Source organism: Simochromis diagramma, unplaced genomic scaffold, assembly GCF_900408965.1.
Source record: "Simochromis diagramma unplaced genomic scaffold, fSimDia1.1 OVJJ01000602.1, whole genome shotgun sequence".
NCBI lineage: Eukaryota > Metazoa > Chordata > Actinopteri > Cichliformes > Cichlidae > Simochromis > Simochromis diagramma.
The window spans coordinates 4,687,965-4,946,760 of NW_024387040.1; the positions used below are offsets into that span (position 1 = coordinate 4,687,965).

The window sequence follows — 258,796 nt, forward strand, 5'->3', positions numbered from 1 at the left end:
GCTCTGTGAAGTTGTGTCTGATCAGTCTTGCAGTATTTGGCTGAAGCAGAGCAGAGAGCGAGATAGAGAACCTTTTACACTTCAATTAAATGAGGTGCCCAGTGCATCAGACTACTGATTTGGCTGACTGAAGCTTTTCCTGTCTCACTTATGGGTTTGTTTAGGTTCCCAGTCCAATAATAACCTACAATACCTGCGCTGTAATCTCTTTGGGCCTCAAATGTGAAATTCCAGTGAAAATGTATTAATTTTGAGCTTCTGAAACTTGGCAATTTTTAAAAAAAAATGGCTTTAAATCCTAAACATTTAATGCAATTTTTGTGTAAAACCCCTTTAAATGAAGTCTGCTCCTCAGCGGCGGTGCACAGAACCAAAACTACAGAAAAAATGTGTCTTGGTCTAACAAATCGTGGATCTCAGGTGTACATGAATGTGCAGACACAGCTCGGGTGCAGGGACACTCTCATCTCCGTCCTCACTCCCTACTGCCTCACTGCGGCCGCTCTCAAACGTACGTGACGTCGTTTCCTCTCTCAAACATGGCGCAGGAGGCAGGTCGTTAATGGCAATCTGAGGGATTTACCCCACCTTCTGTGTTTATTTATGTTTGTCTGTTAGGGGCTCTGCGGCTGACATTACTAAAGGAATTACATCTCTGTTCGAGGAGGCTGCAGCCCCCCTTGGGACCAGGCACACCTCGCTCCAAATTCCGGTGCGACATGTTTGAGGGCAAAAAGACGAAAAACATGTTCCTTACACGAGCTTTGGAAAAGATCCTGGCCGACAAGGAGGTGAAAAAGGCTCACCATTCCCAATTGCGCAAAGCCTGCGAGGTGGCACTAGGTGAGTTGTGTTGTTTTAGCGTCACGTTGTTGCTGTCTTGGACTCATTGATTTAGACACGTCATGCACCCTTTCACTTATTAACCGGTTATCCTGCAACAATGTCGCAGTGTTTGGCAAGGCACCGTGTGCTTTTCGTTTATTACACGCTGGCTCTTACTCCGGTCTTATTGCCCTGCGTAAGATTTCAGCAAAACCTATGCATTTAATTGACGTGGCACAGGCTCCGTGGAAATGATTCCGTATAAAACACGGAAATGGTGCAGGAGGGGTGGGTGTTTGCAACGCCGAAGCGATGCTGCGAAACTAGTAGCGATCTGTGCACAGGCCGGACATCACAGGGGAAACAAAGTTGTTTAAGGCTGTGTTTCTCTTTAGTCATCACCCTGACACACAAGCACACTCCATATATTCGTCGAGCGTAAACTGTGTTTCTCTAAACTACATGATTTCACCCCATTAAGGTGAGATGTTTGCGTCTCTTCCTGGTACAAAGTGGTCAGTACAGGAAGGGCTGAAGACTTTTTTTAAATTTTATTTTATTACATCTGTTATTTATTAACCTTTTTACTCGGGTGGCCTCGTCTTCTCTGTAAAACTAGACAATGAAGTCGACTTGGCGAGAAGCTTGAGGTTGACAGTTGTCAGTAGCACCTTTATGCTAGGAATGGTGTCATTTCTAGGGGTGGAGAGAAGATAATTTCCGGTTAGTACAAAAATAAAATTACAGTTAGAAGGATTTATACCAATCAAAAGGGAACATCGTTTAATACAGCCTATTAATGATTAATACACGTTATAAATTGTACTTTCTGTTCTTATAAACGTGTTTCTTCGCAATAAACCCAAGATTGATCGGCGTGCTATCTAATTAACTGCGCTTTTATTTTGAAATGAACGTCTGTTTGACCTTCTACTACAGGCGTGAGCTTCACTAACGTTTGCTAGCAAGTGTGTCTTGGGAAACATAACCTTAGGGGTGATAATTAGTGGTAAATGTAAATTTTGTAAAACATTATTAACAACAAGGAAATTCACCCCGTAAAACATATATTTTTTTCCCATGTTGGAGTTAAAATTAGCTCCATGCAGGCTAGGATTTTTTTTTTTTTTTGTTTAGTTTTTTCCTGGTGAGTAATATGACACAGCTAGAGAAACAAAGAGTCCTGTTGTGAAGCAGCCAAACATCCTACCTGTCCCAACAGTGCTGCCTTTATCAACACGTGCAGCTGCTGAAGGCTTTTGTAGTGGCCTATAGGCAAAATACATGCAGCATATTTGTTTAGACTCTGCTGTGTTGTTTTGTGAAGCTAAACCACCCACATGAATTATATAGCTTTTTGTGCACAGAGCAGCAACATGGTGTTAATTCAGAATAAGAAGCTCTATGTAGCATGGCCTTAAAGCCGACGTACACAATTTGCATGGTTCTGTTCCTGTTATTAGTAGACAGTCGGTGGTGTTTCTTTATCTGGGGGGCTTAGAGACTTGATCTGATGATGTCATCAGTTGGTACTGATTGTCCTTTGCTTCTGATTTTCCTGCTTACCTCGAGGGTTTGATTAAAATGTAGACATTACAGCTGTGAGACAGAAACCAAGCATAAACCACGTGTAGTTTACACGGGCTATGCTTATTCATAAACCATTAAAGTCACCATGGTTACTGGCTGGCATATAGCATTTTAGCAGCTACATTTGTTCACTACAATATGTTGTCATTCTGATTTAAAAATCGCTGGTTAACACTGAATCCTACTTAGCAGTCAGTGGCGGTGAATCTTCTTTAAAAAGAAAAAACAAAACAAAAAATAAAACCTTTTAACTTCCCAGTGAAGCCGTAGGTGGGCGCTATGAAATACGAATCTCTGCAATAAGCGCAGTTGTAGCAGTGATGCAGTAGTGTATCAAAAACAACTGGGTGACCCAGTATACTGCTTGACTTACATAATCCCCTTTAGCTCTTGGAGCTCTGAGACATCTCTGAGAAAGTGCCTGTGCCACACTCTCCTCTCTGCTGTCACTGAAAGTCTTCCTGTTTCACATGGTGTCTGTTAAATACCCGTTATTTTCAGCGTTTTCCCGTCTGCAACACAAGGTATCAGGAACAAGCTAAAAAGAAGCTACCTTCGCAAACAGTTCACCCTCATAACTCCCAAAGTGAAGTTCCTCCTGCGTTATCAGTTTCACTCGGCAGTTCACAAAAACTACATCATCTCAGTTTCTCACACTCTCCAAAGTGCCGCTTTAGCAGGGCCCTATTATCTGTGGATCTCACTGTCGGCTTCTTTGAGAGGAGCTGTCTGGTGGCAAAGAACAGTTAACTCAAAATATCAAAGGCCCTTAGACCGTATATGCACACTACCTCCTTGAATTCGGCTCAGGCTTTGGTTCATTGTTGTCACAAGTTTCTATTTTCATGTGATTGGATCTGGTTGGTCTCATTGTTTTGTAAAGCCAGCCTCCTCTTTTCCTCGAGTAGCTCTTGTGGCCTTTCGGCTGGTGAAAGATTGGTAATGTGAATGTACACAGCAGTCTAAACCAGGGGGGCTCTCTTCACGCCTCACTGCTAAGAAGAAGGAGCACTTGTTTCCACCTGAGCAGTTCAGTCCCGCTGAGCACAATGCTCATTATCTCTCCCCTTAGGGGTGTATGATCTGAGGGTCAGCTGCAGAGGTCACAAGAAACCTGTTGCCGATGAAGTCCTACAGAGTTACCTGCCAGCCAAGGATGAGTGAGACAGAAACACTGTGACTAAGTCAGGGATGTAATTTTTTCGGTGTTGTTGTCAAATTTGATTGTAATGTAATACACAGTCACTCATTACCACAAAATCTTAATACATTGTTACACCAACAGTGGTAATAGATGAGAATAGTGAACTGTGTTTGAGTAGAGCTCGATCAGTACTGGACGTTTGGGGGGAAACTGATTTTTATATATTGACCCATATGCTTTACACTGGGGCAAAGTTAAAGCGACCTATGGTGGACACCCTGCTACTTTCTTAGCCTTTTTCATGGTGATGCTATCCTGCTACATGTGCTGCACAGTCCTGAGGGCAATCCATGTTATAATATGGATACAGTTGAGATATATCTAACATGTTTTATATATGAGATATATATATATATGTATATATATATATATATATATGTCAGCTTGGTTTCTGTAAAGTACTGATTGTTTGGGTGATATTCATTAAATATGAATGCATTATAGGATGAATACTAAACAAATAATCAATAAACCATCATCTAGGTGCTATATTTACTCAGCCTGCAGACTTATGGAGTGCTAATGGTAAGTTCTGGTTTCATTGGTTGGTTCAGTAGAGCCCATCTCCTCCCTGGATTTCATTAATTCTTAAATAAAGTGGAATAGATGTTGGTGGTCTTTGTTCTGCGTTTTGTCACTCTAGCTTTTCTAGTAGGGCACTGATGCTGTGACTGCCAACCTTTGGCTGAGTCCATTTAAAAGAAAATTAAAGACATCTGGCCAACTGGTTCGGTCATGTTAAAAATGATGGTTTCTCTGTTAATGTGTACTATCACTTAGACTTCTCAAAGGTACCTGCACTTTCCTTAACTGCTACTCTGGCACATAGAGGTTAATAAACATTTAATAGTCAAAAATCTTCCAAGAGAAGCTTGTTTAATATTTAGCCAAAGTCCCGTGCTACTTAAATACATCTAACATTTATCAATATTTTTATTACTCCAACAATGACTCACGAAGTCAACATGATTAGGAAATGTTTCCTGCTTATTGACTGAATTTGTGCTCCACCACAAGGTTTAATTTGGACCAAACAAAAAACACATTTCCAGCCAATGCCACTTCACTTTGAGCTTTGCTGTGGCAAATATTTTCCCTGTCCAAGGTCAAAAGAACCTTGAATGAAGCTGTAAACAGAGACAAAATCAGCAAGAGTTTGCAGGGTGTACTTTTGCACAGAGCTCAATGCCGCCGCTTGCATGGACTACCTTCTCTTTACAGCTGACCGGGAAGCCAACAGGACAAATGTACCTCTGATCATTAAGATTGGTGGGCACGTGCTCCTCCGCGATAAGCTGCACCATAGTCGCCACATGCTCAACCGCGATAAGCACAAGGTTACGAATGGTGCCGTCTGTTAATTGGGGTTTTTGACCACGATGCGCAAAGATGCCACACAGCCTTCCCTGGATGTGAAGCGCAGGAGCTCAAGGCTGCCGTCGGGGGGCAAGCCTTGAACGTCTGTACTCCTGCAAAATAACCAACACTAACTTGCATGCTTGACAACCTTTTACTGGCATCTTTCATTCTCCTCGTGAAAATTTAGCAGAAGGCAGCCAGTTTCCTTTTGATTTCTATGCAGCTGAGGCACACCAAGTAACCTGCTGATGACACCACCAGACATTTGGGGCATTGAGGCGTTGAGAAAGTGTAAATGAGGGAAGCAACAGCAGCTGTCAGCCTCCTTTTTTATGTCACTTTTATTTGCCAAGGTACTGTAAATGTTCGGGGCTGTTTGATCCTAACTAGAATCTGATTATACAGGCACAGTTCAGGTCAAATTCCTATAAGTAAGAAAGGCATCAGTCGAAAAAATAATCCATCTTGGAGCTCTGAAAGGTTTGATATGACCTCGAGACTTGCATATATTATTTTTTTTCTTATTAGAGTCATGGCGACACCTTCAGATTGCTTGTTTTGTCCAAGCAACACTTTAAACTCCAAGCATATTCAATTCTTATATACAATATCTTATATACTATATATTTCTATACTACTTAATTTTAGATTGTAATGTATGTGTAAGAAGAGAAGTACAGTAGATTTATTGGGATAAATTGTTCTCCAATCATGTTTTCTCTTCTGTTTCCCTAAAGAAAAGGCCCCACGCCTGATTTCTGTCTCATTTCCACCCCTCCAGACCAAGTGCAGACACAAAAGCTGCTTGTAACCCCAAAGGTTGACTGGTGTTCAGATAGCGAGCAGTGGAGTAGTTAACATGGCGGAGCCTATTCTAGCTCTGAAAGCACAAATAATCCTTTTATCTGTGCAGTGGAGACTGTTTAGAATGTAGAAAGGAGACTGTTTTTGTCCTCCTCACACTTTGTTATGCTTACACTGATATGTCAATACATAATACATCATTTCTTTCCACTGATGCCTTCTTCAGTCCTGGGACAGGTGATAAATTAATTATAGTCTACTGCAAACAGATGAGGCACATGATGAGAAACCCTCCTCCCTTTGTGTTGCTTTCAGTTTCATCTTGCAGGACTTTTTTTTTTTTATCGGGGTCATCTATCTTGTATTCATCTATTAGCTGTATTAATTTGTGTAAATTTGCTACTGAGCAAATTATGTGTCGCAGTTATAGTTTTTTATTGAGTTTCTGGATTTTTTGGGTGGGGAGGGTTTTTTTCTTTTTCTTTTTTGCACCTTGGAGGAATATAAGTGTTTATAGGTACTTTAATATGGTTCAACTTATAAATAAGTCCAATGTCTGCAGACATGCAGGCTGTTAACCAGCTGGGTGCCATTGTTTATCGTTGTGAAAGTCTGCAATTTGAGCCGTGTATTAATCTGAGTCTTAATTTAGATCAGAATGTAATGAATATTATGGTATTCTGAGCTTGTAGAGCTGTCAATACTTCAGTAGTCACATAGTAGAGACTGTAGAGATTGATTGGGAACATGCTGTGGAACAAAAAACAGCTTTGCTTTCTGTATCTAACTCATGCTTTCATGACAGTTGTGTATATAGGGAGTTTATTTATTTAGTTTTTAAAAAAATTCAACCATCAAATTTTTACTGAGGCTAAAAGTTTGGGCACCGCAAAAGGTAGAGGCAGACACAGCAACTGTTGCTGCTAGCAGGTTTGTGCTTCACCGCTGCTGATTCGAGACCCTGCAAAAGGGCCTCTGTGGTGGCGGTGTATTTTGGAGAATTTATCATTTAATTGCTTGGCAAATAAAATTGCCTTTGTGTGGATAACTAATAGAGTAAAATCAGTAGAACTCCAGTATTTCTAATAATATGTCTGTGGATAAATATTGCTAGCTGAGCTTGCTGTTGCTAGCAAACAGTAAAGCTCAGGGCAGATGTGTGGTGCAGATGGAGCTCGTCTTGAAGTGACAGGAATGAAACATAGTCATTGTTGATGGTTAGTTTATTTACAAGCTAGCACTTTCTGAGTGGTGTAAAGGGACAGTTGTATTAAACTGCACTACAAATGGTACAAAATGGTGCAGATACAGTAGTAGTGCACAATACAAGTTAACAGCTTGTGTCCTTGTGCCAGCTCTCAAATGTCAGGTGATGTCAGAGGGGAATTTTAAACTTCTCTTTTTAACAAATGTCCAACTTCTGCCATAATACGAACAGTATCACTGTAATAATGAAGTATCACACAGTGCTTGTGAGTGTAAAGTTCCCCTAAACATGGCAGGGCAGGTAGAAGACGACAGGTGCACTTACAAAAATGACTTTTATTTACCTTCCCTAGGCTTAGTGTTTGTCTCCAGATTCTGTAGCCTGCACGCTGATAATAACCCAGTTTTAAAAGAAAAGCGGTTGTATTTCATACCAATAGATAGAAGAATGCTACATAATGTGTCCAACCACAGTGGAATTATTAAAGATGCATTAATTTTAATAACAAAGCCAACAGCTGAGTAATCGAGACCTTGTGGAGGCAGAGCGCTTTGGGACTTTTTGGCTACAAAATTAGAGCCTTGATTCAGCCATGGGAGTGAGACTGGTGATTAGAAGGGCTTATGCAAGTGCGAGTGAGTGGGCTGGTGGGACACACACATGCACACGGAAATGTAAAGCACGCATGCCCAAACGCATGAGTGCACATGTGATTAGGTAGCCCAGACAACCTCTGACAGTCGTTCCTTCTTCCACACCGAATGTAATTACCGCTGTGCAACCTTTTCTTTCATCGTGAACAGCAGAAATGTCAGAGGTCTGATTTTTCTCAGGCTTTCTTCGGTGATCGCAGCTACGCCATGTTTGCCTACAACAACAGTTTATTCTCAGATTGGTCAAATGTAGTGCATTAGTGTGAGCCTCTGTCTTGTGTGTGGATATTGGCTTAAAAATTAGGCTTAAATGCCTTTTGTTGATTAGTGAGTGTACCTGAGATCCAATCATGACAGTCTGGATACCGGGTTGTAGTGTTTCACTGGTTCGCGGGCTGTGATCATGATTGTTTTTGGGGTAAAAGCAGTCTGACTAAAATGAATGTTCGCTGATCATTGCGTATGGTGCGGTTAGTGCCAACCGCAGGATCCATGCCAAATGCAGATGGGCTCTAAAGTCTTTGAAATGGAAATAGTGCTGCAGAAGGCGGATGCCCTTTGTCGCTCTCCAGCTCCTTTCTCAGGTGATGGAAACTGAGTCAGAAATTAACCTCTAACCTCTTGCATATGTATATGCATGTGCATGGGTAGCGATTGCTGCGGTCCCATTGTGAAGAAGTGTTGTGTTATCATAGTGGAGATTTTTTTTTTTTTTTTTACTCATCCAAGGTCCAGGAATTGATCAGGCTGCAGTGAAATCCTTCACATTGTCTCTCTTTCTTATGTCTTATTTATTCTGTGTTATAGATGAACAAAAACATGTCTGATTAAAGTCTAGAAATGATTACTGTCCGCCTGCACTGTGGTGGCAGCTTTACAAAAACAGCAACACAATGCTTCTATTGCACATACAAAAACCAAACCCCATAATCATAGAGCTAATAAAAAGGCAGGTTTATTAAGCTTATTTTCTTTGGAAAATAGCCTCGTCCTTGCCTCTGCTTCCTCTCGCGTTCTCCCTTTTCTCTCCTCCCTCTGTGTCTGAACCCAGTGTCCCCTCCCAGCGAGCTGTTTTCTAGCTGCTTGTCTTGTGACGTGTTGCGGAGCATCTCCAGAGAGCTGCCTGTTTATCTCTCTCCCTCCCACCAGTGTAGCAGCTGTGTGCATGCGCTGCTGTGTCTTAATTGATGAAATGTTAGAGGTCTCATGAGATTTTTTTTCTTTTTCTTTCTTCTTCTGGTGTGGGCGCATGCGCGTTTTTGATTGCATTTGATTGTTATTCCGCGCATGAACTTTACGCTGGCTAAAAATGTCTACTTATTGAATTAGTGTTGATCCAGCAGCTTTAGTCAGCTAAGATATATTTGCCCAGGTGAACGCATCCTCTCAGGGCTGCCATTGAGTGCATCTACCTGCTGTGCACACTGTTGTTGGCGTCAGTGATAATGAGCGAATCCTGCAACAAGACAACCGTACTGCAACATTTCGGAGAAGAATTGCTACCCTGGATGGGTTACAGTTTTATTTCTGTTTATTTTTGCTCCAAGCCTTCTCTCACAGATGTCCATGTAGAGTTTACTGGTAGTAGCAAAACGCAAATGTCAAACATATCCTAACAAAATTTTTCATTTGGTCTCACTGAGACAGAAAAATAGAGAAACACCTATTGATTTTCATAGCAGTAAAGCTAAACTGGCAAACAGAAATCGACCATTTGCGAGTTTACTGAGTCGCCAAAAGTTATTGAAATTCCAAGCAGATGTCTTTTTGTGTGCACTTTGTTTGCACCACCTGCTGCACCCTTTTTCCTTCTGACACTAGGTTGGTACTTGACCTTCTCGAGATGGGCAGCTTCATTGCCTTACAGCCTTTTAGCCCTGTTTAGATTTAATGTAGAGAAATAAGTGAAAACTTGTCCGATTCTCGTCACCATGTCTACTTGCAGCAAAAGTAACCAACGACATGCATAAACACACATGAGGAGGCCTTAGGACGTGTGACTCCAGGGTTTATGGTCCTGGCGAGTTTTTCCTGTGGCAGACGCTACTCGCAGATTGCTGCTGAGGAATGCTTCGTCATGGCACTCGGGCAGGGTGGCGCACGGGAAGGGGGGAGACTCAACTTAGTCTGCAAGTAGCTCCCGGCAGCAGTGGGAGACGAGAGGGAGCAGGTTGTTTTGAAGCAGGAGTTTGATGTGTTGTACGTATGATGAAAGCAGGCTGTTGTTCTGCTCGTGCTAGCAGACTTGGCGTTTTCTACAATTCATCACCACGTGTAGCCGGGGCGTCTCGTAAATGTAGTACACTCTTAGCCTCGGTACAGACTTCCATGAATATTCAAGCGCATCTTTTATCAACGCTGTTTACAATCTCAGAACACAAACACTCCTTTTTGAGGAACGGGCTGTGAACTGTAGTGGTCAACAGCATATTTCTCATTCAGTCATTGCTACATTTTCTTCTCTCAGGGTTTTAAACTGGCAACCCTCCCACAATCCCACTGCTAACCTTTTGCTCAGGGCTTCCAAATACTTCCCGTGCTGATTCATCAGCCTTATCTACTATGGCTGCCTATTGGAATGCTAAGTGGCTAACTACACTGTTGTGTACTTCATATCTAAGCCATGATCAGCTTTTGCTGTAGCTCAGTGTAAGTGTGATTGAAGGGGATCACTGATAAGCCCCTGTGAAACACATATTATATAAAGCACTACAGGAACCTGTCTCTGTTCACTGTCAGGTTCAGCAATTGAGTGTGATGTTGGTGTCTCTCTCTTCACATCAGGCTGTGCTGATCCTAGCATCTCAGTCAGGCACTGTCTCTTACACATATGAGGTTTTTGTGCTTTCATCTGTCAGATTATTGGCTGTTAGTTGCTCATACTGTTATATCTGTGTTGTGTATGGCTCACACCCTAATATCAAATCACCGTGCCTTACGTGCTCTTTTCAGATAAGTGCATTGTTTTAGTAGTGCTGTCATGCTGTCAGGGGTGGGATTTGGTTGTTTTGTGTGAGCTGGCTTCAGGCTGAGGCACTGAAGCTCGGGTCTCTTCACGATGTCATCATCTCATGAATTTTTCACAGGCGGCCTTCATGTGTAGGTGTCACATAGCAGACTTTAGTTCACAGGCAGGGACGCGAGCAAAAAGAAGCCGTGATCCGCTCCGAAACGTAAATAAAAACGGTTAAAGCAGTTATGAGTGAGATATAAATCACATTGTGATATTTGGTGGCGCTGACTCAGCAGCTTGCATAGGTGTTGTGATACATAAGCTAGCTGGGGTTGCAGAAGTGAATGTTTTCTGAATATGAGGAAGTTTTTGTTTTGTTTTTTTTAACTTACCCATCAGGAGGCTGTTAATATAGCAGGTGCTACAGTATGATTTTTATTGTGGGGAGGTACTTGAATAGAATGTGTGTGTCTGTGTCTATGTGCTTGAAAGTATTAATAAATGCCCATTTTGTAGTCTTGCCAGCACTCAGAGGCTGCACTCTACCCACTCTTGCCTTTATACAGGTGTGGAGACTGCATTCACTCCAGAGCAGAGTGGAGCAATGATTAGCCAGCTTTTTACTGACCCTCTCTGCAGCTTAGAGACGGTTTTATTGGGAAGGGGGCACTTCAGTAAATGACAGCCTCAGGGTATGTAGGCTCGCCCTAAAGTATCTAGGCTAAACTTTTTATAGGACTGGCAGGGTTAGCTGGAGTGTGTGAACACAGGTGCTCAATCTAACAGCTAGCGTCTCATTTTAAGAAGTAGTCCTGTGTGATTATACACCAGAGAAAGACATAGTTCTATACGTAGTTGACCCACTTGTCCTTGGATGATGAAAGAAACGTGTACTGCAGGCCTAAAAAGACTCTCTCCAAGGGGGTCAGATTGGATGTGCAGACATTATTGCTCATTTAAGTCGTAGTGTTAGGATCTGGGTCAAAGTCAGGGTAAGAGTGAAGAGACAGAAAGTTGGGGGAGCTTTCAAAGACTTTTTGTTGCTTTGTGATGTGGGCGATGGCTGATGAGCAGGATGGCTCCCTGTAATGTATCTTGTGAGTGTATGTAAGCTATAAGAAACCTATAACAGATGCATTAAGACACCTGTTATGGATTAATCGGAGCAGTTTCCTGTCCGCCAGTCATTTAGCTGTAATCCTGGCACAGCAAAATCAACCCTGTAAGTAAGAAAGAAGTTGAAACAATTGATTTTCATTGATAATGTTTCTACTAGTTCTATTTTGTGACTTTAGACAAATGAGCCAACTTTATTGGGATTTTTGTTCATTTTGAGAAATCTCTGCCTATGGGGCAGTCTGATTTTTGAAGTTTTAGTTACAAAGTTTCCAAGTTTTATCAGCTGGCCCACAAAAGCCCCTTCAGTGGACCCCTGCTCTTTTCCAAGTGTGCTCATCGGACTGAAAAGCAGTGAGCCAATTGGCTTCATCTGCATCACTGTCACCCCATGTGACAGCTGTGTGGAGGAGGTGTTACTCTCTTCTCCTGTTATTTCCTCTTTTATACCACAAACAAGTGTGCAGAAAGCTTTAGTTATGCAGCACTAACACTAAATACCTTGGTACACCTTGGTTTCTTTGTTGCTGACCTTGAAGATATCATAAATCAAGAATGAGGCTTGGTAAATAAATCACAAAGGGTTGACTTCTATCAGCTTGTGATAGCAAACTAAAGTTTGGATATATCTTATGTGGGAAGGCTCCTTTAGATAGTTTGGTTTATTGGACAATTACAGCCCAGTTTGATCTCTAGTGGGATAGACCATTCAAACCATTAAATAACCAGTAATCTTTTTCTTTTCTTTTTTCTTTATTTTGCTACAAAAACAAAACCCAAAACATCCTAAATATGTTTACACTGATTAAAAAATTTCCTCTGCTAAGTAAGAATATAAAGCTGTTAAGGCATACTGTTCAAACAGCTCTTTATCTTCTGTCATCATAGAAACACTAGTGTTCTTCTGCGGGGTGGGGCTGGTTTCCTTGTCGGTAAGAAGGCTGTAAAACTGGCAGGGAAACCGAAAGATCAGATAAGCACTCTCATAATAACTTTAATTTTAAATGAAGTGGAAAGTTTACAATGATGCCCTCCTACCCTGCAGTTTTCACACTTTGCGAAGCCATCCATTGGGTCTAGATTGGACCCTTTGGCTGTTTTCTGGCCTGTGCTTTTCTTCATTTCTTCCACTACATTGAACTTTTTACTCGTGTCTTCTGGCCAAAAGTGTGCCTGTGAGTTTTCTGATTGAGACCACAGATCACACTTTGATAGCTCATTTGTGCTTCCTTGTCTTGTTTGTGACAAGTGCAGTGTTTTGGCTTTTATATAGCAACGTAATTCAGCTCGGTATCCAAGGAAGGAAACCATTACATCATGACTCAGTTAGTAAAAGTGGAGACAAATTAATAAGTGTCTAGGGTTCTGTGTGTGTTAATGCTACTCTCTCATCTTTGCCCACTTCCTGCTTTGCCTCACAACTCTGCATATGTTTTGCTTTGAAACCCACGACTGGCAAAGCGGCCATAATTTTCCATAACTTTAACATCCATCTCATGTCTGTCCAATCCTAGGAGTGTCCAGCACTGTTCCTCCTTATCATTATTACCACCAGCCACTGTTGCTATGGTTTCAGTGTTCAAATCCCGAGGTGACAGTTTCTCATCGATGCACGGAGCTAATTACTTGATGCTTACTTACACAGTCAACGTGACAGTCCCCACCCCTCCTGTCAAAATGCCTGGTTTTGTACCGTCTGCCCGTCTGCTTGTTTGACTTCTCTGTGCATTTGCATAAATCTGATAGCAACCCAAGTAATTGCTTGACGTGAAGCTAATGTTGATAGTGGAATAGCCAGGGGTCAGCACGATTATAGTTTCACACATCCCATAATAGAGGCCTCTAGAGACTTATTGGAATTTTAGTGTCATGCAATACCGACAGTAAGCAGAGCAAGAGAGATGCAATTTTACACCACGTTTTCTTTCATGGTAACATGCAGTGCCTGCAGTGATGTAGCACTGATGTTTGACTGGGTCTTTTTCTATCACGTTTGCTTTTTTCCTGTTAAACTGAAGGGATAGAAATCTGAAAGATCGGACGTTAATGATTATTCACTTTGGAGACTATTTCTTAAGAGCTAATTGGTCAAGGTTCGGTCAAAACTGAAATGGTGTTCACCAAACGAGGTATCAATGTGACACACTAACTTAACTCTAACTCTAAAACTGACCCATTCAGAGTTGATATTACAGCTTCAGGGTGCCGGCGTCTCAAATGCTCGTGCACTGCAGTAGTGCTGTCGTGGAAGGAAAGCTCTGCGTTGCACAAACTTTATTGTTTTCTGTGAAATGCATTCCATTTTCTTCCCTCCTCCTGTTTTGCCATTTGCGAACTAAGTTCTTCTTCGTTCTTGTAAAGTCTTGGCAAGCGATATAGGCGATACTGCCACCATAGCTTCCTGTAGTGTACTGCAGTTACAAAAGCACATATGACGCGTTGAGAATTTTATTTATGGGCGTCATCGATTATGCCGACTAATCGTTTCAGCCCTAAACAATTGGTCGGCAATCGACACCTAATTCGGCACACCTTGCTAGTACCATGTTGGCCTTGAGAACTGCCTTGATCCTTTTGTGGCACAGATTCGACATGGGTGCTGGAAGAATTCCTCAGAGATTTTGGTCCATATCGACATGACAGCATCACACAGTTGTTGCAAATTTATCAGCTGCACATCTATGATGTGAATCTGCTGTTCCAGCCCATCCCAGAGGTCCTCTATTGGATTGAGATTTGGTGGCTATGGAGTGCATTGGAGTACAATGAACTCATTGCTCATGCTCAAGAAACCAGTTTGAGAATATCTGAGACTTTTGCATCTAAAACAAAGCAGCAGGAACCCTGTTTTTCGACACTGTGCGTTGGGCTACATACAGCTCCTGCACAAACACACACACAGGGTGACAACAAACCAGGTGAAGATGGAAGAATAGCTCAATCAGCCACAATGTTAAAACCCCCTTCTCACTATAGTGCGGGTCCTCCTTGGGTATACTGGAGTGGATCCTTTGGGACTGCATGGAGGCCATGGATTTGAACTCTTGGGTTTCTTTGTTGTGTCTCTTGACTCGTTCCTGTGCAGTTTTATATGTGGCAGAGAACTTAATGTTGTTCAGAGATGTGCTGATCTACAGTCTTCTATCTGTTGTTAAGCAACATCATGATAATCACTGTAATATGATTTGTTATCTCTGAAGGCACACATGATTTCCCACTCCTATGTAACCTCGAAATTATGTAACCAATTCAGATAACATACGCTAATACTTAATCTCTGTCTCGCAATTTCAGGTCAAATATCATTTGTTTACCAATTACATGTTTCATATTCAGAGCATATACTAGAAATATATGTTGAAAAATGGATGCTAGGCATAAGGTGAGATAGATCCTCTGATGTCCTGTTGCTAATAAGTGAAAATATCTGCCTTAGTATCAGCTCAGCTTCTACAATCATGCTTTTTAACTGAATCAAGAGAATGGGGGGAAACTGTCACAGCCTTGTTAGTCATTAATTATTAAATAGATGATTTAGACATAGCGGTCACGATCCTGTTCTGTCTGCTGTAGAATAAAGACGTTAAAAGATGATCATTGCTTTGATCTTATGTCAGATTTGTATCCATGTGAACAAAAGTCCTGTGGGCCGGTTGTGACTGCATGTAAACGGATGTATAAATTAGCATCAGACAGTTCGGAAAATCGTCCTCTCCTGAGTTGCGCAGTCAAACATGGTTGAAACCAGCTTTAATTTACTTCCACAGAATGTTAAGAGCTAAATATTCTCACCAAGTGGATTTCTTTGAAAGGACCCGTTAGCCTTCCAGCAGTGAAATAATTGAGCTGTCATTTCATTACTGGGGTTTTTCCCAATCATCGCTAGGCTCGTGCAATTCTGTGAGGACGATTGACACTGTGTTTTTTAAAAGCTTCCTCATTGAAGGCTCCCTTTAATGTCTAGTACCAATTGGCCTCTCTTCCGCTCTCTCTAGCTCTATTTCTGTCTCAGCTTCTCCATCTCTCTCTCTCATCCCTCCCTCTGTGTGTCTGCCTCTCTTATTTTCCTGCTCTTCTGTGTCAGTGCTCAGCAAGTTCATACAACTGCTTTCAAGCCTGGAGATCTGTGAAATAAACACAAATGTTGGCCTGGCTCACGGACACGGCGCACACTGAATAATGATTACATTTTGGGGACTGAGTGCTGCAGCTGAGGCAATACACAAACCAGTCTCCTCTCTAGTTGCCGTTAGGGACGCAAACAAGACCATCACCATGACGAAACAAGCGCATTCAGGCGGAACCCCACCCCAACAAGCTGTTCAGTGACCGCATCAACTTAAAGCATCAACTTAGATATTTTGAATGCAGATGTGTTTGAAAATTTACTATGTTGATGCACTAAGATTGCAGATATGTTGGATGTGTGCAGCTGCATTGTAGCTTGGAGGCAGGGGGGGGTCCTCACTCTGAATCAGCCTTTGGGAGGTGTGAAACTGAAACACTTTGCTGTCATTTATGAATATTTGCTAAACCATAAACATCTATTGTCCAGAAATTAATTAATTTTCCTTTGGCTCCAGCTAAAACCTTATTGAAGGGTGCCAACAGTTCCTCTGGGAAGGAAATTGGTGGCTGCACATAGATGTCAGTTTCCAGATTGGTTCTGAGTAACCCTTTGGTTTTTAATCTGATAATTCAAACTTAAAGCAGACCTGTTGTTCTAATTTCCAGTTCCATATTTTTATTCTTGGACTCTACAAGAGTAATTTACCATGATACACAATTGAAAAAAAATCCTTTTGTGTCTTTTACCGGGCCTCTCTTCATCCTGAAACAGGCCTTTTAGCTCTTTTCCCTTGAAGGACATTCTCTTTAAGCCAGCTTTCCTCTGATTGGCTACCACTTGTAAACAGAAGGTTTCAACAGTGTTAGCCTATTTTTGTTCATAGCCCATGTAGGGCTATATAAAATAATTAAAAACAGTGAAAACTGAGCACTTTTCAGTTTGGAGGGATTATTTCTGCATAAATTGACCTGATCATTTGAAACTTTTGGCCATGCATAATATGAGCTTTCAGATATTAAAAAATATGTAAAATACTACCCACAGATTCCTATATTTGACTTATTTAACATGTTGTCACTTTTTTTTCTGTCTTTCAGAGGAAATCAAAGAAGAATCAGAAAAATTAAGGTAAGCAGTTGATGAATGGAGTCACACAATAAGGCAGCAAAGGTCATTTCACGGGTTTTGTCACTCCCTGCGTGTTCAGGCACTGTAAAATTCATGACTCACTTGCAAGTCTTTCTGCTGCTTTTGCCTGTGTTCAGACGCGTAAAGGGGATTAAAACTGTGTATGTGTGTGTGCGTGTGTGGGTGTTCATGTGCATGTCTCTGGTGTTTTTGTTTGTGGCTCTCTGCCTGGCTTGTTCCCAACAGTGTCTTGCCTTCTCATTAATGGATTTCTTCATGAAGCTCTGCCTAATGCCTGTGTGTGTATGTGTGTGTGTGTGTGTGTGTGAATGTGTGGGGTGCTCATGAATGGGCTTCGAAGTAACATGGGCTTTGGAATGAAATGTAGCATGAATGCCACCTCGCCTCTTTCCCATCCTTTCTTCCTCACGCCAGCTCATTTTTATTTCCCACTTACATTTCTGTCCCTCATCATTTTCCCCTTCGCACACAATCCTTCCCTATTATTTCACTCACTTCTCTCCAAATTAGATTTACCAGTGACTCAAAATTCATCTGAATTTTAAGGTTAGGGATTCTGTGCAGCCAGCACCAGGCTCACAGAAGTATTGCTGCTTGTGTTTTCACCTCAGGTGCTTTACAACTCTTTTCGGATAGATGCAATACTCTAGCTTTGCTACTTATGAATACAAACACCCTGGTTGAGCCTGCAGCCCAGTTTAAATAGGTTTTCTCTGTGCATTCATTCTGTAATGTAATTGCAATAGTAGGCATGGGCAGTGTCTAACTAAGTACATTTCAAATCACTGTTTAAAATCAAATCTTGTTACGATAGCTAAATATATGCTAAGGAAACAGGTACTAAGCATTACTGGCTAATCTAATCACTGTGATATTTAAACAAAGCAGCCACATAAAGCTCATGTTGTATGAAAACCATTAATGGTGTTTTAGGAAATTATTCCAGAATCATTTCATAATCTTAAAGAAAAGCTCTTATCAGTTAACTACCACACCACGTAAAGGCCTGAAAGATCAAACATTTAAGCTCACAAACAAAGCGACCTGCACTCGGTACAGTTTACATGAGTTTACATGAATTAGGTTTTCTCAGTTTTCTGGGACCACTAAACATTGAAACTTTCCAATATTCTCAGGACTTGTTCTGTATCTTGGTTTCAAGTAAGTGTCTTTAAAATTGCATCCTTGCCAAAAGTTACAGCGTCGATAACGCACTAATCTGCAAGATTAGATCCATCTTTTGGTCTTCCAATAAACCCGTCTGCCATACTTTGATAACATACACTGTAATTACAGTTAACACATCCAAGCTGCTCAGCCATGGTAACCCATGCTATGAAGCTCCCAGTACACAGCTTTTGTGCTGATGTTAATGTCAGAGGAGGACTGGAGCTCTGTCGGTATAGAGTCAGCAGGGGTTGGCAACTTTTACGCATTATGTGTCTCAGCACGCAGCGACCCAGCTTTGTAACTTTGAGCTGCTGTGTTCCTAATGCATTTCAGTGTAATAATACCACTTGCAGTTGAACTAGTCGGAAAGAAATTGCACAAACTGCCTTGTTGCAACAGTAGCATCCTGTTACGCTGCTACGCTCTTTAGAGTGACCCATTCTTTTACAAGTGCTTGTGAAGGCAGACTGCATGGCGAATTGCTTGTTTGTTTGTTTTTTTGTTGTTTTTTTTTATAAACCTGTGGCAACGAGGTGTGTCCTAATACTTTTGTCCATATGGCGTAGCATCTAGAAACAACAGCCAGCATTCTGACGCTTTAAGACTTCCTGTTTTGTGCACAGGTCTTTCTTTAAGAATGTCAATAAATTTTTTTAAAAAAGCTCAAAGTTAAATTGTCATCAGGAAATGGACACTGGTTTGGAGTCGGTGTGAAAAGCAAAATGGGGATTGCATTTGCCAAAACACAGACTGTTTACCTGCATACAGGCCAAAGCCTGCTGTATGATCGGCCAACACAGCGTGTAATGCAAACAGACTGAAAGCTTCCAGCACCCTGATTTTCTCTCCCTCGTCTGAGAACTGTGTTTATTTAAATGCTGATGTATCTTTGTAGAGATTAGCTCAGGATAAAGATGGAGGAAACGCTCTGGTTCTGTCCAAAGGTGACAGATTTGACCAACCGGCAGCCCTGAAGTCCTGAAGTAGTACACAATAAGATAAATTCTATGCATTCTTTTCGTTTTCTTTGCAAGGAAATTAGATAAGCTTTGAAAGCTGTGAAATTAGAAGCAAAGTGCAGCTGCTAATGAAAGCACATGTGACGTGATTGAGAGCTTGTAAGGAAACATGGCTCCAGTAAGGATTTTTAAGCACTTGTTTCCAAGATAAAGATGAACCTTTGACTTCAGCATTTAATTGAATGCAGTATTCAGTTCCATGTAATAACATAGCTGCAGGATGTGCTGGCTGTGCTGTCTGACTAGAACTCAGTTTTATAGTGTTTATGTTTTATAAGCAGCCTGAGCCTGACATTGGGCTTATAATAAAGGGCTGAGCAGGCCAGGTGACATTAAGCAGGGAGTTCAGGGATAAACCAGCGGAGACGAGCTCCCTGCAGATCCACAACATAATAGCTGAGAGAGAAATTGAGACTGGGTCAGACCAGTAATAAGCTGACAGAGTGGATGCTCTTGCTGAATCATAGCAAAGATCTTTTTAATCATTTTAATGTTGTTGTCCACAATGTTTTTGAAGAAGACTGTAAGCCTGGTAAACGGGTTCATGTTTTCCATTTTTATGCTCGATATTTGTAGCTCCTTCCCTGTCCAATCATCTTTAATTTGTGGTAATTAATACCCATTTCCTCGGCTGCTTTCAGACAACTTATATTTCTTTCCAGCCCTCTAAGCGTTCTCCCTTCTTCTGCTCTTCTCTGAGCACCCTCATTTTCCTGGTGAATTCATGCTGCTTGATGCCTCTTTCGTTTTTAACTGGCTCTGAATCCTTTTTTTCCCTCTTCTCTTCTTGTACAAGCGATCCGTCCTCGCTTCTTTCTCTGTCTCTGATTGTGCCCTTCTATGCTCGGCGTGGTCGTCCCTCTAAAAAAGAGCTGAACTCGTCCTTTTTCCGTTGCCAAGACATAAACAATGCAGCCCCCTCCACCGCTAGCCGTCTCCCTCCCTTTCTCTGTTCTTCTCCTCTTCCAGCTTGTGCAGTCTGGGTGTGGTGGTAGCGCTTAGGGATGCTGTAAAGACATGGCTGCTGAAAGCGATGGTCTATATTTTAAGGCTGTCTCCGGTCTTTTAAAAATTCCGAAAAAATAGCTGTGCAGTTACCAGTCGTGCAGGAGGAGATGCTTTATCAGCATGGACCCATGGCAAAGCTTGAATTACAAAACCTCTGGGATTACTACCCCAGGCACTACATTAAATTCAGTGTAATAAAATCTGTTCTTACTATTCATTTTCCCCCTCAGGAACAGGATAAAGCACAGGGTCTTCTTTGGTTTAGCTTGTTTGATGTCCTGCTTCAGCTGTGGAGCAAGCAGAGGTTGTTCTTTATAGTGAAGCACGCCGTCCCCGGCGCTTTTTCGTGTTTGTTTCAGGCTTGGATGTCAACAAAAGTGTTAGTGTGTCATGCTGATTTTTATGCCCCGTTTCTTTTCTTGTGACTCCAGATGACAGACGGGACCACGGAGTCACAGTGTTTATCTCACAGTCTGTCCCTTTCTTCCTCTTTTTTAAAATGTATTTATTTTCCTTCCCTCCCCAGTCCACCCGGTGGAGATGGCAAATCAGGTTCCAGCACTTTACCGCCAATCAAATCAAAGACCAACTTCATTGAAGCCGACAAGTACTTCTTGCCGTTTGAGCTGGCATGTCAATCCAAATGTCCCCGCATCGTCATCACCTCGCTCGACTGTTTACAGGTCAGTGGCGGGACAAGTCACACCGCAGGCCCCCGAGTGCTTGCACGAGTGTTACTTTATGGCAGCGAACTGTGTGCTGGGCTCTGCCTTTACTGTATCTTTGGATGTCTTTGAAGAAAAATAAGTTCTTTTAATTCCATGCTACCAGGTCGTTTAGTTGTGTTTTTGCATATGTGTGTTTACGTCTGCATGTTCGTGTGACTTTTAGAAGCTGATAGCGTATGGCCACCTGACGGGCAGCGCCCCGGACAGCACGGCTCCGGGCAAGAAGCTCATCGACAGGATCATCGAGACCATCTGCGCTTGTTTTCAAGGACCTCAGACTGACGAGGGCGTGCAGCTACAGATTATTAAGGTGTGCTGCCGTCCCCGTCTTCTGACATATCGCAGCTTGTCGCAGACACGCTCAATACACACTTTAGAGAATTTAATTAGCCGACAGTCATTCCTTAAAAGACCACATCTGTGTCTTTATGTGGCTTTGATCTGCAGCAATCTTTAATAACACTTGCTGTTTGTGGCTGCAGCAGATAATCCTGCTGGACTGTTGAATAATACAATATTATTTTACCTTATTAATATGTGTGTCATTTGAAAAACAATCTGTAATTATATTGTAAATACGATTACTTTTTCATTTCATCTCGGAGACTTGCCTGACAAAGTCAGTGATAGTGGCAACTATTTAAGTTTCAATATTAGTTGTGAATCTGTTTTATATTTATTGTTAATAACTTGCTGTCCCTTCTTTGTGGTGTATTGTGTTGTTCTCCTGATAGACTATATAAAAATGGACAAAGCCACTGTGACTTTGGTTTTAAAGACTGCTACTTAGCTTCATGGCTGCTCCCCTTTTTTTACACCTGTGAGTGACCCTACTTAGGTCTGTGGGCGGGGATTCCTCCCTCGTAGCTGTGAGGTTATGAGTTTATTTGAAGTTTGTGCATCAGAAAAAGTTCAATAAAGTACATTTTCTGACATACTTTTGTAGGGCTGTTCAATATAACGATATATATGGGATGACGATATACAAACGTCTATCGTTTCCTATTACGCTATCGTTTGTTTCGTGGTGTTGCAAAATAAACTGTTTACAGCAATATTTTTTCATCGTTTTGACGGTCACTGTTGTGACCTGTAGCTATATTAATTTCTTAAAGTTCTCTCGTTCTCTTATATTTAATATAACCACACTACAGACAGACAAGCGCCTGTTTTTACATGTTGTCGTTAGCAACAACGACGGTAAAACCATCGCGTGGCTCTGCTGTCCGCTTGTTTGTTTTCCACGTAAACCTTTCACAATAAAGCTCAAGATCCTGTTGAGACTTTTCAAAATAAACTGAATCATGTGATTGAGTATGCAGAGTTTTGACGGATGAGAAGCAAAAAAGAGCCGTCAGGTGCTAAAAAATAAACCTTAGACTCAAACGTTAGAACAGGCTTTTCCCCGCAGCACGGCGTGTAATAAATACTCACAAAGAAAACGGTGGCCGTTACAACCTTTGCCTAAAAATGTGTAGTTTCATGCATCGGTTAAAACATTCGTCTCCAGGTACACGACGCCCAGCTGGAAACACTAAACGCAAGTCGAGCTGCCCGAGGTTCACAGAATTTACAGAAAAATGTTAAATTTTTGTGATTTATATCGTTGTCAGGACGATAAATGTCTTATATCGGGATATGAGATTTTGGTCATATCGCACAGCCCTATACTTTTGAGAGATATTTGCATTTAAGATTTCAAATGCTGAAACGTCCAGCTGTTCTTGACTGCATCAGTGTTTGGCTTTTGGTTTTTTGCGCAGCTGCGATTCTCGGCTTTTTCTCGTCCTGCGTCAGCAGTTAATGGTAGTTTTTGGTCTTTCCTTTCAGGCTCTCTTGACAGCGGTGACGTCTCAGCATATAGAAATCCACGAGGGTACTGTTCTGCAGGCCGTCCGCACCTGTTACAACATCTACCTGGCCAGCAAGAACCTCATCAATCAGACCACAGCCAAGGCCACCCTCACACAGATGCTCAACGTTATCTTCGCACGCATGGAGAACCAAGCAGTATGTTCGAAGCCTCTGTAAACACTGAATCGCACAGAATTCTGTTTATGTAGAGACACCATGGACAGCTCATCTTTGGAGCGGCTGTCTGAATCACTGATGCTGTCACTAATGCATAAAAGCCAGTGAAGCTAATATGAGTATTAAATAAATTATAGCGCTAGCCTAAACAAATCTATGCTGCAGTCAAATCTGGAGTCAGAGTGGATTGGAAATAATGTCTTTGCTTTCTGTGACTGGTTTACTCGAGCCACCAGATTTAATTAAAATCTGTTGTTTGCTTTGTGTCCAGAGGGACATTTTAGTTATTGCCTTCAGAAAAAAAGGCAAAAAAAAGCTTGCTCTAATGTCATCTTTTTCTTTTTGAATGACACTTTTTTCCCCCTTCCTCACCTGCCTCCCTCCTTTCCTTTTGGACACATAGCTTACAAATCACAGGCTATCTTGGTCTCTGGCCTCCAGAAAGCGTGACCGCCAGGTAAAGCGTGCAGGACTGCCGTGACATGCCTGATCCGACCTCTTCTAAACTCTTCTCTGTGCATCTGTGTTTGCGCATTAGAGCTTTTTTTTTTTTTCCTTCCCTCACTCATCCATCCATGCACTCATCCGTTCTCTCCTCCTTTTTGCTCCTGCACCGCACAGGAGCAGGTATGCTGTGCACTTCTTCCACCGTATGCTTGCTGTGGCTTCTGTTGACTTGCCTACAAATCATCTCGCTTTCCTCCCGCACCAGTTAACATTTTAGTTTACAGTCACACCTGGGCGCGGTAAACGCTGTACAAGCAGGTCAGCTGCGCCCGTCTCATTCCTGACGAGTTTTCTTATGCTTCGGTTCTTGAGAGGGCTTTCAGAACAATGAGCCATTGATACCGAGTCAGACGGAGAAATGCGAGGCAGGAGTCGGTAGACGAGGCAGACTTTGAGGCAGAGGCCTATTGTTGTGCTGTCACTGCCTGCGCAGTGCTGCTGCTGCTGCACAGGGAGATCCACTTTGTGTGTCTGTGTGTAGAAGTATTCTGCACGCTGTGATCACAGGCACAGAAACGCGCTCATGTGCAGCCTTCACTATCCGACTGAGGTGGCATTTAAATAATGAGCTTAGTTTGTCTTCGCCCAACCCTCCCAGTCGAGGCGCCTTCGTCCTGTCCCGCTACCGTCACTCGTATTCAATACTAATCGTTTCATTCGCAATGCCGTGTCACTGAATCTATTCGATTACATTTAATGCGAGAAGATCAGCAGTCTGGTTTAATTATCGAGTGTTGATTTGAGAGTAAGACGCAACGAGTTTAATGAGAGGAGTCAGTTTTTGGTTTGCTTTGTAATAGTCAAATGATTGAATGTAATAATACTGATAGTGTAATTGTGTCTTATGGCTAGTAATGGATACGAGACAGGCTAATTCATTGAAACAAATTCATTTTGGCTCATTTGTTCTTCTAATTAAAGCTCTGAATTCGAAAGAGAGTCCGCCGTAGCTCGAAAGATCACATTGTTTGGTAAATGTGTCACACTGTTTGTATTTTCATCTGTGACCCACGTCCCCCCCTTCAAGCTGCTGCGCCTCTCCTCTTTGACTCTTGAGTCTGTCATTTGCCTTTTAACCTTTATTGTCGGCGAATCATCACACGCACGCTCAGATGGCAAAATGCAGCGCTGGGTTCTTGTTAATTTAGCTCGGCTGAGAAAATCTCCGCTGCTGGTAGTTATTTTTTTTTCCTCGTACGGATCGGTGTTTGCTGTCAAGCACTGAAGTGTTAAACTGTTTTTTTTCTTTCTTAAATATCTCTTTGTTTTCTCAGAAGCTTTTTCCAGGAGGCAATCAGCACAACTTTCACAAACATGTAATGTTTTTTTAATAGATTATGAGCATGTGCAAATGATTTATGACCCACTTTTGGTCTGTGCCCTGCCCGGCTAAAGCATGGCAACACTTTGTGGCGCTCCCCGTCAGAAGCAGCGGTTGCACATGTCAGCTGTGACACATCAGCCGGGACAGCCATTTTTCCACCAGAAATATTTTGCAGCACCGGCGGGTTAGAGTAGACCCCGTTGACACGGGCCAGCATGAACCGATTCCTCGAAGTTTGTCTCATTGCTGTTTTTTTTTTTTAATGGCATGTCTTTCTTCTCAGTGCGTGCATTTTCATACGCATCTCCATATGAACACACATCTGATGTATGCTGGCAAACTGTACTGCTTTTTTTTGTACACTACAACTACAATCTGTAGTCATCTTTTGTTCTCTGCTTTGACATTTGGGAGTGTTGTGGCTCAGTGAGTCTTCAGGGAATCTAGACAGGCTGATCAGACTTGTAATTGTTGATGAGTTTGTTTATATGCTTAACCTTTGCTTTTTTTTTTCCTCTGTGTGTCTGTGTGTTGCATGCGTCTGTCTTCTATGATGCTTTTGCTGTTCTTTGCATGCTTTGTCTGTCTATGTGTGCTTTGCTGTTTTGTTTTGTCTGTGTGTGCGTGTGTGTGTGGGCCCCACCCCTGCTTACAGCTGCAAGAAGCAAAACAGCTGGAGAGAGAGCGGCACAGGCAGCACTCCCCAGTCACTCAGCACACCGAGCCAGACTCCGCCCAGCACCAGACCCACATTCATTCGCCGGCGAAGGGTCCGACACGGGAGGCCAACGGGCCCCTCACCCCTCCGACTCCCAGCATCACCACCCCGTCCACCCCATCGACGCCCTCGACACCGGCCCCGGAGAGCAGCGGCAGGTCTGCCCCCAAAGAGCAGGAGGAGCAGAGGGAGCAGGAGGAGAAGGGAGAGAACCCAGACCCAGAAAACGGTTCAGAGTTCTGCGTGGCTGAAAGTGAACAAACCGAGGCAGACCAAGCCACTGCAGCGGCAGAAAGTAAGGCTGCACGCAGAGTTTCTTCTTTTTTTTCCATTTTCTCTTTCTCTGTCAGTAGACACAGACAATCACAAAATATCTCTTCCCTGATTATGAACCCATTATCTTGCTTTTTGGTTTTTTGGTTTTTTTTTTAAGTTTAATCTCTCCCTGTGCCACTAAATACCATGTTTGGCCACTAAAAGCGATCAACTCTCTCACAGCTAAGTGCTGTTTAACTGCCGCTTTAAATATATCAGGCACACGGCGTAACGTTCAAGAGCACGTGGCACGTCGTTTGAGTTGTATCAACATGTCCAGAGTAAACGGCACCTTGAATGCAAACTGTAAAAGCCTCGTGCTTAAAATGCTTTGCAGTTTGGTGTAATAATTAAAAAGAAACTGCAAGAACCAGTGTTTTCTGTTGCAGATATTTGATACTACAGACAGTGTTGCAGAAGCTCCTTTAATGAGGGAACTACTGTAGAATCTGAAGAGGAGAATAAAAATGTTTTTTAGTGACATTGTAACTTTTTGCATGCTGGCCCCTTTTACTGCACTCCACACGCGGTTTTAAAAGATCTCTAGGCTATGATTTGGGTGCAGCAGCAAATCTACAACAAAATGACAGAAGAAGAAAAGAATCAAGGTGTCCAGACCTCAGCCTGACTCAAATGCTGTGGTGAGACCTTCAGAGAGCTGTGCATAAACAAATTCCTGCAACCAAACTGAAGCAATGTTGTTAAGAAGAGTGGGCCAAAATTCTTCCACAATAACATGAAAGACTAATAAAGCCATTTTTTCCAGCCTCTAGCTTTTCACGAGACTCTATACAGAACTTTCTTTTTCACAGGACTGCATGTACAACGTATCAAGGCGTACACTCAGACTTTACATGTTTTTATTTAGGCGCAGCAGCCCAGAAGCATGCAGAGGCAGCTGAGGAGGAGGACAGGGAGACCCCAAACTATGAGGAGAAAGCCCAGGAAATAGTCCAGAGTATTCTGCAAGAGGTGGTCAATACTGTTGCAGGAGGTAAGGTTTCTTTGTTGCTCGTTTGCTTAAATCGGTGTTTTATTTTTAAAGGCAGTGACTAATTGCGTCGTGAGAAAAGTGGCTGACTGAAGAATAAACCAGCAACCAGCTGCTCTTTATTGAGGCCAACTCCTGAAAGTAGATTTCAGTTTGCTGTCGGAGTAGGAGATCTTTAAATTCTCAAAAACCTGTGCAGATTTGCAGCCATTATGCAAAGTTTACACCAGACTTAACGAGTTAGAGTGTTATCTTATAATTTCTCCTCCCGACACTTCCGCGGCTCATTCGTGGAGGTGTATGGGAAAAGCAAAGAGCTCTTTCTTTGTGGGTAAAAGCTTAAAAACCTAAAAAAATTCTTTGAGCACACAGAAGAATAGTTCTTTGCTTCACTAACCTCAGATGAAAGATGGCGGTTATGTTCCAGAGCCGTCTTCTTTCTTTGTAATTCGTCAGGTCGTCAAACTATGTCTAGAATGCTTTTCTCGTCATAAAAAACAAGTTGTGTCCCTTTTGTAGATCATTTTAAGGTGTTTAAATATTACAGATTAGTGTATCACCCCTGTCGATTCAACTCCACCCTGCAGGCCACTGCCTGGACCCAGCAAACCTGTGCTCTGACACCAAGGAGTCTGGTGGCGAGGGGGAGCCAGCAGAGTCAGAGCCTGCAGAAGCGGCAACAGAGGGCACCCAGAGCTCCCTGGAGGATGAGGGCACTGTGGGTAGCGACAGCGAGCACGTCCATGCCAACGGCATCCCCGGCACACCTATTTCTGCCAGCTTCACCCCCTCCCTGCCTGATGACAGACTCTCCGTCTCATCCAACGACACTCAGGTACCAGGAAACGCAGCTTGCTTACTTTATGTCAAATTAACATCACCTGCAAATGATCAGAGCTTTGACTGTGAACCTTTATGTTACCCTATTTGAATCAAAAGCATGATGAAAGACATGTCACACACTTTGAATACCTGTTTTGTTTTTTTAAATTAAGCTAAAATAGCTATTTTCTACAATTCTTATGTAGTTACAATTTTTCCATTCAGCTGTATGTGACCAACTATGCAGGATTGCACTCCTCAGTGATTGCTGTTAAAGAAATCTAATAGATTTGGAAGCTCACAATCACACACAGTTTATGTTAAGCACTCAACAGGATATAAAGAGTGAAAGTGGCATTTTTTAAAAAGTATTTTTGTTTCTGTGGTTTGTCTGCAGGAATCAGGAGCAGCACCGGGCCAGCCGCCAGGTGCTAAATTCTCCCACATCCTCCAGAAAGATGCCTTTCTTGTCTTTCGCTCGCTCTGCAAGCTGTCAATGAAACCGCTATCAGATGGGCCACCTGATCCGAAGTAAGGATACAAATTAAACATAATGACTGCTCTTGTGTGTTATTTGGTTCGTCTGTTTCTGGTTAATATTTTCGACTCCTTTGACTTATGCAAAAAAAAGTGAGAGAATTATGCTGTGTTAGGAGGGAAAGGTGTGATAGCAGCCTGATACTGAAATAACGCGAGTTTTAGACACAGCAGTAAAAATTACATGAAATGACTTCTGTTTGGTTTCATGCCTGTGAAAACCAATCAAGCAGACTCTCTTAGATTATGTCGGAGGCATTTGAGGTTTCACTTGAAGTCAGGTTTAATAACTGAGGATCGGACGGCAAAGCGCTCCACCTCGGTCCACATAGCACCAAACCCCTCCTGTCGGTTGGATGACTGGGCCTTGTGGCATCGCACTTCCTAGGTGAGGTGTTTGGGGTCTGTCTTGCCAGGAAGAGACCTCAGGACGGAGCCAGCACACTTAAGAAATTATATCTCTGACTTGGGAATGCGTTGGTGTCCCCCTGTAGACCTAAGAGGGGAGGTGGTCAGTTGGAGGAAAATCTTTGGGTCTTTGCTTCGACTTCTACTAATGAATGGATGGATGACTGAGTGATTAACTGTAAGACCTAACTGTAAAACATTTTTGCTGCTAAACAACTGAAATAATGAATTATCCAAATAGTTTTGGACTTACTTTCTGTCAGTTCATTGCTGTATCCCAATCTTGATTACTTAGTTTGCAGTGGAGGAACATATTACTGACATTTAATGAGAAATAAATGAAATTTTTAATGTGGTTATCTAAAAGAATGTGGAAAATCAGTTTATTTGGATGCTTTCCAGCTGACATTCTCCTTCGAAAACCTTTGTTTGTTAGTAAAATGAATTAGTGATGTATTGTGCTTCCAGTAAAGCCCCCAATGAAAAGCTTCGATTTTTATTTGGTTTCATCTTTGGGATAGACATGCACAAATGTGAGTCATGGTTTAAAATGAGGATCGCTCCCATGATAACTGCAGTGTTCTGATACATGATGATAAGGCAGACAATGAGCCATCACTCAGCATTTTCTGAATCACTTCCTGGTTTCATCCCATTTTAACTGCTTCCCTTTTTTAACAGCAGAAAAGTATAATTAGATATGTGCCTTCATGTAATATTTCTTCTGACCCATCTCTGGTTTTCCAAAAAGGGCATGCGATTGGCTTGACCTGATGGCTATAGCTTTTGAGAAACTGGATTTCCCGCATCTGGTTTCTTTGTGAAACTCAATTCAGGCTCTGCTGGCTGGTTTGTTTACTGTTCCGTTTATTTAATCATCCGTCACTTTTATTTTACTTTAATCCGGTGAAATGAACTGCAATCTCAGTCCTTTGCTCAATAGCTTTTTAATGAAAATGTTGAAAATTCAAAAGAAAGAATGGTGTTTGTGTGTTTGTGTGTGTCTAATGAAGGCCACGTCAGTTACCTCAGCACTGATGTGCCGTGTCAGTGCCAGACAGAAACCTTTTACCTTCCTAACAAGGCTGTTCTGCCTCATGAGTCACACTTTGTCACTCTGTCATGAGGGAGCACACAGGCGAAAGTGTGGCTTTATTATTATCATTATCACCATCAGAAACTGCTTTATTTTATTGTTTTATAAATTTGAAGAAATACTTGATTTTTATTCTAGATTTGCTAACCACCAATGTGCTAACTACTCTTTTCTGGATATCCTAAGGGGGATAAACTTAAAATAAAGGCGGATGCAGTCTTTGGGTATGAAAAGGAGGCCAGCTGTCTTAACCCTGCGTTTTTCTTTCTTATTTTAATGCTTTTAGTGTTGTAGTTTTCTTGCATTGTACTAACATTGCATTTCTTTCTTCACAACAATCTGGTTGGCGATAAAGCAGTATGTTTTCCTTTGCTCCATATTTTTTGGCTATTGAAAGAGAAGTAGAGGCACCCTGTTGTTGTGCCACATAAATCCCAATTTGTCTGCTTACCAGAGATGGAAGACATTGCACAGAAGCAGCCAAACCCAGAATATAAAGTAGCTGAAAGTGTGATTTTTGACTCGTTTCGTCCTGCTGCTGCAGGAAAACAGTTCAGACGGGCTGAGGCTATACGCGCAGGGGCGCTTTGATTTGGTTTCCCGAGCATTTCTTTGATGCTGTTGAAGTTTTTAACTCTCTGATGCAGAGATACAGCATGATTTAGTTTTACTGTGCGTTACACTTCTCCCACTTTGTGGAATAACTTTGCTTGAAGGACAGATCATGTCACTTATAGGTACTTTGTTTTAGTGAGATTTTTGTTTCTCTTTTGGTTGCCAAGAGCATTTTGTGACAAAAACTTTTCATGGTTAAAAGCCTTGGGCAGATGATTAGATACATTTTTTTTGGTTGTTTTATGCAGCGCTGAGCGTTATTGCAGATTTGGATCTGTAAAATGCTATTGTACAGGGGTCTGCAACCCTGAGCACTCGTGCCACAGCTGACACGTGAAGGGTTTAACTGATGGCACGACACGCGGTGAATTAATCTGAGAAGGAGCATTAAAAAATAAATGGCCGGGCCACCGGTGCACATCGCAAATTAGCTCGCATAGACACGTCAGTTGTTCTTCTTAATGACGGTATCTTAGCTAACAACCCCAACTACCAGATTCAACTTGTAATTGGATAAAAATAACGTAGCCTACCTGTGAGAGGGACGTGGCTAGCTGGCAGTTTTTTCAAGCGATGCTGAAATTTCCACATTCCGACACAAATGCTTCAGGAGCTGTCCGCTCAGCGCAGCATCAGCACCACGGAAATACACTGATACATCCATGGACTCGAGACAGGATTCACGATGCGTCTTCGGGACTTTCAGGTGTATGGACCAATGTTTTTTTTTTTTTTTTCTGATCTAACCAGAAAGCTTTAGCGAGCAGCTGGATTTGTCTCTCTTTAACTGGCTGGACACAGAGGACATCGAAATGCAGCTGATTGAACTCAAAAGCTCGACTCTGTGGGGTCAAAGTTTGCAGAACTACGAACGCAGCTGGAATCCACAGCTGTGCGTGTTCATGGAGCTTGCATTTTCACCTGCTGGGCATCACTACCTGACAAGTTTAACTGTGTTAAGAACATTGCACAGGCCTTATTGACAGTATTTGGCTCTACATATCAAAATAGCTGATCTGCACTATGCCAACGTCTGTGAACAAATATAGTTCTATAAAGTTGTTTTATATAGTGTGTAGCTGTTGATGTAGCGCATTATTAAATCTATTGCTAATGCAACGGTTGATATGGCACATTGACTTCTGAGGAAATTTTAGATGGCACTCATCATTAGAAAGGTTGCCGACCCCTGCTATAGGAGATGAAGCTTCACACATTGATATGTGCGCACAAACAAACCACTGCACAGGGTATTTTTTTGTGTTTTAATTCAAGCCCTCTTTTCTATTCAAAGGAGACAGTCAATTCATGATAACAAGCTTATGTTATTGTTGTGGATGAATTTAATTTTGTAACTTTCCGAAGGGGAATCAGTTGTTCCCCTTGCTTTCATCAAAGATTTTAACTTCCTCTTTTCTGTCCTCGTCTCAGGTCCCACGAGTTGCGGTCGAAGGTCTTGTCCCTCCAGCTGCTGCTGTCCATCCTGCAAAACGCCGGGCCCATCTTTAAGACCAACGAGATGTTCATAAACGCCATCAAGCAGTACCTGTGTGTGGCTCTGTCCAAGAATGGGGTCTCCTCTGTGCCTGAGGTCTTCGAACTGTCTCTTTCCATTTTCCTCACTCTCCTTTCTCACTTCAAGACACACCTCAAGATGCAAATCGAGGTAAAGCATTTGCTTTAAGTTTGGACAAAAGCACTGGGTCTCCTACACAAGAGCTGTCCGCCATAGAAACCCATGCCGTGAAGCTCCCGGCACACAGTTTCTGTGCTGATGTTAATGCCAGAGGAGCTCTGCAGTTATTGAGTCAGCAGAGACTGCACTCGGGGACCTTTACATAGTCTGCCACTTCACGGCTGGGTTGCTGTGGTTCCTAAATGCTTTCATTTCCTTTCTGTTACGGCATCACAGTCGTATTCAGTTGTGTTTGTAAAGGCACACTGCATGGCTAACAGTAGGTGTGACCCAGTGGTTTTGTCCATATAGTTTATGAAAGTATTGACCATAAACTGTATATAAAAAATGATTGTGGTAACACAATTGGAAGCATTAAGTCTGGTATTTCAGTCGTTGCCATCTTGATTATGTAAGTGACAGAAGAAGAGTTTTCAGTTGATATCTCCTTTCTTTGTTAGCAGGCTTCATCCATAGACCTCAGAGGTTCATCACAAAGACATGCAGCCCCTCTTATTTGGGGTCTTACTTACTATTAAACTTGTAAGCTGCATTATTGTCAGACAACTGTATTAAAAATGCAAACATCTAGGAAGGCAGCGACCTGTGTCGGCACACTTAAATCCTTATTAGGTGTAAATGTGTGAGTAATAAAAGAAATCCTCCTTGTACATTACTGATGAAGGGAAAATTAGCTTTAGAGACCCAAGTCGTTTTGTGCCCGGCTCCTTTTGGACTTTCAAAGAAGTGCCGTTTATAGCAAAAAGGTATCGACAGAAAGGATCGCCATAGAAAGCAGCAGTTTCTGCACTAACAGCCTCTGGAACGTAGTACAAAGAAATGTTTTGAACCCAGAAGTCATTCAATATTTTTCCCATGGTGAGTCAAGCTAGGATATTTTTTCTCTCTTTTATTTTTACTTAGATGTGCAGGGAAAACCCGATGAACTACTTGGCTAGTTCATCAGCCAACTAGTTCATCTGGCACCTGGTTCACTTTGTAGGAAACACAGGAAATGAACAATTGAGGTGTTAAACGCCACATTTAAAAGAGAAAATAATTTTGATCGACTTGTTTTTACAGTGAAGAACTGTCAGTATATATGTGTATCTTTCATGTTTATATCTAGCATCTTTCAGTGGTAAGAGATATTGACTGGCTGTTACCATATCTGCTGTAACGTTCTTCCTCCTCTGCATACAGTTTATTCTTCTGAGTCTAACTGTCGAACATTTGACATCCACCTGCTATATTTGTTGTATCCACTCGAGGGGAATCGTGTTTTGCTTCTGGAGGGTTGCGTGTGGGCTTTCTCTCTTTTTTTTTTTTTTGGTTATGCAGGCAACTGAAGGTTGTTTTTACCTCTCCTTGTGTGTGTGATTCATGTTTACACTGTCACATGAACTCTCTCAACAGGTGTTCTTCAAGGAGATTTTCCTGTATATTCTTGAGACGTCCACAAGCTCCTATGACCACAAATGGATGGTTATACAAACCCTCACTAGAATATGTGCAGGTTGGCTTCTCTCTCTATTTTCACTTCTCTTTGTGTCATTTAGAAAATAGAAGTACTTTGATTGGGGCTTTAGATGTGGTGCAGATATATCTGCTAGTTGTCAAAAAAGTTTTTAGCTGTACAGAAATGCTGAATAATACCTCATATGAACTGCTTCCTTTTTCACGTGACTGTCGTAACAAAGTTGCAGTTTCATCTAATGATTAATTATTATCTTTATATGTATGCCTATTGATTCACCCTCCACATTTTCACTCCCAAACGCCATCTGGCTCCCATCTGTCCCATCAGACGCCCAGAGTGTGGTGGACATCTACGTGAACTATGACTGTGACTTGAATGCTGCTAACATATTTGAACGGCTGGTCAACGACCTCTCGAAAATTGCACAAGGTCGTGGAGGCCATGAGCTTGGGATAACCCCCCAGCAGGTGATTTTATTTATTTATTTAATTTAAAGTTATTATTGCTATTATTCACAATCTTGGGCTGAAAAAAACTGTTGGGATGCTTTTCTAGGAGCTGACCCTGAGAAAGAAAGGCCTTGAGTGTCTAGTGTCAATCCTGAAGTGTATGGTGGAGTGGAGTAAAGACCAATACGTCAACCCCAATTCCCAGACCAGCCTCGGTGAGACACTCGTGTCTTTTATCAAAACTGTCTGGCAGTCATCAGACCTGATCTGAATACAAGGCATAACCTTCCTCTTCATTGTTATTCTGCACACTGATCAGTGTTTGGCTGGTAGTTTGAAACAATCCAAGACAGGCTAGCTGTACACAGAACAATGTGTTACTGCAGGGGAGAGTGTAGTAATTCCTTAAAAATAACAGTGAAGACTGTTTGGTTAAATTGCAGAATACAGAACGTATAACACGAATGAATACATCAGGACACAAGCCTGTAATATTACTGAAGTCTTCAGAATGAGGTTTGAATGTATGACTAAAGCTTAAATAAAAGGAAGTGTTTGGGTACCTTTAATTTTTTTTATTTTTTATTTGCCAGATTTTTGATAAACGCTCCTATTTCCAAAATGTAGACATTTCTAGCAATAATTTCATAATTCAGGCTTTTAAAGGTTTTTACTGGTTTGCGATAAAGCTCCATCAGCATAGTTGCAATCAGAGGCAGGGTGGACAGCTGGCATTCATCTGGGAGAGCTACAACTCTTAAGAAGAAATGCAAACGTTCATCAGCTCGGTTCCCACCGCTCGAAGCAGCGGGATAATGCCCAGAGGCTGGCGCAGACAGGCTAATCCAGGAGGTTTAATCCTGAAAAGAACGATACCTTAGGCCGAGCCATGATTGAGGCGGCGGGGGGGGGGACTGAAGATATCTTCAGTGTCAGACTGGCCCTTGGGTTTTCAGCACATCGGAGGATTTCTGTTGTTTGCTCAAACTAAGGAAGAGTACAGCTGCGTGAAAGCACTGGAAAGATATCCCAGAAGCCTTCTGGAGCAGCCCATGGGCTAGCCTCAGGCTGGGCTAACAGGGCTAACTAGCATAAACAGCTGTGTTCGCTCACAGTGGCGCTATTTCTATTTCACTTATGACACCTCATTAGCAATCTAGCAGGAACTCATAGGTCAGAGGGCTCGGTGGCGCCAGTGTCCGGCAGCCTCGCCTCTGTCAGTGCGCCCCAGGGTGGCTGTGGCTACAATGTAGCTTGCCATCACCAGTGTGTGAATGTGTGTTTGAATGTGTGGATGACTGGATATGTAAATCGCTTTGGGGTCCTTAGGGACTAGTAAAGCGCTATATAAATACAGGCCATTTACCATTTTAGTATTTGAATTTTGAATGTTACGTTTGCCCTGCAGCCTGCCGCCGAATTTCAGACAGAGAAGTTTTCACTGTTTTCTTTTATTTTACAATGTGGACTATGAATTATGGTTACAAATAGAGTATAGCAGTACAATATATCACATCCCCTGTTTTTAAACTGTCCCTTGTCTCTCCTTGTGAACGACTTCAAAGCAAGAGCAGGTAACAGTAGAGCAGTATGGAGTGTTTGCTGGAACGTGTTTGTGTCGCTCGTTTTACACCCGTTGTGTCCGTAGGGGGTTTTGTACTAATGTTGGGTTACATAGCTTGTGTTTGAGAGTTTCCTGTTGCCCAGCTACACCCATAGATTTGTAACAAAAACCGTGTTTGAATTTAACCACAACTACTAATAGGTGAAAATGCTGCTGGTTGGTTTTGATGGAAACGTTATAAAGTAGTTCCCCGACGCACAGCTTGTGTTCCCCCATTGTTTTCCCTCCGTTCTGTAAGCCGGGGAGTGGACACAGAGTGCCAGCTCACATTACTGCGGCTTTGTCCTGAATGTTTTAAAGAGTTTCCGATAGGTAATCAGACTCCCTCCGTCTTACAGCGTGGACTCGCTCCAGCAGCAGCAGATCCCTGAGCTTACTCCAGCAGGCTTAAGAAACCAGCCTCTGTTGGTGTCTAAGTTCTGTCTGCTTTCCCTTTGACGACCTGGAGCTTTTCAGATAACCCACCTTTTATAATACCCCTCCCCTCCCTCCTGCCTTGCACCTGCTCCGACAGTGTGAATAAATGTGTGTTTCTGGAATTCATTAAGCTGCGATTGTGCACGGATTCGAGTAACGCTTGCATTCATACCCTCCCTGCCAACAACAACAAAAAATCATTAAGTAGACCTTGGGGTCATTTTCTTTGGTCCAGTTTTCCCCCTTTTTAAATGACTGAAGTTTGTCTCCTGCAGTACTAGCTTTAAGTTAGCTGTTTTTTAAGCCTTGAGGCCATGCTTGTGCCAGAGTTTCAATTAAAGGCCTCGCTTCTATGATGTTTGCTGGGAGTTGCAACAATAGTCTTTTTTTTCTGTTATTATCATATATGTCCACTTATCTGTCGTCCCTTCTGCGTTGTCTTATCTGGTGTATTTTTTTTCTTTCTTTTTTATTCCTCAGGCCAAGAGAAACCATCAGAACAAGAAAGCACAGAGTCCAAGGCTCCGGAGACCATAAACCGCTATGGGAGCATTAACTCTCTGGACTCCACAGCCTCGTCCGGTATCGGAAGCTACAGCACGCAGATGTCTGGTACTGACAACCCAGAGCAGTTTGAAGTGCTCAAGCAGCAAAAGGAGATCATCGAGCAGGGCATCGACCTGTAAGGGGTGCCGCTTTCACGGAGTAATCGTTTTATCCTCCGGATAACTGTGGCATTAGCTTCATTAAGTTGTCCTTCTCTGGATCTTCTATAGGTTTAACAAGAAACCAAAGAGAGGAATTCAGTACCTTCAGGAGCAAGGCATGCTGGGTACAACCCCCGAGGACCTTGCTCAGTTTTTGCACCAGGAGGAGAGGCTCGATTCGGTAAGAAGTCATGTGGTTCTTACTTTCAGCTAAAACAGAGTACGGATCTGCTTCTCTGCTCACACCACAACACAGATTTGGGTCCAGACTTTTGGCATGTTGAAGTGAGGAAGCACAAACCGCACAGTGATCTCAGAGCAGGTGTAACGTTTACAGCTTTATCCCAAGACCGGGTGAAGCGAATACGATACTCAGTCACCGACGGCTGATGGTGCCAGAGTTGTAAGTGCGGCTGTGGCACCAGAACAGTTGTTGTATGTGTCGGGGGGGTGTTATTAAAAATAGCACAAATGAGATTTACTCAAGCGAAGTTATGGCAGGGAGGAAAATGGCTCATTCTAGTAGCATGGAGTGAGTTTCCCACACAAACATCTGGAGATCAGAATCGTTAACTAAAGCTGAGATATGAAATGAAGAAAGTCTAAGAATGTCTAATATTGTAAATATTGCAACAGATGACGTATGAGATGGCGTGAAGGGACTGTTTTTCTTCTGTTGCCTGCATCCGCCCGTCAGAACAAGGGTGCAGCAAGCTAACGCTACAGCCTGTCCTATGAAGCAGGATGTGGCTAATCTATCTTAACTTCAGGATTAACCCTGAGTTTTCAGGACTATCAAGGTGGTTCAGGTCTTGCTGGGTTATATTGCCATGGTAACATGTTGCCAACCTAACCTGCTCTGGAAAATGATAGGTTTGAGATTAAAGATCAGCAGGTATGAAATCGCCTCTTACTGACCAATCAGTTGCCTAGAAAAATCCATTCCTGGAAAAACCCCCTGTGTGTGGAGAGCAAGAGGGTCTAACGATGAGGATCAGTGATAAATACAGTTTCTTACACATAACTTACCAGCTAACAGCACCACTTCCCTTTGATGTAAACATGCTAATCCTATCCCACTAGATTGATAAAGCCTGGGTTACTTTATCATGTTCATGTCCCGATGTTAGGGTAAGTGGATCCATATAACGGAAAGATGTTGAACCTGTTTTGTGGTACAGAGCCCAGATCAGCTACAGTAGGATACTATTAAAGTCTACATCCTGTCCTGCTGTCGCTAGCATGCGCCTGATGCAATTGGCATTTGTAGCCCAGTAGAAAAAAATGTTGTTTGCATAAAACTGGTAATACCCCACATGATTATTTCTGAAAAGAAATGTTGGTGCTGAGTTTGTCAAATGTATTTTTGGTGCTTCATGCATATTAAGAAATTTCCCAGAGAAAGACAAACTTTGGCACATTTATGGTCATTCCATCTCATTAGAAAAGAAATCTCATCTCAGAACTTCAATCTATTTCAGACACTCTCCCACACACGCAGTAGATAAGAACCAGCACAGACAAATGCTAAATATGTGTTTTACGTTGCGGCACGTTTCACATAGCCTCTGTTTTCTTTTGCTCTGTCAGACTCAAGTGGGAGAATTCCTCGGGGATAATGACCGTTTCAATAAAGAGGTGATGTACGCCTACGTGGATCAAATGGACTTCCAGGGCAAAGACTTTGTCTCTGCGCTGAGGATGTTCCTGGAGGGCTTTCGGCTGCCCGGAGAGGCCCAGAAAATCGACCGGCTCATGGAGAAATTTGCGGCGAGATATCTTGAATGCAACCAGGGGTGAGTTTATGACTCTGGAAATGCTTGCGTTTGGTTCTCTGTGGTCAGTAAACACCGTGCTGTTAAATTAATCTGCTCTCCTACCCTTGCTTTCCTGTCCCTTTCCCAGGCAAACGCTCTTTGCCAGCGCTGACACTGCGTATGTCCTTGCCTACTCAATCATTATGTTGACAACAGACCTTCACAGTCCACAGGTGAGCGCTCCGCCTCAGTGAGGCAACGGCCTTCGGGATGTGTTTAGACAGCAGTCCTTCCCTTAAATATCTGTTCAGCATAAATCACAGAAGTTAAATAAGCAGCTTTTGACCCGAATCCTTGTTGTTATCTGCAAAGGTTAAGAATAAAATGACAAAAGAGCAATATATCAAGATGAACCGGGGCATCAATGACAGCAAAGATCTACCTGAGGAATATCTCTCAGCCATCTACGACGAGATCGCGGGGAAAAAGATCGCCATGAAGGAGACAAAAGAGCTCACCATGAAATCCAACAAGCAAAGTGAGTCTCAGTGCTGGAGGAGTTCTCAAAGGTGTAATGAAAAAGGAGATTGTAGATATTATCCAAAGTCATTTACTTGATATCGTTGTTGCTGGAATGGTTTTGGATGAGGCTTGGAGCTATCAGAAATCAGTTATTCTATGAAAAACACTTCTGATTTACACTTTGCGGCAGCTGTTAAAAGAAAAGCTGCAGTTTTTTTTCCACTTTCTGTAAAAAAAAAAAAAAAAAAAAAAAATGTCTGGGGTTTATTGCTCAGGTGTGGCCAGCGAGAAGCAGAGACGCCTGCTGTACAACTTGGAGATGGAGCAGATGGCTAAGACGGCCAAAGCTCTGATGGAGGCCGTCAGCCACGTGCAGGCTCCCTTCACCAGTGCCACACATCTGGAGCATGTGAGACCCATGTTCAAGGTAATAACGCCAGCGCATGCACACGTGCTTCAGACACAGCTGGGCACAGACACAGCTGCAAACAAATCATCCTTGCCGTTGTTGTTTGTTTGTTTCCTCAGCTGGCATGGACGCCCTTCCTGGCCGCCTTCAGCGTGGGGCTTCAGGACTGCGACGACACTGAGGTGGCCTCGCTGTGTCTTGAAGGAATCCGCTGTGCAATCAGGATCGCGTGCATCTTCTCCATTCAGGTACTGCAATCTGTTTTGTAGGACTAGTGCCGTACCGTATTACCGACCTGGCAGCGCGTTGACACAAAGCATTGTTGTTGTTTTGCCTCTGTCACAGCTGGAGAGGGATGCGTATGTGCAGGCTCTGGCCAGGTTCACCCTGCTCACAGCCACCTCAGGCATTGCAGAAATGAAGCAGAAGAACATTGACACCATCAAGACCCTCATCACTGTGGCCCACACAGATGGAAACTATCTGGGAAACTCCTGGCATGAGGTTCGCTCCACTTATGTCACATGAAACTGGCGTTTGTGTTGGCTCGCAGGAACGTGTTGTTATAATTCATCTCATATTTAAATGATCATCTTTCCCGAGCCTCAGATTCCTCTGGGATATCAATTTGTATATCTAGAACAGAGCAGAGACCTGTCTTTACTTTGTTTATAGCTCACATTTTGTAGAATTTTGGTGTTACCCTTTTCCCACTTTATTCTACATATGATAGTTTGCTGCGCTTGCTTGTTTTTTAACTTCTTTCTACATTTCTGCATCTGTTTTTTTTTTTTTCCCCTCCAAATACCTCACTGTTGTTTCTCCTTGCAGATCTTGAAGTGCATCAGTCAGCTGGAGCTGGCTCAGCTGATTGGTACTGGGGTCAAGGCACGCTACATCTCAGGGACGGTGCGGGGCAAAGAAGGCTTCATTGCGAGCACGAAGGAGCAGAGCAGCGATGAGTACCTGGGTCTAGGTCAGCGATCATCATTTGAATGCATCATGCACACAAAGATTAATGTTAAAGCCTAAATCAGCCTGCAAAACAACAATCTGTGTTTTGTTCTGCAGTTGGAGGGACTGTGGACCGTAAGCAGATTGCCAGCATTCAGGAGTCCATCGGAGAGACCAGCTCTCAGAGTGTGGTGGTGGCTGTGGACAGGTATGCACCTCCTGCTGTTGTTTGTTTATTTGTAGACTTTAACGTCCTTAAACTAAGCATGCAGTAAATGAACGTAGCAAGGATCACATCCTCTTATCTACCTTTATTTTGGAGTAAAAAGAAATGAAAATACAGCGCAGCTCTTAAGTAATTTGTGTTTCTGTACAGGATATTCACAGGTTCTACCAGACTGGACGGTAATGCAATAGGTGAGTCCAGCTGATCCACTATTATACATGTAATTTCCTTATTGCTTACAAGCAGAGGTACATGCTAGCTATTTTTAATTGGCATGAATCACGTCCTGCACAAACCGCTTTTCATTGCCAACGTTTTCTGTCCGTTCATCAGTTGATTTCGTGCGCTGGCTGTGCGCCGTGTCCATGGATGAGCTGGCCTCGCCCACACACCCACGTATGTTCAGCCTGCAGAAGATAGTGGAGATCTCCTACTACAACATGGGTCGCATCAGGCTGCAGTGGTCCAGGATCTGGGAGGTTATTGGAGACCACTTTAACAAGGTGAGCGAGAACTAGATAACTCATAGCTTAATACACTGATCGGGCACAACATTACGATCACTGACAGGGGAAGTGAGTAACACTGGTTTTATAGATATTTCAATACAAATTAATTTTTTTTAAATTTATGTTTTGGTAGCTTTGTTTCTCCATAAAGTGTTGGTTTGAAAATCTATCCCAAAGGTTTGCAGGAACTGAGCTACAAAGGCTTGTTTTCCTTCTCTCTCCCACTTTCTGTTTTGCAATGATAAACACCGATTGTTGCCAAATTCTGGCATTTTGATATTCAAAGACTCGTCTCTCACCAAGATTCGAGTCTCACGGCGCAGCTACAACCTGGATTTTGGCGAAGGAGTGCCTGTTATGTGAAAAGTTTATTCAAGAAATGTTAGAGGCTTACTTTTCAGTAAAGGAACAGTGTGTTCTCAGAGAGCCGCACATCATGCGCTGAATTTAGGAGAAAAAAATGTGAAAAATAATACAGTGTTAACAATATTGTTCTGTCTTTGTGTAGGTTGGGTGCAATCCCAATGAAGATGTGGCCATTTTCGCGGTGGATTCTCTTCGGCAGCTGTCCATGAAGTTTTTGGAAAAGGGGGAGCTGGCTAACTTCAGATTCCAGAAAGACTTCCTGAGGCCTTTTGAGCACATCATGAAGAAGAACAGGTACAGAAGGAGTGCAATCATGTGTGAGTGAGTGATCACGTTAACTCTGCAAGTGGAAATCTGTAGTTCCTGGTGGTGTAAAGAGAAGTTAGGAATCGCCCCTTGTTCCTGGGCGCATGCACAGAATGAAATAATGCACTCAAACCTCTCCCTTTAACCTCATCTGCAGCTCTGTGCCTCCCTTCCTTCCTCCCTGTAGCAGTGAGTTGGCATGTTGTTTGCTTTCTCACGTGGGGACGAGTAGCAACCCAGCATTTCAGCTGACCCATTTCAGTCTCTTTGCATTACCCTTTCAGTGAATTCACGTAAAAGCCTCTCTTTCCTCGTTTGCTCCGAATCTATCTCGGCTGGAATTTAAGCAGCTATCATTTATAAATGAGAGCGATTTTCCCGTAAAGGCTGCTGCGCGGCACGTCAAAGAGGAAAGCTGTTTCGTTACAGCACACGTTTCATTGATATGAAATAGGAGTAGCAGTTTAAGTATAAATCCACCCACAGATTGAACAGCCCGAGAGCTTCAACAGAGAGGAGATGGCAGGCAGCCACGTAAACCCTGCAGCGCAGTGTGTCTCGCTCATGCTCGTTCATGCTGCCTTCCCCTGTGTCGGTGTGTGTAATGGTGAGTGGAGGCAGAGCTCCTCGCTCATTCATAGCTACGGAGCAATTAGGATTGCTCTTCACTGAGGCCACAACTCTAGCCAAAGCTGGAATAATCATTCTCTCTGAGAACAGGGCTGTGGATGTCATCAAGAGCCTTTAAAGCTAATTGAAATCAATGACAGGATTCATTTTCTTCTCTTTAAAAGGGACCAATTATGCAGGCACCAGTTCCATGTTTTTCTTCTTTGACTCTACTAGAGTAGCTTTGCTGTCATCCAGAGTTCAAAATAATGCTTATTTAGTTTATATTGTGCCTCGATGCATTCTGTCAGAAAGTCTCCTTATTTTTCACTTTCATTGTTATTGTTTGCTGGGTGATGATGTCACATGCTTTTACGACAGTCCAGCCGTACTAAGAGTCCGAGGAGCGCTAAGCACGGGGGAATAGCGATTTCCAGTGTGATTCAGAACCTCTGTAGCTCTAAGGATCAATTCCTAAATTAATAGGGTGGATACACACACACACACACACACACACACACACACACACACCCGTTAATTTCAGGAAGTTGTTAGAAGTCTGTGGTATTATGTTGCTAAAGTATACATCTCCACTGAGGCGGTCTAGGAGGAGACTGATCTATACTCTGACATATTGTTTGCATCCTTTAGGGGTTTTAGATTAGGAGGTAGCACATTATAAGACATGTACCTGATATGGAGTATGTTAGGAGATTCGACTGATATTGGCAGAAGCATGTAGCCTTTGACACAGGTCAGATCCATGTATATCAGTTAGGTTATTTGGCCACTAGAGGGCTGTGATGACCACCTAATTGCTGATCTTTGCTAATATTGAGATATTAGGCCTTTCTGTTGTTTTGGATAAACAGATGCCAATGTGAGATTTCATTAAGCCAGAGCATTTAGTTATTGGTGTATGATGTTGAAAAGTAATGGTTGTTATATTTGTCATGTAATTATTCTCCCTGTTTTCTTGTTATTTAGAACCACAGACATACGCACCCTTATACTCTCACTGAGTATGCCAGTTGCTGTACTACTGGCCTGCTGTTCAATCAGTTAATGTTCATTAAAGTATATCTGGAAAGCACTCTCTGTGCCCCACTCTCTGACTGGAGTCCTTGTCCTGAGGGAGCTATCACACCGGCATCCCAGTGATAACTCTAACACATTCAATGCCTGAAACAAGCTATGTTAGCTTTTATTCCTTTAAGGCCATCCTCTCCTTAAGAGTGTGTCTTTATGGCGTGGATGTGATCCGACCTCCATCCAACCAAACTATCACGTGCACCTTACAGGCTGAGGTTAAAAGCTTTTCTGTAGTCACATCCTGTATGCTTAGCATTGTGGGATGCATCAGGGGTAGCATGTTCTCCAGCAGTCCAGAGCACAGCACCTTCTTCCTGTATGTACTTTTGTTGCTCTCACCCCAGACACATCTATCCAATACACTTCAAGTACACCTGTAAGTTTTTTTTGTATGTGTTAAGAAGCCAAACTAAAGAAAAGCTACAGGTTTATAAACTCATCAACTGATTTGGACCAGAGTAAACAAACCATTGGTGTGAAAATATCCTAAGACTGCTTCTGATTGGCTTCCATCCTTAAACAGAAGGTTTAAACTGTATAACAGGATGTTACTACATATACTATGTATGTGGTATACTAAATATTTGTTTACTTTATTCCTCCTATTTTGCGTCTTCATCTGTGTGCTGCCTTTGGCTCCTCCCTTCCTGTTCTTTTTCCTCTTTGTTTTGACCCCTTCTCCTTCTGCTTCATCACTCACCTCTTTACTCTGTCTCCCATTCAGGTCTCCCACCATCCGAGACATGGTGGTGCGCTGTATCGCCCAGATGGTTAACTCCCAGGCAGCGAACATCCGTTCAGGATGGAAAAACATCTTCTCCGTCTTCCACCTGGCTGCCTCTGACCAAGATGAGAGCATCGTGGAGCTGGCCTTCCAGACCACTGGTCATATCGTCAGTAAGTCCAACAACCTCCCCAACTTATTTTATCCTTAACCACTTCCATTTCCCTTGTAGTCAGCAGACTGATTTAATTTGCGTTTCCCCTGTACCCCCACCACTCTTCTAATTTTGCTCCCTCCTCTGTCTGCCTCCTAGCGAATGTATTTGAAAAGCACTTTGCGGCTACAATCGACTCCTTCCAGGATGCCGTGAAGTGTCTGTCAGAGTTTGCCTGCAATGCCTCATTCCCAGACACCAGCATGGAAGCCATCCGCCTCATCCGACACTGCGCCAAATACGTCTCAGATAGGCCACAGGTCAATACGAGTCCTCGTCTTATACAGATCGCTTAATTTAATACTGTACGGGAGGCGTGTTGTGATTGATTATGATGCAAAATGCACCGACTTGTGCATCAGCTCAGTCTGAATATAAATGGTTGGTTGAAGCAGCAAAAAAATTCAAGTCATAATAAAGACATCAATATAGAGACACTATTAAAGATAATGCATTTAAGATACATGACATTAGCATTATGAATATATATGTAGCTCTGTAATCTATCCTACATCTACTACTGTCTGCAAAAAACACCTCCTTCTTGTGCTTGACGTAATAACTTGAGAACATGTGCAGTGCGTACCAGGGGCATGAACAATATGTATGGTTGTGTGGGAGGATTAATTGTCTCCTGAGGCAGAAATGGTGCAGTGGTGAACATGGCTCTTATTTCTCTGGCAGGCCTTCAAAGACTACACCAGTGATGATATGAATGTAGCGCCCGAGGACCGTGTGTGGGTGCGGGGTTGGTTCCCTATTCTCTTTGAGCTCTCCTGCATCATCAACAGGTGTAAACTGGATGTCAGGACCAGGTAGGCGGGATTTACCTTTTAGCTTGCTGTTTAGGAGCTTATAGGGTGGGTACCTGTATGCACAAGTGTGCTTTTAAAACGCTTTCACATTTCAGCTGATTGGAAATGGAAAATTTGCATGGGGTTCTGCATAATCCTGCTGCACAGCTGGAGTTAATGCTAGATTATAGACTTTAAAGACTTAAAAACACATCATCTATAGTATTAAGAAAAACAAAATGTGTATGTGTATGTCTGCGTATTTCCCAGGGGGCTTACAGTGATGTTTGAAGTGATGAAGACCTATGGGCACACCTTTGAAAAGCACTGGTGGCAGGATCTGTTCAGAATTGTCTTCAGGATCTTTGACAACATGAAGCTGCCCGAGCAACAGACTGAGGTACACAATAACGCTTTCATCCACATCCTCTGCTTCACATCCTGTGTTTGAACGGCTCAGCCAGATGCACTCGGAAAATGTCAGAGCACAATCTTTAATCTCCCAGTATATTTGTTTTTGGTCTCATGCTGAAACTTTCTCACTGCGCCCTCAGAAAGCAGAGTGGATGACGACTACCTGCAACCACGCACTTTACGCCATCTGCGATGTCTTCACCCAATACTTTGAGTCCCTCAATGGCGTCCTGCTGGATGACATCCTTGCTCAGCTCTACTGGTGTGTGCAGCAAGGTGAGTGCACATCCCTCTTTTTGGCTAATGTTTACAGGCAGAATTATCTAAAAAGTGGCAGAATAAAGGGGCAGGGAGGTGTGCAGCTCACTTAGGTGGGCCGGACCAGTGAAAACCCCCTTTCTGTCAGTGTCAAGTAGTTTAGCTGCACAGTTAGTCCCTTAGGTATTGCAATATAAGGAAACATCTCTCCTCTCCAATTCACCGTTTCCTTATCTCTCCCCACTCCTCCTCCTCATCCTCCTCTTATCTTCTTCTTCTGCAGATAATGAGCAGCTCGCCCGTTCAGGCACAAACTGTCTAGAGAATGTGGTCATCCTTAATGGAGAGAAGTTTTCCCCAGAAACCTGGGACAAGACATGTAACTGCATGCTGGACATCTTCAAGACAACAATCCCACACGCGTAAGCTGCTGCCAAAAACACACCCATGCTTTTGAATGCAGCATTTAATCCCTGCGGTTATTCTTATAGCAGTGCTTAGTTGCAAAATGAAAGCGGCAGATCGAATTAAAGAATAAAAGTCTTAATTTTTCGCTTTGTGCGTCTAGATTTTAATGTTTCACTCTCAATTCAGTGTAATCACATTCTTTCAGATTATGTATAATTAAGTTAAAAATCTTAATGGATTTTAAATTAAGACCTTGGTTGGTTTAATCGGCCGGCCGTCTCTGGTACTTTTCTATAATGAAAGCTGGATGTTGTTTATTACCCTGCATGAAAAGATGAATTTGTTGGGTTTTATTGAATGACTAATTCTCCTGTCTCAAAGGCTTTTAACATGGAGACCAGCGGGGGCAGAGGGAGAGCACTTATCAACACAGAGCCTGCCTGACAAACAGCTGGTATTTTTCATTTATATCACTAATTATTTCTTTCCTCTGCTTGTTGCAGGTGATGAAATTGTTGCATTTTTGCTTTCCTTTTTAAAACGAGAACACAAGTTAGATTTTCTATAACTGATTGATTTACACGTACAGCTCTTGCATTATAGCAGTACCTCTGTTTACTTTGCTCCCAGGACTCAGTTTCCCAGAAGTCATTGGACATCCAGTCCCGCTCTGATGACCAGCATTCCATCAGCAGCTCCGACAGAGCTGCGATGGAGAATCGTCGGCAGAGTCAGTACAGCTCAGCCTCAGGCGTGACCGAGGACGGTCCAAGGAGTAGGACCCAAACAAGTCAGTCTGCCACTTCACTCAGAGATTTTTGACCCCTGTGTGTTTTTTGCCTGCGTACATTTTCTGTTTAACTTCCCCCCCCTTGCGTATCCCACAGAGATCCAGGAGCAGCGTTTATTCTCGGCTTTACTCATAAAGTGCGTCGTGCAGCTGGAGCTGATCCAGACCATCGACAACATCGTCTTTTTCCCCGCCACCAGTAAGAAGGAAGATGCGGAGAACTTTGCAGCTGCTCAGGTACAAACAGCTGTTTTCTCCCACTCCTGCGTAGAAATGCGGCCGTATTTTGTTTTTGTGTTACAAAGTAATGCATCATTCATTTGTCTTTTCGCAGCGGGATGCTGTGTGTTCAGCAGACGTCTCCGTGGAGACCCAGGACCAGGGAATGTATCGCTACCTGACCTCTGAGCAGCTTTTTAAGTTGCTGGATTGCCTGCTGGACTCGCACCACTTTGCCAAGGCTTTCAACTCCAACAACGAGCAAAGAACCTTGCTGTGGAAAGCAGGTAGGGCGAGAGAACATGGGCTCCATCTTTTCTCCTTTGCTTTTGATCATGTAGTCAAAAATTACAGTAACACCAAGTCGGTTTCGAGTCTCTTTAGGTTTGACAGACAAAAACTCGAAAACTTCGATGTGCTGAGCTGTAAAGACTTGCTTGCGTGTGTTCATTTTGAAGGTTTCAAAGGAAAGTCGAAGCCCAATCTCCTGAAGCAGGAGACCAGCAGCCTGGCATGTGGGCTGCGCATCCTGTTTCGCATGTACACAGACGAGAGCCGCCGGGACGCCTGGGAGGAGGTCCAGAGACGACTGCTCAAGTAAGGACCGCATGCTATCCTGATGGACAGCGGTAACGTTGCATCTACTGAGGCAGTCAGTGGAGCTGAGTGTAAACATCCCAAATCTTATTATTGGCTCAATATTATTATAGTAATCTATTAGAGGCTATAAGGAAAAGGACTGGCTTAACCCTTCGTCTAAGTGTACGTGAGTCTATTTGCATTTATTCTGTAGTTATAAACTATTTTATTGGTCAAATGAAGCCCAAGACGTCTGAAGGAAAGGGCTGTTCTGTTGTCGCTATGACATTAGGGAGGGTTGTTGAAATTTCGGTAACTGTAGTCGGTTACTTGTGGCGAAGGCCCAGCATGTTAGCAGCTTTGAGGTTGTCTGAAGTGGATGCTGTGTGATGTTTGGATCCAAAGGAATCGGCGCATAAGATGTTTCATTGTTCAGTCAGCACTGCTGTCATCACACTGTCTTTATTCAACGCCTCACACACTGCTGTCATCCCATTTCTCTCCCTGCCTCGCCTTCATATTGATGATGATGTCAAGATGAAGCAGAATCATTGCTCGTCTCTCCTAGTTGCATTCATTATTAGAGAGGAGATAAGAATGGATGCGGGTGGAGGAGGCTAGTGCCTGCATGCAGATCCTAATTCACTGAAATGCTGCTGTGTGTCACTTAAAGCACCACATCAGCAGCACAGGCTTATTTCTGAACTCCACACAAGCACTTTTTCGGTTTACCAGAGGCCACGCAGCTCACATGCTAGTTTGATTAGCGCAGGGACCAAAGCAGATTTGGGTGGCCATTAAGTCACAGAGGCGGGAGAGCTGTGAGTGTGAAGGAGGGAGGAGAGGAGGAAGTGGATGTTGTCAGGCAGCTGCAGGATCAAAGACAAAAAGGTGGCTTCAGTTTTCCTTGAGCTTTAAGTGTGGAGAAAAACATCCAATTGTTTTCATACCAGCTTCAGTCTGGGGTTTTAATTAGCAGTCGTTGAGCTAGAGCAACCTTCATCATCCTCACTGCAGCAATTTTTCATGTGACAAGTGAGGCGGGGGATGCAGATGTTGCCTTGCTACAGTACGTTAGAAAACAACACAGGAATCAGAAGCACTTTTCTATGTTTGACTTCATATTTGACTTCCAGGCTTGTTCGGTGTGTTAATCCAGATTTCTTCTTCTCTTTCGTGTAGCGTGTGCAGCGAGGCTGTAGCATACTTCTTGGCCCTGACCTCAGAAAGCCACAGAGAAGCGTGGACCAACCTGCTGCTGCTCTTCCTCACCAAGGTGCTAAAGATCAGTGATGAAAGGGTAAGAAGCCAAAACACCCACTGATGCTCTTCCTCGCTGCTGCGCACACACAGACAAGACCTTTTAAGGCTACGTGTGATGTAGCTTAATACTTAAGACTGCATTTATAAAAAAAAATTTGTATTTTATTGGTGTCAGAGGCAAAACAAACATATTTTTGGCCATGTGTGCTGTTACATATGCTTGCACATATCCTGTTAGGCATACAACACACAAAACTGAGCAGGCTAAACTTTAATCCCACTACATTCATCATCGTGTTTTCCTTGAGTATTATGGTATGGGAAATGGTGGTTGAAGATAACAGCAAAATTATTACAATCAAGTGAAATGAACTCATCTTATTGCATTTGAAATAGATGCTTCAAAGATGGAGACCTGGTCTGCAAACCATTGCAGTCAGTCGCCGTATTCAAAGCAACTTTGGCGCATCAAGATGATAATAAAATGGAAATGTGACAGAATTAGACTATGATCTGTTTGCAAGTAAATGGGGTCAAATTGGTATTTACATGCAATGTGTTAGTGATAACTTGGCAATTAACTGTGATAAATTGGGGGAAAGATCTGTTGCCATCTATGCCACCTTATGCTCAGAGTCCAACCAGAACCTCATACATCTGAATCAAAAATTCAGAAAGTCCTCCACAAAATTTGATGCAATTTGACTGCAAAAGAACACAAACACTTTGCAACCTTGCTTTCATATATAAATATATGACCAGATTACAACCAATTGGCAGCCAGTTAAGTCAAGTTCCCTAATGCAAAGAGATTGCAGACAAGTTGCATTCATCAGCAGCATGTTGGCAGTCTGTGCATTTATGAATGAGGCGGCATTTATTTACAAACCTTTGCAAATTTGTTTGTGAGTGATTACATTCTCTGCTGCCTCCCACAAGGCAACCTGTCAAGTCACCCTGTGAACAAAACTATTCACTGAAAAAACCTGCAATTAGTCACCCAACGCGAAAAATTTTAATTCAGTCCCAGTCAGTTGTTTTTATTATTTATTTATTTTTCTGGTCACAGTGAGGTTGTCATCCTGTTTTCACTCTAGTGTGACTGGGCCATTACAGATTTCTCTTTGTAGATTTTGTGTACATCAAAAAGAATATGAGCATGTGTTTAAAGATCTAACTTCTCATTGTCTTCCTCTGTCTCTTCCCTGCTCTCTCATCTCACCTCCACTTGTAGTTCAAAGCTCATGCATCCAGATACTACCCTCTTCTGTGTGAGATCATGCAGTTCGACCTGATCCCTGAGCTCCGAGCTATCCTAAGAAAGTTTTACCTGCGTATCGGCATCGTGTTTAACATTGCACAGCTGCCAGAGCCAGAGCCTCAGCAGGCCCTTGAGCCAGAGACTGACATGGAGGTTGGGGAGGAGGCTGGGGAGGAGGCCCAGTGACGCTGCACCGCAAACAGCCTGGAGCACGAAGCTCTACCGAGGCCTCCGTCGTAGATTCGCGTGGCCGTGCTGGTGCTCTGTGCTGCCTCAGGGGCCTCGGTGTGTTTTTTATGCCGAACACTTGATTTAAAATTGGCTGATTGTCAGTCAGTTATCTGTTAACATCCACCCGCTCCCTTAACCCTGTCACCACACACACAGACACGCCTGTACACACAAACAGCCCAGACGGCGTCCTTGCTAACACTATAAAAACATGTCTTGTACCATGTGTAGCGATGCCTCTACTGGATAAAACTACTGATAACCAACTGACAGTTATCCATATCTCTGATCTGCTCAGAAGGAAGATATAAAAAAAAAAAAGGTGTGCTTCTTACTGTATATTTAAAACAAAGAATGAATGGTTTCAGCAACATGCAAAAAGACATATTCTGCAACTATGACAGTGACGTTTGTCACACGTTGTTAGTAATGATCTCTCTGTCTGCACTGCAGATGGCTAACATTAGTATGGATAGCCTCTTGGATGATACTAGTTGTACAGATCTGATCTGCCGTTGTGTAATATAATCTTATAACACTAAATTTCTTTTATTTTTGTTTAAATTTGTTTTCCTTCTCTGGATTTGCTGCACTTGATCTGTTTTGTTTTTGTTTTTCAAATGCACTGGAGATTTTACTTTTGTGATAATTTATTTGACTGTACCACCTCCTGCAGATTGTCCTAAACAGTACGATTTGTAATTAAACTAAGACCGCGGAAAGTGATGGGTTAAATTATTCCATTTTATATGTTATGAGGTTTTTAACCGAAATAGACGATAACAGGGCTTCTATAACTGGAAGACGACAGCAAAATGATTCTAGCTGCTTTTTTGAGTCACTAGTCTGTTTTCATGTGAGTTTAGTTTTCACTCTTGTGTATAAAAATCAGAAGTTAATAATATATTTAATGGTTTTTTCTTTGGTCTGGGGGAAAGATATGTATAGAGAAAATGACAAATGTTAGCTGTGCTTTAAGTATGACTGGGGTGCATTCCTGCTCATGGATGTAGAAAACAAATGTATATGATACAGCAATGTAAAGTTTTCTATGTTGCAAAAGAATATGTACAACTTTCTGTACAATACATCATCTGGCATTCTAATCAGGTTCTAGGTCAATAAAGTTTTTGAACTTGGTTGATTTGAAATGCTGAATCACTGAATTACAGTTGCTGCCAGCTGTTTAATAATGATCAGCCAGGACAACATTACAGTAACATTTTTATTGCTCAAAAACACCATGACTTTATTCATTAACTGAATCCCACCTTTACTACAATTATGTTAATGTGCTAAATGTAGAAGGTAAAGAGGAATTGGCCACAGTGAGTTTTGTATTAACTGTTTCTTCTGTGATCTAATAGTCATTAATGTTTTTACAGACTCTGGTCTCCAATGAGAGCAAATAGAAACAGCACACAAGTAAAGTGTAAGTCAGTAAAGCACTGCACAGGAAGGACATCAGTTCTCATGAGAACCCCCACCTGCATTTGCAGAAAAGGTGGCTGTGCATTTCCAGTTTAGAGAGCCACCAATGGGAGCTGTGCAATGCAGTGTTTAAGTCTGTGTGGAGCTCCCATCCGGCTGTTTATCCTGTTGCTACAGCCTCACTGCTTTACAGCGTCTGACGTTCCGGGCCGCAGCCACAGTTCCGTGGCAACAGTGTCCACAGAGACACGCCTCCCCATGGCAGAGCCCAGCGACGACATGTCCGCTTCATCACCGGGCAGCCAGTCTGTAGGGTACAGGGGCGTATCCATCACATTTTTTTTCAATGATACTAAAAAACGCTTAAAATTTGCACATGTTGCTAAAAGCCAACAAGTATATTAAGTGGCACGCTTTTTATGTTTCACTAATTTATACGGTGTTTAAGATTAGCTCCCACTTGCTATACTAGTTATAAGCCTGATCATTTAAATGCTTCCTGTAGTGAATTCTTTCGTCTTACCTTTTACGCTGTGATCACCAGAGTGGGAGTCTGGCCTCGTAATGTGGCGTTTGTTCTGGTTGTTGTGACTGGGTACTGCTGGCAGATTATCACCCCCCTTGTCAGCCACCTCCTGTAAATATATACAGAGCTTTGATATCTTAATGATGGTGATCCTTTTGATCTTAGTAAAACACAAGATGCATATCAGACATACATCATAGTTAAGTCTCGTCCTTGGGGCTGTCCTCTCCTGGTGCTCTGCTGATGGTTGAGGGGATCTCTGCTCACGTGCCTCACCACTGTAACCTGACAAAAACCCAATAGCCATGTATCATTAATTGCAAATGTCTTTACAGCCAAACAGATGGTAGGGACCTAAACTTTATTCCATTTATCCATGCATAATATGAAAATAGTGAGAAAACCCTGAGCTTGAAGAAAAGTATTCAAAAGCCATCAGTCTTTTTTTCTCTAATGTACCAATTGCCTGTGCTCTGGGAGTCTGCTATCACCACCCTGCAGCTGGCGTAGTCACCTTGCAACTAGCACTGGCACCAGCTGCAACACAGACAGCTGGCTGGCACGCACCACAGTTAGCCTGGCAGAGAAACCAAGAGCTAAATTGGCCTGGCACACAGAGTGTTGTAGAAAGGTATTATGAGGTTGTATGTAGAGGACTTCCCAAACCGTGTCACCTTTATGTAAAACATCTGGTGCTTTTGGGATTTTTTTTCAAAGTCTATTGTGTCCCCAGTCATGTGAACACAAGAAGGGAAATAAATGAGAAAGACTGTTTTTACAGACGGACCATATTCTGCCAAACTCACCAATAAAAGAACTCTCTGATGGCAATATGGGGTTTCTGTGAGTGGCACGTCCAGGGTTCTTGATCTGGGAGGAGACACAAATGCAGACAGAAAACAAAATCTCTACAATTAAAATTAAGCCATGCAAGACTGAATTATCTGCCAGGGTGAAAGTGCAGAATATAGTTACTGTGTAATGTGCTGATCACTTACAGGATAATAATGACCTAGTTGACGGCCCAAGAAGTCTACAGAGGAAGACAGAAGGAGGAGTTAGAGGACAAACATTTGAGGTGAAACTGATTTGTATTTGCTCACTGACCATCTTCCTGTCTCCTCATTAGCCTGATTTTGTGCTGTTGTTCACGTAGAAGGGCCTGCTGCTGGATGTCCAGACTTTGCGCGTCTGCGGGAGGGTCAGGGTACAGGGTTCGAACCTCCTCACGAGATGTCGTACCTGCAGGATAAAAGCAAGCTACGTCACATCAGGGATTGTTACTATAGGGCAGCTCTAGGCAAAGCAATTGACTAATAAATTAAATATTTGCATCAGTAAAATAATAAACACAAAGCAAAAAAAGTGTTTAGTGAAGCCAAAAAAACCCATCTAGTCCTTTATCCTCTTTTGTTGGTTTTACAGCTTGCAGCTCTGAGTGTGTTTCAGACTGCAGTTTGGGAACACATCCAGTCATTTCTTTGGTAGCTTACATGAGATTCACTGTACACATGGGCAAACTGTCCGTCACTGACCGAGGCCTCAAATGACCTCATGAGATTAAAGTTTTGGTTTAGATAAAGGGAGATAGAGCACCAGTTAAAAGTCTAAACCATTTGGTGTCCTCCACACTTACAAGAACAGCATGACCAAAGTGATTGTAAACAGAATCAACACTGACTTCCTCTATGTAGCTTAGTACTGAGAATAAAAGAAAAGCATTATTAGACGTATTTGTTCTTCTTCTTCTTCTTCTTTCGGCAGCTCCCTTTAGAGGTCGCCACATTGGATCATCTGCCTCCATCTCCCCATTTCTAGCATCCTCCTATGTCACAGCAACCCCCTGCATGTCCTCCTTCACTTCATCCATGAATCTTTTCTGTGATCGTCTGCAAACATCATCATCCACAGAGACTTTTGCCTGATCTCATCTGTCAGCCTCTCTGTCACCAGTGAAACAAGAAGGGGCTCAGAGCCTATCTCTGATGTAATCTCACGCCCCAACTGTCACTCCCACCGCACACTTCGCTATTGTCTTGTTGTCCTACATGCCCTGCACCACCATCACATACTTCTCCGCCCCTCAGGACTTCCTCATGCAGCACCAGAGTTCCTGTCTAGGCACCCTATGATATCCACAAAGAGTGCAACTCAATCAGTCCTTCTCTACACTTCTCCATCTTATTCCTCTGTAGTTACTCTCTTCACATCAACCCCGTTCTTTAAAAGTGGTACGGTTACACTTCATCTCCATTCCTCAGAAATCCCCTCACTCTCCAAGATTGTGTTAAACACTCTTGTTCAAAGGTCCACGGCCCTCGCTCCTAGACCTCTCGATGTCTCCCGTCTCCTTCCTCTTCAGAGTTGCCCTCACTTCCTCCTTGCTGATTCTCTGCACTTCCTGATTCTCTAACTCCATTTTCATCCACTTTCTGTCATTAACTTCATTCATGAGCTCCTCGAAGTACTCCTTCCATCTTCTCAACACACTCTCTTCACATTAGCACATTTCCACCTCTATACTTAATCACTCTAATCTGGTGGACATCTCTTCCAGCACAATTTCTCTGCCCAGTCATTCATTACAAGTCATGTTCTCCTTAGTGTCCAGCCTCACATACAACTCACTACAAGCCTTTTCCTTTGCCAGGGCCACCTCTCTCTTTGCTGTGCGCCTAGCCTTCCAGTACTCTTTTCTTCAGCTCTCCGACTATCCCACTTTTTCTTTGCCAGCCTCTTCCCGTGAATACATTCCTGAATCTATTATTATTTGTGCAATGAAAATTAAATCAGACTTACTTCAGGTTGGTACATTGTAAGAACAACAGTGGTTCAAAGAAGCATTAAAAGCTGTGTCAAAGCTGTGTCTTTTATTACCTCTGTGTTTAAGCTGGATGAACTCCCTGATGTTTTGCCTGTTAGCATGTGCATCAGCTGGAGAAGGACTCCTAGCTGAAGACAGGACAGCTTCTCTATGTGCAGATTTAAGGCCCTCCGCCCTCGGTCGTCTTCTACACATGAGCAAAGGAGGAAAATCCCAAATTAAACAGAACAACTACCTCTAATAACAAACAGATGTCTGTCTGAAAACGTAGCAGCAGTTCACTATGCCAAATGCTTTCTAGTTGTGCACAGTAACTATACCATTTAGCTCCACCTGCTGCACTGTCCCTGCAGTGACATAAATTAATTCTGCATTGCTATAAAACAATGAGGGCATTACGCTTGACCTGTACTTGCTGAATACATTCCAAAGCTTTTATGTTCCCTAAAGCGCTGGTCCTTCTGTGTGAGCAGTCTGTGACAAAAAAGCCCAGAGACTGGCACCAGTTCAAAGGCATTTCTCAGATGATTTGCTGTAAACTTGAATACAAGCACAGATTAACAAGTGGCTTGTAAAACATTCCTGTAATTTAGCAGGGAGGGATGCAGTTACTCGACATATCGTGCTGGGCTTGGTAATAATGGGTTGAGAATATTCTAAATAGCAACATGGCTACTGTAGTGCTCCACAGCAATTCACTGAGGAAAGACATGGGTCACTTCATTTTTTCCAAGCACAGTAATACATACTTCACTACAAATATCAAATCCAGATCACACTTTAACAGCCCAGAGTTAGTATTGTGTCTTCACTTCACAACATCTGGGGGTTAATTGGGTTAAATTCAACATAGCAGCGTCTCTAAATGACTGATTGTAAGCCTGGCACAAAAGATAGAAATCCCTGTTATTTTGGGTCTGTTATACCTGCACACATCCCCCTGCTGTTCAGTGCTGCCTGACTGCAGTACCTGTTTACCAGATTGTAGTGGGTCTCGTGTGAATCCGTGCGACCCATCTGAACCTCCAGTTGTCGCTGCTCTTTCCTCAGATAACCACGGAGGGCTGACAGCTTTCTGATTACTTCCTGTTGATCATCTGAAGCATGACAGGGGAGTGAAGGCAGAGCAAGGATCAGAAAAATAAATGTTTATGATTTGCACGCACAGAGGTTAAGACAAATCTTACCCTGCTGGCTGGGAATTTCATCGGGTGGTCGGTGGTGCGGTGCTGACACTGAGCGATTCTGTGAATGCATTTTTTTTTTATTATAGAGTTATCATAAAGGGCAAAATGTGAAAAATATTTGCAGCCTTTGTGATGAGTTACTCACAGTTCTGGATGACCGCTGGCTCAAAACAGAGGAGGGCCTATATGGCGCAAGATTTGCCAGCTTTTTCTGCAAGGTTGGGATAGGCGGAGAGGGCTGCCTCTGCAGGACAACAAGTAAAATGCCATTCTTTGACAAAGACAGCGAGCTATAGCACTCCTGTCTTTTCGTGCTTACTGTACCTCATAATTCAACCGTGAGTCTTTCTCCACCCTGGTGGTCTGAGGTACCTTCTTAGTCTCTTTTTCCTGCATCACCACCTTTTCTTGCTTCTGGCGATGTGTTTCAGCTTCATGGATCCAGCCTTGGTTTTTCAGCTTATGCTGCAGAGAGTAGATAAAACTATAAAGAAGGAGAAATGATGAAGGACTCTTTATAAAAGAAACAAGCTCATCACCTCAGTCCTCCTTTTCTCTTTCCTTTGCTCCTCCTCATATTCCTCCTGTAAGCGTGCCCTCTGCATGGCCAGCCTCTTCTCTTCTTTCGCCTCCTCAATTCTCATCTGTTCTCTTTCCTCTTGCTGTTTTCTCTTGTTTTCCTCTATCTGTTTGAAATGCACAGTTACAGTTAATTTACAACTTTTTTAAAGTGCTGAGAATACAGGTTGCTGTAAATCTAAAAGCATTTCATTTCATCCTGCAGTTGATCAGTACCCTCTCCTATCATCCATCTACAGACTGAGGCCCCGGGACCTACCTGCTGTTTCAGGGCTGCTCTGTAACTGTCCTGCTGTTGAAGTGTCTCATCCTTGAAACCTGTAAAGGTGAAAACAATTTAAAACAGAAAAGACAGAAAGCCATAAGCTATAGATCTACAAAGCATATAAAATGCACAGCCACTGAAATATTAGGAAGATAACATTACCTGTTAGTCGATGGGAAATGGGAGAACTAGTTTCAGTGCCAGGAGTGGGCACAGGATTCCTATATGATGCCTCATTGATCCTGTGCATGTGATTTAGGTCACCTAAAGGCAGCAAAACATTCATTAAAACATGTTACATTAATATCTGTTGATCAAACACATTAAATTATCTGGCCTCCGGTGAACACCATTACAATAAAACTTACTAACAAGGTTGCCTTTTTGGTCTCTAATTGGAGCGCCTCCTCCTCCACTTCTCCCCCAGGGGTTGTATGCCCTCATCTCAGCCTGTATCTTGGCATTGAGTCGTGCTGTTTCTTCTTTCTCTAGTCTTCTGTGCTCCTCTCTTTCTTTAATCTGGGCCCCAGACACAATTTTCAAAGGATGAAACCATGACACCGCTATAACAGAACATGTGGTTTCTTCATGGAGCTATAACAATGTACCTGCTGTCTGAGTGTCTCTTGGTAGCTCAGTACACTCTCTCTCCTCTGCTTTGACTTTTCTGCATGAAGTTCTTCAAAAACCAGAGCAGATGCTCCATGTTGATGAGTTTCTCTGGAAGCAGACAGAGTAGCAAATGGCAAGGAGATATAAGTACAGAAGGTAGTGATAGGCATTCAGTTTGTGAAGACTCTCTTCCGGAAGAGAGAAAAGATCTACTGGGTTGCTGTTAGCAGAGATGAGGGCATTTAATGCAGCTTTACTGAATAAAATCTATATTAACATCAACATGCTGAAAAAATTAACATGTTTTACAAAAAAAACTTCAAAGGTGCTGGGAAGGTCACTGACTCCTTTTGGCCACTGGATCTGAGAGGACGCGTTCTCTGAGACAGAATCTTGGAATTCTCAGACTGCCGATTCCCCCCGGGCAGACCATCTGATGTAGAAAATACAAAAATATAAGATAAAGAATGTACACGATTCAAGAGCTTCATGAACTATCTGCTGCCACTGACTGCCACAAACAAAGCTCAAATAAAGAGCAGGAATTTGGCAGTAATATTGAAATAGAAAAGAAATAACTGTAACCAAACACACCACTCGCATATAGTATTATCATTAATGTTGCCTTCAGCTGTAGAAAAGGAGAAACAGCAACATTACCGTTTTCATGAATGTTGCTTTAAGCTTTTCTGAAGCTTAAAGCGACATTCATATGATTTGCATGGAGGTGACAGTTGCGTTAAGTGCAGCAGGTCATCTATCACAATAAATATAAGGGTTTATTTTAATTTTGTTAATAGGTTGTTGCAGTTTCTTTGTAATGTTGACTTTACACAAACTGGATAGCAACGCGTTTTTCAACTCCAGCAATCTAAACATCACCACACTGAAATCAAACCAGTCGTTGTCTGCTTTAAAAACTGCTAGCAATAATCAACAACATAAGTCTAAAAAAAATGTGGATAAAAACAAGAAACATTTAGTAAATACATATTTGTGAAACAGATAGTTACTGTACATTACTTGGATTGTGAGGAAGATGAGGATCTAATGGATTCCTGGTTCCATAGTAGTAATAATCTGCATCATATGGAGTCTTGTAATTGTGAGGTACAATGGGAGGTAAAGGAGGAGCAACACTCGCAACCCTGAAACAGAGTTACCAACACTCCAGTGATTGTATAGCAGGGCTGCTAATTTTATTCATTTAATCGAAGCAAATGTGAGCTACCTTGGGATGGTCACCTCTCCTAGGATGTTTGAGAAGTCTCTGTGGTAGTCCTCACTAAAATAGTCCAGTGAGGGGACACCTTGCGGTAATTCCATCCCATTTGAAGGCACAGTCTTCCCAGGCAGTTGTCTGAGAGCTGTAATCAAGTCCACCTGGGACTTTCCTGGGGGGGCTCTCTCATCTGCATTCTCAGTGGGTTTGCCATTTTCAAGACTGGGATTTAGGTGCTTCCCTTCTAGATCTTTTCCTAGCTTGTGAAGAACATCCTGGCTCAGGCTGTTATAGTGACGATTCACAGACCCTAGCTGCTGTATCCGGTCAGGCTGGAACAGATTATGTGTGGTCCAGAACACAATCATCAAAGAAAGACAACATATATATCGAGGATAAGATTAGGTGGCACTTCTTTCAAGAAATTTCTCCAAGACTCCACAACCTATGAAAGTTATAATAACAAATCCAGACCTGACACAAACATTATGTTTCTGCTGTTTAAAGGTTTTGCTAGCCAGATCTTTTAATGCTATTCTCCTACCTCTTTCTCAGGGTCAACTCTCAGCTCAAGTCTTTTCTCCCTAAAGAGAAAAAAAGGACAGAGAACAACGTCACAGGCTTGATGTTGTTTTCTATGTCTTCTTTTTTATTCAGCTGCTCCCTTTAGGGGTCTCCACAACATGATCAACAGCCTCCATCTCACCCTATCCCTAGCATCCTCCTCTGTCACACCCCTCCGCATGTCCTCCTTCATGACACCCAGAAATCTTCTCTGTGGTCTTCCTTGTTTCCTCCTGCCTGGCAGCTTCATCTTCAACACCCTTCGTCCAATATATGTGCTATCCCTCCTCTCCACATGTCCAAACCATCTCATCCTTGCCCCCTCTAACTCTCATCACTTCTCTTCTTAACCTAGCTTCGACAGGTCTTTTCTAAGTTAAGAAGAGAGGTGACCAGCGGTCAGTAGTTTGATTTCATGCTTTGTAGATCATAAGGGTTGAGCTAGCTTAAAGGACACTGATGAAAATGATGATTTTGAGAATAAATACTTACTCCATCTTCTTCCTCTGCTTTGCAGCAATTTGTCTCAGTAACTCCTGCCTGTATTGTTCTTTCCTCATCTGAGTTGTCTCCTGCTCTTCTGTTATTCCTGCATCAAGACATAGAGTCATTAAAATACTGCTCAAGTTCTGAAATATGACTTTAATTGATAAATTGCATTTATTATCTGTGTAGTAAGAATGTTTTTTACCTATCAACAGTCCAGTAGCAAAATCAGCCTTATCCTTCCTGACAGCAGATCTTGCAGCCATCTTCATGCTGGCTGGCACATGAACACTATTGAATACAGATACACAAACAGAATGGGGCTCTCCATAAGAGTCACCCAATTACTGACAGCATGCAAGGGTAACATCACTGCAATAACTTCCTCTTTAAGCCACACCCAGCTACGATTTTATGTCACACCGTGGCTGCAGAGATTTGAGGTCTATTGATTCTGAAAATTTATGAGACTTTCCAGGGGGATGTTGTTGGCCGCCCTTGTCTGCATGTGACCACCGTTTCATCATCATAAATCACATTGCTGCAAAACCTTTTTGCCCAGGGCAAAGCATTTATAAGCTAACATTATTGCTAGTGTACAGTTAGGAGCTGAGATCATTAACAACTTTCTAGAAGCAGGGCTCAAAAAACATAAACTTGCTTACTCAGACTTCCAAATTGTGTCATTGGTCTTCTGATGGGAAACTGTAGGAGCCGCTGTCTCCTTTATGTCCTGAGAAGCCCTGCCATAGAAACAGACAGGACAGTGAAATTTGGCAGAGGAGCAATCTGATCTCATTTATATGGTAATGGATGAAACTACCAGTAATTCAAATCATTTTCCAGAAAAAAAAGGATACTTCTTCACTCTGCACTCTTGCGCTGTCATCTCCTCATTGTACCCAGGCTCTTGAGTGTGCCTGTCGTTCCTCCTCCTGTATCTCAAATCAAACTCATCCCCTCTGTCTGTGTTTAGCTCGTCTTCAGAGCTGTAGGGCTCTGCTCTGAAGATTTGCCAGCGTCTTCGCCGCCTCTGAACTGGACTCCTGATTTCTCCATCGTCGAACACCTCGGTCAGAGTGGAAGCATCTTTCCTCTCATTGTGACTGGGGACTATGTTTGTGTGGGTATGTTTGTGAGGGGATGACAGGGGAGAGGCTGGGGGAGAAATTTTCAAGCCATCTGAAGCGTGAATCTGTCCAGGCTGAAAATGAAAATGTGAGGAAGAAATTCAATGTGAAAAAAGATTTACTTTGTAACAGAGTGTTTTTCGTTATTTGTCTTTCAAGTACTCAGTGAGCTGTATCTACCTGATAAATGGAGAAGCATTTCTACTGATAGAGAATCCTTTAAAGTGTGCTATAAAAATTGCATGGATTATTGCACCAAACACACTAGCGTTATTGTGCACGATCTGCCTATTGAGTCATCAGTCTTCTTACCTTGGGACTGACAGAAGACGTTCTCCTCTTTACCGTTCTGATTTGAGCTTGTTCTTGGAGGAAGAGGTTGTATTCTTTATTTCTCTCCTCTCTCAGTTTTTCCTGCAAGAGAAAAAACAAAAAGTCAGAGTCAAGCAGCCACACCGCTCAGTTAAGCTCATGTGACACTTAGAATTTAAGGAAATACAAAACTTAAAGAATACCATCTTCTATCAAAAGAAGATACATATTTCTGCTTGCACACATTAAGGTGACGATGAGGTTAAGGCTATATTTTTTGCCTCAATATTTCAAAAACGCTTGCATCAATACTTATCAACATTCAGCTTGTCGTGCACATATAGACGCCTGAAATCCCTCTTAACTTTTGTTTGTAAGTTCACGGTCTTATATAAAGAAAATCAGTTGCCATGAAGCGCGCAGCACTGTGCAGTCAGCAGTTTATATCAGTTCTAGCTGAAGAGCTAAAGCTCTACTTTGATGACTGAATGAATGCAGGCACACCTTTACAGATATCCTCTCATCAATCGGTAGTGACACTCCATCAAGTTGTTGTTGAGGCTCTTTACTTTTCAGATCCGTTTTCTGCAGGAAGAATAAGAGATTTGCTGTGTGTACGCAAATGCAACACAGAGGCAACTTAGTTAAACACAGACATAAACTCACCAGCCACTTTGCTAGGTAAACCTTTTCAGCTGCTCATTAATGCAAATACAAAATCAGCCAATCACATGGCGGCAGTTCAGTGCATTTGGGCATGTAGACAGGGTGAAGACGATCAGCTGAAGCTCAAATCAAGCATCAGAATGGGGTAGAAAGGTGATCTAAGCTACTTGAATGTGGCATAGTTGCCGGTGACAGATGGACTGGTCTGAGTATTTCAGAAACTGCTGATCTACTGGGTCAGTCTGAATCCAGGGAGCAGTAGTTCTCTGGGTGAACATGTCTTGTTGATGCCAGAGGTGAGATAAGGGAAGAATAGCAATGATTGCTTCAAACTGATAGGAAGCAAACAGTAACTCAAATAACCCTTTGTTACAACCAAGGTATGCAGAAGAGCATCTGTGAACCTTGAAGTAGATAAGCTAAAGCAGATAGTGGTGGTGTAATGGTGTTTGGGATGTTTTCTTGGCAGACTTTGGGCCCTTTAGTACCAACTGATGATACTACGTATATACAGCCTACGTGAGTATTGTTGCTGACCATGGCCATCGTTGTATGACCATGAGTATCCATCGTCCGATAGCTGATTTCAGCAGGAAAACACTCCACCATGTCATAAGGCAAAATCTTGTTCAATCTATGCCATTTAGATTGCCAAAATGGTTCTAATGTGGCATTAGGAAGGTATACCTAATAAAGTGGCTGGTGAATGTATTTTCGTAACGATTTCTGATATGTCATTCCAGATAAAAAGTTCCCATGTTCCAGACAATTTTAAGATTAGGATTTAAGATTTATTAAGTCTTAAATGTAACACTAATAAAAAGGAAATGTCTAAAATGCACATTTAGGTGTTTTATTCCATTCTGTCAATTGGATATGTATGCAAATTAGCACATATTTAATCTATGTTAATCGGACACCAATTTCTTTTTTTAAATAATTCAGCATAAGCTTCAAAAAACTTGCAATACATAAAATTATTATCTTAATATAAGTAATCAGCTGTTGAAATTTCATTGTGACTGTGATTCATTGTGCTTTTCCTTCTACAGTGAGCTACAAATTTTCACTTCGGTGGCACTTACATAAAGCAAAGATTTCCAGTTTTATTTAACTTGATGTTCTGACTTTAGATTAATTATTTTTCATATAATGTTTAGTCTACTATTTAACAATTTATTACAACAGTGAATGAAAATAACTCAGTAAAAGGTTTATACTCTAATGCCTTTGTGTGGTGCTCTGTTGTTTATTTCTCTTTTTTTATATTGAGATTGCTTGTTTGTTTGTTTGTTTTTTTAAATTGTGCATCTTTTACCTCACTAAGCCAGTTTGTCTTGGCATGTTTTTTAAATTTTATTTTAATAAGCTATTCTGATTTATTTAAGACCTTTTCTTATAGGTTATATATAATTATATGCCTGATGTAACAGTAAATTCCTATTGTTTTGGCTAAATGAACTATATATTATTTTATCTATACATGTTCAGATTTTTATTTTATTTATTTATTTATTTATTTATTTATTAAGTAATTTATTAATTTATTAATTTATTTTGCGTCGTCACACCCTGGATATATAGTTTCTGTAGTCCAGCTGGAGCTCCCGCTGAAGTTTCTGCTTCTTCCTTTCATACTCGGTACCCAGCAGATGGCTTAAGCCAATACCTGGGAAATACGGCATATATAGAGTAGACTGTACAATAAAAACAGGAAACTATTCACTAAACACTACAGGCTTAAATAATGCAGCCAATTCACTACTACAGCCTTGTACAGTACCTCTGTCGGGATTGGGGTTTACTCCTAGAGCTGCTGCTGAAGTCATATTTACAGCATTGTGTAATTTGCACCATCTGACCCTGACTGTGGAGAAAAACTCGCTGAAACACCGATTTGTTTATTAAAAAGCAACATGTGATTAAAAGAATTCCTTTGTTTGTTTGTTTGTTTGCTAGCTTGTTTGTTTTTACTCACCGGTTGATTAGTTTACACCTATAAACGTTGCTTCGCAAGTCCTTGATCACATATGGCGGGGAGTTTTTTTCTTCATGCTTCTCAAAGAAAACGTCCAATCGTGATACACAATACACCCAATAAGGCAAACATTGGACTTAATGTTCATATACCCCATAATGGGGTATATGAACATGCGCGTCTATTTTAAAGCTCGGATGTAACTCTGGCTAGACAAATAACAAGACCAAATAACACGATATATATCAATAATTCTTAAATTTCCACACAGCTCAAACCTATCCGACCGATCTTTCACAGCGAGCCCAAAGCGTCATTCCGTTGCCATGGGCAACCATGACACAAACCTTCTCCTGGGAGAGGCTAGCAAACACATCTAACACAAACATTCTAGAAAAATATGTCTAATATAGTCCAAATGTTAAGTCTTTAATAACTCTGCAATATTTAACACTAGGATCTGAATTTTCTGTTTCTTTTTAATCGTCTTTAAACAACATAAAACCAGGCAAAGTTTATTAACAACATGTTAATAAACTTAACATACTGCTGTTGTCTAAAAATGATGGGGCGATCGTGGCTCAAGAGTTGGGAGTTCGCCTTGTAATAGGAAGGTTGCCGGTTTGAGCCCCGGCTCGGCCAGTCTCGGTCGTTGTGTCCTTGGGCAAGACACTTCACCCGTTGCCTACTGGTGGTGGTCAGAGGGCCCGGTGGCGCCAGTGTCCGGCAGCCTCGCCTCTGTCAGTGCGCCCCAGGGTGGCTGTGGCTACAATGTAGCTTGCCATCACCAGTGTGTGAATGGGTGGATGACTGGATATGTAAAGCGCTTTGGGGTCCTTAGGGACTAGTAAAAGCGCTATATAAATACAGGCCATTTACCATTTAAAAATGATAAATTAATAGCCCTTTAACTTACTAGCTACGGCCTTCCTCCAGAATAGTATTGCCTAATTATTGAATACTAGCTTCAGTTTTATTGACTCATTAAATACTTCAGCTCCCAGTACAGTGCCGAGGCTCTAAGAAAAAAGCCCTGACAAATAGATGTAGGTACCTTTCTAAAAAGCGCCGCTAGATGTCAGTGCGTCCCCAGCGGTTAGTTTGACGTCGTCGCAGGACTAAACCATGGCTTCCGTCACAGGGGTAAATATATTCTAATAAGAGTAATAAATAAGATACAAATATGATTAATGAATGCAATATCACCATATATCATTGCGTTGTAGTGTTAAGAGATGGCATATAACAAATAAACACATCAGTGGTAAATATGTGTAATATGAAGACGAACGTCCCCGTCGATTTCACTTTGTTGCGTTGGTATCGCTCACTGTCATGGCTCCTTGAGCGAGTGGCTATCAGCTCCTAAAACGATATCAAAATCTTTGGGGGAGAAATACAGCACTTCTTCCCGTATTTAAAGAAAAAAATCGGGTGTTTTTACGGCTCGGGTTTTGCTTGGATACATTATTAACATGGCGGGGAGCAATACGGCTCAGAAAACATGGGAGCTGTCTAACAGCATGCAGGAAGTTCAGAGCATTGATGAAATTTACAAATATGACAAAAAGCAACAACAAGAAATCCTCGCTGCGAAGCCATGGACGAAAGAGTGGGTGCAAAACAACATTGTGGTATTTAGGTTTCTGTCTAAGTATTTAGGTGATTGCTGAGCTGCCGTATTCGTATTAAATGGTGTTCGTTGGTAGTTTATTGTTGGAACATTAGTGGTAGCTTAGCTACAAACTAGCAAACCGGTCTTTATGTTAGTAGCAGTACAGCAAAATGGATGTGTATCTACAATATACGCACTGCTTAATATTATCTAACATCAATACAAATACATTTGTCATTGTTCACCTTTTAGTCACCACTACTTCAAGTACTGCAAAATCTCAGCTTTGGCCCTGTTGAAGATGGTAATGCATGCCAGGTCTGGAGGAAACCTGGAGGTGATGGGCCTAATGCTGGGAAAGGTGGACGGTGAAACCATGATCATCATGGACAGCTTTGCTTTGCCCGTGGAGGGCACAGAGACCAGAGTTAACGCCCAGGCGGCAGCCTATGAATACATGGCTGCCTATATTGAAAATGCCAAACAGGTGGGACATTGACTTCCACGCACATAAAGAGCATCGTGTTTGAATTATGACTTAGAAAGAAGGAACCGAACTATAGCCTAAATAAAATCAGACTTGATTTCATCTGAGACATTAACTTAATACTTTCTGTGAATGTCACTGGTTTACAACCATTTTCTTTTTACTTAAAGAAGAGTGTTTCAGCTGCTTTAGAAAAATCTTTAACTTAATATCAATAAGATTTTTACAAACTATAAAGGGATTATTTGAAGCATTACTGTCTTTTGATAGTATTAATATTCTGATAGCCATATATAACCACATTTGTCTGCCTTTTCCCATGCTGAGTATACGATTACTTATTTCTAACCTATTTTCAAGCACTTTATTGTAGTTAATGTTGCAACCCAAGAAGCAGGAATACAGTATAAATATATTATAAGGTTAATATGATTTGCACTCTTTTATATTATCTAGGAATAATTGTAAAATTTTGTGTAAATTGTACTATGTTATGAGGTTTCTCCAGTCCCTGTTTAACATACACTATCCAATACTCTAATGAATTCAAGTGACTACACGAATGTGGAGATATTTTTTCTTAAAAGAAAAAGGAAAGATGGGAAAATGCTACTTTAGATAAGGATAAAAACTGCAAACTGTGTCAAATACAATCATGTTACTGACATCTTACACTGCCCTAAAGAAGATATGATTTTATATTATCTACAATTCCTCAGGTTGGCCGGCTGGAGAATGCGATAGGCTGGTACCACAGTCATCCAGGCTATGGATGCTGGCTCTCCGGCATAGATGTCAGCACCCAGATGCTCAACCAACAGTTTCAGGAGCCTTTTGTGGCTGTTGTGGTAAGATGGGAAATAGTAACCAGTTTTATTTTGAAGCTAATGGCTTTTTGTTTTTTTTTTAACTGTGACTTCTATTTTCCCACTTTTCAAATGGAGCTTATCCCATATCCCACATCCCATTAATGTGGGTGTAACTGAGAAGGGGGGAAGATTACTGATGGATGAGTTGTAGATTTGCATGTAGTACTGATGAATATTTTGCTATTACAACCACATTTGCTATTTACACTTCATTTGGTTTAGCGGCGCTTAAATGCCAGGGGCGTCATGTAATTAAGTGTGTATTTTCAGCACACTGACAGCCCCAGTAAAAAGGCTCCTGGTGGCCACATTTGAGTAGTCCCTAGAGGTTTGTGTGACCCCTGACTCTGTTTTCCTGTTCTACTGTATCTTGCTTCCTATAGATTGATCCCACTCGGACTATTTCTGCAGGGAAAGTCAACCTCGGTGCCTTCAGAACCTACCCGAAGGTAAAGCAAAGACTTTAGCAGCAGTCCTCTTTGGTCTTTAGTAAAATCACAAAATATCTGTTTTTTCATTCTTCTTGTGCATAGCTGTATTTGATTATTTGAGATGTTTTTATATACTGATTTTATTGTTGTGTATTTGTTAAGAATATATTTATAATTTTTTTTTTCAGTCACTCTGTATTCTTAATTCCTTATTACTGTAGTAAGTACTTAGTATTTCCTTTTTGGATTTTTAGGGTTACAAACCCCCTGATGAGGGACCCTCAGAATATCAGACTATCCCCCTGAACAAGATTGAAGACTTTGGTGTACACTGTAAACAGTGAGTATTTATATTTGCTACAGTATTGTACCGGATCAAATACTTGTGTAGCATGTACCGTATCACACATTTTTCACTGTTTACTTTATTTTCAGTACTTGCATATGCGCTTCTTTTTTCTCTGTCTCTCTCCTTTTTAGGTATTACGCCTTGGAGGTTACTTACTTTAAGTCCTCCCTCGATAGAAAGCTCCTGGAACTCCTTTGGAATAAATATTGGGTTAATACCTTAAGTTCTTCAAGTCTCCTCACGGTATGTAGGGCATTTCAAAAATCAAAATGTTTGCTATTTGTTTGACATTTTGATTTATGGTTAATTATTACTCTATAACTCATTTAGACATGTGGTCACCAGCTTGTGATGTCATGATTTATTGCTGCTTATTAGCTAAGCGTCCGTGTTTGTTGATTTTAGTAATAAGCTGTACATGAACTTTTTTTCACAATGGAGATAAGCCGACTCCACGATGCTCCTTTTCCCCCTTGCTGTTCGTTCGCCCCTCATGTAAATTTGCATTGTGGATGCAGGAACTCTGTCCTGAGCTTGACTAAACAGTCTAAATAGGCATCAGGCTTGTCCAAACAGTGGGTTTTTTGGCGTTTTGGATGAAGATGAATTGACTAGATGTCAAGAACGGGCTGCTTTATGGGTGACGGGCTTTGTCAGTTGCTACACTGTCACCCCAGCCAGGGGCCTCCCTTGTCATTGTGTTTTAATTACCTTTTCTACCATAAACACGGCCTCACCTTAAGCAAACCTTTCACTGACTTCTTTTCATTCACCACAACCCATAAAGTGTTCCCTCTGGCTTTTTAGACATATTTGTTGCCATTCTGCAAAAAAAAAAAAAAAAAAAAGGAAAATCTGTTATCAAGCTTTTAGTGGCAAATTGTGCATGAGTCAGTTTCTGTGTGTTTGTGTGTTGCATGGTCAGAACTCGGACTACACCACGGGCCAGGTGTTCGACCTGTCAGAGAAGCTGGAGCAGTCGGAGGCCCAGCTGGGCAGAGGCTGCTTCATGCTCGGATTAGACACACACGACAGAAAGTCTGAGGACAAACTGGCCAAAGCAACACGAGACAGGTGGGTTTTATTTTCGATAGAATGCTTTAGTAAAATTAAATGTCAGCTTAATTTATTTTGGGCACTGTAACTTAAGTATGATATAATATGACTGTAAATGTATAAATAATATCCCACTAGATGAATAAAGTGGTCAGTGGTGTTGCTTTCAATTATGTAATCATATTTTCTACTTGTGTGATATATATTATTTTTTCCACTGACCTTATAACTGGCTTGTTTTCTTTTATTTCGAGCAGTATTTTTATCACATCCTCAAATTAAATGTCAGTCTTTTTTAAATCTGGCATTGATTAGGTGTTAAGGACAGTAGTTTATTTTTGTGTTTGTTGCTAAATTAATCTAAAATTTGTTTCTTAATCAGACCAGTGTTGCTTAGCAGTAATCATTCTGTGCTTTAAGATACTTTTTAATCAGTTATTATGCAAACTGACCCCATTTGGCTATTTCAAATTTCTTGATTTAGTTTCTAATAGAATCCAGCTCAGTAATGTCTTTATGAACTCCGCCAAGGTGGTCATGTTTTTGGGAGCATTTTCGTGTGTGTCATTCTTTCTGTGTGCAAACAGCTTCAAAATGTTTGAATTCATTTAGATAAACTTTGTTGGGGTGTAAGGTGGCATCATGTTAACAATCCATTAAGATTTGCCTTACATCCACTCAGGCCTTCAAGGTCAACTTAAAGATTTATTGCCTGAAAATTGACAAAAAGCCTTATAACTTAGAAGCTATGATTCTTACAAGTGTGGTATAAAAAGCACCATATAAGGATTTAAAATATCATGTCATATTTGACCTCTGACCTCTCCTTCAGGGTCAATAGATTGATCTGAAGGTGATAATGATGCTATATAGAGAGATTTAAAACAGTTTCTTTCAGCAATTGTTTGTATTGACAACATAGAGGCATATTAGGAATGACATATAGAGTCTAAGTAACACGTTACTATATTATGAATTTGTTATGCACATTACAATAATAGGTTATAACTGTTTAAATACGTAATTTGAATACACAGAATATGTTAGAATAAGTATTTTTTTAAAACAAACTTCTGCTGAAAAACCTTTTTTTTCCACTTTTTTATTATTAAATATTTAAACTAAACAATGAAGTAAATGCTACACATGTACTATATCCACATGAATTTAAAAAACGGGTTTCATCAGGGCAAATAATGTTGATAGTGGTTTCAGTTTCAGTTTCATCTTTTAGTGGCTCTATAATGTAGTGGTTTAAACCTTCAGCTGTCAAGCTAAACATCCCCGGTTTCAGGATAAGACACAGGAAGGCCAAATCACACACGGCGAGCTACCTGCTGTGGCGACCCCTCGTGAATACGAGTGCAGCCGAAAGTAGCTTTAGTTTCAGTGATATCTGATACATACAGCCACTACGAATGTCTGCAAACAGCAACGTTACCTTTAAAAAGTCTGCTGACACCACTTTAAATGTCATATCCCTTTATGCTGCATCTGTTTTCCTTTTCTTTTTTTCCCCCTGGATTAAATGCTGATCTTCATTTCTCTCTGTGGTTTATTTTAGCTGCAAGACAACCATAGAAGCGATTCATGGTCTGATGTCTCAAGTCATTAAGGACAAACTCTTCAATCAAATCAACACGTCTGGCAATTAAACCTCAGCCACAAGGCCATTTTAATTACACCTGGAAATGTGTTCTTGTGCATGCCCGGTGCTTACTGATTCATGGTGTATGTTTAACTGCTAAGAGTAGCATCATCTGTTATTTCTCTTGGGAGTGCTTTTCTATTCATTTTTCCTTCATGTAGGTAAGAATTAGAAGACACGTGCAAAAAATAAAACTTAAAAAAAGCAGCATTTTGTGCTTTTTTGTTTCTTTGTTTCTTTGTTTGTTTTATATAAGGCAAAGTGTAGCTGGGACAGTGATCGGTTTCAGTGGAAGGTGGATTAGATGTACACTGCTGTCCAAATGTTTACTCTTTAGTGCATAATATTATATTCTCAATGCCCAAGGCACGGCGGCATCTTTTCACACATAGCCCTGATTCAGCACAACATTTAAATAACACATCGGTGTGGTCACATTTAAAGCTCAGTCTAACCTAGCACCAGTCAGTCATTCAAGTGGTGTAGCCTGTCATAGCATTACATAATGGAACAACAAACTACAGCTTCTGCTTAGGCTCAGCGGGAATCGACTGCCATGCGTGGGATGTCTCTGCGGAGTTGCTCCCAGCACAGTTTGGCCCTCGGTGGTACGCTGTGGCAGAGCGGCCAGCTTGTCAGGTTGTGGTGTGGCAGTGATGCAGGGCAGAAACAGAAGCCGTGCACACTGGGGTCCATTCACCCGACGCGCCTGCTCTCCATCGAAGCAGACACTCGCCGAGTCTGCCTTTCTTTCTTTTCCCTTTTTTTTTTTTTTTCCTATTCCTTTGGCCTGGGGTTGTGTGATGTCTTTTTCTATGGTATTGTAATGGCTACATGTATATTTTTGATGTCATGTATTGCAGAGGAGAGAATCCCAGTGGGAGAGTGGAGGTGCCTGTTTTTTCTCATAAGCATGAGCTTTGGCACCACTTGCTATAATGATTTTACTTAACCATGATTTAACCCGTGTCTTAAAACTGAGAACTTTTGGTGTACTGGTTTACGAAAATGGAACTTATTAGATTAGATTTCATGAAGTTTAGGAATATGAAATCATTGAGTAAGGTTTTTGCACTCAGTCTACTGACTAGTTTGTATTTTCGCCAAATATTTAAATGTATTACATGTCTGACTGTCAGTGCTGAGGTTGTATTTAAAGTATGCACTTCTAAAATAGATTAACCTAATGTTTGGTCTTTCATGATTTAAGAAACATGTTGAACTTGTTGGATATGTAAATATTGTGATTATCACCAGATGGACATTTGTATGCATGACTAAAGCTGCAATAAGAACATTTATGTAAATTCTAATCAAGTCAAATTGTGGGCAGCCAAAAAAAATTAAACGATCCTTTTCAACAGATTTCTAATTCTGAAGTATGTTCCCGTTAGTACAAAAAGGTTTCTGCTTGCATGACTGTGAAAAAGAAACATCGTAAAATAAAATGATTTAAGAAGCGTTTTTAATGTATATGGCACTGCTTTGACAGATAGTTAGAAGCCTGCTGTTGTCCAATAGGCGGTATAGATCTAATGACCACACTAATCAGGAGATGGAAAGAGCAGTTTTGCTGTGAGAATGATTGATCCCGCTTCCTCCCCACCAAGGGCTGCTGCATAAGCAGAGGCAAGTCACTCCTTCACAGGAAACTCAGGTCATGACAAAATTTAAAGTTTACCGACTTTCCCCTAAAATAAAAACATAAAAAAGCCTCTTTCAATCTGGAAGTTTTACTATCATGTTAGCTGTTCGGGACTTTTCAGTACACTAGTCCCCCAGTTAGCTACTTAATAGCCTACTTCCGCTTCGCTGGTGTTGCGCCAATTTCAGTGACCCGTGGAATTCTGTTGTGTCTCGCGGACGCTACTTCCGTTGTTTCCATAGAAACCATGTTCACGATCTCAAACAAAAAAGACCAACACGCTTGAAAACTGTGTAGCTATAACATACGTTTTAAACCCCCTTGCCGGCGTTGAAAGGTAGGAGAATGCAGTTAACTATTTATATATTTGATTTTTACACCTGAAGAATATTTAGCGGAAACGTAGAACTTCGTGTTAGATGTAGTTAAGAGTCTAATATTGGGGCTATATTTGTTGTGCTAGCGAAGCTACACAACATAAAAAGGACCCGATTCCTTCCTTTCACTGTTGCTTTGCAGTTTATCCACTTCAGTATGTTACTCCCTGCCCGTATGCACTGCTATAAGCGTGGATTTTCTTTGACAGTGACAAACCGCCGTCCCTGAAAACCCCAGGCCCAGGAGTGTTTGAGTTCAGTTAGTCTATAGCTTATCGATCAGTGTCTAGTTTTCCTTACACCACCGACCCGAAGCCTTGAGATCAAGCGTGGATGAGACCTGCTGTCACATCACTCTGCTCTCCTCTCCCCAACAGTATCTTTTAACTACACGCGTACACAGTTGTATACTTAATACAACCTAAGCTTAATACCTGAGGAAATTAAACTCAAAAAGTATAATTGTATACCTCACGGTCAGGTCATTTTAGTACACAAGCCTTATATAAAAACACAGTGGTCACCTAAAATCATATAATTTTCCATTAGTTATTTCAAACCATGACGTGATTAGGTTTTAGACCATTGAAATATTCAGAGGAAATATTTGTATGTTTTAGACACAGCCAACCCATAGTCACTGCTGTGGGCTGAATGCTTGGCTGAAGCTGAAAGGGATCCTCTCTGAAGCCGAGATTGTGACAAGCCAACATGGTACATCTGACCGTAGATCTGATTGCTAAGTCTAGAAAGCACTTCAAAAAGAAAAGGGGCCTCTCCTTCCCAGAGTACCTCAAGACACTCACCCACCTCCACTTTTCTAACAAGAATATTGAAGATATTGTAAGTAACCAGCATCTTTAACACTTCTTTAATTCTGGTTTTTCAATTTACTAATTTTAATGCCTAATTTTCTTGATTTTCAAGGGAGATCTTTCAATGTGTACAAACCTCACCGTTCTTTACCTGTATGATAATAACATCACTTACATTGGCAACCTCAGCTTTGCCTCCAACCTCACGCATCTCTATATGCAGAACAACAGCATAACCCATATAGATAATCTGCACAATCTGCAGAACCTCTCTAAACTGTGAGTAAAGTTCAACTGATTGGTGATAAATATATGAAGTGGGAGGTGTGTGTTTGAACATGTATGTTATTTTTGCTGCTCTGCAGGTATCTCGGGGGGAACAGAATTGCTGTGGTGGAGGGCTTAGAGCAGCTCCATCAGCTCAAAGAGCTTCATGTGGAGAATCAAAGACTGACACCGGGGGAAAAGTTGCTCTTTGACCCCAGGACTCTCGACTCCCTCGCTGTATGACCTATTTTTACTCTGTTCGGCTCACTAATAGTATCAGAAAAAAACATCTCCCACACTTCCAAATAACTTAAGTTATTCTTGGTTGATTCATTATACGTTTTTAAGCTATCGAAAGACCAGACGAAGGTCTGACATTCACTTTTCATGCACAAAGATGTGTGTGAGCTGTCAACCCATGTGTAGGTTATCACATCCAGTGAAAGAGAGATCTGAGATTTCCCCTGATCCGTGTAAGAGCAATATTGTGCAGGGTTTGATGATGTCAAAGAGATCTCTGTTGCTCCCTCTGGTCTGACAAATCAGTTGAGTCTGTTTGCTTCGTTTACTGCCCATGCTATGGATAAACACACCAGAAGTCTCAGCTTCTTGTTTGTTTAGATAAATTAAAGAAATTGCTGTGCAAATTTAAAGAGTTCCAGCATTTTATAAATGAGCCATTGTGAAACTTCTAACCAGGGTGAACATTTTGCAACTGCACCACACACATATATATATGTAAAGACAACATATCCACATGCTTAAGAGTGCTTACAAGCGAATAAAGAGATAAAAGTAAATGTAGTTTGGACCAACTAGTACTGCTTCCTTTAAGCTCTGATATATGGTATTGCAGATATTTTCTTTGGGTGGGTGCAAATGATTTTTGTCTTTTCTTTGGAAGTTGCGTTGCATATTTGAATACCTGTAGTTTAATATCAAGTTGATTTGACCATAAAAAATATGTTTCATATATACGTTATAGTCCAGGATCTGTTTGTAGTAGTCTGTCATTGTACTGACTGTAACATGAACTATTTTCTTTACATTAATATGAATTCTGTAAATTCTTTGTTCAGGAATCTCTGTGTGTCCTGAATATTAATAACAACAACATCGATGATATCAGAGACCTGGCGGTGCTGAAGGAGCTCCAGCATTTTTCTGCTGCAGACAATAAGCTGTGCAGTATTGAGGTAAATATACGTTTTCAGGACTTACTTGATGTCATTCAAGGCTCCTGCTGCAGTGTGACTCAATTAGAAAGTGAGTGCACGTGAAGTCAAAGTAAATACTACCCCTTCACAGCAACTATGCATGCCTGATCAGGTCAGCATTAACATTGTTCCATGGCTTTCTGCACTGATGTGTGAAATGATATGGATAGCGGAGTTGTAAGGAACTAAATCCTGCAAATCCCGCCAGAGCTTCCCAGTCTCCACGACTCGCACAGGGTCAGAATTATTCAACAAATCAGCGAACCATTCCCCCGAGAATTTTCTCGCTGACAGCTTCAAACAAGCACAAGTTTCTCCCGTTCCTTGGAAGGTTGATTTTTCCTCTCTGCCTTGGAATCGTCTATTTGATGTCGCAAACCCCCGCTGTATCACTTTATGAGATTTATTAGACTCCCTGACGCTATGATGGCAATGATATCTCTGTTTAAACTTATCTGTTAACTGAAAAAGTTGATGGCTTTATTTGAAAGGGTGTAATTCTTGCTTCTAATTGGCATTTAATAGCAGGATGACGCAATGAAAGCACTTTGTAGTTGACTTTACTACCTTCTTAAAACAGGGGACTTTCTTTGGAGATCGTTGATGCAGGTAATTGTTGTACACGTGTCATTTTTTTTAGCAGATGTCTCCTATAATTTATACAACCCGTCTGCCACTATCGATTGCGCAAAGACAGCCCTCCAAAGGATCAATTTTTTCTTCTGCACCATTTGGTCAGAGTCCAGAGGAAACATTATGGATTTTTAAAATAGATTATGACAGGCAGTCAGCCCGGGTGACAAATGGGGAGCATCTTCTGAGGCAGTTAGCTGTGCGCGGGGCAGAGAGGACAGGGGGAATCGAAGCTCTGGTCAAATACAGGTTCATAACTGGCCCATCATTAGTGGAAGTGAGAGAGCCGGCCAAGCTCAGTGAGCATTCAGCCTCTGCTGTTCTCCACGCCCCCGTGTGGGGGGCAATTTGGCGCTGGGCTCCTCTTCAGTGAGGGCCTTCTGAGTGACGGCCCTGACACGATCATTTATCAAAGCCTGGGAGCGCGTGGTGCTCAGGGGTCCCCCTCTGAACTGATTGCGGCTCAAGCTGGAAAAGTGGAAGCGCTTTGGCCAAGACAGGAAGGCAATGAACAATCAGAGCGTGTCCAGAGAGTATTCATATTTCCAGGCTTGGATTAATGTGCCTTTAGATAAACATACAACTGCAGGCTACTCGCTGGAGGAGCCAGCCTCACACTGCCCCAGGAGAAAACTTGTAGTTACATGACACCGGCGACACTGTTTATTAAAACAGACTGATGTGTTGTTTATGCACTTTCTATTGGCCCTTATACTTCATATTACCATTCACTCACACCTTTCTTTTTTCGCTATGATCATCTGAATAGCAATCATAAGATTGCATTATATTTGTTTTAAACAAACTGGGCTATTGTTTGATGTGTAGACAATAACCTTAGAGACACAGTGTTTCCAGTAGAATAATTAGGGATTCAGACACAACAGATTATAGCAGATTTCCTGCTTTGTGTTTATTTTCAGGAGCTAGAAGATGTGTTCAGCCACTGGCCTCAGCTGTTTCTAATGGATTTGAGTGGAAATCCTGTGTGTAAAAAACCAAAGTACAGAGACCGCCTGATAACCGTGTGCACAAGCCTCGGTAAAATAATAATCATTTGTTTGCTCAGTTCACTTCTAATTTGAAAATACGCTTTCATTATTTTGCTGTGACTTAAATTTAGGAAACACTCTTAAGGATAAAATCAAAACATTCACAATAGTTCATTTTATGTTTTTTATTTTTAATGTTTGTTTGGTTAAAACATTTCTTATAGAGGCTCTTGATGGAAGGGAGATTAATGACTTAACCAGAGAGTTTCTTATTAACTGGAAAGCATCCAGGGAGGCCAAGAAGAAAAAAAATAATAAGCATGATGTCTGGAGCACTCATCCCTTATTCTCTAACAAGTAAGTTACTTTATTTGTACATTTTTTTAAAAAATCCACCAACCTTGTTTACAGTCATTTTTCCCTCCTGTTTTTGCTATTTAATTCTCCCTTTCGTCTTTGCATGGTCCATTAAGTCACTTCTACTGTGGATCTGCTAATATGTATAACAATACTGGAAAACCATACTATCAGTTTTTAGATTAATGTGAAAATCACAAAAACGTCTGAATTGAGTTTTACATAAGTTCATAAGGCCGCTGGGTGACTTCACACCCATGCAAATTTCAGTAGTAGTAGCAGTACTTGGCTTTGTTTATATTTCAGATGAATTTAACATGGGTCAGGATCTGCAGCCTGGTCACAGCCACGCTAACATGCAGAGGTGGAAGCCACAGCAGTCTCTCAGGTCCAGTATCACAGTTTAAAAAAGCCTACATTCGGCACATCTATGTCATGACTTACTAAATTATTTAACTGCAGAGTGAATCCAAATCATAAGTAATAACTACTGATGGTAGGCTGACCCCAATTCTTAAAGTCCCCCCCTGCCTCCAAAAAAAGTGAACATTGCTAGAGAAATTCATATTTTATTGTAAGAGTCAGTTAGTTTTGCTTCATTCTCCTTCCTATCTTTTTTTCTTGAAAACTTGAAAGGAACCATCAGTTTTACTGATTTTACATAAGATTAAAGACATTTCAGTTTAGCCATAAAACAATTATAGAGATAATATTTATTTGTCAGCATTTGATTTTTTTCTCTCTCTCTCTTATCTTCCAGGGCAGAAAAATTCCAGTTTCTGTAAATAGCCTTGATCTTTTGGCTGTCTCATCAGCTGTCTGCAGTCATGTGGTTGCTTTAAGACAAACCTACAAATGCACCAAAATCTTCACCTACGACTAACCGTGCTTGTGCCTTGTTCATCCATCTTGATTATTATATCTGCAAAACTGCAGGCAACTCAGAGTCACTGCAGCTTCCTTCACCTATGGCATGTTTTTACAGCATATTCTAAAGTGATTTCATTATATTGAAATAATAAGTAACTAAAATTAATAACCATTGTGGGGAAAAAATAAAGACATTTATTTAATGTTTTTTACAGCTGTTTTATTGATAATTGCTTTATGTGTGTGTGAGTGGGGGGGGGGGGGGGGGGGGGGGGGGTCTGATGATTTAAATAATTTGTCCAAACCCAAACTGCTAGTTGCAATGCATTTCCTGTGATGTCATTTTTCTTCTAAATGCATGTCAGCAAATAAGTGAACATGGAGATGCAGAGTGGCACAATCTAAATGATCGCTCTGCTTTATTATTACAAGTCTTTACATTATCCAAAACTAACAGCGTGTGCTTCTATTTAAACAGCCGTGATAAATGATTCCGTCCTCTTTTATAACATATAAAGCCGCGACGCGGACGTATTTGGTCTCATCGTCGTTACTTTGAGTTTTTGGGGAGCCACGTGGGTGCGTAACTCTGAAAGATGCGGGATAATTAGGGAAACAAGCTTACTTAACCTTCCCTTACTTCTCCTTATAATTAGTGGCCCGAAGCAATACTGTTACCCCATCCTTACAAAAACAATGTTTATTAAGAACACTCTGAGGATACACATATTATGAATAATTCCTTTCATTAATTTGCCGACATCTCTGTTTGGAGCCCTGAAAATCAGAGTGATTAATTTATGAGTCTCACAAGAATTTCCTCAACGCCTGCCTGTTGATTGCAGTGCTGGAGTTTATTTATTAGCTGTTCCAATGAGTTTGCAATTCAAGACACTCTGGCAATTCGTCACATGTTTTGCATATCACCTTACCCTTGTCAGTTTGGCTTCATGGTCTATTGCAAATAGTGTTTTGGTAGACCAGCCTTTTGTTTCTGACCTTAAGGAGCATATTTGAGGTAATTGTGACCAAACTTCTCCCCAATGCCACTTTTTTTTCCTTTTTTTTTTTGGTGATAGGCTTATGAAGAAAATACAGTGTCAAGTTCGCAGCCAATTAGAGTGGGATACGGCCTGCACATATCGGAGTTGAAGCAAAAGAGAGCCCTGCCTCTGGCGTTGAAAACGAGCCTCTGCTGCCCCCAGACAGAAATAAGTTGGGAAGGGGGAAAGAGCAGCCTTTTCTCCGCTGCGAGCGGGTGTTATGGGTCGAAAGATTAATTACGTCGGAGTGAAATACTTGTCCGCCGCTTTGTGTATCCAATAAATTAAGGGCTCCCGAGACTTACGCACACAGGTGAAGTGTTGGATGTGCGTACACGGGGACTGCGGCGCAGCGTTCCTGCATACTTTATAAGGATAAACTGGACTTTGAAAGGGACCTCTTCTACATTGGCGAGCAAATTCTCCGACCTAACGACGTCTTCTTTGGGTTGCCTTCATGTCGTTTTTTGAGGCAGAGCCGTTGAGAAGTACCAGAGGTAAACTCCACATCAGACTACCGAACAGATAAAGCTCTCATGCCGGGAAAGACTTGGTTTGGAAATCTTCTGAGCATAAATTTATGTCAGTGCAACTAGACAGCTGTCAGTTATTTGGATTAGGTTTCTTTTTTTGTTGTTTTGTTTTTCTTTGATGCTGAAAGATTTTTTTAGACTTGAAGTGTGTTTCCTGTTTTATTTGCAGCATCATACAGTTTGACCTTTAATCACAGAACTTAACTCATGGATATAAATAAATGCAAAAGGCAGCAACTTTAATAGTGTAGATAAGTATAAATGTTTAAGTTCAAATTAGAACATTTGCTACAGAACAGCGGACTCAATTAAATATTCAAATTTGTCTGTAAAATGGCTGAAAGTTACAGCTAGAGTTCAAATAAAATGTGCAGCTACAGTGGGCAGGTATAGGCTAACCTAAAACCTCTTCATCCAGGTCAGTAAGTGCACCCCGATGGTTGGAAGACAGACGCTCCGAATGGACAGCGGTAATTGCTCCGGAGCAGTGGTGGATGACAGTCCAGGATCCAGCCCGAGCTCCAGCCCGAGTCCAGACGGTCGTCGTCAGGAGCTCCACCGGGCCAGAGTGCTCCAGAGCGGCGGGATCGGCGGCAGAGGACGCCCGGCAGCAGCGAATGCGGCGAGGGAGAGGAGCCGGGTACAGACGCTGAGGAACGCCTTCCTGGAGCTTCAAAGGACTTTGCCGTCAGTGCCGCCGGACACCAAGCTGTCCAAACTCGACGTGCTGATACTGGCCACCACCTATATTGCCCATCTGACTCGAACTCTGCAGGAAGAAGGCACAGAGGAAGGAGAGGGCACGAAACAAACAGAGGCGTTACACTCACTGAAAGGCGAAGGCTACCTGCACCCGGTGAAGGTCAGTGTTAATAAGCATTAATCACTAGAGATCTAGTTTTGTTTTCAATTCTTCATTAATTGTTTTATTCTAAAATTATTTTGGTGATCATGTTCTGTTAGAAATTTCTCACTTTTTAAAATATAAGAAGTTAGCACAGCCTTTATCCTATAGATGCAGAAAATCCTGTCACACCACCGAGTTCTGCTTTTAGAAATTATTTTACCAATTTAAATATTTCGATTTATTAGTTTCTGTTTTTCCCCTACAGAAATGGCCAATGCGATCCAGGCTGTACGTTGGAGCAACCGGGCAATTCCTAAACACTTCAAGTCCTTCAGAGTCAGAGGATCAAGGCCCATCGTCGTCCACCTCCCAGTAAAATAGGCTTAATTCATTTGTACCGAACAGCTTCGTTTTGTGCATGAGTTCATGCTTTACTTCCGAAGCGGCACATGATTGTAGAACAGCTCCCACTAAAGCACCGCAAATTAGGAAGCCCTTGTAAATTAATATATTACGTGAATTTTATTGTATAAATTTTGAGAAAGCATACATTATATTTCTGTGTGTTATTTCGACTAATCCTGCCTGCATTGTGCAGCTCCACACACGTCCCAGGTATATTTACAGAGACTCCTCGGGGCAACGAGCCCGTCATGCTTGAGTGTGCACTTTCAGCTGAGACATTTGCACTAAATGCATGTGTGAATAACTTAACATCTGTCATGTGAAGTGGTCTGTCAGGGAGCCCACAATGCAGGCTCCGAGTCTCATGTTCCTCCTTATTTTTTACATGCATGGGTGTAAATGTGTTTGTGAATAAATTACTTGACAATGAAAGAAGATATGTCTCCAAGGTTTGAACGATAGAAAACATTTTAAAGGTGTTCCAATTATTATTATTATTATTATTATTATTATTATTATTATTATTACTGATGGCATTTGCTGGACAGTGATTGTGGTTTTTGTGGTCTCTGAACAGTCACTGTAATTGTGTGGCTGTAGGTTTTAATCAAATCCATCTGTGGTGCTCGATTAAGAATTTGGAGATAACACAAATTTCACTGATGACTATACAGAAACGTTTTAACTTGTCTTGCAGCTGATTTTAGAAATCCGACTGGCTAAAAGGTCTATGTAAACAATAATAATTGGTATTATTTCATCATAAAATATAAAAAAAATACGATACATGAATGCATAATTTATAGTGTTAGTAAAAACAATTACAATCCATACAGTTTAAAAGGGATGACTGCTTTCTTATTTCTGATTATTTTTCTTATCACTAACATTTAAAATATTAATACTTCACTATGAATTAAAGTGTTATGATAAGTGTTATAATACCAATTTCTTCACTCAAAATATCTTTATTGGTGACTCTGTTAGACTGATTAATCGGATTTCATGATGTAATTTTTAAAATATTGATAAAGGTATGTGTAAATCCCTTTAGGCTACAATGAAACAAATGACGATATTTCCCTAATTTAGCTAGTGCGGATTAAATAAAGGAAGAGCATAGAAACAGAAATTATGATATATTTTTTATTTATTTAATTTAATTTATTTTTTTTGCTGTCACATGTCCAGATCATCAAGTTACATACCCCTCTTTGTTTGTTTTTTGTGTTTGTTTGTTTGTTTTTTTAAATTCACTTTTATTCATTTGTTTTATGCTCGGCCTTCTGTTCCTTCTTCAGTAATCAGACATATTACACAGGAACGTTCATATACAAGTACATAGAAGTAGTTCCAAATTCAGAGCATCGTACCTTCCTGAAAAAAAAACGAAAAGTGGCCATGATTGTACAGCTTCACTAAAAGCTCTAAAGTACTTTATATTAAATGGAAAAATTACCAATAATAATAAATTTAATGTAAGTTTTGATGCACACACACACACACACACTTGCTCTGTCTCTTTTCTCTCTCAGATCTATTTTTAACTGAATACAGCGCTGGTATTAGTATGTTTGTTTGTTTGTTTATTTATTTATTTATTTATTTATTTATTATTCCATTTGCCTCTTGGATGCCCCCCACCCCCCACCACACACACACACACACACACACACACACACACACACACACACACACACACACACACACACACCTTTACATGGGCCCCTGAGCGCATGCCCAGAATGACCATCGGTCAGAATATAGAATGACGACAACTGAACAAAAATCACCACATATGTATATGTCTTTACAGGCCATCATCATTGTTATTAAAACTTTATGCAATACAGTGCATAAATAAGAGCACTTTAGATGTTAAAGAGAAGCTTAAAAAATGCTTCGCTGTGCGCTTCGCATGCTGCACTGCGCAGCCGTGGTGCGTAGAAACAGGAGGTCGGACCGGAAACTCTTCCTCTTTCCCTGGAGATGGCTGCAGAAGGCAGTGCGGCGTTTCAGCTCTTCTCAACATTGAACTTCTTCGCGATTCAACACGTAGGTAAGCAATAGAGACACGCTTGTGTACGTTTGCATAGCTTAAAATGGACCATCAGTCAGCGTGTTTTCAAGATGAATATGAATTTGCTCTTGAAACAGGCCATTAGTCGGTAGCATGAAGCTAGCTAGCTAGCTACTCAGCCACGTGGGTGAAAGGAGTACAGCGTAGCTTTCCTCCCCTCGCTTTACTGTTTCTCATCATAGTTAAAACACTAAAAGGTGTTTCATTCCATTTGTATAGTAAAGCTAATCTGGCTCCTGATTTTGAGCATTGCACCAACTCTGTCCTTACAAAAACACGTTAGTGTGTTGGTAATAAAATACAATCGTTTCATGTGGCAGACATTTTTATTTCTCGTCTCCCGGTCCCACGATCTCATTGGTTCCAGTTTACAAATGTGAACAGGTTAGGCTCACAAGAAACACGTGGCGTGAAGTATTATTTTGCAGATCTGTGGATGTATGCCTGCGTAAACTAAAAACGAAGCCGAAATGATGGCGAACTTGTATTAGATATTAAGATGGGGAATTTTATAAGTTTAAAGAGTCGTATAAGGGCTTAAAGACAAACTTCTGGTTACTTCTGGTTTCTTGGTTGCCTAAAAGCAAGTGATAGCATATTTAAAAAGTTTGCATTTGCACCTCAAATGTAATATTGGGGATTTGTCTTCCTTCGCCACCTTTGTTCATTGGTGTGCATGTCTCGTTATAATAGACAGGTCTCATCCCTGAAGTAAAGTAATAAATCATTTTTCTGGACTCACTGTCATTCAGCATCTTACTGAACGCTACGTCTAATCTTGTCAAGGGGTCACCAGAAGAGCTGCTGGTCAGGGAATTACCACCTCTCATTAGTTTACTGGGGAAAGTCATCAAGGCCCCAATGAAGACATAAGGTCATGGCAGAGGTCGTGACCTGCTGTTGAACCCATTCTCAGACATGCGGTGTTAGCCATGCTCCTGGGCTGTGTTATTTTGCAACCTTTGACCTTCAGGTGATCAGTCATCTGTTCTCGCTATATTGGCTTTTCTTTCAGTACATTTTACTTATTCAAGCTGCAAATCAATATCCCATCACTCCTGAGAGCAATTAGTTGCAAGGTTTGGAAAAGCTGCAGTGACAGACTTTCACTGATCTTGAGAGGTGGTTGGGGTGTATTTCTGTTGAAAGGGAGTAACTACTTGATTTAAAAACTTAAAGTTAGAGCGAACTATTAGGCTGGTCCTTAATAAAACCAAAAGATCATACTAAACTAACTCTCTTTTTTTTTTATTTTTTATTTTTTTATTTCAGATACTATGCTGCTGCAAATAACCTGATGTCTTCACTGTGTTGACCCTTTAAGGTGAGAGCTGAAATATTTGACCATATTTAAGTTTTGGTTTAACTGTAGCTCAGTCCAGCTGCTGGAATAGTGATGAGATCACATTTTTGCCGTTTACCCGTCAGACAATAACATGGTGAAACTGTGACTAACTGAATAGCCAGCATAACATCAGACAGCCTCATATTTGATTTGTATGAAGAGATTTTCAGGAAGTTCATGTCAGTGGTTTATTTTGCTTCAGGTCTCATGCTGTGGTTGCAGGAGAGGCACGAGATGCCTAATCCTTTGTCTCCTTTCCCTGAGGACAGGTTAGTGGTTTCACAACAGTAAAATGGAAAAATGAGTAACTGCAGTAATTGTTGCAAATCTTGTCTGCTCATACTGATTCAGTGGTTAAAATGATTCCCAAACAACAAGTTATATTAATTTGCTTTGCGGCAGCTATTCTATAGCTGCAGCTGGAATAGTGATGAGTTCACTTCTTTCGCCGTTTACCCATCAGACAATTAAGTGGTGAGATTTGGGACTACTGAATTACCAGCTGCAGCCTTTGTGTCACATAGTTTACCCCAGTTTTTATTTAATACAGTAATAGTTTCACACATAGCCAGAAAATTTCATCTTGCCAAACTTGGCATTTACTTTCCATTTAGCAATTTTGTTCTTTTGTTAATCTGATTTCAGTTTTGAGCCTATTATTTCTACATTACCTGTATCTAAAATTACACTGTGTATTGTTAATTCTGCAGATAAACAGCAGCAGCAGTAATGGAGCTACACAGTGACTGGCAGTGATTTCATGCCTTTCCTGGTAAGTAAAGCCAGTAGTAGACTGGTGTATTCAGGAGCTGGGATTCTAATAGCCCTTTTCCTCTAGTACCTACTTGGCACGCCTTGGCTAGACTGGGATTTTAGGGGTTTCCATTACGTGGTAGTACCTGGGATCAGGTACATTTTTAGTACCTACCCAGCCGGGTTTCCAGTCCAAAAATATGACGTCAACAGACAGAATACCACTAATTGGCCAGTCAGTAGTGTCACTCAGTAAGTCAAGAAAGGGACTTCTTCCATTTTTTGAAACCTGGCAATGACAGAAATGGCTTCATAGAAACAAACATTGTGGTGTTTCTGTCACATACAGATGTCGTTACTGGACTTTCAGATGCGTTGCTATAACGACTGAAAGCACATTTTAGGACTCAATTGTAATGGAAAGCGTCTGAAACAGAGTCGAGTTGAGGTGAGTAGTTACTAGTGTAAAAGAGGCATAAATTGCCAGCTTACTTCACTGGTATGTCTGCTGATGTAACTTGTAATGATGAGTTCACTTTTTCGCCGTTTACCCATCAGACCAAAATGGGCTGCTGAGAATGTGACTAACTGAACTTAAAATTACTTTTAAACCCACATAAATCATTTATTCTCATTTGACTGACTATATACTGTATATTTGTTAGATGTGCAAGGTTTCGGAAACACTTGAATGACTTGGGAGTACACAGAGTGGCCACAATTGAAAGGTAAGTAACAGGTCCTAGCCCTGTCCCTTTGGTTTTTCAGACCTGCACATGCCACATTGAGCTCAGTTTTTTTCCCCCCCTTCGTGCTTACAATTTAAAAATGGATAGTTGTTTTCTTTTTTTATTTGATATGCACAATTGGTGGGGGGATTTGTCTGCAAGAAAAAATATCTTAAGTGTATTTTGGTTATTTAATCTTGGATGCAATATTTTTAAACATGTACTGGATTCAGATTTTGGGTAATCCATCTTTTTATCTGCATTCAGCACGTATTTATTTGTTTGGTTGTATTTGATCAGCGTACAGATTTGAAATGTAAAAATAAAGGAGTTTAATCTTGTGTTGCCTACCTGCATTTTGTTAAACAACCTAGAGAGGCTTCACTCTTCTGTAATGTATGTGTCTGCTCCAGGTGCGTTGGTGTAGATGAACCGTAAGATAAGCTGATGGAGCTCATCCAGAGCAGCGTCTCGCTTGCACAAACCATCTACATCTCCCAGGTCACAAGGAAACACTGGATCGGGTGGAATAATGAGAGCAGAGGCGCCTGTATGAAGAAGAGAAAATCCTGAATATATTGTATATTATATTGGTGTTTGATGCTTTATTATCTTGAGTGTTATATATTGATCAATAAAATGAGCCATGCTTATGAACAGAACCATCGAGTAATATCATTAAATTGCTAAATATCTACTTTTTAGTGTTTTGAGGAGGTGTAAAAATGAAATGAATACCATGCTTGAGTGAGACTGAGCTTTCACAAAGGAGTACAGCGATCACAGCATCCTGCTCTAGTACTTGAGTTCTGAGACATAGCTTGCAATGGGCCTCAGCCAAAGAGATCCTGTGACAAAATGAATATACAATGTGAATGTCTGCCTCTGTATTCAGTAAGACCTTTCTAATACACTGTAGGACAAGTAATCAATAAAAATGTTACATTTAAAATGTAAATGGATAAATCAAGACTGGCTGTGTATGGACAGTATAATGTGGCCTGCCCTGTTTGGCCTTCTCACTGAGAACATTTATTTTCATAGTTTTAGCTGAACATAAAACGTGTCACCACAGTGGGAAAGATTTGTAAACATTTGTCAAAGTTGCATGAAAAATGGTCATCTACGAGCAGCAATAGAGTGGGCTTGCACCACCTGGTGGATGAAGTTGACATTACAGCAGACTTTGACCTCTGCAGTTTAATATGCAGAAAGCAGAGATTGAATGTAAAAAGCACTTACAGCAGCTTGATAGAGGCCACAGACATGTTGACACCCTGACCCTGTGATCGCACTCTGCGGCTCGCCATGTAGTAACCATGGATTATTTTCTCTGCTGCAGGGCTGAGCTCCACTTGCAAACCTTGTGCATGGGCCACCAGCTGAAGAATATAATAGTATATTAGCAATATAACATAATTTATAATATAATAGTAATAGAACATGTTTGTTAACCTCCTGATAGTCTTCAGTGGAAAACTCCCAGCAGGGTGGGTCATGGGGTTTTCCAGACTGTACTGCATGCTGGAGGGTGTGGACAGTCTGGGCAAGCAGGGCCTGCTCTCCAACCCTGTCTCTACACTCAATGACAAGGCCAAAGGCATCTGCCAACTGAGCTGGTACAGCACCCATCTCCTGCTCACAGTAAAGAAAGCTGTCAATAAACCTTTATTTTAATGGTTACATTTCATTATTTACCCCTTGCCTACAAAAAGAGCAACACAAAGCACTGATTATTCTCAAGGGTTCTGCTGTGAAGTATAATTGCCTGGGCAGGGCACTTCCTTCAAGAGCACTAAATTGTCTCAATTTCCTGTTTTGCCTGTAGCACCAACAAACAGCATCTAAGCTGAAGGAAAGGGGCCTTTTTTAAAAAACTGTGTAATAGGCAAAATAAGTTACAAACATAAATCTAAACTTAGACCCAGTAAAGCACATTCATACAACAATAACTTGATGGAACTGAACTCACTGCTGCTCCCAGTGCGCCACAGTCTGCCCTCCCAGATCGACGGGAGGAGTCTGTGACGGCCCAGAAGCTACACTGGACTGGAAAGGAAAGCTGCTGGTCTGCATCCTCACCATATTTCTTTCCAGGGATGAACACTGATAGTGTGCGGGTCTCCATAACTGGAAAAATTTTTGTTTAAAAAAAGATCCATGATTTTTATAGCTGACATCCTTTTAAGGTTATTGTAGCACTTACATTCGTTACCTGACTTAATGGAATCCAACTTGTCCTTTCTGTAATAGCTCAGATCTCCCAACAGGCAAACACCCCCAGTGGCTAGCAGGACAGAACCAGCATGGATGTTAGCAGTACCTGCCCCATGTTCATCCCGGGACAGGCATGCGAACATCTCTCCCGTGGCCTGATGCCTGATCCCACGATAGGCCAAACTCAAGCTGTATGTCATCAATCTAGCACAAAAGGATAAGATGATGGATGGATAACGAGGACGATTTGATCACAAGTGTGGTACCTAGTGGGTCCATTTAGGTAAATGGACTGGTTCTTAAATAGCACTTTTCTATTCTACTTGAGCACTCATAACGCAAGCATGTGGTTACACACTGCTGTGTGATGGTGTGTGACCAAGCTCGTGCCCAGCATGAGGAGGAGGTGCCAGGGCTGTTGTGGCTGTTCATGGTCCTTCCACATGTTACTGAGGTCGTGGTTTGTTAATTAACAAATTGTTAAATTGCCATTATGTCTTCTTTCTTAAGACTTCAATCCTCCAGTCCAATAAACGAGACCAAACAAGAGTAAATAGCAGAAAAAGCTGTTTGGCATTGGCAGATAAGATTTGGCAAGTTTTTATGGGCACAACCCACAAATGCATTTCCTTACAAACGTGGCACCATTTAAGGGGAAATAAACAGGCTTTCCAACAGTGTAAGATTTATCGCCAAGAATCATTGTTACAACACAGACATAATTGATCAAACACAAAATTTCCTTACTTTTTGTTCTAAGTATACATCCCTGTTTAGGACGCAGTAGGTTTCAGGATTCAGATCATTTAAATTTGTTTACCTGTCGAGTATAAGCGTGTCAGTGGTGACAACAAGAAGATCCAAGTTGTGAAACGTGTCCTTTTCATCTATTCTGGTCTGCACCAAGCTAAGCAGCAAGCTCAGCTTCAGAGTGTCGTACAAGCCTAGAGGAGCCACGTCCAACCCAAAGCAGTGAGCTACAATTGCGGAGAACCTCCATGGAGACGAGGCCGTTCCCTTCAACAGCTCCTGGAAGCGGGCGCTGACTTTACAGTCACCTGTAAGTTGAGTTGTAAAAGATGGTCTTTTACTACAATTAAAAAATATAAAACCTGAGACTTCACTGTATGAAGACAAATTTAATATATCTGCTATTCATTCTGTAATTTTAATGGGAGATAATTCACAGGCTTACACACTGGTTCCCACGGCTGGACACTATTTGCCTCCACACTCCAGGTAATGTTGGGCCACTGGTGCACATGTGCAGGAATGCCCAACACCCGGTAATATCGCCCGATTCTCATGGAGTTACACAGCTCGTCTACATGAGTAGGGGAAACAAAGCATTAACACTCAAAGGAGTTGTTCTCGGCTGCCCGGTGATTACTAAAGAAACATGCATGCCACCTACAAGCCACTGCCAAGAGAAACAGAGTGAGGACTTCAGAACAAAGATTTCACTGTGTGCGAACTGCACAGCCAGCTAATGAGTGTTCTTTGCACTTATTAACATATATGTTTAGTAACGGGAGCTCGCTGTATTGAATTCCTCCACAGGACTGGGTCAACAGAATATGTTAATCCTGCTGCAGAGATTTGCTAAGCTCTCAGGGGTGCTGGCGGGACAATGTTATTCGAGGGGACAGAAACACTTAATATCCTACCATGAGGCACCGTGCTCAGCCGGCTGCACTAAAATCTATTTATTTGCACTCTCCCCCACCAAGTTTGTGTTTCAAAGCGAACCTCGTTTAACAAGCCAGAGAAAATTAATGGCAAACCTCAATACATTTGACTGTAAATATAAGCCATTATAACCACATTTCTCAAGAGTAATGGATTAAGATCTTATTTTCCAAACAAAACAATAAACTTGCATTTTGAGGATATTAATCTGCAGTGCAGTTTGATTTTAAAATGTTTTTGTTACGGAGCTGTTCTCTGAATCAAAAAGCCAAGGTGCACAAAGTCCTGTTTGAACCAGCAGATCAGTGCTGACCTTCACGAAGGAGCCGTCACACTCAGTACTGTTGGTGTTATGATTTGTATCGTCTGTTTTAGGATTAGGCTACTCTGATGTAAACGTTCGGTAATGGATTGTGTTTCTGCTCTTGGGTATTATTGAGTGTGATCATGATGTATTGTAATGCATGCTAGTGCATATTTTTCATCTTCTGCCACTGCCTTCACCCCTCCCAAAAAAAGCTATGAGTTTTCTTCTCCGTTATTCACGCTGCTAAAACAGTTGCACACTGCAGACTGTAGACATACCTCTGAGAAACAGGGTAACAGACTGGTATCTCATTGAGCTTTGCTCATGGCCTCTTAGAACATCCAGTGCTTTGACATGGATCAGCTCCACCAGCTGCTTGTCTATACCCCAAAAAAGACACATACATAATTACTGTGCAAAAGTCTGGAGCCACTTTATATATTGCAAGGAAAATGGGAAATAGGCACAATGATTTACTGAAACATGGGTAAACATACATTAGAAATACAGCATATTAAGCAGCAACAAATTTCTTATAATTCCAGACAGATCACAGCCTGGAATCTCTTAGGCAGCTTTCTTGTCATTTCTCTAAGTAGTCTTCAGGATTAGTTCTCCAGGCTTCCTGATGGACATTCAAAGCGCTTCTTTGGATGATGGCTGCATTTTTGTTCCATTTTCTCTCATGATGATGCCACACTGCTTCAATCATTTTGAGGACCGGGTTCTGGAGAGACCAATCTATGACTGGCAGTTTATTTGGGATCATTGCCATGTTAAAGAATGAAACAGCTGCCAGTGAGATGGGTTCCAGATGCCACTGCATGGTGGAATAAAGTCTGATGTAACTTTTCAGCATTTATAATTGCTTAAATTTGATAAGATCCCCAAAATTACTGGCTGAAATGTAGCACCTAACCATGACATAGCCTCCACCGTGTTATTGTGGCTGTTTTCAGCTGATTTTGTTGATGCAAAAATACTATTTCATATCTTTCAAACTGTGTTATTGCTGCATTTTTCATAGATTCACTTAAAAAAATGAATAAAAATTGTGTTTTTGTAAAAGGCTGCCAGTAACATAGTGTCTAAAGATAAATTTAAAATTGGTTTATTACTAAGTTTTGTTGTATGTGTATACAGGACGTGACCCAATATGCTTGAATGATTTATAGTTCAGTGTTAGGTGATTTAACAAACAGAAAACAAACAAAACAACATTCCTATGAAAATGGACAGATACAAGTATGGACCTTAAACTGAGTGAAAAAGCAGCCAATGTCCAAAGAAAATCTTTGAAAGACCTTCAGAGAGCACAACCAAAAAAAAAAAAAAAAATCACAAGAATGTCTGGCTCACTGGAAGCAAAACATAAAGAAATGAGGGGTTGACCTGATATTTTTGCAGTAGTAATATGTTAAAATCAAACCTTACAACGCACTGCAGCATTCTGAATCAATAGTACCTCCTAAAACTCTAAACTTCACATCCTCTTTCAATTGGGAGCTGCACATCATGCAGCTGAAGTCGTTTCTCACTGTGGCTGACTCCGTTGCTCCGGGTGCGTGCACTCGAATGTGGTGAAAACCTACAAGCAGCATCACAGAAATGAGAATTTATATACTGCATTTGTCTTAGTCTGACTTAAAAACCACAGAGTATGTGTATGTACTGCAGTACCTGTAGAGCAGGGGCAGCCATCATCAGTGCAGAGGAACCTCGCCCCCTGGGTGTACTTTGTGACCCTTGTCATGGAAATGACCAGGCCCTCCATGGAGACAGGCCTCAAAGGGCGACATAAACGAGGAAAACTGGAAAGGTCCAGTGTGTACTCGGGGAATGGAGGCAGGTGTGTGAACTTCAAAATAACATTCACCTCAAAAGAAACACACACACATTGTTAGAGGACAGAGGCATCATCTGATTTATTACACTAGGAAAAGCCCAGGTGTATTAATGAGGGCTGCATTGCCTTTAGGAGTCATTGTTTACTGGGACAGTAAACGGAAACGAGCCCTTCACTTGTGGATTTATACAAAACACAGTATTGTTTCGGTGAAAGGGGAAGCGGTTGTTTACCTGACTCTCCATGTGTATTTTTTCAATAAGTGAAAGGGTCTTTATAGCCAGGAAACAAACCTAAATGAGGAATTGGTTAAATATAGTTAAGCTGACAGCAAAAATGTAGCTACGTTTCATTTTTGCCCACAGTTTTCACTTACAGACTGAAACAAAGCCGTGGCTTTCAGGGGGTCATGGAGAACACAGTCCCCCAGTACAGGATCCAGCTCCAGCACATCGGCGGGATTAACACCTATACAAAACCTGTACACCGCCTCGGTCTGCTGTGTGCCTGAAAATGACCGTTAGCAAAGTTAAAAACTCGGTGATTTTAGCTGTCATGGCTGCCGTGGAGCGGAACCTCATACCGTTAAAATGTTTGCAGTTTTCGCAAAGTTTCTTAAGACCACCGCTTCTGTCTAAGTACACCAAAACCGATTCTTTCAGCGATAAAATGTCAGCCATTTTTAAAAACAAATTATATCATGAAGACGTTTAATGTTTAGTTGAGGTTAGCCCGGGTTCAGCGGGGGGAGCTAACTTCAACAAAATGTGACGTAATAATTTTTTTTTTTTTAATTTATAACTGTACATACAGAAAGACTAAAATATATATAGTTTCGGTTTCCGGCTATAAAGAAATTATTTTAAGGAAAATTATGGAACTTCTTGTTTTGTTAAGAAAATTTCATAAATTGGTTTCCATAATGCGAAAATTTGTCAGTTCAGTGGTTTCTAATTGACGTTATTGCTTAATATTAATTTATAGCAAATTTAAAATACACACTTTTATGCATACTTCAATGAAGATGTTATTAAAACAAGGGAGCTGGGCTTAAATTTATCCACAAACATTTCAAACAGATTTTTTTTTTTTTTAAATTTTCTTTTATTGTTGTGCAGGAATACAGGATTACTTAATTGCCAGACAAAGAAAATCATTGTGGATTTTTAATTTCTGAATTAAAAAAACCTGTTAATGCAAATAACAGAAAAAATAAACACATACAGTTCAATAAAAAAAAAAAAAAAATCATATAGAAAGGTAACTTATGAAGCAGAAGACAGTCTTTTCCATTTTGCAAATGTGACCTACAAACCAAAATGCTGCATTTACTGGTTTCTCAAGTAATCCCCACTTCCAGCTTAATGTGAATGTGAATATAAACAATAGGTTGTTGTTTTTTTTTACAGTAATTACATAAACAAACACAATTGTGTCTGAGAGTCAAATTGAGTCACTTAAAATCCAGTGAACTGTTCAAGTTTGTCAGAAAACTGCTTACTGACTTTATTTAAGGGATAATTTTAAGGCAATATAAAGCCTTATTTTGTAAACTGACAGAAATCACTTTAATAAAGAACAGTGGTCCCTAAATCTAAAAAATAGAATCTGTTATGGATGTACTTTTTTTTTTTTTTATTATAAATACAGGTAAAATAATATCTTGTTTCAACCAAAATCTATTTTGAGTGCAGTTCCTTCTCAGCTGCGTGCTTTGGCTTCACATAACAAGTTAATCCATTTATACTGCTTCCCTTTAGTAAAAAAAAAAAAAAAAAAAAGAAAAAAAGAAAGTTAGAATGGTTAAGGCAACTGAATGCTTCTATGGGAATGTTTCATAGGAAAGAATCATCAGAAGGTGGTGCGTAAGAAAAGCCCACAAAAGCGTCATCGGCTTCCATAACACTAGCGTTGACAATCGACTGTTCTTGAGACCAGCACACTGAGTTGGGGACCATCTCCTCTGTGAACTCAGGATCGAAGTTTGAGATATCACTGACAGAGCTCTGTTTTTAAAAAAAAGAGTGCAGAGGTCACATTATCATTCATGTAAAAAAATACAAAACATCATCACGGAGTAGGTCACCTAAGGGTGACTTACTCCCGTGACAGAAAAGCATTGTTTCAATTTTACACTGTGCTCCAAAAAGACATGGCAATCATAAAAAATTATAAATAGAGTTGCCAGTTTAAAAAAAAAAAAAAAATCAAGACTTGTAGTTGTACAAACAACAAGATACCCCTGCAACAAAGCTTACCTAAGCGAGATGTGACCTTTTCATTGTGTCAATACTCTGTTAGATTGCATATCTAATTTTGTTGGACTGCATGTATGTGCACGCTTGTTACAAGTTTATTCTTGTTTGTTCTTTAAGAATTACTATGAACTAGATCTACTCATACTATAAACATGATAACTCAAATATTAAAGCTACTCCATCTCCACAAAGATGTTTTTTAGTCATTCAGTGTGATTAGAATAGTATATAAACAATGTACTGTACAGAATGTCCTGTAAGTCTATACTACTGCAAAGCCAAGAGAATTATGTCTTGTGAAGAGTCAAAATAAGTGTAAAATACCCAGGCGGTTTTGATTACAGGAAAAAATATTTACCACAAGTGGTGTAAAAGGGGGAGGGATCTTCTTCTGCTCAAGGTCATCCCAGTTGATGGAAGAGAAGAAGCTGTGTCTTCTGATCTCAATCTGAAAGTCAAGAGTAAATAAACCGCAACATGATTTTTCAGCTAACAGAGCGTGAAGAGAAGAATGACACTCATTTTTAATTAGTGTTAGAGACAGTGACACGCATATACATTAAAGGTATGGGCCACTAGAGGGAGCTCAAAAGTTACAAATTCTGTAGTGAAAATCGATTTAATAAATGACACATACAAAGTCTTCCCTGTATCCCAGTCTGCGCTTGCCATCTTTCTCCAGCAGCCCGTCGAGGAGAGACCAGGCTGTGTTGGAGGCACCGGGACGCCTGGTTAGCGGCTTGTGGAGGATGTTGTCATACATCTCGTGTGTGTCCCTGCTGTAGAAAGGTGGCTAGGATATGGGGGGGGGGGGAAGTAGAGGTTTATAAGTGAGTAGGAAAATGTGGCAACTCATTGAAATGTTTCAACATTTATCACTAAAGCAGATTTACAAATCAGAGTTATTTTTGGAAATGTCAAAGTAAAAACTCACTAGACCAAAGAGCATTTCATACAGCACTGAGCCCAGACACCACCAGTCTACTGTGCGATCATACGGCAGCTTCTTCAAGACCTCTGGAGCTAAGTACTGCTCATTTAAAAAGAGGAAGAAGAAAAAACCCCACATAATAATATGACATTAACTCCCACATTTTCCTTCTAGCTTAAAACACAGTTATCAATGCTACAGTTCTTTTGCATATGAAAGTGTATTTTATTCTCCAGTAGTTTAACAAATTACAACACACACACACACACAGCGGAAAATTATTAACTTCACTTTTGTAATAAGGTTTTCAATGATTGTCATGTTAAACAAAAGGCTTTCTTGGAACACAAACCTCAGGTGTTCCACAAAATGTAGTGGTAGTGTCCTTCTGGGAAATGCCTTCCTTGCACAATCCAAAGTCTGTGAGTACGATATGCCCCTGGAAAAGGGAGGACATAGGGATGTTTTTAGATAACATGTGCCACACAAGCAGCTCATTATCCCCCGGGACTGAGGATACTATTGTTTACTAGGAATGTTGGCTGCAGCAGTCAGTCACATTCACCGTTTCCTAACTTTCTCAATGAGGCTAGGCAGGAAAATCATTAATAAGACCTAATCCAATCACACGCTTTCTGTCCAGCTGGAACTGGAAATTGACAGCAGGAGAATGAAATGTGTCCTGTACATGTTTTATGTAATAACTCCTCCACCAGTTATAACCCTAACATGATATCCAAAAGTGCCATTGAGATATATTTTGGGATTCGTTGAACACTTACCTCGTGGTCAAGAAGGATATTTTCTGGCTTTAAGTCTCTGAAAAAATAATTTCAAACACAGTTGCATTTAAACGCCCATATGTTTTAAGTAAATTTAATTTCAATTTAATTTCATAAGCTCTACACTTGAAGAAAGTCTTGTAAAAAAAAAACAAAAAAAAAAACACCAACTAAGTATATCTCATCCTATAACAGCTTAAAGAAACACATTTAGCTTTATTAGCTTGAAGTAATCAGCCTCTCACACTGCATCTTCTTTACCACATTGCTTCAGTTCAGTGAGCTTTGCAGGCATTCATTTATGCACAGCTTTTTTATGACCCCACCATAGCATTTCAATCATGAGATGTCTGAGACGTAGCTCTTCGGGGTTTTTCTCCTCATAGTTTCTCTGCACGGTCTATTTGCTAGTAGTAATAGTATTAGTTTTTCACATGACTTCACAGAATCACTTGAACTTTCTTTTTCACATGACTGTATCTTGGCTTTACATATTTGGCTTGACTGACACTTGAATAGCAGCATACCTGTAAACAATCGTGAGAGAATGCAGGTATCCCAGCGCACTTGCCATTTCAGCAATGTAGAACTTTGCTCTGGGCTCCGGAAAGGTCCTTTCTCTTTGAAGATGAAAGAAAAGCTGAAAAGAAAAAAGTTAGAGTGAACATTTAATGGAGAACTTATAAATACTGATATTTCACTTTTGGCATGTTGTGCTCATCTGGTTCAGAGTAAGATTCGGCTTTAATGGCATGCTGATTGTCACGCAGCGCAGCTAAAAAAACCGATCACACTTGAAGCAGTAACATGCAAAAGCCACCCTTACTCCAAGTAATGCTATAATCGCTAATAAAAATATCACACATGGAGGTGTGTTAACAGTAAAGGGAGATTTTTAAAAAAAGTTTCTTTATTGCTTCATTTCTCAGCTGTTCATGACAGTGTGACTCAATTCTGTGTGATTTTATTACAAATAAAAGTGAAACAACTCACTTCTCCTCCATTGATGAAATCCAACACGAAGTACAACTTGTCTTTAGTCTGGAAGGAATAATGAAGCCCAACCAGGAAAGGATGTTTCACGTTCTTCAGCAAAACGTTGCGTTCTGCCATGATGTGTTTTTGCTGATTGGCAAAACAATATATGTGAACCATTATCATACACATATCCAAGCCAAAATACAGATAAACTCAGTGGTGATCAAAGTTTTACCTCTTTCCTGTTGAGAATGATCTTTTTTTGTAAGATCTTGATGGCATAAAACTTTCCATCGTGTTTTCGTTTAGCGAGGAAAACCTGCATCAGGAGAGAACCAGAGCAGGTTGAGAATTTCATCAACACTGAAAACCAAAATAATTCCTTATCCGATTCTCACTTCCTACATGGAAAGGGCAACACATGCAGAACTAAAACCTGTTGCTTCCTCAACAGTAATGACATTAAAACTTGTCACTGTCTAACATCTGGGATGAAGATAAAGTGAACATATTTTCCAGTATTGCACCAATTACATACCTTCCCAAAACTCCCTTTTCCTATGACTTTTAAAAAGTCAAAGTCTGTGGGCTTGGCTCTGAAAGATAAAATATTTTTAAATTTACAGGCATTTCAGATAGAAATAATTGATAAAAACATCAAGGCCTTGTCAGCTATGTTCTAGTAAACATACTGTGGATTTGCAGAGGGTCCCAGGTTGATGTTTCTGGAGGTAGAGTTGTTCTGTTGTAGAGTAGAAAAACATCATTTAGATAAGCCAGTGAGACCCACAGCTGCCATATTAACATAACAGCCTAAAATAACTGTCTGAAATATTTATATAGGTATATTTATGCATGTATAAAAAGGGTTATCAGACAAGATGCTGTCATCAGGACAGGCAAACCATCATCCAAAACTGCTACATACCTTTTCATCTTCATCCTCAGAGGCATCTGATATTTGTTCCCTTTTTTCCATTAGTAAAAATGCCCTCACATCTGGACTGTGAAGTTTAACACAGGACAAGCAGGTAAATAAAAACATTCTAACAGCAGCAGGTGACAGCCAACATAGTACAACTTTTAATTTAAATAAGCACAAAGCACGGCTAAACAAATCTGAACAACTCATCCTAATAAAGTTAGCATCAGACATCAATATATAATATAGTGTTGTATAATAACAGTAGGAGCTGCTACACTTACTGGTTGCAAAGCTGAGGATGTGAGACGAGTTTTTTGATGAACTCATGTAACCCGGCTCTTCTTTGCTTGATGAACTCTATTTAAAACAAACCTACAATCAATCACTTGCACGCAACAAAGATCAAGCAGGGCCTATTTAGTTAAATGCAAACACCTACCCGGGTCAAAGTTGTCCCCAAATATCCTTTTAGCTGGAATTTTCAAGTTCATAGATGGAAACTGTTTCCTTAACTGTGTTAAAAGCGCAACAGAGAAAATTATTTTAGAAGGGAGAAGATTATTCTGACATATTTGTAATTATTCTGAATGATTCTTAATATCATAAAACACAACATCTGCCCCCCAAATTAGATTTGATGGAAGATCAAGATGTTCCATTGCTTACTGTGTTAAAGAGTTTATCAAACTCTGCATATCGCCTGAAGACAAACCATTCCTGTTGTCCAACATTGACAATCACTTTGTAAACCTGAAAAAACAGACAACCATAATTCATGTAAACATTAAGAAAAGTAGCAAGTCCTAATTTAAATGACCATTTCTGGGATTACATTTCCTGCAGAAAAAATATGAATGAACCAATGCACGCACTGTGTAACGCTTTTTTTTGTCCCTCTGCTCATTGTGGCAAGGGATGCTGACATTGGGAAAACTGGGTTGGTCCTCCATCTTAGGGCCGGTCAGCATTCAAAGGTGCAGTAATGTGTCCCCCAGGAAAAGGCTTCAAGTATACGACTGGCCAATCCTCATTCTGGGTCTCTACTGCAAAAGAGGAAAGAGAAGAGCTTACTCTGTTATACAGGAAGTGAAACTGGTCTTGCTCTGCTCACTACACATATCAGCTTGCAGGGCTTACATCACTGCACACTTCAGAGGTGGCAGCCTTTGCTCATTAATCAGATTATATCGGCACAGTATTTGTTGTAACTGCTTTGCACTTTATAAGCACTCAGTTCTCGAAATGGTATCATCCCATGTGTTAGAAACGCTCAGTTTTATTTTGCCAAGAATCAAACATTCATATCATTAAGATATGTTAAATACACAACAGAACAAAATATGTAACACCGGTCTAGTTATTTTTAAACTAGGTTATGTACACCGTATGTTAAAACGTTGAAGAGTGTAAGTATTTTTCTTCTTTTTTGTCACTATCTGTTACATTACAGGTAATCATTTTTAAAAAGACGTTATTCAAATGTAGTCTTGGCTGAAAGTCTGTCTAGAAGTCCTTTGGCTTTCTTAACTCTTTCACCCATAAAAATGACTATATCATATATCATATATCATCTGACTATTAAGAAATAAAGTTTCTGGATTTTTCCAAGGGTAGCTGCATAGGCAGAGACCACCTTCACTTGCCTCTGATGCACACCCAGTCATTTTGTTCTTTAAGCAGGATTAAAATATGACAGAAACCATTAGTTTCATAAAAGAGCTTCAAGGGTTACTCCTGCTAGGCTTTTGAGGGGTAAAGAGTTAAAAAGGGAAGATTGTGGTGAGAGTACAGGGACAACAGATGGGTCAGTGAGCTGCAACATGGCAGCAGGTGGGCTCCCTCCTCCTGGGCAACCAGTTAACTCACTCCTTACTGTGAGCATATCCCATCCTCCCTCAGTTTTAATAACATAACACTTCAACATATCAATACAGCACATACTAGCTATTATTTTGCTGTTAATCGTGCCATCTTCTTCCAGATGACTCTATCCATGCAATCTATTCCATGTCTATACAACTCACACACATCTCCCCTAACAACTGAGCACATACAAGCCCACAGTGATTCACACACTAGCTCTCAAACATGCTGAGTCTGTGACATTCTCCCTTGTTTGGCTCAGTAGAAAAATGTATAATTTTTTTAAACCTTGCAGGGATTTTTGAAGCCAGAGTTACACAGCAAGCAAAACATTAGAAGGAAATAAATAAAGCAAATTGCTGGGATCCAATAAATTCCTTCCCCTGACTGTTGAATTAACAAAAGGTCAGGCTTTCAGTTGATTTAAGGTGAAGAGGGACAAAGTTAATACTGATAAGTCTTAATGAGTAAATTCTAATAAACTGTAACAGAAGTGTCTTCTGTCTCCAGCTTAACTGGGGACCTGAAACGATCATGTGTACTGTAAATACTCAACACTGTGTGATCTAACTGAACACACAGAGAGCGGCATATCCTTCTCTGTCCGTTATGTAACGTCTGTTGTTTTAGAACAAAGCTCTTTGTCTGCTGCTCTGACTTGACCATTGTCTGAGGTTTGTGAGGTCAGCCTAGTTTTGTTTAGTAGTTTTATCTTTCCGAGCCCCGCTGCTTTCTCAAAACACACAGAAAACCTGCTCTGTGACAGCTTTCTCCTGCCGCGTACGGATCCTGAGTGTATCCTGAGTGGGCATCTCATTCTGCTCACGTTGGGGTGAGGAAACGGTAAAAGAGCGGCCCTCTTTAAAATGCATGAGTGCAGTCAGAGGGACCTTCATGCCCTCTTCATCACTAGGCGTTCTTTCTGTTCTGTCACGACACTGTAAAACTTCCTTTTTAGTTTCACTTTTACTCACATTTATAAGAACACAAAGAGCCAGTATTACCAGTACTAACTTTTCCCTCTAATACAACTGCTTGTCCACATATGCAAAGCATTTGTTTAAAAATAGAGCTGTAACTAGGAAATATTTTCATTTTGCTGAGACTGTTCAGTCTATCAAAGCCCATCAGCCTCAGCCCAAGGTGACCTTTTAATGTGTAATTCTTGTGACACCCGCCACCTAAGATTTAAAAAAATAAAAACAGGTAAAAGCAGGAAAACATATTTTCTGGCGATAAATTAGGATATGTATTGATCTAATTGACTGAATCTTATTACAGAATTGGTGTACACCAATTCTGTAATGGAAAAAAAAAAAAAAGGTTGCGTCATTGTGGCTGACACACACGAAAATGGCTGTGCACATCGCCGAGCTGCCCCACATCTGTGCGTGTTTTTCATGCTTAAATGGCTTGTGAAACTCACAGGGTAGGACCCGCTTTTTAACATTCCAGAATTTTTTTTTGTTGATGGGGGGAAACAACATATAACCGTGCAGTGAAACCTACATTTGGAGCCTGACACAGGCTGCTACTCCTAAGTATGGAATGCTGCAGCTCACCACACCCACCAGCACGCACTGTCAAGTTAAATAATAAGAAGTGAAAACAAAGAGTGGGAATCACAATGCGAATAAGAAGGAATGAGACTATTGTTAAACATGTGTCCTCGCCACAGTTTATGCCCACATCACAACATGAATTAACTTGTGATGACAGACCCAAAATATTACAGCCTACTACATGGGATAAAAAAAAAAAACTTCTCAATGATCAGTTCAAACATAGGGATATCTGTGGTTATGTACAGTAAAGCAGAAGCAACACTAGAAGACCACGAAAGCTCAGTCAGGCAAGCAGCTGCTGATCAACAAAAAAAAAAAAAAAAAAAGGCAAAGTTTTGAGGGGACGAAAGATGATTTCTAACCTTTACTCAGACCAGTCTGTGTTGCCACAACAGTGGCAAATCTCTGATAGAGGAAGTGCAGCTTGAGTAGTGCGGGGAGCACAAACATAGTGCATCAGCACATGACCAAATTCTTACCCTAACCTGACAGTCCAGACAGCTTAGAGACAGCCGCAGTGTCTACCGACTTCCTTTTCGAAACAAACCTGAATCAGTGTGTGCACTGACAAGAAATGACCGGTTCATCAGCTGCAGAAAATAAGAACTCAAAGAGAGCACGCTCAGCAGCCTTAAGGAGCTTGCTCTGTTATGACAGATGTTGAGCTGGCTCTTTTGTAATGTGAGTATTTGTCCCATAAAACCACACATTAACATCAGGGAAGGAAATGTGAAGTTGACCTCCAGTCAAAGCAAATGGACAGATGAGATGAGAGTCCACATGTGAGTTTAAATATACTCTTTGGATAACAAGAGGAAACGGAATGATGAAGAGGGATCACCAAGGGAAGCAACCTTCCTGTCAGTGTAAATTTGACTTTTTTGGTGCGTGTTAATATCACACAAGCTTGGATAAACATTCAAGGTGAACATTCATTGTAACAGCTTCTGAAGTCTGAAAGCTACGTAGAGCTATGTGGATGACAGTTCCCTTGAAGACAGCATTGAAAAAGGCCTCGTTTACTATTTCTGTTTCATTCTGCCAAAAGTATCGGCAAAAGCTTACAAAGAGTACAGGTGTACTTACACCGGTACTACTTTTAAATCTGTGCACATGTTACGTGTATTGAGGGGAAAATAATTTCTTAATAATACATTTTCGAGCCGAGGACGTGAGAGAAAAGAAAAAAGAGACAGGGGAGGGAGGAGCTCAACACACACACGCAAATAAACCCCCGGCAGACACTAAATGATAAGCTTCATACACTCTAACAAGACCGCAAATGTAACACAAACTATAAACAATACAGTATTAAGCTATAAGGACATGGTGAGTACTAAACAGTAGATGAGCAAACACAAGTTAGTAACTTTAAGTGTCTCTCGGCTAAACTTTCTTTAGTGACATATTTGAGCAACAAACGGTTAATGTTATAACTAGCATTATATTACTTAACATTACACTGGCACCAGTTCTCCCCATTTGAAGTAAATATTACAGCTACAGCTAGCCAACACGTCGTTAGGAGTTACGTGAACATCACGTACCTTTCAGGATTTTGACGCGGTGTTCCTTTAATTTCGCAGTTCCAGCGGGGATTTTTCGCTCTACGGCAGTTAAGCTGCTAAGGTAGCAAACATTTGTCCAGGTCGGGCAGGGACGAAAGTCCCTAAACCCTCCAAATGAAAGTGTGCTTTCTCTCACTGCTCACAGCCGTCCGACAAGTGAGCGCAGCAGGAAACATCAGTGTTTCCTGGCCGCACAAAGTTCCAATGAAATTTGTCACGGGACCTCACACGGACAGACGCGACCGCCGTGAAGTACACACTAGACACCACTTTACTTCCGGTGCTGCTTTTCAAAATATAAGGGGAATAAAAACTTCCTGAATTGATGTCTTTTGCTTAGCCGCCGTGCTAAAAACAAACACATTTTAAGCACTTTGTTTTACTTTAATGTTCCCGTCCACCGTATCCTCACGCCAATCATAGTTCTAATTAAACATATTAAACACATCTTACTGTAGCCTCTGAGATAAAAAACTGTGCTTTCTGCTGGAGCCCAACCCATATAATACTTTTGAGTCATTCTATAATTGGGCAGTTTAGGTTTCAAAAGTGGCGAATAAGTGATAATGCATTTATTTTATAATCTATGTATTTAAGAAAAACAAATAATAAACCATAAAAAACAAACAAAACCCCTTAAATTTGTCCACCTCAGGCATCAAAGGTTCACTTTTTATGAGATATTTTAGTTAGTTAACTAATTAATATTTAGACTTAGACTTAATCTTAGCAACTTTTGAACCTTACCACATCTAACTTTTCAATAGTCCCACTTTTTTGGTTTATTTTCAAAAATTAAACTCATCTAATAATTTAAACCAGTGCAAAGATAATAGATTCAGAGAGCTAGGAAAAACATTTACGGTTATATTATTAACATGACATGGTAACAGGGTTACAATTTGAGTAACCATTTACACAAGACATAATGACTTATTACATATAGAACTTGTGCTTGTACATAGCTATGATAAATATATATTTCAGACAACAGAAATGTTGTTTATGTTATTTATGTTTACATATATGTTTTTAGCATGTGTTTGTAAGAGGTGCGAGCTGTAGAATATGATACATGTGATGATGGAAAGTCAAGGATACATGCAGTCATATAAATAAGGAATCTTTTAAATTAATTTGCCTTCCTTTGGAAATGTGTGTAACAGGGTTGCACTGGTGAGAGTGCAACTCAATCTAGTCAGAAAAGATTAGAAAAAATACAAAGCATATCAAAGAGGACTGACTTCTGGGAGCTGAAATGGTGCATTATTCGTCTTTGTCATTTTCACTGTTTTGTTGATTCCCTTTCCAATCTAAATAAAGGCATGCGTCAACAAAATCCGAACAATAAGTATGCATTTAGAACTCATTTTAACTGTTATATTTGACATGCAATTTGGTTATCAAGAATCTGTGATATGTTTGGATTCTTGAGAGATATTTTGTATTTCAAATGCTTTGGAACACCTTTTATAAAATCTATATTTTGTCCCTGAACAGTGGTTTACACAATTTACACAACAATTTACACTGGCCTTCACAGACACAGTCACCTTTAACTAAATTAGCAAATTTGCCAACATTTCTTTAGTTTTATGAGTTTGTTTACTCTGGCGATTAAAAAGGCATTTAAAAATAATTTTGGCCAGCTATCCTATAACTCTGTATGCATGTAATTACACAAATGTCCTTGGTTAAAATTTCAAAACTTGTGTTTTAATAAAATCACGACGTTTTGATTACGCAATAAACATTTTTGGGCTCTTATTTTCCTGGGATAACAAAAACTTCCGGTCATGTTTGCTTGGCACAGCTGGATTTACTCTGATTCTGAGGAAATCCAACAGTTCAACAGCGCCACCTACAGGAAAGAAGGCAACAGAAACCCAACAATCATAACAGTATTCAGACAGTTGAAGGCCAGCAACTATGAAGTATCCACGATGAATTATTTCAATTATGAATCATTTAATAATAATGCAATTATTAATATTTTGTTAGTTCATATTATTGAATATAGTGCTTCATAAATGTGGTAATATCCTTTTTAACAAAAAAGTGTGATTTAAACTTTCAGTGCTTTTGTGTTTGACCTTTTGTGGTGAACACCTAAACACACTGTAGTCCAGGTCAGACCTGACAGAGCTGATACAAGAGAAAGGCCCCAGTAGTGCTCTCCACAACAAATCTGAAGAGCTAAGCCAACATTAAATGTAAATATTTTAAAAAGAAAAGTTTGACATCTACATTTTGACTGAATATTTACATATATTTAATAGCTAAAGTGAGAAGTAAATAGTTTTTACTTTTTTAAAAAGTTTTTTTGTTGTTGCTGAAATCGGCTGTCCTTTAAGTCATCTTGATAGTAACCAAAACTGTATCTGTATGAGTGTGAATAGTTTTCAGTTTGTGGGCCTCTGCCACAAATTGACAAAAGTAACGCAAAATTAAAAGAAATAATAAAAAGAAATAAAATCAATAATATTATAATACTTCAATGATTGTAATGTGTGTGCTTGACAACATTTATGTGATGTACACAAATACTCTATACAAATCCCACAATCATATATTTGTACATTTCGACATGAAAAATGGCAAAATAAATAAATAATTTTTTAATAAAAAAATCATATTTTGCATAGTTAGATCTTAACAAGTTCCAAGTAGAGCTTCAACATGCCACAAGAAAAAGTGGGGGTGAGACAAAACATTTTTTTGAGCATGCAATTTATTGGGAACAACACTTAAACTGAAACAGGCTGTTTTACAGCTGATCAAAAATTTAAGACCACATGCTTTTAAAAGGCCAAATCTGGGCACAAATGTGGATTCACTGTCATTTTCTGTCAGGTAGTCACACTGCCATGGCGTTCTGATGGTAAAGGCAAAAAAATCGTTCCCTTTTTGAGCATGGTCGGGTTGTTGAACTGCATAAGCAGGGTCTCTTGAAGCGCGGCATCACTGCTGAGGATTACAGACCAACAAAAGTCAAGTGGAAGACCCCCCAAAATTTTACCAGCACTGAGCCAGAGGATCCAAATGGCTATCCGTCAAGACACTGGACGATCCTCGACCCAAATTAAGGCCGTTACTGGTGCTGACTGCAGCCCCGTAACCATCAGACAGCATCTTCAAAGGCCTCGTCGCCTTGAACACCACAGAGCTGACCGTTTGGACTTTGCAAGAGTGCACCAAACATGGGACACTGAAAGGTGGAAGAAAGTTTTATTCTCTGATGAGAAAAAATGTAACCTTAATGGTCCTGATGGTTTCCAACGTTACTGGCATGACAAGCAGATGCCACCCGAGAGTTTTTCTACGTGCCACAGTGGAGGGGCACCATATGGGTTTGGGGTACTTTTTCCTTCAGTGGAACAATGGAGCTTCAGGAGGTGCAGGGGCATCAAATGGTCACTGGTTATGTCCAGGTGTTGCAGAAAGCATCCCTCATGACTTAGGGCCCTCGTCTGTGTGGTAAAGACTGGGTTTTTAAACAGGACAACGCTACAGTGCACAATGACTGCAGGACAAGGGACTTCTTCCAGGACAATCTTTCACTCTTCACTCTTTTGGACCATTCTGCATCTTCCCCTGATCTTAATCCAACTGAGAACCTTTGGGGATGGATGGCAAGGGAAGTTCACAAAAATGGACAACAGTTCCTAAGAGTAGATGCCCTTCATGCATCTATCTTCACCACTTGGAGAAACGTTCCCAATGTTCCATTTGCCTAAACAAACGTGTGATGGATCTTCAGAAGGCCTGGTAGTGAAGTGGAGTAAAGTTTGTCGGGCTCTGCTCTGGTATAAGTATGTCACTGTGGACACGGTTGCTACAGAGACACCAGACTCTGTAAAGCACAGGCTGTGACAGGAGGATGGATGCAAGAAGATGTACAGCAACTGTTTCTGTCTATAATGTAATGGTGAAATTTTGTGGATGAACAAACACATTTTATATCATTCGTTATTAAATGATAAAGAATTTCCTATGATGTTGTCCTGGCTGATAATTAATAAACATTAAACAGCTAGCAGCTGCAACTCTAATTCAGCGATTCAGCATTTCAAATTAAGTTCAAAAACTTAACTAATCCTGATTAGAAAGCCAGATGATGTATTGTACAAAAAGTCGTGCAGAATCTTTTGCAACATAAGTTTAGAAAACCTAACATCTACAAATCAGGAAACCAGTTTTGTTTTTCCTCCTCTGTATTATGTTTATGCTGTTTGCATAACAGAACATGTGCACACATATAAAATAGTAAAAAATTATTTCAGCTGGTTTAATTTTGTTTCTTAAATACTAAAAGTTCATGTAACACATAACGGTCTCAGACTGACTTGTCTGTGTGCACAAAGGTCACTCACAAAGCATCAGTGGGTGTTTTGACTTCCTGTCATTTCATCGCTGATCTTTAGCACCTTGGTAAGGAAGAACAGCAGCAGGCTGGTCCACGCCTCTCTGTGGTTTTCTGAGGTCAGGGCCCGAAAACACACGGAACAGAACAAGCCTGGAAATCAAATATGAAGTCAAACATAGAAACATGTTTCTGATTCCTGTGTTGTTTTGTAATGTACCGTAGCAAGGCAACATCTGCTTCCCTGTCTGACTTGTCACACGAAAAATTGCTGCAGTGAGGATGATGAAGATTGCTCTTGCTCAGTGACTGCTAATTAAAGCCCCTGACTGAGACTTTAAGAACACAATTGGACATTTTCCTCCACAGTATAAGCTTGAGGAAAACTGAAGCCACCTCTGACCTGCTGTTTAATGTTAAATTCATTTCATCGTGTCCAGGGTGATATTTTCAACTGTAACTGCAACTTGAGATCTCAATCTTAAAATTATTAAGTTATTGTAATGACTAACTAGTACTTAATATATATATATATTCATGCTTACACTTAAATCTGCTGCCTAATTTTAATTTTATTGATTTCACTTGTTTTTTTTTTGCCTCATCTTGATTATCTTTTTTTGACATAAATATACCTTAAGGACTTGCATTGTTGCGTTGGAGGTGAAGCAATATGTTTTTAGGTCTTGTGTTATATTACGTTTCAAATAAATATGTCCTTTGCGTCTCACATGCTTATTCATCATGCTTATCATTGGAAGTCCACTTTTGTAATTGAAATCTTCAGAAAATCCAGATATTGCAACAAGTACAGTACAACAACTATACATGTAATACAGATCAAAGCAGAATTTAGATCAGAGAGGGCGTCAGAAAAGTAGATGATAAATAGATGATCTATAAAAAAGGCATGCTGGGGTATAGTGATGATCATTAAGAGAATAGAGGAAAATCAGACTGCTGAGAGAAAAGAATGTAAGTTATGTCTCTTTAAACGGGATAATGGACAAAGGATGTTGAATATGAAGCTTCTAGGCCAGAGAAGATGGGAAATGGGAAAATAAAAAAAATGCTGATTATAAAGCAAGTGCATGTTTGCGACGAAAGTCGATAATAACAGTATTCATGGGTAATCTAGTTTGCAGTAAATACTACTAGCCACTAGGTGGCGACAAAGGAACCCTTTGGACAGTTACGTTTTGACTGAAAATCTCCCGAGGCAGCATCTCTGTGTTGCTAAATATAAATAATTGATAAATATGTTTAAAAAGTATGTTTTAAACTCTTCTCTTTCTTTGTAGCTGAAAACCATATTTTTTGTACTGCAACAGTAAAAAACAGAATAAGCCTAGTAAAGAGCAACATTACAGCGAGAACACCATATTTTCAGAGCTGATATGAAAGATTGGTACAGCCAAATAATGATTCTTCACCCTCAGTAAATACGAAGCAATAATTCTGAATAAGATGCAGCTAAAATATTTAAAATCAAAGTGTTATTTATTCAAATAAGTCATATTTAACAGCGGCATCCCATGGACGAACATGATAGAGCCTGCCTGAAACTAGGAGAAAAATTGAAACGGGAGTGGCATTCAGGGAGGGAAACGTGGGTGTACGGGGGGCATACCATTAGGGACATGCGCAACAGGGGAGTGCGTTTTTAAAACGCCCCCTGTGGCTGTATTTTTTTTTACAATATCAACAAACTGTCCGTGTTTCAGGCGCTCGATCCCTTAAGAAAAATGTGCCTGGTACCAAGCCAATTTCATTTGACCACATTCTCTTTCTAAAAATATATTTTACACTGTACTTATGTAAAAAAACATTACATAAAAATGTCATACTTAATGAATAATAAAAACAGTATGTATGGGACTGCGGACGGGTAGTGACAGTAAATGTTGTAATATTTTCATATTGCACAAACACAGAAATGTCACTATTGTCATATCACTGAAATAAACCCCATATGAAGAGGTTAATTATATTTTATATGAGTGAAATCTGCAAGCAGTATGTCGATATCCTAAGTTTTGTCCACAAGATGCCAGCAAAACACCGTTTTTAGAGCTGCTCGTGGAAAGCCAATTTTTATGGTACTGTTTTGCTGCTCTCCTTATATAAGATGCAAATTATAATAATAAATATACCATAGTAATGCATCACATCAGCGCAAATGCAATCACCTGAAGGTATACGATGGCACAAAGGCGCAGATGATGCAGCCTTTTGCGCTTTCATTGTGCGATTTTTCGCGCTGTGTGCCTCAGAACCCTCTGAAAGTCCCCAAAGGGCCCCCAGAAAGTCCCGAAACCCACTTTGAGCCACTACAGTCATAATGAAAAGACCCATTTTGCTGAAAGAGGTGACAACACTGTTGTCTGCTATAACATTCGCCTCCTGAGATTCTCAACCAATGAAAGAACTGCTTGCAAATTCTTAACCAATCACTTGCGAGCGTGTCCTCGTTTTTGACCTATCAGTTTCGAGAACCGACTCCTCTCGTCACGGCCCCGTTTCTGACCAATCGGGGGCGAGGCCGCCTGTGCAGAGGGCTGGGCGCGAGAATCGGCGGGATGGACAAAAATCATAACGCCAAACAGAAGTACAGAAGAGAAAGATTATGATAGAAACAGCCCGGACGGCGAGTAATAAAAGTAGCCCACCTTCAGTTTCATAGCAAGTTTTTATGTTACGAGTCCGCATTTGAAGACAGCCTTTATCTGAAGAGGACATAGCAACGCCTTTCTCTGGGAAGATGTGAATATGACTTGTACGGAGAAAGTATATGTTATAAACTGTGCTTTTAGTTAGCTCGCTGCTAGCCAGATCCCGAAGAAACCTGCAATGACTGTCAACGCTTTCTATGGATACACATCTATTAAAGAGGGATTTTAGGGAGCTGCCAAGCACAGGTTCATCTACGAAGAATTTCAGTCCTCCTACCAGCTGTCATGGACAACGTGAAATCACGCAGGTGGGTGCCAGCAGTGTTTCATTATTCAATTCCCGTGACACAATGCACCTGTGTACAGTTAATACGACGTGCCTCATATAAACAGCTTATACTGCAAGTGCACCTGCACACTTGCACTGTAATAAGGTCTGCCTATGGGATTTATGAATAAGTAGTTAATGAATAGCACCTATAGTTAATAACATACCCCGATGAAAAGTATAGACAGTGTAAAATCCACGTTTCAGATATAGCTTAAACAACCTGAAACGTGCATTAATTTGAATGGGTGGCAATGCTTCTGAAAGTTTCGCATTCAAAATAATGTTCTGTGAATGTGAGGCGGGCAGCCAGTTTCACACAGCTGTTATGTAACAGCATCATCCTTGAAAACGCATTACTAGACAATGACAAATCAGCCAGATTAATGCATCTTTACTGCTCAGATTCACTTTTTCTGAATATTTAAAATAAAAACAACCACAGACTAAAAAACTCCACATCAGATAGCATGTGTCCTCTAATTATACATTACAGATTTTTGCATTAAGTCTCTTGGGTTTCTGGCAATGGAAGAAAAAGCTTCTAGACTGTATAAGTATACCATGTGAAAAATGTGGGTTAATTAGTTTAAAAATTATTCATATCAATCAGTTTTGTTAATCAGACATTATAGCCATCGCTTAAGCTAAAAGTACTACACATTTTCTCAGTCCATCCCAGTAAGTATGAATATTTGAACAGTATGCCCCGTGCATCGTTTGGACTGCTACCTTTAGACTTTGGAAAATAGGAAACCTTAAAATTGTAACCTTGGTCTGTTAGCCTCTATAAAGGGCATTTTTCATTATGTTCTAAGATATGGATAAACTTCAACAGCAACATGATTGTTTGAACACTGGATGTAGATCAGTATACTATTTGGTGACGCTTGTTACATTTTATTTTAGAGAAAGTCCTCTATCCAATTAGAACAACTCAGAGTTATTATTTCATATTCATTGCTTATGACTGGTGATGTATTCCTAATGGATTAAACACCGAATATAAATATGGTGCTTCTTTTACTTGCCACCTAGAATTATAGTTTTATATTCTTCAGTTTCAAAGTGAATAAATGAGTAAATGCCAGGAGGTTATGCAAGTATACCCCCTTTTTTTAAAACTTTTTTGAACTGGACCGTTAGGGCTTTGCCAGTCCCCTAACCACACCCCAGTACACCTCTTCCACCTCATCAAGACACACACACACACACACACACTTATAAAGCTCTGGTAGTGAAAGAGCCTGTTGATGCAGACCCCTCCTTTCCTCCAGTCACCTTAGGCCCCTCCTTCCTTTTCAGCAAACTTCTCTTGCCTCTTGTGAGGGAATCAGGCCATACCAAAATTCAATTGGTATACTAAAGTTTCCACTCTAAAGAAGACCTTTCATCCACATTTTCATATAAGACCTCAAGAGAGCACTCCCCAACCCCCTGTGTGTGCATGTGTGGTTGTAGAGGTCTCCTACAGGACAACAAGCCTGGCTGTTCAGGAATTTAATTTCTCCTCCATTTATTAAAGTCTGCTCCAGTACTGCAAAGACTTTAGTGCCCAGCAGCAGGTTTTTGCATGCAAAAAATTTGAAATGCAGTGTGCTGACATTTTGTATTATCAGTAGTTCTATTTTGTGTTCTTTATTGTGCATAATTATAATTGACATGTTATTTCTGTCTTTACATCTTCAAGACCTGTGACCTAATGCAGTCACACTGAGATCCCCACATCAACGAACTCATTGATTCATTTGTTTGGTTAGCTAAAATGTCCAGAGTCAGTGTTGTGCAATACATGAAGAACACGTTGCTTTCAGTTTTGATATGATGTGTCAAAGGCTTGTTTATTGGCCACTGATGCTTTTAGTTTTGCTTTTATTTGTCTTTTATTAATGTATTTGTTTATTTATTTTGCTGTGACATCAAAAGAGTTGTGGTCAGCTTTTGGTACATGCTGCTGCTTTTCCTCAATCCTGCCCCTAAAAAGCTTGGCATAACTCACTGCTAAAGTCTAATTCTTTTAACAGGGATTTTATTTCTTTCAGATGAAGTTAAAGCAAAGAGTAGGCAAATCTACTTGGTCACAAGACCGTTTAATTACACTGAGCCTTCATCCTGTAGTAATAGTTAAGCTTCTTACACCATTCTCAAGTAATTTCTTTTTACAGCTTTGGTGTCCATGTATTGATGTCTAATATATTAGCTTACAGGCACTGACCTCATACCTCAGTCTTGGGCTCCATTTGTGGTCTAAATGTGCTCTTCTTTTACTGCCTTGTATATTTTAGCAATGATGAGGATGAAGAGCTGCAGTCCACAGATCCAGAGAGTAAAGAGAAGAGCAAAGATAAAAAGACACTGTGCAAAGTAAAGTGGTCACGAGATGAGGTAAGTTTATCAGAGATCTGACATCTGAGCTGGGAATTTGTTGGAAAGATTTAACTTGAGGCATTGCATGTTATGTTCTGCTTTTATCTCCTCGCAAACATCTTTAAGGGTAACTGTATAACAGTGTTTATGTGAAAATGCTGAACAAGATGCCTTACACGTGCTCTGTACCATTTGCTTTTTTTCCATCTCTCTTTTTCTTCAGGATGAAAAGCTGAAAAAGCTTGTTGAGCAGCACGGAACAGACTCCTGGAAATTAATAGCTACCCTTTTTCCAGTAAGCGCATTTCAATTGTGTAATTTCATTAAACAAAAATGTTACTACTTTACACCATATTGGTTTATCTCTTTCAGTTACTACTGTAATGAGGTGTTGCTCTTTGTGTATCTTTATCACAGGGGAGGACAGATGGCCAGTGTCAGCACCGGTGGCAGAAGGTGCTCAATCCAGAGCTAGTGAAAGGACCATGGACAAAGGAGGAGGATCAAAAGGTAAGACGAGCTCTGAATCCCTATTTTGTGCAGAAACATTGGTGACAAAATGGGTAAATGATATGGCAGAGAGGGGAGAGAGCAGTTTAGACAGGTTGAAAACACACAATACAAAGACAAGTGCCACAATATGTAATGTACCCTTTAGCTTCAGAATAACCAGGCTGTGCACATGTGCATGCTTACTTCCCGCCAAGAAGGTTTTTTTTCATTTTTTTCTAAAGTAAATTCTCCACTACGTCATTCGTAATAAAACAGTCTCTTCAAGTAAGAGGTTTAGCAGCCAGCCGCTTTTTTAATTAGTTTTTTTTCCTACAAAGCAAAGCTTGAAGACCTTTTCCTGCTGTTAGACCAGCGATGCATTCCTTAAATGGATCACTGTTGTTCAAGAATGTCATGAATGGTGTGTCATTCCTCCGAAATGTTGGAATCATAACAAAAACACAGATCTTACAATTATAGCTTAGCCTGCCAAAAGTGACATCACAACATTTCTCAGCCTCCATGGAAAGAGCCAAACAAGCTCTGCTGTTGCTATAGTGAAGGTTTCTAAACAGCACTGCTTCTCTTAGAAATCTGAACTCTTTGAACAAGTTTATAGAGTGGCAGAATTAATTAGGGCCCTACCCCATTCATTCATAAACCCATGAATTTATTTACTCGTGCTTCTACTGAATATCCTCCACGTGGTGGTGTTTATGCAGGTTATTGACCTCGTACATAAATATGGTCCCAAGCGCTGGTCAGTGATTGCGAAGCACCTCCAGGGAAGAATCGGAAAGCAGTGCCGTGAACGCTGGCACAACCACCTCAACCCAGAAGTTAAGAAGTCTTCATGGACTCAGGAAGAGGATCGAATCATCTATGAAGCCCACAAACGCCTTGGCAACCGCTGGGCTGAGATCTCTAAGCTTCTTCCTGGACGGTAGTGTAGTGCGTCACACACTGTCTGTTTGTGCTTCCTGTCTAAGTAATGTAAGTGAGTCACACTAGCAATGCTATCCCCTAACAGAACGGACAACTCCATCAAGAACCACTGGAATTCCACCATGAAGAGAAAAGTGGAGCATGAGGGGTACCTGCAAGATGGCTGCAAGACTTCCTCTGCTAATGGGAAGAGACGCCACAACAGGCAGTGTCCTGCAACTCCAACAGAGCCCCAGCACTGTGACCGCAGCCCTGTGGCTATGACAGCATCAAACCAGGTCCATCCTCAGTCTTTGTTTCATTTGTCCTCTTACTTAAAACATGCTTCACCTCAAATACAACATTTATAATCAGGGCCCATTTAACTGTAAAAAACTCATAGTACCGTATCACCCCAATCGATCTCTTCATTCTCAGACTGTGGGCTTGTGATATTTAAAAGTAGAATGAGAGGCAGAGCCTTCAGCTTTCAGGCCTCTTTCCTGTGGAACCAGCTCCCAGTTTGGAATCGGCAGACATCTCTACTTTTAAAATCAGGCTTAAAACTTTCCTTTTTGATAAAGCATATCGTTAGGTCTGGATCAGGTGACCCTGAATCCTCCTTTAGTTATGCTGAAAAAGACTTAGGCTGCTGCAGGCTTCCTATGATGCACTGTTTCTTCTTCACTCACCTTCCCCTTTATGTGTTTATACACCACTGCACTTCAACAGTGTGTCTTTTGTCCTGTTTCCTCCCCTCACCCTCAACCTGTCACGGCAGATGGCCGCCCCTCCCTGAGTCTGGATCTGCCAGATGTTCTTCCTGTTAAAAAGGAGCTTTTCCTTCCCACTGTTGCCAAGTGCTTGCTCATAAAGAGACATGTTATTGTTTGTGTTTTCTCTGTATTATTATGATCTTTACCTTACAATATAAAGCACAATGAGGTGACTGCTGTTGTGATTTGGCGCTATTTGAGCTAAGTGTAATGCTCTGTTTGCAGATGGGTGGTTTTCCATTTGAGCCTCATGGTGGGCACATGATGGACAGTCTTCCTGAAAATTCAAGCTTCATATCAGTGAGTCTTTTATGAGGTTTCTTTGCATGCTAGTGGGGAAAACGTCTGACTTCTTTATTTTCTGGTCTTTCTGTAGTTGTACTTGTGATTGCTAACTCTGGAGCTCAAATCAAAAACTTGAACGTCCTGTTTTTTCTCCTAACACAAAATACAGCTGAAAGGGTGTGCGATGTCAGTGCTGTTGTTGCAGTGTTTTTATGTTTATGTCTTGTTTTCCTGATTTTCTTAACTCTCGTAACTCTTTCCTCTTTTCCTTTCGCCTCCTCTTCCTCCGTGATGTTTGTTTATTCCAGCCATCCTGCCTGGATGATCCTGACAGAGAGCAAAGAATTAAGGAGCTTGAACTGCTGCTTATGTCAGCAGAGAGTGAAGTCCACCAACAAGTGCAGTGCAGAGGTTCATGTGTAAGAACACACACTGAACGTGTGTTAGCATTCTTAGTCAGCATAGCCTGCGTGTGTTAATAGCTTACAGTACATACACTGTAAAAAGGCTCATATTTATATTAAATATGTCTTCGCGTCAAAGTGATATAAACAGCGAGTTACATAATCTGAAAAAACAATATATTGATATCGAAAAGTTTATTTAAGTCCAAAATCCTGGCATTTGATTCTAACTGGCCTTCATTAATGAACTTTTTGCAGTGTATATATTCTAAAACAAGAATGAGGGCATGTATGCGTGTCTGTAGCCTGTTTGCTGTAGTGTTGCAATAGTAACTACTTTCCCCTTCTCGCCACTTACTCAGACTGGCCTGAAGCTGTGCTTGGTAGTCCCCCTAGCTCCCACCCCTCACCTCGCCCATTATTTTAGTTTTAAACTTGATCCCGCCCCCTCATCCCCTCCAGCCCTCACTCCCTGCCACCCTACCATACCCACACTTAGCCCGCAGTTTGGTTCTGACTAAAGCATTCTCAGTCTCTATTCTGTCTGCACTGACTGTTTTCATACTTCATTCACATTTATTCTTTCCAGTGAGCGACTTTATACTGTACAATTTTTTCCCACCATTTCCTACACATAATTTCCAAACTCATGCAAATTAGCAATAATTTTACACCACATCTGCCAAACCCATCAGATCAGACACCATCCTGCTGCACGAGCCAAAGATCTAACAGCAGTGTCTTTAACCCCCACCCGTCCCCTGCTGCCCTCTATCTCAGAGTTTGGAGCAGTACCCAGCATGGCCAGACAGTGTGTCAGATGACACGTTAACCACGAGTAGCAGTAGCCTGGAAGAACAAGCAGAGAGAAGACCCTGGAAGGGCCCTGAGATCCCGCAGGGAGCTCCAGCACCGCTTCCTGTCTCGCCCAGCAAGTTCCTGGCTGTAGAGGCCAGCACAGTGCTGTCCACCCTGCAGACCATACCAGAATTTGCAGAGACCATGGAGCTTATTGATTCAGTGAGTAACAAATGGAGATGAACACAGAACAAACATAACTCTGTGTAAATTTGTTGGCCAAATATTGTGAATGTATTAAAGATCTACTGTAGATGTGTTTTGCTCTGCAGGATCCTGTCGCATGGAACGAAGTGGCCAGTTTTGATTTGTCAGAGACAGCGACGCCGTCCAGGCACAACCAGGCAGCCTATAGCACTATCTTGCAAGAGAGCGCCATGTACAATTCAGTGAATTACCCAGTCAACGCTGCCACTACCGACTTAGGCCAAGACAGGAACTGTGCTCCATTTGGTGTGGGAGATCTTACATCCCTGACTCCCATTAACTCATCCAAACCCACCCAGGCTTCCACTGGGAGGAAGAGGAGAAGAGAGAGGGGGGAACTATCTCCTTTGTGTGACAAGACTTGCTCTTCCTTCTTGGAAAATATTTCAAATTCTCCCAAGAAAACACCTATAAAGACACTGCCATTTACCCCGTCACGAGTAATTATCTTAATAATTTACTTCAGAGAACATCTTCCCGTTACAGCTGATGCAGTGATTTGACTAATATGCCATGTCTTCATTCTCCTCAGTTCTGCAACATATCAGTGCCAGAGCATCTCAATCTGGAAAACCCCGCCCTCACCTCAACTCCTGTGTGCGGTCAGAGGTGTCTGCTCAACACACCCCTTCAAAAAGATACCACACCTAAACACCAGAAAGAGAATGATGGGTAAATGAATCGGCTGTAAGCAGTATATCAGAAGATCTTTTTGCTTGCAGAAAACTAGTGTAATCACAATTACAAATATGTAGTTCCAGGACTCCTAAATTCTGCAAAACAGTCATGACTCCAACTCCGAGGACACCCACTCCTTTCAAAAATGCTTTGGCTGCCCAGGAGAAAATGCACGGGCCACTAAAGAGAGAGGTAAATTTGCCAAATTCTGGTGCAAGCAGGTGAACATATTGCTGCCTTTTTTGTGGTTATACTCATCCATTTTTGTTTTGCAGCCACAGCCTTTGGCCTTTCTCGAAGAAGACATTCGAGAAGTTCTAAAGCAAGAGACCGGAACAGACATCTTCAACAGAGCAGACTTACAGCCAGATTACAGAGTGTGGAAACATAACGTAAGTCACGAAATACAACCTTTATGACCTCAACACCTCATCAAAAAACTAAGAAATAATTTTATTTCATTTTGATGCTTCAAAATTAGATGGATGGCCCAGCTAGAAAAGTGCGCAAGTCTCTTGTCCTGGACCCTTGGGGCAAAGAAAGCATTAATACTGAACTTTTCCAAGACCAGCTCGACGATGCACAGGTAAGCCTCTCTGACCACACTTCAAATCAGCTTCAGGTCCTGGAGCCCTTTCCAAGTAAAAGTATTTTTATAAATACCATGTAATTACTATTACTCTTAATCTACTGCTTTCTTAAAACCCGCACCATTCAAAGAATGCCATGTTGCAGGTGTCAGATGAAGGTCTACTGACAAGCTCTTCATTGGTTTCTCCGATCTCCGAGAGAGACGAGTGTGGCCATTCTGTGACTTCCGGGAAAGATGAGCTCTCATTAGGAGTCGCCGTTCATACTCAACACTTTACTAGCCCTCAGACGAAGAAGCTTCCGACTTCTAACAAAGCAACAAAACACAACACTGCACAGGTATGACGAAACAAAACAACTGTCATTAATGTCAATGTGTAGTTAATGCTGTGAAAAGGGTAGAAACAGACAATCACAGTAACCACTGATCACCTTCTGTGCAGGTGAGTGAGTGGGAAGCAGTGGTTTATGGAAAGACGCAGGACCAACTGATCATGACAGAACAGGCTCGTCAGTACCTGAATCCCTACCCACCGTCCACCTCTGTCTCAAGGGCGCTTGTGCTTTAAAGCCGTTCCCTCGACTACGCAGGCAGCACTACATCTGTCCAACAACTAAAACCTCCACTGAATCTTGTAAGAGACAATCCAGTGAAGACAAATTGTTTTATTTTTCTTCTGAAGCAGAAGTGCACTGCCAGTGACGTCCATACAGAGGTTTTGTTCTCAACGCATTTTGAGGTAACTGCCCAAAGTGTTCTCTGTTTGCCAGCAGTCATGAGCAGTTTTGTACACATACAAAAAGGCTTTTTCTTTTAATCAACCTGCACATAGAGTAGGCTGCAGAAATAGTGTGTATCACCAGCAGCGGCTGCTTCTGAGTTGTATATTATTAATATATTGTTTAAAGACATGAAAGACATTATAAGATGTAGCGCTACTCATTGTTTATCTCCTCCTGCATGTTTTTACTAAACTGCCCCACTGCTGTTAGCAGATAAAAAAACACGTATGTGCAGCATTTGTAGCTTTTTACCGACACCCGTGTACAATGAAATCACGCCATGGGTTGTAAACTGACGCAGTACAGACTTCATTCACTGGCCACTTTATTGGGTATATCTGCTCGACCGCTCATTAACGCAAGGCATATCATATGGTCAAGATGACCATATGATGTGAAGTTTACACCGAGCGTGAGAGTGAGGAAGAAAGGTGATTTAAGTGACTGAACACAGCATGGTTGTTGGTGCTCAGAAATTGCTGATCTGCTGGGATTTTCCATCACTACCTTCTCTAGGTTTTACAGATACAAAATTCAAAATGGGTAAAAATGGCCAGACTGAAGGCAAAAGTAACTCAAATAACCAAAATATGCAGAAGAGCACCTCTGATGTAGCTGAGGGGCTACAGCAGCAGAAGACCATACCAGATGCCACTCCTGTCAGCTAATAACAGGAAACTGAGGCTTTAATTCACACAGGCTCCCTGAAACTGTACAAAAAAAGATTGGAAAAATCTTGCCTGGTCTGACGAGTCTCAATATTCAGATGGTAGGGTCAGAATTTGGAGTAAACGACATGAAATCATGCATCCATCCTGCCTTCCTGTACTCAAATGGGATCCACAGACAACAGACCCCATCAGATCCAGTCACCTTTGGGATGTAGCTGAAAATCTGCAGCAACTATGTGATGCTATCATGTCAATAAGGATCAAAATCTCTCAGGAAAGTTTCCAGCACCTCGTTGAATCTGCGCCATGAAGAATTAAGACAGTTCTGAAGCCAAAAGAGGGTCTAATCCCATATTAGGAAGGTGTACCTAACAAAGTGGCTGGTGAGTGTGTAATGTTACTATTGATTTTTAAATGAGAAAAAAATGCACTTACATGTTTTTTGTGACAGCAGTGTTATGTTAAGGAGGAATGCCAATCGGACTCCATGTGAAGTTTTTAGGATGGAAATAGGAAGCTGTCAGTATTGCACTATTGAGTTGACTTTGCTGCTGAGAAAGGAGCAGTATTTTCGAGGGCAAACTGGATAGCACTTGTGATGGTATTTTTTTATTATTATTTTATTCCTTTTATAACAAAGCGTTTCCTTTCCAAGGCCATAGAGTCGGTGGAGACATCGGTTGAATGTATTTCATTGCAATGTACATGTGAAAGAACCTCAAAAATGGAAGGGTACCTTAATGTTTATTTTTGTTTGTTTTATTTATTATCTGACAGCTCTAAGGCTTAGATATTAATATAAATCGGACACCGTGAGTTTCGAAGAAGTTTAATCTTGCTGCCAAAACAGCCTAAAAACTCTCACTTGCTCTAAAGCAGTTCTCTATTAGGGAATGAATGGCCGCCATTGTTTTGGTCAGACATTCGTATCATTAGTGCTCAGCAACAAGCATTTTGTTGGAGAAGGATTTAGGTTTTATGTGAGGGCTGTAGGTTTTATTTATTTAATGTCTACTAATTTATTTATTTCTAAAAGAAAACATTTAAGAGAAATTATTGAGAAATTATATTGTCTTTTTTTCTTTCAAAATTAGGATTGGGCAACCATTCACTTTTCATTTCTCCAAGTTAGAAGAACAAGCACTCCAACTGATTTAATGTTAATTTCTTCTCCTGATTAGGCGAGAGCTAGCAAATAACCTTTGCATAGTTGTACGTGTGATTTTGTAAAATATAGATAGGATGTATGTAGGTAGCGGGACTCCATTTCTGACCTCTAATCATAGACTAATTGCACTTTTTTTCCTCTTTGTTTAAATGTAAATGTTCATTCTCATAATGTAGCTCCTGTTCTTACCTTTTTTCGTGTGTGTATGTGTTAGATGGGTGTTTCCTCATGTTTGAAGTGAATGCTGATGTTAAGATCATGCTGCTTTATTTACACATGTTCTTTTCTCCTGTTTTGCTGCAAAAGGTGTATTTAAAATGCACTACGTAAAAACCTTGTATTTTCAGACAGATGGCTTTGAGCTAAAACACAAAATACATATTGGTCAATACATATGTTATTACAACTCTGTCTCCTAAAATGCTGGGCTGCTGTGCAGAATGCAATATGTTGCTAAAACCCTATATTTAATTGGAAACAGTGCAAAGATGTCATTGGATGTTATGTTTTGATACTGATGCCAGTAATATGTTTCAAATAAGGTGAAAACAAGGGCTTGTTTACCACTGACTACTGCTTTTTTAACACTATGAGGAAGGCATTTGCACTAGTCTGAAAGCAAAATGTTTTCCCATTTTTAGATTTTAGTGGTCACCAGCTCCTAGTCTTCTTTGTCATATTTTTAATTTCTTTATGACATGTCCGAACGCTGGGCAGGACAGTTTAGCACCTGCTTTCTTCACCTCTTTCTTTGGAGCAATATCACCGAGCATTAAAGCGCATATTAGCCGTGCAGTGTGCACAATGCAACCGAATATCATCTGGCTTTTTGAGCTGGACACTCATAACAAGTTGATTGATCCGTCTCCCTTTTTTTAGCCCGGACAACACATTGTCCACGATGTCAGAGATGAATTACAGATTGTGATTGGTCAGACCACAGGACAGTTTTTCCCTTCATCCAAGTCCGTTTTAAATGAGCTTGGCCCAGGCAGCTGTATTTCTGGATATTGTTAGATTAATTTTTTTTCTATTCTTACTTTGAATGCCATTTTTTATTACATACACTGTGGGCAACTGCAAGAAGCCGTTCACTGAAAATGGTTGTCAGATGTTTCATTTTAGTTTCAGTGTCAGCTTCACTGATGTCCTCTGGAGACATCACATTTATTATTGAACTATTAGCCCACACAGTCTCACTAAGTGAAGGATGCCTCCCTAATTTGCCTCGGTCACTATACTCACTACAATGAACCTTTCTAATGTAGTATTAGTATTTAAGCTGGTTTGAAACACCTTGTTGACATCAAGTTCAAAATAAGCGCAAATCTTTCTATTTACATTTTTTTGTCTTGTTATCTTTGTGACATTTTAAACTAAATATAGGGCTTAAAATGTTTGCAAATCATTGCATTCTGTTTTTATTAACATCTGTACAAGATCCAGATGTGATCTCTGCTGCAGCCATTGTCTCCTTGTATCCTGCTGAACTACCCTTGAGTGAGATGTCACATGTTTCTCTGCTCACTCATTTCACCTTATGGACAAGAACAAATGCACTCTCGAACCGCTCCATAAAAAAGCTCCATAATCTGGTGAAGTAACACTATAGCTACATGTATTTTTTTTCTTGTATCATCTGCTTTAGTGGATCCAGTAATGGCTATAATCTGGATTATCCTGCATTAAGTATTTGAGTGAGAATAAGAAGGGAATCTTGTCAGGGAAATCAGGTGGAAAGATCAGAAGAATATGGTACACAACGCTAAAAAACAGACTAAACAACTTTGTAAGATGTTTACTGTATATTTGGATCGGGTGGCTGAGATCTGTCTAATCTGTATATATTTGTGTCGTATGTTCTGTGTGTTGGTTTGTACATTCCATTTGTTAAAACCAAGATAATCTGTTTGTGTGTTAATGACACATTGTAACATCATAGGTTGCAAGGGAATTAAGTACATATAAGTACAGGATAGTAGCAGCTGTCATATACTATTGTAGTTATGCATGAGCAGTACACAAGATGCTGGACTTTGCTTTCATTTACAGGAGAATCACACATGTAACACTTGAGTTATACTATATAGCATTTTCAGTTGAAACCATAATCGAGGTACCATAGAAATCCTGCCAGCTGTCTTTGTAACCATGTACTTAATTTGGCTAAATAAATGCATTTGTTGGATAATTTTAAAGGTATTCTGACTTTCTTGTGTTTGCATTTTCACTTGCCATCAACTGCCAAAATGCCTTTGTGCAAATTAGTATACGTTACATGCTGTTTTCTGCATAATAAAGATTTCTGATGATCGCTTAGTTTTTCTGACACGCTCACAGCGGGCATGGCGACACTCTGACGTCTTGCCAAAAACTAACGCCACTGAAAGCTTTTTCTTTGTCTTTTTAAATGGTGAAAGTGGAAATTGAAATATTCCACCTTTAATCATGCACTCTAATTTTTCCTCACATGCAGCGTGGACATCTAAGCAGGTGAAGGCTGGGTGTGACAACTCATGGAGTGGTTTGAAGATGACCTCTCTGTCATGTGTGTATGTATACGTTGGGATGCTGTCAACTTGGCCTGGGGTCCAGGGACACGAGCCCCCTCCACCAGAACAAGAGGCCTCTCCACAGGGTCAGCTGCTGGCCCTAAAGGGGCCCACTCACCCATGACTTAATGCCCCTGAGCTCCTTTGTCCTTTGGGCTGTTGGTTTTACAGGCCCATTCACTCAATTGCCCCCCAAATGGAGGGAGAATGTGACGACTTGCCTTATGCTGAAGGAGCGGCAGTGCGCATGCATGCAAACAATGTACACATAAACACACGAGCGCCACATGCACGCCATGTCCACTTAATCAATCTGTCCTCCTTTGCTTTCATTCTGGTACAAGAGGGCCTTTTGTTATTGCGTGACCCGCACTATGAGCCGAAAGATGTCGGGGACCCTTTGCTTCTTAATTGGTTATTGGCAGCAGCCCTTCCACTTTGTACCTCCTGCATGTATTTAGTTGAAACAATGACTTACTGAAACACTATATAGACCTAAAATAAACATATAATTGCTGTTTTCGGATGAATTACATTTAACCTAGATATACAGATTCTCTTCACATGCTGTAGTTTCCACTGATTTAATTATAATGTCCAGTGCACGTTTGCCCCCCTTCTGTATCTCTTATCATTCAGTCAGCTTGACTAGGTAAGGTATGTGTGTGTGTCCATTTTTGGGTCTACCCTGTGCACCAAAGACATGAAACAGAGCCTACAGGCATCTGACCAAATCTCCTCGGCCTTCTTTCTTTAAGCACACACCCATAAGCGAGTGCACAAACTCTCTCACACACACTGTTTGCCTTTGTGTATGCTAGACAGCAGATGGCAGCCCATTATAGGGCTGACAGAGCAGTCATCTGGCAGGCACCCCGGTTACCCCCTCCTTCCACCTCTCCTCCCCCACCACCCAAAAGACACCCAGCACAACACAACAGGGATAGGAGCCTTTTAGGCGGGAGACTGTATCTGTGTGTGTGTGTGTGTTAAAATTGGACACTGGCCTTTCCGCTCTATATAGGTCACTGTTTCCACTGTTGTGTGTGTCAGCGCCATGTGAGGTAAGTCAGGCTCACATTTGACTGGGGATTTGCCAGGCTATGACTTACTTTGAATGGAAAGTTTATCTCTACAGTATGGAGGACTGATGCTGCTAAATAAAAAATTTAATGGAAAAATACATGTATGTATTAATTATGTAAAGAATAAAAAAAAATGATAATAATGTTTCATTCAGCTTCTTTATTAATTTACCTTTGTAGTATTATCTCACACATCTTTATTTCCTTTATTTGATTTTTCATCTTTCACCTTCTGACACTTTTAATGACAGTCAGTAATACAGTCAGTAATACAGTCAGTAATACAGAACACAGAAAGAATTCAGTTCTTTCTGTGAAAGATCGGGTCCTCTACCTGAGGCCTGGCAGCTTGAGGATCCTTCCTTGGACTGTTCTGGACAGAGATCTCAGATGTTGTTCCTGGGATCTGCTGGTACCACTTGCCCAGCTTAGGGGTCACTGCACTGAGTGCTCCGATTACCATGGGGACCACCGTTGCTTTCACCCTCCACAACTTTGCAAGCTCTTCTCTCATCCCTTGGTTTTTCTCGAGCTTGTCATGTTCCTTCTTCCTGATGTTGATATCACTTAGTATAGCTACAGCTATCACTACATTATCTTCCTCTGCTTTTCTACCACTACTATGTCCAGTTGGTTAGCCATCGCCAGTTTGTCTGCCTTGATATGGAGGTCGCACAGGACCTTAGCTCATTCATTACCAAACACCCTAGGGCAGGGGTGTCAAACTCAAATACACAGTGGGCCAAAATTCAAAACTGGAACAAAGTCGTGGGCTAACATTAATATTTATAGAAATATATTTATTCCTCCAGATATAAGAATGAATCTTTTCTTATGGACTCAAACACGTTTTGCTGAAAAACTGAATATGGAACAAGCAAAGCTTAATACTAAACAATATATATATTAGCTGTATAATACCAGCAGGCCAGCTCTAATAGTAATTTGGTATGGCTTCGCGGGCCAAATGTAATTAGGCTGCGGGCCAAATTTGGCCCGCGGGCCAGAGTTTGACACCTATGCCCTAGGGGGTGTGTCCCATTTTAACCTTGTGACTTCCAGACCACTTGTACTTGTAGCTTGTAGCTGTAGCTGTCCTCTGGTATTACAGTCCCCTCAGCTCTGACTAGCTTCCCTCTCTTTGTCATCATCCTATTACACTTCTCCAGTCTGAACAACATTCCAATGTCGTCGCTGTATATCCTGGTGGTATGGATCAGTGCATTGATGTCTCATTCACTCTTGGCATACAGCTTGATATCACACATGTAGAGGAGGTGGCTGATGATCGCTCCATTCTGTTTTCAATAATCTCACTGAGGGGGTTCAGGCCTATGCAGAACAGCAGAGGGGACAGACCATCTCCTTGGCAGATCCTACACTTGATGGTGACTTATGCTATTGGCTTGAAGCTGGCCTCTGGAGTTGTTCGCTACATCCCCACTGAATTCCTGAGGATGGCTCTTAGGATCCTGTTGATCTTGTACAGTTCTAGGCATCCAGGATCCATGTGTGGGGCACTGGGCATAGGGTTTCTTACAGTCAGTCCAGGCAGTGCACAGGTTGGTGAGCTTGGTCTTGCAGTTTCAGGCCACTGTTCTGTCTACCACTGCTTGGTGTTTTGCTCCTCTGGCATTCCTGCCTATTCCTTTTGGTGCCCCGCTCATGTATTGAGCCATGTATGCAATAAGACACTTAAGCTCAATTAAATTAATTTAAAAAAAATTGTAAAAAAAAATAATTTTTGCCATATTTTACAATTAATGTAAAAATTAAAAATGACAAAAATGTTTTCAATTCTTTTTGGTGCATTTGTAGACATATTTATTTATTTATTTATTCATTTCATTTAAAAATATTAAAGTTTTTTATTGTTTATTTTGGATTTTGACAGTTTTGATCCTCCATACTTTATACCCGATATCCAGCTACACTTACAATAACTTTGTATATATGTGCATACACTCAGTTCTTTTGTCAAACTCCAGAAGTAATCACAAAGTTATTCACAATAATTCCTTGACCCTATATAAAAGTGAGTCATAGGCTCGAGGTAAACTCTAACAGTAAACGCTACAATATTCTCCTGGTGAATGAGAGTTTGCTACAGGACGAGTGGAGCTGTCTCTCTTTGTAACATTTACACTCTTCACTGTGCAGGACATGTCCTCCAAACACTGGCCCCAGAGTGACTGCCTCCTGCAGCCTTTATAACAAAGGATTATACAACAGTGAATATCAAACAGCAAGTGGAGGAGGGGTATATTTCCCTGTGGAGGTCAAGGCCAAAGTTAGGATTTTATGTCCTCTGCAGAAGGTAATCTACAGCCCACCCTATAGAGATCCCACCACAAGGACAAGGCTGGGAGGCACCACTGAAAAAGAAAGACTACATGCAACTTCTGAGAGCTGCTTTGGAGTTGCTGGGGCAACTGGCACAATCCCTGGTCTTTTGGCAAAGCTTTCAGCAGGCCTCAATCACACTTCCTATTAGAAAGGAGGGAGGCCCAGTGTGTTCAAAGGAAAATGAACAGGAGCCTAAGCATTGAGTCGTACACCGAGGCATGTTTGGACTGAAATGAAATCATCATACAGTCACGGAGGGTTTGCTGGTTTTATCATTATCACAGTAACATATTACAGCATATTAAATAGACATAGACACACATTAACAAATCACAGGAAAAAAGTAAGGAACATAACAAAACCAACAGCAGAAATAACATTCAATAAAGGCAGCGTTATAGAAAAGGCTACATTTAATAATCATGAAGCATCACTTCCTGCTTCACTGACTGCATGTAACTGCTACGTTGTTTGAGCTTTGATTGCAGCGACTAATGTTGTACAGTTTTCAGAATATAAGCCTGACTTTAGATTAGCTGAAGCACTGGGCAGAAAAGAGCAACACCTTCAAACTTTCCAGCCATGTTGCACTTGAGACAACACCCCCATCAGTGATGTCACGGCATGCTTTGCCCATCAGATAAAGTGGGTAACACACACACAAACACACACACACACATACACTACTGTGACATCACTAATCAGGGTGTTTACATTCAGCCTTCAACCTCCTGCTTGCATCTAGAAAATCCTGATAAAGGACAAGTACAAGCCCACATCAGGAAATTCAAAACTCATCTGCACATTTCAGAAGATCCTCTACCCCCTCATCCTCCACCCCGAGTGCAACCTCACCAAAGTGATCTCAGCTCAGCCACCCAGGACAAAGAAAAGGGTTTCTTAGTCGCCCTCGAAGGCCCCATTGGTGGCTCCCTGGCATTCAATCTTTTTCCGGCACTTGGACAAGATCCTGTGGAGCAAGTTTGGAGATCTCTGTGCCTGGGGCTGAGAGGCCACGGGCTGAGGCAAAGGGATCTGGGAGCTCCGAACCAGGAAAGGGCCTTCACGCTCACCCTGGCCCTTCTCCAGCCCCACTCCTCCTCCACCTCCTCTGCTCCCCCTCTTGAATGCCTGCAGAATGTGTCCACTGGGGGACAAAGAGGAAATAACAAACACAAAGACCCTGTTTATTCCTTATGACCCAAATTCCACTGTGAGCAGACAAGACGTGAAGAGGCCTGTGGGCTTATGTACAGTATGTGTGTGTGTGTGTGTGTGTGTGTGTGTGTGTGTGTGTGTGTGTGTGTGTGTGTGTGTGTGATGTGTGATGTGTGTGTGTGTGAGAGAGAGAGAGAGAGAGAGAGAGTATGCGCTATGAAATGTAATAGATTTTATTATAATAAACCAAATGTGCTGTATATCAAATAGTTCTTGCAGGGGTTTGACTGGTTTTTCTTTTAGATAAAAAAAACAACAACTACAAAGTCTTTTCTTTCCCTCTTGCTCTTCTTTGGCCCTAATGAGATGCAGCACTGTGAGAAGGGGATTGACTAGCTTGTGTGCGTGTGTGTGCGTGTGTGTGCGTGTGTGTGCGTGTGTGTGCGTGTGTGTGCTTAGCAGGCTCAGTAATCAGTGTGCTTTGTCAACTAATGAGGGAAGAGAGGGGCCACCTGTTCAGGGGTGCTGGGCGGAGAGCAGTGGGGTGGGATTTGGAGATGGGGGATGTGGGGAACATCTGCCGAATGCTGGGTGTATGTGCATGATTGTGTGTGTGTGTGTGTGTGTGTGTGTGTGTGTGTGTGTGTGTGTGTGTGTGTGTGTGTGTGTGTGTGTGTGTGTGTGCATATACTTGATAAGAGGGAAGCATGAAATTATTGATGTGTGTGTTTACACCTACTTCCCATATCTGCCGCGTTCACTGTCACCGGGTGTAGTCCTCACAGATAAACTCCTCCGAAGGCCTGTGGGAGGCAGATTTGCCTGAGAGTGGAAACATTATGTTTTTAATTCCACCTTTTATTAATTATTTAATAGTATATAGACAGTAATTATAAAATAGAGTTATTTAAAACACTTTTCTTCTTCTTGTTTTTGATTTTTTTTTAATTTGTGTTGTTCAAAAACAAAGAAGTAATTTTTGATCATGTCTTTTTGTTATAGCAAATAACATAAATCAAACTGACATTATAAAAGTTTTGATAATACAGGAATTTTTTTTTAACTTTTTTCAGAGAATGGTGAGAGAATAGTTTATAGTTATTAACTGTTAGTGAGGAGCATGTTATACTTCTTAACACCTGCTGTGTTTGTCAGTGTTTAATTGCTAAATTAGAGAAGGTAAAATTGTGAGAAATCTCTTTGCTTCTGGTCAATCACTGCACAATATGAGCTCCCACCAAAACCAGTGCAAATATTATGCATTTAAGTCTGAAATTTATGAATTACCCTTTATAAATATCCCTTATTAAATGTGCAACAATTCAAGACTGACTTAAGGAAACAGCTCTCATAGGCGTTTCTAAATTCTGTCATGACTGTAATATGTTTATGTAGGCACACATTTGGTTCTGGCTTATTTAAAACATACATGTGACAAGCAGAGCAGAGAGGAAAATATAATCTGTCATCTGTAAGCTGCAGCAGCAACAGTTCTGTCCACTTTCTCTGCATTACTGAGCACATTCAAGAAGCCAACCAACCTGGCCCAGCTCCATCACACATGAGGCGGGGAAATAACCTCGCTGCCCATTCTGCAGCTGCCCAAACCACCTCCCTTCCTCGTGTTTGGACAGCACCAGGGTGACGTCACCTGGAGACAGCTCCAGCTCGTCAGGCCAGTGGGGCCTGTACCTGTGCACCACTACCATCTAATGGACAAAAGGAGAATTACAATAATTTTTTAACTCTAATTTGAATATTTAATATTGCAAGATTAAAATTCAATGCTACATTTATGTTAGGGCAGAACTTGTTCATGATCAGCGTCCAGCTCCTTTTTTTTTACAGCCTGCAGATCAGAGTCGGTGAATGGAAAGGATTACGTGTGAAGACTTGGATTAGTTGTTATTTAGTGTAATAGTAACTCTTAATCAGGGTTTACCCTTCATTATGTTACACCTGAATATTATGTGAGAGAAATTGGAAAACTAAATGCGTAGTTTTGCAGGAAACTGATTAAATTGATGCACATTCATATCCATTAGTCTTTGACATATATAAGCATACATAAACCTTTGAATTGAGTTCTCATTTTCATATCAGTGCAGTTAAATATGCAGATTTCTGTTGACAGAAATTAAGAAAAATGTGAACTTGCCTTTTCAGCTTCTGCTCTGTATCGATACCTCCCTGTTTATCATCGAGAGCAGAAATGAATCAGCAAAAAAGGGTTATTTTCAACATTTTTCATTAATATGCAAATGTCCATAAGAAGACCTCGACATTAATGCGCGCACATAAACATCTGTGCAGCTAAATCTTTATGTACACTGTCCAGAAGGAGGGAAAACAAGGCATTTATCGGTCAGCTGGCACTGGGCTTGCTCTTGCTAACCACATAAATAATGTCCTGCTAAGCCACACTTCCCTGCAGATATGATTCCACTCACCTTGTGGAGCAAGGACAGTGGTGAAAACCTCAAAGTGTTCATTGCTGTGCATGTAGATGCGCTGCATCTTGAAGATCGGACGCTCTCACACTGTCCGGGACTACTGAGCTCTCTCTGCAATACCTTAAATAAATGCAGCTGACTAATCCACTGCAGCACAGACTGGAGCTGGACACACACACACACAGAGACACACATACACGTGACCAGGGACGAGTAAAATCTTAGTTTATGTCAGAAAATGTATGATTGTTAGAATTTTCTTATCACCTGACACCAATGCTTTTTATTTTGGAATAAGAGGCGGCATCTTTCTCATATATCATGCTTGACCACTCCATCTTGCTGCCAATGTCTATTGTTCTTTGACCATCTGGCCACATGCAAAAGAAGTTTAGAGGCTACTGCTTGCTCAGATGTGAATGAGAATTCATAATTTCACCTCATCAGGAGTGCTTGATTGATTATTGGCTGTGCCCCACTTTCCTGTGGCCTGGGTGAGCAGGGACAAAGATGATAGGGCTGGGGACAGAGTGCCCGACCGCTCAACAGATGGTGATTGAAACCCCACCACCGCCTCCCCTCTCCAGCTCTGGTGCGAAGGCGCTTGGCTGCGAGCTTGCATTAGTGATAAAAAGGCATCCATCACTAAGATGAGAGATGACTCAGCTGGAGCTGGACAGAGCACCCCGCAGCCTTGGCGACAAAGTGAGGATACAGCACACGCAGAAGGATTTGACTTTTTGTACTTCTAGAGAATCCAAACAGAAATTACGCGCAGTCAATTTTCACAAATAATTACAATCAGTGTCAACAGGAAATAAGGTTGTCAGGGGATCACGGATTATCTAGGTGAACAGAGCAAGAGGTGCGTTTGTGTGCCGTCTGAAAGTGGAAACACCTCTAAATGCAGGAGACTAATAAATCTCATTATCTGAGGCCTTAGCAGTCCAGGAAAATGTCTGACTATACTGCAACCACTCTGGCTCCAAGACCAATCTCTTTCAAAAGGGTGAAGACCGTGGAAATACACACCTCAATACCACCACAAAAGAAAGACGTGCTCAACTGGATGAGAGAAAAATCCCACTCACAGTTTGCTTTGTGTTGTGTTTAAATGTACTTAAGTTGCAGATTCTGGCTTTGTGAGCTATTTGTTACACTATACACTGCTCCTAATTCAGAACGATGGCTCCAGTCTAGACATCAAGGCCAAACCGAAGCCCTTACATAACCAAAAAAAACACCGCTAAGCTGCTAAGAAATCCGATCTGATGCTTCTCGGAAGAAGAAAACTGATGAACACTGAACAGCTCAAGACAATCTGCGGCAGCTTAAAAAAATATATTCTGAGCATAAAAACCTCTCTGCTGTTACATGAATGATACATCTGATCTGATGCCGACATGCATTTACTGGCTGGAGCTTGTTGCTGCAGTTAACCAGCCTCATTTAATATGAATGGGAAGCTTTGAAGCTATTTCCCAAGACCATGTAAATTAGTTAACAAGTATGTATAAAAAAACCTGTTTGAACGTTTCCATTAAATACCCCTGGGCCATTGTAGGCCACATTTTTAACTAGCCAAAATGTGCGGCACCAATTTTTCCCCCATATTCTTTCAGAAAATACACCTTATATTACTAAATACACACAAACAAATGATTAAATACACCATAAGAGGTATTGTTGCACATTACCAACCCTGGCTGAGTTTTTCTTAGCTACTGCGTGGCTTTTTATGCAGTCTCATATTCTGACATGCATATATGTTCATATCCAGGAGCAGAAAATTCACCTATTAACTGCATTGTTTTTACAATAAATTGAAATAATGATGAACATGCATATTGTTGTACTATTTTGCTGCTGCGTTGGTGAAATGTTCCACAAACTAATTCTAATAAATCAGAATTAGTTTGTGGATAAGTGTATACAAATATGCTGTAGATATAAACACTCTTGTAATACTTGCACTACATGCGCAAAGCTGCAGCAGCTGCCAAGAAGCTCCCACTGCAGTTTTTCTGTGGATGTTAATGCCAGACGAAGGTTGGAGGTCTGCTGTTATTGAGTCAGCAGAGCACCTCAGCGACCTTAACTTCACACACTTCCTGTGGTTCCTAAACACTTTCACGTTAAATGAACTCATTGCATTCCCACTACAGATCCATGGTTAAATTCAGGGAACGACCCACTCTTTCAAAAATGTTTGTAAAGACAGATGCCAGATGGACTTTTGTCCATACAGTCTAATTGGCTAATAAACAAAGCTAAGCAGCAGTGGGAACATATGGAAGCTTGTTTCTGCCAATGAAAAAACAGCTTTTTCTGTCATCCATATCTCAAAATTTAAAGTTAATAACTTCAAGTTTTTTTAAGTTACCAAGTTGATAACCTGAATTTTTGACTTATGGATGGCACATTTTTGTTCTTTTTTTCAATTGGAGCAAGAAGCTTCCAAAGGAACGAGTTGATGCAGAGAGCGAGCTAATTAGTTTGACATGATTAGCCACAATCAGGTGAAAAGCTTCATTTGAATAACACTTTTTTAATCATTCAGCAGCAAACCTTTATGATTTATAGGAAATTATCTCTTGACCTCCTGGCTACAGATAAATGTGGGTCCCTGAGCCCAATTTAAAGAAATTTATTTTTTAAATATCAAATAGTGCTTTTTGTTTTGCACAATTTGTTTTGCACAAACACTCTGGTTTTATTAGTACTATTAAAGTATTTCCCCAAAGTTACATAAACTACATTAAACTTCTGTTAAAACTATGCAAATCATATGAAAACGTAATGAAATTAAAAATTAGAAGTCGAATATTTTGAATGTATATATATATAGTTTACAAAGTAATATGTAAAGGGTAACAAAAATAGCCTTAAAAACAACCTATTTTCAAATATGTCTCATTTATCAAGGATCTAAAACGCTTTACGATACTTAACGCAACCGTTTCAGACTTGAAGCATCAATTTACTCACACAGAACTAAAAAATCACTTCTGCAATAATTAAAGACAGAAAAACAAGTCACTCGTGTTCTACTCGGCTGTAATATTAAAGTATATTTGTGAAATTCTTTCATGAATATTACACATACATCGAAAAGAATCATCATGGATGCTGCAGTCAAAATGTACAGTAAACATAGTTTACATAGATGGAGGGAGCATCCCACCCGTGGGCCACAGGTAAACCAGATGTTCTGTTCATATTGCATCATGAATGTCCAACACTTTCATGCCAAGGCAGGGACAAACACACAACCACACACAGGAAGACACAAGAGTCCTCAGCGCTTCCCAGGTTTGCCTCTTCTCTTCCCCCCTCCAGCTGCTTTTCCTTTCCCACCTTTTCCTCTGGCCTTTCCACCCATGCTGCCGCCTTTACGTCCCTTCTTCCCTGCTGCCTTCTTGTGTTTTGCAGCAGCCTCCTCTCTGTCCTCCTGCCTCATCTGTTTATTCACAGCTTTGGTGATGTCCAACTTGGGCTTCTTAGTGTCCATGACTTTCAGGAGCTCCAGCTGCTTCTGCTTTTCATTAGAAAAGTTGCCAATGAGGGGCTCGAATTTCCTCTTCTTGCCCTTCTTTGCTGGGTTCTCCTTGGGCAGGCGGTCCTGAAACCTCCCCAAGGACGCTGTGGAGGTTTTGGCCACACTCTCGGCTCTGGCCAGCTCGTCTTTGGACTGGCTGGCTTTGGGGGTCAGGGTTACAGCAGGGATCTTGACTTTCTGCGATCTGGCGATGTTTTTCAGCCTGTTGAGCTCGTTTTTGGCCACCCTCTCCTTCTTGGCTTTGACGCGTTTGGCGAACTGGTCCTCATTCGGGTCTGCGCTCTCGGGCACCTCGATCAGCCACTCTTTGGTGTCATCGCCGGCCCTCTTGTAGCCCCAGCGCCTCTTCCACTCCTTTGCGGTTTCATCCCACACCAGGTTGGTCTTCTTCTTCTTCTTTATGCCTTTCAGCTTGGCGAACTGCTCCCATTTTGTTGGAGGTCTGGGTTTCGGTGGTAGCTTCTCTCTGGGCAGCCGGGTCGTCGGCTCCGGCAGTTTGGCCACTATCGCCTCCTCGACCCTCTCCGTGGGCTGTTTCCATATTTCGTTGACGAGAAGCTGCGTGTTGTCGCGAGCGAGAGCGCGCAGAAAGTCCTCTTTGCTCTTCTCCCGGAGGTCGCGAGGCTCGATGCGGTTTTTGTCACACGCCAGCAGGTTCCCGATGTCAAACTCCAGGTCCAGCTCTTTCTGGACTGATATGCTTTTCAGCGTTTCCGCCTCTTGCGCCTCAGCTTTAGCCAACAACTCCTCTACACTGCACGCTGCCATGTTGCTCAGTGCTGAAAACCCCACGTGTGAGGCAGGAAAAACACACGGGTCAGTGAAAAGAGCTTCCGGGTCAAAGTCGGCGAGCTGCAGTTTGACACGTGACCACAGGAGTGCGCTGTCGTTTCATTTCTTTGCGTAACAGCGACGCACAGATACAACAGATAGACGGTATCTGAAAGTCATGTCCTCAAGACACATGAAGAAAAATCCACGAAGACCTGATACTGGACCCGAGAGATGGATCTGGCCCGTCAGGTGATCCATTTAGTGTTCACTGAAGCCTCACCAGAAATGGTCTCAGTGGAAGGGTGGCTGTCAAGAAGCTGTTCTTAAGGAAGGGAAGCAGGGAGAAAAGGCTGAAGCATGCCAAATTACACAAGAACTGGACTGAAAATCAGTGGCAGCAGATCTGATGGAGTGATGAATTCAAATATGACATTTTTGGTTCAGATTCTCATCAATATGCAGGAAGGTCATCAGGAGAGAGGCACGACAGTGAGTGTCTACAGTTATTTGTAAAACACAGTGGAGGCTCCATCATGGTTTGGAGCTGCATTTCATCCAGGGGTGTTGGAGATCTTGTCAAAAGTGATGAATTGTGACCTCAGTGGCATCAGATACAGATCCACCACGCAACACCATCTAGAAATTGTCCAATTAGCAACATCTTCATTTTTCAGCATGACAATGAAACCAAACACACTGTCATTTCAGTAAAAGCATACGTGGATAGAATAAATGGATTGAAAACGGAGTACAAACTCAATCTTTGATCATATATGCTGTATATACATGTATTTATATATATTTGCACATGCTTCAGTAAATCACTCTGCCAATTCCCTTTTTTTCCAAGCAAAATATAAAGAAATGAGAAGTGGCACATGGACTTTTTCTCATCACTCTATACAAAAATGATCCACATGTAAAAATGATCTGTCTTTAACAATAAAAGCATTTCCAAAATGAAAAGGTCTAAAGGTGTTTTTAAAATCGGCATGTGCGTGTGAAATAACGAAACAAACAAAACAAAACAAAAAACCCATCTGAGGTTCTATAATGTTCTTGTTTTAGATAAAAAAATACATTTATCTTCTATAGAAATTACATTGAATTGACAAGAAATGGTGTAAATGAAAATTAATGGAGTCATTCATAGTAAATCATTCATGATTTTAATGGATTATCTATACAGAGGCACAAAAGTTTCTATTATTAGCAGTCATTCCTGTGTTTCAGTTAAACACTGTGTTACCCAATGAAAATTTATTGGGGGCTAATTTATGTTAGCATACTTGAAAATGTTCCTGCTGTTTTTGAGCACCGCATTTGTTAAATCACATGTGTGGAGGGTTGGAGGGGGTCTAACCTTAGAAAAAAAAGAAGTGGGAGACCCTGGTGTCTCAGCTAAGCAGCAGAACATCAGATTATATCAGAACCTTGACTCTGAGTCACCTTGCAGCTCCAACTCCACCAGGTTTCTCCAGGTTTCTATATTGTGTTTTCTGTGTATCTCATGTGCTTATGTGTTGCTGGCCCCAGTTTGAGGAAAACTAACAAAAAGTTTTCTATTCTGAAAACTTTTTGTTAGTTTTCCTCAGTTCCCCTTTACTAGTTGTTTTCTAGTATTGTAAATGGAAAATATTAAAATTGTAAAAAATACAGACTTTGGATGGAGGAAAATTTAACAGTGCTAACACAAATGGAAAAGTTGTTATTTTTCCTCAAGCTCAATAAGTCTTTTAACATCAGGGAACACAATATGGCTGAGGAACACTTGAGTGATGGCTGCTGAAAATGGATTCTTGATGAAAAATCAATAAGGATGAATAATTCAATGAATCATTAATAGTCACTTGCATAATTTATGATCAATTTATTGTTATTTTAAATAAATGCAAATGTGTTGTTTGCTCGGAAACACAGATCTGTGTACGTAGTGCCAAACCTTTGAAGGTAACATACTTACAAAACAAGCTAAAATAAAATAGAAATACATGAGAAAAATTTAAAATTTAAGCATTTGTTAATTTGGTTAAATTGATCAACACAACATGCATGATGCACCGCTGATCTCAAAATTATATCAAAGTCATATCTTCCACTCCCACTTATCCGAGTCTGGATCAGGGTTGTGGAGAAGCAGAGAAGACCTCCCTCTCCTCAACCACCTCCTTCTAGTTCATTCAGGGGGACACCAAGCCACCCGAGAGATGCAATCAAGTTTTCCTCCCAACAGGACATCTCCAAAACGCCTCACCCAAGAGGTGTCCAGGAGACATCCCAGTCCAAAACAACTCAGCTCTCCTTTGGATGCGAAGGATTAATGGCTGTTTCTGCTGAATCACTGAGCTCTGCATCCCATCTTTAGGGGAGAGTCCAGCCACCCTCTGAAGGAAGCTTTTTTCTGCTGATTGTGTCTGCAGTCTCCTTCTGTCAGTCAGTATCAAAAGCTTGTGGGCATAAGTGAGGGTATGAATATAGATCAACCACTAAACTGACAGTTTCACTTTCATCTTCACCAGTTCAGCATCGCTGCAGATCTCCCCTCACTCATGATGCTAAACTGCTCCACTTGTTCCTTACCCAGAGTGGCTACTCCACTCTTTTTCCACCCACAGACTTGGAGGTCCTAATTTTCATCCCAACAGCTTCACACTCGGCTGCAAACCACCCCAGTATGAGCTGGACGTCATGGCTCAATCAAGCCAGCTGAAGCACATCAGAGACAAAAAGCAAAGGCGAGATCCTGAGAACAACAATACAGAATGAAACCATGTTGCCCACAGGTGGCATTTGATTTTAGCACCTGCATCTGATCTTTAATCTCCATTAACCCTTCATAGACTATGTCTGTGTAGAAACCTCCTGGATGAGAGGTGAAACGTCTTCACCTTAACCTTAAGAAGTCCAGGCACTGTATTTCCAAGCTCCTTAAATTGAAAACACAACTTCTCAATAAACTCTATTCCATAAAATCAGGAATAAGATAAATAAGGAAAAACAAAACAAACATAAAAAGAATAACTGATAAATAAACATTTTTCCTGGTCTACAATTAGAGGTTATGTACTCATTCGAACCCTCTCCTCTATAGCCACCTGAAACTTTTTCAAATGTTTCACTCATTAATTTAAACGGCTTTGCCTCACATCACCTCAGGGACAAATTAAAATAATAATTTTCTGTTGACCTAACCAAACTCACCATAATAAGATATATTTTAATTCCAAGAGCAGTAATTCACCAGTATCAGCTAAAATCTCATAAACCTGCTTGTTGGGCGACTTCTTTCATCTTGACAGTGTCAGAGTTAATCATGTGCAAATATCTGCTGTTTACAAAGTGATGCACCTTCATTACAGATGCTGAAACAATAAAAACTAAATTGAAACAAACAAACCCAGTCCAGACGCTAATTGAAACTAAACTGAGCTGAAAAACCAAATTAATTAAAAACAAATTAAATTATTAACAAACCCAAATAACTCTGACACAGACAAACTTTCACTGTTTTAGCAAAACACCTCCTCAGTATGAGACTCAGCTCATACATCGCTCTACACTCTCAAACTAACACAACTTCATAAGAAGTCCTAAGATTAGGTAAATACACCCAGGATGAACCGCAGCACATGACGTATTAAACAGTGTCATTATTTATTTAAGTAAAAATGAAGAAGCAGCGTGTGAAAAACGAAGCACACTCGATGATTCAGTAGCTTGTAGAAGCATATTTAGCAGCAATAACTTGAAGTAATGGTTTTCTACATGACTTTATCAGTCTCACAAGTTGTTTTGGGGATATTTTGGCCCGCTCTTGATTCAGCTCATTGTGGGTTACGAGTGTTTGTTTGTGCACAGCTCTCTTAAGTCTTCCCACAGTATTTTAATCAGGTTGAGGTCTGGACTTTGATTGGGCCATTGCAACACATTGATTCTTTCCTTTTCAGCCACTCTGCTGTAGATTCGCAGGTTTGCTGTTGGACATATGGATCACATTTGACTCTAGAATATTTAGGTATAAAGAGGAGTTCATGGTTGGCTCATCGACTCCGTGGTGTCTGGATCCTATGGCTGCAAAACAAGCGCAAATCATTGCCACTACACCGCCGTGCTCAACAGTCCATATGAAATGTTTTAGCTGATATGCTGTGTTTGTTTTTTGTTCTCATCTGTCCAAAAGACATTGTATCAGAGGTCTTGTGGTTTGTTCAGATGCAACTTTGCAAACCTCAGTTGCGCTGCCGTGTTGTATTTAGAGAAAAGAGGCTTTCTGCTGCCAAACCTTGCAAACAAGCCATACTTGTTCAGTTTTTTTCTGACTGCGCTGTCATGAACTTTAACCTTTTACATGCTTAGTGGACCCTGTAGAGTCAGAGATGTAGCGCTGGGCTTGTTTGCAGTTTCACTGAGCACTGCAGCTTTTCTTTCTTTGGCCGTCATCATCCAGAAGAGTTTAATCAGTTCTCATATAATTGCAGGTCTTTCACGTTTTTGAAGGCAGCTTTGCTCATTGAGCACGTTTAATACATGGAAAATACAAAGGTAAAGGTATGAAAGCCCATACGTTGCACCAGTATAATGAACAAGCATACATGCACGCATACACACATGTATGCCCACAAGATGAGATTCAAGGACTCATGTGTTCTTTGTCTATGTTTGACTCCAAACATGAAATTAAAAGCTCATTTCAAACCTTGACACACCAGTAATAATATCGTTCAATCAACGCTCCACAGCAGTCTGAGCTGCTGTTTGAAGGTCATAACCTAAGTTAGAATCAGAATACAATGATATATAAATTGATTCGTGCTCCTTTTAAATCGCTAAACCTTAAAAAAAATGTAAAAATCCAAGCAGTACAGAAGGTGCGCGTGTTTTCTCTTTCTTTAATTACTTTAAGCAGTTCTTCCAGAACAGAAAAATGGAAATAATTTGAGGGGAATCCTGTATAATGAACTAGGCAAGTGACAAAAACATCAGGTGTGGGAACACCTCAAGATCCGTGATAAAACTAAAAAATGGAGAGTTGTGTATGCATATTGCATACTTCTCTTTGACTTCTCTTTGCTGGGTGTCATTTTAAAGTTGTGCGCCTGTAATAAACTTTATAATAGGATTACTATAAGTGTTATCGTGAGAGATTAAAATCCTGAATTATTAATATCCCATCCCTTCTCTCCAGTCTGTTCTGAATGGGTCTCTCCCACAGACCCAGGACGATAATGACTCTATTTTTGTCTTTGTCTCATGTAATTTGGAGGAGGGAGGGTGGGGCTCTGTTACAATTGACTGGCTGCTGGTCGCTCAAAGACGATGGTGTTATTATTTTGGGCTCCAGTAATTACATTCATCGCCACACTTGCCATGTGAATGCTAACACTCTGACAGGCACAGAGATAAGGTCACAAGCGATGCTGTGTTTGTTAGATGTGAGGAGGAAATGCGCAATTAGTGGCCCAAAGTCCCTGTCGTGATTTAGAGAAGGCTATAAGGTCCTGTGTGACGTGGATATATATCATCTAAAATTACCCAATTTAAGCACAGTCCACCCGTTGGCTGGCTGGCCTCCTGTGCTCGTTTCCTTTCTTGCTGACTTTTGATCCAGGGTGAATTCAGGCAAGTAGGATTACTTTTCCATGGTGTTTCTTTTCTGAGAGGATACACAGTCACAGGCAGGATAAAGTCCTCTATGAGCTGTGACCGTGGAGCAAAGACATTCCCACTTTCAGTGCTGCCATCTCCCCAGATTTTAAATGGGCTTATAGGATAAGATTTAAAAAGAGTTCTCTCCATAAAACATTACTGCTTTCATGTGAAAAAACCCTTTAAGGTTTAGATTTCTTTATTTTTATTTGTTACTTTCAGTCTAATCCCCTTTTTTCTTTCAATGCGTCTGGGAAAGAGAGGCATTTGGGACTTGCAGGGGACATTTGATGTTCTGCAATCGAGTGAGTCTCATCTGAGTTTGTATTCCAGTTAATGCAAAGTGTAAAATAATAGGAAAAAAGACCAAATGAGGAAGTTATTTTTTTATTTTATGACTTCTTAGTTGATGTTTATTTATGGTCCTGATTTTTGGCGTAGTGATTCAGAAACTAATCACTGTAATATACAGATATTATAATAATATACAGAGTGAAACACTGAAGGATATTCTGTGGCTTTGTTATGTTTGAGATAAATCTCACCGCAGAGGTCTGTTCCCACTTGTCTCCTTGGAGAGGGGAGTTGCTACAAATCAATACCCAGTTGCTCTGAGTGATCACCTTTATCTTATGACGTAGAGTCAATGCCAAGATGCAGTTAGGCTGTTCTGGCAGCAGCTGGTGGGCAAGAACACTTTAATTTGTTACCTGTCTGTATTTTAGTTTTAACTGAAAGGAGCTTGTGAAGATTATGAAGGCTATCCCGATGTACCCTTTCAACTTTCTGATCACTTTCTTTAGCATGAACGTCCCTTCATTTCATCCATTCACTTTTTTATCTTATTAGTCTCTATTGAGTGTAAATTGTATGATATTTTGCTCAGAAAGAGCCCATTTAGCACTGTTTTCCTGCAGAAAAGAGGTGTAGTGTATCTGTGGGCACCTTCTGTGTGTAAAAGTTAAATAAATCAAATCAAATTCATATATTTTTCCTGAATTCTATATTGAATCATCTGTTAATGCATGGCCTCACCTGCCCTGTGTATGTTGTGTAAAACACTAACGCAACAGATGAGATGACGATGCTCTTTGTATTAAAAAATCCAAAGTAAAGTAGAAAGAGAACACCTGAAGTAATAATCACGAGCACAAAAATCCACTAATAATAACAACCTAATTATAATAATAGTTCTTTACTGTAAAATACATCCGGACATGTAATAAACAAAGACCTTGATCACCTTTGCACATTTGTGTTTTTTTATGAATGAGCACGGCTTATGAATGGTTCACTAAGCAGGAACAAACTGCCTGACAGGATCAGTGCCTTGCATTATTTAAAGAGCTTTATAATTTAGCATTACAATATCGCATTCACTGAATTTATATAAAGGTTTTTTTTTCCCTTTTTTCTAAAAAACATTGTGTATATGTTCCAGCAACAACGCCGGTTATTTAAAGATCTGCATGCCTCACTTTTTAAGGCATCCTTAAATACTTACTGACTGGTAAACGCTATGATCCATGAGTCACGGGGGAAAAGAAAGGACACCCATTCATGCAAAAATGGGCCTGAGGCTTTAAACTCCTTCTAAAAGTTGACCAGTTAGCATCAGAGAGGTGCGAGCGCTGCGGGCCCAGATACAGAGGAGAAAAATAGTCTCATCAGCATCGTCCCAGCGTAAATCAGACATGATTAGCTGCTGACAGTTTGCTTGTGTATTTATAGTCCTTGCGTTATTACGTAAAATTCTTTGACCTACTTAGCTGGAGGACAGAGGAGGTATTTCGTTAATAGATTTAGTCAGGATTGAGAGGAATGTCGGTTATTTTTAAAGAAAAACATGATTGTAAAATGTGTTTTACAGGGCAAAGTCTGCTTTTTCTACAGGAAACAAAAGTGACTGAGCACGCAAATGAGAAATTTTCAGATTCAACATGTGTCAAAGAGGCCAATGGGAGACTTAAAATGTTCCTCAAAGACCTAGCAAACATTTTATTTTATCACCGAGGCCAAAAGAAATACCATCACATGACAGGATTTTTCTGACAAGAATCAATAATTGCCGCCCTTGGGTGCTCATGTCAGACAAAAAATTCAAATGACCTAGCTGCTAAGCTCACACACTATTGTGCGCTTCCTGTTTCATGAGCGTTCCCTTTGCTAACAGAGTTGAGCTGGCTGACAGCCGAGGTCAGAGCTTTTATTGATCTGCTGTAGTCGAGACAGAGACATCATTTGGCATTGAGTAACGCCTCACAGCTACCTGCTGCTCCCAAACTACCGCCTGCACCGCATGGCATCTCACACTCTGAGAAGTCAGAGGATAGACTGCAAAATCTGGGTGAAAGGTGGCAAGTAGTGGCAAGTATTACCCAGCTCTCTGGAGCCAAGACACATCAGGTGTCCCGTTTGCAGGTGAGCAGGAAACAAAGCCACAGGCTCCCGGAAGTGCGCCCCCTGTTTGTCCAATTGACTCGGGTGAGACAGTTCACCCCAAAACCTGGCCTGCTTCCTAGACCCAGCATGGTGTGGAAACCGAGTCCTTGAGATATCATTCGAGCCACATTAATTCTGTGTGTGTGTGTTTATGTGAGAGGGGTTATGATGATGCAAGCGAGTGCATTACGCATGTGTTTGTGTGTTTGTGCTGTAGAGGCTTCATGCTGGATGCTGGAAGCCGACAGAGCCGGGTAGTGCCTGGTGTTATGGAAGCTTGCAGAGGTCATCCCTCAGTTTTGTATTCAGCAGCACTGCGGGGGGCTTATCACAGTGACATCATCAGTTATACCTTGCACACTGTTTAGCCAGTTCCCTCACAACCTCTCCTACTTAAGCTACAGCCAGTAATCGTTCTTGTGTCGTTTCCATCAGTCATTTAAAGTGAACAAAGAGTATCGTTTAGCAGGTAACTACATCTATCCAGACCAATGAAAGGCCTTTTTATTTTTAGCTCAGGACATTGCAGCAGTACTCACTTCATTACCTGCTGCCTAAATTAGCATAGACAGTAGCCGTTGTGACCATCGTGAAGCCCCAACGTAAAGCTGATCATCGCCCTTTTGTTATTTTGACACTGGATCTGATGAGGGATGGACAGATCTAAAACAAACTGAGTGCAGTGCATCCTCATCCCGAGTTACATGACTTGTAACTGACTAGTTGTTAACTAGTAATTGAGCCCATAAGGAAAGTGTTTACCTACATTATACAGGAAAAGAGGCGACAACAGTCTTTCCATAGACTCCAGTACGACCACAAGTCTTTGTGCAACCGCAGGAGTTGAAAGTTTACGTTATTCACACGTTTGCTTTAGCCTGGACCGGGAATCTGCAGTGCCGTGACAAGTATTTGTCCTCTTTCTTGTTTCAGATCATCAAACGAATTTTAGACAAAAATAACCTAAGATACCCCCACATCAAAAATCATGAATTAACTCTGATTAACCACATTTTTTGGAAAGCTGAGTTTAGCTTCACTGTCCACACCCAGGCAACACATCATGACATAATTTAAATAAACACAGTCACTATCAATCTGGAAAGGGTTAAAGCCATTTGTTACCCTTTAAGACTCTGGTGAACCTTGGAATAGCGGTGACCCTTCCCAGGATTGGCCAGCCTACCAAAATTACTCCAAGAGTGCATCAACAACTCATCCAGAAGGTCACAAAAGAAACCAGAACAACATCTAAAGAACTGCAGGGAAAATAACTTTTTGGAAGGTTTGAGTCCTGTTACGTCTGCATAAAATAAAACAGGATTTCATAAAAACATCATAGCAACAGTCAAAATGTGGTAGTGGTAATGTGATGGTCTGTGTCATGACTGACCCATGAATTCTGCTCTCAACCAGAAAATCCTAAAGGAGAACATCCAGCCATCAGTTCATGCCCCCAAGCTCAAGCACATTTAGGTTATTCAGCAGGACTGCGATAAAAAACACACACGAGCAAGTCCATCTCTGAATGGCTAAAAAACACCGAACTAAAGCAAACAAACAAATTAAAAGTCAAAAAGATGATTTTGGTCTGCCCTAATCAAACTGAGATGCTTTGGCACAACCTTAAACAGAATGTTCATGCTTGAAAACTCTTCAATGTGGCTGGATTTTTTAAAAATTCTACAAAGAAGAGTGGACAAATTTACAAATGTTAAATTATATTTGATGATCTGCAATATTTAAGTGTGACAAAATGCAAAATTGCAAAACTATGAAATTAGGAAGGGAAAGCCTTTGTTTCCAACTTTTCTTTTATTATGTTAATGTATCGTAGCCCTGACTAAGCCCTATCTGCACTGTTTTGATAGCTAATCTTTGCCTTTATGACAGCTGTGCAGGAGGGGTAGAATCACTTTATAGCTGACCTGTTTAAACCCTACAACGGATTGAATGTTGCATCATTACAGACATGGCCACTGTATCTGACAGGTGAGTACCAACACAGGCAGCTATATCTAATTTGTATTACTGCTTGACTGTGTTTGTGATGCCGGTGTGATGTTAATACTCTTATATGACATATTTCCAACAGCTTGTCTTGTATTTTATTTCTACGTCCTTTAACTTGAATTATCAAGAAGGCCTATCAATGTCGTTGGTCGCAGGCTTATGAAAGTAGCATGCTTTATACGTATGCTTTTTACCTTCAGATGATAACTCACCTAAATATAATCTCGCTTCAGAAAAATTAGATTTGAATAGTAAAAATTGAGGCAACAAGAGTTCATTAAATAATAGGTGACGTGACAGTGGCTTTATAGTGTAGTTAGACACAGACATGATATCCATCTGTAGCCAGGACAGATTCACAAGGCACAGTCTAGCCTAGTCCATAACCTCTCCCTCTACACAGATGACCTTTATTAAATGCATTTCCAACTGTCTGCTTTCTCTCACTCTAATATCGTCTAGCCTGAATTCAAAAGGTAAAAGGTTACGAACCAAATAGGGAAAAAAGAAATGTATCTTGAAATTGTTTAAATAACAATAATAACAGTAATAATAAAAATAATATTTTTACATCTGAGAGGATTTGTCAAACTGGGTTCAAACCGAAATATTGTCTACATAAAGCTCATTGCGCCTTTTAATTTACTCCAGTTTGCATAGCCTAACCGGAAGAGAACGGAAAGATATTACAAAGTATAAGAAATAGCTCGAATCACAGTTATCAGTAAAATTTTTAGTGTTTGGCTCAAATGAAGCTCCAGTTCGCACCTCAAACAGCACACAGTTCCCCCTGTCCTGTTTAGTCCCCACTGTGCGGTCAGCGGCTCGACAGTACTCAATTCTTTACACAAGGATTTGCTTTCCTTTCTTTTTCATTCACTTCAGCCACTCATAATTAGCTGAAATGTCATTCCACTTCTTTAAAATCAGGCAGTCTGCAAAAGCAGTTCCTCAGTTTCCAACAGCAAACTCCTAAATTCTGAAATCGAAAGATGCCTTAGCTTTGATTAAAAGCACATCAATAACTTGCATAATTGACTCTCTAAATCATGCAGCACTGTATCCCTTAGAGGCTCCTGGGAGATGCCATGTCAAATCATCTCTGACGTGACATACCCTGCCTGGTGCGTTCCTCATCCATTTGTGGCCAGCGCTTTCCACAATGCTCCTGTCACCAACACTTAATTGGCCATGACAGTTTCTGATAAATGCTATACCTGCAACAGCTGTCACCAATCTCCAGCTGGCTGCTAAAGCCTCTGCAGCTAAAGGACTTTCGGTTAAATTTACTTAATTTCAGAGCTAAAATAATCTTTAAAGGAGCGCTTTATGAAAAATAATGATTGGAGGGGAATACTGACGCCACTCAGGTGAATGTGAGGCTAATGCTAGCAGCCAGTGGTGCTGATAGGCAGATGTATTGTACAGCTGATTAAAATCCCCTCAAGAAATCAAAAAAATATATTAAAAGGTGGCTGAACTATTCCTTTAAATTCAGCGCAGTGCCGACATAATGGCTAAATCTGTGCTGTCACAGGTCCTTTCAGCCTTTCATCCATAATCATGTTAAATCTCCACCGGGCCTGAAGACTCGTAGAGCGCCCTTAAATAGTTTGCCATCTTCTTCTGGAGCCTGTGGTAATTTTCACATGCTTATAATCAGTTTGCTTGACACGCATTAATGCAGAAAGAGAGGGAGAGAGAGGAGGAGAAACACCAACTTTTGCCAAACCCTCAGCCTAATGTGTCATCCAGCCCCCAGGAAAGAGCCAGAGAAATCCTCTTTGAAAACTCGGTGCACCTCCATTAATGAGGGGGGTGAGTGTTGGGGCCCTACGTGAGAGGCATCCAGGGCCCTTATTGATCCCCTGTTAATTAGTCCGTAGGTGCTCACTGGCGCATAATTAGACCAATACTGAGCTTAATGAATGCAGACAGCCACTAATTCCACAGGGAAATTGTTTTCTGCAGAAGGGATGTAGAATTCGGTCAATCAGACATTATTTAGTGAATAAAGCATGATTACAACAGATATTATGTGCATGAAACCCAGCTGAAAATTAGGTATGTAATTTCATGTGCAGCGCTTTTAATTTTTAATTTTTTTTTTCAGCAAAATTTCAATCACGAATGATGAGCTCGTGTGAAACGTGGCTTCGAAAAAGGAAAAAAAAAGGAAGCGAGCAGCCCTGATGACGTACCCTTCACATGCTTTATCAAAGACAAGAGGGCTTTTAGCCACTAAGTGCTATTCAACGTGACGCCAAATGATCTGATGGCAATGGACCATGGGGGAATGTAAAAAAATATTACCGAAAGAAATTGTTTCAAACAAAAATATGCGTTCTGACAAGTGACAAATTGGCCTTTTCAAGATGCGCTGAGATGCCGTGGAAGTGCTGCTGTCTCCCTCGTGGGCTGCGAGTCAAGCACCACTAATATTTCAAAAAGGATCTGCAGAGACATTTCATCTGTCTATTAAACTTCAGAAACTCTTATTCATCTGTGAACGCAGCCGGAAAGTGTTGAGTGGGAGACTCGAGTCGGAAGGACGTAAATGACGATTCCAAGTCAGTGACAACAAAGTGCAAGTTTAGGGATAAACTTGACTTCTCATTTTCATGAGCTGATCAATTTATTTGAGCAGCAGCAGCAGCTTTGGAGTTTGCCTTTTTCCAATTCTGCCTCTTTGTCCACCGACATCTGCGGGAGTTGATGGTCCTGCTCTTTGCGTGTGTGTGTGTGTGTGTGTGTGTGTGTGTGTGTGTGTGTGTGTGTGTGTGCATGTGCATGCACCGCTGTCACAGGCAGAATGGAGTGAGATTCCAAGAAATCCACCCGGGAATAGGGACTTTGTTCCTGCGGCATTCAACAGGAGCCACTCATAGATCAGTCTGTGGTGTTAGAATGAGCCAGAGGAGCGGTGCTCATTAACAAAAGGGCAGGAGTCACCTTGCTCCACTCATTCTCTCAGCCTCTGTCACTTATTGCTAACAGAGTGTCAGTTTGTCTCCGGCATGCTAAACATCCCAGTGTGATCACATTCATGCTGGAGCAGAAAATCGGAGATATAATATAAAGTCCACCTGCTCCGTGTGTCTAAAACCAGCTCCTGTCAGCTGCTTCGCTTCGTTTTCCAAATAGTTGCCGGATCAATGGAGTGATTAAATGTTGGTCACGCACTGTGAAACCCTTTGGCTCACTAAGTGCAAACTACATTCACCTAACTGTCCTCGCTTGTGGCCTGACAGACGCCGAGCAGCATCAGCGTCCCGGGGGACATTCCTGAGCTATAAATAATATGGATCGCATACATCTATGCAAGGACCCTCAAGCCTTGGTATGTTCCCTTTGAAATGTAAATGTAATCTCTACTTTTTTCCCCCTTCCACGCCCTGAAGTTTGAGTAAGTAAAGCAATTTGGTTGAGTTTCACAAGGTGTCTGCAGGTTTAGAAAGCTCAAAAAGCACATTTACTTTAATTTTCAGCATTGTTACTGTTAAAATGGTGATTGCATGTTAGCCACCTGATGTGAGGCTACTAACCAGACTTCCAGAAATCAGAACAGCAAGTACCCAAAGTGGACAAAAGTGCATCAGCAAAGCAGCACGCTGGTCATAAATGGACACTTTGTCGTGGTTAAGTGCCTCCAATGTGCCGCCTCAAATAAGACCACTAAATTGAGCCGGCACCTCGGTCGCTCATTCCAGAGAAAACTGTATTTTGTGACCTTGGGCATACAAAGCTCGAATGTATGGTGGTGCTGCCTTTCAGAAACCACTTTTATCTAACGCCTGTGCACAAAGACGAGAGAAACCTGGTGTACGGAGCTCAAATTCTGCACCCCTGAGCCATGAAAAGATCTGAGCATGAATGAACCTTTATGAGGAGTTTTTGGATCTCAGCGTGCAAAGCAGATTTCCACCTCAGTTATCCTTCAAAGGGGGGGGATCTTCTATTGAATGAACAGTTTCAGACTGTGACAGCATCTAAAGAAGGCTCGAATCTGTTTTCAAAGCAAAGAGCGACGCTCCTCCACCTCACCACCCCTCAGGTGCTTGATATCATTTGGTGTTCCTCTTAATTTGTCCACACTTGCTCGCGCTCTGAGGATAGATGCGAGATTGTGGTATTTCAAAGGCGGGACTCCCGCTGCTCTGTTGCCATCTTAGATTCAGCAGGAAGTGAAGAGAGCTATTATAATGAGCTGTGATCAGAATGGTCAAAGTCAGCAATTCTTTTGAGAGGGTCTTTCATTTCCATTATATGCAGCCTCTACAAACACCCTAATGAGAATACATAACACACACACACACATCTGCACTCACATCAACTTTTCTGCTCTGCCTCCTTCCTCGAAGAAGCACCTCAAAGTGAAACCGACTGCCGTGCTGCTTCTCAGGTTTATTCTGGGGGTTTTAAAGTGTTTCCTCCAGAGTGGGGATTTGTGGATAATTTACACTACAGCTTGTTTTACTCCTTCCTGCATACATGGTGCCGGTCACGGGTAATGCAGAGTGACAGCCTCAAGGCGTCGACTCCATATGCACTTCCAAATAAAACATGATGATTCAGTGTTGGAGACGATTTAGGAAGGATAACAGATGCCGAATCCGTTTTCTTATCCTTTACATGCTCTTACAGGCAGGGTGTAGGGGTGAAACAAAGCAGCATCTTGACTGCAATTGTGTGAATCACCTCAGGCTATGTACAGCCTACTTGTGGTTAGTTAGGCTCCTGATCCTTCTGCCCTGTTTGAAAAATCACTGCCAAACCAAGTTAAACTAAACTACATCCACCCTGAGGCTCAGCGTTATATCACACAGCTCAATCAGGCGGATGGGTGCATATATTTAGTCGTGTTTTGTACTGTAGGTTTATTTATGTGAAGCAGACGAAAGAAATGTGCACATACACATGCACGCCAATGCCAAGACAACAAACCTGAGCACGGTGGAGAGTGATGGCTTCCAGCTCAGTGCAGAAGGAAGGATTGGGTTTGGGCCAGTATCCAAAATCCCTCATCTAATTAATGTTTACATAACTGCAGGTAATGAAATTCACTCTCACTGATGTTGAGAGGGGTCAAGGAGCTTGGGGAAGCCCACCGGAGTTGACAATCGCCTGTGTGGGAGTTGTCTGCACAGCCCAGTGAGCTGGACACATCGGGGAGGGGAATAAAGAAAACACCCTAATTACAAATCATTGGTCACAGAACAATTCAGTAGTCAAACAGAAAGTTCTTGGATGGATCGAGTGTAGCCTTCCAGCTATGATCATTGAATATTTGCTCACTGCAACCTGTCTAATTTAGCTGCCAATAAAACATTTTTTGCACTGAGGTAAGGATGTTAAAGCAAACCTTAAGCATGAGGCAAAGTAATCAGACAAACACTGCTGATTAGTAAAAGTGGAAACAATAATTAGATCTGAAAATGCAGGTACTCAAATATAATGACCTGTGAATGAATTCTTTGCTTTTTTTTCAGTCATGCTGCAAAGAAAAACTCCCATTGGAGAGCACTTAACGAGTTTTTAAAGGCACTGTGATTTAATTGCGAGGAAAGGCAATTTAAGTCGCTGGCTCGACAGGGATAAACTTCACCTTTACTCCATGTGACATATATTATTTTTATTTTCAAGTCACCTCATTAGGCAAACATTGTCACTGTCGGCCAAATGAGAGCTAACTCGACTTAGTACAAAGTAATCAAAGGAAGACTTTGTTGTCACAGTGGCAAAAATAATGGTGTTGTGAGAGGAACAATTTTAATTTGATTAAAAAAAACAACAACAAAATAAAACAAAAAAGACTTACTACATTGTCTGTGCTAATACACCGACTGGCCACTTCATTAGGTATACTTTGCTAGTACCAGGTTGGACCCCATGATTCTTTGTGGGATATTTTCCAAGGTGCAGGAAACATTCCTCAGAGATTTTGGTCCATGTTGACGTGACAGCATCACAGCTGCTGCAGATTTGTTGGCTGCACATCCATGATGTGAATCCGTGTCACCAAAGTAGCGCTATTAAACTGAGATCTGGTGAATCTGGAGGCCATCTGAGGACTGTCACGTTCAAGAAACCAGTTTGAGATGGTTTGAACTTTGTGACATGAAGAGTTTTCCTACTGTGAACAACAATCAGAGGATGGACTCACTGTGTCATACAGGGATGAACATGGACAGCAGGAACACCCAGGTAGAATGTGGTATTTAAAGATGCTCAGTTAGTAACAAGAGGCCAAAAAACCCCCCATATCATACTGTATTGCACCACCACAGCTGCCAGCCTGAACCACTGACACCAGATTCTGACCCTACCATCTAAATGTTGCAGCAAAAGTCAAGACTCGTCAGATCAGCGACATTTTTCTAATCTTCTGTTGGCAAATTTTGGGGAACCTGTGCAAAATGTAGCCATTGTTCTTGTTCTTAGCTGACAGGTGTTACACCTGGTGTGGTCTTCCGCTGTTGTAGCCAATCTACTTCAAGGCTCAATGCGTTGTGCATTCAGAGATGCTGTTCTGCATACCTTGGTTGTAATAACTGGTTATTTGAGTAGGTGTTGCATTCCTAGCAGCTTTGAAGCAGTCTGGCCATCCTCCTCTGAATTGATTGATGATTGTACAGGAAAATCCCAGTAGATCAGCAGTTTTTGAAGTACTCAGACCAGCCCGTCTGTGACCAGCAACCATACCACTTTTATAGTCACTTAAATCACCTCTTTTTTCCTCCATTAAGTTCAGTTTGAACTTAAGCCACTCTTCGTGACCATGTGTACATGCCTAATTGCACAGAATTACTGTCATGTGAGTTGCATTAATAAACAACTTAGTGTAGACTGAAGTTAAAGATCAAAAAGTGCATCTAAAAATTACATTTACAGGTTACGTCAAAAACAGCTATGATGCAGTTTGACTGGGAGTAGAAATTTACAGAAGGCTGCCTATTAAAGTGAACTGTAATGTGTTATGCATGGCAAAGATACAAGTGTGGAGATACTGAATAGGCTTTTTTAAAGCTTAGGATGATGGTATAATGTGAATCATACAACAAAGAGCAGATTTGGAGGTTGAGGCAAGATGTTGTAAGCAGCTTACACATACAGCGACCGGCGTTAGCCAGCAAAATTCAAGTGTTAAATCTACAGATAGAACTATTTAATTCTAACAAAGGCTTCAAAAGTTCAAAACTGGATGCTAAGACAGGCCAAAAGTAGAGAGTCTTGTAGCAAAAATAGGACATAAGAAAAGGCAGTAAGAAAAAGGACAACAGACAAGTAGAGATCTAGCTTTTGTCACAGTTTAGTTTTTATAGAGCAAAATTAAATTTGCCTCTCACTGGTGCATCGGCTCATGAGTGGCAGGATATTTTAAGGTATGCCAAAGCAGCCGAAGCAGCGATGGTGTATAAACTCAGGCAATATATGTAGAGAAGAACATGAAAAGCTCACGTGGTAACTGGACTCAGACACAGCAGTGCTCAAATGTATAAAGATTCAAAGGTTTTCTCAAGGTCAGCAGGCTTGGCTGCATAACAACAGGCCACAACAACAATTTAGTGCATATAAACAGAAACTATTTTTAGCTTCATCAGGGCATTATGCTCTAAGTGAAACTAGTTTTGTAGGAGGAGGGAAAGAATCATCACTAATATCAAGGCAGCCCAGAGAAGTAGTTGTAGTCTATGTGCCTTACAGAATACAACTTCTCTTACATCAATATATAAAGTGCAGGTCATTGATGCCTTCGGACCAAAGCCTGTTGGTGGTTCCTCGTTCCTGACCGAAAGCTAAAGCATTCGAGGTTGTATCTTCTAAACCACAGAATGCACTTCCACTATGCTACATTTGAGATCTATGGACTTGATTTTATTTTAGCTTTAGACTTGACTTGAAACGTGGACAAATAAGGCAAATATTTTTTCCAGGCTTACCAGCAAGCTACACTCACTACACATTACGCATACAGGAGTTGCACAACCCTGGAAACCCTCATCATGAAGCTCCCGGTGCACGGTTTTCGTGCTGATGTTAATGCCAGAGGGGTTTGAAACTCTGCAGTCACTGAGTCACCAGAACGCTGGTGACTTTTATGCAGTACACTACAGCAGTTTCTGAAATACCAACCCAACGATGCTACGTTCAAAATCACTTAAATCGCCTTTCTTCCCCATTTCTAAACTCAGTTTCAACTTCAGCATCTGGTATTTACCATGTCTCCATGCCTAAATATAGGTATGAAATTAGATATTTGTGTTAATCAGAAGTTAAACAGGTGTATACTATGAAGGTAGCGAACGGGTGTATACTATGAAGTTGACGCCAGCAAGTAGCTAGGCTAGTGTTGCTAAGCTAGCTTAACTTAGCAAAACGACTGGAACACAAAGTAAACAGTGAGCCTTGAGTCCATTCATGGATAACTTTGCTCTCCCTTTAATCAAAAAGGGTTACAGTGTGACTGGGTTTATTGCTAACATCTGGCAATTTTCATAGAATATCAAAGTTTTCACCATTAACAGTCTCCAATAAAAACTTAGTTTAACTAGCAAAAATACTGGTTGCTCCTGTTTTGAAATGTGACCAGATTGTGGAAAGGTGAAACTCATCTTGCTTACCTCACTGCCCATAATGGCGTACTTATGTCTGTGTGCTTTCTACGTCAAAGGGTGTTTTCTTTGTGCATTAGCAGCACCGGGGGACAGTTACATCAGAACCTCAGTGTTGCTAAATATTTGGATGACCGCCCATCACCACTGCATCGAGAAGGGACCGGTGAAGGACAGTGCAGTTCCTGGCACGTCTCCTCTGTTTGTCAGCTGTTTTGGCGTTGCTCAGACTAACTTGTCCAGTCACTCATGCTGATGAATTTAGTAGACAAGGCTAGCTTGAGTGTCCAACCACCTGCCATAAATGCCTGTATCTTCCTCTGTTTTCTCTAACCCTGTTCCCTCGGACTCTTTCCTCTTTCCCGGGAGGGTTAAGCTTGGTGGTGAGAGGTTTCTGACAGAGGACCTCTTCAGATTAATGTGTGTATCTCTGCTGATTGATTCATTACATTAGTTTTATTCGACTAGTTCAGTAGATTGATGTGGAAGCTCTGGAAGCTTTTAAATTACAGCCACTCAATCGAATTAATCACGAAGTACAAGGTTCACACCAGCAGTGATTCTCTCTGACACAGTTAATGCTCTCAGCATAACAATATATTTATGAAAACATATTTTTCACTGTACAGCAACTAAAGCTTTAACACGCTTTTTCTTATTGTATTGGGAGCCGCTTTCTTTCCAAGTTCATTTTTGTGCCAACCGTTTTTAGGGTAACACGATTTGCTCGGGTTTCTGTGAAGAAAGGATGAATATCTTTTGGTTCCCCCCTCCCCGAGTGCTGCTGTCTGGTGTGATTGTCTCATTTTTTATTTTGGCCTGCTGCCACTGTGTGATCAGTGCCTGTTAGCTCCTCAAACAGGCTCAGGGAGAAGCCAAAGAGGGAATATTGACACCTACACAAACAATTAGGGAAGAGGAATACTTCCCAATTTACAGTAGAAAAATCTCAGTCATCTTCTGATGTTAACAAGTAAAACAGGGAAAAAAAGAAAGCAACGGATGAGTCACTCATTTTGCTCTGGGGTAAAACATGTGCGGATGTACAGAATGTCTTTATTTGAGAGACACTCTCTTAATGATCTTCTAATGTGATAAACACCAAAATCAAGACTGTGGGTTTTTTTATGGTAAAGATAGTTTCTGCAGAAGGGTCTCAAAATATTTTCTTGACCCAATTTGCTGCTCCATCGTTTTTTTTCCCCCTCATTAGACTAGCCACTTCCTGAAAAACAACAATGCATCTCATAGCTGATTTCACTTCATCTTCAGTGGCTTGGGTTCTGTCTAATGTGATGGAGGACATTCGTTATGTGTGCTATGGGGCAAATGCCCAGCGTGATCATCTGAGAAGACTCAGTTTGTGCACAAGGCATGAAGAGCCATGAAGACACACACATATATAAAAGCGGACAATCTCTGTTAGAAACCGGGAACTTGGAGTCAGTTTGATGAAGGGGATGCCAGCAGCATGTTTGCTCTCTGTTCGGGAACTTTACTACACTATTGAAAGTAAAATGTGTCTTGCTTGACACATCGGTGTAACTTTGTGCTGAACATGGGGGGTGGTCAAGATCTCTGTCTAAATAAATAAATAAATCTGGGTAAATTCCCAGATGATTAAACATGCAACTATTTTGCTGGTAATAACTGAAATTAGTAAAGAAAATCAACAGCCTATTTATGCAACATAACTCATAATATTATTGGGGGGGGGGGGGGTAGGTTGTATTGCTTGGGTCTGATTATTGGGGGGGGGGCATAACCCCCCCTAATCCCCCTGGAAATTACACCCCTGGCTTGACATAGGACTTTCAGCTCCTCAGAAGCAGTAACAGGGCACAGTTTTCTGTGTTTTCTTTATTTTATAATGTGCCAAATGTTTTCAAAGGTCTTGACTCCAGGCATGCCGCTTTAGCACATGGATCCTTTTGGAGCTACACTGACAAAACGTAGTTTGGCATTTTCTTGCTGAAATAAGCAAGATACTTCCCTGTTCTTCTTCATGCATGCCTTCCTCGGTCCACAGATGGTACCCATGCATTGTACATTAATAAATTATGGGCTCTGGATTTTGATCTATACCGTGGTACAACCTTTCAGTCCTCCTTATCTCCTAATTTCCACAAAAGTATTTCAAAAAGTTTTATTTGTAAGACCATAGGGTGGTTTTATATATATGTCTAATAGACTCCAGTTTCTCTATGTGAATGGGGAGTTACTTAAGGAGTTCCACAGGGTTCTGTGCTAGTACCAGTTTTATTTACATCATACATGCTTATACAGGCACGGAAAACATGTTTATTGCTATGTGACATGATACTGAACTTTATCTATCTGTGAAGCCAGATGAGACAGACCAATTAGTCAGACTACAAGTGTCACGGGTTGCCGGGGCAAGCCGTGTGTATTATTAAAGGACCCAAGATGCAGGTGGCTTCTGAAGTGAGCGAGCTTTATTGTGACAGTGATATACCAAACAAAGGAAAGGGTGGCAAGAAACAGAACTGAAAACACTCTAAACTGGGAAAACTAAAACTTAAAAAACAAAAAAAGAACATAAATGAGGGTACCTTGCAGGGAGAACAACGTGGGGAGAATGCACAGGAAGACGGAGGAAGATACACAGACGAACCAGCAATGAAGACGAGGGAACTTGTCTGGGAAATCAGGGAATGGGAAACAGGAGGGAGGCACAGCTGGGAATAATTGGACATAACGAGACAGGGGGAGTGAAACTAGAATCACTGACGAGAGACACGAACCTTCAAAATAAAACAGGAAACACCAACTGAACACAACACACACAAGAAAAAAGGAGAGTACAACAACCCAGAATAAACAAAACCACAGAATAATAATAAACTAAAACATAAACACGGAGTCACAGACAATGCATATAAGATAATGCATATAAGATGTTTCAGCTGGTGTAAATGAATACACATATTTCAAATAAATATAGGCTCATTGAATTCTGGTTTTATTTAAATAAAACCTTTTTTGTTTCCTTTGTTTCTTTATTTTTTTTGCAACAAGATTTTTGCTGTAAATGGTTTAATCTAGAAAAACAGAAACAAAAGACACACAAGATGCAGCAAGCATGCTTAGGTAAAGAAAGGGAGAAAAGACCACACACTTCTATACACTGACAGGTTTTATCTCATTAGCCTACCAGTTGACATAAATAGATGCTGCAGTTTTTGAAACTGATGGCATCTTCTCAGCAAATTCCAAAACACCGCCACAGACATTAAAAATATTACATAAGAAAAATATTACAGGGGTATAACAGCCGTTATAACCATTAGAATCCACTTACTGGGAACTAGCTCTGTCTGATAAACTTCCATTTGGTCATAACCCAAGTAAAGAGCCCTTATGTAAAAATATCTGAGGTAACCACTGATCGCTGTGAGACAGAGCAGCATGATGGACATTCACAAAGACAGGAAGAAACCTGTTCAACCATTTCAGCCTTTATGCCTCTGATTGCTACATGGTGTGCGGAGAGCTGTGTTGAAAGGAAGAAGAGTGCTTTTAAGGTTGTTAGCGCTCTGAGACAATCCAAGATTAGAATAAAGAAAGCTGTTTGAAATGTTTCTTGCCTGGCTGTCTTCTGTCACTTTGATCTGTATAACTGCCAGCATCAATGTATTTGATGTTTGTCAATCTTGAAAGGAGACGTGACTTTTTATTTTTTTTGAGAAATTCCTGCCACTGATCACACTTTATAGCTGCATAACGATTAGACAAAATTAATGAATTATAGATGATTCACAGCTTAGCCATGAGGGTGCACAGGGAAGACAGCATCAGCATATATGTTCAGATTAAGTGGCCCCAAAGAGACAATTATGGTCAAAGTGTATTATCAAAGAGAAAACTGGGTTACAATTTTGCTAGAATGGCTTTGGCCTAGATTTCTCCCGAGACAGTTTTTTTCCTTTCTTTTTTTTTATCACACTCTAGGATTGGAGATTTGCTGTCTCATGCCTTTGAGTGAAATGTTAGAACAGTATGTCACGTATCACTGAAATAAAGTTTCACTAATAATAACTTGAAATCATGCACAGAAGCAGAACATTTAGTATTTCCTGAAATGGAGACAGGCCCCTAAATATCTCTCATTTCACAGGATAAATCTGAGAAAACTGACTGAGCCAACATATTCAGTTCACATAATGTGACTGCTGGACAAATGACAGGAAATTACCAGTCAAATCAAAATTTAGCAAAGAATGATGCGTCAACATCTCTGCAAGCATTGTACTAACCCATATGACATGTCTGTGAAAACATTTACAAAGCTGGACCCCCTTTCCTTCAGAGCTGCTTCATGCTGTAGATTCAACAAGGTGCTGGAAACATTTCTCTGGGATTTTGGTCCACATCGACACACAGCATCACACAGTTTCTGTGCATTTGTCAGCTGCACATCCATGATGTAACTCTCCCATTCCACCACATTCCAAAGTGCCATGTTGGATTGAGATCGGTGACTGTGTGGTTGTAATCAGTAAGTTACTGTTGCCTTCCTAGCAGCTTTGAAGCAGTCTGGTCATTCTCCTCTGACATCGGCAGGACATTTTCACCCAGAGAAGTGCTGCTCGCTGGATCTTTTCTCTTTTTCAAGTCATTCTCTGTAAACCCTAGAGATGATTGTGTGGGAAAATCCCAGTGGATCAGCAGTTTGTGAAATACTCGGACCAACAACAGCCATGTCACATTCACTTAAATCATCTTTCTATGCCATTCTGATGCTCATTTTGAACTTCAGCTGGTTGTCTTGACCCTGTCTACATGCCTGAATGTAATGATTTGCTACCATGTGACTGTATATAAAAAATATAATTTACAAACCTCCTCCTTGGTCGGCAGTCATATTTAACTGGTTTGTCACACTGAAAGTGACAGTATAGTATGTAGTGTCCAGATTAGAAGATAATCTGGATTGTAATCTACTGTACAGTCTCATCTTTTCCTACGTATAAACAATACAAAAGAATTAATGTTACTAATAAGCCTAAGGATTCTATGTGCTATAGGGCTCTTATTTAAAATGCGTGACCCTCGTGCTCACTATTGCACTGGTTTACACACTCCCTCCTTAAGACTCACAGCAGACTACACAATTCTAGTGACGTGAACAATCAGAAATAACATTAAATGGACCTTTTACTGTTATTTGAGTGACCTTTGCTGAAAACCTTAGACCTCAGCTGTTCCAGGGAATCACTTAAAAAGAATAATGAAACTACGTATCAGTGACATCTTTAAAAATTTTATACCTTTATGGGAGCAAACAGGGTCTCGTGGCAAAAGGCAATGGCAGCCAGCCAGGTGCACAGCTGATTTTGGTGTTTTTATGTGATTTATACAACAAAAAAAAGGCTTCAAACCCTCCAATCGATCCTTTTAATTACAGGTATTAAATATTGTCTGTTTAAATTTTAATCGAAATATAAAATTAGCTTTTTAGACGAGCTCTGTGACAAACTGGCGAACTCACTTCTCGATCTATGACAGTGAGAATAAATGGACTAATGGATGGAGGCTTTTTAGATTAAAGAACTTAGTATAGTTTATGTCTTTCTTAACAAACAGAAAAGAGATTCTAAACTTAAAAAAGACTCAGTATCTTTAAGATATCAGGACAGAGTAAGAACAAAGCTGGCAGAATTATCTCTTAAAATGACTATAAGCACAGAATATGAACTCAAACTTTTGGTTTCCCAAAAAGTAATCTGCAGGTATTCTGTAGTTACAAAAACACATACTGTAATTACCAGTTTGTTACTTGCTTATTCAACTTAAACACTGGAGCTATTCTGGGCTCTGTTATGAGTTCCAGTATCATCCTTACAGGCATTATTTCCCTTTCACAACGTTTGTGTGACAAGACTGGCAACCACTATGTGAACGAGTAAAAGTGAAGCTTCTGGCCTGCACGTGCTAGATCGTTACAGACAGATGGCCCTCGGGGGGCTTCGCTGCATTACAGAGAACTTTGCGTCACACGTTCTCATACGGGTTACCGTACACGGTCTTAGGAAGAGCCAGAGAAAGCCAGCCGTGTCACATTTAATTTTTCAAGATGTGATGACATTGAAACCTTCAAAAGATTGCTTTGTGTCAAATCCTGAAACATTCATCAAAACAGTTCTTTTCAAAAGCAGCTGGGGTTCACTGAAGAACACTTTAACATTAAGCCACCCTGTGGGGATACTGGCAGATCTCCTCTTGCATAGCAAATTAAACTTCTTAGCCTTAAATAGCCATGGTTGAAGCGTATATGTTTAACAATATAACTAGTTGGCTGATTGTATGAAAGCTTTGAGTAGTTTTGTGGTCAACTGTAAAACAAGAAATGCCATTTCTGTAAAATTGTCCATGTCTTTTTTCTTTGTAAAATGAAAGGCCAGGCTCTCACTTCTATTAGAGGTGTTTTTATAACAGGTTATATCACTGCACTATAAACCAGAAGGACACCTCAGCAACAAGACTGAGGTCAGGTGGTAGTCTAGCCCTGGGCTCTGCAGTCCCAGCGATCGCACTCACTTAAGCAGCGAGAGTGACTTTGATTATTAAAATTTTGTTTGTGAAAGTCAAGCATGCATTAGGAAAAACACGCTTCTATCCACTGGAGAAAGCTGTCCAATTATTCACGAAGGGAAAGTTCACCGAGAAGCACCGGAAAGGCAAATGATCAAATAATGAATCTGCTGCAGAGGAGAATTTGCTCTTCTGACAGTGATTCTGTAAAATACTTTTTCTTTGGCAATTTGCAGTTTGTGTGCTGTGGAAATCCAATTTCATCTATTCATTTTGAGTGTCTCACCAAAAGATGCCAGCGGGAAAGGTGGCAACATTCCAGTTTTCCAGGACAAATCATTTGGGTTTTATCTAATGTAATCATCTAAAAGACTCGCTCTAATTGAGCAAAGAGAGAGATAATAATTTAAGCCCAAGTCTTTTCCGGGGTGGCATCACAGAAGAGGATTTCTCTTCCAGTGATCTGTCCAGGGACGGTAATTTGAAAATGAGGTGATGTGAATTGACCACGAGCAGTCCCTCTCTCATGGCGGTGTTTTCTATTTGTGTCAGCCAACATGTGTTTCTCATGATGGGACCTGACACGTCCCCTTGAGCGGTAACGGAGCATGAAAAGTGACAAAGTCGAGAGGCTAGGGGAAACAAGGTTTTTGCATATTATCCTCTAATCCACTAAAACCAATATAGGTAATGCATGAATCTTGGAAGACAGTACTTTCTTTCTGAAGAAAAACCATCCTGCACTTCATGACTACATTTACACAATCAAATGTTCCCCCTCTGCTCTCTCTTCCTTTCGCTTTCCAGAGTGGTTGATTTTACTTGAGTGCACACTACCTGTTAGGTCACTTTGACCTCTACATATGTTTGAATCGTACTCTTTCCCGGTCTGAACATCTGAATGAAATGGATTTACTGTTAAGGATTAAATGGAAGGGTTGCCTTACAATGCATTCTAATTTTAGTTGCAAGTATGAAAGGGCCATCTTTTTATCAACATATTTTGCCATATGGGAATCCACATCCTCTGTCTCTGCCTTTGTGGAAGAATTAGTGCTCATTTAATGGCATTGCAAACTAAAAGGCCTCTCTACCAATGCCAGTGTCCTAGCTCATCATTTAAAAGAAGGCCATCTGGATCCAACCAAAGTATAATAGCCAACTTTCCACCAAGTTTCATGAATTTCAGCCAGGTTGTTTTTACTTAAACTTGCTTACAGACAAACTAATAAACAAATGGAACTGAAAAGAAATCATCTGCCATTGTGGAGGAATTGCTTGTTTTAAGGTATTGCACAAATGTTTGGGTAAATGTAAAGCAGGTAAAGCAGACAGAAACACAAAGTTAAAGATTTGAGCTTTTTAACATTCTAATCGCTTTTCTAATACTCGGATAAGCGCTTCATCTTGCAAGTGTGGCTTGGCGGTGGGCCCCTCTGGAGCAAGGTGGCCAAGGCACCGATTGGAAGAGGTGGTGACGTATATATGTGCAGCAGCAATGAATCACTGGGAGACAATACCTCTCTCTCTCTCTCTCCCAGCCTGATGTGTTTGCAAATGCACTTTCACTGAATGCAACACAGGGCAGATGGAAAACTGCTTTGGAATACTTGTGGTGTAAAATGCAGAGACAAAGTGAGTCCTGAAGATTGCACCAAAATGTCATACCTGAAACTACCGCACTTCCACAGTGTTACATAACTTTTGCAATTTTGTAGGCAATAGCAGTCACTGTATGGTGTCCTCAGATGAGGAAGGTTTTTTTTTCCTTTGTCTTTTATAAGACACATGATGAAAATGAGCAGTGACTGATAAGAAGAAAAAACATAGTTCCAGACTTATCTCGTCTAAATATTACTTTTTAACTTCTGATTATTTGCCACATGGAGTCCAAAACCCTTGGAATTATTTTTCAACTAACAAGCTCAAGTGAAAATGCCGGCAGGTGTGTCACCTATAGGCCTATTCTGAAAGCGCCGAGGTAGACGCTCGTGCACGTGCGCGCGCACTCACATATGACTCATCTCATCTAAACTAAAGCACTTTGTCAGAGGCGTCCATTCACGTTACACCCATGCAAGAACGCGCAGACTCAATCTCAGCTTGGAGCGCGACACTTATAGTGAGGGTGGCTATATAAGTCCATTCAGCATCTATCCTTTAAGTAACTATATACTTGATTCCTCAAAGTGAAGTGAAGGAGGGCGGCATCTCGCCAACTACCTGGCAACCTACACGGCTGTAGCGGACCACCTCTAAAGCCTGAAGGTAAGAAAAGTTTCATTAATTTTACCCACATTTTGAATTCGTATTTTTCCCTCTTTTAGCATTTTAGTTATTCTTTTCCCCAAGCACAGCTCAATGCGACTTTGCTTAATTAAAGACTTCTTTGTGCTTCACAGCAAACATTTAAAAACTGTATTTGTAGATGATAAAGTGGATTTGTAGATGATAAAGTGGATTTTTGGCTTTGCTGATACCTTTCTATTTTCATTTCTGATTTCATTTTTGGGGATGGACTAAGTATAATGATAGAAGACAATAATTCCTCATTCTAATCTTCGAGCTTCCTTTACGCGTAAATATTCCACATCGCAGATCAGTTGTACAATATATAGTCTCCTTACTAATAACAGGTGGCAACAGATCGCAAAATATCTTACAATAATAAAAATAAACTGCGGCAGCAATAGTTATAATTTGCCCGTTACATTATTGCAACGTCTCTTTTACGTGCGTAATTGCCTTTTTACGCGGCACATCTCGCGCCACAGCAAGAAAAACGAGCGTGCCAAAATTAAATAACCCAATGTATTTCTTTTTCTTCCCAGATTCCTGTTGAAATCCTGACATGAAGCTCAATTTATTCGGTACCGCCGTGATTCTGCTAGTTGCCTTCTTACCGCGCTACGAATGTCGGGCTATTGAGAGCCCTGGCAGTACTCTGCGCGTCCCAGCTCTACAAACCCAAAACTCCCAGCAGCTGCAATCCGGCCCGATTCTGGAGAGGCTTGGGGAGGAGTATTTCATCCGACTGGGCAACGGGGACTCGAACTCTTTCCCATCAACGTCCATGTATCCCGGCGGATCACCTTCCATCTTCAACAGAGCTTTGCAACTCCAGCTGACGCGGCGTCTTTTACAGGGGAAAGTTGGGAACATCAGGGCGCTCATAAGCGGCTTCGGAGACCGCGGGGACGACTCGATGGAGAGGGGAAGAAGGTCCGAGGACCCGCCAATATCCCTGGATCTGACCTTCCATCTGCTCCGGGAGATGATGGAGATGTCCAGGGCGGAACAGCTGGCTCAGCAAGCGCAGAATAACAGAAGAATGATGGAGCTCTTCGGGAAATGATTTCCCAGCCCGCCAAAGATCTCCCTTCCCTTTCTTTTTCTTTTACTCCTTCTGTTGTGCATTTTTGCCATCAGCACAAAACATGCTCTGTACAATATAGTGCTGCTTTATCACTTTATTGTTTATAGCTTTAACCTCAAACTATGGAGCATAAACGGGCTTGACTTATAATGAGCCGATTGTACCTTGCCATTTCAATGTTGGTGTCAGATCTGTAGAGATATGCCGTTCTTCATATTTGAGATGAAATACTTTCGTCTAAGACATGAATTGCATTCACAAAATTGGCATTTTGTTTTAGATTATGAATCACTGTATTTATGATATTTATGTTTGTTAATAAACTTACGTGCAACCAGTCATTTTCTGTTGTGCAACAGAACGTCTTATATCTATATTTTTAATAAAAAAAAATAAAAGCAATGCTTACATTTCTCTGTGGATATCCTTACATATTAGTTAACACTAACGCCAATAAAAATAAATAAATAATCCCATTAACTTTGACTAGTAATCTGATTAAAACGCACTTTTCTAATGACCTTTAACACATGGATTTGTAGTCCCACATTAAAGAAACTTTAAAAAAAAAGTAAATAACAACTTTAAGAGTGCACAAATGGCCACAGAATCTCGAGTCTTGCCTATAAATGCTGACTGGTAAAGGTTTGCCTAACTCAGTGCAAAGAATTGCATAGGTCTAACCATGGCATTGCTCTGGAGCCAGTTCATGCCTTCTGTCTAATGCAGACACACACAAAAAAAGCTCTAACTGCAGTACTTTGCCAAAAATCTGAACAACCCTTCAGCGCAGTGAACATTCATACAGCGTTTTTCCTTCTAAACCCTTAATCCTCAAGAGGCAATTCTCATTATACCAGCAAGAGGCAACCACGCTTAGCTCAAAGATGCACCACTGATAGCTAATTAGTGTCAAAGACACTGTGTGTGTGTGTTTATGTGTGAGCGTGTGTATGTGAACGCTGATTCTTGACCCCCAGTGTCAGGCTACGCTAAACAAGAGCTGTGGGTGTGAGTCATCCTATTCTTTTTGGCCCGCGAAGCATCTTGAGGCTTAGTGTGGGATTGAGCCCGTTTGTAAAGGATCCAACTCACCGAGACATGGTGTAAAATAACAGATGGTCGTTGAATGGTGAACTACCTGAGCGGTGGAGTTACAGCAACGTGAGGCCATCGCAGGGCAGCAAATTATTTGCTTTGGTCTAAAAATATGGGAGCACTCATATTTGCTCACTGTGGTCTCATATGTATATGCAGGAGTGTTATCCTGATCATGCAGTGGAGAAGGATGTTAAAAATGTCTGAACAAGCCAAAAAAAGGCACTCACGCATTGAGCTGGATTTCCTTCCACGGAAATATGCCAATAGGAGTGTGGAAAGACGAAGAGGGAGGGAGAGAGAAGGCATTACGAAGAAACAAAACTGGTTTTTTTACATCTAGTGTCAAATAGCGATGTGAAAAAGTATGCTGATGGTATTTAGTCAAATCATTTTTAATGTATATAATATGCATGTATCATATATATCATCATGGGAAATAATACCTGTGCCACATTACAATGAAGAATATTAAACATAACGCAAGCAGCCCGATGTAGGAAATACTGAAATGTCACAGTGCTCATTTTATCACTCTGCTACATTACTCACAGAGTTATATCAGTCATCAAGAAGTATACAACAGAGAGGAGAACCAGCGGCTCTCCTATTATGTTTTTTTAATGATGGAGTTTAAGGAGCAAGTCTCAAAAGGTCAACCACATAAAAAAAATATTTGAGTACATCTGAATTCTGCAAAGAGCTGAATGACAGTCAAAGTCCCTCTGTCATTAAGCATGTTCAAAATGAAAAGGAGGAACTAAAGCATGTTTTTTTAATAAGAGAAAAAGAGATTAAATCAGTCCGAATGCTGTGATAGACCAATCACAACAAAAGAGGCAGAAGTAAAACATCTCTGCCTTCCTTAAGATCTACATACACAGATTAGGTTCCCCTCGTGGCTAAAAATGTATCACAGCTGACCTGAGGTCAACATTTAGGAGCAACAATCAATCCTGCTTCTGGTTTAGGTGCTGTCAGGGCCGATGGCTGACAGCTAAGTTGAGGGAGTGCTCGTGGGTGCGCTGGGGGAGGAGCTCATCTGCTGTGGGGGTGCAGAAGGCTGGGCAGAGGTGGCTGAAACAGCACCTCCAGGAACAGTTTGTGATCCTTCTCCTTCCTCAGCACCAGCTCCTGCAGCCTCATCTTCTTCATCCTCATCTTCGTCATCTGTGTGAGAATTAAGGCAAAAAAAGGATGAAGGCTGGAGAACTACAACACTGAGGGGTGTGAAGCAAATTAAAGCCGCGATCTCTGTTCCTTTACCTTGGATGAAGTCGATGCTCCGCAGGGCCTTGCCCTCTTTCTTGAAGTCGACTTTGTAGTGATCCATACTCTCGTAGCCAAGCTCTACTTTATCCAGGTGCGCTGCACTGGATGCCTCTTCAATCCTGAGCACATAAGTCTCATTTAGGATATTCACAGGACTAAATGTTGCCTCACAAAGTCATGGTAACACGTCTTAAATATATTCAATCTGTGATGTTTAGCACGTTCGGCAAGTTATTTCAGGATGCCACAGCAGAAGATAGTGATTTGCAACATTTCACAGGATTATTTTCCACAGCTACCAGAGGGAAGGTGTGACCTTGCTCTATTAGAATTGTGGTTTTATGTGTAAGTGCAGATGTACTCATTCATGAGAGTGATTAAAAAACATTAGCTAGAAAGGATTTTGACTTTTACACTGGCGGTGTAGTCTCTCTCTTTTTTGCAAAACCCCTTCATCCTCTTACCAGTGCAATTATTATTATTGAAAAACAAACAGCATACTTACTTTTTGAGGAGAGGCTTTGTGTTCTGAAAGACACAAGGGAGAGTTCAACTGAACATGCACATAAAATACTGATAAACTTTTATGAATTGGCTAAAATTATGTCAAATTTAAACCCCATGTGGTAGCAGCTCTGACCTGCAGGAATAAAGCCATTTCTGGCTCATCCATAGTCTGGATCCCCATCTCCAAGATTTTACAGCTCTCCTCCAGATGGTCTCCATATTTCCTTGTCAGGCCCCGGATATAGTTTACCTTCTCTTCCTGTTCGCCTGTCACCTTCTGACTCATCTCCCTCTTTTTCTCCTCCAGGATAGAGTACAGGTGGTCAAACTTTTCACAAACCAGAGTCTTCTGTCTCCGACTGTTCTCCTGTACATGCGTGAACAAGTGAAGAAAGCAAACACCCACAGGGAAAGATTGTAAATTCTGCAGGTCCATTCTTTATTAATGAGTTCTGGGTGGGAAATGTAGGCAATTCAGTTTCGAAGTACATTAGAATTTCAAAATGAGAGAAAATGCGGTAACTAGTTGTTGTTTTCATTCTTCGGATGTCTAAACACTGCAAAATTCCTTCCGTTCAGTTGGTGCCATGTGCATGACGCTACTGCAGTGACACACAGAGGACTGGAGTCACTCCAGCTTCCTCTCTACTACGTCCAACTGTGGCACGTGAACCATAAGAAAGCTGCCTGTTCTCGCCCTATCAATTACACTGCTCGTTTTATTGTCCGTGGAAGTGGGTCGAAGGCAGAATAGGGTGCTCTAACTAGTGTATGCGGACCCAGCGTAGGAGAAAATATGAAAAGGGGAGATTAAAGCAGTCCGTGGAACCAAAACATTTATTTTCCTCTTACTGCCTCTCTGTCTAAATCTCGCAGATGGATAAAAGCAGAAAGAGTGGCCGTGACAAGGACACATTACATCAGTTTGGTCGTCTGTGCAGGTGCATTAGTGTGTGCACGGAGTGAGGCTTGCTGCGTGAGTGAGCGGCCAGGCACTGCAGCAGTCGGAAACTGACCTCTATGGCACGACAGGCTTCCTCTAGCTGACTAATGATGCCCTGCATCCTGTCGTTGTTACCAACCACCATGGCAATCCCGTCACTCAGCTCCGTCTAGGGGGCAAGGACACGACAGCATGACTACAGACTCAAATCTGGGGCAAATCTATGATTATACTATGATATACTTCATGATGAAACTGTAAAAAACACATCACCATGGCTGAGAGTATTCGTAGCCTTTGTAAGCATCTCGGGCCTCACCTTCTTCGTCTGGTAGATGCTGCTGAGAGGAGCCACCTCGCAGTCTTTGTGGGCTCCAAAGACCTTGCACATGGAGCATGTGGGCACACTGTGGGTCACGCAGTAAATGTTGATCTTTTCATCCTCGTGAATATCACACATGGGCGTTTCTTCCTTTTTCTCTGGTGCTGGTTTGCTGCTGTTGAGGTGCGATGAAAACAGCGGTAGTGTCCTGTGATGCTGCACATTTGACTGCATACTGATGTGACATGCAGTGTCAGTTTGATAATGTCACTGTTACACATCTCGGCATCTCAACAGCTTATCGATGACCCATCAGGTGTGCCCTGCCATTCACATGCACTGCCAGCACTGTAATCAATAGGTCATCATCACTGCTGAGTAGTGTGGGAGCAAGCATACATGATTCATGTTTATATAGCTTAAAAGTTTTCCCCCCTTCCTTATTTCTTAAGTTTATACGTCACACCATCAGACAAAGATAACCCAAGTAAATAAAAAATGCAGTTTTTAAATAATGATTTCATTTATTTAAGTGAAAAGTTTATCCAAAATGCACCTGCCCTGTGAGAAAAAGTAATTGTAAAGCTTTTGGCGACATCTGACAATGAGTCTTTCACATCACCGTAGAGGAATTTTGGCCTGCTCTTCTTTGCAGAATTGCTTTAATTCAAACACATTTAAAGGGGTTTTTTGAGCACGAACAACCTGTTTAAGGTCCTGACTTTGAGTAGGTGGTTCCAAAACCTTACATTTGCTTGTTTTTAAGGATAAAGGTCACTCTTTGGGGGATGCGAATGTTTACATTTTAGACTGAGGAGATGGTTTAAAAGACGATGACGGATCATTAACAACACCAACTGTCAACCACCTACAATGCAGTCTCGAGATCCGTTTCCCACGCGGCTCATAACCCACTCACACGTTGCAGCGGGTGAACTCAACGGGTCACATAATGTGGTCTCACGCAAGATCTCACAGTGATTTCATCTGAAGCCTCAGGTGGTAACGACCCACTCCTTTCTTCCCAGTTTGACTCGTGTGATGATGGACATGACTACTAGTCAGGCAACGATCTCCTCTTAAGGGGAAATCCCCATTAGGGTTTAAATACCTGGCACTCTCTACGTTTTGGTTTCAGAACTGAAGAAGCATCTCGGTCATCCTATAAACTCTACTCAGGATAATTGTAATGAAATAATGTCACAACAGCAAGAAGTGTTCTGGATATCATGTCATACAAGCCTTTCAGTCATCTGCTGGATAAAAAAATCTGTGTGGATGACTACTGCAAGTAGAAATGCCCTCTCACCCACTGCAGATCTCTGACTCAGAAGCCAGTGTTTCACTTCCTGCTACTATACTTTACTGCAGTTTCACAAATGAAAACATCCTCCTGTCAGACATGAAGAATTCTTTTAATTTTTTGTTATTTTGACAAATGTCTGATCTGTCTCACCTGCTGGATTCTTGTTTGAACATGTCAATGATATTCTCAACCAACAGGTTCCTCTGCAGGCCGTAAACACCATGCCTGTCCAGAATCACCTCGTGTCTGCAGGACGGGCATCGGAAACGGCCACCAGAGGTCAACGAGCCGCTTCTTGTTGGAAGGTACGGGTTTGAAGCCTGTAAACAACAAGTGAAGCTCTGAATAATTACATTGTTTCACTCGGCAGTTAGGAAATATTAATCCAGGGGATTAACAGTCCATAACACAAACTTCAAACCACCATCATTAACATTCAGTCCACATGTTTGTAAACAGAGCCTATGGGTGTTAAATTTATGTCACTATTTGGGTCTTTGATATGTGAAAATTCAGACCAACTTTATAAATAATTACCAATTTGAGCCATTCAATAGCTTACCTGGAAAACATCATTGGCACATTTTCTGCACAGGTTGTGCTGGCAGGGTAGGATGACCACAGGCTTTGTAAACATTTCCAGGCATATTGGACAAATCAGCTGTTTCTCCAAGTTGTCCATGGTGTCAACTAAACAACTTAAAAAGTCTGAAAAGTTTAGTATGAAGTCCTTTCTAAAAGCAGTCTATCATAGGCCCAGCTTCAGGCTAAGTAGTAGGCCTGTTATGTTTGTCCTAAAGGGTGTAGACTCCTATCTCCTCTGTGTCAGTTCTGTTTTTAGCAGCTACTGCTGTCACGTCTAAGGTTGCCATTTTTGCCTTGTCCATATTTGAAACTAAGTAGGGCAGTGCTGAACAGCAGCCCATCCCCAGCCTCTTCTACGCTGGGTGCAATGTAGCTATGCGTTTCATAGGGTGGGGGCGAGTGATTTAGCAAGAGATGCAATCATATGACCCATGTGACTTTTAGAACTAAAATTATTGATAGCATCTGAAAATCTCTACTGAAAACACGTAGTTCTCGGCACCTTTTTACCATGTTGCCAATCAAGTGCCAGCTTTGCATTAATGTTAACTTAGCAGCAGGAAGCTATCGAATGTGACTTCCGTCAAAGTTTGGAACAGACCATTACGTTAGAGGGAAGATAACAGCGCACAGGAGAGGTTTGTTACAATAATAGGTTCGCTGGCTAAGTTCCTAATTAAAGGAGTGATCGTGATTATACCTAGCATTAAACAAACTATGGCATGTGTTAAGCGTTTTTTGCACATGGGTATTTACACTTAGAGAACAGCATAAGGACGACAACCATAACATTGGGTGTATTCACCGCATCCTTAAATGTAGGTGATAACTGCTACTATTTTAAAAAACAGAAAAGAACAATTCAGTTAAAACATTTTGGTGTTTGTTAGCATGTTAAAGGCCTTACATTGAATGAAAATGAAAATGTTATTGGAGAATGCGGGCATCGATCCCGCTACCTCTCGCATGCTAAGCGAGCGCTCTACCATTTGAGCTAATTCCCCGGTACGGAAGTCACTCGTCGTTTGTGTATTTATTGCTCGTAAGATACGTAGTCGGTCCAATGTTGCGGTGTAGTGTTTGATATATTTCGCATATCATGCCGAAATACAGTGCGGTAAGGTAGCATTATTAAGCTGTCTAGGTTAGCTCTAACGAATATGAATAATAACAGGGTTTAATAGCTGCTAAGTTATTGAAAGGCTTGCAATGTTAAAGTTCCTTTGGGGGACACCAAGTTACTTGAGATATGTGGGGAAACTCTTACACACAACCATTTAGCTCAAGTGGAAAACAGTAGCGAATGCAAATTTCCCGAAAACACGTTAACCGAACAGGGCGTCCGCCATATTTGTGACTTTACGCAGAAGCAGAGCATAAAGTGTTTTACGAGCCGATCTTATAAATACCCATGGGTTAACAGTAGTCGTCAGCTCCCTTCGATAGCTCAGTTGGTAGAGCGGAGGACTGTAGTGGTTTCCCAGACATCCTTAGGTCGCTGGTTCGACTCCGGCTCGAAGGAGAGAGTTTTTTTTTTTTTCCCCCACCTGAAATTCTGAGCGCTTTTACAAATTTGCTAAGAATTGCTGTTCTATGAAGCTTCTCTAATCATTTCTTTTAATGAAAATGCATATTTCAGATGTTGAAAAAAATGGCTAGTATTGGCAGTTAATGTATTTTTCTAAAAATAAATGCTAATCCATAAAAACAGATTTGATGATTTTCTTAAACTTTCCCACAGAATCGAGTAGATTTTTTGGGTGGATGAAAGATAGAAGTGAGCTTGAAAATGTTTGGCACTGCACTGCCTGCAGTGATGGTCTAGTCAGCACAAATACACAGCATATCCTGCAAATCTGCTGTGCATGTTAAATAAGAAATGATCACACCTGCAAGCACTCTGTTCAAAAAGGGAATTTAAAAGTGATTGTTTAGTGTTTGATTATCTCTCCACTCATGATGAAAACAGACTTTATCACTTTGTTTGACTGTGAAATGACTTATAAAGGTGCTGCGAACACATTCAGATGGATGACTCAGAGACCGTAATTAACAGTTGTGTGGAGGACTGTGGCAAGCGTCACACACTAATAAAGCGCCTTTGTTTATTTCTGTGCTGTTGCACGATTGTTATTCCTCCGTCCACTGATTCTCATTATTTCAATTACAAATTAAAACCCCTGTCCTCTGCTAATGGAGTGCTCATCTTCATGAATCTGTATGAGTTCCTCACTTTATTTCCAAATATTTGTCACGTCTAAATGTCCCACACAAACGAAGCAATTAAAGATGCACTTTTTCAAAACATTTGACCTATACAAAAAATATTTACATACTCTTTAATTAGAAACTCAATGTCAAAGCGAACGTAGCAGGATCCTCATAGTGGAAGCTTCTGACCCATTTAAGCATACCTCATCTTTTTCTTTTTTCTTTTCATCTGACTCATACAATATGACATCTGCCTTCCTCGCACCTCTTTTCCTTTTATATAAAGCCACATAGATGTGCACACAGTGCTTTTCATGCAGAATCAATGAGTCATATTTAAACATTTTAGACAGATGTCAATACTGAAAATGAATGAATGTCTCTCTCACACTCTCTAATTTGTCTCTTTGTTTCATTTAGTGTCCCCTCCGGGGTTTGCAGGTTAGGAATCAACTTTAAGAAATGAGAAAAAAGGTGAAAAAATAATAATAAAATGGGGGGGGAAAGGATGAGAAATATACACATTCAAATAGTAAAGTTCCCATCTCTTGTGATTTGCAAGTCTATGTAAATGTAAAACACCGCTCTTACTAATTTTTGTCATTTAGCTTTTCATGTGTGTCTCACCCAGTTTTCCTTTCTGTTGATGTGTTTTTTCTCTGTGATGTACTACAAATGAAGTTTTTAGTCATTTTGTGATGCTGTGGGCACACCACTTTATTCAGTTTTAATCAGTAACCTCTAAAAAGGCTGAACTAGCATGATTACATATTCATTAGCGACAAGCACAGGCTGCTCAGATGCTCACCATTTAGATAAAAGTGAATTCAAATGAGATCAATTAAGAAGATGTTCTGGGTTATGTCTTTGTGATTGAAGTGAATTCATAATTTTTCAGCCATTACTATCTGACTCATAATATTGCAGCGCCTGTTAGTTAAAATCCAACAAAGATTGACAAATTAAGAGCAGTGTGGAGATTACTTGGAGATGAAAGGCCAATATGAATGCCAGACAGTGCTGCCTTTGAGGCTAAAAGCTGCCAATTTAAAGAGCACAGTGTGAAACTCCTGTTCCCCTCTTTCGCTCGGCGTTGGTAAGCGGTGCTTTGCGTGAATCGTGAAAAAGGTCTGCATGCACTGCCAAGGCCATGAAATACACCTGCGCTCACACATAACCCCACACATAAGATGTCTACAAACTCATAAGCAAGATGAAAGTGTATAAGGGACCAGAAAAGGGAGCAGAGCAAAGGGTGCCATCTGTTCACTTGTATGAATATTTCAGTTAGGTGGAAGTCATATTGTATTCACGCAGATGGCAAGCAGTCAGTGCCTGTGATTTAAAAACTCTCTGCGAGCAATTCCAGATAATGTCCATTTCTTCTTCATCTCCATATCTGTCCTAAATCATCCACTGAGCTGAGAGTCTTTGGGTCAGAAAAAGTATGATCATACCCTAGAATGAATAGTAATTTTAAAGGTAGCAGTAATTCACCGCGGATTCGCTTGGGATGAAGAAATATTAACGTCGAACAGTAATTAGCAAGACTTAAAAGGTATTCCATCTGAAATGAACACAGACACCATCAGCTAGGCTTCACATTATTTTTAAATGCCAAGGATGTAGTTAAATAAAAAAAGCAAGGTCAGATCTTTATCCATTTATGCAACTTCTGGATAGTTCAGGTCTGAACTAGTGATACTCTGGGCAGTTTCGAGGATTTGCCGTCACTGTGTTAATGTTGCAAAAGAACAAAATGATAACGCAGGCCTGTTTATGATACTGTGATACTATGAGCAGTACTGCTGAGGTCATACTGGGGTTACATACAAAGAGATACAGCAGCTGTACACCAAATATTTATAGTTGATTTAGCAGCAGCATTCACATTTATTTTCTCCAAGAAATAGAAGATCCAGTGCTCGGTGATTACCCTGATTACATTTTTAGTGAGTCCTCTTAGTTATCCCAGCTAATAGATCTTTTCTCTGGCGTTTCCAGATGCACAGTGATGATAAGTTATAAAAGAAAACTACATGCGGTCCCGTGTACTGTTACAGCCAAGAGTTTGGATAATATAAGAGGTACTTCATTGTAAAAGTAAGCAATCCCCTATCATATGAATAAATGAGCAGGAACCTTCAACATGCAGTGACCTTTAAGGTTAGCAGTGAGGAGGCGTGCCTCTACTTTTTGGTATTTTTTTTAAAGAATGCATGTCAGATTATCCTCTAAAATGCTTCCAGGTTCACCTGTGCCTGTCGGACTTTAATAGCTTCTGGTCTGCAGACCTTTAGCAGATCAAGAGCGCAGTACAGTACCTTATTCTGTTTCTTTTAAATGAACAATATCATGAAAATCTAATTGGGCATAATGGAATATTGTCACACTTTGTAGATATAGCTTACTTGTTTTAATCGTAATAAACAGAAACGTTTTCTAGTACTTCATTGCTGTGTATATATTTTGAAGTTATTTTTGACCATACCTTCAAAACACAAGTAGTAGTGTGTAAATGAATACAGATCATTTAAGCTATGAAAATGTTTTAATATTTCTTTATATTTTTTGTTTGTTAGAGGGATTAATGGAAAAATTACAGACTGGGATCCATGACAATATAAGTAAAGGTCAGGCTTGACTCAACTTAGACGCGATCTCATTATGTTGAGATCACGTCGTTTGTGTCATTTGTGATCAAGACACAAACTCACCGAGTCACTTTCCAGCCATGCTAAATTACTTAGAAATACTCAAAACAACCCACAAAACTCAAAGAGTGACTCTGAAAAAAAGGCTCAGTCAGCATTTTTCCAGTAGCCACATTATCTTTGGCTTTAGAGTCCGTCCCCTATACAGGCCACTAACATCTGTATTAAGATCTCATTTAAAATGCACCTTTCATGCTGTTGTATAATATGGCTCAAAATTGCACAACTTGGCTCATTTGTGTAACAAAACATGTCAACCTACAATGTTTTAGAGCGGATAAATCCCAATCTTGTCATCCACAAATTGATTGAGCTGGACCGGGTGATCCTGAATCCTTCCTTAGTTATGCTTAGTGTTTGTTCTTCACACTCTTTGTGTCCTCACACACACACACCACTCCTCATTTAACTACTTATTATTACTCCCCTGCTCTCTTCCACAGTGTGTCTTTTGTCCCGTCTTCTTCTGCTCACACCCGTGGTCGTGGCAGATAGCTGCCCCTCCCTGCGCCTGGTACTGCTGCAGGTTTCTTCCTGTAAAAAGGGAGTTTTTTCTTTCCACTATCGCCAAGTGTTTGCTCAAAAGGAGTGTTTGATTGTTGGGATTTTAACTCTGTTATTCTAGGGTCGCTACATCACAATATAAAGCTTCTTGAAGCGACTGCTGCTGTGATCAGTTCAATAAAACTGAACTGAACTAAATGAAAATGAAAATGGAGTTAGAGTAAAAATGTGCCACACTCTTTCTGGGAGATGGATAAACAGATGAACGAGATGCGATAACTCTCACTCACATATAAATGTCTAACATCCTATTCGATAAAGCCACTTGATTAGAGGAAAGATGAAATCAATCAGCCTGATTTTCACTCCTAACTTTATGTAACATCCTCTGCCGTGCGGTGACGTAAAAGAGACGTCAGCCTGTTTTAACAAGCACCGCTGCACCGCATGGTCATGGGAAACTGAGATGCACTCAGCATTCAAGTGCTTGTCTCAGCCTGGTTTAAACCTCACAGCCTGTAAACCATGAACAGTGCAGTCCTTTAAAGCTTTGTTTCATAGGATAGTGAAGCAGGGTGATTTTAACAGCTGGTAGCTGATTGTTCAAATATCAGGAGGTATCTGGTTTAGACGAAGGGTAAAGCATGAACACAGTATAGTGGGATTATTGTGAATATTCATTCTGTCATTGAGGTAATTATTCATGCATCGTTACAGAAGGAGCTTGATCAATAAACTGTTTCTTAACTTCTGTGCTGAGACCTTAATGAGGGGGAAACAGAGGTGCAAGGTGCAAAGGTCATTTTGTAGTTTTTAATGCAGAGGCAGACACAGTATTAAAGTTTTTGAGACTACCTACTCGCCAGTTAACAAATCAAGTTTTTGTTATGCAAAATACCAGCCTTATGGCCAAATAAGGTAATTTCTTAGATAGCACAGTTAGAGAGGGGAGAAGCAGAGAACCTTGCAGTTGTTGGCTAATATTTTATCTCCACCTGTGCCAGACAATGAATGTCAGTGTTACATTTAATCTGTTAATTGTTGAGTTTTGATCCAATTGCTTAATAACATTTGTATAATAAATCAGTTTTTACACATTTAAATAAATAAACAATTCAACTCTTAATGGTTACCAAAAAAGGATAATACTGTATCGTACTGTACTTGTACTACGGAGCTGTCACTGTAACTTGTGCAGGCCTTCAACACAGTAAAAGGGTGCTATCTAGTGGCAGAAAGAAAACAGGGTATGTCCAGCATGTTTCACAGCTGCATATTGACATCATTGCAGACGTCAGCACAGCACAGACACTGCAGTCACAATTATGCTGTTACACCTTGTGATTCACACTCTTTTTTTAATTAGATATATTGTGCACAGCGTAGATGGAAACGAGAGATGAGGCGATTGGGAAACATTCGGGCCTCGGTTTAAAACAATTGAAATGATCGTTTTATGTAGTTTGTAGTATTTATCTCGACATATTCTTTTCCACATAAAGCATAAATGTTTAATTAGGTGAGCTATGTTTGTGTGATCTTTGTATTAGCTTGTCATATTGAAAGATTTAGCGATATTTGTAGAAGATATGCAACATTCAGAAAGCTGGTAGCAGTAACCAGATATTCTATTTTATATTTTTATATTATATTTGAGATGCTCTTTCGTTTAAATGAACATCATTTTTATTTTTTTGTTTTAAATCTAAAAGCACACTGTCATTGTAATGGCCCTTTTTTACCACAAGATGGCTCCAGATACATACAGCGATACATTTTCAAAAGCATGCTGTTCATTTCTTCAGTTTTAACCTGATCATAAATACAATCCAGAGGATGAGCATTAAAATTACATGAGCATCATAAGCATCTATCAGAAATCCGCAGTTTCTTTATGTTTTTGTGTTTGTGTGTGATGGGTGGATGTCTTTTTCAACTTTTTAAAATCCATTTCCATATTTATATTAAAAAGATATTCCCTTGCTTTTATCATTACAATTAATCTAACCATCTATATTCAACATTTAGCCAACAAGTAGCTACAGATATTTTACCATTTAATTGAATGCTGAATATCTGATACTTTTAGGCCAGCCTTTCACTATAGTGAGTCTTTTCTAATCTTGACATATCCCCTGGAAAACACAGATGTACCCTGGCGTATGATGACTCTTTTAGATGAACATATATAAAATTTAAGAGTAACTCTTATTGTGTATTGCTACTGAGCCCTATAGTTTCCTTTAGTAGTGTTAAACACAAAGGAAATGATCTGAAAATAAAACCCCAACCCTTAGATAATGGGATAGCTGTGCTTGAGTTAGGTATTCTGGTACTCCGTCGTCTCCTGCTACTGTCTATGACACATTTGTTGTTGTGTTTTTGCAGTGTTGCCTTAGTTGCCTGGAAAAGATGCCAGGACCTCTCTTTGTGGGGGGTACGGCTGTGGGGAACTGCATTCAGACCATTCAGGAGCGTGAAAATGGGGGATGGAGGGGATTATACATACACTGGCACTGGGCCTGGCTGTTGCCATGGCACACCCATTGTCCCCGAGCACACGGGCATGGCGGAGAAACCTCGAGTGAAAATGTGAATGTAGTAATTTTTCACTTAGGGGTTGATTTGAGCAATTGCAGCTACACTGTATAGTGAAAGATAATGAATTGCCAAGTGTGTTAGAGATATCTGGGGTAGACAGAAGGTCCAAACAATGCACGCGGACAGTAAAACACTCAACTCAAAGTCATCCTTTTGTACTGAATTTCCTTTTGTCTCGCAGTCAACACATGCACTCATATATGGCCACTCTTTAACAAAAGATGAAGGTTTTGCAGCTGTTCTTAGGCTGCATTTTAAACTCCCGGTAAGTCTCAGCTCCAGAGTAGTATGACTCATGAGAGGAAGGTAATCACAGGCAATGATGTCGACCGCTGCAGGGCAAGCCCCGTTGTGGAGGAATACCCTTGAGAAAGTCCACGCCGTCTGCAAACGACTGCTCATATAGGTCTTGGGATTGCCCTGGCCTCACAGCTAATCATAGCTGTCCTTCTATACCGTCTAAGCGTCACTGTCCAATCGACGTGTAGCTTGGAGCAGCTGCTTTCACATCATTGGTCGAGCTAAAACAAGGGCGGTTTTTTTCCCCTCTGCTCGCTCCAACAGCACCATCTCTGGCAGGTGGTGTGCGCTCTTAAAGCGTAAAGTAGGCTAATGTGTAGGACGATAGGTAGGTAGTCGTAGTGAAAAAAACGCCGCGTAGGGTATTAATTTTTTTTGTTTTTTATTATTATTATTTTTTGAGAGGGTTGCCAGATTTGCAGTGCGCGTCGCTACGTTTCCTTTACACCCAGCGGAGTCGCAGTGAGTGAAATGAGCATCGGGGTTCCCCTCTCTGAGCCAGACACTTCGTGCTTTACGGTCAGCGGCGAATTTAGACAATTGCTCCTTCATCATGCAGCTCCAGATAAAAAGACGGAGAAGCCCTACGTGTTGATAAAATCTCGCCGGCGGTATAAAGTGTGAATGAGAGAAAGCCTTCCCCCCTTCCTCCTTCTCCTCCTCCTCCTCCTCGTCCTCCGGGCCAACGACCGACGAGCTCTCACATCCTGGAGCTGCCTCACTTCGTCCGCCGGCGTAGCATACAACATGATATGTTGATGACATTTTTTGGAAGTGGTCGTGCCTTTTGTTTACACGCCGGGAAACGTGATATGCGGATCTGCGAGCGCCACGAAAGCCGAGCGAGCGGACGTTTTTTTCTGCTTTGAAAATGAGGAAGCAATTTCATAAAGACCCAGAAAATGGCAAGAAGGTCTCGTCGTCCGTGGGCCCGGATTTGAGTAAAATGAGAAGGAAAGAGGCAAATGCAACAGCAGCATGATTTATTACTGTTATCATTATTTTTTAAATCTGACAGAATGACACCAAAGGGGGTAAAACTGGAGGTAGATGAGACGCGGCATCAATGAAGGCGATCTGCACAAGTTTTAAGTCGCTCATGATGAACAGAAATACTTTGCAGCTCGATATCAGATCGTTTCCACAATAGTGAAAGATTTTTTTTTCTTTTTCTTTTATTTCTTGCCCCGGCAGATTTTCTAGTTAATCACTCATCTGCTTTTTTCCGCATTGCATCTGCTGTCTTTTTTCCCATTAAATATTTCATTTTTTTCTATATTTTTGATCCGGATTCAGCCCTGACTATTCAATGGAAGTATGTTATCAGCTGCCGGTTTTGCCTCTAGACAGGCCGGTTCCCAAGCATGTCCTCAGCCGAAGGGGAGCCATTAGTTTCAGCTCCAGCTCTTCTCTCTTCGGGGCTCCTGATCCAAGACAGCTGTCACAGGTAAAACACGTATCATTTCCTATCATCTGATCACAGTGGGCTCGATTATTTTATTTTATTTTTATTTTTTTTGGGGGGGGGGCACATGCGTCTTAAAACCCACATCATTTTCAGAAACCATATAAATAATCCACAGGAATCTTGCAGGTGGTTGCTGGATATTTAGGCCCCATCTCTCTCTCTCTCTCTCTCTCTCTCTCACACACACACACACACACACACACACACACACACACACACACACACACACACACACACACACTGCGAGAGCTCTCCATCAGAGGCATACTGTATATTCTTATCTTCAAGAGCCTAAGACACACAGCAAGTCATCACCCAAAGCCAACTTTACATTTGTGTATGTTTCCCCCTGATAAAGGCCTCTTCAGCTTAAACTTTGTAGCCTTCCTCAGAACCATGATGCTGAGGTGTACCAGCTCACTCCTGGGAGTCAGAGGGAACGTGCCACACAGTTATTTATGTTAACATGCTGGGAGGAGAGCTTAAATCATTGAGTCATGCTTGAACTTCCTACTTTCTCAGAGTGTTGAATTCTTGAAAATGTCCCTCTGGTGAGCCTGCCTTTGTTTATTTCTCTTGCTTCTCAAAACAGCCTGTGTGTGTGTGTGTGTGTGTGTGTGTGTGTGTGTGTGTGTGTGTGTGTGTGTGTGTGTGTGTGTAGGGCGGCGGGGGTCATGTTCTGCTTGACTGCCATGTACACACAGACACTGGCAGGCAGCACAGTACATTTTGAATACATTAACCAATCGCTGAACCACATTTGAGCATGTGTCTGAGGTAATGGTACCATCTCTTTGGCCTTTGTCCAGCGCACTAGTTAAATCAACGCATGTGCCTGCGATGCCAGCTCACAACAAAAAGCTGCACGTCATGTCACCAGTCAATGAAGTCCCTTCTCCACGGTGTCGCTCCTTTTAAAAAGGGAAGCATCGTTACTATTGATTCAGTGTTTCTTGACAAAAGTAGCAGCGGGGTGTATTCTCGTGCCGTTGGGGTCACATCCTGCTAGTTGCTTGTGAACAGAAACTCCCACGGTGTTGCACGGCACCTCTCAGCCCATTAATTGAGCATTAAGCAACTGTCTATGACTACGTGAGCGTCCTCTTCAATGGGCCATCCATTAGTTCTTTGTACAGGACCCTGCTCCACATATCCACCCATGTGTGTCTCTGCTTTGAGCCTACATCCATCCTCACAGGCAGCCCCTTCAAAGACCGATTCATAGGCCTGTTGTCAGCACTCTTTTTTTTTTTTTTTTTTTTTTTCCTCACTGGGTCATTAGTGTTTGTCCTTTGGTGACCAATATCATGCAATCTTGGATAAGTTGGCTGGACCATGTGGTCACTCAATAACACTCTCTGAACACACTGTGCAAACATCTCTCTCTGAGTCAATCAGGAGGCTTTTCATAAAACCAATTCAACATCCTCAAACTGTCCTTGCACAATGGTGGTTTCTGGACCATAGTCCAAAGGAGGATTCCTTGGGGGAAATCCTAAATCCTTATAAGGAAATCAATATAAGTATAATGCTGCATTGTTCCTTTTACGTACAAACAGAATCCGTGAAGCCGTTCTGTCTCCTGCTCACGTTGATCTCTCAGTTCGGCCGGTCTGCCTTCACAGCCTTTGCTTCTTTGTCATAAAAAGTGCACTGTTTAGTGTTAAAATCATTTCCCATGAAACTGGACTGGAGAAGGCTTACAAACACTGCAGACAACATTGAGACCAGCCTACGTTGTAGTCATTTGTCTTTATCCCTTGTGAACATCGGCAGAATTGGGTGAACATGCTTGCATACGGCAGTGTCACTCAGCCTTTGTCACCAAGCAATTACACTTCTACAAATATTGTTTTTTGGGCCCTATTTATGACCATAAGGGTGCATTTGTCCTTGGTGGCTGCTGTGTTTTTGTGTGTGGTTCCACAGGCCTGTTGTTTGTGGAAGCGGGGCTGGACTACCATTGCAGAAAGAGGCAGTTAGGCATGGGCCTCAGCTCTGTGGGCAGTGGTTTGGCTTGCTGCCAGGCTCACAGATGGTCGAAGTCTCAGTCCCTTTTCTTTTCTCTGGCTATCTTGTTCCGCTCGCTCACAAGCTCCCTCTCTTTCTTTCTCTTTCTCCGATGCACCCCTCCCCTTCCCTCGCCGATGAAGACATTTCCTCTCGTAAACAGTGGACGAAAGAGTAGGGTCGGAGTCTCTGAAGAATATGTCACTCTGTGACTGTGGAATTGTTATGATTGGGTGTAAATATGCCGTTGAAGAGGCGTTGAAAACAGCAACGGCATTAAATAAACGGGGCCCATTTATCCATTACAATGCCTCCATTGTCTTTAGCACAATGGGTGTTGTAAGTTGATCAAATCCCAAAAGTGGGGTGAAAGATGAATTAGAATTTTCCTGGAATATGGCGTCGCATTGGCTTCTCTTGGAAAAAGAGAGAACTAAAGACACGAATAAGTCAGATTAGGTTGATGCAAAATGAAAGGACCAAGAGGAGGACGCTGCAAAGAGTCATGTGGTTCTCATCTAAACTACAAAGCACAAATGCATTTGCACACAGCTTGACAGTATGTTACTTGTGTTATTACATACATCTCATATTAAGAGATGATGCACAGGGTGGGAACGAGAGTTTCTCATCTTTTTGTTTGGCTGTCGTGAGCTGCTGCCAGTAACGCACGGTCACACGGTTGCGATAAGGCTTTAAACTTTCAGAAAGAAAGATCCTGCAGAGATAAAAGGGGGTCAATAAACAAATATTGATGAAGCCTGAGCAGTGCGATGATTTTTGGTGATAAAGGGAGGAACGCAGCTTTAGACTGGAAGAACTGATCTGCTATCAGTTCGTCATATCACAGTGAGAGATATCATCAGTGCTGTAGTGGCTGCTGACCCGAGATTGGCTCCTCATTTGAGATGTTTACGCACAAGAGGAGATGATGATGATGATGATGATGATGATGATGAGAAGCCCGTGCATAAGGGTGGAGGATGGCACTGCTTGTTTCATCGCTGCTGTGGGTGTTTCTGTGGAGAGGTCGATAAGGGAATACAGTGCTGTGTTTTTTTTTTTTTTGTTTTTTTTTGTGGGAGTTACTTTGTTGATTTTAACTGAACCGATAAGGGTTTTTTTTGTTTTGTTTTGTTTTTCCTCCTGTGCAGTGCCATCAGATTGACGTCGTTTCAGGATGTGGTAAGAATGCTGAAGGAGCCGTTCAGACTCTGAGCCTGGTGTTTCACAACCTTTCACAAAAACATTTAACCCCTGCGCCGCCAAAACTTTTCACGCTGAATTCACACAGTTGAGCTGGAATGCACTGTGCTGTTTGCCGATAAGAAGGCGGGGGATTGCGGGTGTTTATTAACCCGCTGATTAATAAAGAGGAGCCAAATATTGCACCCTGTCTTCATTCAACCATACACACTCCTCACCCTTTCTGTTTGTCTCCCTGACTCTGCAAGGGGCCCCCTCTTATCACGTGACTGATCTGTTTTTGTGCTGCAGCGTCGAGTGCTGTCGGCCACGAGAGTGTGGCTATGCACATCGACAGCCACAACATCAGCGCTGCTTGATTTTTTTTTTATTCTTATTTACTGTGGCTTTATTGACGTATGAGCCTATACAGGAAGGGAGTCTATTTCTCAGTGCTACTGGTTTCAAACCTCAGACAGATCGCGCTGGTTGGTGACCTGGGTTTTGTTTGTTTTCCTCAGAAGGCTCTAAGGAGGGACGGGGCATGAAGTTGGCCCCGAGAGGCAATTAGAGCCTGGGGATGATGTTTGAGATGAATGAAATTCCTGTGCAGCGTAGACGGCCTGTGAGAATATGAAGCACAAGTCTCCCATCCCCCACCTGCTATCTCTACTTATTTTATAGAGCACTGCTTACAGTATGTGTGTATATAAGACCCTTTTAAGCACTCTGTGTAAAAATAAAAAAAAAAGGATTTATGACACACTTGGCGACTAGTTAAAAGTTAAATAACAATAAAAAATCACTGATTGTGGATATATGACTGCTTGACAGGCATGCCGCCTTGTAACACTGCTCACTGCTACACTCGTCATCATTTGCTGGCCAAGATATCAGGCCAATTCACCCCAGGCCTCTCCTCCAAAGCAGCGGGCGTCTCGCAAAAACTAACTGCAGCTGGAGTGCGTCACAGTGGACACAGTACTCATAAAACACTTCCAGCAGGTAGACTCTATCCAGGGTTTTAGTGTATGTAGTGGCTAAAATATATATTATACACACACGCACACACACTCCAGATCTGCTTGTGTTTATAGGCTAGCACTCAGTTTCTGGAATTTGGCGTCCCACACAGCAGAGCGCTGCAAGAGGCCATAAGTCAGAAGGAAGCTTTTGGTTTATGAAAAACCCGTCCACCTGCTTTTTATCTCGAGCATTTACATATATGTGTGTGTGGGGTTTGGATGTGTGTGTGTGTGTGTGTGTGTGTGTGTGTGTGTGTGTGTGTGTGTGTGTATAGGGTTTATGTGTGCACTGCTTTGTTTTTTGATATGTCAGTTTATTGGAATACTGCTGGCTTCCTCATTTGCTTGGCCCCAGCTGACTTGCTTACTGGAATAGTCAGGTCCTCAGTTAAAGTCAAATTCTAAGATCTTTATAACCTAGTAAAAGCCGGTTTTAGGCCTGTGTTTCAAATCAGGAAGTGTGAGAATGTTGCATTCGATTGTGCCATTGAAAGGGCATCAGACATCTGTATCTGCTCTTTCACGGTGCTCTGGTGAAAGTGCTTTTTGAGCAATGATTTTGAATTTCTGAGTGTTTTGAAATGAGTGTTTTTGGGTTAATTCTGCATGCATTAATCATACTGCATGTTTTCTGATATTTTTTTTGTGTCTGTTTAACTATACGGGTGAGAAAATGACAAACAATGAAGCCCTGGGGGTCAGCCACATAGTGAGGAGTTTTCACATTAGGTCCTGACCTCAGAAACCTGAGTGTTGTGCCCCAAGGCAGTGGCGCTAAGCCGAGATAAGAAACAGAGCTGTATGTAAACGAGCTTAGATGGAATTGCAGGGAGAACAATGGTTGCGCTGTTAGGCCTAGTGGTTAAAACGCCAAACAGAACTAAAGCTAGCTTGTTCTCAGACTGCTACAATCAAAAACCAACAGACTGCAACTCATTTAAAGGCACTGAAAGCAATAGAAGTTTTGTTAAATTTTTAAAGCTATGTTGAAGTAATTTGAAAAAATTGAAGAGTCATTGTTACTCTTAAGTTTTAATAAAGTGTATAATTCAGAAGATTTGGTGCAAATTAAAGGGAAAAACCAACATGCGTGTTAGTAAGATGTTAGGCTCACATGTGCCTCAAGAACGGCTTCGGTGCATCTTTGCTACGATGTCCCAAGTCTCTTTAGTCACTGGAAGGATGACTCTTCCGAAAAATATTCCCTCAGTTAGTGTTTTGATGGAATGGAGTGGAGATACCAATCCCTTTGGTATAAAAATTGATAAATTGACCTAAAAGTTACCGAAAATATTTCTGCAAAAGGCATTGTAGAGTTTGTTTTTCCTTTATTTTCTCTTTTGTTTTGCTTAGTTTTTTAACTGGTAAATATCTCTATATATACTCATCTGACGCTTTATTAGTTACATCTTGCTAGTACTGGGCTGGGCCCCTTTTTGCCTTTAAAGCTGGCTCGACACATTGATACAGCGAGGCGCTGGAAACATTCCTCAGAGATTTTGGTTCATATTGACATGAAGCGTCATAGTTGCTTGCAGATTTGTTGGCTGCACATCTATGATGAGAATGTCCCATTCCACCACATGCCAAAGGTGCTCTATCTGATTGAGATCAGGTGACAGTGGAGGCTGTTGCGAACCTGTTGTCATGTTCGAGAACACTACGCTGTGGTCATAACAGGATGGACATGATCAGCAAAAACAATTCTCAGTTGAGGCCCAACATGTGCTAAGAAAATATCCCCACACTGTTATAGAGCATCACCAGCAGCTTGGACCATTGATGTCAGCTGGGACGCATCCATGCTTACATGTTGTTTACACCAAATTCCCAGTAATTCAGCAGTTTATGAGAAAAAAAAAAAAAAGCCTAGTTCAAAGTCACTCATATCACCTTTTTCCCCATTCTGATTCTCAGTTTGAACTTCACCAGGTCATCTTAACCATGTCTGCATTCCTGATTGCACTGTGTAGCTGCCATGTGATTGGCTAAAGAGATACTTATGTTACTGAGTAGCTGAGCAGGTGAACCTAACGGAGTGACCAGTGATCGAAGTGATATGTACTTCTGCAACAACCAGCCACGTTGATACCAAATACTGATACTAGCTGATGAAATCTACCTTTTGACATGCAGACTTGCGTAACTCTCCATGTTCTCATTCCTCAGTGTTTTTGGGCAAGAGTAGCCTGGGGACCTGAGCAACTGTCATTATTTACAGGTTCTTTAACAGCAAGTGGGAACTGGGTAGAAGGGGGTTCATTTTTTGCTGTTAAAATATAATTATTTGTTTTGTTTCATAGGGGCTCTGTGATTGACATGTGCCAGCTAGTCTTTAAACTAGATGTCTATATACTGAAGGTGTGGCCAGCCCTGTTGTTTGTGTGGTGATTTGTTAACGTAAATGTTTGCTCACTCACATGCCATCTGGACTTTTAACTGTCCTCATTTTGACTCCTTATGCAAAGCTAACAACTTCACACTGTGTTTACTCACTCCATTTGCAGTTATTACGTTATTACGTTATTAAGTTATTAGAAAATCTAGATGGCAAGATTAGCATATCCTGTACACACGTATCTCTGGTTTTTGGTAGCTATAATGCTCGGGGTGATCAGGAGAGAGTACAAAAGTGTTGTGTAAAACTATCTTGAACACACCAGAAATGGCTGGATGGTGACTTCATGGCTTTCCAGCCCAGTGAGTCACGTTTCACCCATCACACCCCTGTCTTGCTTTAACCTAATGTTTAAAGAAAATGCTAAAGGGGAACAGAAACTTGCAAGAAATTTTAATCTGGGCTCTGCCTTGTTTCATCCCTGAGGCTGTTGGTCAAATGCAAACTGGCACTGCTCCAGAGTGAAGTCAGAGTTTCTAAAGCTGCAGTTTCTTGGACAGCTCGAAGCAGCTTGGACTAACTTTAACTGTATTAAAGTCATTGGGAAACAAATCAAGCAAGTTTTGGTCATGACATGAAAAAGGGCATTCACTAGTATCTACCTGCCACTCTAAGGCTTGTACTGTTACGTGCAAGAAAATCAAGACCTCTTGTTTTTCTTGTGTGCACCATATAGTTTGCATAATGTGCACTAATGCTTTTTCAGTCTCTAAAGCCTTGATTTAAAAAAAAAAAAAAAAAAGGTTGTTGACCCATTTAACTAATTTTTTTTTTTTTTTTAAAAACCCTCAAACTACCGTAAGAAATAAAACAAAACTTTAATTACCAATTAAAAACAAAAAAAAGCTCAGTGCTGGACGTCTTTTTATATGTTGTAATTTCAAGTTAATTAAAGTGAATAAACACTGTTCTTTAAACTTTAATAAATCTGTGTAGGTTCTCAGTCATCCAGGTCATAGTAATCTAATAGTTTTTTAATAAATTAAGTGTGCATGTGACATTTAGCTCAAGTTCTTCAGTTGTTATCTTGCATCTGTCTTCTTATCTCAGTCACAGCTGTGAAGCATAAATGCCAGAAGCGCAAAGCTTAAAAAAGTGACTTAACTTCTTGTTGGACCATGACAGGCCCATGGTTGTCTGGCTTTGTGTGTTGGTGCAGCAAGGCGTGTCAAGGGTATGTGAGGGTGTGTGTGTGTGTGTGCGTTGTGGGCTGGCCATTTCAAGGGTAAAATGTGACTTTCCCTTCTGTTCACAGTGAGAATGTGACATACACAAAGTGCAGCTCTCGCCAACTTGTTGTACAAGGGAGGTCATGGCAGAAAGCGCCAACTGGCTGGTGTGTGTGTGTGTGTGTGTGTGTGTGTGTGTGTGTGTGTGTGTGTGTGTGTGTGTGTGTGGCAGGGCAAAAGGTTTTGTTGGTGCTAGCTGTGTTAGCAGGGCTGGTCACTCTTCATACCCACTCTTAGCCAGCATTATACAGTTCCCACACGTGTTGCAGCCTATTCCAACCCCCATCTTACACACACACACACACACACACACACACACACACACACACACACACACACACACACACACACACACACACACACACACACACACACACACACACACACACACACACACAAGCTCCGTGCATAACATACCCACAATCTACAATGCTCACATTAAACACTGCGCCATGTGTAAACACAGAGGCCTGTTGACACTAAAATACAGCTTTGCACATTACCCACCCTGAGTCAAGCTGTTTGCTAGGCAGTAAAATATTAGCTTTGGATTGGTGGCTGTCATGAGCTTAGAGTACAGACATTGTTAGGTGTATATCTGTGTGTGTGAAAGATTCACAGTAATCCTAATTATATGAGGTAATGAGTGTACAAGCCAGAGCATTTGTGTTTTTGCATGTGTTTGTGTTTGGTGTGACCTGCCGGCTGTCGTTAAATGGCCACAGATTAGACACATTTATCAAGCCCATTGCTGTACTCTGTAGTTGTGGACCATAATACAGAGCTTCCTAGTTTTGCCTTTTTAAATCTATTTTTATTATAACTTTCCTTTATATAAAAATATGCTCTCTTTTCATTAGAGTGCTTTGAGTGAAGGGTGCCCTGTGTTAACCTGGAGGGTTAAGGATCCAGTAAGGCCCTTTTGTTCTTTAGAGTTGTATACAGTGAACAGGTTGGTTGTCAGTGGACCAAAACATCTTCCTTTTAAAAACAGTTTGTCCTAGTAGAGAGCCGTAAGTCTGGCACCGAGTCAATCAGTGAGGTAATCTTCCAGTTATGCAGGATCTCTGTGAAAGGGGTAAATCTAGACAAGGGTAGCCCCATTAGGGTGAGTGAAGAGTTGACCTGGAGGGGGGCCAGGATGTGTAAAGTGCACAGAGAGGTGAGCCAGCACCTCACTGTAGCCTTGGGCAGCTGTCTGTCAACAGAGCAAATATGTAGTTACGGCAGTCGTGCCTGCTACAGCTACTGCTGTGCAAGTAACACTATTGTCGCAGCTGCCTTCATGCACTGGAATACTAGTTAGGACTGGATTTTGTTTTTGTGCAGAGAATAAAAGTAAAAATTTTATCCTCTAATGGATTGTTATCCCAGCCCAGAGTGTACCCTGGGATAGACTGCTGACCTCCTGCAACCCTAAGTTGTATAAGCAATTAAGATGAATGGATGGATGCATGGATAAAGAAGTAAACAGGGTTTGCTGGAACATTTTTCAATGTTTCTTCAACTCATTTGCTTCCTCTCTCGAAACCTGAATAACCTAAATGGTTTATTTCCTGGTTTATTCTTCTTTTCTGGTTTATTCTTCTTTTCTTTTTTTCCCCGAATGCATTAAAAATGTATCTGCAGCCCGTGTACCAAAGCCGTTTGCTGCACTGCTGACGAATATTGAGGAAGTATTTACATATTTTAAAACATGATGCGTCAAGTGCATTACTTTACAGGAAATGGTATTGTGATTTGTTTGGATGTGATGCTGAACCCAGTGTTGACTGAGAGAAGTATTTCAGGAAGTTACAGCATTTACGTGGCATTTCATGTTCGTGGGTTACAGTAAGCAGTAAAAGTGATATTCCAGAAGAGTTTTGTGCAGTGAAGTTAATTTTGCTTTTGAAATTGCTACTAAATTGCATTTCAGTAAATTTCATGAAACTCTTTCTCTGTCTCTGTGTGCAAGGAACAATAATATAAATAAAGTTCCCTGATGTGCTTTTTATTTTATGGGGAGGGGTATCTGTGTTTGTGTGGGATCTCCCCCGAGTCCTCCTGCTTCCTCCCACAGTCCTAAGATACTCACGTTTGGTTAACTGGTGATTCTGAACTGGCTGTAGGTGTGAATGTGGGTGCGATTGGTTGTTTGCTTCTTGTGATGGACTGGCAACCTGTTCAGGGTGTATCACAATGCTTGCTCGTTGACAGCTGGGATAGGCTCCATCCTGAACTGAATGACGGTTAAGTAAACGAATGGGCGTCGTTCAATGCACGTTAAAGATTTATTCATCATAGTGCAAGTCTGGTTGTGGCCTGTCTTAGTCCACTGCTTTAAAGTGTGCTTTTTGGATTATGGAAGGCATAGACCGAATCCTAACACAGGGGTACTATTTAGAAAGGACTGAGTGTTGTTTAATGTTATTTACGCATAATGCTCCCTCTGCTTTTGTCTTGCATTGAAAAGGTTTTTCATCATTTTATTTTTCCTTGGCACACTCTGACATGGAATAAAAAGTCTAAATTAAATGTCCAAATCTAGATTTAGCTCAGACTTTATTGAATAAACAGTTAGCAGATGGCCACTAAACACTTCCTGTAACTGCTTTTAAGAAGACAAAGCAAAAAAAGTCTTTTATGAAGCAGCTGCCAGAAGCTCTGAGTTTAGACTCTTAAGCTGATAAGTTGACTTGTTGCTAGCTGGTCCGTCACATCTGTACAAGCTGTCAATTCCACCATAGTCAGTTTTACTAAATCAAAGTGCATTCACGTGCTGACATCAGAATAAATAACTTTAGAAAATATATCTATACTTTTAATACTTCTGCATTTTCAAACTATGCTTTGAGGCAAATCTTTAAGTTGCATAAGAACCTCACACATCAAAAAAATACTATTGGTGTGTGTGTGTGTGTGTGTGTGTGTTTGTGTGCGTGTGTCCCCAAATAGCACATGTGTTTCTCACATGCCTGATAGCAGTGCCGAATCAGGCTGATGACACGGTGCTAGAGCATGTTTATCAGTATAACACCAGAGTATACAGAGTACACACTGGAGATTAGAACCTGCAGCAGAAGCATTACACCACCCTCCTCTTATCAAGTCCTGCATATGCATTAAAATGTAAAAAAATAAATAAAAATAATAAGGCACATGTTTCTGTTTCAGAAGAAGTGTTTTGGGGTGCGCCTGTTGTTGCACTGTGATTGTTATAGTAAGAAAACAGCTGCAGGGCTCAGGTTTACAATTATTTATTGAACCAATAAAGAGAAGTGATGTTTCGAGCACCACTGGTCTTTATTGGTGATCAGGGACTGTTATACTTCACACGTGGTTTTGGACAGGCGGGACCTCTTTGTTGTTCGGCAGTATTTGTAATTGCGTTGCACTGTATCGGTTGAACAATAGCTGATGTTTTCTTTTCGTTTCTTCTGTTTTTTTTTTCTCCTGCTCAGAGACGAGGGGCCATCTCCTACGACAGCTCTGACCAGACAGCGCTGTATATTCGTATGCTAGGTAAGTGTTAACCTGCTCTTTCTACACACACACAGTAGAGACACAGTCACACTACTTCGAGACCTCGGAAGGTTTACCTTCTCTGTGATCGTCTCCATTTCTTATTGTTAAAATAAAAGCACTGAGATGCGCATTTAAGGGCATGTCCAGAATCCTTTCAATCCCTGGCCTTTTTTAATCTTTAAGTCACGATAGGGTTCAGGGTGTGTGTGTGTGTGTGTGTGTGTGCGCGTGCATGCATGTGTATCGGTAGTCTTCAGTCTTAAAAGTTCAATCAGATATGTGATGAGCATACGGTTTTTATTTTAACTGTAAATAAACTAAAGCATCTTTGGCTGAGGTTATTTTTTTGTGTACATATGCGTGCATTCGTGCATGTCCATTCGCACTCAGTGACCCTAAAGAGGATAAGCAGCTTAGAAAATGGATGTGAGGATGAAGGTTCATAGCTCTGCCAGGCAGATGGAGTCAAATGCATCTAGGAAGCAGCCAGTTCAGCTCCGTAATCAATAAGGTTACTGGGGATAATGGTGCGATTAGAGGCTGGTTATACCCCTGAGGTATGTGTACTAAACAAGGATGCTGTCTTGCATGGAACTTTTGGCACCTCATATCATACTTGTTGGCTGGGAGGTAGCAGCAAAGAAGAAGAGTAGAATTGCTTGAAGTGTTATCCTGTCTGTATTCTTCTTGGATATTTTAGATTGCTGCTATGAAATGTAGTGAGCGGGCAGGGAGCTATCAGTATTAGACGCAGTTCAGCGTGAAAAAAAATGTGAAAAAAACCAACATTATTGTCATACTTTGTTTCTTTCCAGCATTATCATGAGTCGACTGCTGCCTAGTCTAGTCATAATAACAGCATTTCGTTAAGCTGAGTGAAGGAGCTTTAGCTTTTCAATCATTTTACTTAGCTAAGTATGATGGCAGTCTCATATGTCACAGGCATAAAGCATCTGTGTGTAGATTTTCAGATTAAATTAAGTGTAAGGAGAGGCACGCTAATGCAGACGGGTGCTGGCCTGGGCCTGGGTTCAGTCTGCCAAGTTAATGCTGATGTGCTTTCAAATAGCAGGACTCAGAGCTTTTGCCTCATCAGTTATAATGACATGACCTACATTCACCCCAGAGCTCCAGCACTAATGCACCATAGGGAGATGTGGACCCTTTGACACTCTAAACGCCCTAATCACGCAAACTCGCGCAGACAGACGCGCTCTGGGCCCGAGCACGTGTGTTTGCATCTGCAGATGTGACAGATGTGCATACATATGGGCATATGACGACTGCCTAAAAGTGCATGAATTGTGGTGGTGTTTTTTTTGTTTATTTTTGCAGAATTCATATTGTTCAATCGAAACGAAACATTCATGAATAGCTTTTCAAAGTAATGTTTAGCGCCGCTATGCCGTGAATAGTAATTCTTAGTTTTTGGTATTTTGATAGGAGCTTGTGTAGTATTCAAACAGCTGTTTGCAAGTAAGTAACAAGGTGGTTGTGGGAACACATTGGTGTGACTGCTTTTTTTTTTTGTTGTTGTTGTTGATAAACTGATGCACACGTGACACAATTTAAGTGCTATGCTGGAAGCATACCATCTCACCTTTAATCAGTATACTGCAGTATAGAGTCTTGCTGTACATACAGTGTTGCCTGGAACAACACACTAGCATTTGCTGCATCAGTCATAGCACCATCCTGTCACCTCACTGTGCTCTCACTGCTCTCGACTGCAGCCTACAAGCAAGCAAGCAAGCAGGCCGGCCGCCGTCTGTTAGGTCTGAGTTTGGAGCCTGTCTCTGTTTCTCTGCCTGACTACTAAAACCAGTCACAGATCGGCTATAGATCCTTCTCAGTGGCTCGGAGTACTAATAGTAGAGCAGACATGGCATTGCATGCTCAGCTGTTTGACTTGTCTGTCCGTTGAGTTTCCTCTTCTGGAACATGGGAGTGTGTGCTTGTGTGTGACTGTGCCCGCACATGGATAGTCCACACTGGGTCTTGGTCAAATAGTATTTTCCACAATCTCTTGCTTGTTTTAGCTTGCTGGGGAGTACAGAGATGATGGGTTTTACCACAGCGTCCTGTCACACGTCATGATTTAGTTCCAAAGCTTCACATAAGAAGGATTATTTCCTTGTTTAGAAAAGCTGAGACATGATTGGGGAGGGGGTGGGGTAGGTTTTCTGTCAACACTCTGAGGTATAATAAATGGTTTTCTGTAGGGTTTCTAGAAAAAAGCAAATTTGAAAGATTTTGTTGATGATTTTGTTAGGATTCAGTGCTACGAGGCTATGACAGTGAAGTAAAAGTGTTTGACATTAAAGCAATTTAAGCACAAGCTACTAAAAAGGGCAGGTAGCAAGAAACACGGGGAGAAATAACAGTTTATAATAACAGAAATCGCAAAAATAGCAACTAGTAAGATATAAATATTTGCTCTGTCTTTGGATGTTGCCAGAAAACCAGAGTAAGTTTCAGCTTCTTAAAAATCCAAATGAAAGAAGATTTACTACATTGTCATGTGGTAAAGCCCATCTTTGTGTCACTAAAGCAAGATAAACTCCAGGATATAGCGCCAAAAGATTACTAATTGGATGCACTTCTGGACTTCTTTTCACGCTGTATGAATCTTGAGGAAATAAGTGTTGATTTCTTCTAGGAGATGTGAGAGTGAGAAGTCAGGTTGGATTTGAACCGGAACGTAGAAGCTCCCACCCGTACCTGTGCATCGACTTCCGAACGCTTCACAGTGAGTACAGCCCGAGCATCTTGACTAAAAAAAACCAGCCTCCCCGGTAGGAGTCACAGACTAGTCCTGTCCTGCGTGACTGAAAGACGCCTGTGTTCTTGTCTCTGAGGTGTGCCTTACTATAAACTTTGTTTGAGGCTTACAGGTGCACGATAAAGCACCACTTTCATTTTTCAATGAAAACGTTTGAGTGTACTTGTTGACATTTTTGACCCAAGATTAATCCTACCTCACGCTGACGTGTTTCTGGATTGCAGCGACAGTTTACTCAGACACAGTGCCTTTTGTGGGGTGTGTGCGCGTGTGAGAGAGAGGGAGGGAGAGAGACCACTGACAAAGCATGTCTGCTGTGTGATCCCAGACGAAAGGCTTATGAGTGGGCGGCTGTGTCAGCAGCAACTGTTTGTGTATTGCTGTGTTGGTGTCAGATCCCCACCAAGCTTGTCCGAGCCAAGTAATTCTCCGGGCCTAACGAGGTTTAGAAATGAACATGCCCCAACGTTGTCGTCTGTTTTAGATGTTGTATCCTTTGTAAAATATCGTGTGCGTCTGTGTGTTTGTGTGCGCAGCACGGCTGGGCTGCGGCTCCACGTCGGCCAGCTATGATCCTGAAAGGCGGGTCCACAGGCTGCTCAGCTTCCAGAGATACCTGCATTCGTCCCGTCTGCTGCGAGGAGTCCCCCAGCAGATACCCCTCCACATCCTCGATGAAGATTACACTGGACAGGCTAGAGTATGGGACTATTTGTAATATTTGGCACCACAATAAAACAGAAGTGCACATTTTCTTTTTATAATTTATTTTTTCCAAACCTCACGTAAAACTCTCTCTTTTCTCTATCGTAGTGCATGCTGGAAAAAGTCGGGAATTGGAATTTTGACATTTTCCTCTTCGATAGGTTGACAAATGGTAGGTAAAATATAATCTGTAGGACTTCTGAGACGTTGTTCTAAATGCCATGATGCCTTAACTGACATCAATCAGCCACAACGTTAAAACCGCAGTTCCTCCTTGTGACCCAAAAACAGCCATCAGGGAACGGACACAAGACGTGCAAAGTGAAGATTTTACTCTGTTGTGGACACAGACGGCACAATGTCACGCGTGCGCTGTTGTTGCAATGTAATGGCCACTCTACATCCACATGGAGCCTCACACTTGCAGTCTGATTACAAAATTTGCGTGACTTTAGAGGCCAGATCGACACAATGCGGAGGGTGTACAAGAACTAGAGTGAAGGTGGATGACAAAAAGACAGGAGACCGAGCGGGAGGTGGCAGAGCTGAAAATGCTTTTGTTGGGAACAGGGTTTTAATAGTTTTGCAATTTTCATTAGTTTTTATTTTTATTTAGTTTTGACTTCAGATTTTCAATTTTATATCCGTTTTAATTAGTTTTTACCAATTGTTTGCTAGTTTAGTTTTTATTTTTTGAAAAGCCTTAGTTTCAGTTTAGTTTTGATTAGTTTCAGTTATAGGTTTAGTTGTGTTTGCAATAATTAAGTGTAACAAAATCCCAGTTTCATCATATCAGTCATGCTCTTCTGCTTATCCTTGGGTATGTTGCTATTCCAGCTACCATACCCTGCACCCTGCACAGGTCGCCTGTCTGTCGCAGGGCTAACACGCAGAGACAGACAACTCACATTCCCACCTATGGGTTCTTTAAATAAATAAAGGCAGATGAAAAACCATTGATACCAGGCAACTATAAAATGTATATCTTGGCTCTAATTAGACTATTAACTCTTGCAGCACCGGGTGTTCGTAATTTTGGTTCAAGTGAATTGATAAACTTTTTGAAGGCAATTGATTCACAAAGTTGTGTAGATATCCCCGTCCTGTTGTCTCGGGATGCATCACGCTGCCTTGCCTGGGGTTAGCTTCTGTTTTCTGGGGATGAGGGTTGAGTGTGCTCCCTTACCTTCTCAAGGTAAGCTAGGTTATCCTTCTTGTGTGAGCTTTTCAAGTGCACTTTAAGGTTTGTGGGATTTTTTTTCCCTTTAGAAATGTCCCTCATAATTTGTCTCTTTCCACTACAAGACACTTGCTTTATCCAAAATACAGTCATATTCAAAGTAATCCCAAATTGGACTCTGGCGCTTTCTCCCGACTTTTCCTGACATGATTCTGCGCGTGGACGGAGCAGCAACACAGACGACTCGACTAACGTACTGCCACCTGCTGGCATAATTAGACAGCAAGAAATAAATCTGGAAACTAAACTTCATTTTCACCCTTGACTATTGTATGACACGCACACATCAATGAAAACTAAACACATTTTTGCTATAAATTCAGTTAATTTTAGTTAGTTTTGTGAACACTCATTACAGTTTTAGTTAGTTTTCCTTTTTTTGTTTTTGTTTTTATTTTTATTTCCGTTAACAAAAAATGTTTTTTCACTTCTAGTTTTCGTTATTTCGTTAGTTTTCGTTAACGATAATAACCTTGGTTGGGAATGAGGCAGATTTCAGATCAGATTGAGCAGTTTGGATACAAAGTTAGAGAGGGAAGTCTGAGATTGTTTGGACATGCAAATAGAAGGGATGATGGATGTACTGAAAAAGGATTTTGTGACAGTCGGACGAAAAAGAAGCAACCTGGCAGGAGGAAAAGACTGAGACCACAGATGCAGTGAAGGAGGACCTGCAGAGGTTTGGTGTGACACATGAGGATAGATATGGATAGAGTAAGATGGAGGCAGATGATCCTCAGTGGCTATCCTTAAAGGGACCAAGTAAAAAGAAGAAAAGGTGTGCGTGTTCTGACTCTGATAAATGCCACTCGTGAAACATTGTTTCAAAGTAACACCCGCATGAATGACAGCACTGAAGGTGTTGTAACAAAATGATCAATATTCACTCCACCTGTCGGCGGTTTTAATGTTGTGGCTGATTGTCGTGCACACTGACTGGTGAATCCTGACCTCTGGTTGAGATTTAAAGTGTTGGCGCTGGTGCCATCTATCTGATACCTGGCACAGTTTTAGGATTAGCTCTGCAGCTATGTCACTGTTTTACTTTAAATATACATCAGCTGTTTTATGTCTAAGCAAAGCCCAGGCTTGACAGAAAATGAATATACAGTGCTGTATTATTTAGATTTGTATTAAACTAAACTCAAATTATTTTAAGTGTATTGGTGTGGAGGCCCTATATTTATTTATCTGTGTAATAGGATAGAAGTGCATACTCTTCTGAATTAGCCCCTCCTCCTTTCTGTGTGTACTCCTGTAACCTCTAAAATCCTCAAGAATATTTTTCCATAAGCTGTTTTCACACATACACTGTAGCCGTGAATTTCTCTAAACCTCACAGACTGGTGCCCTGTCCAGGGTGTACCCCGCCTCTTACTGTATGACAGCTGGGACATACTCCAGCACTCGGCAGTGGTGCGTGGGAGAAATGTCAGTCATTTCTCCATTAGCAGGTCTGTTCATCTGCGGGCTGCATAGTACAGTGTCCATGTGATGTCTGATTGCACCAGTGTGCAAATAGCGCAGCTAATACTCTGGCGTATTTACTGCTAGCGAGCAGGCGTGACGTGTGCGCTGCCTCCTCCCCTCTGCGTCCAGTAAGATCCTTCGCGCAAACCACCAGGAGTACTTCCTGTAGTGAGAGCGTGTCTGAGGCAGACAATTTCCTGCTGTGTACGACATGTGAGAAAGGATAACGGGGGAAAATATTCCAACTCTCTTAAGCTGACGTGTGAAAGAAGCTTCAGAGATTGTGCTTTGTATTTTCATCATACTCCTTTTTGGGGGTGGGGGGGCAGCTGGTCTGTGTGAAAGCCAGACTGCAGCAGTGGAGTTCAGGAAGTCAATGGTAAACAAAAGTAATTCGTTTTTTCTACATTCTCTTATTTTTGAACCACTAAGTGCCACTCTCGTAATGAGGATGAAAAGAAATTCTTATCATGTAATTGCACATCCTGCACTGTATAATTGAGGTAACCTCAATCCAATCATCCAAACAGCTTTAAGACATGTTCTTGACCCGTCTCTGACCTGACCCGAGTTTAACTTCAAAAGCAGAAGTTAAGGATTGCAGTGGTGAGAATCACAACTATTAAAAATTAGACTGGTGCAACCTGGTGCAATTAGGAGGAGGTGGTGTAGTGGAGGCAGAATTAGGAAAGATGGATGCATCCATAAAAAAAGACTGGCAATAGAAGTGATTATTGTTGAGTTCAGCAGCGTTCAGTTGCAGCTTTTATAGGTGAACTTAAGGGATGAATGCAGAGTGATCATTCTGATTTGACTTCTTGCTCAGGAAACAGCCTGATCACCCTGACTTTCCACCTGCTGAACCAGTATGGGCTGGTGGAGCTCTTCCAGCTGGACATGGTCAAACTCTGGAGGTTTTTGGTCATGGTTCAGGAGGACTACCACAGCGACAACCCGTACCACAACGCTGTCCATGCTGCAGATGTCACACAGGCCATGTACTGCTACCTGCGAGAGCCCATGGTGAGACAAAACACTTGAGCTCTTTTGGGTTTAAGTAGCTAACTCTCACCCAGTCCTTTGCTAGCCACAACAAGGTCTTCTTAAAAAAAATTCTTGCATAGCCAAGGTTTCTTGCTTCAACAGTATTCAACTCACAGTACAGGCTTTCCTCATCAGCTTCTTTCAGTCTAACCAGTGAATGCTACCATTAAGATGTGCGTTTGATAATGCATCCAAATAAGTGCTCTTACAGACAGATTTTGAATAAAAGTATGCTATTTGCAGAGCTGAGAGTTCTTCGGAGAAGGCATTCTTGTATTTTTAAACCCTTCTTGCATTATTTTTTGTGCAGCTTGCCAAGTCTCTGACCTCCAAAGACATCTTACTGGGACTCTTAGCAGCTGCCACCCATGACCTGGACCATCCTGGGGTCAACCAGCCTTTCCTCATCAAGACTGACCACTATCTTGCCACACTCTATAGAGTAAGGCAACAAAGCAGTCACTCTTTAGCCTGCCTAACTTATTAGAAGACTTCAGTGAAGGATGTTGTACGATGTATTAAATTAACGTGCACACACAATTTCTCGTTTGTACACCTAGAATACCTCAGTTCTGGAAAACCACCACTGGAAGTCAGCAGTGGGTCTGCTCAGAGAGACTGGGCTGTTCTCCCATTTGCCTGCTGAGGACAGGTCAGTCTGACACTGAGAAACACAAAGAGAACTCAAACTGTGCCACTTACAAGGCTGTGCAGTGAAACGGAGTTCTTTCATAAGACCGCTCTTTGCTTTAAAATGTGTTTTCTTAAACAAACATGCTTTGTAATACCTCAGGCTGAACATGGAGAGGGATTTGGGTTCCTTAATCTTGGCCACGGACATCAGCAGGCAGAATGACTACCTGTCCAGGTTTCGCTTGCACCTGGACCAGGAGAACCTGTGCATGAGCACCGCCAGCCATCGTCATTTCGTCCTGCAGGTCAGTGTTGGTTTAAAAAAAAGCTCCTGCATCTCAGCAAACAGCAGGTTCATATTTATCTTTGCTTTTCCAATGCAGATGGCCCTGAAGTGTGCAGATATCTGTAACCCCTGCAGACCATGGGAGCTGAGCAAACAGTGGAGTGAGAAAGTGACAGAGGAGTTCTTCCAACAAGGTTATCTGTCCATATTTTTCCCTTATTTGTTTTGCTCTTTCTTCTCCAGATTGGAGGTCCTTTCTTTCTTCTTGTTTATTAAAGTCTTTGTTACACTCTTGCAGGAGACATTGAGAAGAAGCACAAACTTGAAGTCAGCCCACTTTGCGACAGAGAGATGAACACAGTCGGCAACATTCAAATAGGCAAGGATTTTGGCTCTGTTTTTATTCCCCCGTTATCAATGGCTTGCGTGTAATGCAAATACTCGTCCTAATCAGCATCTGCCACCCTTTCTCCTCCCTCAGGCTTTATGACATATGTGGCTGAGCCGCTGTTTGCAGAGTGGGCCCGTTTCTGTGACACACGTCTGTCCCAGACCATGCTGGGTCACATGGGGCTAAACAAAGCCAGCTGGGGAGGCTTGCAGCAGGAGCCGGCTCCGGTCTCCGAGGAGGCAGAGCCCAGCACGGCCTGCGCAGACACAGGAGACGCTGCCACCGCGCCGAGTGACGGCAGCACAGCTACGACCGCAGGAGGAACCAGCTCCAAAGAAATACCTCAGGGAAGCAGAGAATCCTGACACACTCCTTCTGTGCCATTTCACCTCAACCTCGTGACCCCTGGGGGGCCTCAGGGCCTCACAATACACTGAGGGGGTCGGGTGGGGCACCCAGCGGTTTGCGGCCACGCCGCTGCCCCACCCGTTCCGAACACCTAGTTTATGTTTTGTTGCTTTGGCCTCCCATCTTGATAAACCACTGATTTTACTTAATTTATTTAATTTTAATTCCTCTTTTTTTGGCATAGAGCAATACATAGATACCTCATTTGGCTACTGCTGTATTTTTTTCTTTTTATTTGCTTTATTTATTTGTCCACTGTAGTTTTGGCATTACTGACTGAACGCACCACTTTTTTTTTTTTTTTTTTTTTCTTTTGAAGTTTGTGAACTTTAAGGGGAAAGCAGTATAAGAACTGAAGAAGACCTTTTTTCTGGTATTTTTTTAAGTGCCATTTGAAAACAAAGATTTGAAGAATGATCTGAACTGTATTGACTGAGACAACTGGAGTGTTCAGACCTTTCTAAGACTTTGGAGTAATGCCGTTGTTGCATTGGTATTGAAGATTCTTCCTCATGTTAAAAAAACAACAACAGAAAAAAAAAATGTGACAAGCCCAGTCCTTTTGCTGCCTCTACGAAGACTGTTTACGCGTCTTGTTTGTTTTGTATCTTTCCGTCGAACTGAAACGAATCACGTCGGCCCCACATTTGCCTTCGAAGCACAGATGTGAAGAAACCACTCATTTTGAACTGTTACCCCCCACCCCCTGTCAAAGCCATGAGCAGAACCTTATTCAGACACACCAGATGCCATAAATGACTCCACCTGTTCTACCATGTGTTCCTGCACTCCCGAATAACAGCGGCGTTCGATGAGCAGCTTTGTTTCCAAGACATCCTGTGAAGGTATTATAGGAAATAGGCTCTTTCTGATGTTTCCACATCATCCAGTCCTGGTTAAACTTGGGGCAGTGGGGTGAGGGTGGGTGGGAACCTTCCCTGCCAGACTGGAGGGTGGTTAGTCACCGCACATGCATCTCACCTGGAAGTCAACTCCACGCAACTCGACTCGCTCAGGGTTTGCAGACGTTTTTTAAAAAAAAAAAAATTCTTTCTTTTTTGTAAAAGGGGAGGAGGATAATGCAAGTTTTTATTATTATTATTATTATTATTATTATTATTATTATTATTATTATTATTAATATTGGGTGGTTAGGATCTAGCTAAGGAGTCTCCCTCTCCTCAGAATGTCTCACAGCCACATCAAACCTAAAGGACTGCTCGACTGATGCCTTACAACTATGCACAAACTATGCTAAGTGACCAAACCAACTCCTGTTCCCATCAAGTGCATGGCGTGCTTGTCTTTTGATGCACTGTCCGATCCCTTTGCCTTTTTGTTGCGAGGAACAACTCCAGCTATCTTTTCTTTTCTTCTTCTTTTGTACGGAAACGAAATTGTCGAGTGAATTTGAACATTCCATTTCTTCGTGTTTGGTTTGTCTACTTTGATTCTGTATAGTGCCACAAGTTGTGTTTGTGTTTATACATTTTGAAAGATAACAGGTGCTTTTTTTCTTACTTTAGCTGATTTGTATTTTGCTGTTAAGTGCTGTAAGACTGTTGACAAAAACTGTTTACAATTTGTTGCGACAGCCATTTTTTGGGAAGACTTCAGTGTCAAGCCAGATTTTGTAAAGGCTTTGCTGTATTGACCTTTTTGATACATGCCTGTTGCAGTTACAATTTGAATAATAAAACCCGTTGTTGACAAATGCTTGAGTTTTACACCAGTTAATAAATACCTGCTGCTTCACTATCCCAAAGCTGCTCTGTTGCATTGAGATCTAGTGACTATGGGAGCGATTCGAGGACAGTAAACTCATTGTCATGTTCAAGAAGGCAGTTTATGATATGAGCTTTGTACATGGTGTGTTATCCTGCTGGAAGCCAACACAAGACGATGGGTACACTGTGGTCGTAGAGGGACGTGGTCAGCAATGATATTTGGGTAGGATGTGCTGTTTAAACAATGCTCAGAAAGTGTACCGAGAAATTATCCCCCACATCATTACACCACTAGCAGCAGCCTGGACCTTTGATACAAGGCATGGTGGATCCACGCTTTCATGTTGTTTAAACCCAGTTCTGACCCCTGAATGCATCACAAAGACCAGGCAACATTTTCCCAATCTTCTACTGACCAATTTTTTTTTACACAAATTTATCCTTAGTTTCCTGTTCTGACAGGAGTGAAACCCGGTGTGGTCTTCTGCCGCTGTAGCCCATCTGCTTCAAGGGTCAACAAGTCGAATATTCAGAGACGCTTTTCTGCATACCTTGGTTGTGCCGAGTGGCTACTTGAGTTACTGTTGCCTTCGTATCAGCTTGCAGCAGTCTGCACATTCTCCTCTGACAACTGCTGATAGATATTTCCTTATTTTCTAACCATTCATTCTAAACCCTAGAGATGGCTTTGTGAGAAAATCCCAGTGGATCAGCAGTTTCAGTCGTGCCATATTACAAATAATTTATATCATCTTTCTTCCTCATTCTGAACTTCAGCAGGTCATCTCGCCTATCTCTACGAGTGCACTAAATTTCTGGCAGGTGTTTGGCTTTTCTATAGATTTGCATTAGCAAGAAGTTGAACAGGTTTTTCTACTGAAGCGGTTAGTAAGTGCACAATATCAGTTAAATATGTAAAATGCATGTAAAAATTACCTATAACGGCTACATCAAAAACAGTTTGAATGGAAGCTGAAATTTATAGAAGGGCAGGCTGTTTAAGGGTACACTGCATGCAGAGATGCAAGTTTTAGAGGAAGTAAATGGGATTTTGTGGTTTCTTCCATGTGAACAGCTGATTAGATATTTGTGTTAAGCAACTGAACAATAATAGGTTTATAAAATGTTCAGTCAGTTTCCAGGTTGACTGTTTGTTTTAAGTCTATTATTTAATCTGAAATCACACAATGATGGATTTTCAGATAAAAACTCAAAATGAACAAATCATCATATAATTTCTTCAACTCACAACTTCTGCAAAAATGACAACAAAACAGGTCAGGATAGACAAATTTTATTTATTAGTTTGATAAATTAACTTTTATGTAAGACAACTTCAACAAAAACAATTACTACTGACGTATCCACTCCACTTTCCCCATGAAAGATAATCCAGCTGATGTTCAGCAGCAATTACATGGCATACATAATAGTCACAAATAGTAACAATGTGCATTCCTTAATTAAACAAAACATTTCCTAAAAACCTCGAATGCCTCTGAATCCAATCCAGACTTGGAAATGTGATGAACCTCTACACGAAAGCAGGATTTATGCAATACTAATGACTTTGGGTACGTTTGTTAAAACATGCTGTCAATACAGAGCTTCGCAGTATTGTGACAGCGTAGTGTTTCTTTAGTGTTGTTGCTGAACTTTGAATCTAGGAGAGTGTTTCCTAGCAGAGGTAGAAACAAAACGCTGCATGTGTCCCAGTACCTTTAAGTACCCAGCAGCAGTTAATTTCAAAAAGACAAAAAAAAAGGGACATGAAATGCAAAATTTGGTATTGAAAGGCAAAATCCTGAAGGGCTTCAGTGAAATATCTTTGGTTCTTAAAGGCGAATCACACAGAAAAACATATGCATAATTGTGAACCAGCTAAAGGCAAAACTGGCAACTTGGGAAGAAGATGAAATATTATCCAGCGTCACTGAAACCTGACTGATAACACATTAATTTACACTGAGACGAATCTAAGCCATAATTAAGTGTTAAAAACTAAATTATTCACTTAAACCAAAATATAAACCGATCCTAATCATAAAGTAGTCTAAACGTCAGGCAACAAAGTGCACAAGTCAGAAAATCTTCCTTTTCTATGAACTCTTCAGCTTTTATGCAGTCTTAAAAAAATAGGAAGCTGATCAGCCCTGCTGAGGCGCAGGTTTAACAAAACCCAAAGTTTCAATAATAAAATCAACTTTCACTCGAGACAGACTGAACACAAAAATTAAGACCTTCAGTTCAACGACAACAAACAAATTACAATAAAACGTCTTTAAAAGAAAGAGGTTAATATAAGTTAGAAAAGTGCAAAATCAGTCAGGATGACTGGTGAGACTTGAGGTCGTATTCCGGCAAAAATCCCTTGTCCTTCCAAAGAAACAGATTAGATAAAAAGGAATTTCAATGCATCTACAGAACATCTGGACCTTAGGCTTACATTGTCTGTTCAGACCAACTTTCTTTTTCCAGTTGCTTTCAACATGTGCTGCCCAAACTGTGGAAAAACAGAACACAGCAGAATTAAGTGCATGAGAAATCTGCAGAGCACTTAAACAACTGCATGACAAAAGAATGAATTAAGATCCTGAAATGCTTCTTAAAAATGATATCTGTGCCATCTGAACTGACATCTACAAACACGGAGTTTTAAATATTTTACTCATCTTTTTTGTAAACCGCTAAGAAGTTGGTTTTTTTTTGCCCTTTTATAAAAAAAAAAAAAAATCAGCTTGTGGTTCTGCTTCAAATTGTTCACTTGTAGCTGAACCAATTAGTGTTGACCAATCAGCATCCTTTAGAGAAACATCAGGTCAGTATGGTTGAAGTTAAAGGATGTTTCAGGTGTGATGAAACATTTTTTCCATTCATACTTATAAAGACAGCAGGAGTGGTTTTCCAACATGCTAACTACACAGGCTGATAAACATTATCATAGTTAACTGAAAGTAAACTAAAGACTAAAACTGAATATAATTTTTTATTTTTTTTTTTTTAAATCGCAATTTACTAAAATAAAAATGAGAAAAATTCTAAACAAATTTAAAAAAAAAAAATGATGATGTGATTTTGTCAACTTGGAAAACATAGTTGCCAAATACAGTAACATTTCAAAAGACTAACAGTGAAAATAACAAGCAAACCCACTGTGGACACAACTGAACTCATTTAAAAACAAAAAGTTAAAAGCTAATTCCAAAATACAAAACTTTGAGAACTCCACAGCGAGTTACACGTTTTCTGAGATTTGTTTTCTCCTCACCACTCTGTTCTGTAATTTACAGATTTGATTTACTGACGTCAGCCTGTGATAGATGGTTCATCCAAACACCTGCCAAATATTTTCTGACAAGGCAGGCCTTTTACAAACTGTTCTGAAGAACAACTTCATGCATGGTTCTGAGTAACAGACCATCTGGAGTGTTGAGTTCACTTCTTCTGGATAATAAAAGTTGTTTTTTGTTTGTTTTGTTTTTTTCAATTAATATAAGCCTCCTTATAATACATCAACATTTCTCACCGGAATGGTTTCTTTTTGAGGCTTCGCTTCTATGACAGGAATTTCGAATTCTTCCGTGTCATCTCGTTCACTGTCGTTTCGATGACGATGAGCAAACTTGCGCTTCAAGGCTTCGGCGATGAGAGATGCAGCATCTGCCGGCTCCTTGGACTTTGTTTTGGCATCATCTTCTACCAGACGACTGTAAACACACACAGGTGATGGGGCATTTACCAATGTTACTGTAACGCACCAAATCACTGAGTGTTTGATTCTTTCTCTGTGAACTCCTCCAAAAATTATCAACAAGCAAACCTGGCAGACAGGTACGCCATCATACATTTTATTGTGCCATATCGTTCTCATCTGACATTCCACTCTGCTCTACAGTGGGACATTCCGTTCAGTCCTCAACTGAACTCTCAAATGCACAAATATGTACGACTGTGGGATTTGTATAAAATATTTGTGTACGTCACACAGGTGCTCTAGGCAAGGTTTATGCAAAACCTCATCAAGATTAGTCCACTGATCTAGGATGAAATAGGGAACATATAAACATGGGCGCTACTATCACTATAGTACAATGAGAACGTCATCACGTTGCCTAGCAACATGCTAAGAGGATCTTAACGTTTACGGCCCTACAACACCTTGCATTATTTTCATGATAACATCATTTAATTTGATTGAATTAGTTGAATTATGCTTTCTGTATTATGAAGCCTGGAAACCGCCTAGCAACAGTGACGTGTTTTTAGCCTTTATGCACCTAAAAACACCTGAGGAAAGCATCCTATTGTTTTAATTTCACTACAATAGCCTAGCCACTACATGCCTAGCAACCACCTAGCAACGGGCAAAAATGACCCATTTTTTGGCAAACAACATCTACCACCCCTATTTTTTTTTTTCTTTTTTAACTTTTCTCATATCAGTTTTCCAACAGCCTGACCAAAGCACACAATACTGTAATATGGGCATGCAGTAGCTCTGGCACTACATAGGAATGTAGCGTGATACAAACATCTTGAGTAGCAGCAGCTTAATAAAACAGAAGACGACACTATGTGTCTGATAACATGAAATTGAATTTGAAGTAATGCATGAAGTCAATGACTTAATGGAGATTCATCTTGAATTAGCTTATACTTAGCAAGGAGGTGTCAGATTCAGATGAATGTCTTTGTGTCAGACTCTAAAAGCCGTTACACACTGAGCGCAATGCATAAAAATGACAGGAAATTTCAAATTTTATGGATCTGAACTTCACGTGTAACACACACACACACACACACACACACACACACACACACACACACACACACACACACACACGTTGCGTTTTTTGCAGAAAATTTGTCCTCAGAAAACAACTGTAAAAACAAACAAAATAAATAAATCAAGTTTTCTAAATGAGAAAAGGAAGAGGCTGAGATTCTGGATTCATCCAATTGTAACAGCAGCAGCAGGGAAAATATTATGGTTTGATCCAGGAGTTGAGACTGTATCAGCTCTTGTACATATTTTAGGATGTCAGTGGGGCAGTTTGAACTCTTGTTAGCAGAGAGCCAAGAGAGCCGCAGTAGTGTGTGTCAGAGGTAACAATAGCATTATGTTTTATTACTTCCATATCATTGTATATTCAGTACCGGTGGACAATTTGAGCTATGAGTGCCCTTGTTGCCAAATGTACCGTTCTGATTGGTCAGATGCAAAACATTGAAAAACTAAATAAATAAATGCCACAAATTTGATCTGTGAAATTATATGGCCGGTGTGAACTGCTGCATTAACAAAAGGTGAATCCGAACAATATTTTTAATGCACAAAAGATACGCCTGGATTTTGTGTGTCTGGTGTGAAAGGCCCTTAGCACTTGCATTCACTAATGAGACTTCAAACACCTCAGAAACACTTCACTGGCCACTTTTCATCACTTCCAAATGTATCTCATTCATGTCTTAAGCAGAGGCCTACCTTTTCACTGATCGCAGCTTGACTTTGTTCATGTCCTTTAGGACATCGAGCATGCTGGGGATTTCGGCAGGTCTTGACTCCAAAACTGTCTGGCCGCATGTCTTCTTCCCTCTACGCTCTTTTATTAGTTCAATGGCCGAAAATGTCCGCTGCAGACTTGCGGGTGGGGGTGGAAGAGGGGGAGGTGGTGGAGGTGGTGGGGGAGGTGGCAGGTTGCCACAGGGTAGAGGGGGAGGAGGTGCCCCTGTGGTAGTAGCAAATGTAACACAAAAGAAAGAGGAAAAAAGAAAGAAAATAGAGTATACGCCATGTGACACTCTGCTGCCATCTAGAGGGACATTTCCATTATTACAGTTAAATATGAAGAGAAAAATAAGAGACTATACAGTCATTATGTATGTTGCAAAAAATTAAAATACAATTTCAAAAAATTTGTAACAGAATTGTTAAGCAGTACCTGGCTGTGCACTCTTTTCTTGAGCCAGAACAATTTGTGCAATTTGAGCCCTGAGTTTTGCAAGCTCAGTCTCCAGCGCACTGATCTTCTGAATGGCTTCGTTGTTGGCAGCAGCTGACGCCTGTGAATCCAAAGCTCCATGATGCATACTGGGTAGAGAGCTCTGGCGGTTTAGGAGACTTCTGCGAGGGTGAGGCCGCTGGGCTCGAAACATGAGTCCTGGTGGGATCCCCGACCTGTTTCCATTGCAGATTTGAAATAAAACTGTCTGCTTCTAGTAACTCTTTACAAGCGCTTAAGTCTTCAGCCTGATTCAGAGATATCTTTCTACAGACTATAGTCTTACCTTGGCCTGCTAAAGTAGTCGTCTTCATCATCCTCATCCCTGTCGATCCATGCGACATCAGCCAGAGTGGCCACCAGGCAGTTCTGCCTCCTGCTGCCAATCAAGACACCAGCTTCATCATGGTATGGATAAAGCTATCAGAGGAGGAGGATTTAAAAAAAATGCTTAGAGGGGGAAAAAAAAAAAAGCCTGATGATAGCACACCAGGCACACATACAACAACTAATGTTAGAAAATCATTCAGTAAAAATAAGGTTAGTTTAGAGGAAAATCATCTACACATTGTTAATCAAAGGTTCAGGTAGCTCAGTAGGAATTAGTCAGCTCAAGGTTGTTGAAGGTTGCTGAACCAACTGACCTACAGCAGACATACTGCATTCCTCATAGCTACGGAGGGTAGCTGGAGACAGAAGAAAAGAAGAGAAAAGCACAGAGTTGAAGGAAAGTGAAGAACAGCGAGCCAGTTTTTAACATTTTTAAAATGGTAATCAAATTCTTAAAGGTTAAAGTCAGTGTTCGAGTGGTAATCAAATATCCCTTCACCCAAACTGTTTATGGTTCTAAAATGAAAACAGTCAGACGAGCAGAGGTAAACAAAAGTTGAAGAGGGCATGTGATTTTGTCACATGGCAGTGACTCCAGCAGGTAGGAGAGACGTGCGTGAAAACAGATGAAGAGAAAGGAATGACTCATAAGAGAGACAACATGTCATTGTCTTAAAAGAAAATGAAAAAGAAAAAAACTTTAATTCTAATTTGCCTTAAATAAGACAAAACTAAAAAGCTCTAATGAGAGTAACTTGGCCTCACCTGAAAATTTACCCTGGGACAGGGTTTAATCGGGAGACTTGTACCAATTCTCCTCACAATACTTCTCGAGGACCCATAAGGCTTCACTGATCCAAAAGCCTGAAACAGAAAAAAGCAATAATAATTCAATTCAAAGCAATTGAATAATAACTTAACTGGGTACAGCCAAGTTATTATTCAACTAAATACAGCTCAGTCAATGTGGAACCGTCACCTGACTAACAACAAATATCTGTGTTTAATCTAATTTGTCACATACCAGGTCCATTTCCATCCTTGCATACTCTTTGCTCATTCTTGTAGGTGCGTTTCAAGGGTACACTGGCACACGTGCCAACATCAACATCATCATCACCAACCAGTCATCTAGAAGAAATACAAAACAAGAGTGAGAAAGTCAGTTTCAACCACCATCAAACACAACACTTTAAACCAACAACCGCACTCGAAGAACTTTGTGGATCTACAGTATAACAGCGTTAAGATGCTCTGGAACAAAAAATAAATAAATCTCTGCTATGTTAAAAATTAGAAACGATCTTTTTTTTCTCCCTAAAATTTACAATGTGTTTTTTCTTTTTGCAATTTGGCTGCTCTTACATTGTAAATCCTCACTGATATGAATATTTATATGTTTCCCTTTCTATATAACATTAATAAGCCACAAATTTTCCTTCTCTTATTACCGAAACAGGATAAGCGTGGGAACAAGCGCTCTGAGCTTAACACAGACCAACGTTTTTATAGAGTGTATGATTAAGCTAAATGAGTGAGTCTCAACTTTAGCGGGCATTTATGCTAACCGGCTAATGATAGCAGCTGGCTAGCTAATACAATCCGATGAATTTTATAAGGATTTGACCTAGAAACACACATTTATAATAATTTATAACTTACCCGAGACAGTTATCACCACGTGTTTTATATTGTATTCACATCCAAAGATCAGTATGTGCCTTACTTCCATTCCAACTTACCGGACTTGCGCTTGTAGAATAACTTTCTCAATTTTTCCACCTTGTCAACACGACGGACATGGACAGCAGATAGTGGCTAACATAGTAGGACCTATGGAATGCATTTTGAGCCAATTGAAAAAAACGATTACGTAGCTTAACCTCACGATTGGTTATTATAATTGATTGGCAAAGAAAGTCACCAATTAGCATTGAACTCTAAAACATATCTGTCTCGTGATTTGCTATCACGACAGTCCATTCTACCAGACCATCCAACCACATGCTAGCAAATATGTGGACGTTCGTTATAGTTCCCTACATTTCCCGACGGAGCTATGTCACAGTTAAACTGTTGGGATCCTGGTGGAAAAATGGGATGTCCTTTATGAAGAAACGGCTGTACCCCATTTGCTCGCCACAAAACACAAACACAGTGCAGTGCACAGCTGCTAGCTAAACAGGCAAAGGGGAGATAGAGGCGCAGGCCTGGCGTTACTGAAATAATTTCGTTTCTCTTGTTTTGGGGTTAGCTGTTTGTAACGTAGGATTTTTGTGGTTGCGCAGTCTTTGAATCCGTCGTAGCCGAAGTCACGGGGAATTGTCTCTTGGTTTCCACGAAAACTGACAGGAAGGTATGCTCCAATTGTCAAGTAATGCCTGCTAGCCTAGCTAGCATAGCCCGGACCGTCTCACAGGGCGTGATTTGAGGTGAGGTTAGGGGTCGTAGAAAGTGTCTTTTCACTGAAAGGAGCATCTGTATTTGGGTTAGCGCAAATTAAAGTACTGGTTCAAGTGCCTCATACAACGCTAAACTACTCGATCTTCAGATAGTATGACAACTATCATACATGTCTAGCTGTGTAGTTATAATCCACTTCTCAGTCCGATTGCACTGTACGTTTTACACATGTTATTGCTGATATAGTGTTTAGTAGTTAGAACTTGCCGCCAACGCATAACATTATTAGAAATTGTACCATTAACATAGGTTTGCAGCAAGTTAGTTTAAACGTTGTAAGATTTACAATCAACCCAACTTTGTTTTCTAAAGACATCAAGTTATAAATATTTACAAGTGACTTGGATGCAAGAAGATAAAGCTGTATAGACTTTTATATACTTTAAAATAAAAACGTGAACGAAGATATCAACGAAATATGACTAGCAAAATGAATACATTCAATAAAGCTAATAAAAATTAAAGAGATTACATATATAAAATTATATTATAGGTCCAAATTAATAGATTGTTCGTTTACCTGTGTAATATAGATGTTTTTAGCTGTAAGTCTGGAAAGAGCATCACCAAATGTTTTTTGTTGTTCTCTGTGGAACAACAGAAGAATCACATGATCTAAGGTCCCTCCCTAGTTAATGAGCAAGAAATTATTCAGAGAGTTAGTCTAGTGCAAGGCCACACTGTCAACAACATTCACTGCTTTGAGCTTGGCTTTAAATGATCCCAAACCGAATATCTTTGAGCGTGTTACCAAATTGTAAAAGATGTGAAAATTAGATTTCAATTAGAAAAGGTCTTTTAAAAACTAAAATTAGCTGCTTCTCTGAGTTGTTCAACATACGCTTTCTAAAATATTCTATCGTTTTATTTTAGGAAGAGACTGTTTTAATGTGTGTGGCATCGAGACAAGAAGCACCATGAGTGCAGAGATGGATGCACTGACTGTGGTGAACCAGTTGCGGGATCTTGCCGCAGACCCCTTGAACCGAAGAGCCATAGTAGAAGACCAAGGCTGTCTGCCAGGTCTTATCCTCTTTTTGGACCATCCAAATCCACAGGTTGTCTACTCTGCACTATTGGTAAGTATGTGGTCACATAAAACACAAAACACTTGGTTTGTAAGGGAAAACCTCCCCTGCTGTCCTGCAGTGTCAGAACAGGTTTCAGTGACAGTTTAAAGGGCATGTTTTCCACCTGTGTGTAACGTTCAGTCACAAGCTTGCACATGGCGCAATTTCAAAGAAAAAAAGAAAAAAGGTCCATATTTGGAAACACTGCACAATAGGGACATCTGCTGTTTGATGTGGTGTAAACACTATGCTTTACATAGCCACCCTTCACGACTTCCTCTATAGCCATTCGTTCACATTGTGTGCACACATTTGAAGTGGCTTTATATAACTACTTTTTTCGGTTACCCGGTAAACACAAAGGCAGTACATTTGTATTTATATCGGTTATGTAACATTTAATGTTTGCACATGCATGCCCTTTTTAAAGTCGTGCTTTTTTTTTCTTTTTCTTTCTTTTAATATCACAAAGCGTCTTTCAGCTTTTATGGCCAAATAGATAACAGCTGCCCTTGTCCTTGCAGGCCGTGCGCTACCTGGCAGAATGTCGAGCCAACAGAGAGAAGATGAAGGGCGAACTGGGCATGATGCTGAGTTTGCAGAATGTCATGCAGAAGCAAGTCCATGTTCCCATCACACACACACACACACATGCAAACACACACACAGAGCACGGACACACATGCTCACAGTGCATTTTCTTTACATGAAACCTTTAACATGTTTTTTTTTTTTTTTTTTTATTGTTTTGCATGGACAGTGTTTGCCACGCTGCAGAATTTTCCAGGCAGGCTGATGTCCTTCTGTTTGCCATGTCAGGATGAATGTGTGATGAAAGTTGAACTAGAATAGGGTGACAAAGGCTTAAAATGCAGTTTTGCACATTACAGATTTAAATCCATTTGTCATCTCTGAAAGTTCTCTTTGTGCATGTGCTAATTGATGTAGGCATATATTAGCACTTGTTTTGTTGTGCAGTAAGTAGAATATCTTGCAGACATGGTAATTTTATATTTTTTGCGTTGACCGTCCTTTAAAAGCTTTAGAAGAACATTGCATATAATGAGATCTGCTTTTAAAAACATGATCATAAACATGTCATTTTTAAGAGAGACAACTGCTTTTATCTGATTGAGTGTCTAGAAGCACCTGTGGCAATAGCTCATGCTAACCGTAAAGTAAGCCAGTCACTCCAGCTTGTAGGTGTTGGCATGAACAGTAGCCCTGCAGGAACAGCAGCAAGTTTCTGAGCTTACAGCCCAGTCATGCTGACTTTGAGTGGAGGTCGATCGTAGCTGGACAGAGTGGGAACACATGGCTAAAGGGAAGTGTCTAGCATTGTTGTACAAAACGGGTGTGAATGTGATTTTTAAACCCTTAAGTCATTAAGCTCTCAGGTAGCCTCATCTTCTTCAGTGATTATTATTAAGTATTAAGTATATTTAATGAATTTACTCATAAGAGTGTTTTGTTTGCTGGAAGGCTTCTGCAGAGCTGCGTTAGGAATGTGTGGCACAGCTCTGTGGACCGTCAGGCTCCCAGAGGGTGGCAGTGCCAGACAGCTAATGTCATATGCGGTTAATATGGAAGGAGTGATGACTTGGTGACACATGAAGCAGTATAGCCTGCAGGAGTAACCCAGGATCCCTCATAAAATATAAATTCTGGCACAACAATGGCTCCTGACCTCACATGAATTTCTTGCAAAAAGCTGCTGCCCGTGAAATATTGTGCTTTGCTGTGAGATTTTTGCAAAAGGGACAGTAGCAAATCTGACGGCAGTGCAGAATAGGCATAATTAACTTGTGTTTCAGTTGTCGTGTCTTTAATGGCAACATTGTCTTTAGTTGCACTAAATAGCTGCACAAACAATTTTGGAATAGAGCGATGCAAAGAGGAGTTACCTTTAAAGGCTTCCTGTGAATGTGGGTGCCTGTTAATTTCCAGAATCAGGACAATGGGGATGCTTACAAAGCTTAGAATTAAACCTGCGTAACATAGTTTTGGCATTACCAAAAAAACCCCAAAAAAACAATAACAACTAGTGACTTCAGCATATTTCTATCTGACTGTTATTAGTGGACTTTAGACTCAGACTATTAAAAACATCAAACATGTAATGAAAGACTTCAGCTACACATAGATCTTGATGTGATGATTATTAAGCAGTGCATGAAACCCACCGTATATACTTTGCTTGTTAGAGGCTTTCATACCGAATTTGGATACCTGCAAGGGGCTACTTACTTTCAAATGTTTAATTCTCTAGATTTCTGTCTGTTGCAGCTCTAATTAATTTCAGTTTTATGAGTCAGTTCACACTTCCTACAGAGTCATGCAGGCTTTGGCAATACCGTTTCTACTTTCATTCACATTAATTGTCATTTTCACAAGCCTAAATTAGCTGATTTATTCTTTGCATCAGAATTACTTCATCTTTTGCACCTTTATTTTCAGTACAGATGTACTTAAAAAGACATCCAGAGACTTATCAGGTAGTTTCAGCTCTGCTCTGCTGGGTGACGCTGACCACTTGCTTGGACATCAACAACATTTCACGGTTCTTTGATGGTCTCCTTGCACTGACTTTGGTCTTTAGTTCACTCCACAGATTTTCAGTGGTATTCAAGTCAAAACTGTTTGCAGGCCAGTCAGCAACATTCAGTTTGGTCTTCTGGAGGTGGGTCTTTACCAGGGGCGACGTATGCTTTGGGTTCTTGTTGTGTCGGAAGCGACGGCACTGAGCCATTTTGCTGCTGACTGCTTGAGGTTTTCTGTTAAAACCTTCCCATATCCTTCTTTCCTCATAATTCCTTCCATCTTGATGAGATTCACAGCTCCAGTCACAATGAAACATCCCCACAGCATACTTCTACCACAGCATTTCACTGTGGGGATGGTGTTCTTTGGGTTGTATGCCTCTCCCTTTTTCAAACATGAGCAGGATCTCTTTAGCCAAGAGCTTCAGTTTCATCTCTTCTGAGTAACGTATGTGCTTCCAATATATATAATCTTTTTCCTGGTTATCCTTAGTAAGTCAGGTCTCTATTTTGCAGTATTGGCGTTTTTGTTGGTCTACAACCTCGCAGTCCATTGCTGTGCAGGTTTCTAGTGATTGTCTCCTTTAAGACTAAAATTCCTAACTAATGTCTTGACAGTTGTTCTGGGGTTGTTAGACGCTTCTCACTCGATGTGTCTGTCCCCTGCTTTTTGAGCGTCAACAATTCTTTTCTCAATTCTGAACTGGCTACATTTACCTTGATTTTATACACTTTGAGTCTTGAGTGCTATGGCTAAAACAAAACAAAGCTCAGTTTTTTAGGTAGGTAATAATAATGAACCTGGTAATTTAAAGAAAAAAATGTTTTTTCATTGTGTGCAAATAGAAATAATTTATGCTTTCTAAAATTAATATAATTGGAAACTGTATGTTGGAAATCCCTTTTGCACTATTAAAATGCACTTGGGAATTTTTTGACAAAAACTTCACAGGTGGGCTAGTAACTCATCTGTACATGTACTTTTTGTCACCGAAGGAGCACCTCACCCGGGGAGACCAAACTGCTGGCCTCAGAGATCTATGAGATTTTGCAGTCAGCTGGTAAAGAAGAGGCTGAGAAGGCCGAGGCAGCTGCCGCCTCCTGCCGGCGCAAAGCCCATTTCTTCCTGGGCTCCAACAACAAGAGGGCCAAAACTGTCGTGCTGCACATCGATGGACTGGACGATTCTGTAAGTCCATTGAAGTCTTAACACAGCGTATCGTCAGGCTTCTGTCAGGTCCAGACACATACCAAATGTCCACAGTGCACAAGAGTCTCATGTTTGCTGCTGTCATAATCACAGTGTTTGCCAAACATCATAAGGGTGTCTATCTGGCACATGATAAGAGGGCAGAGGGGTCAGGTTGTAAATGTCAGCCTCTGAACAGCAGGACATTGAGCCTGAAGCTGAATGCTGCTCCCCAGGAAGCTTTCACCTAGCCAGATTACATTACAGCAGACAGACGGCCTCTGATGGGCTGCTTCTCTGTCTCCTTAGCAGAAAAACACAACGCTGTTGAAGCTAGAGACTAAAAATCTATAATTTGTTTCCCAAAAGTGAGTTTTAAATAGCAGTTTATTATTTTATCATTAAAATATTCAGTTAAAATTGAACAATATCACATTTTCAAGCTTATAAATGTATATCTAAGACAGAATTTCTTCTTCTTTCTGTTCCTAATGGTCACTGTGTCACTTCCTGCTTTCAGACTCGAAGGAGCCTGTGTGAGGAGGCCTTGCTGAAGATTCGAGGAGTCATTAGTTTTACCTTCCAGATGGCTGTTAAGAGATGTGTGGTCAGGATCCGCTCTGACCTTAAAGCTGAGGTAAAATGTCTGTCCGGACACAGAAAATCTCTTTTAGAGTTCAGGGACACATATTTTGACTTTAAGGCTAATACCAGTTTCATTTGGAAAGCATGTATTAATTTATGGATGATTCGTGTTTTATCATTAACAGTCTTGGAAGTGGTTTTTAAAATTGGTATTTTAAATATAAAATAGTTGTCATTCCTAGCATATTAAATCAGAACGTATCTTAACAAGTCACATATAAGTAATCACATTTGTTGGATGGCAAATATTTCATGTTGATACTGGTACCAGTTGCACTTGTGCACAGGATAGCTGACCCAGTAGTATCATCACGTTGCATACTGTTTTTGAAATGAAATGCATTTTCTTCTCCTAGGCGTTGGGAACGGCCATTAACTCCACCAAAGTACTGATGGCTCAGCAGGTGGTGAAGACAGAGGATGGAGGAGAGGTAAAGAGGACCGGAGTGCTTAGATGTGGGAATCAAAGCAACGTTAGACTCGCACTGTTTACATTAAACTCCTTTATATAAAACTGATTTCCCCCTTGAAGCCTCCAGCTGATAGGTCAGTGTGCTCGCTGTATGTTGTGTGTATCTGTGTACAGGGAGTCTATCCCCCTGCCTGTGGCTGAGACTTATTCACACTGACATGATTAGCTAGTCACATCTCTGCCTCAGCCTGTAGGCTAGTTTGCTTTTTGCCAAAGACGTGACTAGTCCTTGTTGCACCTTTTACAGCAAATAGTCCCCATTCTTCAGTGGCCCACATTCAAAGCGCATAAATTTACCAACTCTATAAAAAATAAGCTATTACCCTATAAATATTTTGAGTGATTATTGCTTTAGTAATTACAAGAAAGTAGCAGTTTACCGTGCAGCCAGCAGGGGTCAGACCTGTCTCACTGCTGTATTTGAACCTAAACTGTGGTTTTAGACTCTGTTGCCAAACAGTTGAGCTTTATGCTAACCCACCTAATCTTATGTATTTGCTTAAAAAAGCACTTTATTCACTTTTTTTGATTCCCACCCCTGACTGTGTGCAGCTGGTGGTGCCATTCCAGGAGGATTCAGCGGTGGTGGTCGAGGAAAACACAGACATCCCAGACTACCTGCCTGAGGACGAGAGTCCCTCCCAGGAGCAGGACAAAGCTGTCACACGTGTAGGATCTATCACTGACGGCATGGGCTGGCTCAGTACGGCTGCCAACTTCCTGTCACGCTCTTTCTACTGGTGACAGCTTCGCGTGATCTGCTCTTTGTTCCCTATTTTGTCAAAGGTACCATCCAGCTGCAGACTTAGCATCTCTCAGCCTCCTTCCAGGCTCCAGCCTGCCTCACAGCCCTACACTAGTCTAGACTCCCAGCTCCAAAGCACATAGAGCCCAGCCACACGTGTGCAGCAAGAGCTGGACTGTCAGGTGAAGCCTGCAATAATTTGCGTACATCTATTACGAGCTACACATCCCACTACTGGCTGTATGTGCACAACTATATACTAGCTGCATATGTAACTAAAAGACATAGCCAGAGGACTGAATGAAACCAAATAGCTTTCTGGGAATGTGTCTCGCTGCGTCGACTGGGTTGCAGCAGGTTTATTTTAATTTTTTGAGGCGATTTTTGTGTATCTTGAAAATAGAGTGATCTCTTTTTTTGTGCATGATTTTTTTTCCTCTGATGTCTAATTCCAGTCATAGTCCCATTAACACATATTTTTCATATTTTTATCCTGTAACTTCCTAATAATGTAATTTCTGCCTCTCCCTCCATTTTTCTTTTGTTTTTAAAGCATGTTTTTACACTTTTGTGCCAATTTGCCTGATGCTGACCTCCTTGGTTATTGTGTGTGCCTTCTTTGACATTTCACTGTAATTATTATTTATTCATCACTCATTCAAACTATTTGAGAGCTCCGAGCATGTTTAATGTTTGTTGTTTGCTGGCAGCAGCTGCCCCCTCCCCCGGCTTTCTGCCCACTAAGGGACGTCACTTCAGTAGAAATAGTAAATAGACACCAGCAAGAGGACACATTGACTCAGATGTATTAGACTGCATTGCAGTCTGGAGGAACAACTAACCGGCCTGTTGGCTGATTAACGAACAAGCCCTCGATGTCTTTGTTTGTGTCTGAAACCAGGACTTTTCTGGTCTTCTAATCAGAAGGAGTGTTCAACCGCGAGCCCTGCAGTGTCTGTCGACTTTAGGCTACGTTTGTTTTCAGCTTTTAGTGGAACCGTGTATCAGCATGGTGAAGACAAACCCATTAGCTGTGTGTTTGTCAAATGCTTCCAGTGTTACCTGTACTTCCACTGACATTTTTTACAGCATTTTAGCGGCTCCTGATGATAAGGTTAGTTTTCAGTTTAGCCAGCAGTGTCCTTAAAGCAAGGATCATGCTGGTGCATGCTCAACAAAACACGCACACACACACATCCATATAGAGGATTTAGTAACGCTGGCATAGGAGCAGTAGTGTAAGAAAGGTATGGTTATGTATGTGTTGTAAATGGCGACTGATTCCCTAAAATCCGATACATGTGAAGGATTTTTTTGAGTTTTAGTAATAATGGTTTTAAGTTGGATTATGAGGTTCAGACGGTTAACACTAATCCTCTTAGTGAGTTTTCAAAGAGAAATTAACCTTACAACTAAATCACTCTGTTTTGATATTTTGATATATTCGAGCATCCTGTCTTTTATTCTTTTGATGGAGCGTAGGTGGCAAAGAGATGAACGGCAAGGATTCGAACTGAATAACCTCAACTGATGAACCATAAACCCTCTGGAAAAGCAATAATCACTTGTGTTTAATGTAGTTCAACAACAGCCTAAAAATCAACATTTTTGAACAAGAAGGTGTGAGCTAAAAAACAAGACTTGTGAGCAGTATTAAAGTCGCATCATTAACATGTCCATTTTCACAAACCTCCATGTGCGGTTTCGTTCTAACGTTTTCTGTCTGGGCTCATACTGGGAAGAAATACTTGAACAATGTTCAGAATTGTCCGTATGTGTTGATCGAAGTGTAAATTCTTTTTAATTTTAGAGTTGCCACGGTTGACAGAGAACCACTGAGTCCTCAGACATGTAACTTCATGTGTACAGACATCCACTGTCAGCAGATGTAGTATAATGTATGCAGATCTTAAAAATGTAGAATTCCACACACTGTTAATGCAAATAATGATAAAGGTACAAATCAAATTTTGTCTGCTGAGTTTTTATTTATTTATTTATTTTGTAACAGATTTCGTTGACCTATCATCTGCACTCCTCTTCTTGCCATGTGCAGTGCTCACACCAGCGCTCCAGACCTCACTTTGTCAAATCAAATCGCTGAGGGCAGCAAGCATTCCTAGCACAGAATTTCAGTTTTCTTTACTGGTGCATGAGCGACGTGCCCCAGGGCAATCCTGTGGCCTGCCCACAACTCTACCCCCCCCCCCCCCCCCAAAAAGCCTCAGTGCTGGTAGGCAGGCAGAGGCAGCAGCCAACCCCAGCTGGAGGCCCCGAAGCCACTGCTGCTGCTACTACTGCTGATGTGGCTACTGCTGAGCCTCCAATGAAATGCTGTGCCAAGCTGTAGAGAAGGCCTTCACTTATCTGCTGTATCATCTGGATGAACAGTGACCTAAAATAACATTTTTATGTTAATGTTGACAGAAAACTTTAGTCTTCTGAGGCTATAATTTATACTAATGCTTTGTTTTTTATTGGAAAATATCCTGAAAATGAAAGAAATGTGAAATGAAATGATAAAAACCAGTATTAACACAGCTTGTAAATTCAGCATTATTTGACTTTGTTATTCAGGTATGATCTTTGACAGGCAAACAAACAGTATGGTAGTGAAGAATAGAAAGCAAATCAATATATTAGCCAAAAAAAGAGAAACAAATACTTAATGTGGCTGATTTTAAAGGAGGTCAGACTTGTTTATGAACAAATAACCTTCCTGCCTTCGCTGACTACTTAACTAGCTGTTGTTTCTTCCCCATTATGAGGATATTAAAATTGAGACATTTGTACAAATGTGAGTTGGAGCTTTTTTCTGAGCACATTAAAAGCTTGCACATTCTCACTATTTTAATAGAGGCAACAGTTTGGCACGTTACCCTGATTATTTCAAAAGCGAATCTCTTGTATTTTATGCAGACAGCAGTTCACAGGATGGTAGACTTTTGTTATGAAAGGCCTACAAGTCCCTGTTTCTCACGCATCACCACTAGAGAGAGACAGCAGCCTGGGGATGACGACAAACAAGAAAGTGAGTGGTCCCGAGTATAAATCTCATCACCTGATGAAAACGTTGTTTGTAATTAGATGACCTAAGATGATTATTGAAAGCCATTGCTGAAACTCCCTTTCCATCTGGTAGGTTTGAACCTGAGCAAGAATCATCATGACCATTAAGAGACCGCAGCCATTAATGCGCTTTATTCACCTCGGTCTAATATCTGCGAGGCTAACGTAACTAATGCAGCCATAAGGTTGTTTTTTGTAGTTAAGTGCACACCTTTCTCTTCAGTGCCCTTAGTGCTAATGATAAGCCATTTTCAGCTTTACTTTTTTTTTTTTCCAAGAGCTGATATGCTTGTCTAACAATGACCTTACCACTCTTAGTTTTTTTCTCTTTAATATAAGGAGATATGCTTTGATATCCTCCAGAGAAAATGGGCGGCACTCACCTCTCATTTTCCAATTAAAGCTTTAGATAATTCACTCTCCTTTAGGTTTTTTTCTCTTCTTCTTCCAATTCCCTCCTTTCTAATCTCCCCCATCAGATAAAACCCAATCAGCCTGTCTTGTGCGCACTCCTTCCCTCATATCAGCCCAGTTGCATAAATGTGCATAAATGTTTTGTCGGTATCACCCTCCCACCTGTGTGTATTTGCATGGTTAATCTGCAAGCAGGGAAGAGGGGTCTGATGAAGGGTAGATAGGTGCATCTCATGGCCCCACGGGCTCTTGAGGAATTTTATTGGAGGTTCAGCTCCCAGTCAATGGGATCAGCTGTAAATCCTGCTCAGAGTGTGGCAGGAAATGATGTGACTCTGGCAATTTATGTCAAATAACTTTTGAGGATGTGTGAGTGTAGCGATCAGCGCTACCGGGGCAGCGATAACTCTTCGGCAGGGGGCCCCAGTGAAGATTTAATTGAGACATTTTTCTTTATCTGGAGCGAAGCGCCTGAGCCGTGTTGTTGTGTAACGAGATGTAATGTCTCTCTTTATACGGGGGTCAACATCCAGGATGAGGGAAGGTCACGGACTGACTGTTTGAGCATCCAATTTGCTCACATAATACCCGCTCTTCAGGGAGCTGGGTAAAGACACAGAGTATTAAGTTACACAGTCCACATATCACACTAAGACCTGAGGCCCTGTGCGCTGCAGGAATGTAATGCTGTGTGAGTTTAAACTGGATGTAGCTTTTGTTAGCGTGTGAGGACAACACATATATAAAAAAATATGTTTGATGGGGGTGTTTTTACTTGTTTAGAGTACTGATGATCTTTTAAAAAAGTATCTTTATATGTATTAATGTGGAATACATCATCTATTACTTTAAATGTTGTTTATAAACCTGAGGACTGCAATACAGCACATTAGTTTCTAACTTTACAACTAAGCCATTATAGTTACATAATACAACCTGGCAAGCCTTGGCAAAAGCTGTGTTAACAATTAATAGACTCTTATAGCTCACGCTGGCGTTGTGGAGCAGCTTTATCAGAAAATTTTACAAATTTTTATTTCAGTTAAAGAGTTTGTGTTACAAGCACATTTTCTGCATTTCCTAGGTTACATATTAAAAATAAGAGCTGCCCAAACGGGGTACAGTCTTGAAAGTGGAATAGCTCCTGTCAGTGTTATATAATACTGGTTAACTATTATGTAAGAACCATATGATGTTAGTGGTGGGATAGCAATGTGCAGGCACATTTTGCAAAATGCATCATAAGCTGCTTTTATGTTTTGTGTGCATCCATATGCAGAATGGAAGACTGCGATGGAAATATAAAACTGAAGCGCATTACAATGTTTCAATCTTTACTACAGAAATATTAGCATATATCTATATATATATATATATATATATATATATATATATATATATATATATATATATATATATATATATATCTTATATCTCTATAAAGTAGAATGGCTGCCAGAACTTTTTGTAGAATAAAACTGTAAAAGTTACTTTTTAAGTTGGGATAGACTGTAAATAGGTTTGTGCGTTGCAATTGATGCAAAAACCTATTTACAGCTGATATAATCAAAAACTAACAGTAAAAAGTTGTGATTACAAACACAGTTACTAGTTTAGGAACATAATTTTGACATTCTTAAATGGGTGGTATATCATGTTATTACATTAATCATCCAGCAAAAGTACAAAATTCTTTGCACAAAATCAAATAATAGAACCGAACTAATAACAGCACTTTTCTTTTAAGCCTAGTTAATTGCATTAGAACAGCGTTTGACCTTATTGTTAGGTTATTTCATTGCTTTTACACGTGTAAATATCTTTTGTTTAATATAGAAAATCAGTTAAAATACAAAAGAATTTCTGTCAATTCAATGTTAAAATAACTATTTTTAATTTAATGTCTTGTAAAAAGACAGGAAATTTCTGTATTTTTACATAAAATATCCGTTATTTATTGAAATATTACATTTTTTAAAACATTTTTTGCAGGTTTTCTTGTTCTCCTGTGTCCACTCGCTCAAATGCAGTGTTGCGGAAGTTTAAACCAGCATTTTAACCCTTTCTCTTTCACTTTAAGTATCTAATGAAAACAATCGCAAAGCAGCGATTAAGTTATTTCCATTACTGACTGAACAACTAGTTGAGTATAAGCCCATCCTATAGTGCGTTTTTTAAAATGTGCTATATGTATTTATTTTTTTTACATTGTGCACCTCTGCGTGCTTCCCTTTCTGTAGCAGCTTGCATGGAGTCCTTGATGAGATGCATGCACACACAGGCAACTCGTAATTGTGGCCATAGCTCATTATTGTTCCCCGGATGATTTGGATCCGCCGGGGGGAGTCTCGTCCTCTGACACCGCCGCGTCCGCCCGGCGACAACCACTCCAGGCGCTGATTGGTGGGATGAAATATTGCCGGCGAAAATTAAAAGGTCCCAGTGTCAAAATAATTCATGACATGCATATCTTCCCGGCTTGATGAAATCGCTGATATCTGGATTAGTCGGATAATAAAAGCGATCAGGCTACAGTGAAACTCTTTCAGCACTAGCTCTGTGGAGGAGGGAGAGCAGCTTCCTCGTGGTTTTGCTGGGTCGAGAAAGCCCACAACAAGTGTGTGCGTGCGTGAGCGCGTGCACGTGCACGCACAACGTTGGTCAAACCCCTGTCAGGTCGTGCGTACTGCAGTTCACCACACAGTCAGACCAGTGATTTGAATATCCGCTGTAATTGTCCCAAAACGGCTCATCAGTGGATCTGCCTGCTGCCATTAGGGCCCAACAAAATGGTGTGACATTCAAATTCCCCTCAATGACAGGTTATTAGAAGCCCCAAGCAGCCGGCACATAATTAAGCGCCGTAACGTTGACCTGTGATATGAAGTGATGGCACGCTCGTATAGTGGGCAAGAATGAAATAGGTGCTTTGTTAAAATAGAAGGAGAATTGTATGATTTTTCACACTGGAGCAAAGTAATCATAAAAAAGAAGGCAGCTGTCAATGCATTAAAAAAGCCCACTCAAAATTATAGAGGCAAATAACACAGAGGAGGATTTTACAATGGGGGGAAACTGCATGCCAAATGCCATGGCAACTGCTGTCACACAGCAGAGATTGACGCATTAGTCATGAACACCGTTCAAGAAAAAGTGATGAATTCTGATATTATTATTCCTAAATTTGTCCTCCTCTCTCCGGCGGTCCTGGTTTATGTTATACAGTTTGCTTATAAGTCCATATTTATCCCTGAGATAATCTCTCAGTCCAAAGAGAAAGAAAAGAAAAAAAAAATCAACCTGATAAAAAAAAAGCAAACGTGTGACTTTCATTTGTGACACTAAAAGCCTATTACACAACTTAAGACATGCTGTCTTAGGCCCCCGCTTTCCCCTTTAGAACAAGTGGACGTTGTGATGAGCAATGGACCCATCTGCTGTGCCCTCTCCTCCAACTGGTGTGTGAATATGATGTAGTCTGTAGGTCCCATTTCCAAGACAGAATATAATACCACTGGTACCTGGGAAGTATTACAAAGATAATAAAGTTTGATTTTATGCATACCGACTGTGCCCCTGGGGTTGAGCAGTTATCACCTCTCTGCATTTAACATCATGTATTCTTTCAGTGTGCTGTTCATGTAAAAGAAATACAAGTGCACAAGTTTTATGACCCACTTCTGCTTCTTTTATTAGACAAAAAAAAAAAAAACTCACCTTCACGTTACTGGGACGAACCAAGGCTTCATGTTAAACTGTAGGCCAGAGGCCTGTGTAATGGTGGGTCTGTGGCAGGGTTGCCGAACAGAAGGTCTGCACTTCCCTCCCTCCTCCCTCCCTCCATGTCTCTCTCTCTCTATCTCTCTGCTAGCCCCCCCTTCATAACGATGGCAGATGGCTGCAGATGAATCCCTCATAATCATGTCAGGACGGCTCCTCCGATCCCAATTCATCTCTTTAAACACATTTCATCAGACGGAGAATTACACAAAGATAAAGGCGGCCGGCAGACAACAAAAGCACACAAAGATTGTCCTTGCAAACAAGTGTTCCTAGTCCCTAACACCACTTAATCATTCGTGCTCCTGTTATTGCTCCTCACCCTGTGTGCAATCAACTCTGCCCCATTTACCTCCACTGTTTCTCACTCTTTCACTCTTTATTCATGCTTTTTCTCTACTGTTAATTGTCTCCATCCCCAGCTACTGTCTGTCCTTACTAACCATAAATCTTTCCTCTCATCCCTGCTTCTGTCTGTCGTTCTTTCTTTCTTTTTCTTTAAAAAAAGGACAGGTGTGTAAAATCCCTTCCTCTCCTCACTAAGCCCCCCTCTCCCCAGTTTCTTCTGGGTGCCCCTTTTAGAGGGGTGATAATTTGCCACAAAAGTGAATTGTGCTTTCCCACCCCACCTCCTCCCATCCATCCCTCCCCTGCTGTGTCTCCGTGCCACCCATCCGCATGATGCCGTTAATTGTGGATCAGGTGAAGTTTGTCTCACCTCATTTCAGGGCCATGCTCTGCTAGGGCCATTCTCCCCACTCAAAGGCCACATAATTTCACAGCCTCCTACTTCTCATTAATCCCTCCTGAGTGGCTGCTCTCTGAGTTCCAGTTCACAGATTTGTTTTGCTCTTGTTTTCTGACTCGCTGCCCTTCCTGCCCCACCCACTCCTCTCCTCCGCCTTTATATTAACCCGTTTAGCGAGACCCCCCTCCCCCCTTCCGTCCAGCCTGCCTGGATCTTCATTCTTCACACTATATTTCATCCATAAAAAGCTTTGTAAAAAATGTGACAGCTGACACTACAATACTCACCAGTTTACCCACATTCCCCACAACTCTCCTCTTCTCTACCTTTGGAATAGAGGCTACTGTATTATAAAGTAGGCATGAAGAGGCGTTTGCTCGTGATGCCAGTATCACCTCTTCTTCCAAAACAACTCCACACCCGGCCGCATTGTACATTCAACTTGCGCAACCTGCCATCTCCATCCTAACAAATACCCAGAGACAAATTGAACACAACAATGGGAACTGAAGGGAAAGCTGCGTGTTTGCTCGTCTCCACACACGTGTGCGTGTGTCTGATCAACACGGCAGTCAGACTTCCTCATTCCTTTCCTGCTAAACTTTTTTTTTTTTGTTGATTCATAAATTATTCATAAGGCAAAAAGCTGAAGATCTCTCATTAACATAAAATAACAATTTGCTAATTTATGGAAACTCCTAATTACTTGCCTTATTTGCCATGACCATATTAAATATTCATAAATATGCGATTATTTCTCTGATTTGACTGTCGTTCAGTTTAATCTACTATTTTTCCTCAACAATAGCGGTGTGCCGGCTTGTGCCGCGTCTACCAAGCAAAGCAAAAACCCAGGAGAGAGCAGTGAACAATACTGCACATTCATAGTAGAGGTCTCTTTTATTTCAATACACCTGTTTTTTTTTTTTTTTTTGTTTTTTTTTGACATTATCTATTATGTAAATTTCACATCTTCATAGTTGCTTATTTGAAACCCTTTTTATAGGTGGAAAGGTTTTCTGGCTGCATTTTGTGAATTGATCTTTATGGCGATGAATTTGCAAAACTAAAAATAAGATCCTGACATATTTAAAACAAACAAACAAACCTGTATCTACCAAGCTATCTGTGCAACAGGGTGCACGACCTGAAAAGCTCAGTAACGCATGACACATAAAGTAAAATCACACAGAAATGCTCTCAGACTGCAAGAGCTTATAAAATGTCTCGTGGTTGCAGCTTCATTTCAGTCAAAAATCAAAAATGCATTCATTCATTTGGCTTCCATCCAAAACTAATCACATCATTTTCCATTCTGTAGCCTGCAAGACAACCTTTGCTTCACTCCCATTTATTCAAAGCTGAAAAAGACCGAAAGGGAATACAAGAAAACTGAATATCTCCTCTTTGATGCAGCAAGCAGTTGTCAGAAGAGTTCTTGGCCAAATTCTCGGGAGAAAGCAGAGTCTTGGATCCCATCTGGGACGACTAGATGAGGTCTCTTGCTGTCATCGCGTCTGTTGTCAAGGCTGCATTTAACCTCAAATTTATGGCTTTGTTATATCAGAATTAATTACAGATATTTCCCCCCAAAGTGAGTGACGTTGACGAAAACGCTAAGCGCAGGCAATTTAGCTCTATTTGCAGATTAATTTGGGCCCACCTGTGATGCTTGGTGTGCTAAGTAGGTACATCAGTTTTAATTACAGACCTCACAGAGTGGGTTTAGTTAAATTACAGTATTAATTATCACATTTACCAGATATCAGAGTGACAAACGGTTGTGGAGAAGCACTTCCCTCGAACCTCCTGTTTCTCCAGACAGTGGCTTCGCTTGTGTCCTTCAAGCAACCTTCAGGAGAGCAGATATGATGGAGGGCTTTGTTTCTGAAAGACAAGTGTTTACCTTGATTTACCGCATAGGAGTAGCTGTCAAAGCAGGAAGTCACACCTGAAACGCACTTCTAAATGTGAAGTTTTATGGCCATATGGTGAAATTGGTTGATTATGTGGAAAATGGGGTTTGGGGGGTAGCTGATAGAAAACAGTAGAAAAAAGTAGTTAATCCCAGTCTAAAAAGAAAATATGTGGCCTTTATCTACATCATTACCCCCTTCATTCACTCAGATACATTAATCTCCTCAAGGATAATATGATTCATGCTTGACTGCCACTTCACGCCTCACGCCACATCTCCATCAGAAAGAGAAAATAGTGATCTTTGACCTATAGGATCATTACAAACAGAAGATATATGGAATGGGTGATCGGTGTGAGACGTTTACCCTGTGTGTTTATAGTAGGGCTGCATTATTGTTCACACATGAATAAAGGATACCGGAGCAGCTTTATGTAGCGGATCCCTAAAAATCTGGTTACATTTAATTGATGAGGATAAAGAGTTACACGCTCACGATGTAAAACAAGGATAATTGTAGAAAATGTGCTTCTTTGTGTTCTTCCAGAGAGTTAGGTGACAACCACTCTCATCTCGGCACACTTAATACGAAGCCACAACCGCAGCTTATCTCAGGGAAAAAAAATCTAGCCTGACTCTTTCCAAACATAACACACTTGTGGCGAGACTCCACATTTGGCCAAGAAATAGTTGTTATCATAAGCTCAGTGTTTTATTTTCTTTTACTTCTGGTACAGATTAGGCAAACGAGAGATTTTGTTAAAATTACTATTATTACATTAAGTATGAATCAATTGTCTGCTAATATTTGACACACTGTACATACGGAGTGTCTGAAGCTCTTTTCATCCCCACAGAGCTCCTTTTATATATGCTTCTCTTGTTCCAACATTATTGTTTTTTTGTGATCCTTTTATCACTCTCATGATGTCATTTTCTGCCACAGCAGGTACTTGAAGGTAAGAAGAAGGAAAAAACAAACAGTTCACTATCTTCCTAACACAACATGTCATATAGAATTAAGCAATGGCTGCACCAGCGCATTTTCAGTACCTGAAAGGTAAAATAGTATCCTCTTGAATTGCTGCAAGCCAACATATTAATCAAAGAAGCAGGAATACTGGATTTACATTTATCGGTGACATGTCAATGCAGACTCTATGTTTAAATACACAGTGTTATTTTGAGGCTAGTCAGGTGGTGCAAACCTCAAAGTTTCTGACTTTGACAAAAAAGTTGGGAAGTTTTAACTTTTTAATTTCTAAGTGATTTCTACAAATGATTTTTACATTGTCTATATAAAACTGTAAAAATCAGTCTACAGCACAGATTTTTTTTTTTAATATATGCAGTTTTAATATATGCTCCAAAGCTCATTTTAGTCACTCGGCCCCTTATGCTACGATGTCATCATCAGCCAACAAACCAAATTTTTGGTTGTTACGTTGTCCCTTAAAACTTGCTTATTTTTCCTTTTTTGTTTAATGACATGTCACATGTCTTGTGTGTTCAACGCAACGTCCACATCAACAGAATCAACTTCCTGGGAAAACACGTCACAGTTCAATAAAATGAAGGTTAGCAGAAGGTTTGACCTTTGACCTATGGGGGCGGAGCAATCCTTTTAGGAACCACATCTGTGTAGGAAGCATTACCAGCTACTACTAAGACTAATAATTTTTTTTACATGTTTATATTGAAATGAATGTATTAAAACTAAGAGCATTACTGAGAGCATTTGTTGTTGCTTCAGGACAACATCCTGCTCCAACACACCTGAAATACTTAAAATAATGATCTATTATCAGGTAACTGTAACAGTTAAAACCCAGCTTATCATCTGAATCCGGTGTGTTGGAGCAGGAATTGGATTCACTGTGTTAAGATTGTGAGAAGTGGGGTACGTGGGTCATGCACAAATCATCACTAACATAACATAAACCTGTACTAACTTACATGAAATGGGCAGAAGAGCTTTTTATGGGAGATAATAATGGGATTGGACAGTTGGGGGTCACTTCCTCAGTGATGAAAGTGACAGTGGACTCCAGAATCAGATTCGAGGAACAGCTGGGAGATCAGGGATCAGTTAAAGGCCATACATAACTGATGGGTGTGAATTAGCAATAGTATGTGTATTTAAAGGATGATGTGTGCGTGTGAGTGAGTCAGAGAGGACATTATGAAAAACACTTATTTCAAAGGTTGATGCTTTGCTTGGGCCAGGAAAAAGAGACTTCCATCAAATCTGCAAACATCTACAATTAGAAAACTTTTTGAGTTTGAATGTGATTAAACAAATGTCTGCACACGTGATTTGTAACCACCACATGTGGAACTATAACTTTTTATAAGCAATGCCAGCTTGTGCAGACTAAACCTGTTTTCATGACTGACTGTCCTGTTCTATAGATGCTTCCACTGATGATAAAAAAAAAAAAAAAATGTGTAGAACTGTACTTTAACTTTGTTATATGTAAGTGTGTATGTAATTTCTGGAGCACTTAAATCACATGAATAACACTTACTTGCTTTTTTTAAGGCAATAGGTTTGCATGGTTTTAATAAGTAAGTGAGATTCCTGTTCAAGTAAATAGAATTTGTCACATTAGTTGTTTAAAATAGTAAAATAGTAATCCTGAGTAGTCTTACTTAAAATATTAAGTACTCGGTACAATTTTATCTTGTTAGTTACACAGAAGTGTAAGTAAACGAAACTAAAAAAATCTGTGTTAGCACTTCATACATTTTCTATTCCACTATACTTTTTTCCAAGGCCCTTAGTGGTTTGCAGGCTTTTTCTTAGAAATGTTAGAATTTGCACTGTGATGTTACAGAAGTCCTCACAGAGCTGAAACGCTTCCAGGACTGGAGCCAGGGACAGAGAGGGGTGCCTCATTTAGCCGTTGGCTGATGCTTTCTCCCACCAAAGTACTATATTAATCATAATCACACAACACCATTAGACTATGTCATTCTATTAAAGAAATCACATTATCATACATTTCATTAATTAAACTCAAACGCAGTCCACAGTCTGCAGACAGAGAAGGAAGTGTGGGGTGGGGAGCTGAGGTCAGAGGGCAGGACACTTCACCACTCCACTCAGCATCTCTCCAAAGGGAAATCAAGGGGACAGATTTGCATGTCATAGGATCCTGGGACTGGGAGCGAGTGGAGGCTTTAGACAATAGCATCTGATGATGGAGGTGGAGTGGAGAGTCTGGGATGAGGCAAAAATCCTTCTGATAAGTGTCTGCACAATGGAGAGAAACAAGAGGAGGAGATGGAGAGGAGAAGAGGAAGGGCCATCTTCATCCTTAAATGCTCATCACACGCCGGGTCATATCATCCGGGGTGATCCTGGATGATATGATGAGGATGCAAGGGATTCGATTCCTCCACCCTGACATACACACACTCTTCCAGTGGCTGTGAAGAGACACGAGTGCTACTGATACCTCTTGGACAAGGAAAGGTGCACCTGTTTGTGCTTAGAAGCTGGCACAAGGCCCTGTTTATCAGGGTGTTTTGCACTCTTAGCTAGTTATGTGTCTATGGTATAGCCTTATGGGCGAGTGATAAGCAATTTGTTTTGCAAATAATTGAGGTTTAAAAAAATGATGCCAAATGTGAGGTGAAAATCAACTAAAAATTGTGTGTTTTTTTGCAAAAACACAAGCAGCCAATCCTCTGTGGATATTTTCTTTATTTGGTTTAGAGATCCCCACTCTCTTTTATTTTACTCCATTTCTTTATCCCTGCCTCCATCTGCCCATCTCTGCTTCTCCCTCTTGCCGTCTCTCTGGGTCTGATTAGCATGTGTAGTGTATGTTCCGTCACGCTGTAGTGTTGACCTGTGCTGTCATCTCCCTGATTACCTCCCTGATTCACTTTCCTTGTTTAGTAATGTGCAATCAATCATAATCAATTAGCCAAAATGTAGAATCATTAAAACCATTATCATTAATTAAAATAATTATCACTTTCTGCCAATGCTTCATTACCACTGTTGTCTAACGTGTCTGCCACACACCACACTTTCCTGCAACACTATTTTTTTTTCTTTCTGAGGAAAGAAGATTTCAGAAGATTTTAAAAAGTTTGCTTTAAAGCTCTGAAGTTATTTGCATGCAAACGATTGCTGATTGCTTTCCTTTTGTTAATAATAATTGTGGAGTTTCTCTAATATAGCCATTTGAAAGTAAACTGTTAAAAGTAAAAAAGCTGCAGCAAAAGTTTAGGCTTAGCAACACTGACGTTATTTTACAGAGACTGATTTATTTCAAAGTCTGAATATCAAACATGTCCAAAAAGTTCCTAGCAGAGCACAAGCAGTGCTTCTTGACATGACCTGAAATGTTTTCTCACTGTCTGTCCCACTGCCTGTTTTGTTTCCCTCACACTTGATCAGAAACTGTCTTCTCTTCTACCTCAGACCTACTGCAGCCCTGCTCTTTAAAGGACAGAGATGAGACAAGAGAACCTTAATGATGTGTAAACATCCAGGGAGAGCAGAGCCCTCGTCTAAAAAAAGCCCAGAGGGGGAAAAAGAGAGGCAGACAGACATGCAGCTCACTTAGTTTAGCACACTGCCTCAACCCGAGTGGTAATTCCACATGACTGTCAGCCCGCTTCTCCTCTGTGTGTCTGCTGGAACCTGGAATAGACCTGTCACTCCCCTAACCCCCAATAATTGCTTACATTGAAATTTCCTTGAAAGTGGGCTGGAAGCCCCGAGGGTGCAAAGGGTTCAACTGAGTGTATGCGTGCATAAGAGATGTGCGAGCCCGTGGGCGTCTGTTTTTCCAGCCCAACCCACGGGGCAAAGAAGGGTCTCCTCGCTCCCCTGCCCCGGCACTGCGGAGGAGCATCGCTCACTGCCACCTGGGGAAAGCAGGCGTCTCATTGGGGTCATGCCATCCCCAGTGGAATGTGAGTCAAAAGGAAATGGGCCTGAACATTGCACAGTATCCCCAGTCTGAGCTCCATTAAGCCAGGCATCCTCACTGTGGGATGGATGTCCATTATTACGCAGAACACAAGGGCTATCCATTGAGTCTAGAGACACACTGCCTCATGTCCTACATCACCACATTAAAGGAGAGGATAATGAACTTATAAGGGGCATTAAAGGGGACTTTTTAAAAGTCCTTGGCATATTACAGTGGCTAAACAAATAAAACATCTTCAGTTAAAATATTCAGAAGAAAACATCTCAGTTCTCAGTACTTTGCCCCCCCCTCCCTTTATTAACCAGTGCCACTCTCAGTGAAGAAGTCTGTCTGGCTGTTCCATCTCTCTCGGCTCATGCCCACGGCACTGCCTGGCATGAAGGGGGGTCCTGCAGAGAGGAACCACACAGAACAGGCTGTGAGACAGGAGGGGTCTCAGAACATGTGGCATCCCTCTTTCCCTCCATCAAGCGGTTTCCTGAGCCTTCAGTGGAGCCCATCAAGCCCACCTGATTACATTATTTGCAAATGGTCTCCAGGAATAAAAGTAATTGTGTCTCATTAAATTCTATGAAGTGTAACAGGAAGTGACTGAAAGTGTTTTTCCAAAAATATCTTCAAAGGCAACAAAAATGTTCTACATCGTTTTGGAACCTATAGCTTTATTTTTATTTTTAGCAAACATTAAAATGATCCATAATGTTATTTACTTGGTGGTTAATAGTTGTCTTTTACAGCCTCTATGAACTTTACTTCTATGATTTTTGTAAAGTTGGAACTGATGTTTCTGAAAGTTTGTTCATAGTGCACCAATGAACAAATATTGTATGGTTACTACAAGGTTGAAAAATTAGGTTTAAGGGTGTTTGAATGTGATGCCAAGGGTTCCTGCCCCCAAGAGGGTCCAGTGCATCTACTGGGTCCTCCTTCTAACAGATGCTTCTTAAAGGACACCTTGTGCATGTCAGTGCGACCAGCGGCTTTAACTAAACAGCTTTGATGCCCAAGTACAAGGTCACTGTTCAGTAATGAAAGCTTTATTACTAAACCACAATAAACACTCACCAGCCATTTTATTAGGTACACCTGTCCAACTGCTCATTAATGCATATATCAAATCTGCAAACCACATGGCAAAACTGAATGGATTTAACCACGCAGACATGGTCAAGACAACCCGCTGAAGTTCAAACTGAGCATCGGAATGAGTACGAAATGTGATTCTGACTGTGGAGTGGTTATTGGTGCCAGACAGGTTCCTCTGAGTATTTTAGAAATTTTTGAAAATACCTTTTTGATGCCAAAGATTAAACCAATTAAGCTAAAAAAGGAAGTAAACAGTGAGTCAAGTAATCATATGTTATATACACGATATGCAGAAGAGCGTCTCTGTATGCAAAGCACATTGAATCTTGAGATAGATGGGACACAGCAGCGGAAGACCACACTGGGAAGCCACTCCTGTTAGCTAAGAACTACAGGTTGATGCTACAATTCTATAAATGATCTTATATCACATACACTAAAAAATGCTAATGTTTATATGTTTAATACTTTTTATTAGGGAATATATTTATTTTATTTTTATTAAAAAGTGCTAAAGCTTAATTTGATATCAATATACAATTTATTATCATTATTATTATAATTACTATTACTTTTATTACTACTACTACCACTAATAATAACAGTAATAACCATAATAATAATATTCTCAGTGCAGTTGAATAGAATGAAGCTCTGTGCTTGTGATTTTGTGGTAGAAGGATGCACTGGACACGGCATCTGATGAAACAGTTTAATAAGAACAAGCACCCAGAAAAAGACAAAAAGACATCCTGTTCCGTCCTGGTTGTCTCCATCTCTGCCTGTTTATGATGAAGGGCTCTTTTTGGTGTGAGAGTGAAAGAGACAGGCTGGGCTGCCTGTCATGTCATAAAGGATGCAGTCAGAGAGAGCAGACATGATTTCATGGATAATGATTCCTGCACTAATATCAGTGTGGGCTGCAGAGGGGATAACCAAGTTGAGCTGTCTTAGCTCAAATGATTCAATTAGGCCAGCTGTCCCTATTTGTCATGGCTCAACTGGCTTCTAGATTACCTTTCCAGAGTGCATACGTGCCTCTGCATTGAACTTACCAGCTCAACAGTTTCACAGAAAAAAAGAGAAAAAAAAAAGCAAGAGAAACAGAGGGCGACGGCGCCGTGGAGGGGAAGGAATGAAACAAAGAATGCAGTAATAACCACATTATCCACTTAAACATTGAGGCCAATTATCGAGATAAATGTGACTTTTTTGTTTCGAGGACGATCCTCGTGAAATCAGAAGAGAGCCTGGGAGCACGCTAGAGTGACGGGAGAGATGCTAGACATGGAAATCTGATCCACTAAAAGAGGATAGCAGAGACGATGTGAAGGTCAAGAGCTAGAAATAAGGAAGATAAAACGTGAAGCATGATCTTCTGCTGTTTTTTTTTCATTCTAATCTGTTTGTTCTTCATTATATGTCCAATCATTTAAATGCTGAATGACCCAAACACTGCAGAGGTGTTGCCTCATCTTTCCCTCTCTGATTTTATGTAGGCTGAGCCTCAATTAAGTGTGTGATAAGTATAAAATTCAAAGAAGCATTAGAGTCATTACTGCTGATTGAGTTGATGACTCCAAGGGCGATGTCCTCTTCCTTTCACTTTAACGTTGTTAAACATAAATTTCCATCAACTAACCTCATCAGGTGTAATTAACACAATTGTCAGTTTTGGGTCAAGGAATAGGAGACGAGGATCGGCATACTAAAATGGTCAAATATTTCATTTATTAGAGGTAATTAGTTATGTTAGCATTATTAGTGCTGTCACTTTTCCCTTAATAAGGCACCTACAGCACGAGTCTGTGTCTGTGCAGCACACGCGGTGACGATGTGAGGAAGAGCTCGATTAGACATGGCTTTTTGCAATTCAAAATAAATAACAAGCCATTAAAAGCAGGGACATTACATGCTTTGTGGGTAGTGTGCTCGATGCTTACATGACCATGAAAGCACAAATGATGTTTCATTTTTCACTTCTTTGTGGCTAAACAACATCACATTATCGCTCTCCATAGAAGCAATATTAATACAAGAAATAAAGGGTTTTTATCCTTAGCAGCCTAATGGGATGATATCCCTTAAAGATGCTCATGCACTTCCACTGTACTGCTTATGGCCTGCGAACAATGCAAGTGGTGATAATGAGATAACACTGCTGTGTACATCAGTGCAGCTTCTTAACTCTATATGAATGAGCTTTTGTGTGAGGAGGAATATAGACTCATATTTACATCTGCTGGGTAAGATTTAAAGGGATTTGAATTTAATGTATTTCACAAAAGGTACATGTTTTTTATGCTGCTTTGATTGAAAGTGACCATCAATTCTTATTTTTCAAATTAAATAAGTATACAGTAGTTTATCAAACTGCCATAAGGGATGATATTGATGACTCGTTGATGTCTAGAAAACTTAAATCATTAAAATTAGGATGACTGATTTTAAGGTCTTGTCTTTTTTTTTTTGACTGTAAGAGATAAATGAAATGTGCTGCTGTATGCAGTTTGTTGAGCGCTCCTAGATAGGCTGCAGTTTGTTACTCCAATCATTTTGCCAGCTCTTGTGCTGTATAGAAACAGGGCAGCCTCATCTCTGAGCTGTCACAGCTCTGACTGGGATCAGCCTTATTACAATGATTGAGAGAACAGCCCTTTGCAGCAGAAATACCATCCAAGGGGACTAGCATGACCACATTCATACAACCGAGTTCACATATTTGTCTTCGTTAATCCAATTCGCTTCTCTTTTGTCAGTTTTTCAACCGAACAGCTACACAGTTATGCAGTTGGTGAAGACATAAAAGGACCAGATATTGCCAGAGGTTGCAGAATTGATGCAGTAAATGAGAATGCTTCATGTTGTTAGTGATGAAGGTCCCTCAGGTGCTTTTGAGCCTTTAAAGAATGTGATGATGGTGTCATTTAATGTAATGAATCGCTGACTGATTGACTGCTGATGGATTTATGTCAGCACACATTTAATCCGAACACTTTTTATATTATATAATCTTCATGGGAATAATCATCCTTCATTTTCTCTTCTGACCTTCCTGATAATACTTTTATAATAAAAAGAGGGACGCTCAGGAATAAACAATTTTAGATGAATTCAGCATATGTTGTCTGCAGGCTAATTTGCTCTTGGGATCTTTACCACTTTGGCCAAATAGTGACTAACACCCAGGCTCGACAAGCCCAGGAATACAGAACGTCATTACTGCCTTATCTTTAGAGATGGAGCGAGGTGTCAATGACACTTCTGCTGCATGCAGGCAGCAGCTGAGCTGCGAGATGTCCTGGCACACAACGCAGACTTCTTGGCCAGAGCTTTGCAGCCCAACACCCAGAATCTTTACCTTATAATTACAGGAATAATTACTGCATATATGGGTTTCAAACTGTACTAAGCCTGTTTTTAACCAGTTTCATTTGCATGTTGTTTTTATAGCTAAACATTTTTTCTTTGTCTCTTTTTCTAAGAGGTCTTTAAATGAAACCTTCCTATTTCTTGCAGAATAGAAAAATGAAATATTTGTGGTACAAAAATTATATACTTAAATACTCTATTTCTGTCCTGCTAGACGACATAAAACAGTGTGAGAAATGTCTGATAGGCTAAAGACAGGAATAATGAAGGAAATAGTCAGTCTGACTATGAGGTTCTTCAAAGAAAATATAAGAAATGAAGAAACGAAACAGCACCACAAACCACAGCTTGCTATTTTTGTAAGCTTCATCATTGTTTGGCTCAACAAACTAACTCTTATGTTGCAGGTTTTGTCACATTTGACAGAGCCAAGCTGGCCATTTCCCCTGTTACCAGGCTCTATGCTAAACAAAGTTAATCTACCTGAATCCTACTGAAGCTTTAAATTTAACTGATAGATGAAAGCGTGGTAACAGGATCTCATCCACAACTTCAGACATGAAGTTAAATCATATTTTGCCGGGTACCATTTCTGTGATTTTAGCTGCCCGACCATTTGTAATTTGTATTGATCCATGCCAAACTGGACTTACTGTAGATTTTTTTGTGTGAATTCAAACCTCCCCGAGCAAATCTGAGTCAACTCTGTGTGCAGTGGCAGTGCCATTAAAAATCTCAAGGTCTATGAGTAGAAAGAAAGAAAATAAGATCTCCAAAAATCAAACAATTTAAACAAGTTCATTGTCTTAATTACTTTAAAATTACAAATATTTAAAATGTCAAAACTTCTTGATTAGCAGATTTTATTTATCAATCTTTTTTTTTCTGTTTTTAACTTGATGTTAATATGTGTCCATTCTTTGGATTGTTGTGGTTCAGTAACATTTAATGCAGGGCAAAATTGTCTATTGTTTATTTGCAGTTTATGCATCAGAAACTGTTCGATAAACAACATTTTTCAGAGATGTTGCAATTAAATTTAGTTCTTTTCAGTGTTATTTATATATTACCAAATCACAACAGCAGTTGCCTCAAGGCCTTTGCAGAGAATAAAGATAAGATAAGAAACACTGGAAAATTGTCCGATTGCATCATTTGTGTTTCTTTGGCTGACTTTTGCCTATGTTGGGTCACATATAGTATTCATTTAAACTCAGCCTGATTTTTTTTTTTTTTTTACCAATTATCCAAATCAGTGTTAAACTAAGGTATCAATTATGTCCTTTTGCCACCAAACTCATCAAATTCTAGGAAGAAAGCAACTTCTAGCTAACATAGCTACTGGCTAATTACCCTCTAGTAGCAGCTTCCTGGCTAACTACAATCTTCATATGCTGCCCTTACAGTATGTGGAGTTTTTAGCCCTGTGTTTGTCGTGCTGGGATTTGGTTTTTGTTAAGGTGAGGGATTAGTGGAGTACCTCTCAGCTAACATTTGCTACTGTTAAAGCATAGCGTCAAAGCAACCATCTTTTAAAAAAGTTATCCTACAATCATCAGGCAGTGTTAGAGTATTCAGCACTCGTCTTTGTTTCTGCGCTGTATCTGCCATATCTGAAATTATCCACTATCCGATGCCCCTCTCGGCTAGAGATCAGAGAGACAGAGGGTTCATAGAAAACCTCTTCACCTTCTCCCTTCACCCCTCCTTCTTTCCTCCATGTGTACCTGCAGTACTGGGCTGCACTGCATCACGGGTGCAGCTGAGGCCATGCCAAAACCCAATTTGGAACGTATCCAACACTTCATTGGAAAGTAATGGTTTTCACTGAACTGAGTTATGACCAGCTGTTTGCAGACAGTCTGTGACATACTGATGGAGCAGAACACCGTATGTTGCTTTCCAAATCAAATGATACAAGGAGTGTGACAGTGTGGAGAAACATCTGTCATTAGCAATTTTCAGCACGCTCCACTAATTCTGGACAAAATACGCCTAATGAAGTTACTGCAGGAAACTTCAAATATTGTCAGTGCAACAAGGCCATAAGAAGCCAGTGCTCACCAAGGCCTGTAATCTGATTCATTTGTTGTGAGAAAAATACAGAAGGAGGAGGGTAATTGTTTTTGATCACGATGTTTTTAAATGCAAATCACAAAGATTCTTCTTTAATCCCGGAACAAAAACCCAAGAAATCAAGGACGAGAGGGTGGCTGGCTCGCCTTCACTGATGTCCTCTCCCTTGTAGTGCGGCTTTATACATGTCGTTTCCGTATGGGAGAACACAAAGGCTTTGATGAGCCTGGTTATCAAGTCGCCATATATACAGTACATGAAACTGATGATCGCTTGTGTTCTGTCATCTGCAGAATGAAAGGCTTGGTTCACGGCAAAGAGGACTGTGTTTCTGTCCAAGTTATCCCACAGGTTGTTCCTTCAGTGAATTGAAAATGTGTGAATAAGAAAATTAAATCACTAGGAAATAAGCATATACATATATGTATACTTTATTCAACTTATTTTAATTATATGTTAATATTTGGGCCATGACAAACCACAAATAGGGTTTCTTCCTCAGTGAATGACAGCTTGATACTGACTTGAAATGTATACTATAAGTCTAGCACTAACAATATTCATTTGGCTTCCCCGTGTTTGCCAGTTTCCAAGAACTGTTCTCAATTTATTCAGACTTTGCTGCAAGGATGAGAGGGTTTGTGACAGGCAGCTCTGCTGAAAGTGGTCCTCTCCTCCAGAACAGTTGTTGTAGTGAGAAGTGTTAGAGACGGGTGGGCGTCTGGACCCAAGTATGCTGCTCAAACACGAGGCCTGTGTCTATCTGGCAGCAATCTCCTGGCGGCAGAAGGGCTATAAACCCGCCTGTGTTAATTCTGCCGTAATTATCATGGGTGCCACATGTTATGCAGGATGTCCTACCACTGCAGAGCCACTCAAAAGTTTGCAGTGAAATCCTTCCACACTGCTGCTTAAAGCTGTGGCAGACGAGCGGATGCAGAAGGTGACAGTTGGCCATTGTGATTAGAAAGGGCTGCTCCTGGAGCCCTGCCCCATATCTCATTTCCTGTCGTGGCCCTTTGTAATGATGTGTTTTATGCGGTGCATGTTGGTGAATAACTGGCTGCATTGAGATGACAATAATCACCCATAATGCCCCCAGGGAGGGGGAGGCCTCTCTCGGGGACAACATTAGTCATAAATATGCAAAACGGCTGCTATCCTTTATCGCACGCTACCTCACAAACACACTTTGTTTCAGTTCAAGGTTGATCTAACTGTATTCTTCTATTTGAAAAAAACAACAACCCTCAAACATATAAGTTACCATTAACAGAAGTTGATAAAATCTGATAGCAAATGTGACAGTTTTCGTGTTACTGAAAATCAGAGGATTTTATGCAAGGATGCATAAAGCCACACTGAGTTCAACCAGAATAAGAATTTTCACTTGGCTGAGCACTTAAATAGTCCACCGCTGATCAATTGCTACTATTACCATTACCCATCACTCTCAGCTTCAGTGGGAAACTCTCCACTACTTCATCTTGAGTCCCTGTATCCCCCAAGAGAGGCACAAGCAGCCCCTCTCAGCCTGCCTTGGCCGTGCTTTGGCAGGACTACATGGTTTAGCACCCTGAGAAATCACCCCCCCCCCAATCGCTGTAGAAGGCTTTGTGTCTCTCCCATCGTGACCTTCTCCCACTCCTGCACTGCCGACATCCATCTGTCAGAGAATGCTTTCGTCCTGTTGTCCTGTGATTCTGACAAGATCACCCACGTGTTCCCATCTTGTTACCCGTTTACAGGGAGACAAGCGGCTCGTGCAGCCTTTGTTTCTTAAACCACGCAGTAAACTGAAGAGCAACGCTCTCTAAAATATTTGCATGAGCATGCGCATAATCAAACTGCATAGAGTCCTGTCTGGACAGTAATAGCATCCACTCCGTAATATCACAGATAGTAAAATGAAGCCCTCTGTTTTATCCTCTCAGCACTCTAATGAGTATTAACATACCCTCCTGTTTCCAGGAGGAGTTAGAGCAGGGCAGTGACATCTAGACATGTCTGTCAGGTTAGTGGACGTCTCCCCTCCCTAAATCTGCTGACGTTGATTTGTGAGCATAATGCCTGATTATAGGATGGCTGACAGATAAATTTTATCAAAATTAAGGCACAATTAAACATTTCATCTTTGCTAATTGCTGGCTGTAGATTTGGCAAGATGACCATGTGCTGTAGGAAATCAGCAACCATAACACATTTTAATGGGGCACAGCTGTCTTACAGCTTGGTAATATTTGCACAGTGCACCAGAACTGTAATTTATGAGACAGAAAGAGGGGGAAAATCTGCAATGGATTGAGTGCCAGAATAGATTTTGAATTTATATTCTTTAATGAGGTTTGGATTTGTTGCTGATGGTTGTTCTGCATTTAAGATCTATGCAGATGCCGTGGCGTCTTGGACGACACTGTCGCTGTTTGTATTTCCTAAAATAACGTTAATGTTGTATCTTGCAACTTTGCACCCGCGCCTTTCAGATTTCTTTTGAGAAGCTCACCGCAAGAGAGGAAGGTGGCTGGTTTTTGAGCATGCAGCCTGGGCAGACTTGATGGGTTCACGCTAAAGTAATCAGCCCCAGTATTCACTTCTGCCAACAAATAAGCCTGGGAAATTCACCAAAATGTGGGAACAGCTTGGGAACAGATTGATGCAGAAGGGTGAAAAAGGCTGAGACTGAGTGTGTGCTGAAATGGGTGTGTATGTGTGTATATGCTCTCAGTGCTAATTCCAACGCAAACAAGAGGAAGCTTCTTCTAAGTAACTCAGCTCTGGTGTGCTCCAATGGTATGTCTCCAGTGGGGTCTACCAATGCCTCTTCAATTACATGGAAGTTTGGCCACCAAATCCCCTATAAAACAACCAGCGCATTGTGAGGAATATGAATTTTACGATTTCCACACTAAAATCATCGGTTTTTATCTGAAAGTAGCTGCTTTGTGTAAGAATTTTCACTTCAGCAGGGCCTGGATGTTAGCAATGCTCCATCAGTATGTTTGTCTCATACAGAGGCGTAGTCCTTACTAGGAAAATAGCACCATTCTTTAAATGTATTTGACTAGATTGTGGCCTGCCATAGCAAAATGACTGATTGACTTTAAAATATATTCATCTGACTTAACTGATATCATCCCATCACGTGGACCGGGCAAAAACTGACGAGGGTTGGGGTGGACTGCGCTGGCACGCTGCGGGCTTTGTTTGGTTGGAGCCCGCGGAGGTTAATTTAACTGCTGTTTCCCGGGTGACACCTTCAGTCTGTGACAGGCCTGCAAGGGCTGGGTGCTTGTGGCACTTTTCATGATACCCCACTGATCTGCAGTTGGGTCCAGTTCAGGTGCATCTCAGCACAGTAAACTCCCTGAAGGCCCTGGTGACCTTCTTTTATGAGTGATTATGCTCATATTTACTGTAGTGATATTAAATAGTGACACGTGGTCGTTTAGCTTGTCAGCTGATGATTTTATATGTGAAATTTCAATAGGAAACAGACATAAGCTTGAGGTGTCGTGCCTATGTGTCTAAAAGCATTCCAGGAGCTATTTCCTTTTAATTAATACACATTAAGATGGGTTTACAGTAATTTTTAAAGTTGTCTTGCTTTGATATGATCAAAGTCATATTGCAGGGTCTGGCTGCGGAGAGTTTCTGCTTTGCTCTAAGCTGAAATATGACCACAGGCTGGCATACAGTATGTCAGTTTGTGCACCGTGCTGGAGACTGACGAGGGGGCTCACCCTCACAGATAGCCGGCTGTTGTCCTAAAACTGCAGCACATTGCCATTATTGCTCCAGGACAGAAAATCAGGGACAGCAAAGGACAATGAAGTACATTTGTCTGCTGACAGCAACCCACTCTTAACAAACAAGCGCTGAAATTCAGAGGACTTCAGTCACACAAAGGAATTATGCAGATTTTTTTGTGTGGTGATACGCTACAGTGAAGGTTTTGAAGCATTATTTATGCAGGGGAGTGTTTCTACAGTCATTAGGTCAGCTATGCGCTTCAATAGTGCATCTTTGCTGAGGGAATCCAAACATTAGATTAGATGTAATTGAGAGAAATGAAGCCATGCTTCAAGCAGTTAAGCCTTTTGCATTAAAGCATACACTGAAATGCTCTTTGTTAATCTCTGATCAAGTGGGCTACTACCTCTCATGAAGAGCTTAGTAATGCTCATTAAGGCATTACACAGTAAATGCCTGAATAATTATGAATTCCATTTTGCCTCCCTATATAATCACACAGTTTACCAAACAATGAATGGCATTAAAGTGAATGAACTTTTGGCTTCTAAAGGAGCATGACAAATGAGTGGTGACGTTACACATGTCAGTTTTTAATCCTGAACATACTCTTCACCCTCCTGGTCATGCAGTACATATGTCAGGGATAGGGACAACAGCCTCCTGCCAATGTCTCATACCAGGCTGAATCTGTTTGAATCAGACTCATGCATGAATGGACATTTGTGCACGCAGACTCTATTGCGCAGCATAGTGCTCTGATTATTTTTTAATATGACAATTTCCAGGCGCACACACGGATGCCTCTTTATAGGCACTTATTAGTGTTGATCACCGGCCCATGTGGTCACACAGCTTTTTTCCACGATCCTGCAGGATACTGTTGCTGTATTTTATAAAGGTGTGACATTGACACCATATGTCAGTGCTCCTAGAAGTCACATATTAAATGACAATGTCTATTACATGACAATGAATACCACCAACAGCCATCCCACCTAACATTTTGCCACATGCCATATTTTCCTATTATTCAGGATTAGAAACAGGTGTTTGTGTGTGCATGCATGTGTGTGTGTGTGAGTGTGCAGATGTATTAACACAGCCATCGAATGCCCTGAGTAGATCTGTATTTGTTTTTTTGACAAGTGGTCCTGTGTGAGCTATGTGTGTGCTTATGCGGGTATGTGTGCGTGACAGCTGAAGAAGAGGACTGTATTTGTGGAGGAACAGCATGGCTGCAGAGAGGAGTGGAGATCCTGAGGGAGGCCTAATGGTTCCACTCCTTCCTGCACAGAGATAAAGACTCATAATAAGCGTGTATGCTCACCATCTGGCCCTGTGCATGTGGCCCTTATGGAGGCGAAAGCAGCACAATCTGTAAACGATCAGGAGCCATGGCGCTCCCCCTAGAGAGGCCGCCATGCAATCAAGGTGACAGATGGCAGCACCACTGCTGTGGCCTCATGGAGGAGATCAAAATCACCTTCAATAAACTCTGACTGGAATGGGCACAAGCCCCTCAAAAAGTCAGTTTGTCAGTCAAACTGTGGCAGCTTGCTGAAACAGGGGGAACACACAGCGGTCCGTCCGTGCACCGCCTGATTTCCATATTTTCCATGTGACTGAGCCTGAACTGTGATCTTTCTCCAGTTGTCCTCTCGACTCGTGCCGGCGTGGGCAAGCTGGCTGCCAGGATGAGCAATGCTACTGGGGGAAAATTGAGAATATGATGCTGCTAATGTGGGACAATATCAGCCGATGGTGGTAGTAAGACATTAAATAACTGACTCGTAATCTATTTTTGACACGATAGGACCCCCTGTGATTTGCCTCTATGTGCTTATCTAACTATAGATTTACTCACACCAAGGCAACCACACAAAGCCTGACACCACTGTGCAGCATATAATACAACTCATTGTTGTAAAATAGCCTTACAGTGCGAGGAGCATTTGTCCTGAATTTCTTCCCTCTGATATTTTTTTGTTTAAGCATCTGATGAAGCAGCATGGTCCGGCCTCCGCACCTTGCCTGCATGTGCGTGTTTGTGTCCTGAGCATGGAGACAGAAAATGCTTGGGAATGCTATTTCACACATCCCCTTCATCTGATGTGCAGCTTCTGTCAGTGATGTGAGAAAAACAGCCTGACTCTCCAAGCTTTTTTTGCACCAGTGCAAAAGTTCAAAATTGAAAGCCATCTGTTCAAAAAAAACCAAAAAAAAAAAAAACTAATCTAGGCAGGGAGAGCTGCTTCCAAGGCGGCCCTGATTGGATACGTTTCTTGTCTTTGAACTCCCTGCCACACGGTTCACAATCAGCTCAGGATATTGTCATTTGCAAAAATGTTGGGCAAAAACAAACCCAGTAAGTCTTTCCATTAGTACTAAATTTTTCTGCTATGCTTTTTGAACTTTGCTTTTAAACATTGCTCTGCCTTTATCTTATAAATTCAGCTGTGGGCATTTTTATTGTACATAGTATATCTGGATTCGGGGTCCTAACCATCTTCACTCTTTAGTTCTAATAAAATGTGAGGCCTTAAGTACTTTCACAGAAAATCAATTGTCCTCTCTTCCACTGCTGCCCTTAAGCACTCACTTAGTTAATTGCCGCACTTATTTGATTAATTGGATGTGTTCCATTGTAGTCTCTCTTTACCTCCAATGTTTTATAGAGGTGTTTCAGAGTACTCTTAATCATCCACTTTTAAACATCTTACCAATGTTAAATATGTGCACTTTAACTAATAATTAGATCAATTACACTAATTAGTTTCATAAGTTGAACTGTAAAACACTGAAGTGGCTTTTATGTCTCATATATAGAGTGTGCTATCTTTGTGACTACAGTTTTAAATCTGCGACCTGTGGCTGGTTTGGACGTTGTACGAGAACATCAGAGCTCTCATCAGGTCATCACGCTTTAGGTTAAAATAATAGTACTTAAAATTCAGCTAATCTCAGTTGGTTTTATTTTGCTGATAAATATCAGATGTAAGATTAAAGTCCATAAAGCAGAATTATGTCTGATACTGTTGATGTGCTTCAAACTGACTCCTACGTAGCTAAGTTCTAACTATGGCTCTGTATAGTAACCAGTTATCGATCCCTTATTTATTCCATAATTTATTCCAACATCTCTGCACCATTGCAGAGATGTTGCTATTGTCTGTACTGAAAAAGAAAAAGACTGAAAAAGACAGCCTTAAAATAGGTACACTTTTTAGTTTTGCAATTAATTGTAACACAAAGTGACTAACCATCAACGACACACTGACACTTTGTCACACAGTGGGGTTGGCTGTCCCTATACCTATCATAGGGTTTCAGTAAAAAATTGTGATTTCTTTGAAAAAAGTCCAACTTTTTAATTTATTTACTCGTTTTTCAGATATAGAAATCAGTAAGTTTAAAAGTAAACACCACCTACTGGCTATTTGTTTAAAATGCGAATTTGAACAAGTGAAAGTTATTGTGAAATTAGGAGATTTACAGCGTTTTAATAACGTAGCCTGTAATAAAGCCACATAAAAGGCCGAGAACAGATTCCACACTCCTCTGACTCTATTTTAAACTGAAGTATCATTGATATCGTAAAAAAAGACCAGATGTTCCCTGTATCTTTAAAAAATTAACAATCTTTATGTGCAATATTTTCCAACAGGTAATTTGCATAATAGTGAGCAGATGAAACATCGGTATCAAACTGACTGTAAACTTCTCTCCATTCTAAGTCTAGATGCATGCTTTATTATTCAGGTGAGGACAGTTTGTTGTTAGCTCTGATCTAACAACTCTGTGCTTCACTCAGAGTCATAGGAATCAATGATCATGACAAAGGTATATCTTTGGACTGCCAGGACTACAGTCTTTCTGAGATTAGTTTTAGCAGGCAACACACTGAAGCCATAATTCCTTGGGATGGCTGTTGGTGTATGGCTTAACACAAACCATTTAGCCAACAAAGACACAAAAATTATCTCTGCCTTTACATGCCAAGCTGCAAAAACATATCTCATACTCAGGGGTTTGGTTTTTTTAAGGACCAGTGAGATAACAATCACCTCCTGATAAACATTTGGCTTTAATTTGCTAGTAAAATCAAAGCTATTACCTTTAGCTTTTTAATAAGAGTCCTTTTTTTAATGACTAATATTGTGTGGTCTTTTAATACAAAAACAACAACATTAAAAATAACTCTGACCTATGAAAATAGCAGACGGATGATAAGAAACCAAAAATAGCAAGATTAAATTTGACCAATCCTTCCACGTTTTCTTTTGAGGGTCTGGGAGTGGGCGGGGCTTGTCAATTAGCTCACCGTTTAGCCAGAGCAGAGCCGTTTTAGTCTTTTAATTTTCTGAACTTCTGGTTGGAATAAGTTTAGAAAAATGTCCCTTAACAGCACACGTTTTTATTTTTGTGTTTTTCTGTTTTTTCTGCAACATGATAAAGTCCCGCTTAGTTACAGCAAACACCAGGTAGTCCAGGTAAGCCAGGTTTCGACTATACACTGCTGTCGTTCTCACGCCTGCTTCAAACGTGTATCTCAGATAAACACTCTTCTTTTTTGTCAAGACTAATACACATTTAGATTTTTTTCCTATTAAATACAACCTCCCGTTCTTCTCGCCTCTTTTTACGCATATGTCTCATTTAAAGTGGAGCCCATATTGTATAAAAACATTACTGTCCTGTCCTTGAGCTTCTGGCAAGTCATGGGACGCCACGTGTTTATCATTGTAAACGAAGGGTTGCTCTTTTGATGCTGTAAGCATTTTACTTGACATTTCTCAGAGTTCTCGTTTATTCTGCAGTGTTTCTGCTATACTTTAGTTTCATGAAATAATGCATTTTGCACAAGGAATACAGTTATGTGCATGTCTATTATCTTCTTCTGTAGGTACTGCTGAGTATTTTGCATGATGACAAGAGGCTGTAAAACATAAAGAAGCTCATGTTTCCTAAGGCCTTGGTTGATCAGAGGCTCATGCCTCACATCCTGTAAGCCTGCCTATGAAAATGCAAGTGTTTTTGGTTGGATCTAACAATATGCAAAATAGTCTTCCACCTCGCTTCTCCACTTGCTTGCCTGAAGTCCACTCCCACAATGCCTTTGGACACAAGCCCCACCCACTTACATGTTTTCTTGTTACATGGAGTGAGCAACTCTGCTGGTTGCAGGTCCACACTGCTGAAATTTGTGTGTTTTGTGATTCACAGTTTTTTGTGAATCAGGAGGATTGGACAGGGAACTGTTTTCAAGAAGTCATAAAAGAAAAAGTCAGAGCACTTTGAAAAAATCCACAGTGCCTGGAGCACATTGGACACTGGCAGGTGCTTTCTGTTAAAACTAAACAAAACTAAACACAACATTTAGATTATTACTTGTTTGGGAGTTTTGTTTGTACTTGAAATTGTAGAATGAGTGAAGTTAATATGATCATTGTGGGTCTGCTTCAATCTCTGTGTGTGTGTCTCACAGTGAGCTCTGCAGATGAGCAGAGGATTAACACGCACACGTGCACACAGTGAAACAGAGTCAATGAGAGCAGCAAACCAGCAGCAAAGACTCTCACGCTGAGCTGAAGTGAAAAGATAGAGCAAAGACAACACCCTTTGATTTGACTGGTGTTGTCAGCAGCTAATAATGTGTTGCCCATGTTAGATGAACCTTGTTCTGTAATTGCCAGCTCTGACAAGTTGGCCTTGCCCCTCATGTTGTCAGGATTTGATCCGCTAGTTTGATACTGTGAAACCCTATCTGTCTTTTTAAGTGGTTTTTTTTTGGGGGGGGGGCTGTCTTTGGTGCAGCCTTGACTGTAGTGTTCACTGCCTGTTTCTCTCAGGATGTGTCATTAAAAACCCCAACAACAACAAAAAAGCATGAGAATATGTTAACATGTTAAGAGTGTGGAGGCAATCCTTAAGAGAAATGTTCAGTAACTGCCAGCTGGGTTTGTTTCAGCAGGCGATCCACTTGACCTCAGAGCAGGAGCAGTGTTGGTGCTAGCAGATTAATAAAGCAAAGTATCATCAGCTGCAGCGGTAGCTAATAGACCTTTCTCAAACCAGACATTTTGTCTGCTTTGGGGAGACCATAGGTGGGATTAATGATGGCTCAGTTGCATTAAGTGTCCCTGTCAGCCATGACAGTTAACCAGCATGCGCAAAAGCATGACCTCCTCTAAGTAGAACGCAGCCCTCATTAATAGACCCGAGGTTTCCCTACTGTGACAAAATGTCTGGCATGAAATAGATCAGCGCAACCCCTAGACGGTACAGAAGGCTACAGTGCAACACAGCCACTGATACATGCGCTAACGATGAAGCCAGGACTTGTTTTCCTTTGCGATTGTGTCTGAACCCTGTCTGGCTTTCAGAACCACACATTCCCTTCAAGATTTAGTGACAGAATGTAAAGAAGGGGCAACTGGGTTAAACCTTAGTGTGAATTTTGGCTTTGAGGCCGTCTTATGATTGGCTTAAATCACACTGATTCATGAGTGAGCTCGCACATTTCCCATCGCTTTGTCAGATGAGGATTTTAATTTGAGCCTCACCTGATGGATGCTAGTAATTTATGCTGATTAGAAATAAAGCGTCATATTTTCCTTTATCTTCCCCCACCCATCTCAACAGAAGAAGACTTTTTTTTTTTTTTCCAGAACGGTACAGGGAGAGCAGTTGATTAGTTGTAATGTGACCGCTGTACCCCACAGGCTGAAATTTATGTCCTCCATTTGAAGTGTGGCTGCGCGTTCTGTATACATCAGGTTTGTTAATGAAATTTGTCGCCAGGAGGGAGTCGGTGGTGGCGGTCGTTGGGCGCTTTGGCACATAATCGTGTGAAATCTAACCTTTCAAACATCAAGTCAGCACAACTTTAATTGTAGCATTAATATTATCCACATCAAAACATTACACAGTGTATTACTTTATGGATTATTGCTGTCAGACTGTTGCAGAAGGAATTAAATTACCAGTGTTTTATTTAATAATTTCCCTGTTTGCTTTAAATGCTACACAGCCACGTTAGGAAAAACAGTTTGTTTCACAGGGGCCACATCAGGAGTGTCACAGTGTAGCAGCACTACCTGTGCACTGTGTGTGTGTGGATGAGCGGTAAAGTGAGGTCAGTACTGCTCTGCTCTAACATGTGGACCTGTGTATGCTGCTGTCCTCTCCATCCTGTCTGTGAGTGCATGACTGACAGGTGTCAGGCTTGTCATAGCAATCCAGGCTGCTGTGGGTGAGATGTTTGGGGAGAGTGAGAGATGGAGGCAGTGGAGGAGAGGGATGGCGAGAGAGTCTGTCATTTCACTCAGGCTTTTCTCTTTTATGACACGCATCCTCAACCCCGTATTGTCTATCAGTATCAGCAGATGACTGACAAAGGAACTGCTCAGCTACAGACAGATACACATCGTGACTGTGTTTATGCCTGCGCCTGTGTGTGTGTGTGTGTCTTTGAACTTTCATGGATGAATGCAGGAGTTGACGCATTAAAAACAATGGCATGCCCTCACTTTGCGAGATCAGCATATCCTCACATCCTCGCAGTTATGATGAGACCTTGCAGTATGTGCACAAAACACCAAACAACTGTCCCTGCTGCCTTTCTGCTGCCTTCACCCCTTTGCACTTGCTTCAGCCTGTTCATCAAAATGCTGACTGCTTTCCAAAAACTTGATTTCACAAATGGAAAAACAGCATCTGCTTTCCTACAGCTTCACATATGGCAGCCATAGCTTGCTCATATTAACTAAAGCAGGTAAGCAGGGTAGGGGGTTGGCCCCTGGGGACCTTGAATAGAGGGCCTGGCCCTGGAGACTGTAGGGCCACTCTGCAGCAAGGACCCACGCTTGTCCAGAGCCAGATGAACCTGCATATGAAATGAGGCCACAGAGAGCTGGCGACCATGAACATGGAGAAAAGTGGAGGTTGTGCATCTGTTATGGTTATTTTAGTAAATAACCAGAGAATATAGATTCACTCATTAGCAAATTTAATTTCGATTTGCACACCTATCATTTCCACATAAAGATTGTTTGCACAGAAGTAAAGCCACTAATATTTATGAAAATATTAGTGGCTTTAAATCTTTTAAACCCAGCATCTGTGACAGGATAGGATAGATTGTAAAATCACTCCTCAAAGAATCCTGTGCTTTATTTATGGAGCCATAATCTTCAAGCTCATGCTATATTAAAAAGATTTGAAGCTAGCTGCTGAAACATAAAGTGATCAGGAAACTGTTTACTGAGGTCATAAAACAGATAAACATTAGAGTCATTCTCTCCTAGACAGTCGAACTTATTTTTACAACTAGAGGAATAGCATCCTCCACTCGTGAGTTTGAGGAATTTCTGCATTGGCTTCTCTTTTCAGCTCCAGAAGCAGCATCCATCTTTAATATACAGTCTGTTGTTTGAAGGTTTTCTTGTCATTGTAAGATCAGGGCTTTAAAAAAAACATGTTGTCCTTGTAGTATAGTGCCCTTGCAGACATTTCATAATAAAACAACTAACATATTTTGAAAAATTAGCATGTTGGCTGTGTTTGTGCTCTGACTGATGTTATGGTTCGGTCAGTTGGGTTAGATGCAGATGTTTATAAAGGTGCTGTCAAACTGGACCTATGAAATCATCCAAATTTAATCAGATTAAATTAAATTTGATTCAGGAAGTCTTCTTTGTTTCTTTTCCGTTTTTATTTATTTATTTTTGCGTGGTGAAATCATGCCAGCTGCACAGAGGAAGGTTTGGCTGTATTGAGTGCAAGGACGTTGACAGAGGTCAGTAACAGTGTTTGAAGCTGTTTAATTAACAGCTAGCTTTGTGAAAAGCTGCTTCCAACCTGCTAGCCACATTAAATGCTCGTAGTTTATGGTTATGTTTACAACCTGGGCTGGTTTCTGGCGTCTGCTGCTTTTTTGCCAAGCCACATGACTAAAGTTGTTAGGCAAATTTTAACTGTTGCGCTTGCTCTAATGTAACCAATTCTGTTTTATGTGTAGTTGTCATTTAGTTGTCAGGAGTCTCGTCTCCCTTCCCTCTGGTCTGCTCTGGTCTCCCGGTGGCCTTACCGGTGATTGCAGTGTGACAGATCGTCCTTGGGGAGTAGGGAGCACCGTTTATAACCCTTTTTGGTGTCAGTGCCTCCTGTCTGCTGTAATTTCCACCTAACTGCTTTACCTGAAACACTTGCCCCGCGCTCACCTAAACTATGCAGATATTGGAGATCTATTATGCACATAGGGTTAATAAGATATGACAGAGGGAGTGGTGGCAGAAAAATACATTTTTAGCCCAGGATTCAGGATTTCAACTTTTATGCATGTCTTATTGTCTTACATGTGCTCTCAGACCCATGAATTGTAGATTAAATAATGTGGTGAAATCATTACCAGTATCTGCCTGTAGGCCACCCAGAGTAGAAATTTGTAATGATTGCTAATTGCCTTGTTAGTATGACAACAAAGCAGCATTTTTTTTTCTCATGCTGAAGGGCTAAATTACCAGGAAACAAACAAGTGGAGGGGAACATGTGAATAAGGATGTTTTTACATGAGCATCTGTGGATACAGCTGCTGCTTGCTCTGACCATCCTGCCTTCTCCTCTCTGCTTCTCTCAGGCTCAAACAAACAAAGCCAAACAAGACAGCATCCTCATGTGCCTGTTTTTGGGTAAGTGTTGTAATCTACTGGCTGAGTTTTTTATGATATCAGTTCGTGGCTTTTTTCTTCTTCTGGTGAGCAGATAAAATCCGTCACAATGTACCAGGGTAGCAAGTCTCCTCTGTTTTATGGGTTTGCTTTTATGTTTAGAGCAAGCATAGTGCAATGTTACCACTACTGTATCTTCTGCTAATGATGGAGGCAAACAGCACCCTGGGTGTTTCTTTCCTCTTCAATGAATCACAATTTCTGCTCTGATTAAACACACTTGCTTGTTTCCACTGTGTATTACCCCAAATCTTCCCTGTGCCTTTCTTCATCCCAAGAGAACTGTGTTTACCTCGGCAGTCACCTGCTACTGCGGGAGGCAGAATGAGATTCAGGGGCCTTTTGTCCCAATCAGCTTTTCCTATCAGGCTAAATGCTCCCCAGAGATCGGGCTTATTACCTGACACAATTCCCAGAGTAGATAAATAGCTGCCCATGTCACGAGTCGAACCCTGCTTGTGGGGGCTGGGGGTGTGAGTAGTAGACAGACAGCTTGGGGCCCCAAGAGATGAAAGGAGCCCACAGCCTTATTGACATTTTAATCAAAAACAGTTAGCACTGAATCAGACTGTTTGCAGGCAACGAAGCAGGGAGGCTTTTCATCCGGGCCTGTTGAAAATATGCAAGGATTGAAATGCAGACCTTGCTGACATACAATTTACCTGCTGTCAGTCTGTATGGGCCTGTTTTATCATGAGGGCTTGTTGTGATGTCTCCCACACCAACTCTCCCCACTCACCCACCCCTTGCATCTCCTGCCACCTGTTTTAACCTCAGCTACGTAAAGCTGCACGCTTGAGTGTTAAATCTGCGTGCAGTTGTCTTTCAGGCTGATGAGTCTGTGCAGAAGTATTCTGAGGCCATCATTTTTTAACTATAGCGAAATCCTGTGATCACAGTCTCTGAGGACAGCATCATTTGAAGGCTCTGCTTTGCAAAGAGATCACAGAGGTTCTTGGAGTTATTTGGCTGATTATGTCTGAGTGCTTGGACGCCTGCTATAACCTTTTTCACACATTTGACATATTACTGATAGCATTAATAATGGCTCGGTTGTACTCAAGCGGTACTCTAAGCCATGAAAATGTGATAGTGACTCAGCGTCAACTTATAATAACCTATGAAAATTGTTTTTGCATACTTGAGTTGGTAACGGGATGTAATTCTCATATCTTTAAAATATCGGGCTGAGCACAGGTCTGATAAGAATGAGTGTGACATTTGTGTGCACATATGTGGCCTTTAAATGTGAGTCACTTCATCAACAACAGCAGTGTTTGTTGTAACATGAACTCTGTATTGGTCCTGCACTCTGTATCATCTGTATTGATGTTTATTGGTTCCATGGTCAAAAGTAGCCTTCTGACTGTAACATCCACCGTACTGAGCTAGAGTGAAACGTGGGCTTTATCTTTGACTTGTAGTTTGTCTATTGTTTATTAGTAAAAAAGTAACAAAGTTTCATGCCATCTCCTCCTTTCCATTAATCCTGATGTGCATAATAGAGAAATTTACACTGGGACAGGTTAACATTAGTAATAGTGCGCTTGTGGTAATGAGGCTGCAACAGAAGGCCAAAGGAATGAAAAGCGCGTTCAGTTAGAGATTTGACTTGAACTAGTTCCAGATAAAACCTGGTTCAATATAATTCAGTGCATTGGAGTCACATGTCTCCTCATTTATTGGTTCTTTATATCAATGCTGACAAATTGCAAAACAAAAGATTTTTGTCAAGTCTTTTTCTTCTGCTCTGGTTTTATTCTGCGCTTATAGTTAATAAAACTGTTGTTTTGACACTGAAAAGCTCTGTAAACCTTTTTTTCCACACTTAAACTTTGAATTCAAGAATTCAAGAATTTAAAAAAAAGAACTGGATTGATATTTTTATTGGTAGTTGCCAATAAAATCCTATAAATATCTATCCACAGTTTTAACTTGACGCTTTATTTATTTATTTTTTTTAGACTTTTTAGATCATGAGGTATCCACGTGGCAATGGGATGCCATCTTCCTGGACAGTTACGTCCATAATTTGTAGTTTTTACTGTGAATACGACCACAGAGGGGTTGAAATTAAACAATTAAATCCATACTTTTTATTTGAAGAGTTTCATCACAATTTTGCATTAACTGTTTAGGAATTACACCCATTTTTTAAAAATGCATAGGTCTCAATTTTCAGAGGTCTAAATTCAACTTGACAATTGAGTGACAACAGTTATGTTGGCCAGGTGAAGCCTGTTCCTCTGTTATTTCATGACAGATGAAGCCGACATAATAGATGAAGTTAATTCAAAATGTTAAATTTCTATTTAATATCTTTCCACTAGAATGTTAAATACATGTCCCCAAGAGATATCAGTGTAAGTCTGGGAAGCAATTATTAGGCTAAAAAACAAAAAAAACTCGGAGAGCAAAGATTTGAACAATCTGGTGCATTGCTGCCAGCTCAGGACATTCAAAATTTCTGAAAGACAACAGAAGAAAACTAAAGCGCATGATGACAGAATTATTTCCATGGTTAAGAAAAACAACCTCACAAAAATATGACCAAGTTAAGAAGACCCTCAAGGAGGAAGGCATACTGTTGTGATGCTCTGCAATCAAACAATGTTTTCCTGAATATAAATACAGAGCTTTTACAACAAGGTGCAAACCACTAGCTACACTCAAGACGAGGAAGGCCAAATTAGACTTTACCAGAAAACATCTAAAAAAAAAAAGTCTCCATGGTACTGAAAATCTTTTTGAATAGACGAAACCAAGATCAACTCGTACGAGAATAACGGGAAGAGAAAAGTGGGGAGAAGGAGAGAAACACTTCATGATACCATATACCACATTATCCTTTAAACATGCTGGACGCAATGTTGTGACATAGGTATAAAGGGCTGCCAGTGGAGCCAGGTCTCTGATTGGTCAAAGCTTCAGAGTGCCAGTGGATAATTACCTAAAGTATACTGCAGAAGCAACTCACCTGCTCTCAACTCATTGAAGAAGCATCAGGTTTTGTCCATAGGCTCTATGCTTCAAGCAGTCATTGACTGCTTATATAAAAAAAGATGTGCGATTAAGTTTGAGTATAAAATGACTGCAATTCGCAAATAGTTGTTCTTCTGTCATATCTTGAATGATTTAAAATCCAGAGATTTTGGTGTATAGAGACGAAACAACAAAAATTGTTTATATCCAACAAATCGTGAGCCTTAAGCTGAAGTTGATAGGCAAGTGGAGGGGAAGTAAGTTTAGCAGAGATGTAATTTCCAAGTTTCATGTGATTTTTTTTTTTTGTTGTTTTTTTTTTTACCTTAAACTGTTTTGAGAGTATGAAACATTTATACAGTCAATAAATTAAGAATGCAGCCTTATAGAAATTTATTTCTCTTGGGATAATGTGTGAGCATATTTTCTGTGTATGTCCATTTTTACTTTATAGTTTACGTCACCATATGAAATATTTATCATAAAATCCTGCTGTTTACTGACACCTTCCAGCAGTTCCCCTCAGTCATGTCGGATCTCTCCCTCAGTATTAGAACATTAAAGGCCAGCAATCTCAAACATTTGCATTTCTGTTATTTTTCATTTTGCACGCTTTAGTCCGACTCTGAAATTGCAGCGAACAATTTTCCACAGTCAGAGCTACACAACTAATTGTTAAAGACACTCCACTGAGTTTTAAAGATGTTGTCACAGACTTTTCATCAGACATTAACACGTGGCACTGATGATTTCATGCAACGCGCTCTTAACGTCGAGCTTTTAATGATGCTCCAAAAAAAAAAAAACCTTTAAAACTAATCATAAATTACTGAATGATAATGGGAGGAGGGAGAGCAGGAAAAGGCTCTGCTCCCCGACCGGTCATAAGTTGATCATCTTAAGCTCCGAGCTGCAGGTAGGCGGTGACAGCTGCTTAATTTGGTTTTGTCACCAGGGTGACTTAATCCTGTAGCGGGCCCCGGTGACAACGGCCTCACAGACGGCTGAGAGACGGAACGGCACTCTGGTTGCCCGTTTACAGATGCAGCAATAGACACCAAGGTCACTTTAATTAACTGCCAAATTACAATTTAAACGATAATACTAATCACTCACTTTTGCAGTAGCAAGAAGCCACTGGCTGTCACGATAATTTAAGGCTGTGGGGGAAAATGGACATTTCCACCTCTGCCTCTCAGTAGGCCTGAGTCTGTGCTGCCATGTTTTCATTTGCTCTCTGTGTGGCTTTCAGATCACGAGCAGGGTGACCTAACTTGTCTCTGCAGCTTTTTATTACTTTTGAGTCTTCATCACTTTCTGTGTCTGTCTTAGTTTTTCTCTCCTGCTGAATTTGCCGTCTTTCTCTTTCTTTCTACATAAAAATCTTTTTGCTTCTCTCTTCCTCAAAAGTCTCAAACTGAAATAGGTGGTACTCGGCGACGTCCTCCCCTGTGTTTATGGTTTTAACTAATTACATCAAATCAAAATGCTTAATCACTCAGTGCCTCAGATGGACACCTAACACTGCCTCCATCTCTGTTCATCCACTTAAAGATAAACTTATCTATTTTTTAACACTGTTTTCTTAACAGGGCGTTTGAATTTTATGACTATCTAGACATCTACTAGTACTAGGTCCTTCATAATTTTTAAGGTACTATGTTTCTGTTAATATGGACGCTCGGGGTCTAAAGAATGATGCTTAAAGATAAGAGAGCGCACCATCACAAATTTTGATGAAACTGGATTTTTCTAAAAAGCCCTAGCTCTCCTCCTGCACGTCTGCTTTTCTCTGCTGCACTAATAACCCTGTGAGGTTTAAATCATCATATGTGCAAACCCTAACCCTACTCCTACCCTGCACTTTGGGAAAGTTGCACCAACTATTGCTAGCAAATGGTGCTTTGCAATATCAAAGTAAAACAAATACCTGAATCCCAAATATCTAAAGTTAGTATGATCTAAAATATCATACTAAATGTGATTCAGAGCATTTTTTATGTATCATTATTGTTATTTTGTTGAACGCCAATAGAATCCACATAACGGCACTATTAGTTTGAAGTCCACACTTTTGACACAAGTTAAAATTAGTCAGTGAGGCTGCATCTTGCTGCTAGGTCACTTTAAATCCTTGTCCCCCTCCACTGATTTTCTCTAATCAGCAAATCAACCCAGATACTCCTTGTTTTGTAGTCTTAACCTTTCTTTTGGCATAGGCTCATCATGAAGCCTCCATGGGCAGTGTATATACTAGGTAAGCTCCAGACTATGGGATATTTATTCAGGCCAACCTCCACCCCATTACAGTTACTGCCCATCTGCCACAGCTGCCACTCAGAGCCCTCCTAAAGGTTACTCATTTACATATGGGGAGGAAAAAGCCTCCACTGATAACAGAGTTTCAATCAATCAATGATTCATGATTAGTCCCATGTAAAATCTCAGCAGTGGGTTAAAACTCTGCCTGCTTGCCTCGTTGCCACTTTTCAAATGAGCTCCTGGAATGCCATGACAAGTAACTGGAAACAACTGAATGGAAAAATTCATAATATCTTAGATAAATTATGACGGGGTGCCTAAAATTGATTTATTATTGTGATCGTTAGCCATATGGCACAGACTGCTTTGCTTCCCCCCCAGCACCCAAAAATCGGTGATTACAGGGCTAGGTCAGTTCAACCTTTACCATTCTGCAAATGAATCTCAGTCTAGTCAGAAACAAAGGACAACAGAAATGTGAGAGTTTGGGGAGTCACAATGAGAAGTGCACAGATACAGATATAAAATATATTTCATCAAATTGCAAATAGTAGTTCACAAAATAATGTCACCTTCATTCAAGAGCCATTTTTGGCTGGAAAACCTAATCTTACTAACTTGCATAGTTACATCTCTTACTTACCTACTAGGCCTACACTTCCTTACATCCAGATTATAAAGTTAGACAATTATGCAAAATTATAGATTTTATTTTTGAACATGATTGTCATGTGCATTTTGCATCTGTTGCATTTTTGCAAATATTTACAGGTTGTCAATCCTCTCTTCCACACTGAAGGCAAAGGATTAACAAACTAAAACACCAAAAAAAAGGTTGTGGTGGTCAGACCGCACCCACGGGCAGTTTAAACCTTCTGAGGAACATTTCTGCCATCACCATTGGCTACAAAACCAGATATGATGAGGAGGAGCGGCTCATTGGCTAAAGACTTGAGCCACACTTAAGTCACTCGTTAGTCACCCATTAGCCAATGGGTGTCCGCTTTCACGACACAGATAATTCTCCATTTTGAAGCACAGGTTGACCAAATTTCATAAAATATTCATAGTTTGAATTCTGTATGACCCAAATGAGTTACTGTGCCCATAAAGCCAACAGGAAAGTGTTTACAAAGGTCAGGACAGAAAGATGTTTCCCACTGACATCTGTTGGGACCAAAAGGTTTTTAGCCATCGCTATCTGGTGGTCTTTATGTAGAATGCAGGTCAAAGGTGTTTCCATTCTGTCTTTGTTTTTATGCTTTGGAATCTATATCCATATTTTAATACTGTCTCTGGACTTACCAAGCAATCCTTCAGTTGGTAGTTACTTTTTCTCCATTGTGTAGCCAAGATGGTGAACATTGAGGGTAAGAAGTGTACAGCATCAATTTTTTGATACCCGCTTTTGTTTTTAAGCGTGAATGCACTCAAATTAGCAAGTGTAAATATGGATCAGTGAGATTTAAGACACAGCAGTTACACTGAATTAACAAAATTGTTTTCAGGTAATGAACAGATACTGGGATATATTAGCATTCACTAGGAGTCATACTTCAAGTCACTCTGTGAATGTAGATGTTAAAATATTCACCCTACTTTTATTTTAGAATTTGTCTTAGAGGGTTTTGGTGCTTTCCAAATTATTTATATTGTTGACATACTAACACACCAATTACTGATCAATTTTCTTTCAGTTAATTAAATTATAAGTCAACTATTATTGTACCAACAGGGATATAGTTTGATGTTTTGTTATGCGTGAAAGTCTTGAACCGCCCCTAATGTTTTTATGTGTTGCTAGGAAAATGGGAAATAGGTGGAGCGACTTTTGAAATGGGAAATAAATGGAATAAATGGAAATATAGTATATTAGGCAAAAGTTGGTGCAGTTCTAATTAGCTTGAAAGTAGATGTGTAGGCACGAGTCTGGTTGAGTTGGGTATCTTTTTATGCTTGAATGATTCAGGTCACGATAAAGTGGCTTATTAAACAAACAAAGACCACTCCTATGAAAACGGTAAGGCACAAGGACCGAACGGAAAATGAGTGAAAAAAGCCAGAAAGTCTGGCTACATGGAAGCAAAATATGAAGCATGAAGATGATATTTGAATAACGTCCGTCTTTGTCTTTATCTTTGTGTTGAATCTTTTATGTTCTTATGAATTTGCCCTCTTGAATCATCACCCCTCATACTGCACAGACAAAAGTCAAACCTTTAGGAAGAAATGTCCTGTTTGTAATTATTTTCATGTGACCTGCCAACATTTACATTACCATCGCCGTGTCATAATAATTGCCTGCCCCTCCCATTTGCTCAGGGCAGTGTTGTATTAGATTGTAATCTTCAACACTGTTTCCTGACACAAACTTGATGTGTCACCGTGATTGGCATGGAGGAGATGACATGACAGAGCTGGTTTTGGGAAACTGACAGATAGTTGGCAGGTTAAGGCTCCCCTGTTGGGCGCTGCGCTGCCTCAGGACAGTCACCTGTCAACTCAGGTGAAGGCTCGTCATAGCTGATGACTGGGAGCAGCAGAGTGGATATAATGGGATGAGCAGACTGACACAGACGTAGTGAAGGACTCCCTTTGTCTGTTGGCGAAGGAGTAGACCTTGCTTCAGTCAAGTGTGCC

The 258,796-nt window shown here is 40.9% G+C and overlaps 15 protein-coding genes, 1 long non-coding RNA gene and 2 other non-coding genes across 28 annotated transcripts; 10 read left to right on the top strand and 8 right to left on the bottom strand.

Annotated features, from left to right (window-relative positions):
• Positions 1–475: 475 nt before the first annotated feature.
• arfgef1 (ADP-ribosylation factor guanine nucleotide-exchange factor 1 (brefeldin A-inhibited)) lies at positions 476–50,843 on the top strand. 2 transcript variants are annotated; one of them, XM_040043783.1, is made up of 41 exons: positions 476–511; positions 619–843; positions 16,878–16,908; positions 20,653–20,809; positions 21,018–21,164; positions 22,685–22,864; positions 23,289–23,342; positions 25,372–25,729; positions 26,618–26,743; positions 27,328–27,575; positions 27,960–28,093; positions 31,650–31,884; positions 33,310–33,409; positions 33,701–33,840; positions 33,929–34,037; positions 36,344–36,545; positions 36,640–36,751; positions 38,161–38,366; positions 38,476–38,560; positions 38,700–38,865; positions 39,125–39,276; positions 39,378–39,506; positions 39,604–39,762; positions 40,090–40,234; positions 40,330–40,420; positions 40,589–40,629; positions 40,772–40,941; positions 41,456–41,607; positions 44,045–44,217; positions 44,358–44,518; positions 44,943–45,073; positions 45,323–45,452; positions 45,607–45,742; positions 46,008–46,146; positions 46,514–46,586; positions 46,763–46,922; positions 47,020–47,159; positions 47,257–47,428; positions 47,600–47,738; positions 48,903–49,020; positions 50,218–50,843. In XM_040043783.1, the coding sequence occupies exons 2-41, from the start codon at positions 720–722 to the stop codon at positions 50,428–50,430; spliced, it is 5,838 nt and encodes a 1,945-aa protein (XP_039899717.1). In that variant the 5' UTR covers positions 476–511; positions 619–719; the 3' UTR covers positions 50,431–50,843. The 2 variants fall into 2 exon arrangements, with proteins under 2 accessions (XP_039899717.1, XP_039899718.1); XM_040043784.1 differs by lacking the exon at positions 23,289–23,342 and having other exon boundaries at positions 477–511.
• LOC120741116 (centrosome and spindle pole-associated protein 1) lies at positions 50,695–64,534 on the bottom strand. The gene is made up of 28 exons (XM_040043785.1): positions 64,063–64,534; positions 63,851–63,948; positions 62,118–62,198; positions 61,614–61,715; positions 61,032–61,375; positions 60,837–60,914; positions 60,377–60,462; positions 60,178–60,274; positions 59,666–59,705; positions 59,131–59,453; positions 58,923–59,047; positions 58,245–58,332; positions 57,896–58,007; positions 57,656–57,806; positions 57,450–57,551; positions 57,282–57,340; positions 56,983–57,129; positions 56,768–56,908; positions 56,589–56,687; positions 56,444–56,501; positions 56,227–56,353; positions 55,310–55,443; positions 53,540–53,674; positions 53,431–53,465; positions 53,239–53,302; positions 52,626–52,717; positions 52,430–52,541; positions 50,695–52,213 (listed from the first exon to the last, which is right to left on the bottom strand). The coding sequence occupies exons 1-28, from the start codon at positions 64,106–64,108 to the stop codon at positions 52,086–52,088; spliced, it is 3,204 nt and encodes a 1,067-aa protein (XP_039899719.1). The 5' UTR covers positions 64,109–64,534; the 3' UTR covers positions 50,695–52,085.
• Positions 64,535–65,569: 1,035 nt separating this feature from the next.
• On the top strand, positions 65,570–72,075 carry cops5 (COP9 signalosome subunit 5). Its single transcript, XM_040044002.1, has 8 exons — positions 65,570–65,869; positions 66,125–66,359; positions 67,079–67,207; positions 67,612–67,677; positions 67,914–67,999; positions 68,140–68,251; positions 68,934–69,082; positions 70,629–72,075. Exons 1-8 carry the CDS (start codon positions 65,733–65,735, stop codon positions 70,717–70,719), a joined length of 1,005 nt encoding a protein of 334 aa, XP_039899936.1. The 5' UTR covers positions 65,570–65,732; the 3' UTR covers positions 70,720–72,075.
• Positions 72,076–72,515: 440 nt separating this feature from the next.
• Positions 72,516–78,064, top strand: ppp1r42 (protein phosphatase 1, regulatory subunit 42). The gene is given in 10 exon segments (XM_040044003.1): positions 72,516–72,694; positions 73,355–73,577; positions 73,662–73,828; positions 73,915–74,053; positions 74,896–75,012; positions 76,590–76,707; positions 76,883–76,979; positions 76,981–77,015; positions 77,322–77,403; positions 77,776–78,064. Coding segments are annotated over 9 exon segments (912 nt in total). The 5' UTR covers positions 72,516–72,694; positions 73,355–73,445; the 3' UTR covers positions 77,801–78,064.
• On the bottom strand, positions 77,045–93,142 carry mcmdc2 (minichromosome maintenance domain containing 2). The gene is made up of 15 exons (XM_040043999.1): positions 92,262–93,142; positions 92,055–92,185; positions 91,912–91,971; positions 91,513–91,708; positions 91,298–91,420; positions 90,111–90,212; positions 89,032–89,160; positions 88,657–88,894; positions 87,835–88,040; positions 87,592–87,749; positions 87,075–87,254; positions 86,862–87,001; positions 86,358–86,467; positions 85,971–86,167; positions 77,045–80,230 (listed from the first exon to the last, which is right to left on the bottom strand). Exons 1-14 carry the CDS (start codon positions 92,356–92,358, stop codon positions 86,001–86,003), a joined length of 2,037 nt encoding a protein of 678 aa, XP_039899933.1. The 5' UTR covers positions 92,359–93,142; the 3' UTR covers positions 77,045–80,230; positions 85,971–86,000.
• Positions 79,313–81,183, top strand: LOC120741238 (transcription factor 24-like). The gene is made up of 3 exons (XM_040044004.1): positions 79,313–79,425; positions 79,880–80,323; positions 80,574–81,183. Exons 2-3 carry the CDS (start codon positions 79,898–79,900, stop codon positions 80,682–80,684), a joined length of 537 nt encoding a protein of 178 aa, XP_039899938.1. The 5' UTR covers positions 79,313–79,425; positions 79,880–79,897; the 3' UTR covers positions 80,685–81,183.
• LOC120741239 lies at positions 82,638–86,281 on the top strand. Of its 2 annotated transcripts, none has more exons than XR_005697579.1 (6): positions 82,638–82,772; positions 84,066–84,117; positions 84,341–84,407; positions 84,849–84,910; positions 85,557–85,619; positions 86,033–86,281. It is a non-coding gene; the product is annotated as an uncharacterized LOC120741239 (long non-coding RNA). The 2 variants fall into 2 exon arrangements; XR_005697580.1 differs by having other exon boundaries at positions 82,657–82,768.
• Positions 93,143–93,315: 173 nt separating the features above from the next.
• Positions 93,316–102,777, bottom strand: sgk3 (serum/glucocorticoid regulated kinase family member 3). Its single transcript, XM_040044000.1, has 17 exons — positions 102,528–102,777; positions 98,425–98,595; positions 98,219–98,302; positions 97,992–98,064; positions 97,834–97,909; positions 97,556–97,631; positions 97,320–97,369; positions 97,166–97,223; positions 96,863–96,946; positions 96,643–96,774; positions 96,177–96,289; positions 95,650–95,686; positions 95,220–95,306; positions 94,871–94,966; positions 94,574–94,729; positions 94,295–94,384; positions 93,316–93,684 (listed from the first exon to the last, which is right to left on the bottom strand). Exons 2-17 carry the CDS (start codon positions 98,518–98,520, stop codon positions 93,514–93,516), a joined length of 1,479 nt encoding a protein of 492 aa, XP_039899934.1. The 5' UTR covers positions 98,521–98,595; positions 102,528–102,777; the 3' UTR covers positions 93,316–93,513.
• Positions 102,778–109,482: 6,705 nt separating this feature from the next.
• On the top strand, positions 109,483–122,313 carry mybl1 (v-myb avian myeloblastosis viral oncogene homolog-like 1). Of its 3 annotated transcripts, none has more exons than XM_040044380.1 (16): positions 109,483–109,891; positions 112,197–112,296; positions 112,502–112,573; positions 112,696–112,788; positions 113,493–113,713; positions 113,801–113,993; positions 114,696–114,770; positions 115,064–115,174; positions 115,940–116,179; positions 116,272–116,664; positions 116,757–116,896; positions 116,980–117,094; positions 117,178–117,294; positions 117,384–117,488; positions 117,638–117,832; positions 117,937–122,313. In XM_040044380.1, the coding sequence occupies exons 1-16, from the start codon at positions 109,869–109,871 to the stop codon at positions 118,060–118,062; spliced, it is 2,319 nt and encodes a 772-aa protein (XP_039900314.1). In that variant the 5' UTR covers positions 109,483–109,868; the 3' UTR covers positions 118,063–122,313. The 3 variants fall into 3 exon arrangements, with proteins under 3 accessions (XP_039900314.1, XP_039900315.1, XP_039900317.1); XM_040044381.1 differs by having other exon boundaries at positions 116,290–116,664; XM_040044383.1 differs by lacking the exon at positions 115,064–115,174.
• Positions 122,314–125,623: 3,310 nt separating this feature from the next.
• On the bottom strand, positions 125,624–144,814 carry LOC120741385 (SH3 domain-containing kinase-binding protein 1-like). 2 transcript variants are annotated; one of them, XM_040044259.1, is made up of 6 exons: positions 144,810–144,814; positions 129,707–129,790; positions 129,415–129,446; positions 128,798–128,965; positions 127,996–128,078; positions 125,624–127,245 (listed from the first exon to the last, which is right to left on the bottom strand). In XM_040044259.1, exons 2-6 carry the CDS (start codon positions 129,771–129,773, stop codon positions 126,999–127,001), a joined length of 597 nt encoding a protein of 198 aa, XP_039900193.1. In that variant the 5' UTR covers positions 129,774–129,790; positions 144,810–144,814; the 3' UTR covers positions 125,624–126,998. The 2 variants fall into 2 exon arrangements, with proteins under 2 accessions (XP_039900193.1, XP_039900192.1); XM_040044258.1 differs by lacking the exon at positions 144,810–144,814 and having other exon boundaries at positions 125,625–127,245; positions 129,707–129,884.
• rrs1 (ribosome biogenesis regulator 1 homolog) lies at positions 132,746–134,112 on the bottom strand. Its single transcript, XM_040044257.1, has one exon. The coding sequence runs from the start codon at positions 134,034–134,036 to the stop codon at positions 133,008–133,010; it is 1,029 nt and encodes a 342-aa protein (XP_039900191.1). The 5' UTR covers positions 134,037–134,112; the 3' UTR covers positions 132,746–133,007.
• Positions 144,815–161,368: 16,554 nt separating the features above from the next.
• Positions 161,369–163,082, top strand: crhb (corticotropin releasing hormone b). The gene is made up of 2 exons (XM_040044198.1): positions 161,369–161,578; positions 162,142–163,082. The coding sequence occupies exon 2, from the start codon at positions 162,162–162,164 to the stop codon at positions 162,663–162,665; it is 504 nt and encodes a 167-aa protein (XP_039900132.1). The 5' UTR covers positions 161,369–161,578; positions 162,142–162,161; the 3' UTR covers positions 162,666–163,082.
• Positions 163,083–164,140: 1,058 nt separating this feature from the next.
• On the bottom strand, positions 164,141–169,296 carry trim55b (tripartite motif containing 55b). The gene is made up of 8 exons (XM_040044463.1): positions 168,697–169,296; positions 168,285–168,454; positions 166,826–167,003; positions 166,580–166,675; positions 165,697–165,930; positions 165,562–165,584; positions 165,051–165,175; positions 164,141–164,954 (listed from the first exon to the last, which is right to left on the bottom strand). Exons 1-8 carry the CDS (start codon positions 168,814–168,816, stop codon positions 164,782–164,784), a joined length of 1,119 nt encoding a protein of 372 aa, XP_039900397.1. The 5' UTR covers positions 168,817–169,296; the 3' UTR covers positions 164,141–164,781.
• A 354-nt stretch (positions 169,297–169,650) lies between these two features.
• Positions 169,651–169,723, bottom strand: trnaa-agc. Its single transcript has one exon. It is a non-coding gene; the product is annotated as a tRNA-Ala (tRNA).
• A 432-nt stretch (positions 169,724–170,155) lies between these two features.
• trnay-gua lies at positions 170,156–170,241 on the top strand. Its single transcript is given in 2 exon segments — positions 170,156–170,192; positions 170,206–170,241. It is a non-coding gene; the product is annotated as a tRNA-Tyr (tRNA).
• Positions 170,242–177,316: 7,075 nt separating this feature from the next.
• Positions 177,317–200,546, top strand: pde7a (phosphodiesterase 7A). 5 transcript variants are annotated; one of them, XM_040043726.1, is made up of 13 exons: positions 177,317–178,496; positions 189,808–189,868; positions 191,315–191,347; positions 192,531–192,620; positions 193,190–193,353; positions 193,467–193,530; positions 196,895–197,091; positions 197,423–197,554; positions 197,673–197,764; positions 197,906–198,050; positions 198,129–198,225; positions 198,330–198,410; positions 198,513–200,546. In XM_040043726.1, the coding sequence occupies exons 1-13, from the start codon at positions 178,359–178,361 to the stop codon at positions 198,785–198,787; spliced, it is 1,569 nt and encodes a 522-aa protein (XP_039899660.1). In that variant the 5' UTR covers positions 177,317–178,358; the 3' UTR covers positions 198,788–200,546. The 5 variants fall into 5 exon arrangements, with proteins under 5 accessions (XP_039899660.1, XP_039899661.1, XP_039899662.1 ...); XM_040043727.1 differs by having other exon boundaries at positions 192,534–192,620; XM_040043728.1 differs by lacking the exon at positions 191,315–191,347 and having other exon boundaries at positions 177,318–178,496.
• Positions 200,547–201,835: 1,289 nt separating this feature from the next.
• mtfr1 (mitochondrial fission regulator 1) lies at positions 201,836–208,920 on the bottom strand. The gene is made up of 8 exons (XM_040043731.1): positions 208,632–208,920; positions 207,914–208,020; positions 207,655–207,753; positions 206,846–206,979; positions 206,500–206,735; positions 206,043–206,286; positions 204,084–204,264; positions 201,836–203,060 (listed from the first exon to the last, which is right to left on the bottom strand). Exons 2-8 carry the CDS (start codon positions 207,947–207,949, stop codon positions 203,013–203,015), a joined length of 978 nt encoding a protein of 325 aa, XP_039899665.1. The 5' UTR covers positions 207,950–208,020; positions 208,632–208,920; the 3' UTR covers positions 201,836–203,012.
• A 133-nt stretch (positions 208,921–209,053) lies between these two features.
• On the top strand, positions 209,054–217,981 carry armc1 (armadillo repeat containing 1). Of its 2 annotated transcripts, none has more exons than XM_040043734.1 (7): positions 209,054–209,321; positions 210,226–210,431; positions 210,947–211,038; positions 213,959–214,151; positions 214,672–214,788; positions 215,153–215,227; positions 215,821–217,981. In XM_040043734.1, the coding sequence occupies exons 2-7, from the start codon at positions 210,270–210,272 to the stop codon at positions 216,010–216,012; spliced, it is 831 nt and encodes a 276-aa protein (XP_039899668.1). In that variant the 5' UTR covers positions 209,054–209,321; positions 210,226–210,269; the 3' UTR covers positions 216,013–217,981. The 2 variants fall into 2 exon arrangements, with proteins under 2 accessions (XP_039899668.1, XP_039899666.1); XM_040043732.1 differs by having other exon boundaries at positions 209,055–209,245.
• Positions 217,982–258,796: the final 40,815 nt, after the last annotated feature.

Bases quoted from the DNA above. Each gene is read 5' to 3' on its own strand.
- arfgef1 (XM_040043783.1), top strand. From the start codon at position 720: ATGTTTGAGGGCAAAAAGACGAAAAACATGTTCCTTACACGAGCTTTG. The intron at 16,909-20,652 runs GTAAGCAGTTGA...TTCCCTCCCCAG, and splicing joins GAAGAATCAGAAAAATTAAG to TCCACCCGGTGGAGATGGCA. The intron at 27,576-27,959 runs GTACCAGGAAAC...GTTTGTCTGCAG, and splicing joins TCTCATCCAACGACACTCAG to GAATCAGGAGCAGCACCGGG.
- LOC120741116 (XM_040043785.1), bottom strand. From the start codon at position 64,108: ATGACTTCAGCAGCAGCTCTAGGAGTAAACCCCAATCCCGACAGAG. The intron at 60,915-61,031 runs GTATCCTTTTTT...TTTCTATGGCAG, and splicing joins CAAGAGTGCAGAGTGAAGAA to GGCTTCTCAGGACATAAAGG. The intron at 56,354-56,443 runs GTAAGATTTGTC...GTCATGCTTCAG, and splicing joins TGAAATTCCCAGCCAGCAGG to ATGATCAACAGGAAGTAATC.
- cops5 (XM_040044002.1), top strand. From the start codon at position 65,733: ATGGCGGGGAGCAATACGGCTCAGAAAACATGGGAGCTGTCTAACAGC. The intron at 65,870-66,124 runs GTGGGTGCAAAA...TTCACCTTTTAG, and splicing joins GCGAAGCCATGGACGAAAGA to TCACCACTACTTCAAGTACT. The intron at 69,083-70,628 runs GTGGGTTTTATT...GGTTTATTTTAG, and splicing joins GCCAAAGCAACACGAGACAG to CTGCAAGACAACCATAGAAG.
- LOC120741238 (XM_040044004.1), top strand. From the start codon at position 79,898: ATGGTTGGAAGACAGACGCTCCGAATGGACAGCGGTAATTGCTCCGGA. The intron at 80,324-80,573 runs GTCAGTGTTAAT...TTTCCCCTACAG, and splicing joins GCTACCTGCACCCGGTGAAG to AAATGGCCAATGCGATCCAG.
- mcmdc2 (XM_040043999.1), bottom strand. From the start codon at position 92,358: ATGGCTGACATTTTATCGCTGAAAGAATCGGTTTTGGTGTACTTAGAC. The intron at 88,895-89,031 runs GTAAGCCTGTGA...CTCAACTTACAG, and splicing joins CCAGCCGTGGGAACCAGTGT to GTGACTGTAAAGTCAGCGCC. The intron at 86,168-86,357 runs GTATTCATTTCA...TTCTTCATACAG, and splicing joins CTCAGTCTCACTCAAGCATG to GCGCCTCTGCTCTCATTATT.
- sgk3 (XM_040044000.1), bottom strand. From the start codon at position 98,520: ATGCTGACCGGCCCTAAGATGGAGGACCAACCCAGTTTTCCCAATGTC. The intron at 97,224-97,319 runs GTATGTTTACTA...TTTATCTTTCAG, and splicing joins GGACCCTCTGCAAATCCACA to AGCCAAGCCCACAGACTTTG. The intron at 94,730-94,870 runs GTGAGTTTTTAC...CCCATATCCTAG, and splicing joins ATGAAATGCTCTTTGGTCTA to CCACCTTTCTACAGCAGGGA.
- mybl1 (XM_040044380.1), top strand. From the start codon at position 109,869: ATGGACAACGTGAAATCACGCAG. The intron at 114,771-115,063 runs GTGAGTCTTTTA...TGTTTATTCCAG, and splicing joins AAAATTCAAGCTTCATATCA to CCATCCTGCCTGGATGATCC. The intron at 115,175-115,939 runs GTAAGAACACAC...CCTCTATCTCAG, and splicing joins TGCAGTGCAGAGGTTCATGT to AGTTTGGAGCAGTACCCAGC.
- LOC120741385 (XM_040044259.1), bottom strand. From the start codon at position 129,773: ATGCAGCGCATCTACATGCACAGCAATGAACACTTTGAGGTTTTCACC. The intron at 128,079-128,797 runs GTTGGTTGGCTT...TTCCACTCTCAG, and splicing joins GTGTGATGGAGCTGGGCCAG to GCAAATCTGCCTCCCACAGG. The intron at 127,246-127,995 runs GTAGGTGTAAAC...TTTGTCCCCCAG, and splicing joins GAACGCGGCAGATATGGGAA to TGGACACATTCTGCAGGCAT.
- rrs1 (XM_040044257.1), bottom strand. From the start codon at position 134,036: ATGGCAGCGTGCAGTGTAGAGGAGTTGTTGGCTAAAGCTGAGGCGCAA.
- crhb (XM_040044198.1), top strand. From the start codon at position 162,162: ATGAAGCTCAATTTATTCGGTACCGCCGTGATTCTGCTAGTTGCCTTC.
- trim55b (XM_040044463.1), bottom strand. From the start codon at position 168,816: ATGGACAACTTGGAGAAACAGCTGATTTGTCCAATATGCCTGGAAATG. The intron at 167,004-168,284 runs GTGAGACAGATC...GCACCTCAACAG, and splicing joins TTCAAACAAGAATCCAGCAG to CAGCAAACCAGCACCAGAGA. The intron at 166,676-166,825 runs GTGAGGCCCGAG...CTTGCCCCCTAG, and splicing joins GCATCTACCAGACGAAGAAG to ACGGAGCTGAGTGACGGGAT.
- pde7a (XM_040043726.1), top strand. From the start codon at position 178,359: ATGGAAGTATGTTATCAGCTGCCGGTTTTGCCTCTAGACAGGCCGGTT. The intron at 178,497-189,807 runs GTAAAACACGTA...TCTCCTGCTCAG, and splicing joins ATCCAAGACAGCTGTCACAG to AGACGAGGGGCCATCTCCTA. The intron at 193,354-193,466 runs GTATGGGACTAT...TCTCTATCGTAG, and splicing joins ATTACACTGGACAGGCTAGA to TGCATGCTGGAAAAAGTCGG.
- mtfr1 (XM_040043731.1), bottom strand. From the start codon at position 207,949: ATGAGCAAAGAGTATGCAAGGATGGAAATGGACCTG. The intron at 207,754-207,913 runs GTATGTGACAAA...TTTCTGTTTCAG, and splicing joins CAAGGATGGAAATGGACCTG to GCTTTTGGATCAGTGAAGCC. The intron at 206,980-207,654 runs GTGAGGCCAAGT...CTCCTCTGATAG, and splicing joins GTCCCAGGGTAAATTTTCAG to CTTTATCCATACCATGATGA.
- armc1 (XM_040043734.1), top strand. From the start codon at position 210,270: ATGAGTGCAGAGATGGATGCACTGACTGTGGTGAACCAGTTGCGGGAT. The intron at 211,039-213,958 runs GCAAGTCCATGT...TTGTCACCGAAG, and splicing joins TTGCAGAATGTCATGCAGAA to GAGCACCTCACCCGGGGAGA. The intron at 214,789-215,152 runs GTAAAATGTCTG...TTCTTCTCCTAG, and splicing joins GCTCTGACCTTAAAGCTGAG to GCGTTGGGAACGGCCATTAA.